The sequence below is a fragment of the Poeciliopsis prolifica genome, unplaced genomic scaffold, assembly GCF_027474105.1.
Source record: "Poeciliopsis prolifica strain line A6 unplaced genomic scaffold, Auburn_PproV2 SCAFFOLD023, whole genome shotgun sequence".
In the NCBI taxonomy this organism is placed as follows: Eukaryota; Metazoa; Chordata; class Actinopteri; order Cyprinodontiformes; family Poeciliidae; genus Poeciliopsis; species Poeciliopsis prolifica.
In genome coordinates this window covers 5295833-5539625 of record NW_026562398.1, presented here as the reverse complement: position 1 = coordinate 5539625, position 243793 = coordinate 5295833, and the positions used below count along the sequence as shown (strand labels likewise).

General features: G+C 36.3%; 5 protein-coding genes across 11 annotated transcripts in view; 2 read left to right on the top strand and 3 right to left on the bottom strand.

The window, feature by feature from the left end:
- Positions 1-271: 271 nt before the first annotated feature.
- LOC129370372 (metabotropic glutamate receptor 4-like) lies at positions 272-164468 on the bottom strand. 2 transcript variants are annotated; one of them, XM_055046330.1, is made up of 12 exons: positions 164021-164468; positions 112875-113867; positions 59763-59979; positions 36508-36643; positions 33621-33775; positions 33073-33213; positions 21219-21419; positions 15522-15658; positions 14037-14972; positions 9727-9973; positions 8275-8320; positions 4849-4902 (listed from the first exon to the last, which is right to left on the bottom strand). In XM_055046330.1, exons 2-11 carry the CDS (start codon positions 113406-113408, stop codon positions 8283-8285), a joined length of 2742 nt encoding a protein of 913 aa, XP_054902305.1. In that variant the 5' UTR covers positions 113409-113867; positions 164021-164468; the 3' UTR covers positions 4849-4902; positions 8275-8282. The 2 variants fall into 2 exon arrangements, with proteins under 2 accessions (XP_054902304.1, XP_054902305.1); XM_055046329.1 differs by lacking the exon at positions 8275-8320 and having other exon boundaries at positions 272-4902.
- Positions 164469-189279: 24811 nt separating this feature from the next.
- hmga1a (high mobility group AT-hook 1a) lies at positions 189280-195908 on the top strand. Of its 5 annotated transcripts, none has more exons than XM_055046255.1 (5): positions 189280-189391; positions 190371-190488; positions 191320-191403; positions 192390-192446; positions 193938-195908. In XM_055046255.1, exons 2-5 carry the CDS (start codon positions 190390-190392, stop codon positions 193998-194000), a joined length of 303 nt encoding a protein of 100 aa, XP_054902230.1. In that variant the 5' UTR covers positions 189280-189391; positions 190371-190389; the 3' UTR covers positions 194001-195908. The 5 variants fall into 5 exon arrangements, with proteins under 5 accessions (XP_054902230.1, XP_054902231.1, XP_054902233.1 ...); XM_055046256.1 differs by lacking the exon at positions 189280-189391 and adding an exon at positions 189528-189655; XM_055046258.1 differs by lacking the exon at positions 189280-189391 and adding an exon at positions 189529-189678.
- A 624-nt stretch (positions 195909-196532) lies between these two features.
- Positions 196533-200684, bottom strand: smim29 (small integral membrane protein 29). Its single transcript, XM_055046254.1, has 5 exons — positions 200596-200684; positions 199815-200145; positions 199708-199733; positions 199506-199611; positions 196533-197799 (listed from the first exon to the last, which is right to left on the bottom strand). Exons 2-5 carry the CDS (start codon positions 199923-199925, stop codon positions 197731-197733), a joined length of 312 nt encoding a protein of 103 aa, XP_054902229.1. The 5' UTR covers positions 199926-200145; positions 200596-200684; the 3' UTR covers positions 196533-197730.
- Positions 200685-203497: 2813 nt separating this feature from the next.
- On the top strand, positions 203498-239421 carry LOC129370104 (protein kinase C and casein kinase substrate in neurons protein 1-like). 2 transcript variants are annotated; one of them, XM_055045793.1, is made up of 11 exons: positions 203498-203737; positions 212262-212332; positions 225640-225769; positions 229461-229617; positions 230986-231221; positions 231444-231599; positions 232268-232443; positions 234244-234364; positions 234450-234556; positions 234833-235029; positions 236047-239421. In XM_055045793.1, the coding sequence occupies exons 3-11, from the start codon at positions 225710-225712 to the stop codon at positions 236154-236156; spliced, it is 1320 nt and encodes a 439-aa protein (XP_054901768.1). In that variant the 5' UTR covers positions 203498-203737; positions 212262-212332; positions 225640-225709; the 3' UTR covers positions 236157-239421. The 2 variants fall into 2 exon arrangements, with proteins under 2 accessions (XP_054901768.1, XP_054901769.1); XM_055045794.1 differs by lacking the exons at positions 203498-203737; positions 212262-212332 and adding an exon at positions 221463-221658.
- A 1338-nt stretch (positions 239422-240759) lies between these two features.
- The window catches only part of LOC129370105 (protein ILRUN-like), an 11325-nt gene continuing 8291 nt past the window's right edge, over positions 240760-243793 (bottom strand). The window contains exon 7 of the mRNA XM_055045795.1: positions 240760-243300. Coding sequence (XP_054901770.1) covers positions 243268-243300 — 33 coding nt within the window. The 3' untranslated portion in view covers positions 240760-243267. The remainder of the gene's footprint in view (positions 243301-243793) is intronic.

The window sequence follows — 243793 nt, the reverse complement described above, 5'->3', positions numbered from 1 at the left end:
GCAAAAAAAGTATCAACTATATTCTACTTCTCTGTTTTTTGTTCTTTTTTGGATGTCTTCTTTGTGGTGTTATGCAGAATTGAGAACTTAATAGTTCTGGTTGCACCTCTCCAAATATGGCGCATTTTGCTAATGTACCATTTATAAAGAAACAGTGACACGTTATTAGCAAAACAATCTTTTATTAGAAACATATTGTATAAAAATGAACATGCTTCACACATTTAGATTTTTCTTTTAATATAGATAATTCATAAATATTCAGGCACTGTAACTTTTTAATATTTTTTAATATGTCAGTACATAAAGCAGACATGATCAATCCATTTTAATAACACACATTAACTTACCATTTAACTTCAATCAGCACTTACATATTCTATTTTTGCAACACCCACAGTGTTGTAGAAAAAAGGATCTGTGGCAAAAAACAGGAAATTATTGATATTCACAAACACAAACAATCCCACAAAATACTCAATCAAATAATGAGAAACCATTGCTGCATTATTGTAGACTTGTTGAAGCTGAGTAAATCAGTTATTGAAATTCTTACTTTTTTATAACCACCTGCAGCAGTTTTCCTGTTGAACACTATACTTTTCTCTCAAGCTCTTCTTGTGACATATGAGTTCTGACATGCAACATACAGACTTTTGCATTGCTGAGATAACATTTAATGAAACAAATTCCAGATTTACTATTTATGACCAATACTTGAGACTGAAGACAGGAATGCAGTTTGCACACAACTATAAATTGTACACGTTCAGTTTGGAATTATGCTTGAACAGAACACACTGAACACGACAGTGAAAAATAGAATGGCAGAAGTAGTTGGCAGGAGGCACAGGATGAAGGCACTGGCCCTTATTTATCAAGCAGAAATAACATTTACTTCCTGAAACTATTATTAGGATGTTTTATTTATTTGTGATTGCCAGATGGCAGAAAGGCATAAAAATAGCTCTCAAATGCATATTAGAGATACCAGGACTCTGGTGAATTCTGTAATACAAGACAGGCGGGACGCTATTATTGCATCTACTTTGTCTTACAAACATTTACATACCTTTAACTTTATCACATTTTGCCATGTTACATAATATATATTATATATTTTTACTGAGATTTATCTGATGGACCAACACGAGCATATACTTGTGAAGTAAAAGAAAAAGAATGTATGTTTTTACACCAAACAAATTCAAAAGGTGTACTGTGTGTGCAAAGTCTTCTCCAGAACTTCACAAAGATTCTCAATGGTGTTAGGTTTGGTGTTTGTAGAGGCAGGTCTACGTGTAAAAATCATCTCTGATGCGCCCTAAACCATTCATTTACAGCTTCAGCCTGATGAATCTTGGCATCGTCGTATTAGAATGTTCCACTGTAATCGGGAAGGAAAAAATCTGTAGATGGAATAACTGTGTCATACAGCATATTCATAATGAGGTTCAGAACCTCATTATGTTACTGAACCTGGAGCTAACCAACTACATCAACCCCAGAAACTTGTACTGTAAACACTAGGCATGAGAGGTGTATCACTTCATCTGCCTCTCTTCTTACCCTGAAGAGACTGTTGAATTTTCACACATGGCAAATCTGGATAAGTCTGATCATTTTTATCCTCCTTTGCCAAGTATGGCATTTTTCTCAGTGAATCACAAGTGGTTTGTTTCAGGCCCTACATCTGTTCTGTCCAAGTCCCTTGGGTTTTCTTGATATTACGGTTGTGTAAATGCATTTACTTTCACTACTATACCCCTGAGTTCAACTACTGTTCTTCTTTGAATGGATGTTACCAAATATTTTCGATGACCAATTCCTTAAATGTTCAGGTTTAAGTAATTTTAAGTAATTTCATCCTCAAAGACAACGGTTCCCCACTATCCCTCCAGTTTTTTTTCTTTTTTCATAATGTGGTAGACAGTACTCAATCCAATCTTATTAGCTTCTGCAATTTCCTTAGATATTGTATTGACTTATAACATTTCCACAGGGTGTCTTTCCACATAGTTGTTTTTAGAAATGAGAAGCTTCTCATTACATCAGCTGGGATGAAACAACTTGTTTCCAGCTGTAAGACAGTTGTCCATGCAGTAACTATCCAAACTAAAAGCTCATACTTATTTGCTCAGTTAAATTAAAACAAGTAAAATTTAGACAATTTGTCTTTAACTGTTTGTATAACCTGAAACAAGGTCGATGCACTTTGTCACTTGCAGTTGTTAGTTGGATTTTTGGGAGATTTGCTGTATTTTCACACAGCTGGATCTTTGGGAGGGTCTCGAAATAAAGATGGACAGTTTCTCTACGCTGAAGGTTAGGTCCTCCCAATTAAAAGTTATGATGCTGAACCAGAAATGCTGGTTCCAGGCCTTCTGTGACAAACATCAATTATAAGACTCACACAGTCAGATAGTCACTCTGAACAGTTCAGAACAGTTCATACTGAAAGGACACTGAGCTTATCACATACGTCTCCTTGCTGTTCTCATGCTTGCAAGAATTCCTGTTTGAGTATAGGTCACAGATGGCAACTAAGAGTGACATTTCATTAGTGGAATCTGCCTTTTTCCTTTACTTATTTTTTTCACATTTACAAAGAGCTGCTTTTTTTCTGACGTCCTTAAATAGAATATTGTGAAGCAAGTGTCTTCAAAAGTAATCTAATTTGATTCCCCTTGTGTGCCATTAAGTTTTAGCACAAAGATGTGAACTTTCTGATCTGTATATCTCACGATATCCACCATGAAACAACGATTGCTATGGGGATGCCTTCTTAGGGAAATCAGTTAAGGGGAAGGAGGATGGAGGTCAATGCAACATGCGAAAAAAATTGCAAAAGACTTGGAACTGGGACAGAGAATCTTCAGATTTGAATATTTATGTTCTCAGACACTTTCCATAAAATACAATTAAACTTGAATTTCTGCATTTTGCAAAAAATAATTAGTATATTTACATAGAAGATGTGCACAGCTGGTGGTGACATATGGCAGAAAAAGACCCACAGTTCTAAAAGGCATTGACTATATTTTGTGTGCTTGTAAAGATAATTAGAATATAACATTTAATTTTTATTCTTTTCTGTTGGTTTAAAACAGAATTACATAAAATTCATGATAACGTGATACAATTTGGAAAAGTTTAATGTATATGTAAACTGTTGCAAGCAGCAAGATTGTGCTTGATGAAAGGATGTTTTCCTCATGTTCAACTTTAGTTGAAGAAAAGGAGGTTGTGAAAAACTGAGCCAGTTCTTTTTTCTGTCCAAACAACCTGAACCAGTTGGAAGGAAAATTGTCCATCACTAAGTTCTTTACTAGTCTACTTTAATATTCTCATTTTTCTGGATGAAAGATCTCAATTACTCAAAATTGTCCAGCTTATGTAAACCATATTTTCCTCCAGAAATGCTAATGAAGACCTCAATGATCACATGATATCAAAAACAAGAAAGACAGCAAAATATTATGTGACAAAACAAAAACTGCAAACTATTTAATGCTGCCCTATGTATTCAGTCTCCTGCTTGTTACCTATCGTTAGGTTTACATTTTAAAACGTGCAAAACACTGATATGAGGTTTCTTATCATTACAAACCAACCATTTTGTTAAACCCTGCATTTAGGTGCAAATACAGTTGGCTGTCTATAATGTACCATTTCTGCTTCACTGAGATAAGAGTGAATTAATATTTCTAAACGCAGGGCAAAATCCTGCACTGCGTCTTCAACATTGGAAGAAACAAAGACAAACGGACTCCATCCTAATAACCCGGTTCTGTCAAAAACAACGAGTGTTGGCTGAGGTAAAATGTGAACAATCAGATGACTCCTTGACTTTCCTACAGGTTCTGTCAGTGCAAGATAAATAAGGACCATTTTATTTATGTTGAAAATATGGATTATCAAGTCTGCTGACATGTATGAAGTGGAGACTGATGTTAAAAAAAAATCAGATTGCAATGCCGTTGTGCCTCTTTTTGTGTTTGATTGCTCTTTTGTCCAGCAGAGGGTTGCCGAACAGGCATCGGCTCAAAATGACATCTTCACCGTGAATGACAAATGTGACAATGTTGCATTCCAAAGACACTGAAAACACAGCACGGTACACGGGATGTTCCCATTAGCATGCTCTGGGACTGTACAGGAGGTTTCCCAAGATGATTGTGACGATGTCATCATTGTCATTATGAACATTTTACCAGACAACTGGGCTGACCCACTGATTTATTTTCATGTCTTTCACATGTGGTTAGTTCGTGAAGGAATACTGAGTGTGCTGTCGTAAGGCATGTACAGTATGAAGAGAACTGCAGCTTTCAACTCCACTGTAACTGAAAATACTACGTTTCTATAATGGTTCATCTTGTCAACTGCATTTGAGAAAAAATAAATGTGAAAAAAAAATGAACAGAATACTCTCTTATTTTGTAAAAATGACATGGATCAGCCTTATAGAGAACTGATGATTTCTGTGCTATACACTCCAGAAGAAAAAAACATACTATAAACTCCAGGTGTTCGTCTCAGCATGATTCAAAAACGTCAATAATCAGCTCTCTCATGTCTCAAAAAGAGCCGAAGAAGGAGAATTCCTATCTATTTAAGCTCTTTTACATCTTCTATCTCAATATACTGATTTAATATTAATCTGGCATTCATGCCTTATTCTCTAGAAAAATATGGCATCCTTTTTTGAGTGAGTAATTTCCATGATTCTTTCCCAGTCCCTTGTTTTGCAGCAGCATCAAAGTTCTCCATCAAAATTCCAGTTATCCCTTAAAAACAGGCGATTCCTCCCCTGCGGGCCTTTGCTCCTGTCTCAGGATTTGTCTCCGTCTTAGATGGCATGATTGCTGTAACTTATGTATGTCTGCTTTGAGGCCAGCACTGCAAACGAGGGTGAGAAGAAAAAGCAGAGGGTTAAAATTGAAGTGAAATGGGTGAGCCTCAAATAGGCGTGGGAGTGTAATCTTTAAAAATCCACATTGTGAGAATACAGATTGATGCAAGGCTCTATTTATAGATGACTTCATTAACCCAGCACAGGTGGAACTAATTCTGATTACACGGGTGTTGATGTAAAACTGCGTTTTCGTAAAAACTTCCCATAAACGCTGAGCATTAAAATGGAAATTTTCAAATTGGTAGTGCTGCTCAGGATTTAGTTGTTGTTGTTTTTTTCTTTTCCAGCAAATTATGTAAACAGACCTTAGAGTACAAGGCACTAAAATCAACTGCACATTGCAATAATTAGGCTTTGATATAGAAACAGATAAACAAGAATCTTATTTGTAATTATTTTTTAATCCTGTTTCTGTTATGCTGTGTGCAAAAATATACATGTACAAAAAATGTTTTTCTAGCTGTCTAGTTTCCTGCAAATCCCACAGACATAAACTTCAGAATAACATTAAGAGAACGCAGACACAATATAAGCTGGATTTCAGTAGGTAACATTCAGCCACTTGGCAAGAAATTCTCTCCTCAGAAGGTCAGAAAATTGTCAAGTGAATTGATGATGGAAACCAAAGCTTATGGATAAGTGGGCAAGATCAACATGCTAGACAATTTAAAAACATTTGTATCGTAACAATTTTAAAGAGAAAAATGGAATGGAATGAACCTTACACATGCTAGCTAAATGTTATTAAAATCCAGACATAATCTGCAAACAATGATGAGGAAAACCTGCAGTTCAAACCAAAGCTGCTTTTATAGCTCTAGCAGATTTACATTTACATTTAACCTAGAAGTTGGTCTCTTTTAGGAAATGTCAGGACTGACCTGAACTGTCTAGATGGTTTATGTACATTTCAATGAAAATAGCACATCAAAAATGATTTATGCCCTTCTGAAATAAACAGGGGAAAACAGATTGGTATTATGTCAGTCACAGCCTTATAATTGCTATTAATTTTTTGTGCAAATTTCCATGTGTATTTTAACAATATATGTGTGTGGTAATAAGCTTTTACGATGTTAGAAAATTAAAAAAAGAATTCAACATGATTAATTTATGTACATTGTCTGATAATATTTTTTTGCTTTGAGGATGTTAACTTCAACAGTGTGTTTTGTTGTAATGCCATTTTGTCTCTGGGCCTTCTTGAAAATCCAATTTTAACTCACAATGCATCTTCCCTGCTTATACAAATATTAAAATGTTGTAAAAAGACAAAATAAACTTGTTAGATAGGCCAAAAGCAATTTCAATGTGATTATATATGCAACAGTTTGCATAATTCACAAAATCAGCTTTCTGTTTTTGTGATTATCCAACTGTACCATAAATGCATTATAAGGGGGCAATCGGCATATCACATCAGTAGCATTAAATGCAGGATTCATTCTAGTGCCAGTCTTTCACCGCATGCAAAGACCTGTCAGTTCTGTATGCACCAAGCAAAGCATGCAAAAGTCAGTGAATTGATCATTTGAAAAGTTAAATTACTACAAGATCAGAGGAATTGTTATATTGGACACTGAACATTATAAGCTGATGAAAGCTGTTACTGCTTTTTATTTCTCTGAGCGTTCTTTTATCTGTAAAAATAAAAAATCAACTGGAAAATCATGAATCCATTGATTTACCAAACTTTACAAAGCACAAATCTACTATACATCCTGGACCTCGTAAGGTGTCATGTTTAATAACCACATCTGGTTCATGTGCAAGTGTCAGTGGATGTGCCATGTTTTTTTTAAATAAACGTCCCTCAGTGAGCATGGTGGAGGGAATCATACAACCAATCTGTCCACAACAGTCTTGGCTGATTGAATATGTCAGAGGGGAAAATCAGAATCAGGGAACAGCTAAAAGTCAGGGTGAGCACAAAAAATGGAGGAAGGATTTTTTTTTTAGCAAACACTTCTCTATTTTTGTCAGAGCCATGTTTGGAGTGGGAATGGAAGGCAGTATTCTCGCCACTTCATCCAAAGCATCTCATTCTGGAGAAGCATTGATAAATGAACCTTATTTGAATATTTATGTGCTGCAAGGCCAAGATAAAGAATAGATGGTCCAGAAAGAATTGAACCTGGCAGACCCATCTGTCTTCTCTTGTTCACTCTTATTGTTGTTGTTGTCTCATTACCACAAATTCCTCTTTTGTCAGCAGAGAAACAAATTACAGGGGACACATGACTGTCGCTTGTCTTCTGCTTTCAGGGAAAGTGGTGTCATCTTCCTGCATTCACTGGCTTTACCATACCGAGTGGTCTTTTTAAACATCATACACATATTGTCACCTTCCTAAAACAATGACCCAAGTAATTTTTTTACCAAAAATAAATTAAGGAAAAAGAAATCTCCACCTCTTTCATTCCAAAAGTTTTTTAGGTTAAAACCCCCCCCACAAACACACTTTTTGGAAAATAATGCCTGAGGTCATTAATTTAGGAAGGGGTGATAATTTCCTTTCATGCTCATGTGTGTTGCTAACATACAGTGGAGAAAATAAGTTTTTTTTTTAAATTTAAGCAATTTTTAACATGGCTATTGAAGTTAAATTCAGACCATATGTTGGTAACAACTCAGTCTCATCAGTCTACATATACTGAGAAATGAAAAAAAAAAAAAAATTCCATGAATTAGATATAATAAATTTGAATAGCACGAGTAACCCACAATGCATCTGAAAATACTTATTCAATACATTTTGACAGCATGAGGAAAAGGAGGACCAAAAAGCAGTTTACATATGTCCAAATTTAGAATGTAATTTTGCTCCTTATTGGTGCCAGTTCATATCAATCAGCTAGTTTAGTCTTCACCATATTGCCAAGGTTATATTCAAATAATATCTCATCATGGTTAAAAACAAAGAGCCCTCCTACAACTTTAGTAACCTATGCAAAGCACCTCAGAAGATTTTCCACAGACTTCAAAAGTCAAAGGAGAATCTTCTATAAGAAAGAAGCCCTTGAAGAGATTCCTCAATCAATTTTTGTTGATTTCGCCATATGTGTGAACTGCTTAAGTTGTTACCAACATCTGGTGAGCACCTCATGCCAATAACCTCATTAGAAAGATATTAAACGAGAAAGATATTTCCATGTTCAATGTTTATTTTCACTTCTGTATTAGGGACTGTGATCACTGGCTTGAGTCATCCAGGGTGCTCCATATTAGTCAACACTCATTCAACACAGTGTAGCAGCAAGCAAGTGCTTTACAGGTGTTGAACATTTGAAGAAATTAACAGAAGAAAAGTGATAACAAAATAATAAAAGGGCAAAGTCATTAACTAATCTCATTACCTGGGAGTCTAAAGTCCCTCACAAGGCTCCCCTCCCTCAATACAGTCTGACATATAAGCACAAAGAGCAGTTGTTAGATTCACAGTTCAGATGTGGGAGGTGGGGGTCTTTGCCAGCAAATGGGCTCTATAATTGGATAAGATGGAACAGCTCTGTTCTCAGACACACAAGAAACTAGGCATGCAAGTGTGGGCACAGGCTTGGTCATCCTAAAACACATCCCTATGTACAATTCAACTTGTCGAAACATACAATCAAAACCCTCAGTCATCAGACCAAATGTGGGCGCGTGATTGGATTTAAGCCTGTCCCCACACCGAGACTGCCTACTCGTACATATCATCTTAGTGACTAAAAAGATCTTCTCTCACAACGCGTCTTTGTAACTCTGTAAAAGATCAAATACTGTGTGCCAAATCTCGCACTTTCAAATTCTCTAGAAATTTCTGAGCTAGTAAAAGCGCACCTTTTACTGAAAAATGTGCCTGTATTTCAAGCTGATCAAGTAAATAATCAAGAATAATAGGGAGCATATTTTAAGAAAGACCAAAAACAAGTAATCCTCAAGAGTTTGTGGAAGGATAAAAAAGAAAATCTGAAAAGTGTCTTGCATTTATATTCAACCCCTCTAAATCAATACTTTGTTGAACAACCATTTACTGCAATTACACCTGGGTGTCTTTTATGACATGTCTCTAGCTCTGTATATCAGTTAAACACACAAAAATAGATCAAGCTGAGTCACATTGGATTAAGACCTTTTAGTAACAGATGTAGTCTGGCTTGCACTGACCCATTCATTTGTTTTGAAATGCTAACTTCAGGGGATGAGCGTCCGCTCCCGTATCAAGTTTTTTACAGTCTCTAATGGGTTTCCTTCATGACTGGTCTGTATTTAGCTCCATCTATTAACTAGCTTGCTTGTCCCTGTTAGAGATAATGCCTATAGTGTTATGCAGCCACTGCCTTGTTTTACCATAATAATAGTGTTCACGGGGATGTGGATTGCTAGTTTTCCTTCACACAGTGTTTTGTTTTTGTCTTCTACTCTTTCATTCAAGACAGAATTGTGGAGTGCATCACTAAAAGTAGTTAAGCCACTTTCTACCTCACAGAACAGAGTGTTTTAGTGCGATTAGAATAAGGACATTAGTTATCTGGTGTGAATGAAAGTAATTAGTTTGCCTGGATTTTACGTAGGGGTACTGGAGTACGAAGGCCGAAGAAAAATACATACCACACTTCTTAGATTTTTGCTTTTAGCATTTATCACTTTACTTCCACTTTAATTGTCTGTACTGTTTTGTCGCTGAAAAGTGTGAAAAGGTTCAAGGGATGTGACTAATTTAACAGCTATAGTTGTGCCTAACATGCTTCAGCTTGGACTCAGGTTTTTATACATACAATTGCATTTTCCATCTCTTCATTCCAACAATGGAGTGTTCTACAAACCTTGTGTTTCCAGACTTTCACAGAGTTCAGACTTGGCCTCTCCATTTGGCCTTAGGCCTCCTTTGGGGTTGAACTTGTTCGACATGGTGGCTGCAGTGACCACGGCCTTCAGGCTGCGCTTGCGCTTGGGCACATTCTGCTCTGGATGAAATAGAACCACATAGACCTTCGGCATGTAGAGCATTCCCAGGGAAACGGATGCACTGAGGCTGACAGAGATTGTCAGAGTTGTTGTCTGGATGTACATCTGTATTGTGAAAGTGAAAGAGGAAAAATAAAATTAGATGGAAATACAGTTACATTTTTTTTAGATAATGTTTTATGACTTTTCTCAAAAGCAGACTTTACATCCCGTAAGACAGAAAAATCCAGAATGTAATTTGCAAATGGGCATAGGGATGAAAAACTTTGAGATAAAACAAAATAAATAATTGCCATTATTACGCTTAAAGAAAATAAAAGGGGACAATTTTAAATAATGTCACCCAAACGATAAAGTACCAAAACTTAAAAAGTTTCTTTGTGGGTCTCTCACTGTTTGAGGGACTGGTGCACTACACAAAATAAAAGGCATCATAAGGGATGAAAAGGATGTGAAAATATGAAGCAACATCTTAAAACAGCAATCAGTTAAAAAAGTTGGGCTTCAAATAAATCTTTCAAACACAAAATGAGCTTGACAATACCACAGAAATGTATTTACATAGAGGCTTACGGACAAAAAAGTAAATATTTTAGAGTGGCTATCACAAAGCTCTGATTGTAATCTGATAGAAAATTAGAGGACAGAACTAATAGATGTGTAGATCATCAAGGCAACCTGCAAGACTGACACTATTGCACTGGATCCACGAGGAGGAAGAGGCCACCACTTGAGGAACATTCAGCAACAGTCATCAGTTTTTCAGGGCAATTTAACCAAATACTGGGAAAATGTATGTGCACTTCTGAATATAAATATTGATTTTAAAATCACTCTAATATAAGTTTGAATTTTTAGCAAATAGAAAATAATTTGATTTCCTATTTGACATAAAACTGTAAAAGGTCATCTAAAAAAAAGTCTCCAGCTGATTTTTGAGTCTTGAATATTATATAATTTCCTCAGAAATATTGTGAGGTGCCTTACAGTTTCCAAAGGTAAATCTCATTAGAAAAATAGGAAGAAATGAACAAGTGACTTGCCTCCTCTTACATTACTTCCTCTCTAATGTTAATGATCACAAGGCAATGCATGCACATGGAAACACAGCTGAGAGACATCTTTAAAAGAAAAAAAGCAAAGGGTTTTGTCATTATAATTAGAGGCATCAGAAACAAATTATTTGACACATAAATAGCTAAGAGGGATTTCAGACTTCATGGCAACAGTTAATAATGAGCTGTATATTCAAGTCAAACATATGTTATTCTATATGGACTGGGTTTGACGAGGATGCCTTGACTCAGCAAAGGCTGTCATTAACCACAGTATTTTTATTTAAGTCCAGATTTGAAATTTGAAATCTAAATGTCAAACGTGGAACAGAATTTGTGCATGTGTTAATTAGCTGCTATGTTTTTCTTTTTATTTCAGTCATTTGAAAAACATTTCCACAAGGTTATGGATTGGATTTTAGCAAGAAATTGGATTTGTCTTTAGATATAAATTGATGCACAATTTAGCTATGCACAATGTTTATTTAATTGTATTGTTTATTTCCATTTTATTACATCATTCTATACTGAAAGTCACAGATGTCTTGATGTTTTGATTGTCAATTGATGTAGCTTAGGTTTAGCAACCAAAATGATTGGAATAGCATATTTAATTATATTAAATATGTAAAATCATTTCCATGAAGTGGAAGAGCAAATCTAAATTGTGAGTTATGGCTTTTAATGAAGCAAAAATGAAGACCCCAAAGTTCATGTTGTTTTGGAAAAAAAAACCCTTAAGATGACACATGGAGATGGAAGCGATAAATCCATGTATTCTATCATACTGCAAACAGCACATGAGCAGTTTTTGGTGATAGAGGGCGAGTGTTGTAATCTCCCAAGAAGATTACTCTTGCCCTGGGGTGAATTCGGAACAATATTGCCAGCGCTCTGGAGTAGAGAGTGAAGTCCTTCTCTGAAGGGAGCCAAGACCCTTGTCCACTTTCATAGGACCTACTGACATAAATCTTTCTGGACACCCTCAAATGATGGTCAATCTGCTCCACTGGGACATTGAAGGTAAAGAGCTGAGAGCAGAAACCAATATGAAATTTCAGAGCTTTTTTGTGGCATTGCAGGTTTAGAGAGTAGTTCTATTTGCACCAATGATACCCCATGAGCAACACATATTGACATGAAATAGGATTCATTGAACCTTGCAAGGTCTAAAATTCATAGTATTTGTCATAACTAACATTTCCTAAGAAATATTTTCAGAAAAAAAATATCCAATCAGTTGAATATTTTTTTGGGGAAAAAAATTGCTTATTTGGAGGAACAAACAATATATTGCTGGGCTAGACCTTATAATGTTTGAACTTTAGTTGAATGCAGTCATTTATTCAAAGCAAATAACATATTCTCATGATCTGGCCATGCCATAAAACTGGGACTTGCAAGCATTTATACCTATTTGAACTGTTTCCCATTTGGTCTCATTACAGCTATAAGCACACAAAGTATTGCATAATTGTTGAAGGAAAATGGATGTGGTTCTAGAATTTTTCATCAAACGAATGCTAAAAGTGGCATGCACTTATATTCAGCCCTCTCCTGTGAGATTCTATTCTATCCATGATGCAAACACCTTATGTATACTTGGGGGCTGAGAAGCTAAGGTGAAGGAACATTCTTATAATGGAGAACCAAGAGAAGAATGAGCAAAACGTGTATCGATTATAACTTAGGATTATAACTGGCATTATAACAAAAATATATTAAATTGCGTGTTTTAGTGATGTTGTACAGCTCCAACATAGAGATAGCTGTTGCTAGCTATCTTTAGGTATGTGTATGTAGAACTAAAGTTGTAAATGTACTTAGCACAACACTGAAATATGGTAATGTTAGCAATATGCAGTGTAGGTATTTCATGGTGGGAAGTCAGGAAAACTGTTAGGACAAACTAGAAGGCAAACCTAGAAGAAATCCTTTGAGAGACTTGAAACAGGGGGAGAGCATTACCTTGTGTCTGTACACAATATAACACAATATATAGAGTACATCCAGAGCTGCAGTAGAATAGTCATATTTTAGGAGCCAAGTTAAAGCCCAGGCCTAAATCCAACAGAGAATCTATGGCAAGATTTCATGTTCACTGACCTACATTAAAAGAGGACTGAGCTTCAGCTATATTGTAAAGAAAAATGGGTTACAAGCCCAGTCTTTAGATGTGCATGAAAGGTTAAAATCTTTTATCTGTAATTACAAAAAAAATTGGTTCCACCAGGCCCTCGGTACAAGAGGCAGAATATATATGTATAAAAAAAGAATAAAGCATTGCATCCGGTTTCTTTTGCACTTCACAATTGTGTATTATTTTTGTTGATGTATTTTAAAATTTCCGGTTATGTTGTAGCATTGCAAAATGTGTAAAAGTTCAAAATATATGGCAAACTTTTTAAAGGGACTGTTTGTACATTGTGTGACTTCTTTGGTAAATTGCATATGTTTAAGAAATAGACAATCTAATGGTTGCTATTAGGTTTGTTGCTTTCTTAAGCGTCTGGTACTACTGCAATTTTACTTTTTTTCTTTGTGCTTTGTGTACATCTGTGCTTCATAACCTCAGAATTAGCACTTCTAAGAGATAATTTATGATTCAATGTTAGCTGACAAGAACAATCAACAGCTATATCAGTTCTGTCCAATTTCACAACATCTACGGCTGTTTGCAAGAATATAAGTTGATTGCTGACTGTTTTCCCACTCAGTGAATATTTATGGAAACACAAGTAAAGAAATCATATCCAAGGAAATTCGAGGTGAATGAATCATCCTGACAATCCAGCTCTAAAAGCCTTGCAATCCCCACAGTGGAGCTCACAGCCTATCAGCTTGTGATAAATGGTGGCGACATTCACAAACACAAGAGGCTGATCTTACACAAAAACATAATTTAAGCAGGCATTTTCATCACAATCAGGTGCAATGGAAACATAAGAAGTGTCCAAATGAATTACTCCTATAAAAAATGAACAAGCGCAATTATTGATTTATTCTACATTTAAAACCATGCAATTTTGCACAGACTAAAAAGACAAAACGACTCTATAAAACTACTCTATAAATTATTTGGGTTTTTGTTGAATTTGATTTAGACATTTTACCTTTTCTGTTGACTGTGAAGTTCCAAAAAAGATGGGGATGAAGGCCAACCAAACAATGCAGGTGGTGTACATGGTAAAGCCAATGGGCTTGGCCTCGTTGAATGTCTCTGGAACTCCTCTTGTTTTGATTGCATAAACTGTGCAGGTGACCATCAGAAGCATGCTATAACCCAGCAGACAGATGAGAGACAGATCTGATATGTCACACTTTAGTACCCCTCTGGACTTTTCAGGATTGGCTGTACGCTGGTCCTCATAGTCGATAATGGCTTGTGAAGGATCGACCCCGAACCAGATGCACACTCCGAGAAGCTGCACCGATATCAAGCTGAACGTGATGACTAACTGAGAGGCTGGAGAGATGAATCGAGGAGCACTGACAGACATCTTGCCCTGCTCAAAAATCCTGTAGATCCGATTTGTCTTGGTTAGCAGTGCTGCATAGCTTATACTCATGCCCAGCCCAAGAAAAATCCTGCGCAGTGAGCATACAAAGACATCCGGGGTGGAAATCATGAGGAAAGTTGTGGCATAACACAAAAAGATACCAGTCAACAGGACATAACTCAGTTCTCGACCTGATGCCTTCACAATGGGCGTGTCATTGTAGCGAACAAACGTGGCAACCACTAGCAAAGTGGCTATTATGCCCAGTACTGCAATCAAGACAGGAATGACTGCCCACGGAGAGCTCCACTCCAGCTTGACAATGGGAATAGGAACACATCCAGTGTGGTTCTCATTGGGCCGCAAATCAAATCGGCACATTTTGCAGGTGTAAGTGTCTGCCTGATACTGATAACCATCACAACTCTCACAGTGCCAACAACATGGAATCCCCTTCACTGTCTTCTTACGCTGCCCGGGACGGCATGGCTGGCTGCAGATGGAGGATGGGACTTCTTGAGTTCCACCTGGCCATTGCATCTCATCAGTCTGAAAAAAGCAAAAACAAAAAAGAGAGGATTTATGGAACAGGAAAACTCCTTACTTTTGATTCAACAACGTATTTGAAATAACAAACCACTCCTGCATTTCCCCACCCCTTTCTTTGCCACATTTTTATACCTCAGTAAATTTATAGGGATATTAATAAATCAGAATAGTATTGAAAATATTTCTTTTACCAAGTCAAAAACAGAACTACAGAGATAATTTACAGAATTTCCTAAAATTATGTAAATTTTAGGTAAATTCTGTTTCTGTTCATTTTGATGATCATGGCTTAAAGTTATGAAAACTCACAAAAAAGTTTGTTCCGCTAAACATAAATATATTACATGGGACTGAAACATCTATTGAGTATTAATCTTTGATGATGGGAGGCTTAATGCAACCTCAAGTTCATATTTCAGATTGTTATTTCTGAAGAAAATGTTAAAATCTCACCAAACATTGATGTAGATGCAATTATTTTTTGCCATAATGTAAAAATCAAGAATGTTGTTTACGCAATATAGTAAGATACAAAAGAACAGTTCATACATTGAGGTGGAGCTGATCCGTCCAGTGCCCAATAATCTTGTATCCTGTGTTGTTGCTGCTGATCTGGTATTGGTAGATTTCATAGCGACCAGGAGCGTCTCCATTCACATTGAAGACCACAGGGGTGCCAGCAATTCCTAAACAACGAAAGGACAAAGAAAATGTTTTGTTGAAACAAGTGGTGAACTTCAGCGTTGAGCAACGTATTTAAAACTTACAATTTTCTTCTCAAACAACCTTGAAATAAAAATAGGTTGCAACAGGACCTCCTTGTGCTTTCAGTATGCTTTTACTGAGGAGGACAAAACAGATCTTGACAGGTATTATATTGTAGTATTTTGAGAAGAGCCAGAGCTTGTCTCTAGGTTCCCATGTCGCTTCCCTCTATTCGCTCTGCTTGTTGCCCCATTGCATGTAATTTACAAGGTCCCTACACATTACTAACGAATGACAGTACTGATTTTCATTACCGCTTTAAGAGCTCCCTCATGTCTCTGCTTTCGGTTTCTAAAGCAATTGATAATCCCCTCTTGAGCTTCACAACTTGTTATAAAATTGTGTTGTGGGAGGAGGAGGATTCACTGAATTAGAGAAAAGATCCAATCATAAAAGCATCATTAATAGCATTTCTAGTCCATTTATATACCTATTCTCTTCATTTCCTTCAATTCTCTATTTTTAAAACTTATCAAAAATACTGAAACAAGTAATAAAGGCTGAAAACATGTCCTCAGTTACCTTGCAGGAATACTCTTCCAATACTTGCAGGAATACTCTTCCAATACTCAGTTTTCTAATGTTGCTTTTTGATGTTCAAAAGCGATACAGAAGAAAACAATATTTACATATGGACCTTTACTAATTTGATAATATTCACACAAAGCTTTATGACATTTTATATTCATGACTGTGATTTATTTGAAAGTAGAGAATTTGAGTACATTGTTCCCTTGTAAAGGCCACAGTACAGCTTTGTGATTGTAGCTGAGAGTTCAGGTTTGAAACATGCAATCCAGTCTCTGCAGCCCTTGCATTCACTCTCACGGTTTTTAATTGCATCAGTGTGATCCTGTTGCAGTCTGGGCATGTCTAAGCCAACAGCAGGAAGTTACTATTACTATGAAGTGTCTTACCAATCGGAGCTATAAAAGGGAATTGATGTTTGTTTCTTTAGACTTGATTGCCTTAATTGATTACTTGCAGCTTCACAGGAAGGCACTGCTGTTTGAACGTTCAACAAATAAATGTAAACAAATTCTTTGTTTAATAATCAGGTCACAGCTTTGATTTAACAGAAAATCTTGATTAGCTCGACTGTTGTTATACCAACGGAGGTATGTGCAGAACAATATGTGGAGAAGACATTCAAAACATATTAATGTGAGCAGGTGAAAAACAGCACTCTTGGTAGAGATTCCCTAATATGAATATCTGTTCTGGAGATGTGGTGACTCCAATATGCCTCTTTTAATTGTAAATTTTAAAGATTAATTTACTTCTTTGTAATCTTCACTTTGTGTGGTTGGAATATAGACCTGGGTGAACCCATCCAAGGCCATTGTCATCAACTCAGAAACTTTAATACTAAATCTCTGGCAACTTTTTACATCAAGCAACTTTCTACTTTAACACTGGAAACTTTACGTGCAAGGACCCCACCACGAATATATGAATTTAAAGATCCAATAAAGGAAGCAATCAAAACGATGGATGATTGGATGGAGGGAGGAAAGGATGGAGGAGATGAGACATCTGGGGAGATTCCCAAATGGATGCTAAGCTGAAGCCTCAGGGAAGGTTTACAGTATAATCTTTCCAGATCTTGCAGACAGTGACTAAAAATAACTGACTAAATAATAATGAACAAAACATCAAGGTAGCTCCCACAGTTGCAGTTCTAAACATATAAATTGTGTTTTTATTTTGTTAACATAAAAAAAAAACGTTTTAGTTACAGCACATTCAAAACCCACTGATGATATTGCAAAATGCTTCACTTAAAATCTTTGAGTAATCTCTTTCAGAGTCTTTCAACATCTTGCATTAAAATCCTTGTGATGCTGTGTAAGACGATCCATCAATAAGTATCATCTTTGTTTGCTGGATATGTAGTCATATCCAACATTCTTGGTTCACATCCTAGAAGGCTTTAAAAATTTCATGAGGTATTGATTTTCTTACCCTAACTGTGATAAAAACACATTGGTTTCATTGTTGTCGTCCAGTCTTCCGGTGATTTGCCATGCCATCACGAAATTGGTCATTCAAAAAGATACAAACTTTAAAATATGTGACACTTGTCTACAGCACAATGTTATAGATTTAAGCCCTACACATACTTTGAGAGTTGACTTGTCTGGTTGAAAACATGATTAAGACTTCGGGATAAATTCACCAATGATTTTATTTTGCACAGACAGAGCTGACCTACTTCCATTCTAATACACACACTCTGGAGCTGTTAAACAAGGTATATGCACTAAATAACATACCTTTTTCAGTGCTTTAAACTTTCTTGTCAATTTCCATTTGGGATCAAAATGTATAAAGCAACCATGCTTGTCAGCTAAGCTTTTGTATTCTATTCCTAACAATAAAGGTTATGTTACTATAAGAAACATCCATTAGAGCTAAAATTATTTCATTTTTAGACCTATTCTTACCTTACTTCTCTGATACAACTTTATAAAACCATCAAAACACCTCAAAAGCACCAGGTGAGATGCCAAGAGAACAAGTTTTAGATTGAGCTTTGGGATATTGCACATTATTCTGATGGAAATAGCAATCAGAAGATGGATATACATAAAGGTTGTCATAAAGAAAATGGTCAGCATTTTTATTCTCAATTGACCCTAAGGGGTGCAAAGTGTCCTGAGAAACTGTATATCATTAAATCACCAGCTGCCTAAACTAAAAGTCAGGATGGATCCATTTTTAAATTTTTTTTATTGTGCTTACACTAAATTATGACCCTACCATCTGGCTGTCACACCTAAAAGAAAGACTTATCATAGAAGGCAACTATTTTTCAACTGTTGTCCAATTTTAAAGAGTCTCTGCATATTGTAGCCTTAACTTCCTGTTCTTTCCAGTAGGAAAGGCACCCACTTTTACCTTCTCTTTTCAAAGTCCATTTTCGTCAAAGGTTCTTGTCTTATGTAAACATAGATGATCATCTGCGTAACTTGTTTTTAATAAGTATTGTTTTACCTACTCTTGCTTGTTGCAGAATCTTAAACCACTCTGCACAGTTCTGTCTGCTCTATGACATAAACAATAAATCTTAATCCATACAACCGCCATATACTGCATGTCTTTTCTTCCATTCAAAGACATAATTGTCTCTGAGCATTTCAGTTGCTGTATTTTCTGAAATACTCAAACCAGCCCATCAGGTTGTTTGGTGACACCAATATGGCTTTTGAAAAAATGTAAATGCAATTTATTATTCATTCTGATGCCCCTGTGGAACTTTGGATGCCTTAGTTATTTACACAGAATTCAGCCGACTTGTTGCTTTAGCAAGCAACCAAAATAATCTACCAGATCTTGTTCCTAGTAAATGACAGCAGTTTGGAAATATTTTGTTAGGTCAATCAAATAAATTGAGAAAAATGGTAGGCTGTAAACTTTTTTTTACATAAGTTAATTGAAATTCCAGTTTGAGAATAGCTGCACCATTTGATTAACTGCATGAGCAATCAACAATCTGGCTGTTGGACAGCCAGTTGGATGTCTCTCTTATCAAACTCTATTGTCAGCTGTCTTGCTGATTGAACAGATTGCTGGTCCAATTTCCTACACGACTGCTGTGTGTTACTGCAATGAGCTGCTGTGACTGAAGAAATGCTACCATGTAGAGCTAGATTAGATGATATTATTTACATGTCATTTTTTTTGTATGGAAAGTACAATTTTTTATGAAGCCAAAATCAGTATGTCTTCAAAAGAAGCAAGGCTTGTTTTCTCAAAGTTATATTTGGAATTTCCAATGCAGAACATCATTTCTTTTAGCTAAACACCTGCAAAGACTGTGGAATTTGTTCCTTATCAGGTGGCAGACAATGATTCTTGAAACTAAAGTGGACTAGAATTGTTTTACCGGACCCACTATCTGTACATTTCCAATATAATTTCCAGTATTTTTATCATGTACTTAGGTCATGTATCTCTACCCTTCATCCAGAGGTCCCTCTCTGTAGTGTTTACAGAGATCAATGTGCCCATCGCTATGCAATCGTTAGTGACTGTGGAGCAAATTTAAAGAATTGCCAAAGCATCTGTTTTGCCTTCTGCTTGATCACATGACCCTTTACTCAACTGACATGGAATTAGCTCAACACGTGACAGCAAACACTAACACAGATGTAAACATTACTGTGTTTTGCATATGACCTGTTGCTGATCTTGCAGTGCTAATTTTGTTGAATCAAGCGCCGATCTTTAAATATCATCTTTTGGTCTCTTTTGCTGAATATTAATCCATGAAGCTATAAGAATGACTCAAGGCACATTCACAAAAGCATTTTTTTTATCTTGGAAAGCAACACATATGTTGGGCTTCACTTTTTTGGAAATGACGGAGAATGGCTTTTCACTGCAAAGTTGTATGGTCAACTGCTGATGGGTTTTCCAAGCTGCTTGAATGAGAAAGGACACAATAGGATGTGCATGGAAACTCAGCAGCAGAGCTGTTACACCCTTGATCTCTTCCAGTAATATTCTCCCCTTGGATAATAGGATGGGCCATTTGCAAGTAATAGTCACTCTCCAGAAAAAGACTGCAATGTCTTTGTTCTTGAATTGAGCTAAATGCAACACCAATCTGCCAGCTAACATTCTTCCACTCACAAAGTTATGGGTCTACTCCAAAACATGCTGATGCCATTGATAATGTCTACTTTAAAGCCCAGTGCATTAATTAAACTAGTTGAGACAAGCACCACTTATAGCTTAGCAGAATTGTTTGTAATTATCAAGTCTGAAAACAGATAGATTTACAAAAATTACTGCAGATCATACTGAAATCTCCCTACATCTTTTGTGTCAAAATACTGTATGAAGCAGGTGTTGTACCATACAAAAAGGTAGTTATTTTTACTGCACACTTGTATGAAACCTCAAATTCTTTTTCATTTGTAGCATTCGGCTCCAGCCGTAATAGATGAATAAGCTGTCAGTTAAGTGTCTTCACATTCTCAGTTCTGTACAATTTGAACTCAGCTGCCAGCACCCTTGAAGTCAGAAATCACTTGCGTGGGCAATTCCATGGTGACAAGATAAGGAAGGAAAATCTCACAAAGCAAAGTTTCTGCTTATCAGCTATGATAAAACATGCTCTTCTTCTGGTGATTGTTAAGATTCTTACAGATCTTTGCCTTTATGCTTGTTGGGAATAATTTACTTTGCCTTTATGCTTGTTGGGAATAATTTACAGTCAGTGAAGACCAGTGGATCCTTATAAAACCTCTGAGTATGCATATTGTGTGCACAGAAAAGTTAAAAAATGGCACACGTGGGATGCCTCAGATCCCAACAAACACAAAATCTCAGTGGCCTTTGTTAAACAAACCTTATATATTATATTCCTTATAATATGTTGGTCTAGCTTACACATGTAGCACAACAAAAGAGCTTTGAATACACACTATGCAGTTTTAAATTTAACCTGTTAGAGGTAGCAGACAAACATACCTGTAAAGTTGACATTGCGAATATACTTGAGAAGTAGCGTGCCATTGATGGTGTCCATTTTGGGACAGAGGCCAACATTTCCAGGACAGAGGTCTTTGTGCATATTATGGAGCGCATGAGCCATGGCATATACAGCATCGATAACGAACTGGACCTTCCCCTCCTGTTCATAGGATGAATCTTTTCCAATCCGCTCATGATCTTAAGAGAAAAACAACATAAAAAAAAGTATTATAATTAATGTCGACTTTCTTGCTAAGCCAAGAAAAAAAAGCTGGACTCTTTTTTTGATAAAAGGAAAACATTCAGATCAAAATTGGACTTGAATATCAATGGATGTTCTGTGAACTAGACAATAGTTACTAGATGTGTAAAAATCAAGCAAATTATAACCCTTCAAGAAGTCTGATTACTCAATTGTGAAACCATTTGCCCTGCTATTTTAATTTATGTTGAGACTGACATTGAATTGCATGTTAAAATAATTGCATGCTATTTTTGCAAGACATCAATCAGGAATACCACTGTACAAATTCAAAGTGATCTTCTTTCATAGCCTTTCTCGGTGTGGGCTGTCAGTCACTTGGACCCACACACTTTTATGCAGAAACACTTTATGTCTCTTAATATTTTTCTGCTGTCCAGTTAAAACCTATGGTCATGTTTTATGATATCATGTAAACATGCTTGTAAAAGACTGATTTATGGTTTAAATGAAGTCATAAACTCTAGCTACAAATGCTGTATAATCAGGAGAGTGAGATGACAGAGCTGTTCCTCTGTTGTTTATATGATCTCTCTTTGTTTATCTCCATCAAGCCATGTGCCACCTTGAATCTATTAGTCATCAGTGCAGAGCTTGACAGAGTGGCATGAGTGAAGAGGAAGACATAGTCAGACTGGCCTAATCATTCTTCACTATTAATGTAATTAGTTATGACAGGTGTATATTAATCATGGCTTGAGTTGTTTTAACGCTTTGGAAATGCATTACTCGCCAAGCAAGTTTTCAATTATCGTCTTAATACTCCTATTAACCACTGCCCTACCACATGGGTTTATTCAATAATTTAAACACTATTCCTCCCCTTCCTTAATCAAGTTAAGTGTGAAAATGAAAAATGTTTTGGTTATGAATAATTTTTCTGTTTCTTGGTATGGTAATGGTTTATCTTTAACAACATCATTGCTTTTCGTATTTAATTTATTCCAATATCTTATTTTCATTCATTGTTGAACTTTCGATAATGCAGGATCAGCTACCAGTGGAAGCTTAAAAGAGTTTTGAGAAAATCTTTCTGTTTGAAGAACAGCAACAGTGTTAATCTGATCAGAACTAATTCCAAGTAGAAGCTCTCTATTTGTCAAGAAATTTGATTTATGCTGCAAAGACAAATCTTTGATTTATGCACAAACTTGTAAACAATTCAAGGTCCAAGGTTTGTGACAGAAGATGTACATCCATTAAATAAATGTGTTTGCTTTTATGAATGCAAGTCTGTGGTTTAGAGCTTGATTAAGTTTTTGAAGATTTTAAATTTTGCAAGCAAGAAAAGGCAAAACCTTTTCACACTTATTGAAAATGATTAAATTTAAGATGCTAAATTTGATCAGACTTTAAAAGTTTCATTTCAAACAATAGTTCTTATTAAGATATTGTAAAATAGTCTAGGAGCTATTAATAGATTATACAGATTATACTGCAGTAAATAATTTATCACAGATATTTTTTTTCTCTTGTTAGACCAGGGCACCTTGTACAGGAAAATGTTCAGTCTGCATTAATCCCTGACAGTGAGATAAAAAAAAGTTACATATTTTTCTGCAGTTATGTAAATATCTGGTTTCATATCATTCGAAGTTGAATGATATTTTGTGTTGAATTATTAATAAAGTATTACCTTCAAAATATAGATAAGGTCAGTGCTTCAAGAGTAAAAAGGGAATAACTTGATGTATCCCTTTTTTACATATGTGACTTTTCTGCCTACTGTTACTTTCATGATCTAATATCCTGCAATGCATTGCAATATTTCTCCAAAATCCACAGCAAAAGTTTTATATGCTCAAAATGGTCAAAGAACATTTGATAGAGAAAGAAAGTCCATCCATCCGCTGTCTAACCCAACTTTTCTTAATTGATGGCCGTCTCCAGTGGTCATTGAGCAAGAGGGGAGGAAAAAAAAATGCTCCACAAGTGTTAAAAGTTTATGTATAATAAAATAAGAATAACTGTATACATGTAAGAAATCATCCAGATGATAAATTTGTATTTGAAAAAACAGGGCTTTCCCAAAAGATGAACATTTGCACCGTTGCATAATTTATCACAAGAGGTGAAACTAGGGCATTGTAAAATATGTATCGGTTAATACAAGTGACAATGCAAATTAGAAACAATGGTATGTTTCTTGAAAAGGCCAAAACCCCCAGCAGCTTGAGTAAATTAAAATTCTTCACCAGTGAGAAAATGCTGCAAGCTTATTTCACTGAAGCATGACTAACTGTTGTACTCAGGCCACTAGATCAGTTGGTCCAAGGATCAGGTTTGCCAAATATGTGTGGTCAAAGAGTTCAGAGTACAGTATCTACATGAAAACCTGTAACTGATTTTTTCCCTATATTTTTTTTTTCTAGTCAAAAAACAGCATATTATTTTTAGGAGTAACAGCACAGTTGCTGATTACAGTTTACAGTTAAGCAAAAATACTCTTTTGTTTACATTATTATAATATAAAATATTTTGCAAGACATTTCAAAAAAGCAACTACAAGGGAGTACAACAAGTTTTTAAATTAATTAAGCTAACCCTTGTTTCTACGTAGAATGCATTCAGAGAGCAGCAGAAGCAGCAACTTCTGTCTTGTATTTATGTCTCTAGAGCAATGCGTTCATGCATATAATTGAACTGTTGGGTATCCGTGTTTTGCCTGAACATAATGCACAGGCCTTGTTGCTATCTGCATAAAGCAGAGGTTCAGGAGTTTACTGATTTGGCATTTGCAAGCATACAAATTCAAGTGAGATGTAAGCTAAGGCTAAAATAAAAAAATTTAAAAAACTGCTTCAAATAGCAACATAACATGGTTAAATACTAATATTTAATTTACTATAGGATCAAATATGTACTTTTAGTAGTTCTATACTAAAATAATATCTTAATTTAGTTTTGGAGCTTGAATTTAGTCATATAATTTGACAGAAAATGTGATCTTCTTCAAACTACAGTGCACCGTAGTATGGTTTTCAATTCCCTGTTTAACGTAACAAAGTTATCATGTTCCTACAAGTTAGCGTCTGATTGGCTGAGCTGTCAATATGGCCACTTGTTTCGCATGCTACACACCTGTACCGTGTTTGCAGAGTCAAAAAACTAAAATATTCTCTTTATATTCTCTGAAATTAATGCTAATGCTCAGAAATATACAGACATCTAATAAATTTTTCATATCATAGTGGCTGTATTGTTGGAAGGGCAAATACTCATCCTTTAAACTAATAAAGAAACAGCTTTAAAAAGTAAAAAAAAAAAAAAAAAAAACATGTAGATTTATACACCATACATTAAAATGGTTTCAAAATCAGCCTGAGGTAAGCAGTGGTTCTTCAGTAATTTCTCTCATGAATGCTGCACTGTAAATGCTTGCTGCTGAGACCTTTCTGTATAAATCTATGTACCTGACTTGAGTGAGGTGATGATACAAGGTTTTCTACAGACTGGCTGCCCTCCACACTTCCTGTTTATATAAATCCACAGAATGCATACTGCAGAATATTGAAAACATCACCTGGGAGCTTGGACAGTTGTCAAGAACAGTATGTTTATGCACAGGGGTCAGACAAGCAAAGTCAGTACATATTTCCTTGGTATCTGGAGCAGCTTACCGAGTCCTGCTGCATCCTCCAGATCTTATGGGAATGTACATTTGTAGTTAGGAAAATTTTGGAAGTAGAATCTGTGATAATGGCTGGCAGGAATGTTCAACATTTTGACTGAATTATTTTAGTTGAAATGGGTGCCTTATTTTTGTTTTGAATGCCATCAAGCAAATTTTATTTGTGAAAATTCAAACCAATTTTCCAAGTAATTTGACAGGGAGTTTTTTAATTAATGAAAGCTGGTACAAGAACATCATCTCACGTTAACATGTAATATGTTATGACATCTGATGTGCAAAGATAAGGGCAGATAGAGTATAATGGAAAAACTGATTTAATAATGAAACTGTCTACATACTGATCACAAATGCCAATGCCACCAATGCATAGGAGCGACAGAATATTGAAAGAGTTCAGCAGTGAGACAATAAAATCAAAAAGCTAAAATACTGTGGAGAAGTGATTGTTACATGGAAACCAGGTGAGTACAATAAACAGAATACAGAACAGCTTGAGAGAACCTAAGCAGGGAACTGGGGGAAGGCTGGATAATTAATAGAGGAGCAGAGATGTATCAGAACCAATACACAAATGAACAACGGGGAAAAAAATCTAACAAAAACAAGCTTTGAGGGATAAACTGAATAAGACAAGAGGATTGCAGAGAATCTAATTAACACAAAGGGAGGTAAACTAAAAAAACTCTATCCAAATGAAAAAAATATGGAGACCAAAATGCAACAAAAATCTGCTATTTTCATGGCAGACTGGCCAATTCTGATCTTTTCAACCATGAAAAAAAATCTAATTTATACCACTTCATTATGTGATATAAATCTGGATACATATCCAATATTGAACACATCTGTAGTCTGAACAGTCATGCTGCATTTTATCCGACTTTTACATCACTGACATGAAACATTCATTGTTAAGTCTCTACTGACAGAAACCAGACATGGTAAATGAATGGCTGAAAAGTATAATTATGAGAATTCTGAATTTATAAATGCATCACATCATAATCACATCACTCCTGGATCCGACTACACATCCAAACAGACTGTTCTCCATTTGCACTTTCTTTTCACTAGCTTACTTTATGTTGTATAGCCACATGATCCCATGACTATACCATACATTCCCATTTCTAGATGATTCTGGTTACACATTTAGATAAAGACATTCTAATTTGCTTAGATAGTAACGGAACACATCGAAAAGGTGTAATGTGTTCGCCATGCCACTAGTTGGTGTTCTTTTAAACTAAATGCGCATGTGTTTAAAAAATAGTTTTACTTGAAAGCTCTTTGATTCGCGTTTCCCCAGAAACTGGGGGAAAACACCCTATGTACATCTGGTTAGAGCGCAGTTTGTAAAAAAGTTGGGCTTTCACAGTGTCTCTAGTTCTCTAGATAAAAGTGCTTCACAAGTGAGTGCTTGTTATGAGCACTGAACAAGCACATGTGTTTTTTGCCACCTGGATGGTGCGAAGTGGTGAAGAGATGCTGGAATTCCAAGGTGTTCCTAGGCTAGCTGAGAAATATAGTCCCTCCAGTGTCTCCTGCGTCTTCCTCTGAGCCTCCTCTCAGTGGGTTGTGCTCGGAACATCTCACCAGAGAGGTGACCAGGAAGCATCCTAATCAAATATCCGGGTCACCTCATCTGGCTCCTCTCGACATGAAGGAGCACCAGATGAGCACCAGACACCCTAAAAAACTAACACTGATTGTGGCTGCTCGTATCCGTGACCTCGTTCTTTCGAACATGACCCAAAGCTCATGCTCATTGATGAGAGTAGAAACTAAGACCGGTAAATCAAGAGTTTCGCTTTTTATGTCAGCTCTCTCTTCACCTCAACAGACTGGTACAGTGTCTGCTTCACTGCAGACGCTGTGCCAATCTATCTGTCGATCTCCCACTCCACTTGGGGCAGGACATCCTCCCCGACCCAGAAAAGGCACTCTATTATTTTTCAGCTATAGCTATGAATTTTTATTTTATTTATTGAGATAATAAAAGAAAGAACCTTGAACACATTGATCAACAAGTTCTGCATGTCATTCAACACATTTTCTCTTTTGGTTTTCTCATCCATCTGTATATATGAGACACACAGACACTCATACACAAATAATATATATGCACAATAAAGTATAAGAAGTAAGGTTTGCTAGCTTGGTTAGGTAACTAGTGTTGGCTAACTTCAAAGAAGGCTAACAGGTTGATTTGTGACAATAACTCTGTAACAGCACACACACACGCACGCACGCACGCACGCACGCACCCACCCACCCACACACACACACACACACACACACACCCACACACACACACACACACACACACACACACACACACACACACACACACACACACACACACACACACATATTTGTGAGGTAAAAATAAAGATAATAATTAAATGTAAAAGTTCTTGCTGTGTAAAATATTATTATTCAGGGGGGAGGCTTAGGACTCAGTGTGTATGCTTCACAAAAAACATGTTCCTGATAGTCACAATTGGTAAGAAACAAAGATTCCCATTAAATGCCATAGAAAATACATTTTGGACTCACTTATGGAACTATGGGGTAGTAATATAAAACATTCTATTCTTTAAAATGTGTAAAAGGTAAATTCAAATATTTAATTGTATGGTATGAAGTGATGAAAACTTTTCATTACAAAGATATTGCAAAAAGATGACTTCACCGGGTCCAAAAGGACCCACTTACAGTATGCATCAGAGGGTTGAAACCTTGAAAAACCTGCATCTCAAGAGAGATGCAGGTCATAAAACTTTGCCAGGCTGTGCTGGAGGCTTCGTCCTGTTAAAGTATAAAAAAGACTGAATGAAATTAACTGTTCACTGCTGCATGCTTGGTCAACTACTCATCAAATTCCAGGTAAATGTTAAATTACCATTGCCCAGATCAAATGTTTAATTCTTTTCAGGCATTTATCTGCTTCTGTTAGCCTTGATGACTCATGTTCGCAGGGATTCACATCAGCAGTGACTGAAGGTTTGTTTCACTCAAACTGTGTCAACAAAAGCTGGTGGGCCTTCGCAAGACTGTCATTTTTACCACAGCCTGGTGCAAATTAAAAATTTAATTAAAGAAGACGCCGCAATACTGGCATCCTCAGAACTGTGCTCATTCTTTTAAAAAGATATATTTTGTATTAGGATGCAAAAATTTATTTTTCACAAGAAACTATTTCATATGAGATTTTTCCATATTATTTTGAAGAAATATTCCTCAAAATGTTAAACGTTTTAAGAAACATGTTGCTTGTATCTTTCTGATCATTTCTGATAAAAGCTCCTTGGCAGTGCTTTTGTGTCACAGCTGATTTCTGATTTATCAAAAATAGAAAATCTGATTTTTAAAGAAAAGCAAAAGTTGTTTTCAAACAATCTTTATAATTGTATAATCTCATAGTTTCCTATGACATTTTTAGAATAAAGGCATCAAGCAGTTGACTGTTACGATATTGTTCAAAGCTATCATTTAATCTCAAGTATTGATGTGTGTAGGAAAACATTGTCAAACATCTCCAAACAAAAGAAACACCAGGGGAAATTTTACAAGGACATCCAAATGAGAAACTAAATTAAATGTGATACAATTAAGGAAAGAGCAAACAAAAGAAGACATGTTTCAATAATTCTAGCTTATAAAACTTTGCCAGGCTGTGCTGGAGGCTTCGTCCTGTTAAAGTATAAAAAAGACTGAATGAAATTAACTGTTCACTGCTGCATGCTTGGTCAACTACTCATCAAATTCCAGGTTAATCATTAAACTTAACTTATAAAGTACATGGAACTCGTGAAAAAACTGGTAACTCCCAAAATTGCTTAGTTAATATTAAGATAATACATCATTCAGGAAACAGCACAGCAATGAACATATTAAAATCCACCAAGTTCATGTTAACTATCATTCAATCAATCAAATTTTATTTGTATAGCACATTTCAGCACCAAGGCATTTGAAAGTTCTTTACATCATTGCAGATAGATAATGCTGGCAAACACACTCTATTGTGATTTATACACAAAGATGAGGCTATGCTGTTAAACATAGAAAAAAAAACATTATTCTTTATGTTAGTTCAATGTTCATGTGACCTGTATTATTAACTGAGCATATATGTGAATACTGAGTCAAGAAGATAGTTAAAATGTGTCATCAGATTTGATATGCAGAACTAAAATACGGACTTGCTTTTGTCATCTGCAATGAAATATTTAAAAATGTGTTATTTCATAAAAGTTAAAAGTTGGGGATTTTCAAATCTTATTGAGAGAACAATTATTGACTGAGTCAAAGCTTGTGAAATGGATGACATTATGTCATGCAGGTGTTACCTTATGGAGCGGCCCTACGTGGTTGAATTCACCAAAATTTGCATAGCACTTTTGAACTACTCAAGCTGCTCAGCTCAAAGTGCTTTCTGCAGGTCATACAATGTGCAAGATAAGCTAAATTACAATATTATTGCAGTAGTAAGACAGTCACCCTAAAAGTAAGAGCAGTAACATGGCAAAACTAAAGAAATCTGAAAATGAAAATGATGCAGAGTTAAACAGTAACATCCTTTAAATAAAAGAGGTGCAGCGATGAAGAGAACTGAATGTGATGAGAGGAATTTTAAGGTCTAAGTTTGTCGAGGTTTGTAGATAGTCAGAAATGAAGAAATCCGATCCATTCCGACTGTCATATCACGGTTTAAAGTTGGTAAAAATTAGGTTGAGGGATATGTATTAGTCAAAGTCTATGTAGAATGAAAGAGAAAATGTAGATCTACTGCACAAGTCTTGTCCTTGCACAGATAAAAGGAACACTGGAAGATATATTAAGATGTGAATTGTACATCTCCACTGCTTTTTCTTCACACAATGATCGACATTATTCCTTGGCTTAAAAGATGTAACAACCTATATGATAAAAATGTTACCTGTGAAGTGAATCCAAACTGTAAAGCTCCAATATGACAATGAAAAGCAGTAACATGTTCACTCATTTCACTTTGCTATTAATATATACATATAAACCTTGACAACTTGAACTTTAGAATTTCAGAAATTTGCTCAGTTAACGCCAAGAGTTCAAAACACAAGAATGCTGAATGGTGAATTTTAGGAATTGAGGTACATGCTGTACTCTCTTGCATTGTTTTGAATCATATACTAACCAAATTCATGTGCCTTCACAGAGGGGAAGAAGAAATTACTGTGCTTTCAAATAGAACAAAACAGAGTAGAGGAAGAGAACTTGCAAATAGCTCTGAGAAGAATCATTGTACCCTTTGCTCTTAAGATTTTATTATGCCCAGGAGGCTTCTCAGAGGAAGAAAAGGGCAGCAGCAATTTAGCTCAAGAGCAGCCACCATGACTACTGATAAATACAAAAATCATTCACAAATTAAGTGTTCTCCTGATAGTAAGGGTTGCAGAAGGTATTACTTTGTGTTGGTCATTGGACACAATGTTGTGAAGCAAGTTGACAATCCAATATTTAGTGGTTAACCTTTTGTTCATTTGCTACTAATTAGTGGAAATAATGATTGGTTAATCCTTAAAAATATGGAGAAAGCTACTCTGACATGCATAAAATTGTTTGTTATTATTGACTAAAAGGCTTTATTAGCAGTGAAGGAGAAGACTCTTGCAGGGCAACTTTTTTGCAGGCCACATTTTCATTCCAGACTGAGCATCTCAAACCTTTGTGCAAGAAAGCCGTAGGCAATATTTTTTCTTTTTTTTATGTCCTTGTTGAAAGTTCTGGTTCCTTTGGAGACAATACAAGAATGCATTATTTGTTTCCACACAGTTTACTCAGACAAAATGATTGTAGTTAAAAGTTTCTGCACGTAGTAAAATCTATTCGCATGTTTCATTTTTAAAGCGAGACGTTTATGACATATTTTATATCAGCCAACTTTGCGAGAGCAAGAGGTTCAATACATTTCCAAATACACAGCATCCAATTTGGTCCAGATTTTGTTCAAATAAGTCTAATTCACCCCAAGTCATAATTTAAGGACAGGAGTAGTTTGGCAATACATTAATAACTCTGAAGAAAAGTGCCTAAGTGGCATCTTGATGAGAGATGCCTCTATTCAGAGGTAGCAATAAATTTGTCATGTTGAGGTTTGTGCTACTGTGCTTGAGACAGTGAAGAAACTGGAGTATAATTTTATGGGTTTTGAGAAGCAGTTGTGTCCATGTTTTATTGTCTGATGTTCATCTAATGGATGTTAAAATCAATGTGCAGCAGCAGCTGTAGGGCTATTGCCCTACATAAATTTTAATTTTGGGATCCTAAAACCTACTCTTAGATATGCAAAAACATGTTTTACATACATTTGATTAGCTAGTATGAAGATGTACACGTGTGTAATTGCGATTGTGGTTCACTTTATGAATAACATATACTTTTTACATAAGCAGTAGTGGTGAATGTGCTTCTGTTGATCTATCAGTTTGCTCAATCATTCTCTTCCCCAGAAAGAATCCAGAAAGCCCTAGATTTGGCATGAACGTGCAACATTGAGGGATAGGACAAAGCAGCAGGGCAACAGGGTTAAATGGGATCAGGACCTTAATCTTCTGGAGGGAATTCAGAGTGTTGGTCTTGCTTGTAAGCACAACAAATGTCAGAGAAATCTTGAAAAAGTTAAAAATAATTGAACAATCTCTGGTCCTTTCTTCTTGTCACACAATACGGACCAATTAATTTATGAGGACTCGTTTTAGCTAAAGCAGAGAAAAGCTTAAAAAATGTACGTCTATTTCTCCTGTTAATTTTTGTTCTGATTCCGTACTATATCCTTGTACAACACTTTGAGAAAAAATGCACAGATGTAAGATGTATCTGCCTTCAAATATTAGAAATGCAATCTTGCAAAGCACTATGAGATAAGAGACAAGCTTGAAGAATCTAATGATTTTAATGATGAAAAAGTTTCTTTCCAATGAGCTGACTTGATATGCTATTGATTGTTTTCACTGCAAGCAGGGGCCTATTTTTGTGATTGCTGCTATAGTCAACACGTATATCAAGAGCATTCATTTCTCTTACAGAATTAGACATTCTCATTCACTTATTTACATAAATGATATTTTTCTGCTACATTAGAAGAGTGTAACTATTCCCTCCATTGATAAATAAATAAAAAAAAAAACATGCATCCAAAGCAGAGGCACAAACTTTGACACAAAACCACATAAGCAGGACCTTAATCTTCTGGAGGGAATTCAGAGTGTTGGTCTTGCTTGTAAGCACAACAAATGTCAGAGAAATCTTGAAAAAGTTAAAAATAATTGAACAATCTCTGGTCCTTTCTTCTTGTCACACAATACGGACCAATTAATTTATGAGGACTCGTTTTAGCTAAAGCAGAGAAAAGCTTAAAAAATGTACGTCTATTTCTCCTGTTAATTTTTGTTCTGATTCCGTACTATATCCTTGTACAACACTTTGAGAAAAATGCACAGATGTAAGATGTATCTGCCTTCAAATATTAGAAATGCAATCTTGCAAAGCACTATGAGATAAGAGACAAGTTTGAAGAATCTAATGATTTTAATGATGAAAAAGTTTCTTTCCAATGAGCTGACTTGATATGCTATTGATTGTTTTACTGCAAGCAGGGGCCTATTTTTGTGATTGCTGCTATAGTCAACACGTATATCAAGAGCATTCATTTCTCTTACAGAATTAGACATTCTCATTCACTTATTTACATAAATGATATTTTTCTGCTACATTAGAAGAGTGTAACTATTCCCTCCATTGATAAATAAATAAAAAAAAAAAACATGCATCCAAAGCAGAGGCACAAACTTTGACACAAAACCACATAAGCATAATGTATTCATGACACAGCCAAGCTGTATACTTGGTTATTGATTGAGTGCTTCATATTGACCAAGAGGCTTCTTTTCCGTTCATTGAAAACTCACTTGTACACTTTTTGATGCCAGATCCTTTCTTCACAGCGTGTCGACTAAGCTTGCATTGGAAGTTGTTCTCCCAAAACTCTGCAAACCAGATATTCCGTCTGTTGTTCTCTAATGTTCGGCTGATGAAGTATCGATCAAAACCTGAAAGTCATAAGAATTAGAAAGTTTTTTTAATTTGTTTTCCAAAGCACAAAATCAAATTATTTCATGTAATTATAAAATACATTAAAAAAAAACTCTTAGCACTTTTGTGTCAGGTATTAATGTTGGCATATTTAATTTATTTAATTTTCTTCACTCTTTCCTTTGAACTACAGTCGGTGAGCCAAACAGCAACATTGGCAAAATGTCAAAATGCACCTACAGGGGAAACCATGAATAAGGATGATTTGAAGAAGGTTTTACAGAAGCCATGAACTTCAAAATAGAGTAGAAGACATACTCATATTCTTTGAAGTTCCTCTATGACTCATCAATTTTATTTGAAACATTTTTCAAAGCTACCAAAATATTATGACGCCACTGCAACACCAGTCACAAGGGAATACCTTTAATGGACTGTCGTTTTGGTAGGATGGTAACAGCACCTTCTGCCATTTCCTCTTGGTTCAGGATTGGAGCGCCTTTGGAACCCCAGCTATCGGAACCTACCCAGATGAAATGACCTGTTTGATTGGCTCTTTTAGCTGCTTGAAGTAGGCGCCTGTGGGATGGAACAGAAAACAAATACATTTTTTAATATGCTGTATATATTGTGTTTTAGTATAAATGTGAGCAACCTGCAACATGCATGGTTGGACAGAATGAATAGAGTCTAATACCAGACTCCACATACAGCAAAACAGTAAAAAAGCCATGAGCCTGTTAAAATGCTATATATAATGACATGGATAGTTCAAGTAGAATTTAGATGACAATGAACTAAAATTTAAAAGCATCCATTATGGTGGTATTAACGTAATCAAATCTTCTTAGACTTAGCTTTAAGCTTATTGTAATTAATAAATATTAGGAACATATAGCAGGCTCTGCTGTAAATGTTTAATGAAGAATGTTTCAGATAGAAATGTTAAACAAAACCAAAAAGATTTGGTGTGTGAAATATTGCATTGAACAAAGCAAGACAAACCAGATGTGTTTCTGGGCCTACTCTATGCCCTCTACCATTCCCACTGTCTTTTGTCCTATACAAACAAATGAAAAACAGTTTCTAACTAAAATTGTGACAGTGCATTTTAATTTTTTTGATTTTACAGGATGGTTGAAGTGTTTTAATTAACATTTTTCAGCATTCTTATGAAATAATCTCAATTTTAACTTGTGCACAAGGCATACCTTCTTAACTTTAATTGTAATAGATTTTAAATAATTTTGCTTGTAGCCATCTGTTTTTGAAAAAGGGAATAAATCCCACAGTTAAAGTGATATTTTTAGGGGTTTAAATAAGTTATGTTAGAATATTTTACAACATTTATGTTCTGAGTCTTAACTGAAAACATCTATAACCCTCCTGAATAAGGAGCAGATCTTATGATAAAAAACGAGGCAGCTGGTGCTTATACAAGGGGAATCTGGCACCATTGAATTATTAAAAATGTGTGAATATTACAACTTACAATACAAACTCTTCAGAGTGATTTTTAACACCGAATGTAAAAACTTTAAAGAAGCCACACATTATGGCTGTAGAACGTAAACATGTAACACTTGTCAGGGCTTTTTATTCAAAAGCCAGTGAGACTAAAATCCCTTTAAAATTGGATCAAATGTCTGTTATGATACCATATATTTTGTTAAGTGCACCAATCCCTCCTACAGCAGGAAACCCAAACAACATAATGTTGTCACTCTGCACTTCACACACACCTGAAATAAATTTAAACTGTTATGTTTTGCTTAGGGGTAATGGCTAATTACCCCATATTGTTTGAGAGCTTGTTTTCTTGTGCAAAATAACTTTCTTTAACAAATTCTACCTGCAACTTCTATATGTTTGTGCCTGTGTTTTAAAGTTGGTTCAGCTATTTCATCACAGTTAAGCTCTTCTCCCTCTCTATTATGGATAGAAAGGACATAATGTAGCATATGTGGCAACCCATGGCCATGTAGAAAATTTACTCAAGGATATAGCAGTCTGGTGGCTTTATAAAACTATGTTTCTGACATTTCTCCTGATTTATTCTTTATGTTTACATGATGTCACATGAGGAAGCGGCGATGCACATGTGTCTCAATGTGTCTAGTTGATTTAAATATTGTAAATCAAACTGGCATAAGTCAAGTCATTAAATTTAATTTTACCTCTGAACATAAAATATAACAGAAAAAATATTTTTGCATCTGATTAATCTAGCATTTAGCAAATATGAATTTTGTTTTAACTCTTGCCTGTAACAAGAAAATGTGTAATTTAATGTGTGGGGGGAAAAGTTGTTTGAGATACCATATTTAGTTTTCTCTCAACACCAAAACAAAACAATATATGCAGGCATTTGTTTGTTTGTACTTGACTCTCATTTTATAACTAAGTCTTGCCTTTCCCTGTGCAGATTTTTGAGATCATTAAGATGTTGGCTGGTCACTCTGATCTCAAGGATAGTGCAGTCATGCTGCACCGTGATCCCACTGGCCTTTGGTAATTACTGTATATCCAGCCTATTACCTGTTATCAGGACTGGCTTAAGTCAGTGAGCAGAGGGACTTCTGACCCAGACACCATCATATCTGCCCACTTTCATGGCGTATATGCTGACCTACTAACTATAGACTCACGAGAGAGAAACATCGTCTCCTGCAATATCATCCAGTGCACTTGGATGATATTGCTGATTTGGAAGATGCTAAGAAGCTTCTGAGAGAAGCTGTAATGCTGCCCATGTGGATGCCTGACTTTTTCAAGGGAATTTGTCGGCCCTGGAAGGGCGTACTAATGGTTGGCCCTCCAGGAAACAGAAAGACAATGTTAGCTAAAGCCAACATTAGCTAACATGTTGGCTAAGAAGGAGAATATTTACCTCTTAGAAGAAATATTCTTCTCTAAGAAAACAGTGCTGCATGTGAACAAAACAATCATTGCCTTTTTAAGATTTTTTTAAAGGTTAGTAATAACTGCCACTATAGTCATGCATTTTTTAAATTGAACATTGATAAGACATGCATTTATAATAGAAATAGAATTTGCACTCTAATGAATCCTTAATATTGCTGTATTTACTTTGAAAAAATTTCAAGTAAAACCTTTCAAAAGCTTAAGTGCCATTTGACAAAGAATAGTGCAGATGTAAATTGAACTTAAGATAAAACAACTAGTTTTAAGTGCCAGTTATAAATTGACAGTATGTTGAAAGGATTCGACCATGGCAAACCTGTCATGATATAATCAACATGTATTCAACAGAACAACAGTAATCAACAGAACATTTTAACTTTTCTCACCTGATGTCGTCCTCATTGGCAAAGATGATAACCACTCGAGCGTTGGTGTTCTCACTTAGCCGGTGAATGATCTTGTCGAACTCTCCAACTCTTGGTTCACGTGGGATTTTCACTGACTGGGATATGCACAATCCGCCTAATTGGAAGAAAGAAAACAGATTTTTTTACATTTAAAAGACTGAGGAATTGAAAATTGATTCCCCATTATTTCATGTAATGAGTTTTTTGTGGCAATATATTTTCTCCTACGGATATCCTTTGCAGCAAAATGTTGCTTTTATGTCTTTTAACAGTACAAATAAATCTGTGTCCACTGGCTATTGCATTGGGTGATATGGGTCATCATCCTGCTGGAAGAAAAATTCAGGAGATAAGCATACTGTGTTCAAAATGGTTGGACGTGGTCAGCAACAACACTCGGGTAGCCTGTGGTGTTTGAACAATCCTCAACATTTTTTCCAATCTGTTATTGTCAAATTTAGTTGAGCCTGTGTGAATTATTCCCTAAGTTCTTAGCTGACAGGAGTGGCATCTGGTGTTGTCTTCTGCTAAATTTGATGCGTTGTGCATTCTGAAATATTTTGCATATCTCACTATGTGAAATGGCTATTGCAGCAACTGTTGTCTTTATGTTACCAGCCAGTCATACCATTCTCTCCTAACAAATGACACCAATGAAACATATCCATGTTTACAAAATCACTACCAAATGAATACTCTCTTTCTCTGACCCTTTTCTTCAAACCTGAATGGTTGTGTGTGAAAAACACACTAAATTAACAGATTCTAAAGTACTTGGAGCTGCAGATAAGGCTCAAACAACCATGCAATTGTCATTTTCACACAAATCCTGTTTTTTGGTTTTGCCTTTTCTGATGCTTTGTGTGAACTTCAGCAACTCATCTTCACAAGATATATAGTAATTTTCAATAAACTTGAATATTATTAAAAGGTTATTTTATTTCAGCTAAGTCTCTCACTGAAACAATATATAGGTCAATGTCCCACAAACATTATCAAACCTTTTTTGATAATGGTTTGATTATAAAACCATTAAGTAAAAACTACTTTACTTAATGGTTCAAGCAAAGGCTACTTACCATTGATATAAAATACAACAAACTTCATCAAAAATACCTGCTTAAAAAATAATTTTCAAAAGATGCATTTAATTTGACAAAAAAGCTTCATTGGTATGCACATTTTACTTTACTGTAGATCCCTAAATGCGCTGAATTGCTGCCATTTTATAGAATGACTCACTATTCGTGTTACTGATCAATTAAACAGATGTACTGCATTAAGAAGCTGTTATTTTGGAATTGTTTAAGATAGTTGCATTGATAAATACTTGCAGGTGCAATATTTCACAACATGAGTGATGTAAGGTATTAAAAATCTTTCATCTGACAAAATGGTCTAATTAGGCTATTATGCGTCCCATTAATTCCCATTACAGACTTGTCAGAGGATCTGAGAGAGTCTTGTTGCTACTAAAGTCTGATAAAACGCTTCCATAACATTGTAACATTTGGAAGTATATACATTTTTTCCAATTGCAATCTGGTTTTATTTTTCTGTTTTGTCATTTTTCTTGTTGCACAAATAATTGAGGTTTGTTCATGTCAACAACTATAGTTTATAATGAACTTTTAAGTTCTGCTCCTTGTCTATTGATTGCACATAACCTTGAAAGCAAGCCAGAAAATAATACATGGAATGTATTTCATTTCAGATAAAGCTAGTCAGTTTATTTCTTTCTAGGAATGTTGTGTCCAATGGCATATTTCTTGGGCATTGGCATACATAATACCATAAAACATCCCATAGATGCAACCAAGCAAAGGCTGTTTAAATCCTGGTGGAACATTTCAACTGAGTCGTGTCATGCTGCCAAGATTCAGAGATGTATGGAGGATAATGAATTTTGCTCTCACAGCTCTACAGAAAACTAGCCCAATGAGGAATTGTTGCAGGGATAATATGCTTTAGTCCAGTTCAAAGCAGCCAGCCTCATTGTATAAAGAAGGTCAGAGTCTAAGTTAGAAAATGGGAAATATGAGTAAAGTGTAGGGAAGTCTATTAAATGAACAGTGGTCTTGTGCTTCCTTGCTTCTCGGAACAACACGTCCTTTCCAGTTAAATCAGTGAGTTGCTTGAGTCACTGACCTGCACTATTGTTCTGACTGTACAATGAATAAATTTAATCATGTTTTCTTTTTTCCTCAAATGTCTGCTTTCTCTGTTCCACTTGTTTCTCAGAAAGGCAGCGTGTTCAGATTTCTTATGGTCGCGCATGTCACAAGTCGAAAGTGACATTTCTGGATTATGTGTGTCCAGTTGGCTGGCTAATGCAGTCCCTTCAATGAAGAAATACATTCAGCCTTTTCTGACTGTACAGGCTTGTGTTTGTGTTTAGTTATGGGGTAAGTTTTCTGTACTGTCAATCATTGAATGAACCATTGCTTCCACTGACTGATTGCTTCTTAAGAGTGTGCACTACTTTATGTTTTAATTGAAATTACTCATGTCAATATTGAAACAGCTTACATTAAACATATACTATAATTTTTTCAATAAGTCCACTTTTCTCCATTAAGCTGTTTTAATGGAGAAAGCTGTTTTGATTTGTCTGATGTAATATTCCAATCTTAAATGTCAGGTTTTCATTGGAAAAATCCTTATAATTAGCAGAGATAAAAGCTTTAAAACATTGTGTAAACAAGGACTGTGTAATTACTTCATAAATAATGTTTTTAACTCAGTGAATTAGGTATCTGAAAAAAATATTTTTGAAAATATAATTTCTTGTAAATATATTTGTACTACACAGATTCAGACTAGATTAATATAAATGGAATCTTTTTTCATGTAAAGTGCCTTGCTTGATTTATTTTAAAATGTTTTATCTCTAATTTTAACTACAGCTGACTTTTTGAAGAATATTTATATTTTAAAAATGTTTGTATTTCCAAATTATTCAGTTTTCATTATTAAAAACTGCAAAACATACACTGAGCAAATGACACAGTAGAATCACTCATGCTGTGTGCTGAAAAACTGGTGAAGTATCTGGTTTCTTTGCTATGTCTGCCATAAATAACTCTAAAGACAGGGGTTGCAAAGTTAGTAAATTGCTAATGGTGGTCAATAGTTTTAGGATATTGCCCATGCACCTGTGAAAGCACACTGTGGAACTGAAGAGGAGTAAACTTAATGTCTGTACACCATGTGCTGTTGATTGTGGAGTCTTTGATAAAACTGGAAAAAGGTTTATCTGTCTACCTCTCTGTGTCATTACACCACATGGGAAATTTAGCTGCAGCATACCAGCAACTCTGTTCCCAGAAACTCTATCAATCACTCGATTCAATGTGTTTGCCTCACTGGTATTTTAGTCCCCCATTCCCTCAACATCTGCTGCATGGAAGTGGAGCACTCATCCCTTCCTTTGCCTCTTTTCTCACATAGAACACAAAACAGGCAGCAGTATTGTTTCAGAAGGACCAGGGAATGTAAAACCCACATGTGGGATTTAAAGTACCCTAAACAAGAGCCTGTCATGATCCTTGGGGTATTTGGGTTTCAGTTTTTGTTTCAGTCCATTTATATTGGATCTATCTTGCTATATTCAGTTAATCTTTCTGTGTGTATTATTGTTATGAAGGTGCTGCCATATTAGTTATTTCCTAACTAAACAGTTATCATTGTGTTTGTACATCTTGATTTGTTTTTATTGGATCTGCCCCTAGTTTCTAATATTTTTGGCCGTTTCGTTCAGATTCCCTCTCTTACTTTCCTTGGTTTTCTTCCCACACAGCTCCTCTGAATAATTCCCTAATAAATGTCCGGTACATTACCTCAGTATTTATCTTCTTGTTTTTCTTTGGTACTTGCTGGACCTTTCTGTTACACTCCATGTGCTGTGTGACCTGCTCTTTCCCCAGTTCCTGTAGGTTCTGCTTATTCATTATTTAAGTCAGTCTCTACTTTGGAGTATTTCACAACCTCAACATGATTGTTGAGCTGAAACTTTATCTTCACCTGCACCAACTTTGAGTTGCCTTTATTTATTACTATTTCCATCTATCACTTATTGGTGAAAGCTGCCTTAGAGTCTAATGTTTTAGATCCTTACTTGTAAAAATTTGTATTCCAAATCCATTCTATATTGTCTTAATCTAGTGGTTTAAGTGGGTTTCAATTGGCCTAGAGACAAGCTTTGCATTAAATATTTTATTTCAATAACATCAACAAATTTTGTCTGAAGGCGTCTTTTTTTCTTTATTTTTTTAACCAAATTAATACATTTGTCATAATATAATTAAAAACTCGGCCCTTTCTTTTTTACCTTGTCTTAACTAGTACTGCTTTCTTTAAATAAGACCGGCTTCCACAACTTTTCATATTTAATGCTCTGTGTTTATTAAATTTTCACATCTGTTAAAATGTCAATGACTGAGATGAATCGGAAAATGTTTTATTATTATTTGTCATTATTATGTAGAACTCAGTTTTCACTTTAACATTAAAATGTTTTTTTTTTGTCAAAAAAGTCACATTTTGTAAATCAATTAGTGTTTTTTTACAACACTTTTTTGTAAAAAAAAAAAAAAAAAAAAAAAAAAAAAACTGTAAATTGTTCAAAAGGATGAATACTTTTTATAGTCACTGGAACTGCTTTTAACTGTCTTTCAGACATAAGTAAAAAAAAATCTGGGTTTCTTTGAGTCCATCAAAAGGACAACCTTTAGGTTCTTCATTGCTGAGTGTTGCTGCAAATGACATCATCAGAACATCGAGTACTAACCTGCCCATTTTCATGCTCACTTCAGTGAGGAATATACTCCCAATGAAAGCAGACCTACTTTCGAACCAAAACAACCGTAACTGATTATGGTGAGACTTGATAATGAAGAAAGGAAAATAAGAGTTATACGAACGGTAATTAGCATTTACTATTACAGAGGAATGTTAAGGCTATGTGACAGCTGCTTTAATTCAGAACAGCCACATTTTACTTACATGATGCCAAGAACCAATTGCTATTTTTGAGGGTGTAGTGTTCACAGAAAAATTTCAAAGAACATGTGTTTATGTAACACTTTCAATTTCTGATTGTAAGAAGCAGCACTAAAAAGGCTAAAGACCCCTGATAGATTGCATTGTTCCACCAGGGCTGTAAGAAGAGCTGACAACAAAGAGCTGCTCAGACCTGACATTAACATGTGTCATTGCTGATTCAGGTAATGTAGACCTCGCTAAGCACACCTATTCACACCTGGCATTAAAATCCATCATCAGTAATCAGATCACAGTAAGCCACTTTACATGCAAATAAACAAATAGCCTCAGCACAAAGTGATCGTCCCCAAAAGAGATCAGAATGGATGTGTACGCTCTCAGGTAATTCAAAGAGCAATAAAATCAATCCAGTAAACTGTGATTTACCATGTTTTTTCTCTTTGAAGAAAAACCATGTGAGTTTATAAAAACCCTTGTATTTATTCCCTCATAATAAGTTTAATTACCTGCTTCTGGTTAATCTAACCAAAAGCAGAGCTCATTTTAAAACAGAGAGACTTCCTCAAGTAAGCTTGAGGTAAGTCATGTCAGGTCAGTGGATTGTCCCAGGACAAAGTGTATTCAGATTGCAAAATTCTTGAGGTCACAGTTAGCCCAGGATGTTGGTGGTCAGAAAAAAACTGTCCTCAAAGTGTCTTGACTAAAGTCACATGTGTTTTAGGGCTATTCAGATATGATTAACTCTCTAGTGGCAGGTGTGAATGGATTTAAAATGTCTCATTTATTCATGTTCGGGTGAATAAAAGTGATAATTAAAGGAATGCATTTTACATAACTGTAATTGACATCATTGTGACATCAGTTATTTATTGAGAAAACTACCGTGTTTACTTTCAGGAACTGATGTATCTTATTCATTGTTATTTTATAAAGATATTTTAGACTTTACGGTTTGGCACCACAATAAATCAAAGATTTGCTGTTGTTGTATCAACCTTCCTGACCTCTCAGGTCTTCTGGTTCTGGTCTGCTCTGCATCCCCAGAACCAGAACCAAGAGAGGAGAAGCAGCTTTCAGCATCTATGCACCAAACATTTGGAACAAACTTCCAGAAAATAGCAGAAACCCTGACTTCTTTTAAATCGCAATTAAAAACACACCTGTTTAGAATTGTATTTGAAATGTAATATGTGACAATGTATTGTTTATTCCATGATGCATGACTTTGTGTTCTTGTGTTTATGATGTAAAGCACTTTGAAATGCCTTGCTGAAATGTGCTATACAAATAAAATTTGATTAATTGATTGATTGATTGATAGAGAATTAAAGAAAATATTTTTTCCCAAGCTTTAATAATGACCAATTTATAAAAATAACAACAAAAAATGGTAAAAAAAAAGGTAAAGTATAGGACTGAAACGACTCCTTGGTGGGAAGAGAGATGCGGGAATTTATACAGGTGAGCAGATAGGCGGGCGAGTATTAGGTAAGTGTAGCTTTACGGAAGAACCACACAATAAATTTCATATCGTCTGAACAAACGGGTGGCAGAGCGCATTGTGGCGGTACATGACTGGTTGTTGAATTTCTGAGTGTGACGAACAAAAGGTGCAGTAAACATCTCGTATTGCTCCCCCCTGTTCTTATGTTCGTCCCCTGGTCTATCGGTTATTTTCCCCCCTGACTTACGTTCTGCTGCCCCGTAGTCTATTTCCTCCCCTTCTCCTTCATTTTCGAAATGTGAAATCAGAGGATATTTAGTTACATTTAACTTCAGTTTGAAATTGTTAAACTGGGTTTGCTGAATATTTTAGCTAAAAAGCATCCTTTCTAGATGTTGTTAGGGATGCTCAAATATGAAAAATTTGACTGATATTGATATCGGATACACTGGTGTTGTGCCAGATTTACCAATATTTCGTTTGATAATTTTTTTTAATATCCCATTACTCAATTAATCGTAAGAATAATCGATAGATTACTCGATTACTAAGATATTTGTTTACAGCAGCCCTAGTAATGTAGTCACTGTCCCTATTCTGAATAGATCTACGATGGTATTTCATAGTAATTTGCTTTATTTTGATACATATGATTCACTTTTATGTAACTCTGGAAACTATTGCTGACAAATCAAATTATTTTAAAACAGCAGTGAAGAAACCTGACCTGTTTGTTCAGTTGATGTTGTTTGTTCTACAAGTGTAATTGTAATCATTATTTTAATACATAATGTAGCATTTTTTATTCATTTTATTTTTATTTTTTATTTGATCTGACAATGACCTGCTTATTTTCTGAAGCAGAGTACAAACAGTAACATTTGTAGTCTCTTTCCTGGAACTTCTTGCTAATGTGGAAAACAAAAATATTTTGTCCTAAACTGCTCTTAATGTCTGAGCTACATCTGCAATCCTCCTCTAAAAATATCATTTGCTTTAGAGACTGCTAGCCTGCTCTCTTGAGTCCTTCATTGTCAACCAGTCTCCGCTCTCTTAATAGCTCGGAACAATAATATTCCTTTTCATTTGACACCGTGGGGAAAAGAGAACTGCAAGAACATTAAATATACTGTAGCTCTGAGGATAATTGCAGCATAGCTCAAGAGTATAAGTAGTGCTGCAGAGGAGCACACCTACTGGGCGATATGGTGAAGGTGTAGGTTTATACGATGTATAAAGCCTGCTTATTGGGATGCTATTAGAGCAATAGATAAAGAAACACGCTTTAATTCAAAGCTGCAGAACATTAAAACTTTAATCTTTGGATGATTTTTAAGCGCTTCATCTAAAAAGCATCCTTTCTAGATGTTGAACAATATCTCCCTGCTTTGTAAGGCCTTAAGCTCAGTGGATGCCACAGAAACACTTCAGAGAATTTTACACTATGCTAGATTGTAGTGCCTGTTTTGAGGGGACATGCATAATACTTAACTTCTTTCATTTAATACAATAAATAACATCATAACACGGAGTATCTATTGGCTTCTAAAATCACTCTAGTAATTTTACACAAATGAGATTGGCTATTACACTTAACTGAACCACAATTATTTTTATAGTCAGTTGGTAAACAATTGCAATAATGATCTGCAATGATTATATTTGAACTGAATTGCAGCGAACATAATGTCAAAATAGTGTTCAGGGTTTATTTGTTATGTTAGCCGAAATAAAACTATGACATGCTAATATCATTAGAGACCCAAGCAAGCATGCTTTATGTTGCCTATTTGTAGTAGATTTTTTCTAAAAACAGATTTGGTGGTCAACACATAAAAAAATAAAATACATTTTGTGAAACTTTGTAGTCGTGTCACATGTATAAAAAAATGTGCATTCTTTATAACATTTCTCCATATAGTATCCTGCCTGTGCACATAGATGCTGAGAAAAATGTAAGAATGCTCTACATAAGGGCAGAGCAAAGTTCCAAGAAAGAACCACTATCTCCTTTTTCTACATGGACCCCTAACCAGCTGGAGATGCAAATTATATTCTCTATACACAATTTATGGGTGTATAGAAGGGATCAAATATGCTGAATGTGTGCTTGCTGAATATTTTAGCAAAAAATATTCAGCAAATATGGGTCGAACTGTGCGCTCATAGTCACTACAACTATTTGCTACGCAGAAATGAGTGAATCTTGATCAGCACAGAAAAAGTGTTTGCATAATGTACCATGAGATCAAGAAATTACATTATCTCATTGCTCTAATGTTTATGTGGCACTCAAACATTTCTGAAGCACTTTGACAACACTTATAGAAGTTTAGGCATGACATTTTTTCCAAACATGTAATTATTTCATAATTCCATAATTATGGTTGAAAAGCCCATATTTGTATTATCATCACACAAGTAAAGTCCATAAGAGCAATAGACCTCGTCTGGGTGAGGTGTGGTTCTTTTTGAAGCTGCTTCTGCAAGTAAAGCCCACTTTCCTACACATTTTTAAGCTGTCAAAAATTAAGACAACATCATATAACCAAAGGAGCCATGCAGTGGAACTCAGAATCTATTATAGAAAGATAATAGATTCTTCCTATAGAATCTATTATCTATCTTAACCCAGTAATGCTGAGCATTATAACCCAGCATAACTGGGTTATAATGCCTTATCAGTTTTATTTTATTTAAAGCTGCTACAAAGAAATCAGCCTCATCTGAATTTTAAAGAGCTGCACAGCCTGCCCTGTGTGTTAATGGCATTAATATGCACAACTTAGTAAAATGAAATAGTCTTGTGTTTTTGCCCTTGATCTACCAACCAGCAGGTCACACCAATACACAATCTGTAATTTGTTCATCACAACCTCAAGTCAGCTAACCCATACAAAAGTTAGCTGTTACTCTGAGTTAGTGGCTTTAATCCAGCAGTGCGTTAACTTTAAAATCTCACCATCAAAGAGACAGCAAAAAGATGTCAAAGACCTAGCTTAAAGTGTTTTATAAATGACTCTCATAATACTGTGAACTCATTTCACTGTACAGGACTGACAACAATATCAGTCCTGTATAGTAAAATCTTTAGGTTGTCATCAATACAGTACCATCCTATTATAATTACTACATCCTGTTTCAAAAATATACTGCAAATGAAAATCAGTACTTTGTCATCTCCTGCTCACACCAAGCAACAATCGCTTCAGTAATAAATGTCATATACAATGAAAGAGGTACATTATAAATCCGTATATATCGGAACCACATGGGTGGTTTTCAAATTAAAGGACAGAAGATGAACAGTTCCTATTCCACCCCCATATAACTTCAATTTATCTCTGTTATAGCAAACATCAGTGTCATTTTTCATGTGTATTCAGTCCATTAGATCAAAGGAATGTTGTGTTTGTGCTCAACATGAGTGCATGATGTGCATTTGAAATACATTCCAGATACAAGGAACGTGTCTAAACACATTTCTTGCACACCCCAGGAAACTTATCGAGGACTTCCTGACTGCACAGGTTAAAATTGAGGAGCTGCTTTGGGCTGGTTTGTGTGCTGAGGCTGGAGTTCATGTGCTGCTGGGAAAATGAGGCTTAACTGTGTTTAGTGAGAGATTGGTGAGAGTCAAGTTTCTCATCTCAGATATCACTGAGCAGCACACAAACACATGCTCGCTGTCTGGCTTCGCTCCGCTGGAGTAAATATCTATTCTGCAGAGAAGATTACTCTTTATACAGAGAGAGCAGAAAAATAGAAAACCTGCATTGTGTAATAAAATAAAATATGATGCTGGATCTCATTGCAGACGATGTGACATAGAAGAAAATGGTTATGTGGCTGAAGATTTGTTTCTGAATATCCAGTTAATACTGAAGATAGAAAGCAACTTTTTTTTTCCATTTATTTTTTTTAAATGTTTTTTTTTCTTTTTTTCTGTAACAGACCCAGCTGCAGCAATAAAATCTATGATGTGATTTCATTTCAATGTTTTAATTTGATTTATTTGTAGCATTCTGTATTACATAGTATATTAAATGTCCTCAGACTAAATTTCAGATCAGTTAAGATGAATGGAGTAATGAAATCACTTCTAACCCTAAACATGTTAGTGAAGAAATTACACTACATCTACAATCAAAGTTTGTAGTTGTAATCTCAGAGGCATGATTAAGTTTCTTTACTTTCTTTTTTTTTTAAATAGATTAACATAATTTGTCTTAAAAGGTATTTAAATAACATTTGAGAATTCAAAGCAATCTTTAAATATATTGTTAATGTGTTTGTCAGTTCAATCTCATTATTCTTAAAATAATTAATGAATAAAACCACTGGAGACTCATGCATAAGCACATTAATTAAGATCATGCATTTGATTGCTGTGATTGCCTATGCCGGAGATAAGTTTGATGGAGGACCATAAGATATTATCGGTGAGGCATGCCATATTTTTTTTTTATTTTATCTTTTTTCTAAACATTGTGACTTTCTTTCATTCTAAAAGACAGCTGACTTAACTACTATGGTATTAAAGCCATATTTTATGTAATGATCAACTAAAAAGCAATTTTCCACTTTGCTGTGTTGTCTTTTTCTGATGACTTTCAAATATAGTTATGGGGAGATACCCTGGAGGTAATGAGATATTTGTTTGCATGGTGATGTGTGAAATTAGAGTAAATTAAAGAAGGTAATAATGATATTTGTTGTGTTTAACAAATCTTTTCTAAAATCTATCTCAATAGTTTTTTTTTATATGAATATGTTTTTTATTTATTTGATTCATCATCACATGTTAATTTTGACAAGAATTATATTACTGTATTTGTACATAACTTCTACAAATACAAGTTATGTATAAAGAATCAAACAGCAACTCACATGTGAATTTATAGAAAAATTTGTGAATAAAGCAAGTAACCCCAGCTATACAGGATTTAAAGCACTACTACTACTACAAATTATTTTATCACATGATGTTTTTCAGAACCATCTGTACAAGCAGAGCTCAGAGCTGCGTTTTTCTTCATATGTTCTCCAGGTTTTCCAAGGGGACACTGAGGTGCCTAGAAGTCCAGACACACAATCTCTTCAGGTTTTTCCGACTTTGATCAGGGGTCTCCCCACAGCAAGACGTGCAAAGACTACTTCACCAAAAGGATACCTACAAGGCATATTTAACACTAGCCTGAACAAGCTGTATTTGCTTCTTTTTATGCAGAGAAGCTGTGGCTCTGTGTTGTCTCTGCAGAATGACTAAGCTTGTCTGTTCTCCCAAAGGGTCAGGCCAGACTTCGGAAGTTCACCCCTGTGACTTTTGTTCATGATCGGGTCACTACACACAGGGAGAAGGGCCACAGCTATACAAAAGTTTACCTTAGTTATGAGTAAGAACCTAATAACCTTAAATTTCTTGAGCCGTTCTTCCCCTAGCTCTGACCAGGTGATGTATGATATCTCACTGAGAGACCATGACAAAAATTTGGAGAACTGACAGACACATTAACTTCTTTTCAATCCAGTTTTACAACCTGACAAAATCTGATTTTCCCCTATCATGGCTGTGGATCACCTTCTAATAAAAACATCCACTTAAGTATCAGTTCGATTCAGCTACATTTATCAGTTACAGTATGATACTGTCCTGTTCTGGTATATGGCTGCTGATAACTTCATAAAATTCCAGTAATGCATTTATATTCCTTATGACTATATAAGGAATATATATAGACAGCAACTGCAGACACAACTCCAAATTCTGTGGCAAAAACAACCTGGTCAGCATTCCAGAATAGCAAAATCCTTGACAACATCAAACCTTGTCAGTCATCTCTGACTCCATTTAAGAACTCACCATCACTGATGGAAGCTCAGCGTTGGTTTGGGGGTGGGGAATACTGTCTGTCATGAGCGCAAATTCTGTGGGTTAGAGATCCTGTCTCCATGACCTGAAATAATATCCTCATCATTGATAATCTTTTGCAACAAAACAAAACGTAGTAAGGAAGTTAAGGGAAAAGTTAATGCCTTGTATAGTATGAAATTAATTTAGAGAGAAATCAATTAATATGTCTGGATATGAATTTACCATTCACTTATAATTGGATTTCAAGACTAGTGTTCTGCAATTTTGACTGGCTTCACCTAATTTCAATAAATATGCTCCTTTGGTAAGTAACATAAACTCAACCTAATTTCAGTACAAAACATGAGATGGATTAAGTGCATGTAATTAAAACTCAGTTTCTCTTAAACTTTAAAAATTAGATACAAAATAGTTTTAGGAAAGACTGCTGATTTGATGTAAGATTATCATTTATATATTCTAGAAGGGTGATAAGCCACAAATAGGTAGCTGGGTTAAGCATACTAATGGATGGTAGAAAAAAAAAATGTTGTAGAAAATGATTCACAACCAAGAGGACCGACAGTCTGAGGTCATGTCATGCTGTCATAAAATATGCAACATGCTCTCATGAACTGACATTTGCTCCACAAATAGAGACACATACATTTATTACACTTCATTAACATTATCTATTTGCTACAAAATACCCCTTCCATTTCAGTTCAGTTTATTGACATAGTGCCAATTAGCGACAAATCCCATCTCAAGTTAGATCACAAAAAAAATAATAATAATTCTCACATTATGCAACATATTTTAATTCAATTCTAAACATGCTATCTTAAGCAATAGTTCTTAAGATGGTTCCCAAACTTTTGGAAAGATGTAAATAATCTGGCTTCCATCTTTTTGCAGAAGAAACAAGTCTCTGTCACTTTAAACTTTGGTAAAACTTTGAGTGATGATTTTCCTGTTTTCTTTCTCAAGGGTATCAGTGTTTACTTCATAGCACAACATATTTAATTTGTAAACAGAATGAGCAGCTACCGATTCTACCCTCTAGACACGATTGGGTTTCATGAACAGCAGAGGTTCAATGTTGTCCTCAATAAATAAACAAATAAAACACCAAGACTTCTATTGATTACACTGCTAACTGTCTGAGAAAGTAAAAATGAAACTTCAACATATTGCAGCTTCATGTGCGTCCTCTGGCCTCACAGTTGATGGATGAACTCACAGTAATTGTTGGCATGGCTTATTTTGTAAACCAGAAGGTAACAAGTTGCTGTATTACTCCTACCTTATCCTATATCATGAAACTAAGTGTAGGAAATTCTCCCTTTTTTAATTATTCCATTGCAGATAAAGAAGCTCATCAGTGGGCTAAATTAGCATTTGTGTCACTAAACTTTACCTAAAATACATAATCAAAATCTCGTATTTCACCATCAAATCACCTATTGAGGATTTCTGAGTTGTCTAGTTTTTTATGCAGATTATTCTGAATATGAAAATAGGCAAGAAAATTTCTTTAGAATTAAAGGAAGAATGCTATTTCATAAACGCCATGTCACAGAGATTTCTTTTTTAAGAAACACAAAATTTGCTTAATATTCTTAAAAAAAAACAACTATTTCTACCAGTTTTCTGAATAGCAGCAGTAATTTGCTGATTGTACTTTATTTTTTTTTTGTTTAAAGGTTGACCTAAAATGTCAGTTTAGCATATATGGTTGACATGCCCCCTTTTTGTTGAACGAAAATGTCATTTTATTCGACATCATAACTGAGACCCTTTAGTCTGACGAAATAAACTCACAATTGTGGCTCTTTAAAGTAGTGAGGTATTCTTTTTCTGTTTAATACATCACTTTATGCAAATATACAAATATTTATACAGTATATCATACAAATAACACCAGATCCATCTGCACACCTGATTTAAAAATTCTTCACTGTTTTTTTTTTTATCTTCCCCAGTGGTTGGGAGGAACAAATACGTCTTTAGAAATGTTACTTTAATAGCTCAAAAGAGATGGATATCTATCGTCTTTAGTCTCTTAAGATATTACACAGTTAAAATAACAGCAGTGCTAAATGGCCACAGCAGCACAGAAATAAATTTAAATCTGCTGTTTCCTAGAGTTCAAATTAGCTATCAAAGTCTACTTCAGAGAAAATGTAAAGAAATTTAATCTCATATTTCCAAATAAATCAACAAAACAATCATGCCAGATATTATATTATAAACCCTCAAAAGTCTTTTCAGAAAATACTTTTCTTTTTTTTTCCAAAAAGCAATCAGAACAAAGTTGTCAGCGCCAGTATTTTTTTTTCATACCAAGGTCAGTTCCTTTCTCCAATTTACAGACTCTGAGAAACAGATCCTTAAATTTATGTCATCCACATTGTCATACAAGGTCTGTAATATCACGACCTGTTTGCTTGTGCTTGTCTGCAACTGGTCCAAAACTCCACAGCACAAAACAAATGCAAATGTGACTACATCACGCTTGCTCTAGCTTCTTTGGATGGCCTCCCTCTCCATTGCAGAATCAATTTTATTTTTTAAGTTTTTAAGCTTCTGACTGTGCACAACCCCTGGAGATCACTGAAGTCATTTCAGCAGCTGTAATTAGTTGGTATTCATGTCAAACAGTCACAAAATATTTATAGAATTTTATTTTTACTTGTTTTCATAATTATGCTTTTCTGCTTCTACTAATTACCTTTCTTTTAGATTCATGTGTAACCATTTGTCAAACTCTGGTGGTATGTCAAAGTACTGATAAGAACATTTGAAATGATCAGACTGTAAGCTCACACAAAAACTTCTGTATATTTAATGTTATATCACGGTTTGTCATGTTGTTCAATTGCCCTTGTATTTGATATTGTATGCAGCTTTTTTTTATCCAGGTATGTCTCATTGAGATTACAAATCTATCATATTGAGAGACATGGTCAAGACACATCTTTTGTGGGTCTATTGCTACCAGGGACAAACTGGATGCGTATCCAGTTTGTCCAGTAGCATCAATATCTAGAGAGTATTAGTTTATCTAATTTAATTTTGATCTTCCAAACTGTGTGATTGCTTAAACAGCTAGGAATGTTTCAATGATCTGAAAAGTCTTAAAGTGGCCATTTTTTTCCACAACAAGCATTCACCATGCTGAGGTGAGCATTCGTTCCTGCTTGGCATTCTCCTATTATTACAACTACAATATTCTTCCTCTTTTACTCTTTTCCTCACAGTGCTCCCACTTCTCCATGTTCTAAGCACCACCCAGCCCAAGGCAATCATTTTATTCATTATCATTGAAATCAATACAACTGTTTATCTCCTGAGAGTCAGAAAAATGCCTAAACATTTTTTTTTCCAAGCATCCCTATTTCTCCTATAGTCTTCAGAACCTCTACAATACTGTGGTTATTTTGCAATAGAACCAAAAGATTACTGTTTTTCAAACCATCTAGCTTTGATACAAAGCTTTAAGATATTAAACATAAAATCACTATAGTTTTTCAAACTTTTTAGCTTTTTTGCTTCTCACTATTGTATCTTACAACGTGAGATTATAGCTGTCTACACATGAAAGTGTAACTCAGGTTTTACTTGGGCTAGTCTGTAGAATTATAACACCATAAAAAGGACATAAGAAACAGTATTTCTTTTGCACATAGTAAGCTCTGTTCTTAAGTTTATGCCAACTATGCACAAATAAGTTAAAAGTATTATATTTGCAGATGAACACACACTTCCTCGATAACTCCTTTTCCAGTGCCCTTTCTGCTGTTTTCTTGTATTATTTTGCAAACAAGCATATTTTCTATATATTTTGTACAACAGCACCCATAAGTCTTAGCAATACTAACATTAGTTCACAATCACAATTTCATCTGTTTTTCAAAGAAAATCATTTTAAAATGCAGTTTTCTGAGACAATGTCTGCCTTTGGGGGCAAGTGTTCATAAAACAGACTGTACTACCAGATGTAGTAGAGATGGAAGGAACGACAGATAAGGCTTGGGGAACCACAGTTTATTTAGTTTTCTTACTTTTATTTATTTTCACTGCTACATCATTGTCGGACAGTTAATCCCACACAAACAAAACACTGAAAAAAGCAAGACTTTTAACTGCTTATATTCACTGGTGCTCAGTTTTATGGAACTCGTGCAGAAAGTAATGAAATGAAAATAATTTCCTCACAAATGTGCAAAAATAACAAAATAGGCATAACCTGTAGCGTGCATGGAATGCATTGCTAGCTTTAATAGACAGGAACCAGAAAAAACAGCACTTAACTCCAAATCTTGCTTGCATTATCAAAAGAAAAAAAGTTCAAAATATTGCTTAGAAACTCTTCAGTTACAGTTTATTAAGTCTTTGCAGATTTGTGATTATTCAAATTTTTCCTCTTGACATTTCCCTCATGACAAAGGGTGCAGTAAGCAACCCTCTTTTCCTAAATTTGCATAATCTTCCTGTCATCTCAGTGCTGTTGTGTGCTGTCTCTGCCCTTTCCACTTCTTTCTCTGCCTCAACTGTCATTTAAATATGAACCTGATTAATTACAATTCGAAATTGTCCATCCAATTAATTTTAGATGGCAATGTTGCTGTCGGTGTCTAAACTTAGAAAAAGGAACACATGCCGTAGAAAATTGTTTTGCAGGCTGGAGGCTTCTTGTTCTAAACTTGACACGACAAAAAAATAGCACAGATTTATATATGTACACACTTTTTTTCATATTTTCTTCTTCAAGTATACATATGAAATGTATACATTTTGCAGTATTACACTGAACTTCAGTGGTTAAAAAATTCCATCATGAAACTAGAAAAAAAAACATCACAGTACTTTTCAGAATTTTAAAATAAATGTGTCAGCCTCCATTATTGAAGAGGGCTTCAAGCTCTAATAAGGACACTGGGGGCTCAGCAGCATTTCAGAGAGACACACAAACAGTACAAAATCTTCTGCTGGACCAGAGACTTTCATGTCAAAGACACTCTAAAATTTCAAAGGTGACAAAAAGGCAGACATCATGTTGGAAGGCTGCTCTAACCCTCTTGTAATCATTCTCCATAATGGCACTTCAGATGTAATCCCAAGGGGCTATTTGAGAGAGGGAAAAGACCTAAATGAAAACACAAGTCTCTGGAAACAGCATGGTGTGTCAAAGATTGTGGCTTTCAGTGATAGCAGCAGTTGCAGATTATATCTGGCTTTTTGAAAAATTGGCCACACGCTAATGCTTTTTCAACATAAACAAATTCAGGGACTGACATCCTTGAGACACCCATGCAAACAGGTGTTGTGATTGAAAGGAATAATCATCGAAGCCTGTTCTCCTTTTCTTTCATCCTTTCTGCTGAGAAATCTGTCCTTACCCAGTTTAAACAAGCTATTAAAGAGGCAGATGCTGCTTGTTCTAATTCTAGTGTCCACAGTACAGTATACTGTTGAGATTAGATCTTTACATATGGTCCAAAAAGATATATTCCTGTTTTTTTCATTATTATTATCCAAAATTAAATCAGACTTGTTTTCGAGATGACTTTTTTAGAATGGTTTCACTCCACCAAAGAAGTTTACACAGCTTTCCTTGTTATTTGAGAGAGAGAATTACCTTTTAATTGTAATACGTAGGCCCAATATTTTCAGAATCGTTTCATAATCTTCTCACAATAGTTTGTGGAAATTTTGGTCCATTCTTCTTGACAGAACTGGTGTAATTGAGGTTTACAGGCTGCCTTGCTTGCATATACTTTTCCAGTTAATCCCAGAAATTATAACCAAACATTTTGACGCGCTTTTACAAAATTGTGAGAAAGGAAAACGCTGGATTCACAAAATTGGTTTGCCAGAAGTCTATAAAGTTATTCAGCAGTTCTGTACCAATTGCTGAGATGTTATTGTTCAGAAAATGTAATAAGGAATAGAGGAAATTGAGTAGATTGAAACATATGATAAATGGCCTGTACTTGTTTAACACTTTATCAAGAACAGAGGACTCCAAAGTGCTTCAAACTACAATCGGTCATGCACCCATTCATGCACTTTCACACAATGATAATTGCAGGCTACTGCATTGTAGTGGTGCCCTAGAGCGGTCTAACGGAAGCAAAGCTGCCATGCCTTAACACAATCGGGCTCTTTAACCACCAGCAAAAAGGTTGAAGTGTCTTCTTTAAGAATATACAGACAGAGACATGGACATAGACCAGGGGCTAAAACCAGCAATCCTTACATTAAGGGACAAATTCCTACCACCAGTCTTGACCATTGCCATTGTCCCGTATGACTCAAACAGAATATAAAGACCAGGCACCAGGACAGAATAAATTAAACTCTACTGCACTGCTAGAAACTCCAAGAAAGATGAGGGTAAAAAAAGTGGATTTTGCATGCTATTTAAGATCCTACATTTTGAACACAAATGTTGTAAATTAACCTACCAGAAGCTTACAAAGCCATAACATTCACTATGGCTTTGCTTTCCATAAATATATGAAGGCATCATAATTTCACCATATTTTAACTCCTGAATTAATTCCTTTTCTCTCTTATTATTAATAAAACATGTTTGGTTATCACGAATCATCTAAAACTCAAAATGTTTAGTCTCATTTCATAACATACAATTAGAAAAAGGTTATGTCTTTTAATACAGCATAGACATCTAGCTTCAATTGCACTGTTTCAAAGTATATTGTCAACATGATCTCAATATTCTTAATTTCAAGTAGCGCTCACATCTAGTCAAGTACAGCAGTTGACCTTTTGTCAAAACCATTTTGAATAATCAGATGACTGAGTGGTCTTTCTATTTTTAACATTTCAAAGTGACAAACTTGTCAGTCACAGCTGTCAAAGCAGTTCTATTTAAGGAAACATTTTACATCAGCCCCCCCGAGTTGTCTTAATTGCTCTTCCTTCCCTTTGACTCCAGAGGAGGTTATTTGCAACATCCTCAATGATATTGACTACTTCATAAAATACTTAACAGTCACACCACCAATAGGCAGTCTGAGCAAATGTATAGTTTACTAATATAAATGTAAGATGCCAGATTGTCTTGTCAATGAGTCCTTATGCTGTAACCTGTACAAGCACTTTGATTCAAATGCCAAGAAAATGATAACCTGAGCTCAACACCAGCTGCTTTCAGCTTACTTTCATAGAGATTACTAACATTCCTGAAAGTGTGCCTGTGTTTGTAAATCAAACCAGCTTTACTAAATTGCCTCGGCTGGCGGTAGGAAGAGAATTTTGTGAAGTAGCTTGTTCCAATTAAGAGTTTTTGACGCTAATCTGGAGCTGATTCTGCTCTTTCAGGGTTCTCTGCTACATGTATAAATTGCTACATGGCAGTACAAACTCATAAGAAAAGGTTTCCAACAGCATTTTTGACACTTACTGGCATTCTTAATAATTATGAGCAGGAACCATTGAAATAACCTTATTTTTATGGAGTCAAGGATTTCACACAGAAGATAAGATTGAATACATTCATGTAATGTATTCAATCCAAAGGATGGAATTTTTCCAGATATTTTAAACAATTTCGTCCAATAACAGAGAGCTTTTTTTCAATTATTTTGCAAGTCTTCATCCAGTAATTGTAGATCTGCAAATTGATATTTTTTTCATTTGTAACAAGTGACACAGCTTTTTGTGGAGGGGCAAGACGGTGGCATCAATCCTCTGGTTGTTCAGAAATCTCTGTGTTCACTGGGGTTGAAAGGATTTTGTAAATATCTTGTGGCTACACACACAGATGCAGTGTTAATCAAATCAACATCCCAAGTTGGCAGTTTAAGCCTGACTAAAACCTGCTCTTTTCCTCACATAAAGCAGCAATGCATGCAGCGGCTGTAACATTCGGTGGGCGAGACTGCAGCTCAGTATGGCCTTTGGCTGCCTAATGAGATGGAACATTTGGCCACTTCTGAACTGGCTGTTTCATTATGAGAGCAGACAACTGAAAAACCCATTTAGCAGCCAAATACCTCGGGTTTTGATTATGACAAAGCCGCATGTTTCCCCCAAGTGCCTGTCAGATTATCAATCAAAGCCAGTGCAAAATTTAAAGAATTTACTTTTTTTATTCTTTTTTTTTCTCTAGTTGTCAAATTAAGAAGAGTTGGGGACAGGCTGGTTTGACACATAACTACATGTTCTTCCTTAAACTGAGAGGATGTGAAAGCTTCATTGTTTTCTCCAAAACAATGATTTTCTATGTGTGGTTGTCAGTCTAAAACATGCTGTCTTTTATTCCATTTTTTAAACGGTTATTTATGTGGTTTAATCAAAGGACAGCTGACTAAGCTCTCTTTCTCAGATTCTTGACAAAATGCTGGAGCAAAAATGGCTATCAGAATCCACATTAAATGTCACCAATGACAGATATTTTTCCTTGTATATTTGAAGATTCTAAACTAGAAACACTTTGTGTCTGCAGTTCATATTTATCTTGACAATTCCCTCCTCCGTTTTCCTAACATTTGGTACATCACACTTGGCTGTGGAGAAGCTTGTCTGATTTACATGTAAAAGATGAAGCACTAGTCAAACAGGACCCAGAGGCATACTACGGTACTTCCACATTGCCAATATCAGATCTGTGTCTGTTCCCATGATAACTTCTTTTGCCTGCATTAGCACAAAATAATGTTTTTAGGTCATGATATTAAAGCCCAAGTAGCCCAAAATGTCTCCCTTAAATTTATTTGAAGGTGCTCTGAAAACTGAAGTTTACAGAGCATTGAATGAAACATCATTCAAAGTTTCATTCATGTAAAACATTGAATAATGGAAACTCACACTGCACTCATCCCCGATAACGCCGTTCTCATCGTTAAAGTTTGTGGTAGCATTATATTGTGGAAATCATGTATTTCACATGCAAACGCAGAGCAAAATGCCGGACTATCTAGGCAAACAACTTGTTGAAAAATGCTCTTCATGTTTCTCCCTCATGGTGGCCTATCAAATGAAATCTCTGAAATAAAATGTTAATTTTGTCTCTACTTTAACTAAACTGTGGTAATACTTTCAGAACAATAACTATATGTTCTAATAGAGTACATCTGCAATACATACTCTATGTTTTTTCACAATATAGTAAAAAGGCCTGTCGGAGTAACACAAATAATCTGAAACAATGTAAAATATATACACTTTTGATTTCAGACAAAATGTTGAGGTCGTCAGGTCCTAAAGCAGGTAGGCAGTGAAAGCTTGGAGAAAAATCATATCTGTGTTCACTGTTGTTTAATTCAGATATTTTACCAAAAGGAAAAAAGTAGTTGCAGAAAACATGAATTTATCCCAAAGCAAAAATAAATAAGTAAGAGTTCAGCAGTGTGTGTGTGTGTGGGGGAGGGGTGGGGGGGGGGGGGAATTTATTGCAGAGAGATTGTAAAAAAAACTAATGTTAAGTTTAATAAAAAATGTTTTTATCATCAACAAGCAGCTTATATTGACATTTTTAGAATTCTTTCATGAAATGCCTGATAGGCAGTCAATTATTCCCCCTAGTTAATAAGATTTGAAGGTAAAAAGATACTGAATGTAAAAGCTATTATTATAATTAGTAGAATCAGTAAATATGGGGATGGTTCATTAACATTTTCTTAAATGAAAAGAGTATCCTTGAAGCTGTCCTATGATGTTCTGTGTTATGTTTGTCTGTGAGGGTTGGCCAACAGGTAAATGTGCTGATTGCATTTAAGGACTCTTCAGGAGTAATGTTATGTCTCTCCAAGATAATGATGATGGACAGCAGCTTCAGGCTGCCAGGCATCAGGAGTTTTAGTGGCACAATGAGTACTGGACGTGTCATTACTAATTACTCTCAGCTACAGCAAGGGTCTGGGGTCAGAGCAAGTGTGGGTTGGCTGCCTGCTTGCACCAAACTGAATGTATTCCCATCTATTCTGCATCGTTTTGATGCCACAAGCAAACTTTCTTTCCCTTTCAGCCTGTGGCTTTTTCTCTAGGTTTGGAAATCCAGTTCATGTCCCTCATTCCATCTACTGCAGACTCTACAAATGCACAATGCATAGGTTTTAATTGAATAGAGCTACAATGTGTGGGAAGGAAATGGAGCATCACCTGTGTGCAAATGTTTTAAATTAAGTTTAATTTGTATTTTGCGATCACCAAGGGAGACCTTCCCATACAATAATTTAATTCAATCTTAAAATTATATGGTCGTGCCTTAACCCTGTCTACAGCAGGTATACAGTTGCTGACAGTCATATGGAAAAAAGTAAAAAATGTGACAAAAATATGCAATGTATAATGACATTGGTATAGCCCGTGGCTTTTTAAATATACTGTTAAGTGAAAAAAATGGTAATGGTAAAACATTTAATAGTTTTTAAATGTCATTGCAAATATTTTTTTTTTAATTATGACAAGGTCTTTAGTTTAACATTTTTAAATGAAAGACCAGTTTAAACCCACGATGGAGACATTTCACCTCTACCTTGACAAATGTTCATTCACTGTAATGTAACCTCTGACAAACTGCTAGAAGTCTACTGAAATGACCTGGACAAGTACAATAAAAAAAATGTTGTTTTTTTGTTGTTTATTTGTTATGCTGTCAATGAAGTAGTTAAAACATTATGTAGTTAAAATAGCAATATGAAACAAAAAGCAGTCAACCATAATAGTATTAAGCAGTTTGGATCAAAGAACTGCTTGAGATATCAATTTGTTATGTTTTAGTAAGCTCATTGAATTTTGAGCTTTGTCTATTTACATTAATAATAGTAATAAATAGTCAGCTTCTATTGAATATATAAAAGATTAAGTTAACTTGCATAGAAGCTATGTAGATGGGATTTAAAAAACATATCAAACATTAAAATGATTAGTGTAGCTCTCATCAGCCTGGAGACTTACCATCCTCTCTGGATTTTTGAATAAATGCGTCAACACCACTTTCTCCATAGTTTCCCTCTGAAGCTACAGTGGAGACATAATTCCAGCGCATGGCTTTGACGATGTCAACCATAGCCTGAGCCTGGTAAGTGTCTGGGGGCACCACACGGGAGAAGAAGTCATAGCGTGTGTTATCACTCAGTTCCGGGGCTGTAGAAGCATAACTCACTTGAGGGATCTGTAGAACCAAAAAACAGGAGCAAAGAGACAGAGACGGTTACACATGGAGAAATATATAAACAGCAAGCTTACCGTGAATTAATTAAATATGCAGCAAAAAGGGTTCTGCGTACACAACCATATTAACAACATGACACCTAACATCTGTTGAAATCTCTCAGCAACTCCTCGTTGGTTGTTCACCCTCTGGAGTTGTCACGTTTTAAATAGTTCTGATGATCACAAGTTTAGTTCTTCTTCCTTAGGAGTTTTTTTCACACCAGTCAAGCAACACTAATCTGCTCAAAAATCACTATTTTCTCTATTATGATGTGAAATGTATTTGGTGTTGAACTCCAATGGTGCTAACTCTGCATACCTGAGATAAAAAAAAAAAAAAAAAAAAAAAAAAAAAAAACACTCAGTAAAAACAAGACATTATTACAAGAAAAAACACTTAAATCTTATTTTGCTTTGTGAAGATTGAAAATAGTATATTATAAAGCTTGGCTTTATAATATACTATTTTCCTTCTACAAGGAAAATATTATATTTTCCTTGTAGAAGCAAGAAAAATATACTAGGAAAATATAGTATTTCCTTGTAGAAGGAAATAGTATATTTTCCCTCTACAAGCAAGTGCAGTTCTTTAGATTTATCTTTATACACACAAACTATATTGAACAAAGGAACACAAACAAACTTCATGTCCTCCATTTTTATTGCTTTAGATTGTCATTTGTGGCTACTTTCTCTATTTCTGATCTATATTATTAAAATCTATTCATAATTTAGAAATGGATAGTTTTTATTTGTTTTCCACAAAGTGATATTCATTCATAAAACAGTCATGTTTCTGCCTTCAGGTTGTTGGGAAAGAGGCTTTGGCTGATCCTTGAACGAGGGAGGAGTGGCAGGTGAGTGATGTCACTGTTTCTCAGTATTGAAAATGTTCATTAAAGTGGTTTGGGCATCTGATTTGGATGTCTCCTGAAAACCTCCCCTCCAATTATGTCCCACTTGGAATAGTTCTTACTACAGACCCAGAATGGACTGGAAGTTTCCGTTATAAGTAGAAGACAATATGAATGGATTGACAGTAAGATTAGCTTGCTGTAATTTATTATTATTATTATTATTTTTATGTTGCTTATGTTGGTTAATCCATCTAAGAAACTTTACCAACCGAAGATTTTGCTTCACCAGTAGTTTTCTCCACAAGCAGTGGGCTGACTGCTGTGGGAATAATAACATCCTTTCCACTGTTCTTCACTTCACACAGTAGAGGCCTTTGATGTGATCAGCTGCTGCCCTGCACTGATCCTGGAAAAATGGCTAAAGCCTGTGTTGGGAGAACAGCTGTTCAATGTTTGCCCATGACCTTCTGCTCCTGTAAATCCAGTCTCATTTTGATTTCACTGCTGGAACCCTTTACAGCAGATCTTCTGGGAGCAACAGTTCATAACATTCTAAGACATAAAAGACATATTAAAAGATGTGTGCATGCTTGCTGGTTTCATAAGCTAGCCTATCAAGAGCAGACTTTCTTACCTAATCAACTCAAAAAAAAAAAAAAAAAAAGCAGTGGCCAGAGAAAAACATACTGTGTTTTAATGACAAAAGGGTCTTATTTTAGCGATATGTTATTTTTTCTTCTTCTTGAAATTGTATTTGTTCTTGTGCGCCGAGGGTCCAAATCCTGCTACCAACAGTGATAACATGATTTCACATTCATACTGAGGTACATCTGAACCCTGAGTTATCTTGATTGCGAGTTGGGAGAACTTTCACTTGCTTCACATTGTGTTTCATTAACTACTGGAAGCAATGCAAGTGTTAACTTTTCTAACAGTGCCTTGACGTCATGAAGCTGAATACAGCAGGATGTAAGTGAAGTGTTGCAGAAAGGTGTTTGTAGGGTGTTAATGATGTCTCTTTTTATTTCAAATATCTATCACACAGTAAAATGAGACTTTTAGCAATTTGCACCTATATTTCACTTTTTCAAATTGTTTTTCAAAGTGATATAGTCATGTTTGTTAATTCCATAAGTAAAAATATGTCCTTTAAGAATATAAAATATTTTTGTTATGCATCAAATTATTTTTTTATGTTTATATTTTTTCAATTTAAAAGAAAATATGGAGAGACGTTGTTGACATTTATTTTGCTTTCTCAGACATTCCTGGTGGGTCCTAAGGTGGTTCTTTCCTACATGGAACACATTGTTATCAGTATGTCACTGCTTCAGGTTTGTTTTTGTCAAGATCTTGTTGTTTTGGGTTTAAAGTTTTGACTTCTTATATGTTCTCTGTTACTGTTTATTAGATTAGTCTTGTTTTTGTTCTACTGTCAACCTGTTTACAGTCATTTTAGTTAGGGTTGTTATTTATTCCATGTACTTAGTTTTGTGTCCTTAAATGTGATTTTCCATGTCCCCTGTTTGTGTTTACTCCACCTTTCTATTTTGTGTCCTCCATGTTACCCATTATCTCTGGCACTTGGGTTTCTGTGTACTCATCCCAGGTTTGGTAAATGCTTTCCTGAATTTCATTTATTAAGATTTATTTAATAATACTCCTTTGGATTCCACTTGCTTTTTGATCCTCATCCTCTCATTCTCATCCACACATCATTACAGTTTTGACATTTCCTAAATTGGACATGTTAACAGTATCTAAGTACACAAGGTTGCTGTGATACTGCAAGTCATTACACATTTATTTTGACTTCCAGTTATGTTATTAACATAAAGCATTTTGCATTTTGCCTCTTCTCTCCCCCTAAATAAACTAGATATATTATGCCTTCACCAGGAATAATTTATCTGTTAATATTAAACCCTATTCCCTAAAATACTTTACCACCCTTGGTTCAGGCAGTAACTAATCTCCTTACTAGAATTTGGCAGAAACAAATTCCAGAATTGGATTGGCTACTTTTCATCCCTGTTGGCTCACAGTTTGCCTCAAACTGACCTGTTTTAACCTAGAAGTGAAAGGCTGTGAAGTGGACTGTGTCAAACATTGTCCCAACTTTAGCTAGCCAGACAAACTGTAGACCGTAATTCTGCCCAGGGTGGAACCTAGGTAACATTTAGTCGCATTAATAGTAAAGAACAATCATCAGTAGTATACGACGAATAAGTAAAAGCTAATTATTGTTCAATTATTCAGTGTTTTCATGTGTTTTTCTTAATCACAAAAATCTAGAATATATATATTTTTTATTTTATAATAATGTTGATTGTGATTAAAATTTTTGATTAAAAATGTTTAATTCTGTTAAATTGCATTTCATAACTGTTTGCTATTTTTGATAACACAGGTGTGAGCTGGACTCATTATACTTTGTTCTTTCCTCTGGTTTAATCTACTACTCGCAGCAGTTTATATGGGGCAAAATAAACCTGCATTGACAAAGTGTTTACTGACTGGGCTACCATAATAACCACGACCAAAAGTGGCATCACAGTATCTCTGTCAATCATTTCTCTCTTACATTTAAAAGAAATGCTGCCAATAATAAAACACAGTCCCGTTAAGCGTGAATCTTGACAATTGCTTGACAAAACTACTTTATTCTCGTAGGCAAACCAGTGAAAATATGGTCATCTTAAAAAATGAGTAAAATCTGTTGAAACTGGAGCTGAAGTAGTGGAACTTTGTAGATCTATCACAATATCCATACCCACACCCTTCTCCACAAACCCTTCACACAAGTCTATGCAGCATTTCTTTCTATTACACATTCCAAAACCCCTTTCTAGCACTATTTATTTTAATTAGGTTTCGGAAATAAGTTTAATTGCTGCAATGTGAGTTTCAAGTAGATATTTGAAGGAGTTCAAATATTCTTACAGTATCCTTTAAATAATTATGTCTGTTTAAAGATTCACTGCGTCCAATTGGCATTGCATAAGTGCAGCGGTAATGGTGCTGATTAGAACTATAAAGACATATATATTTGCACCATTTGTCGAAAACGCTTAGTGCTTCAATGACCCTTTGGATATATTGCAGTGAATGTCTCCAGAAAAAAAAAATGCTTGGTGTTAATATTATGTGAAAATGAAACAAGTTCTACATAAACTACAGTAGAGAGAGAGGGAAAAAGAGAGAAAATGCTTTTACAATATGTGGTGCAATAACATCTATTTTCAGTGCCACGGAGTGAAAGCTGTTTAATTTCAAAAGGTGGTTTCTGATAGGTTTATTTCATCCCTTGGCAGTCATCTCCAAACAGTGACTGTCCAAGTAAAGCCTAGCAACTGGTGCCACTGGCAGGGTGGATGCCACATATCTGTGAATTATCATGAATTATCATATTTTAGGCGTTCCAGAATTATCCAATATGACCAATATAATCTCTGCTCTTTTTTTCTACTGCAATGGGCCTTCCAGCCAAAGACTCTGTTCACATCCTGGTCTCTACACAGTCACTGTTCTCTGAAGCAGAAACCTCAGCTTCCAAAATGCTGTTTAGAGATAAGTCCTGTCTTACTCCACGGTAAATGTCAAATTTGAGATTGGTCCATAAGTTCTCAGTGGTGTTTAGGTGGGGTGAGGAAGCTGGTAAATACCGTGGCCCCCTTCTATGCCATGGTCCTTCATCTTTATTACAGCTTGAAGGACAAATCTTGCAGAAACCGACTGATCCAAGTGTTGTAAATAGTATTGCTTTAATATCACTATAAGTGTACAGCAATTTCATACAGGAGCCTAGAGCTGCCTCCTGAGCAAATGACAAATGGAGCTATATAATCTGAAAACTTTCTCATTTTAGCAATATATTTTTTATGTTAGTACAATATGCTATTATGATATCACAAGAGAACCTTTGTTTGGTGTTAATGTACAATAACTGATAATTCCCACTCCAATCATATAATCTATGGTAGTCAATGTGACAAGAAAATTGCTATTTAAGTTAATTCCATTTACACAGACACAGAAAGGACAGACATGTGGTGCACAGCAAGTCTTTCTGCTCAGTCACACACATCTTCATTACACTCTGAAATATCCAAGGTGAGACATCAAAGTAAACTCTGATCATCCTGTTTTGCAGACAGACCATGAGGTTTATGTGCCTTCTCTCCTGCAGCGGTTTTAACAATACCAGTGCTATCAGGCCCAATGTAAAAAAACGGCTGCTTACTCTACAGCTTGCTTTGACCTGGATAGGAACAGCAGAGTGAATCTGCTGAGTCACAAAGCTGTTTAGATCTATAGACCCATTGTTTCTGAGATCAATCTAATGAGAATTAAGAGAACAACACAATCTCCACAGAGACGCTTTTGCTGGGAAGCAAAGTCCAATAGGATGCAACAGGTGTTAATTTAATGATTTTTTCAGGACTCACTGTTTACAGTTCAGAGCGAGTGTTCCCGTTTGTCCTCAACAGCCGATTAGATGAATTTGTATTGCACTTTAATAGCTGTGTGTCTTTGTAAAAATGTTAACAGTAAAACAGATCAATAAAACTGCACAAGCAGAGAGCCATAACATTCTTGTTTTTAATGTGCTCGCTTCAAATGTAAGTTAACATATGAATAGATGCTAAATGTATCACATAAAGTACGAGTCCAATTTATTGAGTAAATCTGAATTTTTTTTGTCATGTAGTGTCCAATTTGAAGGGCATAGAGTTATAAAACTACAATGATTAAACCTGACAGAACCTAACTCTGCTAATCACTGGAATACAGTTAGTCTTAGAAAATTAACAAACCAAATAAAAAAATTATAAAAATATACAAGATTTATTTATTAAATATTTATTAATCAGTCTTCCTCTTCAATCTCTGCCTAATTCACAGAGGATTTATGACAGACATTAAAAAGATAAAATTCAAGTTCTAATCAACAGAAAGAGCACATCAGTTACACATCAGCTTCAAATCAGCAGAGCTCATTCTTTGGTGTTTATGCTTTTACCACAACTTGGAAGTGTTTATAGATTCAGGGAATGCAAAAGCCCCAGACAGGCAGTGTCAAACTTTTCTGTCAACAAATGCATTTATTGTTCCGCAAGGGATGAAAGACGCATCGAAAGCATTTAAAAAAAATACAAAAAGGTTTGCCAATGCTCCTGGTGTCAGAGCACAGTGAAAGTCTATTGTAACACTGAGCACTTATGAAAAATGTGGCTGTTTTACATGCAAAGTGGGTTTTGTATATCAGAATTAAGCTGTGTTTCCTGTCATCCCCTCTTCAGCTGAAAGTCTACCATATTTAACCATCAATGGTATACAACAGTCCTTCATTACAATTCTGTGGAGAGGTATTTAGGGGTTACTATATTTTGGTAGTGTGATTAAGTGCTTTTTGCATTACAATTGGGACTATACCATGTATAAACTCCATGATAACCAAGCTTTGGCTACAATCAGAATATGTGCACAAACTGGGAAATTTATTACATGTAGCACACTTTTAATTGCAGCTCTACATGTTTCAAGAGGAAAATGCAGTTTCCGATTTTCTTATTTCGTGCAATCATTTTGTTAGAAATATTTAGTATATATTATTTTATGTTTGCTGTGTTTGTTGTGTGAAGTTGTTTTGTTGTACAACAGGAACTGAACTCAACCACCTGCAGAAGGTAGCAAACAGGAACTGAACTCTGCACTTTGCACTCTGCACTACATCAACCCGTAGGTGCAACACATCTGTGACTCAAGAGAACAGAAGAAGAAGAACAGAAGAAGCAGCAACGCTACATAACTAACTCAAGATAACAGAATAAGCTATGCTACTAGGGACTGCTCTAAGGAAATAAAAAGGAAGGGTTCAGAAGAACGTGCTTCAGAATAGAGGGAGATTGTAATTGAAGCATGCTCCTGTCTATTCTCCTTGCAGCAAGTAAATCTAAAACTCTCTTGTCTTTCTCCTATTTGTGTGGTGTTTGAATGTCTTACGTTGTTTGAACCTGACACTTTTTCAATTGCAAGTTAAGAAAGCTTCTTCATTATATTATATTTGGTCCAAGTCGACATATTTAGTAACCAATTCAGAATAAAATTCCCAACAAGTAACAATTATATATATTATATATGTGTGTGTGTGTGTGTGTGTGTGTGTGTGTGCGTGTGTGTGTGTGTGTGTGTGGGTGTGGTGTGTGTGTGTGTGTGTGTGTGTGTGTGTGTGTTTGGGGGGGGGTGTGTGGGGGGGTGTGTGTGTGCGTGTGTGTGTGTGTGTGGGGGGGGGGGGTGTGCATGTGTGTGTGTGTGTGTAGTGCATAATAATGGGACATTGGAAGACACTAAGAATTGGATTTTGTTTTCCTGTATCGGATGACAGTTGCCTGAGCAACCACTTTAGGCTTCCATCTGTTTCTCGTTCCTCATCATGGCCCTGGAACAATCTGAACCATTACACAGATTGTGCATTCATTACTTGCAAATAAGACTATGATTGCAGGTCATCCCGTTGCCCAAATTGTCATTTATAATCTTTTGTTCCTTTGTGCATTGGACTTTCTATGTTTAAAATGTCTTTTCTTCCTACTTCACTGATGAGTGTCCAAATAAAAAAAAGTTTTTTTGGTTTTAATCTGTTTATTTGAAGTATGAAAGTGTTTTCTTATGTGGGAGTCAAATAATATAAACTACATAAGCCAGGCATGAGAAACATAAAGTCAATTTATGGATGTTCAAATAATTTTAGGAAGTATTGAAATCTAAACAAATCAAAATTTTAGGTATAGAGGTCTTTATAAAGTTACAAAAAAAAAATGAATTCACCTTTAAAATTCATTTTCGTTTTCCTCCTACTGTCACTAGTTCATTTTTCACTTTTTGCAAACCAAAATACAAACAGTCTTACAAATGGATTAAATATTTGACAATCTCCAACTCCCCTCGTTGGTTCTCCTGTTGTGAAAGCCACTCTGTCCTGATCCAAAACTTAATTATTGCTTGTATTTTTTTATAATTAATTTTACGATTGGCAACTGTGATTAATTATCTCATTACAAATGAAATTACCTGTACTCACCATGGAAATTATTCCAAATGAGGTTTGATAATGCTTTGAAATTTCAGCCAAATGACATTTGTGACTAATGAATGATTGCAGAAAGAACAGTGCTGTTGTTCATTACAGAAGTTTGACCAAAGCTCTGCCTGATTATATTGAATTAAATTAATTTAAATAACATTCACAGCCGTAAAGAGGGTAATATTATCAACACCTGACAAATGTGACATTGCAAAACTTTCTAAATACAATAAAAGGTCTTCATAAACATAAAAAGCACAACTTTTGATGTACTTAAAGTTGGCCTAATTAGCTCCTAAATTCTATGAAGTTGAATGGGCTCTATGCACGTCCGCATGAGCGAAATGCGCTTTCTATTTTCCGCTTTGAGCTACCATGACAGCGAGAAAAGATAAATTCGTATTTCCGACGCAAATAAAGCAATACTGTGAACATTGTTGTTTTCCTAATAGAATGAGCTTTTACATTTTCATGGATCTCCAAGCGATCCTGAATTGAGAAGACCATGGCTTGTAAATATTTGTTGCTACCAGTTAATGCTAACAACTTTCACTTCACTCCGGATCAGCTTCTTCAGCCTAAAACTACTGGGGAGAGAGGAATGGTAAATAAAGGAGTCGTCCCTGTGTTATTTCCATGGAATCATTTCTGTATTCTGCCTGAAAGAGCGAGTGTATGGGAAATAGTGAGCAGACCAGAGTCAGACAGCCGAGCAACTGATCCGTCTGTAAACACTACTGTAAACACTACTGTAAACACTCTTCCTATAAGAGCTCTTCACAAGAAGCATGCAAAAGCAATAAAACAAAATAACACGGAGACCTTCAGGAGCCCGGCCATATGAACCTGAACAGTCAGCTAAACTCAAACTCCGACGCTGCCCTACCGTTAAACTAAGGGGCTTGTTTGCTTCCTCATGCTTCGGAATTTTCCAGAATTTCTAATTCCGTTCAGCATAACATTTTTATTCTACAATTAGAAGTGGACAAAACTACTAGATCTCACAGAAACATCTTCCTGGTTTGATTGTTCAACTGTTCTCATTCCTATTTGAACTTCCAGATTCAGAAGAGATGTTCACGTTATTTTTCTCCAGTGCTGCTCAACTCACCACTGTTGGCCCACAAGACAAGTTGCAAATGAAAAAGTTAATCCCAAATCAAGTGTATGCCATCTACTTTTAGACTGCTGTTTAAAACATAACATTTAACAATGTTAAATACTTAACATTAAATCAATAATTAAATAAACAAGTCCAAAAACTCATCAGCTATTTCAAGTTAATTTGAAAAGTTCATTGGTTGTATAAAACCTACCTTGTTGGATTCTGATTATTTAGCCCTTAATTTCAGCATTTTTGTCATTACTTATCTCCACCAGTCATTAAAAACCTGAAATACTTTGAGAAGATAATGTTGAAATGATTCTTACAGGTGGTAGGTTGGGACAAAATGGCAATATGAAGTTTGGAACTGTCATTACAAAATGGCAGTGGGATGAAATGACTTTGAGTCCACTGTCTGAACATGAGTTGCATTTCTGTTTCATTGTCATCTTGTTACATTTGTGGCTTCAAGTTATATGGGTTTTCTCCATGTTTAAACACACTCATATGCATCCAAAATGTATTCCAGTATGTAACAGAAAGATATGAACATGATAAACCTTTTGTGTGTGTGTGTGTGTGTGTGGGGGTGTGTGTGTGTGTGTGTGGGGGGGGGGAGGGGCGGGGGGGGGGGTGTCAATGTAAGGAGAAGAAATGTGAATTAACTTTTTTTTAAAGCAAGCAAAACCAACAAAACTCAAGCATCTTCTGTGTCAGTAGGAAGATGGGACTCTCCACAGAAAAACACAAAGGAGCCAAAACCGGACAGGACATCGCTTCCCTACGCAAAGAAATCAAATTTGACCGACAAAAACAAAGCAGAGATACAACTAATTTTATCTGAGATTAGTAAAGATATTATGAGTGCCTCAAAGGGAACAAACAAGACAGCGTTAATTCCTAGTTTGTTCCATAAATATGAAAACACTCACTCCAGGCAACTTCCTGCTCCTGTAAGCATCAAATTAATTGTGTTTGCTTTACACTCCAGTAACCTCAAACCTTGTGTAATTTGGGAATTTGTTGAAGAAAAACAGTGGGCACGTTGAATTATTTGTGCTACATAGTAATCTTCTTCTAATAAACATTTAGGCTAACTGTATATATTTTAAAAATTGAGGAATAAAATGTAAGGATGAACAATCGTATGTGCAGGAGATAACTTGAAACCAGATGAAGGGGTAAAAAATCTGACATTAAATCAGACTTTTTTCTGTATTTATCATAGTTCGGATTACCAACATATGTTTTATTTGATAAATTCCAGAAAAATAAGTGACAGTACAATTAATTTTTTTGTAAAATTACTTTCTTAATTTCAGATGTCTACATAAATTTTTTCAAGTTTCAGCAGCATTACCTTTTAACTGAATGATTAAGGTTAAATGTTTTAGGTACCATACACAATTGTTTGTCCCTTTTCCTCCAAATAAAATTGAAAAAAGCACAACTTTTGTGTTCTGCCTGCATGATTTCTGCAAGAGTGAATTTAAGCTTGTGTCTTACCACTCCAGAATATTAACTTTATTGACATTAAGCCAATTTAAAGTTAACTGCTTCAATTATTTGGATCACTGTACCTGACCTTTAACTTCTTGTTTGTACCTTGACATGTTTCTTAATATTTTTGACATAATGGTCTTTCCCCATCCATGTCAAAAAGCCCCTTTTTCAGAAAAAACTTGTCCACTCCTGAATCTAGCAAGTGGGTTGCATTCTCAGTTCATCCAGTCCAGGAGTTGTTCAAAAAATTATGAATTATGAATACTTTTCCAAGATCTATATGACATTCTATTTTGACCCTCTGTAAATGTTGCAGGTGGCCTCTGCACAATAGTTTAAATGCAGAGTAAGAGGCGATACTGTTAGTACAAAGAACAAGTCTCTGTAAAGGTCTAAAAATCGTTAATTGTTTTAAACAGTGCTGAAAATATCCATGCATTCAGACAATATACTTGAAAACTATTCTATTTATTCCATCATTTCTATTTATGTCCAGACTGGTCAATATAGAATAAATCAACAGTGAAAATGATCTAACACATTCCCAGCAGCTTCTAACAAAGAACCATCGACTTGTGGCTGCTGTCACAGACCAATAAATGCAATTAAATGAAAAAGAATGAATTCAAAACAATTCTAATTATACCACTTTCAACACAATACATTTTTTTGTGTGATTTTAAAGCCAATAATGTGATTTTGGGCACTGATTTTTATTTGTTGATGTATATTTCAAAGAGAACACCAGGAATTACTCCTCTCCTACTACAAAAATACTTCTGTGATCTTCACTTCACCCCGTAACATGCAAATCCCAAGCAAATAACGTTTACAGATGAACTATTCACACCTCCAGGGTATTATATTTCTTAGTAAAAGCACCAGCTCAGCAAAAAGCAGCTGTAAATAAAAAGAGTCGCAGAAATAGGGAGGAGGGAGGAAGAGATGAGAGCTGATGGGCAACTGCAACCCTCTCCTTACAAGACAGTTCATTAAACACCTTTCACCACCACTGTGGCACTGTGCCTAGAATGAAAAGCATTTTGAATCATGTAAGCACATGCAGGTCAGGGGGTCAGCCTGTTATAGAACCCGCTGATAAATGCTGAGACAGGAGTAGGGAGTGAATGGCCACACAAGCAGCACACTGAGCTTATCGCAGCCTCGGGCTGCATCACATTTATCCTGAGACTACTTTATCTGCAAGGAGAAACATCTGGTCATCTAACTCACTCTGTCAAATTTCTATCCCTGTACAGTACACTTATATTGAGGGATAGTAATGAAGCAGCAAGAGAATGAACATTGCAAAGGAAAAGCTTTCAGTAGAATTTCTGTGAGAGGTAATACATAGCGGCGCTTTGTCACTAACATCAGATGCCTGCGCTCTATTTTGCAACGCTGTCAGATTTAAAATTTGATATCACTCTGAGCACTCAAAGACGTAATTTCATTTATGTGTGGAACTAAAACACATAAAACACAAATGAGAACGTCATCAGTCTGACAAGGCTCTTATACCATTTGTCGAGACAGAGTAATTAAAAAACCTCTTTCTAATTACATTCCGCATGACTCTAATTTTAAGTCTGACAGGAGACATATAGATAACTACTAAAAGGTTTGACAGAGTTTTCAAGAGCCATGCTCGTGTCAGAGGGCCAAACTAATTACCACCCTCAAGAGCAAGACAGTTTTGTGGGGATACATTGTGATAGTTTGTCAGATATGTCAGATACCAAACAGAACTAGAAAACAGGTTAAAAACTGAAGTAATTGTCTCGCTTCCACCATCCACTGGTAATTTTTTTTTTTCATGACAAATGCGCAATAAAAGAAATTTGGCTCTACAATGATGTAACCATTTCAACTGGATTATTTCACAAAAGGTTTTTAAAAAGCTCAGTAAAGTAAAAAAAAAAAATAAGATATGACAAGATGCACAACGATTACTATTTTCAGTTGGCTTTAATTAGCAATATAGGGGATGTCTTTTAGTGAGATAAAGCCAGTTCTATGACCACTCACAATTTTAGTTTATGAAGCATTCCGGTTGTATTATAATTTCCCCTGTATTTCTTCTATTTTGTTTGTCCTAAATATATACAGTGTTCTCAAATAAGACTGGAATGTTGCACTGCAGATTACAATGAATTTTAAATACTTTTTTTTTATGTCTCATGTGATCTGATAGCTCCCCCCCCAAAAGATAAGTCTTTGATTAAATAATGTTTTACAACGTAATATCACAACAAACAAGAAAGCTGATGATCACACATTGTTTCAGAGGTGAGAAATTAAATCTCAATTGGGATGGCTCGTTTTCACAGACATGTCTAGCTAAAAATAAAAATGTACTGATATGAAGAAAAGTATGTGCCGATGTTGTACTAATGTAAATAATTGACTGGCTGCAAAATGTCTGACTTAACTATACTTTGTTTTAATGACATAATGAAATAAATTAAAATCGAATGTTAAAAGCTCATAGAAAAGAGCTGGATGAGAGTTGGCAGAACTACATTTGTAGTTGGTTTTCATGTTAGCATGTAAAACAAAGCAAGAAACATCTTGTTTTGGATCTTGTTCAATTTCACACTGAAAATATATTATCTTAAATCAAGATGCAGATGCAACAAATTTAGCTCCTCCCAGACAAACCAGGGTCGGATCCATATAGTGCTCGTGTTGTTTCTCATTATATATTTACAAAATAATCTTTCTTAGGCCATACACTTCTTAAAGATTTCTTCATTTAGCCAATTAAAAAAAAAGTAATGTAATAAACATTTTTAGTGGCAAAATAATATCCATGCATCTTTTGAATGCATGGATTCAAAAGACTCAACGCACTCAAAGTGCAGATGAACATGTTGACCCAGTTTGCCGTCTTTGTTCTTGATCTCATGTATTCATTATGTTGCAGTTCCTTCAGCTTCCTGAAAAACAGACTCCCTGGATATTTGAGTCATGTTAGAGCAAGAACAGAATACTGGTGTGAAATTGGTGTTTTGTTTCATTTGTGAACATCAACATTTCTGGTTTATATTTAGCTTCACTTAATAATATTTTCTGACATTGGTAAAAAAAAATGCTTGCAAAGACAAAAAATTCCAGGAAATAAAAGGAAACACTGTCTACCCTGACAAAAGAATAAAAGAATAAAAAGCTCCCTAATTAATTCTTCATTTGGTTTCATTACATTGGGCGCTGTCAGATATTTACTTGCCTAATATTGGAACAGATCAAGGTTGGCATGAAGCACAAGTCATTAAACATGACCTTTTCCTCAAACCAAATCAATCACTTCAAAGTCACGAACCTACCTTATTGATATACAAACCAGATGGAATGTTCAATCCAATACAGAGCCTCTGCTGCTTTCAACGGTTCCCTGCTCTTTCACAAAGAGGTATTTAAACGAACTCCTCTTTTATTGTCATGCACCAGCTTATAGATGCAGAAAAGTTACAGAAACATCAGAGACAATCCATTTGTGATAGAAGTAAGAACAAAAAAAGCAGATGATAAAGTTAAATTATGGCCTATTTTAGGTGCTTGAGTGGAAATCCTAAATATGGAACAAAATAATAATTCCTTGCAAGCTCACATTGGTTCATTTTGTTGTCTAATTTGAGTAGAGGTAGAGATAATTTAAAGAGTTTATGACCCAGGCTTCATAATCACCCCCACTGAATACGGGGAACAGGAAACACAGTAGGTGTGATGTTTGAAAATCTGAGTAATTAAGTCATGAGTGTTTTGATCAAGACTCAGGAATCATTGTATATGGATTACCTCTGCTTTTGACACCAGTCCATCAGCAAACAGGAAATCTTCAGTCGTAAATTGACACCTATAATCCAGCTGGCCTTTTATGGCAAGCCGGTTCTTAATGAAAGAGACCTTTGCATGAAACTGAACATTTTCCATCACTATTCATTCCTCACAGCTGTAGTTCAGCTTGTAATATCCCTTGAAATGGTAATTGAGCCTCAGGAAACATTACTTATACAGATGCTCTGGGAAATTGCAATTTTATAAAATCCCTCTCCAAAGCAATCTGTTTTTATTTTTGTAATGATTTGTTGTTTAGGTAACTTTTTCACTGTGCTAACAATGTTTTACAGTTTACTTCACAAACCTGCAGAAAGAAATATTTTGCTTTCTTATTAAAGTTTTGTCAAAGCTTGTGTAAAAACAAGCTGAGCCAAGAGCAAGATATACAAGATTTTTTTTTAGAAAAAGAAACAAAACAAACAATGTATAATTTCTGACATGTTTTTGTTCATAACTAATGGAAGATTATGGAGCCCCCTAAGGGATATGGGGATTTTTTTTTTTTTGCATTACCTTGCAAAACATTTGCTTTCCCTTGCAATACTTTTGTGTTTCCTCGGCAATAAGTTTTGCATTACTTCACAATATGCACTGCAATATCTGCTGATCAATTTTATATACAGTCACTAAGGTCAATTTAAAATTTCAAATGTATATATGTTGAAAGAGCTTCAGTGTTTATTCTTAATTCTTTGGTGCAAAAAAACTGATTGAGAATTGATTTATTCACTGCGTCTCTATGTCTATTTGTATAAGGTGGAGATGGAATGGCTCTGAAAACAGCCATTTAAATCATCCAGACCACTAACACAAAAGAGACACAATCACAGCTGTCAGATGATTTTATTACTCTGTGAAAATAGCTCAGACATAGTCTAAATAGTTTGGATGTGTTTTTTTCTTTCTTCCCTTCTTATGAGAAGTTTCTGTTTTCTCATAGATTTGTGGTGCATTTCTATCCTAAAGAAAAAATATATAAAACTTCAGATATTACACAAGAAAATATCAATATATATGGAAAAACCTTATGATAACTTTATATTACAGCAACAAGTATGATGGCCACCATAAGATAGACTTACAGTATTCAATTATGCCACATGAACTAATCAGTATATCATTGTGAGGTAACGCAAAAGCTTTTGCGAGGTAATACAAAAAAAAAGAAAAAGAAAGAAAAATCCGCCATATCCCCCAGGAGGCTTGGTAGAAGATTAAAGAATTGCAGTGTTACTCTTTTTAACCACCTGTCAATTTCTAGGTCATATTGAGCAATTGTTTGAAGCCTCAGATAAGACTGGAAAAAGTAGTTTTGAAGTAGTCCTAAATCTTCTATTGACAACTCTTTGTTCTATTTGGCTAACAAGAATTAAACCAGCATTGAGAAAACCTTAACCACTTTTGAATCAGCTGTATAGCATAAAAATAAATACTTGAAAAGTACTTGGAGAAAAAGGAGGTAATTTCTCTTTTTGCATTTTCATGTCAAAAATAATTACTGTATTTAACAAAATAAAGCACTATCTAAACAGGCTGTTTTAGTTTTTAAAATATCCCTGGCCTTTTTTTGCTTTGTTTTTTTTAAAATCATTCGATCTACAAAAAACATTTGTTTCATACTGGACACAATTACCTGTAAGAGTTGAATAACTGAATGAGCAATGAATTTCAATCATAAAATGGCTTCCTCGAGAGAGCTGCGGAAACTTCTCTCCTTGGATCTACGTCTAAAAATACATTTGTATAATTAATTAAGACCCAATGTCCTACAGTTCCCCGTTGTCCAGCCGGTGGGTTTTGATAACCCTTCTGTCTATGTCAAGACATGTTTCCACACATGGCATTTGACAAGCAGAGACTAAGTCTGTCACATGTCAGCTACTGTCGCTGTGAAACTGAGAACAGAGATTAAAATGACTTCTCCAAGGTTTGTCATGAAAGTCAAGGCAGCAGTCTCCAATGTTTTTATAACCTTTCTCATAATTTTCACACACTATCAGCTAACTTCAGGAAAATAATTTCATTTCAATTTTTTGTTAACTCTGTCGAGGTTAGCAATGTTTATTTGAAAGTCACAGGTAAATCCGTAAAAATGAAAAGTGAAACTGGACTTCAAGTTTTGAACTTTTAGTTCAATTAATTTCAGTTTTGTTTATCTACATTGAAAAAAAAATGTAATTCAAATTTAAAAATACTTTATTGATCTCAGAGGAAAAATAAATATTAACTCATGTTAATTAAAATTCCTGTAGGAGTTATTATAGATAGCGATGGCTGTTGGCAGGAAAGATCTCCTGCCGCAGTCTGTAACACAGCAAATCCGAAGAAGATTCTGACTGAAGACACCCTGTTTTTCTAAAACAGTCTCATAAAGAGGATGGTCAGGTTTCTCTAACCAAGCCCTCTTTCAATTAATATCCAGGTATCTTTCCTGGCTGCCACCAGGGAATATTTAAAATGTTGCTCTTATTATGTATATATTGTGTTCAGTTGTTTGTGTGACTCAGTTGTCACCAGTTTGATCGTTAGAAAAACAAACCTGTAGCAGCATTTGACTATTGATTGGATTGATTCGGCATGTGTACATGGCGTTCAAGATGAATTTCTAAAAAGGTTCCTTTTTTACTCACTTGAGCATCTGCCCCCCAAAGTCTCTGTGCTCACACTGGTTCTTAGCTAAACTTCTGTATCTCCTATTTTTAAACAAATTAGTCTGCATTCGTTGCAAACTCTTATGTATACAGATGGAAACAATGAGTATTTTACTATAAAGCTGGTCCACATTATAAAGCTGTGTAGCAAGATTTTGATTATTTAAAAAAAACATAAGTGGTGCTGAATACCAAGCAGAGAGGCTTGAAGAACATTGATCCTCAGCAACTTCTAAATGTGTGAATGAGGAACTGCTTGACAAGAAGACTCGAACTGTCATCACCTTTTAGCTTAAAAGGTGATGATATTGTTGTTGTTTTTTAACAACTTGTTTCAACCATGCAGGTTAATAACATATCACATTTCATCCCATCTTTCTATCTGGATTATTCTTACAACTTAATTTAAACTTTAGTTAGTAAGATAAATGAGAACTGTTCTATCCGAGGGAGGCAATAAAGTGGCTTTCCTCATTCACTTTCAGAATAATCTCACGGTGACCTTAGAAAAGTGACTGCCCAGTCTTTGTTTATGGAGAGCCGAAGGGGAGCGTGGGGGAAAAATAGTGTGTGTGCATGTGGTTGGGAGTGCGGGGAGAAAGAGGGAAGTGTAGTGGTGCACAATATATCTGTGGTCAAAGAGATCCCTCTACAGCTACAAAAAGTGATGACATGTTTGATTACATTTATGTTTGATTGAGTTTAGTGCTCCCTTAAGTTAGCTTGGGCAAAATGAGATTTTCTCTTCCCAAATATTACCTTGAAAACCTCTTCCTGGACATCCATCAACGTCTTTTACACTTTAGCACTTTGCCAATTTTACAGATCCCAGGGATACCTTCAAAGACGTACCTTCTCTCACCACATTAATTTGGTCCAAGCAATATAAACCACCAAGATCTTACAGCAATTACAAGATCTGAAAGTGTGTAAAACCTTTGAAGAAAGTAACCTCTATTTTCTGTTTTTTGTAAGATTGCAAAATGACCACAGTCCTTTAATTATCCACACAAATTTGGCAGCGAGAGCCTGTTTGCACATACAGAGAGGAACAAATGCTTTTCAACTGCATCAATGCATTACAATCCATACAGGAAAAGCTGAATTGTATAAATCAATTACAAAATGTAATTATGCTTTTTATGAAAAGTAGCTGAAAAAGTAATGCAGGCAAATTATTTCTTAAAATTTTGACATGTCCATTTTGGCTTTATTCTTCCATCTACTTGTATAGAAAAAGAGCATAGAAAAACAAAAAATCATACTTTTTTATTGCATTTGATTGCATCAGTCTATATACTTGTGCTCCAAATCTGTCAGTCTTAATGTAGACATTCATCTGTCCTTCATCAGATGGATAGAAATTAAACTGTAAAACGACACAGTGGTTACATTTACAGGGGAAAACAATCAACGTTTTTATCTTTTATTATACCCTTGACTAAATGCCTTGACTAATTCCTTATGTAAATGAAGCTCATTGTGTTGGTTAAAGTTGTTTACTGATGTTCATCAGATGTGAACACCATAATGTCCTAAAGTACCGGGTTCCCAATGAAAAGCAGCGCTTAAACTACGTGAAGTGTTTCCTCCAAAGTCATCAAGGTCCCAGGAGTTTAAAAAGCTGATTTCACATTTATTGACCATCATTACAACAATTTCACTTAAGGATTTTGTACACATTTTACCAGGAGTGTCACACATTTTGTATGTAGACAAAGACAGTTTCACAGTGGAAATAAAATCATAGCTTATTTTCATTTGAGTCAAAAATCAGAGAAAGTGTGGAGAGCATTTATATTCAGCACTGGAGTAAATAGTTTGTAGCACCTTTAGCTTCAGTTACAGGCAGCTGTGAGATTTGGGATTTGTTGGAAGGTTTTGACATTTAGAAACTGACATCTTTCACCATTTTTTTAAAAAACAAATAGGGCACATTGACTAAAAGGCTTCCATGAACAGTAATTGTCACAGATTCTCTATCAAATTAAATAAATCTGCATCAAAAATATAAATAATACTAAATTTGATTAATTTGTTCTTGTTTCAGATGTATTTGTATAAACATTTTCTAGACTGAAGACTATTTATAAAAGTAAACTGAATATTTATTTATAAAAATGAAGCTATTGTCTGGATCACAACCTTTGGGTATTCATATGTACATAATTTTCCTTTGCAAAACCAATGCTCTGTTTTAGAGCTGAAATACATAAAATGGCCTCAGCAATCTGCATTAGATATCTTCATATGTGCTTGCATCTCACCTGCACAGTACTATGCAATTATTTAATCTTTTTTAATCCTTCATTTCTTATAAGGAAAGAAAGTATAAATTTAATCATCATGAGAAGATGCCTTGGCAATTTTTACTGTTTTAGATTTGAGTGTATTTGCAGACAAAAGCAGTTGGAGAGAAACATGACATATCTTTTGCTTTTTTTCCACCAGTCACTCCTATTTTTGTGTGCAGATTATTTTATTATGGAATGCCAAGTAGTTCACAATGGTCATTGGTTGTTATTTCACACTTCATTGTTGATTACAATTAATGTTCATGTCTCAAAATAATATAGCACAAGAATGTGCAAATGTTAAAAATATAATCCTTTTTTGTATTTCCTGAATCAAAAGTATAAAACAAAATGTTATGTTTCCAGAATATCTCAAGGATAAATATATATTTAATGAAGGCTCATTCAAGAAATTTTCATTCCCCATCTTTCACTGATAAATGTGATGAGGTGTTTGGTTCAGATAAACACACCAACACACTGTAAATCCTTTGATCATGTCTCAGCTGAGACTCCTCATCTCTCTGCTGAGACTCCTCATCTCTCTGCTGGAGATGCCTATATTCTGCCCTCACACAGCAACTCCTGCTGAACTATTGAAACTGATTATTTGACGAGATATCACCTGTGTGGCTATTTGATCTGCAAAACATGATGTTGAGATTATTTTCCTGAGCAGCAGCCTTGAGCAGCATTAAAACAGGAGCAATTAGATAAAGATGAAACCTTTTAGTAACTTTAGATGAGTTCTGAGGGAGAACAAAACTCACGGATATTTTATTTTCCCCAGTCTCAGCTCAGATATAATTATTCTGCTATTAATCACAACTAGTTTCTTTCCTGTTCTGCTACACCTCTACAGAGATGGAATGGTATATACAAGAGGGTAAACAAATGACTCCATATTATGCAATCTATCAATATGAGGGGAGCCTGTAAACACAAAGCTGTCACATCCAAATGAAAGTCATTAGTTTGCAGCAATCAGAGCGTTTGACTCCCTCCAACACAAACTGCCTGCTGTAGTGCAGTTGGCAGTCATTCTATTAATAACCACCGATATGATGGCACCTGCTACAAAGAGACACAATCAAGACTGAGGAACTCACAGGTGTTTGGATTAATCTGCTTTTTAGTCGGTCTAAATTATATGTTCATATTAATTCATGTTGAAAGCTGGCCAAGTGAGAAAGTGTGACAGGTGTAGAATGACATGGAAGCTATGAAACAATGGAAACCCAAAGGTCCGACTCCGGAACATCCTGGACAAAAACAAAAGATTTGCCGATGAGTATGAGTTACTTTGAGGATAGATTTTCTCAGTTTTTACAGCAACTGTCTTTTCTCTTTTCAATGGGTGCATTTATATAAGTTTGAATATCATTGGAATGTTACTTTATTTCAGAAATACCATTCAAAAAGTGAATGATATGTAGATTTGTTACTTCCGGAGAAATATGTCAAATACTTTTTTTTTTGTTAAATTTAAGAAAATTTTAATATTGTATGCTATCAGTTTAATGACAATTATAATCATGAGTAAAATTAAATGTAATTGAATTTATTTGGTGATAGCAGAAGTGGTCCTAACATCAAGTTTCAATACTGGTAATAACACAAGAAAGCCAAGAGCATATTTCACTGTGGTCTTTACGGTATCCTAAAGTATACGTTGCTGTGCTTTTGCATAATAGTGTCTAAAACGGCAGAAGCAGCTGTGCATATGCAACAAGGTCATTTAACTGTGGGCATTTGCATAACACTGTTACCATCTTTCAAACTAATGAATGTAAAATCTTATTAGAGATTCAAGCAGAAATAGGTGACACTGCGATGTTCGAACTTGCCTAATTTGAAAACAGAACATTTCAAAGACAAAACAGAGGTCTGAAACTTGGGGATTCTTCATCAAATGAGCATTAATTAAAAATTATGCACATCAAATCCACATTTAACTTCCCTCAGAGCATCTGATCCAGCTCAGAACATAAGAAGAGCAATCTACCCTCACACAGACATCATCCTGACTGTGTCTTGAATGTCTCCAAGGCTTTGCCTTTCACTACCCAGTTCACCGTTTTCAGCTTTTTGTCAAAGTGAGTTCCTATTTTTCTCCCCACTGTTTGATTTAATTATGCTATATTTGCCTTGTCGATATTTTTATGTGCAAATTGCAAAAGAAGGAGTCTTTGTTAAAGTAGGGCACTTCTCTCATTATATTCTCAGAGGAAAAAAAGACTGCATGAGGGCTTTTCACTTCATTATCATTCCTAACAACAAGAAAGAACTTTCCTGTTTTTATTTTTTTTTACAAATCATTAAGAAATGCCTCTCCTGCTCAGCATATTTAACTGTACCATTTTAGTATGATGTTTTAGCACATTACTGAAGAAGGACATAAGGAACAGCCACAGTTTAATTTGATTATTGTGCTCACTTTTTGTACATCTCTGATTTTTGCTCAATTTATTACACTCATTGACAAATAAGATGTGCAGGCTCAAGGACACATGCTAGGACTTCTTAAAACTAGTATGATGTGACTCATAGTGCTATTTCACAGTGACACATAAGCATGAATGCTGGAGATGCTAAACCCATGGGATTTTGCTGAAATGTTTCACTGAAATGTTCCAATCTAAAATGCTCTTAAACATATAGTTTCATTTTTAGTCACTGTGTTGGATAAAGTAATGTGAATAGCCACACTGAGTTATATTGTTAAAGATTCACAAGGTTGTATTTGTATTTAAATATTTACAGATAGACATTGATAATTGCATGACGTTTATTTAATTTTGATTATATTCACATTCTTGTTAAATGCAATGCGGTTATATGTGAATTAGACACTGTTGAAGTGTAATGTTGTTTCACACAGCATTGTTAAACTGTAATAAAAAGCTTTTATGGCCATTGCTTTTAAAATAGGCAAATTGTTTGTCCAAATCGTCTTATTAACAAATTCCTCTAAAAATCTTCTTATGTGTGCAACAATTTTATGTTGCAAAGATTTTAATCAAACTCGTTTTGGTATGAACTATTTTAATTATTCATGACCAGACATTTATTGAGTGTTTTATGCCTTTTTTAAATGATAACTGTCATCAGTACAGTTAGCAGTGTACAGTTTACACAAAGCATTCGGTGTAGTTTCTTGACTTTAAATATTTGCTTATTTTCAGTAACACATATGATCCATGGTACCAGCTAGAACATCAGTTCATGTTAAAGGAAGGAAATTAATATTGCCAAAGAGTCACATCAGCAAAGGTCAATTGCAAATTGTGGTATTTCACAGTATGTCTAGCAATATAAAATCAAGCTGTAAAAACGGAGGTCTTGTTTTTCTCACCATGCCAATTTAGAATACATGCCTCCCAATAAGCTACACATTTACTAATTCAAGGCTGATCATCTTCCCTAGCACAGAAATGGTTATTTCCTGTTCAGCTTTGAATTGGAAAAAATGTGGGACTAGTATATTTTATGACATTTATTTCATTTTCAGTCCTTTCTCTCATGTTCAGATTGTTATTTTCTGTTGAACTGAGAACAAGAAAACAATATTATTTTTTTATTGACACATACCTACTTGTTTGATCTTGATTAGCAGAGAAGCCGGATATGAAAAAACAGGAATATTTGTTTTGATGGCTTAATAGTGTTGAATAAGTTATTGCTGATTGTTGTGTTTAGCATGTTTATAACATTGTTTCTTATATTGCCATTCCTTTTGGTATTCAACTATCTCTATAAAGCTGCTTCAATCCTCTTCAAGTTTTCCTAAGGAGACAACTGTCAAAGAAAAATCCCACATTATTTTATACCATTATTCAGAAAATAAAAAGAGAGTTGGGATGACAGAAAATGGGTGGAAGAGAAGATTCAGAAGACCGAGCCATGAATCACTCAGCTCCTGAAAGGTAAATGGAGAGCATTTATAAAGGGCCTGTGTAATCCTTTTTCCCATAATCACATACACAATCACACAAAACTGCTCAAGTTGAATCTGGGCTTTACTCAGAGACACTTATATGCTTATGGATGCGCCTGAGTGAGGTTGTACAAAGACATTATAACAGGTCTATCAATGAAGGTAGAAGATGAATCATCAACAAAACAATAAAAAAGTGTCCACAATTTGCTGCTTATGATCCTGTGTGTACTATGTCTATGATGGGAAATCTGACTTCACTGCAACTTTGACAGTGATTAAGCAGATAATGAGAATAGATTTTTACATTAGATGCCAATAAATGTACATATCTTGTAGCTCATAGAACACAAAATGATGCATATTCTGCCTCTAAAAGTGTTTTTTTTTTTGCTTCTTTCTCAATCTTAATAAAATATTACATGTGTGCAGACATGGCCTCCTGAAAAGTTTTAAATTAGAACTCCTTAGAGTTCTTAGAGAATCAAGCTTGAAAAAATTGTCATTGCATGTCAAAGTTTCTACTAAATGAATAATTTAATTTGCTAATCTTTGCAATGTAATCCATAATTAGTCAAAACTTTGAATTATGACCAATGTATATTAAACATCTGTATTTTTAGTCAACGGAAGTAGTTTATGTTTGAAAGGTTGACTTTAGAAAGAATGGTGTTTTTTCCTTCACCTAAAGATTTAAATAATATGGTAAAAAAGAAAATGGTGATCTAACATGATGTTGATCACCATGTCTCCTCCACAAGCTGTCCAGATTTAAACGTATGCTTGAATTATAAAGAAAAGAGAAAGAATATTGAAACTCGTGCTATAGTGGGTCAGATGTACATCTGTTCATTCTGTTTCACTATTGTATATGTTTACAACGTTTTGCATTTTTCTCTTTTTATTTCCCTCAGACGAAGGTTACGTGTTAATACTGTAAATGTGGATTGTAAAAGCCTGACTATGCAGTCTTGAGAGGAAGATAAGGTTTGATAGAAATTAGATTTTGAACCAATGTAATTAGTTTTAATACTGTTCAGTTCCCTGGGAATTGATTTTCTCCATTAGCATACAATCAACTTTTACTAAGCCCTTCATGTGTTTCATTTTTATCAAATCATGAATAAAAAGGTCTTAATGTAATGAAATAGCAAATATAATGTGAATAAATAAAATTTCAGCTCTCAGTTTCATTTATTTTTAACCCTTATTTTTAAAGCTTCTCTTTAAATTTACTTTGTAATTCTTTCAGTGGCGAGACTTCATCCCTTCGATTGATTTTTGTTAGACTTATTATAAGACTGGTTTCATTTAATTCATATAATTCATAATGCAACATCAGTATTATATCTAGTCATCTAACCAGCTAAACCCCACATCAATGCAACTGCAACCTCTTTTTGGACAAATAAGGACCAGGAAAAAGTTTAGTCAAATAGAACAGCAGCTCGAAACATCCACTTAAGTAAAATAAGAATGTCAGAAAGCAGCAGATACATCTTTGAGTTTAAGAAATAATTCAAGGAGGTGACTGATAGCTAATTAAAATTGTCACTTGTACTGATTGTAATATTGGTGATGTGACAAATCAGTCGTAGAAAAATTTAGTTGTGTTTGGCAGCAGTTGTGGATATCTTTCTTATCTTGCTTTATGTAAAGTTAAGCTGCAGGGTGCACAAGGTCACGTCACTGCAGCTGTGGCCTGACAGTCACTTTGTGAGGGACTGGCACTTCACACAGCAGCATCCGAGGCTCCAGAAACCTGCTGTTAGATCAAAGTAACCCTGTGCTCCAAGATATCCATCCCCTAAGCCACAGATCCCAAGCGTATCTGAGCTAATGGGACTTCCCGGAAGGAATCATCTGAGTCAGAAAACTTAGCACCGCTGTCTGAAAGGTTCAGATCTCATCTCCAACAGAGATTTAAATTCTGACTCCTGCAGCATGCTGAGTCAAAGTATTGGCTGAGTAACAATCATCGCTGTGTAAAAATTGGTAATATCTCTGTGACCATGAATTCAATTTTATCAGATTTTTTTTCAGCATTTTCTGATTACATTGGCTATCTTTAAGCTAGCTGGTGCATATTTTAGATAGGAGTATCTTTGGGGCAGAGAAAGCTAAGAGCCGGCATTTATTTCTTTTTCTGTGTGACTATCTGAGGGACAGATCATTCATCTAAGGGGGAAGCAGCACATTCAGGAAACAATGTAATGCAGTTTTCCAAAAATGTCTGAGTAAGTCTTTTCTGCTTTCTGTGGATATTTTATTAGAGCAGTGGTTCTTAACTTTTTTTGAGGTACCGAACCTACCAGTTTCATATCCACATTCACTGAACCCTTCTTTAGTGAAATATAAAATATGATTTTTTTTCCCCAATTCAAGACATAGGTAAATGCTTTTTTTTTTTTTTACTGGTGCACAAAATGAGCTGTGCATGAAATTCACCTTGCTCAAAGAACAAAACCAACACAGTGCATGAACTCACAACAAATTACGGTATTACTTTATTCTGGCCCCAAAAATCATTTTGGCCCCATAAAAGAATTTCAGCCCCCAAAAATATTATTTTGCTATTTCACTAATTAAAAATTATTTCGGATTTAACATTTTTTAATAACTTAATATTTTTAAATTTGAAATGTGATTTTTTTTTTATTTTTTATCCACAACAACCTTTTTTACTTTCCCCATCTCCATGGAGCTTCTAAGGGAAAAAGTGTTCCCTTAGTTTTGCCGGTGCGAGACTAGAGTTGTTCATCTCTTGGCAGCAGTTGTGGATATCTTTCTCATCTTGCTTCATGTAAAATTAAGCTGCAGGGCGCACAAGGTCACGTCACTCCGTTCCGTGATACGTGTGAATCCACGTTGTACATATTCGTCCGACCACTTTCTATTTTTTCTCGACATGTTTCGTATGGATTAAAATATTGAGAAAGAAACCACACGTCGTACAACTACAACAGCCGTTCACTACTGCACGCACTACATTCCCCGCAGCACTGATTGGCCAAGCAATGTCATGTCATCCTCTGAAGCAAGTGATGGCCAAGAAGGGCATGTGTCTTTACTCCGCTCCGCTGAACCCCTGAGACCGACTCATCGAACCCCTGGGGTTTGATCAAATCCAGGCTAAGAACCATTGTATTAGACTATACATCTTTCTGACACAACTAACACTTTTTTCTTTCAGTCAACTCCTTTCAGTCCTTCCTGCCATCCATACAATCCTCCTCGTCTGGTGTTCAACTCTGTCCTGTTTAAAAATGCATGTAATATTCCTGTAATAGACATTGTGTTGAATAAGATGAAGGCATACTTACCTTTACTAAAAGCTCTGACATGAATCAATACAATTCCAGTTAATGAAAAATTGTTGCTAATAAAAATCTGCAGGAGCCTTTTTGTCTTTGGTATGGAACACAAGGCAACAATGTTTCCCTAAATTTGGCCTGTGAATGCTTAATTTTCTGACAACAGTGTGTTTGACAGCAAGATTCACCTTTGTTGCTTTTACAAATATAAAAGATATTTGGCCAAATGAGATAAATATGAGGAGGAACCAGTGTTTGAATAAAAGGCCTTTTTTCTTTAAAACCACACATAACCTTGATATTTATTTAGTGGTTCTTATGGTGTGTTAGACTATTTCAGCTGTGTAATATTAGCTAAGGTATATATATATTTTTACATGCACTAAATATGGGCAAAGAGCTGCCATTATCTGAACTTTATTAGTCCTTTGGAACATTTTACAAAAACACATTTTCTATCACAGTTTGGAAGTTGACAATGAATTTTCAGCAAGTTTGACTTGATGGCATGTGTTATGTATCGGAAGTCAAACACTTAATCACTGTTTATTTGACAATGTTTGATTCAATCATCATTTGTTGTGTAGTTAGTGATGAATATTTCAGCCGGTAATATGTAAAGGTCTGTGGTGAATTTGCCCAAGAATATGAACATTTAACTGTGACAAGTTTTTTTTTTCATTATTGCATTTAGTTGATGTGTAAAACCGTAAGAACTATCTTCCGTAAACTTGCTGTTTGATTAAATGATTTTTATAGAGTTTTCCTTTCTCCCAGCTGGTGCACTGGGGAGTGGAGAAAAAACAAACAACAGCTCTGCTGAGATTTCTGCTGAAGGGTAGAGAATATAAATCTGGAGGACTGTACAACTCTGTGTTTATTCCAAATCATAACTCAACAGTGCTTACATTAGCCTAACTTTGCTAAACACTCATCAATAATCCTGAGCATTAATTTATGGAAATGAGCTGATTATCTTCATGGGAATGAGTCATTAGTGTGTATTCGACAGTAAATATTCTTCAAAGTTTGCAGATAGATTTTTCATGTGCTGACATTTGCTGAATTCTGGATTTGGTGAGTAAGTGCAGGTGCCACAGGATCAAATGAATTTCTTTCACACAATGGTTCACACAGTTCTGCTCCTTTAGACCTATTGTTACGGGAGAGAGCACTTCGCTATTTTATCACAGTGTACTGATGTTCATCAGCTAATTTCAGAAAATTGATATGAACAAGTCAAACAAACACCATGGCATATCTCTCTCTTTAGCTCCTGCAGGTGTACCACTCTGGCTAATTAGTTTCATTGTTGACAGTTTTCTGGGTGTTTTTGTCTTCATCAATTAGTTAATAGATGATGTTCTATTAAGCCCCAGTTGTATAAAGAGAAGTATGACACATCGCAAGGAAAAGTGGAATACAGACATGCTTCCCTTTTAGAGTGAATTACCACATTTCTCTCCTAACATTTTAGGAAGATTGTGAATTTCATTAGTATTAAAAGTGAAACGCACTGAGACCCAAAGTGAAAGAGACATACCAAATATAAACAAACAACCGGGGCTGATTTTGTTTTTATTGGAGATTCTTATGTTGCCAGTGCATTGCAAATCGCACTCACTATGCATCTCAGATTATTGTACTTATGTGAGGCAAGTATCAGCTCCTGCCAATGAGGCAGTGTGCAACAGATGTCCAGAGCCAAGACTGTGTATCTTTTAAAATGGAAATCATAATAAAGATGAGGAGGATGATGAGAGGCATCAAAACATGATTAATGACCTCCTATTCACATCCACTGAGGAATATCATTATTTCTCAAGCTAGATAAAAAGCTCCAATGTAGCAAAGCAGCTGTTACTGTGTCCCTTTGGTCCTTTTGTTTAGATCACGGTTGAATTACATCAAACAAAGGTCTTACTCCACCAAAAAATTTAACATTGAAGAATCCCGTACATACTCATAAACGCTCACTGACCACTTTATTAGGTACACTGGGATAGTACCATTGAAAGGTGATGGCTGCGATTGTTTACACCAAATTCTGACTAAAGCACAAAAAGGCAACATCCAAGAATTCATACTTTAAGCAAATATTTAGAAATAAAATCCTTTGGATCATCTAACATAAGTATTTTTACATGTTCTTACGTTTATAAAAATATATTCCTCATTAGTGACACTAAAATAGTTTGCAGATTAGCATCTTGTTCAGTCAACCAGCCCTTTTATGGGAAACTTGCCTTAGAGAAGTTTGTCATCTGGTTCACAATACCACCAGCTGCTAATGCAAGCCACTTAATTTATGTGTCCCTTTGGATTTCCTGCAGGAGCATATAACAAATAACTTTCAAGTTAAATTAGCATTTTTGGAAAATAAATATTCCGCAATGTATTGTAGAGTTAAAAGAACAGAATATTTTCAAAGCAATAAAGGAGTTTGAATTTACTTCCTCACTGGATAAGCCTTTCCAATTTCAACAGGCAAGATCTTAATCTTGTTTAAATAAATCAACAGTCATTCCATCTCCTGTTAATCTTGTGCAGTCATTTTATTAGAAATACTTTTATCAGAAATGTGCAAATGAAACATTGCAGGTATGCAAGTCAAACACAAATCCATAAGTAAAAGCAAATTTTTCTCTAGTGACTGCATACTCTTCAGTTGAGGAACACACATAGTTTAAAATATGTTTTACATCAGACTATGCATGGGATAATCATTTATTTACTTTGACCCATTACATACAACATTAGACTTCAGGATCCTTTTGTTTCTGTGGGAGGATAATTTATTCCTTAAGTGTCTAAATCAAATCAATTAACAACAAAGTTGAGCACCTGCATTTCTTGAGCAGTGGAGCCTCAAGTGTTAACATACCTAATCTTAATCCTTAATTATTTTGGAGTTTAATGCAACACTAATATGTAAATATAATTAATTATACAATGGAGCATTATTGTTTAGATATGCATTTTTCACATGGATTGCTTTCATGAAATGGGACCATTGGGAGTGCATTCACCATCAGGATGGTCTGGTTAAGAGACATCTTTGTGTCAACATTTTTATGGAAATGAGCTTCCCCAGTGTTTAATGAGTTGAAGGAGAAGTGTTTCCTCTGTGAGCTTCAGTGTTTAAGACCCATGTGTGTGCAGCTGGCAAAAGAAGCAGCAGGATAATGAGGGGTCTCTGAGGCCTGGAGCAGGAATTCATGACTGAGCCAGGCCTTGATATAATGAAAAGCCACTGGCTTAAAGTAATCCGTATTTGGACTGCTGGCTTCTTAACGGGTGTTACAACAGAGGGTGACAGCTGTTTAATTAGGTACAGTGACATTTCACAATGTACCAGTGAGTAGAAAATGCACATCTGTCATATACCTTCATCAAAGTTAGTTCAGATTTTTCAGTCTACCTACTGATTTATTATAATTGGATGATTGGTGACTTGTATGGCTTTCTGACAGATATTAGCTAAAGCTTCAGTATTCAGCTTTTCTTCCTTTCTTATATTTTTAGTTTTAAATTTTTTTGCAGTGGGCAGGAAAGAAGCATTTTAATTTTCAATTTCTGTTGTTGGTGATTTCCTGCTTCACTTCATTCATTAATGAATCTGGAGCAGAAAAGTGTGCTGCTGCCCTGACCTGTTAATTGGTTCAATATTTATGGGAACTAGTCATTTGCTTCACATGTACAAAAACTTAATGTGAGGAGTAACATTGTTTTTAACACATTTGAGGCAGTCTTATAATTAATATCCTTCATTATCAGTGGCCATTCATAAACAAAGGCTTCCTTTTGAGTTTTTAAAAATATAAATACATGTTGTTTAGTGTTACTTTTTTCTTCCTAATTGTTGAAGTAGTAATTAAGAACACAAGTACCCTAAAGGAGAAAAAAGTTGGACCTCCTGGCATACAGAGCCCGGAAAGCCAAAATTGTTCTATAATTTGCAAACTCATATTAAGAAATGAACATTTAAATAAAACTGGATATACATGTGTATATACATGTGTCTATGGGCTATTCTAGTATACTTTTGTCAGAATCCGCGGGGAAGCTTATATGAATTGATGTGAACATGGATGGAGCTAAAGCCAGGACAGTCAAGGAATAAGAACCTGCAGGAGGCCAAGGAAGACTTGAGAATGGAGAAAAGATCCATTACTTGTCATATACACCAAAAACTGTTTTAAATCAAAACAACAACAAACCTCAGTTTTTATCAGAAGAGCCAACAAACTGTAACAGAACAATAAATTGAATAATAAATGAACCAAAGCATAAAAACAAATAAGTACGGATAAAAACAAATAGATAGCTTATTTGTTAGCTATCTATTTGTTAGATAGCTAACAAATAAGTACAAATAAGTACTGTTATTTGTAATAAACAGAACTAACTGTCTAATTATATCATGTATTAGGAAAGCATAAATTTAGCTATAATGAAGACTTTAGAAAATGCTTGAAAATTATGTTCATTTCTATTAAACCTGACTGAGCTTGTGCTGGGAAAAAGTAGGTAAAATGGAAGTTTTCTGATCTGGAAAAACACAGCTAAAAGACTAAAGTCAGGTGACTGAAAGTATGTGCACGGCACCCTTTTCACATTTTCAAAATTTGAGAACAACAGTGTCATTGATGCGAGACATTGTGTTTGTAGCAGTAGTTTTGCAAGGCACTGTATTAAAATCGTATAAAGTTCAGATTCACACTTGCTGTGTGGTGTCAGTAGCAAAAGGATGCCTTTAAGCATTACATCACTTACTTTTTAACTACTAAAACATGTACTATTAGCATAGTTTTGAGCTAAAACTGAAATGTTGTCAGGTAATACGTCGTTTGTAATAGGTATTATCAGTGCAAATAAACCTGGCTGCATTATCAGTGCCGACTGTTTCCATATTCATATACTCACTAACTAAAGCTAACGTTAAATTTGTCCATATTGCTGTGAGTTTTTCATGCCCTCAGGTTTGCCAACATCGCTGCACCACATTATATTCACAGTGGACTGTTGTGCCAGGGGGCATATCAGTAACAGGTCAACTCTGTGCAATACATAGGCTTCACATGCAGACAAAGAAACAAAAATATACACTTCTTTCTCAACCATGATATCAATGGCACACCACACCAGCACTCTAATCCATTTCCCCAGACGCCCACACTTGAAGGGATCTGCGGATGCCTGATAAACACAAACAGAAAAAGAAAAGCCCAAAGACTCTGCCCACATTTACTGTGTTTTTTTTTTTTCCTTTTTATTACCATTCAGTACTTTTTTACACTTTCTTTTTGCTGCAATAATTTGAGGTCACACCACCCCAGGAAGCTATTTCACGGACAGCCTCACCATGAGTTTCAGGACTTCCAGGTAGTTTTACGAGTGGTGCCTCCGTCCTCCCCCCCCCCCATCTCTGCAGTATTTATATCTCCTCAAACTCATTGTGATGTGTTTATTGTTTGAAAAATTATTCTTGCCTTCAGATGCAAACAGTTCTTGCTTTTTCTCTGAGACAACTAATTATCCAACCACTTTAATTGGTCAGGAGCCATTACAGATAGCTAATAAAGGAAGCTGATAATTACTGTGGTGCTGTTGGGTGTCTGGAAATGAAGGATAGTTGTGGTTTGGAGCTGGTGAAAGCAGGGTGAGGAACCCTGCTAGGAAGCGAAATAATTAGATCTGATTTGCCAGAGTGCAGCTGACAAGCTGCAGTGTTTCTGTCATTTTGAGTAAATGGGAACAGGTGTTAACTGGAGAAGAAAAGTATTTTTGTGTAGTTCAAGAGTCTTCTGCTTCAATCAAGCCTTTTCTATAACAAATCAAATTTATTGGTACACTTTATTAGCACGAGATGAAACAACAACTCTCTCACTGATGTCAGGATATGGCTGTTAAAGCTTTCCCATTATTTTTCTTCACACTTCTGTTTCCTCTTATTTTCTTCAACCTCACTACCATTTTCTACATTATTTATTAATCTCATTATCTATTTCTACATCAGTGTCAAATGTTAATGTGGAAATCTGCTCCTCATAATTAAACTTTAAAGTAAATGATTAAAGGTGATTTTTTTTTTCAATAACTGAACTATTACTGTGTTTTAAAATGTCAAGCAGAAAACAAATATGAGTTTCAAAAAAATATTTAACAAAAAATATAGCTATTAACTTGTGTATAAAAACAAATGTGTCATCTGAAGTTGTACACAACCACAGATCTTGAAAATCTTAGCACGCAGCTGGGATTGATTTGTTTGTTATAAGCACTGTGAAGAGAGAGGAACTTCATCCTCTGCTTTGCCTGGTTCAAAACAGGGAAACTTACTAGCAGGCCCCTGCAGAATATTGCTATGGTGAGGATGTTGTTACTACAACGTTGTTGAACCAGGGACAGAACTAAAATACGCAGGATAATGGCCTTTCAGAATTGTCTTTGGACACCCCTGCTACATATGAAATACATGTAATTTACATATTTAGCAATTCAATATTCTGTTTTGTAATCTAGCAACCCTTATGACATCTGCAAGTCACATGCATAACATTTTAGTTGGTTTGAGGGGAGAGTGTATTAATTTTATTAACAACGGAATAGCACAACAAATTGAACCCCGACTTTGGCATTTTGCTTTTTTCAAGATTGCACAGTTCAATTGAATTTACAGCAAATCCTGTTTAAGGATGAGGAAATCCTTTCTCAAGTGCATATAGGAGGAATGGATATAGGACAATCCAGTCAAGATCTATCAAATTTGATAAAAACAACATAATCTTCATACTTTAAAAAGCCAGTCTACTTAAACTATTGCAAGAAGCTTTTTGGTACAAGCAGTTCACAGAAAGTGGCTGATTGAGATTGGTAAGCTTACATCAGTCCTGTCCTGTGTAAATGGACTGAAGTGCTTTTCAGGCTTTGCTGACCAATCAAGTTGTTTAAAAGTGCGAGTCAGATTCACCCGTTGGCACACTGACGGTTCTATTCCCTACGGCAAACTTGTACACACTCGGATGGATGGGTTGGGGGACTTTTCAGTGCAGTTTCCCAAATTAAAGTGTCGCGGGAGAATGTAAGCAAAGACCTGCTATTCAAGACAAAGGACCTACAGTTTTCAACCACATTCAACGTTTTTAACATTTAAAACATGTTTAAATTATGTGAAATGTCTTGATGTTCCAGTTGACATCCTGTACAGAAGCAGACGTACTATTTCAGTTGGATTTTGCAGACAGGTTATCAAAGAACTACACTTATAGAGCATTCTTAAAGAAGGGAGGGACGATATAATGTAAAATATAATTTTTGGAGCTTTATATCTTGTTATTTTGTTATTCCCTGACACACCATCAACACACATCATCAAACAAGTGTTGCTTTGATACTTTCATGCATTTTTGAGGAATCCTCTTATGGCAGCCATTTGGAGATGCCTAAATGCTTCCTCTCACAAAACGTCCCTATTTACACAAAGCTCCTCCTTCTGCCTCACATTCCTACCTCACACTTTCACCAATCAGCTCCTTAAGACTAGCAGCACCAGCAATTTGCAAACACCTAGTGGTACTCCAAGTCGTATTATGCAAAAACAATTCTCAGTCCAATGCTTCAAAAAAACAGTTATAAATGGCATAATGCAAAAGCAACATTGTTATGATGTGGTGAAGGCAGAGTATCAGAAAAAGCTCGAGTTTCTTAAATAGATAGAAACCAATTTGAAGGTGTGAGATTTCTAGATAAAATTTCTTTTAAGATTTGCTTGGTATGTGCGACATTTTTATAAATAAATGTAATGTAGTTAATTATAGCAGTAAAATGCATAATGCTCCTTTCAGCAGAGCGTGTTTGTGTGCAAAACCTTGTATTTTGTTGCTTTGTTCTTGCAGCTTATTCTCCTATAAATATGTTTTCTTACTATTACACCTTTAGTCTCGGTTCTTGTATCAGTAATTTTTGGCTCCATGAAGTACGTTTTGTTATAAACACATGCTATGCATAGGGATCAGGTTAACATGAATCTATACTTTACATATTTCATTTCATGTTCCACACAAATCCCTTTGGATTTGCAATGGTTAATGTTTATTTGTTAGGAATGCAAATCACACCGGCAACATGCTTCTCCTCCTGCTGCTTTCAAAAGTCTGTCGTGACAAAAAGAATTTCTGTTGCATGCAGCCCAATCATGACCTCAATAACACTTCCAAGCTCATTTTAATGCAGACACACGAAGCCTTAGGCTGTGCAGACATCCTTATATGAAATGAGGTGAGGGGACTGATAACAGGAGCCAACTCATTAAAATGTTGCATTACATTGTTTGGTTTTATTTAAATTGCTATTTTGATTTTACTCAATTCATAAAAATGTGTTAGTGCTTTTTTTTCCCCCTCTTTGTAACGATAACTTTCCAGTAGAGAACCATACAATAGGTTATCATGAAATATGATTGGTCGAGCCTTATTTTGTGAAGGATAATTTAACATTACAATACAATTCAGAGCAGAAAGTTCTTGGATCCAATAGTCCTTTAACTAATTTATCCACCTTACTCCCTGTAATGCTGCTATATGATTGTGCTTGAATTGCATTCAGTGACATGTATTTTTGAAGTAGATGATTTACAATTTGTTTTAGCTTCTTCTTTTTCATCTGTTTCTATAATGTCTGTCTGGCATGTTTGAATATAAATGTGCTAAATCTATCATCAGATGAAGATTAACTTGTTCTTTTGGTGATCTGCCTAAAAGTGAAATTGGATTATTCTTGTAATCAGAAGAAGCTTTTTGTATTAGCTCCTTGTATTGTTACAAAAGTATAACTCGTATAGTAAAGAACTTACTCTACACCATGGTTTGCTTTAGCTGTCCACCAGAGAAGAAACATCAGCAAATGGAACAGTAGACAGCAGATGAGCTAGGATTTTGCATTCATATTTTATGATCAGCAATGATTAATGAGTACAGAGAAGTCTTTCTACTCCTGACTGCATTCTACAACCACAACAGAAATCTGCAAATTACAATAGTCAAACACACAGCTAATGACTTGTGACACCCTGCTGCAAAATCCAAAGGTTCACTTGATGCTTGCCATACCTATATTTTTAAATGCAGTGTCACGGTGGATCGTTCTGCCATCAGTACCAGCATAAGTAATTTCATAAGCACTCATAGTCATTTGGAGTAAAATAAAAAACAGTGACAAATTTTATTATTTGCTGACATAAGTGCCTCTGTATCACATGGGTATTATCATTTTCAGATAGCATTGTCTTACATTACTACAAAATCAGTGACTCAATTGGAAATTGACTGGGTTTCTTTCCATCAATATACAGCTTTTCATTCATCAGTTGTCAAAAACTGAATCATGCTACGTTGGACTGAACTGTATTGGTATGAATTAGATTTTTTGCACATTTCTGTGTAACTGGACATAAGTTAGTCTTGTTATAAGTGTCTTGAGATTAATGTTGTTGAGAATTGGAGGTAAATACATAATTTGAATTTAATTAAATGTAATTAAATTGAATTGGGCTGCATGGTGGAACATCAGAGCACTGACTCCCTGCAGCAAGGACATATTGGGTTTGAATCTTGATTTGGGGTCTGTCTGTGTGTAGTTTATATGTTATCCCTGCACAGACATGAGCTTTCTCTGGGTACTCTGGCTTCCCCCTATCATGACTGTCAGCTCATGTCGTCTTTCTAAATTTTCCTAGGGTATGAGTTCACATGTGTGCGTGTGCGCATGTGTGGTTATTTGTCGTACGAGTGTTTGTGTTTCCCTGTGATGAGCTGGTGACGTATCCAGGATGCCTCAGCTCTCTCCCAATGATCGGTGGTGATTGATGTAAACCTCTCCCTTGGAGTCCCTCCAAGGATAACCATGTGTAGACAATGAAATGAATTGAATTGAGGGCCTCTCCCACTGCAATATGATATCGGTCTACTACAGGAAAGGGACCTGTTGCAGGTATGTATTCACAGAACCTCCACAAAAAAATCCAAACTATCCCTTTAGGCCAAATCCAATTTTAAACATTATATCAAGCAACTTCCCCTGAGGTGTTTCATCCAGCTTTTGCTTGCTTCTGTGTCTTGCTTATTCGTGTCATTAAATATGTCAACCAATTGCTTTAATTAAATGTGAATGCAGCTTAGCCTTAGGCTAATTTGCATGGATATTCTCTCTTTCTCTACGTGGACACCGAACAAAATTCCCTTAGACGTCTAACATTTATGAACTAGAAAGAGGAATTAGCACACAGGACGACCCATTTTGATTGTAATGAGCATTTTTATAACAAGCAAATTATACCCTGATTGTTGTCATAGAGAGATGAAAAGTTATCAGTGGGGGACATCTGTTCTAATATTTGACATCCAGGCCCTTGCTCTGCTGAATGTGTCTGTATAAACAGTCCTGCTGGTGTAAAAGGAGATGGACAAATCTGTAACACCATTGAATAATTCAAAGCACTCTGCTGTCCATTCGTCCTGCCAGCTTTTAAAGCCTTTGACTCCCCTATTGATTTTTGCACTTTGGCTGCACCCAATTGAATGCGCATTGAATGACTAAAATCAAATGAAGAAGATTGCTGTAGAAACACGTTTAGGCATTTGAACAATGTGGTGAAGGAAACTTTTTTGGAGGGACAAAGTGGAGCATCTCCTGTCAGTTAATAAGGCCAAACAGAATCTAGGGTAATTTTTGAACATCTGTTTTATATTATAGGCTTTGAGTCCATTCCAACATCCCCCAAGTCTTTTATAGAAACTGATTAGAACCATTTAATTATCTATTACAAAGCTATTAAGAGAGTGTCCCAAAATAAAATAAAGTTTTCTGTGTCAGATGAAGACAAACCTGAATTACTGTTATGTGAAGTAAGGCAAAGAATTCTTATCAATGTAGATCGGTTTCTAAACATTTTAGGTCAGACAGCACCTACATAGTCACCATGAGACATAATGCCCATTCAATAAGGCATGAGACCGGTATGTCCAAATCGCTGCTCAAATGCTTTGTGCATTATGAACACTGTTTGTCTGCTATGTATTGGGTGGCCTTATCTTCCATGCTCCAAAGCATTTTAATTGCCATCAAGTAGCTGTGCTGAACTACACAAAAGGTAATGCAAATCACATTTCATTTGCATAGATTGCTTAATCAAATTAGAACTCTTCCCATGGAGGCAGATTCAGAATGATTTTCTGGCAACCCTGTTTCAACAGCTGAAAACGCCGATGTAAACAAGTAATTAACAGCCCACTCTTATTGGCTCGACTCATGTAATCTGAACCAATACTTTGCCTAAAATCTAATGTTCTTACATGGCGATTCCATAACATACAAGCAACACAGCAACGACATCTAAATGTAGGACTTCTCCAGGGCTTAGAGAGGGAAAACAAATGCACTTCTCTGCAAACCCCAATAGCTAGATTTTTTAATATTTTATCACTCCTCTTTCCAGCTTAACTTGCAGAAAAGAGAAGTGGGGCAGGGGAAAGCACTGATAGCTCATGCAGCGTGCAGCAGTTATGAGACAACAAAGTGGGCTGAGTGAGTGAGCCTGCAGTCTCTCCCGCTCAAAATCAAGCCATGCCCAGCTTATGCCTGTGAGCAGCGCAGGCTGATTGCCTGAGTGTTTCAATCTAGTCATTCCTCTGTGTGCTTTGACACTGATGCCAACAGATGGCTAACTTCTCCAAGTGAAAGCAAACCAGGCTTTTCACCTTAGGCAGATCTTTGAAGTTTGGGAACCTGGAAGAGGGTAAGCAAAGAAACACGGATCTAATTCTTGTGATAGAGTCTGATAGCAGGAAAAGCCTTTTATAATAATAAGTGCATGCAAACTGTGCAAAATTTGATGTAGCCCTGTTGTGAGGTTACAACTAATTGGTGTACCAAATCTGTCTTAGTTTGCAGCATTCAGAGAGATAATATAACAGTCAAGAGAAGTGGTTATACTTAGAAGTAGAGATGTCTTTGCCTGACAAGGCAGCAATGTCAGGAATACTTGATGATTTACACAGACCTCAGAGGTGCAGGTAATTGGTCTCACCTTGATGTCCCAGAATACCCACAGGATTCCTCAGGGCCTATACACCTTGTCAATGATGTTTTTTTCTTCTCTCCTCCATTCAACTTCACATCACAGCAGGACTGCTTTTGAATCAGAACCTTTGCCTGTCTAACAAACTTCCTATGCATAAAACCACCTAGTGCCAGGCAAACATAATCATGACAGTTTATGCTTTTCACCTATTGCCACTTTAAAACTGCAAAAATCCTGTGTGTACTTCACACAGTAGTTGTTAATTGTTAAGTAGGTAGAAAAAGGCATTAGTTTACAAAATATCTGAAAATTGTTATTTGCACATGCAACAATGGTGGTCTGTTGAGAGTCGCTGCGACAATTTAGAGGCTGATTTTGAATGAAGAATATCTGTGAACATATTTTTTTTTTTTTAGTTTTTATTCTTGGCTAGCCAAATACACAAAGTCCCAATGAGGTACATTTAGGTTGGTGATTATAACATGACAAAATGTTCAAGAAGCATGAATTATTTTTCAAGGCACCATAAATTTATCTTAATTTTAATATACTGCATCTCAGGTTTCATAATACCTTTGAACTAGTGACCTTATAAATGGAGTACACGTGTGCAGAAAACTAAACTTTTCTTGAATGTTTGCCTGATACCAAATTTTTATTTTTATTGTTTTGCTCCCTCTTTATTGCATTCACCTTAATCTTTGTATTGCTAAGACAACTTTATAAGCACAAATTTAGCAAACAATCCACTTTCTAGATTGTTTTGGGGCATGTGTTTTAATGTCAAAATGTCTGCTTTTGTAACAGAACAATTGCACACAATTAGGCAAATATAAGGCCGCCTCATAACACTTAATGCAAAAATTATTTATTGACATACAAAACATTCAGTTTGCCAAGTAAAGCTAAAATATGGGGCCACAGATGATGAGAAATTTAGAACCGCTTGGGAGCCAGGCAGCAAGAGCCAGCTCTCTGAAAAAGAGCTGAACATCCCATCACTGTAATACATTGCAGAGCCATTTTTATTCATTTAAATCTATTAGTTCAAAATGGTGCTATAGGACTACTTAGGAAAGATTTATCAAATTTATTTTCTACAAATTTACACAGTAACACTATTTTTGGATGGCAAGGGTTGTTTTTAAAGCATTTAACAAATTAGTAAGTAAAATAAAGGCTTTACATTGCAGCTGCACAATCACTGAAAGTGTTTATGTCAGAATCCAATGTCTCCATTAACACTGACTAGTTGATTAACTGTGAGAACAGCCCACTGGCAGGTGATGCATTCACCAAGTCGATAGTAATGGCTTTTACACCAGAGTGTCATTGCCAGCACAGGTAATCTGTTTTACAAAATGAGCATGCTGTTGGAGAACAAGCGAGTTGCTAGATACATGCGTTGGTGAAGTTAAGACTTGCTTTGTTGTAAGAATTTTCACTTTTAAGTTTTAAAATGTTGAAGATTATAAACTGAGTAATCCTCACTAGTATGAATTTATTTACTTCAGCAGATCCAAACAAAAAATACACCATAGATAGGATTCAACTGTCCTATGAGTTCACTTAGTACACTTTAAACATTACCTACATTCTTGTATAGTAACTTAAAAATGAAGACAAATCCATCATACCTAATCAGAATTTCATTTCAGAAAAATCCAACTTATTCCTTATTACTTTTTCAGATAAATGTATATTTTTTCACTGTAGAAGTCACATGTTAGCTTTTTTGTTTCAAACCCTGGAGGAAAAAAAGTGTCATGTTTTTTTTTTTCCCTCCAGCTATTAAATGCAATATTTCACTAGGCATTTTGGGTTGAAGATACAAGGAGTTGATGACATAAACACTGAAGAAATTAACATCAACCAATCTTGTTTGGAGACAGTAAAAAGCATACATTCCTAGTTAGTTATTTGTTCATACAATGCAGTCAGAAGGAATAAACCACAAAATAAGGTTATTGTTCTTCGAAAGTGCTTTGCAGACTTCTGACAGAGTGGAAACTTCACAACATGAATCAAACATTTGTATTCTTAGCATGAATTAATTTGTTGAACATTTCATTTGTAGCATTCATTTGCAAGTAGTGTTCCATAACAAACAACCTCAACATGTCATTTGAATGTGTTTGGAACAAGTCCACCCATGAACTGTTTACATTTTTATTCAAGTACTATTCTGTTTCTGTTAATATTTTACATCTTCACTGGTCTGTGGGTTTTCGTTGTTTGTCACTGAGATAGATGTGACAATATGTTGTCATTATGAGAACAGTAAATCATCTTACAGATTCACAAAGGTATATGTGTTAGAGAAAACAGACATCATCAACTGGATTGAGCTGTTTCTCTGGACAGCTCATGCATTATTTGGTAATACTGCAGTTTTGTGACCTGGAACTATCACAAGCACACAGCAGACAGTGCGGCCCAGATCTCGATTTATGTCCCAAGTTTTATGTAAGAGCCCAGCAGGATGAAGATCCCCACCTTGAGATTATATCACACTATATGAGTGGAATACAAAAAGTTTGAAATTAGGCACTGGAGAATTATGCTAAACATGCAGGGTGTTGACAAATTTAAGTTTTTCCACATTTATGTTACATCTTTATTCCAAATTGTATAAAAGTTAATCAATTTTCTTTTAATTCTACATACAATTCTTACATATCATTGAAGTGTTTCTGCAGAGATGAGGATGAATTTTGACAACTAATAGCCAGAAATTATCATCTGCATTTTGAACTTTTTACATATGTATTTATACATATGTGTATTAAGCTATAAATAAAAAAGTATATATATTTATGATGAACTGATGTTGCCCATATGTAGCACAGTTGCAGCTGTAGTGTAGACTAGGTGACCATGTTTTAATTTCTAAACAAGACCACACTTTTCACAGTTCTGAAGCACTTTTGCTATTCTTTGTTACTTAAAGAAGACTTTTGACCTTAACATATTTAAACTGTCTCTTCTCTAGAGTTTTAATGCTCCACTAATCTGGAACAGACTTCCATAAAACACTCAACTCATTTAAATCAAGGCTAAAACCTCCAGCTGCTTAGACTTGCCTTTTATTAATAACCAGATTATTGATTTCCAGTGTCACATTAGTGCATTCTTAATAATTACTCTTTTGTAGCTTAGAGAATAAACCTGTAAAAATAGTACCTCGCTTTTTAAGCCAACCTGAACAAAAAGGCTGGCTTAAACAATCTGAAGTAATGTTGAATTTTATAATAAAAATGAAAAGCAGCGGTCTCACATTAGGCACTTTGACGCTTTAAAATTATACCCTCGTTTTGTAAACACAATCAGCAGTACTTTCCACTGCTTGTTCTGTCTATGAACAGATAGGCTGAAATAAAGGCTGTTGTATCACATCGGGAAATTTAAGTAAGCCGACTTGTCTTTTCAAGACAACAAAAACATTTCCACCAATCGAAGGAAGCCACCTGGGTTTGGACATATCTAAAGTTTCTTGTTTCAATAACAATTTGCATTCACTCTTGATATGTGAAATGTCCCTCATGATTAATTATTAGTAGGAAACTTGTCACTTTCTACACTTTCCCCATTTTGGGACAATAAGTTATATTTTTATTCTATTCTATTCTGTTCTATTCTACTATATTCAATTCTAATTCTAAGGCAGTTTTTTTATAGAATGTATGTAGTGATTGCATTTAAAAAATATATTTTTCTTGAAAAAAAATTAGATTTTGGTAATTTATATGTTTGGAAGAAGGACAACGTATACACGGAGCTATATTTTATCTATGCATGTCTATAGAAATATATTAGACTTTCCAAGAAACCAGGCTCATTATTAAGGAAAAAACAATGTAAAGAAAGCAGCAGCCTGTTCACACATCAAACGTGCCTTATCAGCAGAAAAAAAGACATCCTCATTAAGCTGCTGCTGTTTCCTCTGGGTAATTTACGGAGAACAGAGGTGCCTAAATGCCACACTGGTGTTTGCTTAGGAAGAAGAGGCTGGAGTCATTTGATCAGCTGACTGAAAACAGCTTGTTGATAAGAATGTTGTGGTGCATAATGGTCCTCCCACAGTGCACACCTAAGGCAGTTTGGCTCTTCAACTGCTGTATCTGCTCCTCATCAACTTTGACCTCCAGTGCTCTCAGATATGTTTAAGTCAGTAAATGGTAGAAGCAATTAGGTGCACTGGAAACAGTAGGGACGCTACTCACATCTACTAGCAGTCAGATGATGAATACATCACCGACAGTTCATCTTCATTTTAATCTGGGGTGTGCTTTCATTGCTTTGTGTTTGGAGCCACAATGCAATATTTCTGAATGCACAGCAAGAATTGCTGGTAATGATCGGTACAGTGAAATTTAAGCATTTTTAGGTAGAACTTTTGTACATAAAAAGCTCATAAGACTTCCTCACTGACTGTAACATCACAGTATCATGAGCATAAAAGCATAACAGTTGAATATTTATTCAATTCAGAAAATATGATACATTTGTACTTGTCTTATTTGTGAAGGGAAGCACGCCTAATGGTTTAAGTATACTGTCACTGTTCTTTGGTGCACTTCAGAAGGCTTCAGGGAGTTGGTGTACAAAAGCAGAACAATGTAGCACTTACTGAGTACTTTAAGAACTCCTTACTAAATTAAGGGTGAGTGCACTTTTTCAGAAAAGCTCCTGCATTTACTTCTAAACTAAAAATTGCAATATTGCTCTCCCTGTTTTAAAAATATATTTTAAAATAGGTCATAAAAATATTAAATAAAATTATGCAATTGCATTGTTTGTCCTTTTCAAAATCCCAGTTCTTGTATAAAAATAGTGTTTTCCATGGTATTTTGAATTTTACATCTTCTATCATATATATAATATGGCTATGTTATATTTCAACTGCTCTTTTAGGCATTACATGGAAGAAAATATATATATTTCTGCCATTCTTGTGCAAAAACTGGAACACTTGTTAGGACTACTACTTCAAAACATTGCAAAACAAAATTGTCACTTGACCCGGTTCTCTTTAGTTCAAAATTACATATTGAGTTCCTGTTTTTGTGGAAGATCTCAAAGGCTTCTGTGTGACACAGCAGTGACTCACAAGAGGCTCCGTGTTTTGTGCTGGAGGGTTGGATAATGTCCGAGCTGCTCACCCTGTGGGCGGCAAAAGTTTCTCTATCACTTCTTCCTGCAGGGCAGGCTGGAGAAGATGCTGCTTGGTATTCAGCTGATAACACGGCTCTTTTATGTTCTTGCGCTACTTTATAATGGCTCTATGAAAATTTTATTATATTGACCTTTTCTCGCCCATATGTTTTATGTTTATTTGTCAAGAAAAGTGCACAGAAGCTGTTGGAGTGAAATTAAAAAATACCAGAGCTGTTTCTTTGCTCATTTCTTCCAGTAGCTGACACTGTCACTTTGACCGCCCAAAGTAAAAAATCTCTGCCCCGCAATCAATAAAAAAGCTGTCATGGCACCATCGATTAGTGTAAACCTAAAACTGTTTGAGCCACCCTGGGATTCCTCTCTCCTCATCTTTGAGTCTTCAAACCTTTGTTAGCATCTAAGTAGATGTTAAGCAGCACAGCCTCACACGGCAGGACACTGATGGATTGCTGAGTTGATGGAGAGATTTTGCAGGTGAGACAGCTCCAAGCCTTTTATCCAATGCACTTTCCAGGAAAACCTTTTGATAGCTTGCTCCTTGTTCTCGTGAAGATGGGAGCTTTGCAAACTTTAATAGAGGAGTCGGAGAAGGGGACCCAGAGGCATATCTACTTGTAAGGAATTGGGAGTTATGTGGAAAGTGACAGCTCCAACATAGATAACATAAGCTAACCCTGTTGGTGTTTATTTTGTGCTTTTTGTTGTTGCTCTTGGCTTGTGGAATATCAACAATCACAGGCAATGAAATCACACATTTCAAAATGGAGAAAAGCATCCCTGTCTTCCTCCTAGCAGCAGTTCCTCAACAGGCCTATTAAGAATTACTAATTAAATGGCAATAATTAATTCAAGTGAAACCTAACCTTGAGAAAAAAAGATTCACAGCCGCACAGTGGCTTTTTGTCACCACGCCTGGTGATTACCACCAGCAGCCATTTAAATTGTCCTAAGAGAAATATGCACAGAGCGCATCATGGCAGGGAGGGGAAGTAAGCGTAAAACACTTTCAGAAACGAAAGGCAATGATCTGGACAACCTTAACCCATAGCTATTCAGGGAATTGGCTACGGTTTCAGGTGGGCAAAGTGAGATGAGTCAGAACTAATCCTAAGGTGAAGGAGCTGCTTCTCTTTTGCTGAACCATGGCAGACAGGGGACGCCGGCAATATGGGGTCGAGAAACACAGCTTAAGCCTCTCTGTGCTTGTAGAAGTCACGTCAAGGGACACCGATACAACTCTGTAGTCACTGGTCTGTAAACGGTGAAAACAAATGCTCAGTGCTCGTTATTTTGACATGTTTTTGATGCGTCTCTGTCTTTTTCTCCAGTCATTTGTCTATTCAGAAGCAGAGAATTCAGTTCATGTGATTTATTGGGCATGGATGAATTTAAGGCCAATGTGCAGCTAGAATGTATACAATAAATTACATTTGGGACAGGAATGAAGTGAGCTCAGTGGACCCAATTCCTTCTTAAAAACCCACCTCTCTTCAATTACCACTGGGTCGGTGGAAACAAGGCTCTGTGAGGGTGATGGCACACACCTTGGGAACTGTCCATGTGTGATGGAGCACTAACAAGCAGGAGTTACAGTAGCATGTGACCAATACATGTTATTCTGTTATTTTCAGTGGAAGGTTATCTGACCACAGGTCACTATACATTTCCTTGCAAAAATATTCATACCATTTGAATAGTTTTACATGGTGTCATCTTACATATACATATATTTTTTTTTTAAATCATAGACATTGCATAATTGTAAAGTTGAAGAAAAATGACACATTGGGTTTAAATATGTTTACGAACAGAATTATTGGTAGTATGTTATAGACAAGTATAGACAATTACTTTTTTGCAGATTCATTTTTGCAATATAGCTCATTCTCAATCAGATTGGATGAAGATTACCTGAACTAAACAGCTATCATCACATCTATCAGATTTAGGTCATTCTTTATTTAGCTCCATCCATGTTTATATCAAACCAACCGGCATTCCTGTCCATGCTGAACAAAATCATTACCAAAGATTTGAGCTGCTTCCACCATATTTCACCCAGTGGAACATATGTAAAAGCTATGTTTATTTTTAATTTTCCACAACACAGTATAGCTAAAAATTCTGCTGGTTTCAGGCAACATTTGCTAATGCATGGGAAATAGACTTCCCGCAGAGAGATTTTTTTTCTCACCTGAAATGTTGATCTCTACAAATTCTCCAGAATTACCAGGGACCTCTTTGGTTGCTGTTCTGACTGGGCTGCATATTACTTGGTCTTCATCATGCGGTTCATTCAATTAGATTTAAAAATGAACTTTTGATTCCATCAGAAGCAGAAGTTATTCTTAACCATTTAGGATTGTACATCGTCTCGTAAACTGTAGCTCACAGTGGCAATCAAAGAAAGGATTTGGAAACGCTGGAGTAAAAAACAAAACAAGATAAAAAAAAAACCTACCCAAAGAGAGAGTACTTTTTTCCTTTCCCAACAAACAGTAGACTTAGTATCTCAATGGTTGGTGCAATAAATCTTTTGGTAGAAACAGAGCAGAATATTTCCTTTGGGAGTTGGTGGGGGAAAAAGCAAGCCAAAAGAAGTACAATTTCAGGTCACCTGTAAAGACTGAGCCAAGAAAAAAGGATTGTTTCTTCAATTCTATAACTGCTGTATCTGGACAACAGTCTTCTGGTACTTTTCCAGAGAATACAACTAATTTTAGCAATATCCTAAGCGATTAATGCACAAGATTGCCGTTATGGCTGAATGAGTGGATGGATCATTAACAACTGAATACAAAAAACATATGTGTGCCTATTTTGAGTGCCTGTGAGGCTTCCAATATGCCTTCTCTGTAGATTGTTGCAATAATCCAACAAAATATCTGTCTCAACATGTTGAAATGCTGAGGGAGAGATGGGCATTTTGCCTGAGGGGGTTCTTCCTCTGCTGCAAGGTCTGCTTCACAAACAGTATACCAGACAATCAGTTACTGTCTTTTTTTCTGTTTCACTCTTCCTATCTTTCTTCAATCTCTCTGCAGTTCAAACGTCTCTTTTTCCTGTCTTGCCAACTGACTGGACCTTCTTGTACCTAATTTAGAAAGCAGCTGTGTGGTAGTTACCCAAGCTAGCCCTTTCTTTGTCTGAAAGCTTGTGATTGCCTCAGCAAGTCAGCTTTGATACCTGTAACATTGTGCACACCTTCTGCAGTTTTCTCCCTGCAGCTGCAATAACCCAGCTCAAGCCAGTCATGTGTAGTGGTTTTCAGAGATGGATAAGCGATACAATCAAAAAGCCCAAGGCTTTAATTATACTTTCTGTTCTGAGTATCATGAGCAACCAAGCACTCATTACCTCAGAGTGCTGATGATCTTTGTCTTCACTTATAAAGCAGTACTACGGTCCAACTGATGAAGACAGACCATCACCCAGACCCAGTGACAAGGCAATGCAGAGCAGAAGCTTTCAACCTCAATCCCTTGGCATATATTACGTAATAGACTAGTAAAATATTCATGGTACACCATGGGGATGGAATCCTGGCTGCTCTGAACTGCTGAGCAAACATTTCTCCCTGAGCCACACAAACGCTGTGTGGAAGATAAGGTAAAACCCAGGAGGAAGGAGCCAAAAACCTTTTACAAATGTTAAGATGGCAAAATTATGCAGGCGGTATGTTATGGTAAATTAAGTAAATATAAAAACATGATGAGGAAGAATGCATAAAGTAAGTGAACAGAACAGAAACAACATATGCTGATGTATAAAATCAACAGCAGCTTCTAACCATCTTACAGAGATGCATCTTAATTGATCAGAACAACAAAACAAAGTTATTCAATTCATGAGCTAATATTATAGATTAATTACTTACAGCGATATGTTTGGAGCCACTATTTCCAATCATTTTTACAATTATGGCTTATGGCTAATGGAAACTCAAAATTCATTTGCTTGGAAGATTAAAACATTACATAAGACCAATTAAAAGGGATTTTGAATACAGAAATGTAATTTTATGTGTTGGTCTAGAAAATCCATAAGAGTTGTTTAGAGGAATCATTGGCAGCCTTCACAAGGAGGATATGCCACAAAAGGTCACCATTACAGAAGATGGCTGTCAAAAGGGTGCTGCACTATGCTCATTAATGCAAAGGTTTTTTTGGAAAGACCTGACCTACAATGGTTGCAATCCTTTTGTTAAGCCAATTCTGAACCAGTTATGATCTTAGTAGCATATTTTCTTCAGCAACAAGAAAAGTGATTGGGCTATTGCTTGGTGAGGTAAAGACATCTTTTCAGATGAAGAGTGTAAAGGCTCACAATCCAAATTGCTTGTGATCCTCTGTGAAGTTTCAAATAATTTGGAAAGACAGGTTATCTGCTTCAATTGATTCATTTTTTTTTTTCTTCGAGCCCAAGATTACTGCAGCCTTCTATTAGGGAACAGCAGAGCATTTCTGTCTGATTTCATTTTCATACAAGACTTTTCACCTTCTCAAGTATCAAAAGTTAATGAACTATGTTATCACTGAGTGAAACTTGTCGAATCACAAAAAAGAAATAAATCAATTTAGTATTGTCAAAAGGTAATGAGAGACACCAGACTCAACAGTGGAGATTAGCCTGGAGGCTGCTATTTGCAACCTGGGTTTCCGTAACACCTCGGCAGTGTTGGAAACCACGCTGCAATGGGGAAGTAACTAAAAGCATAAAGAGAGCATAAAATGCACTCTCCATGGACATAGATAGACATTTCTGCATTGAAAATGATTTTTTAAGTAATCTTCTAACTTTCTGAATTGTGACGTACCTCTGTTGTAGCTTTCTATGCTGCCAGAAAAATACATAGCATCTTTAACCTACAGTATCATTAGAGATTGACAGAAATACATCCCATTAAGTTTCTGTTGGGACTTTTTAAGCACTTTTATTCAACAAAAGTGTTTATGTGGTTCATAAATAAAATTTTGACTTACAAGATCAGAGTTTTCACAAAAAAAAAACAAACTGTATGTGTTCATTGTCCTTCCAACAGGCTTAAATATTCTACTGTTCTACAGAGCGAAATTAGATTTTTAAAACAAGAGTGTATATTATCCGTTTGTCAACCTTTTCAGTGATTACCTCTATTTATCACAAGGCCTCTCGAAAAGTGCCAGAATATGAGTATAATTTTACTCCCTGGAGTTTCTGCATTTCCATCAGCAGAGATGGAAAATGAAAACCTGGCCATGATAAAATCTGTCTAATTTGCATTTTAACAATAGTACAACAGCAAAATGTCTTGGGGTTTCTTATTTTTGTAATTATTTAGTCTTGCAAATGGATGCTTTACCCTGAAGCATTGTCAGATACTCGCAGTACTGTTTGGGTTTCAAGAAAGAAAAAAAAAATAGCAAATTATCTATTGATGTTAGATCCTTGCTTTTAGCAAAATTTACCTTATCTGACAAAATATTAGTGTAATCATATCAAATAAGACTTCACATAACGCAGTTAAGTAAATGTAAATTTAATGCAAGGAAAGCAGGATGATGGATAGCAACATTAACCATGCTGGGAATAGTGAATTAATTTCATTCAATAATAGGTTCTAACATTTCTTTTAAAGTAGATTTTCATGAATATCCAACATCATCTTGTGATGGTGGAGTCAAGTGTTGAGATTATTTAAAATATAAGCCATGCGTTATTCCTTTCACTTGGGGCTACATTTTGGGGTCCATACAAATCACATTTCCATGGCTTCTTGTTTTCCTATCAGTATGAGTCAGAGAAAAATCTTCTGCCTGTCATGTGTAGCATATAATAATATGAGCGGAGGCTTTTAAAGCATCCATAGTCTCTATAGTGTGTATTTAATATACCAGAAATGTGATACAAGTATAATAAAAACAAAGCATCACCATTTTTATAACCAAAAGTTCTTCCTTTTTGTCTATGTTGTTGTGTAAGGAGAATTGTGTTCTCTAAAACTCTGATGATGGATGTTTATGACACTTTCTCAAATCTTTTGTCAGGCTTATTTTCAAATGTATTTGTCAAATCAAACCTTTCTACTAATTTACAGCGATAATTAAATGGCTCCAAGGTGTGTTTAAATACATCTCACGCCTTTTTTGTATGCCCCTTGTCACAGGGTTTTAGAGTTTCTGAAAACTGTGTCAGGGCTATTTTTGAGGTCAGTCTTGCCCTTGTCACTACCTTAAAAAGAGCACTGGTGATTCCACTGTATTGTTGCTTTTCAGTAATTTTGCATAAAGAACCTTATAGGCAGATTTTTAGATGTACACACGAAAAGAAACTTTCAGTGGGGTATGAGTATAAGCAAGAAAATACTTGACATGCATCACCGACTGAATAAACTTGTGTTTTTAGTCGTATTTTTCTCGCACAGCTCTGCACTTTGTGACAGTTCCCATGTGTGATATACCGCCAACTTCTTTTTTGCTTCTTGTTGAAGATAATTAGACTGTGCATTCCCATGATGGCAGGGATTGCGTGACGAGTTTGAGCATGCTGCTAGAAAAAGACAAGCATAAATAGTTCATCCTGTGATTTCGGAATAAGCAATAAGGATGCGAGGGCGTAGAACTCATTCTAACCTACATGTGACATATCAGTCGGGCTTTTCTGCAATGCACCTGTAGCATTCACCTTCCTGCTCTCTCTTGAGCTGTAAGTTGGCCCTTGAATGGCAACAGAGTTGAATCAATGTCACAGCAGGCGATTCAGGTCTTTTCCTCTGTAGGGCCCTTTGGGAAGTAGAAGCTTGCATGAATAGAGCAAATGGTACACATTGTGTTATTTGTTGTTGCTCACCAGAAGAAGCTTTGAGTGTTCCCTCTTGTCTGGGCTTTTTCACTAGATGCTGAACCAAAAAGTGAACCTTTTTACTGATCTTGAGCACTCAAAGACGTTCATTGTGGATAAGCAATGTTCACCAAGTTTTTTTTTGGGGGGGGGGGTTACGTTTTGGATGTTAACATAAAAATGACTCAAAAATGTTAATTATTTCATTTGCTAAGTTTGCTCAAACATAACTGCATTAGATTCATTGCTCAAAATGGAGAAATGTGGTGGGGAAAAGTATGGAAGTCAAACAACAAGCACAAAAAAAAAAAACGCATAAAAAATTTGCCAAACAGTAAGAATATCACATTTGGTAGACCTCAGCCAGAAAATTGCCCTTTTCCTCAAATTCAAATTACTATCCAATGCACAAATGTAAAAGCTTTCCCATTCTACCTGCATTTCACTATATGATTATTGTGACAAAAACTGTAATTCCAAGCACAAGAAATCTTGCAGCTTAAAAAAAAAATGCTATAATTTCTGTTTTGATTTTAACCAGCATTGTTACCCAAATCTGCATGGTTTTTCACCAACTGTACCACCAGAATAGTATATATTATAGTGCAATGAGTCACAGTTTCCTACATATAATCAATCAAAGTTGTACTAATGAGAGTTAAACGGCAGCACAGTAGCTGTCAAAGCACTATTCCAAGAACAAATACGGACACACCCAGTATTTGCACACCTCTTAAACTCAGTATGTCCACAGTTTTCTTACATGTGGCTGGCTTGAGAAAGTCACTTCATGTTCATGCTGAATCTGTGGTGATATAAGAGCAATACAAATCCTGAGACACATTTAAACAGAAGTGTTATGATCTGTGGGAAAGAAGTTGGACCAGAATGCAAGCTGGAATCCAGAAGTAAATTATGAAATACATTTTAATAGGGAATTCAAAGCTCAACTTCCAAAACCAGGGAGGATCACGTTGGAAGCCAGAGAATGAACAGAGAGGGAGAGAAATGCTGTAGGGAACAGGGGGAGAAAACACTAACAAGGGAGCTAGAAAAAAATAAATCTAACCACAAGAATAAAAAAACAAGAGATAAATAATAGTGGTGATCTGAATAAAATAACTTGTAAGGGGAGCCAGTAGAGTAGAGTCTTAATCAGACCTTAGATCAGGCAAAAACACAGACAGCAAATAACCAAAACTAAAAACCCAGAAAACAAAAACACGGCAAGAAGCTTTTTTTCTCACATAATTTTCTAACAGGAACCCCCCTGACTTCCACCTCACTCCTTCAGTGACCCATTGTGACATGCTACCCGTGCATGTCACGCTAAGTCTGTGGTAGGGTTCAATAAAACATCTATAGACAACAGCAGACATTTTGCATTTACATAAAACACATCAACCATTATATCTTCTGTAAAAAGACCCAGTTTCTTACCTGATAAACTTGTGATGGTATTGACTTTTGACACTATTTTGATCTATTTGTCTTCATGAAAAGATTTAGGGTATTTTTTTTCCTCAGCAAACTTTCCTGCTGAAATTATCTTAGTAGTAAAAGTGCTCACTATGTTGTTTTCATTTCACAATGTGTCACCAATAAGAACTCAGACATCCACTGTATTTTTGCCACAAAAGCACCTCATGTCAGTCACAATGACAAGCTCCTAAATAATGCAGTAACACATGCTACATCATCAGAGATACAGGGTCAAACATATCTGCTTTTGAGATTGTGACTAAAAAGATTGTTTTTTGTCAGAAAATTCAATTTCAAACCTACATTAAAAGTATTAAAACATATTGGCATTTTTTTAACTAAAGATGTACCTTTAAAAATTCTACCATTCTAATTTTAATGCATCAAAATAGTGAAAAGGTATTGCACAAAACACCATTAAAGTATTATAGATTCATTTTAAATATACTTCCTCACTTTTCATTATGAAAAAAAGAGATCTTTCTGATCTTTATGGACAGAAATTTGATTTTAGTTTCTAACTGGGTGGTCACCAATCAAGATAAAAAGTGCCTAATTCTAGTTAACAGCAAATTCTTATATTAAATTCTCATAAAATTGTGAAAACATACTGTAAATTACGTATGTTGATTTGTGAAACAATTCAGCACTGAAAATACCACAAGAAAATTCTGAAAAAGTAAAAGGCTTAAATGATAGAAAACTGACCTTAAACAGCCGCAAAATGTTGGCTACCATGATTGACACAGAGCTGGCGGAGGCACCAATCACTCCAACCACTCTCTCTGGCTTAGTGATGATGGGTGGCCCTCCGCTGAGACACTTCACATCAGTTGAGTCCTTCTCAATCAATGCCTGGACAAATGTCAGCGACTGTTCCAGAGCATGGGTGTCCCGAGAGCATGTGTCGAGGATGCGGGCCCCCAGAGTAATATTAGGCAGCAGCTCGTTGTCATTATTAATACGATCCAGGGCAAACAACATGGCCTCCAGCCTATGGATCCCTTTCTCCTTCTTTAGCTCTCCGCAGGCTTTGCCATCATTCCCTCTTGCATGGACAGGGAAAAGTCCACCCAGAGATATGTCTCCATCGATGCGTATTGAGTTGAGGTGTGTGTGGCCTGGCATTTTGGGCTTAGCTGCTGAGGTGACCAAACGACAACAACAAAGAAGCAAGAGCCACCTGAAAACCTTTCTGTGGAAACCATTCCACAGTGACTCAAAGCCTCCATGTAGAGTCATAATGAAAGGCTAAATCTGCATTCAAATACAAATTCAATTCCTTTGAAAATGACAGAGGTGTTCATACATACACCCCACACACACATAAAAATGTCCTGGAGGTTGGCTGCAATGCTTTTCAAAGGGCAGTTGTCTTCAAAAGTCTCTCCTCATGGTTTCTTGCTCTGACACAAAGTCAGTCGCTCTAATTATGCCTCTTCGCTCTGTTTATCTACTTTCTTTTCTTCCCTCTTTGTGTTTCAGTCCTTGCTTGCACCTGAGAGTGGAGGATACATCCAGCAACTAAACAGTACAGAGTGTGCTGAAGCGGAGTCCACAGAGACTGCTCTCACAAGGCAAGAACAAAGATGGGAAGCTTGCCTCTCTTCTCTGGTTTTTCCCGGAGCACACAATTATGTTTGGCTTTCTTCTTGGTGTGCCAAGCTGATAGAATGTCACAGTGGCGTCCACTTTGGGCTCCTGCAAAGACAGAGGGGGGACATGATGAAGAAAACGGCAGACAATAAATTATGGGAATAGGTAGGAGAGAGAAACTGGAGTCTCATTTACATTGTTTCTGTTAAGATGCGTTTGCTTGCAAAGTGGGTGTGAGACAAGCTGCTCTGTCATGCTCTCTTTTTCAATTGCAGTCATATTCTGAACTACACAGTACACTGGCATTAGGCAGCAAATGCCTGAGCCTTTTTTTCTGAATCTTTAATTTAAAGCAGAAATATTACCCTGAGCACTGCACAGAAAATCTGCCTTATATTGTACCCAAGCCTTGGCTGCTTTCAATGCAGTGCACTGAATTATTTCTATGTTCCTTGAGCATGAATGATTTGTTGCTTGGCACATATCCATAAGCGTCATAACTGCACACTGTTTTTTTCTCCAGAGTCTTTTACTGAAAGATTATGAAGTACAGCATAAAATTAACAACACATAACACTGATGATTTAGAAAACGTTCCTCTGTGTACATCATCTTCTGTTATTCACAAGTACTTGTGACAACTTGTGGTGATGGGTCCCAGGTTCTTCATAATTACAATATTTTGCAAGCATTGTCAAACCCCGTAAACGTTGCTGGATCACAACCCCAAACTTCAATCCATTTGGATGAAAATATATTCTTCTCTTTAAGGTAATCCTGTCAAAATATAGACTTACATTCAAATTGTTCAAAGATGCTCTCATTGCTGTCTGAGAGAGCTTGAGCTATTTTGCCAGTAAAAATGTGAAAAAATAAGTTTCTAGATGAGCAAACCAATAGAGTCCTGAAAGACTTGTTCAAGTTACAGCAGCAAATGACAGTTTCATAAAACATTCACTCAAGGGTGTACAAATCCCATGTTTACTTGACTTTTTAAAGTTGAAAATCCATGAATGGCTTTACTTACACTTCACTTTATGGGACGGTGCCTAGCTGCAGAGCACTGGGAGAATATCCACAGGAAGAATGTCATCCAAACTTGTCATGTGACCCAGAAACACGATTACAGCAACCTAAATGTGTGTTTGTAGTACATCCTTTGTTTCTCTCAGAAATTAATGTTATTGGACACCCATAGGTCCAAAATGTTGATTAAAAAGAAAAAGCAAGCAAAAAAACTTTTTGTGTTTGTAAATGATGTCATTCAGAAACTTTCAAATTATGAGTCTAAATAGCAGACACTGATATATGTTTTCTTTCATTATCTATGTTATATGGGTACACTATACATAATTGAGGTGCAAATAACATTTCAGTTGTATAAAGCTCTGACAAGAAGCAGTCTGGAAATCATGGCTCTTAAATAGCAAAGATTGAGACAACAATCCTCGTGTTTCTGTAACAAATGAAAGTCAGATGTTTCCTGTGAAGTTCCTCTCTGTAGTGTACAGTTAGATGCTCTTGCAATGTGCTGCTTCAGTTTGTGTATCACATGAAATTGCTATCATACATTAATGTCTGTGATTTGTAAGTGCGAGAATACTTTTGCAAGGTGGGCACACATTCAAATATGAAAACAGTCCCTTAGATATGCATGTTTACGTGTACATCTGGGTTATTTGCAGTTCGCACTAAACAATGGTGGATCTGCATCTATCCATTTCTTTCCTAATTGACCATTACATTCACACAAACTCACATCTGCCAGGCTTCACCTCTGTGTGCTAACATACAATCCCCCTGCTGTGGTGTGACCGGTACTAGAGGACACAAGGGGCAGAATTTCGTTCAGGCTGTTGCACTACATTGCACCAGCTGTCAAACACAACACTTTGGAGTTGTGATATTTCGCAATTATTTTATTAAAGACAGAAAGACTCTGACTCGTTGTAAGGACTCCCTAATTGCAAGGTTTTTTGTTGTTGTTGTTTTTTTTATAACCTTGAGTGTGCGTTTGTTCAACCAGACCTCTGAAGTGGAGGCATAAAAAGATTTGCTACTCCTCATGAAACATGCGTCTTTGCTTTCTTCAACTTTGGACACTGAATTCAAGAAAAAAAAGTCACCAACTTTTCCTCAACAAAGTAGTCTTTCGTGAGCTGCTTCTCACAACCAAAAATAGATATTTATATCACTCTTGCAGAAATCACTCTCCTAAAACAAAGCATTCATAATGGATGAAAGCCTAGCAGGCTCTGCAAAACATCTCATTCCATCAGAACCATTGAAGACAAGGACAGGATATGCATATCACCTAGAAATTCACGCACATATTGTTGGAAATTAAAAGACTAAAAGTAAACTGAGAAACATTTTAGAAGAAGAGTAATGATCATGGAGCAACTTCAGCTTTTTAATCACAATTTTAAAAAGCATGTATTTTGACAGGTGCCATAAGAATGAAAAAGGCATTGTTCATTACATATCTTGAACTCCACCCAGTTGCTAGTTTATTAGTTATATTCTGTAAATACCAGAGCGAGCAATCTCAAGTCTTCATTCCATAGATTTAACACATCCGAGACATTCCTCAGAGATGTTTCGTACATATTGAGATGATAGAATAGTGCTGTATGACTTTGATGTGTAGTAAACTCATTGTCATGTTGATAAAAACTGTCTCAGATGACTTAAGGTGTGTGACATTGTCTGTTATAAACCTAAGAGATAGTGTGAAAATCCAAGTGTCAACATTTTCTGAAACAATCAGACTAGCCCATCTGGCACCAACAACCTTGCCGCATTTCAAATGACTGAAATCCCTTTTTCTTTCCCATTCTGAAGTTCTGTTTGAACTTCAAGTCTTCTGCATTCACCAAATGCTTTAGATTTCTGCAATGTTGTTGACTCATTCGCTATTTGTGCTAACAAGCAATGGGTGTACCGGTGTGTTGAGTGTATGTGGACAAAAAACAGTGGAGTCTCAGCATTTCAAAATGGTTCAACTGCATGTTATTGATGGTTATATAAAGCTTTTTTATTAATTGATACTAAAGGAGTAAAAAATAGTCATGGTGTCTCATGGCAGAGGTTTCACATGCAGTGAGAGAATATGTCTTTTCTAAAATATATTTAAAGAGAGTGTTCTTGGTGGGTAATCGGGCTCAAAGTTAAATTTTATATACAAAGTCTGAGTTGACCTAAGTGGTGTAATAAATTATATGCTGAATTAATCTGAAAGTGGGTCAACCTACCATCAATGGGAGCAACTCAAAGCACTTGGTATCCTAAGGTGAATGAACATTCAATAGTGAAGACAGTAAAATTTACATAACATAGCATAAGATCACACAACTTTATTATCAGGCAATTGCTGTAACATTTACAAATTATTTTGTCCAATTTCCCAATAGTGCCTTTGTCCACTGTGTATGGTGTCTTTGAGTTGTGATGACCTTATGTTTTTTTAGTCTTGCTCAAAAAAAATCCATGGTAACATGGCTGGGCTGAAGATAACATTACAAAAACTACATTACTAGAAAGGGGATACTTGAGCACATCCTTGTCTTTGTGCAATATTTTATAGAGTTATGAGGGTTTGCAAGATGCATGCAAGGAACTCTTAAAGAGAACTTAATCAATAGCCATAGACAATGCATCTGAAGGCCTGTATTTTGGAACTGTGGAAGTAATCCCACATAACAAGCATTGACATCTTCGAATGAAGTCCTTTCAGCCTTTCTGACTATTTTGAAGGGGTGGACAGAGCTGCCCCTTTACTGTCATTAGTCGCAGAACACTGCATACAGAGTGGCAGCTTTACCAGATGTTCAGTCACAAGGCCCAGATGGGCAGAGCAGATAAACATCAGCTGTCTGTAGAGAGCGGAGAGTTGGAGGGGCGGGAGGGCAGGGGAGTTGGGGGAATAGCGAAATCAACACAGATACTGTACTGGCTCCCCTTACTGTGAGGAGGTGCTCCAGTTTCCTCTTCACTCAGTCCCCTGCTGCTGTGAGCGCTACCACACAGACGGATGACAGTGTTATACTTCTACTCCAGAGTAAGGCTTTGTGTCTATGATTTAAACAAGGGTTTGATGATTTTTATTCAAATATTTTTGTCTTAAGACGCTGATGAAAACTCCTCTCCTACTTAATGTCAGTGAGTGTCCAGATCTCTCCTTCCAAAGTATATTTTCTCTAAAATCATTGATTGAAACATTTTTTCTTACTATTATTAAGAGTTTGTCATTTAAATGAAGCCCCAACAAAAAGCAGAAGCTTCTCATGGTAAAATAAATGTTAGCGATTTAAAGAAAATTGTGCACTGTTACATATTGTCTGCCAAATATTCAAAGATCACCAAGAAGGAAGTGTTTATTCTGAATCATTTGACAGCTTCAAGTCGGCCAAGAACCACTGAGCCAAAGTGACAACCAAACTCCCACAATGCCAGACTGTTTCTGTGAAAACACAGCCAAGAAACAAGAGCTGCCTTTCTATAAAAAGAATTGTGTTTGTTTTAAATTTCAAACTAAGTCCTGCTTTATCATTGCACTGGTTGCACATCACTCAGTTTGAAAGAAAAAAGCATCATAGACTATGAAGCAAGCACAAAATTTCATTCTTGCACTTCCTGAATGATTTATTTGAAATATACATAAAGAAATGAAAATGCCACCAATTTCAGAGTTTATTGTGTTCCCATAAATTTGATAGTAGCCTAATATCTAGCAGTCGTCATACGATTACCAGATTATCCTCTTACACTTGAGCAAAGTTAATAATAAATAACTGTCATAAATATGCTGAATTTGTTCTTGAGCCTTATCATGTGATGATGGCATGTATTATTCAATCTGCAAAGAAATACAGCGAGACACACAAAGTCAGTTTCAGATTGTGCCATCACTGCAAAGCCCTGCAATGACATGCATTCCACTAATAAGCCCATCAGAGCAGAGCAGGGCTTTTGTCTGTCAGTGACGTCCTAATCCATTGGGGAGCTGCTGTTTTGGCCGCTATGCTTCAGCAGAGGAGATACTTAGGCCCTAAAGGCCAATATGATCACAAAAGAGAATGAGATAAAGTCCTCAGTTGATGGAGCGTTGCAATGCCCACATGCCTGTGCTCTGGTCGGATGGAAGCAGGCTTTTGTATTTTTCCCAGCCAGAGGTTTGGTATTTATTCTTTTATGCATGATGTTTATGGCAAGGAAGCAATTTTTAAGCTGTGGAGATTCTGAGAAAAACAATCCTGTCTCCTAGAGCTGCTTCTTGCACACCTCACTGGCAACAAACATGTTCACTTAATGTACTACTCTCTGATGTTGAACAGCTAAAAAATACCTCAACTGCAAAGATCCTGTTTCAAGTCCATGTAAGCCTTTAAAAAACAGTGCCTTAGGGAAAGGTTTACTAATAGATAAACAATAATGCCCCCAGCTAAGATACACAGCTTATGATCAAAGTAAATCTGTAGTTTCAGTTAAATGGACCTGTTACCAATGTCGAAATGTGATTTTCATTTGCTTTATGGAGCAAAGAGTATTTTGTCTGTTGCTGCACACTGCCTGCCAGGAGGCAGAAAGAAGCTTATTGATACCTCCTCCACAGCACGTCTATTCAGCAGCCAACTGTTGGCTGAGTACCTCAACAGAGAACCTTACTTATTAATCACCTATCAGCTTAGAGTTGTGATACTGTACACTGATAAAGGCCTAACAATGTACTGGTCCTTCATATATTGAAGATACTCCAATTCACTTGTCTGGTCATAAATATTTTGGTCATCTCAGCACACTCAAATTTCTTGCTTTCTTTCTTCTAAAGCATTAGCATTAGGTGTACTGTTTTACTTATATACCTACAGCTGGTCAACAGCTGTAGGTATATCTGTGGCTTTTTCGATTTGATTAAAAATAAATATCTAGGTAACATCTAAACACCATAATATCAGCTATATTTACTGAGTTATCACATAAGAATCTCAAACCCGCCCTGTGCAGCTGGTCCAGATGTTTTTTTTTTTTTTTTTTTGGTGATTATCTTTCCCCTATTTAAAATTAATACCCATTGGTGATAGGAGTCACTATCATGAGTAATTCTCTGAAGCAACAAAGAATTATTTTCCAATATATTTGTGTGCCAGTTTCCATTTTCAGTATCTGTAATTCCTCTTCATACTGAATGTAATCCAGCCACCATTAGATTTATTTTCTAGCACATTCACTTTTGCAGATTAGTTATAAATAAGCACAATTTCTGCAAAAGATTAGTTGGGGGGGAAAAAAATAGCCCAAGACAGAAAAAAAGCAAAGCAAGAAGTACACAATGTGCTGGTGTTTAACTGTATTTAAGGGTCTCAGAGTTTAATTCAGAGAGCCAAATAAAAAGATCAGTTTCATCTGTGTCATTATTTTATGTGACTACTATTTAGTGTGTGAGTCTCTGCTGCAATACAAAAAGAGCAAGAGCTTAATTATTACTGACGTCAAACTGATGAGTGTGACTATTGTTTCTGCACAATGAAGACCTGTCAAAAAAGACTTTCTTCAATGCCAAGAAATGACAGATCCACTGAAAGCATTGACACACCACATACAGTATTTGGTAAGAAAACAGTTTACAGACACCTTAGTATCCTTGTGTCTCTAAAATATTGTGAATTTACAGCTCTCATAAAGACTTACAAGAATGAAGCTTCATATTACAAATAAAGTAACATCATAGAGGTGTTAAGATAGAGGGTTGTGTAAAACTAGATTAACGTTTTATTGTTTTACTGACAACTCCGCTTTACAACAAACCCTCATTTTTCTTAAATGTTTTAAAATGGTTTGAAGTGTATGTTTGTCAGGTTGCATTCACTGGATTTGTACTTTATTGCACTTTCATTTCATGCCGTGTCTGTGCTGCCTCTGTAACTCTACCTCACAGCAAAGCTAAGCAGCCTCTGAGATGCACTTTTGAGGAGACTGGAAATTAAGCAGTTGCATCATAATCTGAGTCACTGCATTCCTATTTCTGCATGAAATCGTCTTATTTATGATAAAGTTAAAAAGCAAAACAAAGTTACAATAAAACATGTTGTGCTAGAAAAAAACAGAGTGCTGGAAGTTTCATTCCAGCACTCTGAGCTATAAACCAGGCAATCTGTATTCGTCCAAACTCTGTAACAAAGATTAGGCACTTCCCCTTTTCTAAATAACAGTTCAGTAATACCATTCACTACCTCTCCAGGACACTGTCTATTAGCTAGCTCCACCAGCTGTGAATATTGGATCAGATTCTTATTCACTAATTAACAGTTTCTTCAAAGCAGATTCCATTAACAGTCTGTCACAGCTTGTCTTTGACACGGGAGGTACAACTGAACTACTGAGGTTGAAAGTGCAAAATTGGACCTACCAGCTATTTAGGCATCTCATATCTGCTTAATCTCAAAATTAAACAAAGAGAAGCACATCGACATTATCTTTATTATGCACAATGTATGTAATGATGCGTGGTGGTTTTTCTCATTGCACAGTATTCTTAAGTCCCTCAAAAGCGAAAAGTTCTGTTTATGCGTGTTGGTGATATGCAATCAGTACAGAACTTTTTGGTTTGCATGCAAAATGTCATGTGTGTTGCAAAACCAGTACCTCGAACACAACACTTTCACTGTGAAACACAGAGGTGGAAACAACATAGTGTGGGAAAACTTCTCACACTTAAAAATAGATTGCATGGAGCTAAATGAGAATTTAATCTGAAAGGAAACCTTTTTCAAAAGACTTGAACAAGTGGCAAAGGTTGACTTTCCACAAAAAGTTAGATCCTAAAGATAGAACTAAAGGTACAGTGGGGGAGTTTACTTATTACTGACGTCAAAGTGTGACTATTTTCTGCACAATGAAGACCTGTCAAAAAGGACTTTCTTCAATGTCAAAGCATATTTTAGGGTTTGAATGGCCAAGGGAATGTTTGAATATTCTGTGAATCAGCAGCAAAACTTGAAACTGAATGACGCTCTCCATTTCTATTTACCTAAGCCTGAGCTATTTTACAAGAGTGGAATGGAGTAAATTGTCAGTCTAAGCTTGCAGAGGTTTAGAGACTTTCAGCTGTAAATGCAAGATGCGGTTAAATAAAGTGTTGACTCAGGGCACTGATCACAAATAGAGCACTGTTCTAACTTCTATTTGGAAATAAGAATATATTTACTTACCTTTTTTTTTAGAAAATATATTTTTTTGACATTTTACAATTAAGTTATACTTTTTGTTTGTCAATCAAATGATATCCCCCTGAAATACATAAATGTTTGTTTGAAAAGTGGAAAAATTATAAAATTTCAAAGGGGTATGTACACTGCACGTCTCTAATCCTATTAATGTTATCAAGTAGCATCCCAAACATTATTTTATATTTTGATGTCCAATATGAATGAATGAAAATTCTATAAAATGTGTTGCAGCAAGCAAACCTGAAAGGTTATTTAAGAACACCACTTCTAAAGAGTTAGCCAGATGCAAAGTTTAATGTCCTTACAGCAGATTGCTTAGTTACAAGATGCAAAAGGAAGCAGTTTTAATTCCTGAATGTATGCAAAAATGTGAATTATTCATGGCCAAAGCCTTCAACATTCAGCTAACACGTGCAATTATAGGTGGAAGGCTTGTAAAAGCAGAATAATGGCATGATGTTTGTCTTAGTGTTGTCTTTTGTTCTAATTCAAGCCCGGTTTGTTTTTTTTAACAAAGAGAGATAAGAGACGTGTGCACAAGAAGCAGCAAAGCATAAAACAAGAAAATATGCTAGCCGAGCCTTTGTGTGTGTCCCACTTTGCTTCTACTAATTTTTCATGTTGTACTACAGTTTACAACATCAGCACACAAAAAGAACCATTTGAGCTTTGCTGGTAGACAGCCAAGCACAGCAAACGCTGTAATCAGACTGTCCTAAATGTGCCAAATGAGACAGACACAAGAAGTGGACAGAATGCAGGTTCAGCTACAGCATTTTTTCTTTTTTTTTTTTGAAAATGAGACTGCAGACTTTTGCAAATGACACCATGTATTTTACAACATATTTTGTAATAAGCTAAATTTGTGCACAGACACAACATTGTGCATTGTATTCCAAATAAAAGTATTACTTTGTCTTATATGTCAGTACTGGTGCAGTCCAAATAAGTCCTGTGAGGAAGAAGGTGAAAGTATAAAATTAAATAAGAATTCCCTCTAGACTATTGTGTAGGTTTTCTTGGTGATTCATTTTGTCATGAAATCTAAAGATCACAAATATGACCGTTTTTAGATGTAGTAGTTAATCTTCTGTACTGCCAAATGTCAGCGTATACACTGGTAAAGGAGACTTTAAACCAAACACAAAGTAAGCTGCATGGACAGTCAAGTGCAAATGTTACTAAAAGTACATAAACTGATGTAAGCGTAAGTTTGTGTCATGTTTTTTTTTTTTCAAAAAACAGCTTTCAGAGGAAAACTTTTATCAACCTCGAAAGATATTTGTTCATAATTTGTTGAAAAAATAACAAAGGGACGGTTTGGCATTCTTAAACTGAGATTTAATTAAAACCTTCAGACAGGCGATATTTTACCTGCCATAGACAGACATTTGGGGGTTTTCCGTTACTATAGATCCAGATTAGTTGAATCAATAGGCTGAAGCTCAAGCTCAGAGACAAAATCTACAATCTTAAAAATCCCCTCTAACAAAAAACAAAAAGGCTTTGTAATTTATGTGAATGCTACTTTGTGAATTCTTAAGAGATACTGAGAAATTTATTTTCACATAAAACAAGTAGACTGAGCTTCAGGAGGGAAATTTGTACTCAGAACAAGTACAGTATTTCCAATCAGAAAAGTAAAAACTTGGTATAAAATTAAATAAATGTAATATGCAAAAAAAAATAATAATAATAAATCAACACAAATAAAAAAACGTTCACAGAAACATGGGATTTAGAAGTTTTAAGACAGCAGAAGTCCAAATTGATCCAATTTCCTCTCAAACCATTGGCTTTAGCATTTAGACTAAATGAAAAACAGGTAACTGCGTAAAGCCTTTTAATTTTTGCTTTTTGTGTGATTTACCTGTGTTTGACTTGCTGGAATATGGGCATCAATAAAATATCTTTTTCTAAAAACTGCAGCAACCTTTTTGGGAAGTTAAGTATTCAGCAAAAAATTCTAATCTGTTGCATTGTGACAATATTTGACTATCTTCAATTACAGTGATGCTAAAGGCTGAAAATATGAGTTTGATAATAGACACCACAGATCCATTTGAGTTCCCCATGTTTGCATGATTCCTTTTCACACATTTGACAGTGCACTACACCCAGGTGAAGTGAATAGATGAGTGCCATCATACTGTATCTAATCAGGAGGCACACAACTAGAGTGACACACACCTCCACCAACGTTTGAGTCAAGTTTGCACACAACCTTAGAAAGAAACACATTAACATTACTTGTTTTGTTCATACATAGAGCAAAACAACTACAAAGCTTAAAAATGTAATAAATCAAAAACATTTTGTACTTTGGCTATTTTACTCTCAAGTGGTCTGAGTCTCAAACCAGCTGAGTGAACATATAGATATATAAATCAGTTCCATTGGCCTTTATTACTCTACTATTCAGAATGGGAGTTTTGAAACATTTATTTCCACTGTAAGAGCTACGTGCGTCATTCACTTCACATTCCAACAAAATTAAATAGGATATGTATTTAACTTAATGACATAAATGAAAATATATCCACTCAATAGTTAACAAATGAAGGAGGGCTGTGTGGCAGCTGGCGTGGAAAGCCCTCTCTGAATCCGATAAATCACTCTCCAAAAATGATACCCTAATAGTCAAGTAATAGCTGAATAAGAGCTGAGCACATTTCAGCGTGAACAGAGGAGATGGTTTTGTCACACAAAGCAAATTCACCAAGTGCACCTCCCTCTGTGGTAACAATAGGGATGGGGCAAAGAGAAATCTGTTGGAATCACATATTTCACATCACAAATTGAGCTTCTAAGTATAGCTCTAGCTTATCTGCTCTCTTGGAGACAGAAGCTATGAATACTGCATCCTTCTGGTTGCTGCCACCCTGTCAAAAGAGGGTTTCAATGTTGATGCATGCTTGAATGGACAAAGTGGAATTTTTAACATAAGAACAACACCAGTCATACGGCAATGCTGTGCATTGCTATACATAAGGCTATGGAAACACAAGTGAAGTGTACTTTTTCCACTAGTACTGAGAACCATCGATATATTGAAAGAGAAAAAAGGAGAAGAAGGGTAACATGTGCTCTAAAATCTTTCCTGGAGAATCAGTACATAATAAAGATATGCATTATTGCTTCTGCTGCTAATGTGCTGATTTAAACAAACATTTATTTTAAATCAGCACAAAAAATTAAGGGCAACAAAGATTTCATGTTGCAGTTGTTTGAACAGTGCTAAAATCAGATCTATAATGTTAGATGACAGAATGATGTCCAGGTTGAAGACAAAATATTAGATGACAGATTAAAGAAATAATGTTTTGGTCAGTACTATTTTTAAAAGGTCTTCTTCATTTTCACCTCTCTGTGTGTTGTACAACTACTCACTTTAGTAAATTGTTGAATTCAGTGATTCATGCAATAATTTCTACAACCAGGGTGCATAAAAAAACATACATGACTTAGAAAAACTGGCAAAAATTTTATTTTTTTGTAAAATATCCTTAATCATGTAACATGTTTTCCCTCTCATGGAAGGATATGAAGCAGTAGCTTTAAAATTATCAGTAGTGATATGTTACCATATCACTGTAGACAAGTTTGAGAAACCTTCACATTATGCTGTGAAACAATAAATAATTCCAAAAACGAAATACAGATCAACTCCAGTGAGTGTGTACGCTGCTACATGCACTTCCACTGCTTATTATTGGTTTATAAAGTTTCTACAGGTTGATAAATGTTTAAGCTGTGAGGGCAGTGAAGTTGTACTTTTTAAAAGATAATAAAACCCTTATTCCTATATTTCTCTGCAATGAAACACATGTTCTCTTTCAGAATAAAGTACATGTGTTACAGGGATTTGAATCTATATCTGAATTTCCCTCTTCAACACCGGAAGTTCTTTTTTTCAGTGGTGTTATTTTGGACAGAAAAAGAAATTCATCATTTCCTGATAGGTGATTCATTCAGGGAGCATAGAATGGGCACCAAACGCCACTGATGCAGTGCAGTTTGTTCCAAGTGGGTGTCATTTCCACACCAATTACATTTGGCTCAGAAAATGGCACACAGTGTATGTTATGGCCTGAAACAATGGCTTTTGCAGAGTGATTTATTTCATGGGTGTGAAACAATGGACCTCTGCTGAGAGATATCTGGAAAATACAAGTATTTTCCTTGATAAAATAAGTAATTAGATTGGAAGAGAATTTCCCTCAAATTGTGTTTGGGCATGGCCTTTCAAGCATGTAGGCTACTAAAGAACATGAAGACAATTTAGTTTAAATAGTCCAAAAAGAAGTAAATATTCCTTGAGTCTAATAAGATTGGCTCGAGATTACAGAAATGGATTAGTAGTTAAAATAAAAACTAGTTAAAACCTGTTTGTGAACACACATTGAACCTAGAAGTAGAAGAGCCACGGCAGAAGAAGACACTCAGTACCACTCCTGTCAGCAAAAACAGCAAATTGAAACTTCATTTTGCACATGGCTCACCACAATTGGATGATAACAAACTGGAAACTATTGCCTGCTTGATGAGTTAGAATATTACTTGTAACAGTCAAATCTTGGGATCACAATCTTGTTTAAACCACATGAGAAACCATCATCCATTCTAAACCCCACTGTAAGAAGAGTCTCTACCATTATTCTAAAGGTAGTTATTGGTAGTTGTTTCTCAGTAGTGTTGTTTTTCTTGTATGGTCTTGAGTCCATATTTTTACTCTGTCTTGTATAACATGTGATAAACTGGTCTGGATTTTTCCTGAGACCAGTCAGAACTCAAACGCTTCGCTTACTCAAGAGAAACATAGAACTCCTGGATGCATCAAACACCTCTAACAATGATCTTTAGTTTAAGTCCTGAGCCTCCACTGGTCACCTCTTCTCTCTCTCCCTGCAGCCAATGCAAAATTAGTTGACTCTTAGCTAGACATTTGCTCTTTGCAGAACCATCTCCATAAAATTGAGTTCAAATGGACCAAAACCTTTGGACCCAGCCTGCGTTTACCAGCCGGCTAGAATAACTTGACGAGTGGCATTTAATCGCTGGTCTGCTTACATTTGGCGAAACTACTAAAATAGGCCGAATTATAAAAATGTGCTTTGCCTGAAACAGAGTGAGAAGTGTTTGCATTTTATCAGCTGAATCAATAAAACAAATGAGCTGAGACTGTGGGTGCGTTTTGAAAAATATCAGCCTGGAGAGACGCGACTAATGCCCCATTAAGACAGTCAAAGAGGCAAAGTCTGCCTCACAGAGTGACAAAAGGATCTACTCTCAACTTCAAACCTTCACAACAAGAGCCTTAAATGTGTGGTTCAAATATCAAGAGAGTGTTTGTGTTGCTAGCCTGTTGATCAGCATTGGTTATGGATATAAAAGATTAAACCTACGATCTTAGAATATGTATATTTTGCAAATCTAGATATTACTGTAGCATAAAAAAAAAACACTACTTGCTATGGACTTGTGGATGTAAATCAAAAGGTTTACATCCACAAAAAGTCTATCAGTAAATGAGTGTACTGTAATTGTAAAACATAACTGCACCAACAATTGGATATATTTTCATGCTACACATAAACAGCTGATGTCAGGAGTATCTGCAAAGGATTGATTAATTGATCACAGTGCAACATGGGTATGTAGTCAAACTGTGGGAGGCAGACTTTTGTTGTGTTGGAAGAATGATTTTCTCCTCCCTATTTGAATGAAAGAACCACATTAAGCAAAATTGAGTCTTAGCTGTATTTTTAAAATGTTAAAGTATTTGTTAAGCTAACCCAGTTTCCCACCCTGAACTTAACTACAAGGCACTCAAAGATAAACCAACTTACAAATTAATGCAAAGACTCATATAGTGTATTTTTATAACTGTACTTGAGCTGAGTTGCTTTCCACTGCACTTTTATTATGCTAAAGCTTTGTTGGCCTTGATTTTCTCATGGATTGAATTATTTCGTGATGCAGAGTTGAGTACAATAGCTTCCCTCTAACAATGGAGTTGAAAGAGGTCCTGCAGGGCATAGTGGAATACAAATGTGTCTGAAAACCTAGTTGTTGCTGCTATGCTTCTATAAAGAGTCTTAGGCAAAAATCCAGTTTCTTTTTAAGGACACTGCTCCTCTTACGCTACCATTTCTATGTCATAGCCAGATCATTTCTAAAGAACTTGAGAGGTGACACGAGCTTTCTGCTATCTGCCAAGAGTGAAATCTCCTTTTTACCATTCATCTTCTCTTAGTGGGCTATATCCAGCTTCAAAAGGGTATCAGCTCAGCCCTTGGTCTGATGACATAGATTTAATCCCTAGACTAAAGATTTTTTTAAATACATATATTTTTACCCTTCTTGTAAAATGTGCATGCTGGGCAGCTGCATTGTGAAAAAACACGTTATGTTCCTGCCAAGAGGAGACAAACTGAGAGTTAAACACTGGAACAAAAGCTGTGAATCAAAGGGTATTGGATTGTAAGCTTTGCATCATTGCCTATTGGACTGCCAGCACAATTTATTAAATCAGATTTTTTTTTTTTTTTTTTTATTCCTGCTCCAAGTGGTATTCTGTGAGTATTCTGTGATTCTTGGCAAACATGTCCAATAAGCCATTAGAGAGGTCGATTTGATCCCCCCAGGTCAATTCTGTTGTTCTGTATTAATGTTTTTGTTTTACTGGCTTGGTAACTACATCATAAAATTTAGTTCAAATGGACCAAAAACTTTGTAAGAACAAGTTACCAGTTCATCAAATGTTTAAAGTCGACAGTGAATGTGTTGAAAATTTTGCATCAGGTCCTTCACAAGACCTTTTTGCTGATATCCTTGGACGTTTCTGCTGTGGTGCAAAGGCTGTTTGAGGAAAGAGAAAGATCCGCACTGACTGTTTAGATTTGAATCAATGACAATGGTCCAAATATATTGACAGTGTTAAGTTTCAGATGATGGGCAATCAATTAGCCATGAGCTTTAATAAGATTTCTTAAATTTCAGTGTAGCTTATCACCAGCATCCAAATTAAAAAAAAAAAAATCAGAATACCAAAGTGATATATTGTTGTTATAATTGAAAACTGTCTGGGCAATAAATATATAGTCAGCCGAAATATCTGAAACTCAAAAAAGGTTCAGCATGGTTTTCACCACCACTAATAATTCATTTTTTGAATGTTTCATATTTGTTTAAAGATGCATTAAACAACTTTTGAAAATCATAGTGTGGAACCATCAGAGGCAAAACAAAACCCTGTACAGGACCCTTGAGCCACTGATATGATTCTCCAGGTGAGGAAAGTCAGGCCAATGAACTCTGATCTTATTCCTCTTACTGCAAGGCTTCTTGCTAAAAAAAAAAAAAAAAGACTAACTGAGGGGAGGATCATAAAGAAACTTGCTTTTGCAAAAGCACACAAGAGACTACAAGTAGCACAATGGCTATGCATCAGAAAAATCATAACATTTCTTATGCAAATAATGTAGATAGCAAGAGCTCCAGTCAGACTTTTTTTATTTACATGGACATTGATAAATTAGAATTTTAATTTGTGTGTCTAAGCTTTTTTTCCATGAGGGAATGATGATACAATAACTGTTTCTTTAATGAAAAGAAACCAGTGACAAAAAGTTTAAATTTGCTGTGGATTTTAAACTGAACAATATTTGGTCACCCAATGTGCCCAGTTATTAGCTATTGTATTGGCACAAGTTTCTAGTTTCCAATAATTATTATTTAATTTTCCTCTGGCATCAATAAAATATTTTTTAATTAAAATTGTAATAAGTGTATGCAAACTTAGGAATGTGGATTTGACTGAGAGAAGTTTAATTCAAGTTTAATTCCTTTAGTGTTTGAAGTAAAAATGTTCACATTATGCAATTACTGTTGTATCAGTTTTGTGAAATTTTATATTTTGTTTGCATTATATTTAGTTTGTTTTGTCCCAGAAGGTCAAAACAAACAAAAAATTTTTGCAACTCTTTATAAAACTTGTTTTTCTAACAACATAAAATATATCAAGAAAAGCTAGACGTTCTTAATGGGTCTTTTTGTACATTGTCAGCTTGATAAATGAAATCAAAGAGAGCAAACAACGCTAAGCACAAAGATGACTCATTGTTCTCTAACTCTGACTGCAGCAAGATAAAAAGTATGTCTTCTCCGTTGATATGCTCCCCCAGAAGATTCTCTGGGCTTCGCCTTGTGGCTCCTTTGTGACTTTCAGCAGGAAGCATGTTTGAGTCCAGGGCTCTTCCAGAATAGCCTCTGTGCTCTTAAAACATGGTGTCAAAACTTCTAGGTCTGCCCAATATTATTTTCTCAGGGATAAAAGGAAGGTCTCCTCAAAAATCAAGGCCATTTGATAGACTTGAATGTTGAAATGATTTCTCTTCTCTCTTTCTCTCCCCCTGTTTGCAGGATCTATATTTACAGTCTTGTTATGTGCATCTTGGCTTTGTACAATTACACAACCTAATTAATTATTCACCCATTGCTGCTCTATCATAGCCTCCTTAGCTTTCTTTATCTCTCCCCTCAGTCTCTTTCAGTGTCTGTCTGTCTCCACAGCAGACAGTGAAATACTTACAACCTCAATGTTTAGCACAGAACCAAGCAAACTTTGCAGAAGGCAGTCATTTAAGTGAACCATGGGACCCGATAATTGTTCCTTTCAAGAGCCTTGTTAATTCTCTGATCAAAGGACGTGAGACAGTCCATAAATAGTACACTAACTGCAAACCACAGCTCACAGTTGTGCAGGATTGAATCCCTGCCGTAGCTCTATTTGCAGCTTGGAAATCCTGGCAAAACGTGAAGAAAATTTATGTCCATTGCTCTCATTCCAGTTTAATTTCCACCCTTTAACAGCTCCTTTTCTGGTATTCCTTATATGAGTTGCCAGGATTTATGTGCACCTCAACAATCATCTTCCATTGCTGAATTAAAAAAAATTTGTTCAAGTAATTGTGCTTAAAAATTAATGCAGGTTTTGAGAGCCAGACTACAGGCCCCATTCATCATGCTGCTGACAGCTTCCCCTGGAGATTAAGCATTCACACTCAACACTGGAGAAAAAACAGGAATGAGTCCAGATGAGAAACAGGGTCATTAACTTGCTGCTCCTCAGTGGGAATAGGTGTCTGATTGGACTGCTGGGATTTATCAGAGGATTTTAAGACGGAGTGTAAAGAAGCATGTAAAAGATTTATCTAACTTTGTAAAGTGTAAGACAGCTGTATACTGACTGGTTCAGAGCTACAGATCAGCCCTGCAGTGCTTTTGTCTTCTTGTGATGAACTTATCATTTGGCTCTGGATGAGAGGACAGGAGCTGATGGCTAAGCTCATCAGGTGCTGTCTGATGGGCTTAGCACTGAATCTGTGTGCTGCTGCTTTCTGGTCCAACTCTGCAGCGAACTCAAAACATTTAGTAGATTAGCTGCTCAAGAGCGAAATGATGACACTTGAAACAAGTAGCATGTTAACGTTTTTCCATTTTAGAGCAAATAGGCATTGAAATGACACAGGATTTATCAGAATATGCCAGACTTTGGTGTGATATAAGGAGAGTTGGGTGAACATTTTAATGCCTCAATGCGTTCCCAGATTTGGGTGGAAAATAAATGACTCATTCAGCTTCATTTGGATGCTGTGTAAATCGACATTTCTGGTAATGCTGAGGTAATGTTAGTTTCTTGGTTTTAGGTCAATGAAGAAACTGAAATTTTCTTTTTTTCTGTCAATTTTTTTTATTTTTTGGTTCCTTGGAGGTTGCATCTTAGTCTTTCTTATTTTTTTTTTTTTTTTAACATTTAAAATGTCACAATTTTGTAGGTGATGTCAAACCGGCAACATGCATCATTTGTCTGATTCCGAAATCACTTGCTTTATGCTTGCTTGATTGCTAATCATTGAAAGGCATGACACAGTAGGGAAAATAAGCATTAAACCTGTTCATCTTTTCCTAATTGAAAGGACTGTTGGTATAAAATCCACACCATATGCCAATATTATCAAAATTAAACCATACCAATAATAAGTTGACAATTAAGCTATCTGTAATAATGTATAGTAAAAACATGACAAAAGGAAGTAAAAAAAGACATCTGTCAGTTTTTAGGAAGTTATCCTGCTTAATATTTCCAGTGGAAATGTACTTTAAGAGTAAAATACTGTCAAGTCTAATAGTGCTTATTTTCATTTTACAGTTATGGGTCTCACTTACTGGCTTCATTTTTCAAAATTTTCAACACATTCACTCTCATAGTTGTGCACCATAACAGCTGGAGGCCTTACAGTGTCCTTGTGTTTTATCTGTCACTGAAAGGCCTTATCAGACTTTTGACCTTTGACTCACTGCTTTCACCAAGACTGAAAGTAAAACCTTGAAAAAGAAAAAGAAAACACTTTCAAAGGAATGTGCTTGCAGCATTTGTAACTGGGTTAGATTTATTTCTGCCAAACAATGCATTATTGAGAAAACCTGGTCAAAATGGATTAGTTTTTAAATTGGCTTTGTAGTCAAGTTGATGTAATTTGTTAATCATCATTGTTCAAATTCTTTGTCAACACTGAAATATTTTATTAAGCTAGTATTTTCTCACTAAAACACAGTTTGCAGATGGAGAGGCTAAAAACAGCAAATAAAGTTTTTTTTGGTTTTTTTAATATTTGTCAGCACTGACAAGGAATAAACATTCCAGACAAAAATCGGTTTGAAGTTTTCAAAAACATGATTCATATAATTAATGGCTGCTTACTCGTTTACATAAATAGCACCACATATTTGATTTTGACTGTGGAATGGTACTTATAACCTTCAACCTTCAATATTGGACTTAAATCTCAACTAGAGGTTCTCAAATTTTTGACTCCAAATGTTTGTTTGTTTTTTTCAGTCCACTCTTTCACCAAGAGAAAACGATACGTGAAGTTTAATTTGAATCAAATTAAAGGGTATTTAAAAAGCTGGGACCCACGAAGTTCTTTCAGTTTACCTAATTTCTGTGATTCTTCTTTTTTCTAGCATCAATAGAAATGCAAAATGGTGTTGTATGTAATATGTTCAGTCATCTTTGAGGAAGCATTAACATGATTTGGGCAAAGTCACCTATGGTAACCGGACCTATAACTGCATGAGGCAAATACAAACTTCTAATTGTGTGATTCACAAAAGACTTGAAACTATAGAAGACTAAATGTTAGTTTTGCATTAAAATATTCCACTGTCAAAAACATAAAAAGATAAAGAACACCAATAAAAGAGAGTCATCCCTAAGAGGTTCCACACTTTGACAATTCCAGGTCGGATTAATTTTTTGATTTTCCTCAGAAGTCGGAGAAAAGAGCTGGGTGTGACATCACAACAAAGTTGCAAATGTTCTCCTTGTAGATCAGAAAACTGAGATTCACTTTTACTTTTTGTACAGCACATGGGACCAGAGCAAGCTAATAATTTTTTGTGTTCAATATGTTCTCAAATAATGCCATTTTACATATAAACCATCAAAAGTGTTAATGAATGGCTTGATACTTGTTTTACCTTATACTATAAGTGTGGGAGCCACATTGGACACAAAGCTCTGCTCTCTCTAAGCTCTTGATGTTTTTTCCCAATGGGAACTCAGAAAATCTGGCCTCTGAGTGCAAAGACAATGCACTGTTAAAAACTGAAACCTGGTACTCAATCATGAGCAAATGGAATGTCAATTATTTAATAGTAAGTGTATTATTTCAATCAGAGTTTTTAAATAATTAACGCAATGATTCAATGAATTTGAAAGGCAACAAAAATCTGTCAAACTGTTGTTCCTGCTTGCTCGATGTTTTCCACACTAATCCCCGTGCTGATACACACCCTGTCTGTTTGCCAGTGGGTTTTTTGTATAATTGTACAGGTTCCCACCATGAAAAGCCTTTCAAAGCTCCCTGGGCTCCACACCAGGCATCATAGTGAGGGAACAAGGGTCACAACCACTAGACCTTATCATTAATCACAGAATCTAAGGGGTTTACTCAGGATTATCCATCCTGAGGGAGGTCGAGTTAGTAATGGAGTATCCCCTAGCTGCTACTGCAAGACCAAAATACGAGTCTGGTGTCTCCTGATATAGTAAACTCTTCTCTGGTTGAGGTAATCTACAGAGGCTGAAAAGGCTGGAACATTGATTTCAGTTTAAGAAGCAGGTGGGAGGGAAAAAGGAACCGAAGCAAGTCCAAAAATCCTTCAAATTTGCTGCCTATCCGCAAGCGAGAGAAATGTGCTCAGACAAAATGTGTTAATGCTTGTGTAGGTGCAGAAGAAAACTGTGGCAAGCTTAATTCAGGTCCCTTTCTTAACACTCACAATTTTTTCTTACCCTTCTTTTGTCTGCACAAGACACTTTTGGAAATTAGAGAAAGGGAATAAAGCTTTTGTAATTGTCAGTTTATTTTTAAGTCATATAATATTTGTAACTATGGAGGAGGCAGAAGTTGTTTGAAACAAGAACAGGTTGAATATAAATAATGAAGTGATTTAATTCATGACTGGCTTCATTAGCAAATCTTAACTGCACAAAAAATTTAATGTTACATGTGAGTGCTTCCATTACCAGAGGGCAGAAGGTCTCACTGTATTATAAGTTGGTTAAAAACTGGTCTGAGCTCAGCAGTGATGGTTTTTCTGACCCCAGACCCTAAAGAGAAGTGGTCAACAGCCCTCGAGGTTGTTGTGTTATCCTGCATGATTAACGATGAATTAACGAGATGGAAGGTCTTTGAGCACATCATGGCTCTCACATTGCCTCTGCATTATTAATACCGGCACAAAGAGCCTGTTTAATGAGCCAGAACTCTCTCCCTGGATGTTGATTAGGCACCGAGTCAGTGTAAAAGCTCACCCCCTGAATGTATCTACATTTAAAGAAATGTTTGTGTGACGTTATGCCTGTGTATGTGTGAGGTGGATTGGGGAGTGAGAAAGGTTTTCACTAGGAACAACCAGAACCCGGAAATCATGCATTTCTCAAAGGACGCTAAGTGCATCTATTGAAAGAACCACTAAAGTAATGGCTCTGACTAAAATAGATGAAGCTTTGTCTTGTGTCTGTTGCTTTTGTATAAAGCTGGAGATGACCATTTATAGACACATTCAGACCCAGAAATTAAGTGAAAAGATTATCTCAAGCACAACTCAAACATGTTCCATTGAGTCCTTTAGTTATGATGGACTTAAAATGGGAAGTTTCATGATATCTACATTTATCAGAAAAAAAAGAAATGGGTATTAAATCAAGTCTCTTGTGTCTTTGAGTCCCTAACCAAAAACATCTTCCAATACCTTCTTATAGCATTTTATATAAAGTGCTATAAAAAAAATATGTTTACACATATTTTTTGCGGTCAGTTTAAAAGAAAAACAAAAAAAAACAGTTTACTCTTCCAAGCTCAACCTAAAAACTGTATTATTTTTGTCCTTATAGTGAATCTCAAATTTTGGAATCAATTTGGATGTCCCTTTAAAAGGACATTAACAGTTTTAAAGAGATTGCATTGAATGCTGCAGTGATTGAGTACCATTGAAAAGCTAATCATTAATTTTGAGCTTCCTAAGATTCAAAGAAATTGCTCAGTTTTACTGGGGAAAACATATTTTGTGTTTTCCACACAGCTGGAATTACTGTACATTGACAGTTACATAAAATAAGTGGAATTACATGAGGATCTGCAGCATGGATGACATTTTTTAAAATGTTAAATAAAACCATACTTTCAAAAGAAAATTACAAATGTGCAGAAACAAAACACTAAAGTGAGCTTTTTGTTTCTGCAGCAGGAGCTTCTTCTTTTGTAGGACCAGAAAGACTTATTGTGCCTGCTGTCATCAAGTCTTTCAATGAAGATGTCACCGGAGTTATTTATTGCAAGGCCAGGAGAAAACCATTGTGTTCATTATAGCTTTTAAAGGTGCAAATATGTTTCCCTCTTATGGGTGAGAAGAACATGGTCACCGCAAGACAGGCAAAGACGTTCAGACTCATTATCTCTGTGGCTCTGACATTAGTGGCAGGAGACAAAAAATAAATAAAAAAATATTTAATGAATTCAATTCAATGTCTGTGATTACTATAAGAAAGCAAGAAATACGCATTTCCTTGCTTTTAGACAAGGGAAATCTTGTCAACAAGGCTGTGGTGACAACTGTATTAATTTCAATGTAACCAGAATTATTTATGATTTTTTATTTTTTTATTTTTTTTTTGCAAGTGATTCCTGCAGATGTTCTTCCTAGAGGATATTAACATATTTGTTTGTCATTCACATAATTCTGCAGCATCTGTGTAATGAGATGCAACATCTTTTGAGTGCACAACAATAACCAGTTTCTAGAGGGAGGGTTTCAGTGCAAATGAATTCATAAAGCAACAATTACTTTGACCAGCTGTTATTATCCTTTCAAACAGCAGCAATGTCGCCACAAAAAGTAGCAATTAAGAAACATTCTCTTTAAAGACTGGGCTACATTTCTGAAAAGCTCTAATTACTACAGAGGGGGAAAAAAAACAACCTTTTCCATCTGTGGCGTTCCCAATAAAGGACCACGCTGTAGCTGCTGGGAGGGTTGGAAAGGTTTCCACACCACAGTGATCATAACAGGTTTCCTGACATAATAGGCATAATCAGAGATGTTCAGTTTTTGAAAACCGCAGCAGGGGGAGAAAAAAGACACCTGCCTGTGTCAAGCAACCGTGTGTTATTAAATACAGAATAATCAGATGGGTGAAAATCCAAATTTAGCAGCGATCTGCTGTAAATATGTTGAATCTCATTGCCGAACTTGCCCTTTGTTGTTCTTTGGAGCTTAATTAATGGCCTTCTGAAATGCAGAGCGTTTGAGTGGAGGCAGGCACAGTGACAAAAGCGAAAATGCTGCAAGCATTGTTCTTCGTCTCTTTCAAGAAAGATTGCTTTGTAATTCTGAACTCATAATGGCTTTTCTTGTCCTTAAGCATCCAGCCTGCTGTTATTTGTTCCTTACTTCTCACTTTTCACTGAAGTCTAGGATCTCAGCGACTGCATTGATCACCCGTTTCGTGGCAGACAAAAACAAAATTTGCTCAGTCAAGCAGGATGCCTCTTGAAGCTAACACTTTAGAAAGTGATGCTTTTTTATGTGTCAGGCATTTTTCCGGGTTGCATCCTTGCCTCTCAGACAATCAATAAACTACATAAGCTGAAATAAAATAATTTGATTGTTCAATCAATATTTTGAGATTCAGTACAGCTTCAATTTAACATAGACAAGCAAAGGACTAGACATTTTTACTCCAGAACATAAAGTAAAACAAACCACGGGTTTTTTTTTCTTGTTTACTGTCAATTGGGGAATGCTAAAAGAAATTTTGATTTTTAATTTTTAAAAATTAATTACAGTCTGTCAACCTAATTTGACAGATACTTTATGTTCCCTTTGAACAAACTTAATTGGAAATTTAAAGAAATTTGGAAATTTACATAAATCTTAGATTAAAATTAATTTAATGAGTCACACTAATTAATTGTATTTATGAATATTAGGTTAAAACACGCGAACTAACCCTCAGCATAATCAAGAATTAATTTTATGAGCAATGGCATACTAAGGCATACTTTCTAAAGTCTTATTTAAATTAAAAGAAACAAAAAACATACTTTAAAGGTATCTCTTTAACTAAGAGGAATATTTTACAATAAATTAAATGTTCATACCGTCCTGCTAATATTCTCATTTGTTGAATGGCTGTGTTTAATGATACCATCCATTAAGACTGTAGTATTTAAGTGATTTTTAGGAGGTTCTTGAATGTGAAAGGTCAAATCTGATGTATTCTGCGCATCACATATGACCAGCATGTATTGATAAATGTGTCAATTCTTTTTATGTGTGGACTTTGATCACATGGTGATTCTAGGGTTAAGTATTCAAATCATTTTTATGTGCATTCATAGTTTGGTTCTAAAATACATTATGAGACGTGAAGCATGCATGCAGCGACAGTAGAAAGGAAACATACCCTTTAACAGGAAGAAACATCTAGCAAAATTTGGCTCAGTGTGAATAGCCAACTACCAGGGTTTTGAAAAGACACAACACACGGCAGAAAAAACAAACAAACAAACAAACAACAACAACAACAAAAAAACACTGATACAGGAGTATTTTTATATTAGAGAAAAGAGCCCTTAGGGTTAATGCTACTAGTGTCTCTTTTTATCTCCTTCTAGAAGTGGAACACAGCTAAGCAGATAACCTCTGAGCCAGTTCCCAAGTCTACATGATGGAAAGTGAAAAGCTTCACAGAGGATTGATGAACAGAACAGAAGAGGAAAGAGAAACACAACAGGATTGTATCGTCAGAAAACTATTGACATGGAGCTGCTGACTGTCCAGAATTGGTCCTAAGGCAAAGAAAAGTGATGTTTGTTGCAAGAGGTTTTTTTCCCCCTTTTTTTGTGGGTAAAACTAATCCTCACTTTGAAACCACAGCTCTGAATGTTATTTTATTTGTGACGTGACTCAGTGAAAGCAACTAACATAAAATAGACGATCTAGAACTCAGCTTGATTCCATTACCTGAATTTACAGCAATATGAAAAGAAACATATGCAAACCTCTTTTGTGAACAACTTTCCCCAAATGTTGTATGTTTTCCACATATTTTAACAAAACAAATAGAACATGTGAAAAGAACTGCCAGTGAATTATCCTTCTATTAGATCCCTAAGGTTTAGCAAGGCTGTGACAGGCAGTCAATTTCTGAATTAACCTTCTGTCATGGAACAATTTCAGCCAGGCACTGGTGAAAACAAGCAATTATACTTTGATGTACCACAACATTGTAGCTGAAACCAACCACATTATTTGGCTGCTGCTTTTAGTCTCTTTAATCAACAACAAAAATAGAAAATTTCCTTTGTTAGAATTATCTGGACCTGAATTTCAAAGCTCAATCTATTGTGATTATATGTTTTGCTGATGCATTTTATTTGTATTTTTGTTGTTGGTGCTTTTTTTTTTTAAGCTTGAATGCAACATGATATAAAATACCAAACATTAAGGCTGTTACTCTTTTGTAATTAATACAGAACAACTGTATTACAACAAAAGTAAAATGAGTCGGTGGAAAATTTAAGAAATCTTCAAATGTACTTTCGAGCCTTTCAAAGAAAGAATTAGCAAGCAGTGAAAGAAAAACTTGTTTAATAGATTTTGAACCGCAAAAAATAAGTTAGACATTCAAAAAGGGTCTAACTGCTCACAAATTGGGATATTTAAATGAATCACAGAAGTGATTGGTTGGCAGTGATTGATGATTGACGCTACTACGCAACCTCCAGTTAAGAAAATTAATTAATTATGGGAAGGATATCTTTTTATGCTCATCATTTTAAAATGTTTGATAAGACATTTTTACTCAAAAGAAAAGTCAAATGTGTTATAAACAGAAAGATTTGCTAATAAACTTTTGTTTATTTTACAGTTATTTCAATCAAGTTCTGTTTTTTTATATTTTGAAGGGTGAATTTCTTTTTTTTTTTTAGTTAATGGTTTAAGAGCATTAACTAAAGTTGTGTTGTAGCTTTGTGTAACATACTCTCTCATTAGACCATGTTGAATCAAAGGTATTCAGACAGAAGGAACATAATTCCTCCACAGGGCTCACAGAATATTTAAAGCACACCGTGGTACATTTGTTAATGGAGTGGAAATAAATTGATTTAAGGACAATGTTTTAATAAAAAGGATTCATAGTAAACACATGGTTGTGTATAAATGTTTGAAAAAGGGTTGTTTGTCATAAGCTGGAGGTATCTCTGGAGAAACAGCACCTTGCCTGTGCTTCTGTTTTCAAATTATGAACTTTGTTAATCCTCAGAGGGTTTTCTTCCTTGATATAAATCATGGAACAAGCATTCAGCATCTGCTCTCATGTCCACAGAGACCAAAAACCTTTTTAAAAACTTCGATGTTTCATCCGATTCTGTCTGCCTTAGCATTTACTTGGGGAAGCCATATCCTCACAGGAATAGGACTACTGCTTGCTTAAAATGCTGTGAGAGTAACAGAAGCCCACGTCTTTCAGGCTGCTTTTGGACAACATTATTGACCTGGATCTCTGGTCATTAGCATGCTAACATATGGCAGCAGTAATAGCTAGACGAGCAGGGAGCTAATGTGCTCCCAATTACATTTCCCACTGGATCTGGAGGGTGCAGTAGCACTACATCTCTAGCTTTTCTCACCTCTGAAAGTGTTCTTAGAGAGGCGTTCATGTCACATCCCTCCTCACCATTCTCAAAACATACAGGACAAAAATGTTTGGAACTGAGCTTCATGCTTTTTCAAGTCTTTTAGGCCAAAGCTTTCAAAGAGCTTGTCACATAAGATGAGAAAGACATAGAATAGCTCTCTCTGTTCATGAGCTGTGTGGTGACACCTAAAAAATTTTGAAGAACTTTTCTATTGTCAAAAGTGCTGAATAAATGTTCGAGCTTTACTAAGAGTCACTGAGGCTCAAACTCTTGACCCAAAAGAGAAAACATGTACAACTCCATGATACGTAACGTGTCTGTCTTCGGGTGATATCACGGTTTTACTGGGGTGATGACCCTCTGAGAGGTTAAGTGTGCAATGACTGTACTTCAGCCTCCAATACCCCCAACAGTGTTGCCACATCTCATTACTAGAAGTGACTTTGGGCTTTTATATCCCAATGTCACTCCGAGTTGATATTTTTGTTTTCAGATTTTTCTTTTTTCTTGTGCTGAGGACCGATATCTCTTTTACATCAAAGCAGCAAAAATCAACCAGAAGGTCGATAGTTTCTGCAGAATTTTAGAGATGTCTTCTGAAGTGTATCAAGAATACTTGATGGGATATCAGAGTTCCCCTAAGATGAATAAAACCTACATTCAGAGATTGTGGTGGGATTAAATCTTGGTCTGAGGTGCAATGTAAACAGCCTGTAAGCGACAGTGGTAGCATATCTATTTAAACTAAATTTTTAACATGAAAATACAAACAACAACGATTAGCTACTGAACAATTCAAGATGGATTCTTCGTATCTATAATGTATGGCCCATATACTGTGTAAAATCTTATGACTTGGTTATCAAAGAATCCAAAAGACTCACCATGGTTCCTCAAGCTTAAAACCAATCTTGCTACACCTAATTAAAAGTGTGGACATCTCCAAATTGGACAAATATCAGCCGAATTAGAATTTTTTTTTTTTTTTCAAACAACAAGTCAAATTAATTTTGGCACCATAGCGTTTATCCATATGGCATCATTCCACTCTGCTGGCTATGCTTAACATTTTTAAACATCGAGGGTATCATGTGTATTACCAGTAGTGGAGCTATAAGGAGAAGCATACACACCTCCAAATTGAGCCCATTTTTGAAGACATGGGCAAGTTGCCAGTTTTTAAGCTGCATGTCAAATGCTAAATGTATTTGACACATCAAAGCGTAGCTCTGGCCTTCAATTTGACAAACCCAAATTAATAGCCAAATTAATAGCTTTACAAGGTTTACTAAAACTGTAGCTAACTCAAACCTCCTTTACGACTTAAAAAGTCAGGTAATTCTGATAAGACAATAAGTGTTTCTACACACATAAGTCACACTCCCTTTCTAATTGAGGATTAGATAAACATCACAAGTGACTCAGGTGCTCTCTGTGTGGTCAAACGTTGATTTGCAATGCAAATGCAATTAGTTTTCCTTATGTTGTAATAAGACAGGAAGAGTGACAGGTAATTTTAGCCTGTTAGCCCTTTGACAGATGTCAAAAAAACATCACCTGTACTGTCTGGACAAAATAAGCAATTAGATAGGTATGGTTCCCCTCAGGACTTTTCGATTTAACTGCCTTTGTCTCAATGTTTGTAGAATACACTTAAATTTGAATTTGGATATCAGTTCTTTTAAAGTATTAGAATCAAGTTTATTTTTGAACAAATATCAGGGAAATTGAAAAAAAAAATCTGGAAATAATGTTTTTATTCTGTGTAGCCTTAATTGTAATTTACAATATTCTTCGGTTGAAATGTTTATTTTTGGTTTATCGTAATCATGTATTATGAATCAGAACAAAAGTTGTTTTCGATTGTCTAAGTGAGTCAAAGCAGTCCAAAATTAACCCAGGCCTTGTTTTTTTTTTCCTTTTTTATCTTGAAAGGCTGAATGCCTATGAATGCCACCTGAAGTTACTTGACTAATTACTTGCTGCTCCTCCTCTTACCCTCTTGGCGAAATCTCCAATCTGAAAACTCCCTTTTTCTCTCTGACTGGATTAGACTCTAGTGTCAGGCAATGTTCTCTAGCTCAAACATCCAAATCGTTCAAAGAGTAGAAAGATGATCTCCTGGGAGCTGTGTTGAAGTTTGTATCATTCCAGCTTTGCATTTCCTCATCACACTATGCATTCTCACGACATATCAGGTCTCAAAGTGTGCACTGCGGATGAGCTCTGTTGGTTTAATATTTCATGTTTCCTATGAGGGGGCACAGTGTGATGATCAAAGTTTGCAACAACCTTGAAATGCCTCCCTCAATTTTCCATGTTGACGGTATCACAGACAGAGGGTAGACTAAAATAAGAGGACAAAAAGAGATCACAGTAAAAACAGACAGCATTAGAGCCATACGAGAGGAGGGGCAGGATCAGGAGAAAAAGGAGAGGTGTCCTATTAGTGGGAGGGGGATTCACAACCTCAGACTCCATGCTGACAGCTAATTAAAGCTGTTAGTCCTTTATTAATCATTTCTGATTCCTGCAGCATACACTTCGCAAACCTGTTTCACATTGTTAATACGGTAGGTGAAACTGGATTTTCTTTTACTTTAAATTGGTTGTACTTCACTATTTAAATTTTCTGCGAGTTCATTATTTATCTGTTACCCTTAGTGTTTGCATTAAATTATGTAACTGGTCATGTATTTTTGGATTTCTATGTGTTCTATGTGTTGCATCATTATCCCATGCAGTTCTCAGGGAAGAACTGCTGCACAGTGTCTACTATTGCCATTCAGCCTAGTTTCTTCTGATGCAGAATTACAATGCATGTCTCACATCAGTGTCGTAAAGACAGATTAAATGCAACATGACCGTTCTGGCGAGAGAGAGACACTTTGAAAGTAATTGGATACGATGTTTTTATTTCAGCAAAAAATGTCAAATTTGGGTCTCATTTGCCTACTGTGTGAACAGTGCCTTTGTGGCTCCAGTATTTGAACCAAAGACAAACTAAAAAAGACTTAGAAATTATTCTTTTTGATGTAAGCTTGCAAAAACTTAAAAATACCAACGAAAAAAATATTAGCTAGCTTGTTTCCCCCTTTGTAAATTTAGATTGAATATTCAAACCTGTGCTGCATTTTGCTGAAGCAAAATAAAATTGTGGTTAAAAAGGTCAAGGTGAAAAGACATCTCTAGAAAGATATCGACTGATGTCTACATGTGGTTAAAAGGTTGGTGGATTCACTCAAATAAAGGTGGCACTTTCATTATTGCTATTTAGGCTAAAATTTGAAATAATTTCTAGGCTTAAAAGGTACATTTTTATGGGATTGATGAAGGCAAGGAGCGTGAACCCCAAAAAGCCTTAAAGATGTTCATAGATGACCAGTGTTTGCGAGGTTATCAGCGATTATGCTCATTTAGCAGTGCAGCATTTCAACAAATGGGTTTATATCTTAGAGCAGGCATGAAAAAAAGTACTAAAGAATTAAAAGAATCATAAGCATTAGATATTTAATTATTTATCGGCATTGGAGGTTCACTGTGTTCTGATGTTCACATTAAGGTTATTTTGTGTTTTCTTTGTCAACGTACCTACAGCAAATTATCTTCACTAAGTGACATGCCATTCACAATAATGGGGAAAGAGTGTGGCTTCCATTCATGCCCTACAAAGCAAAAAATACAAAGACAGAATTTCATTGAGGATTAGTGATACTTTCTTTATGTGAAACATGGCCAAGACAATTTTATTTTAACAAATAAATCCAACAATATGTTCTGCATAAAAGGTTACATTATAAAGGAATAAGACACATAAAATCAGCAGACCATCCATAACCAAGACAGCTTGGACATGAAAAGTTTATTTCTGTGTTTTTAATATATGTAGTTCCTAGATAAGGTGTTGTCTGAGATAAGGTTTAAAAATCTAACTTTTTTTACCTACAAAATTGTTTATTATTACAATAATATAGTACAGATTTTTCTGTAACACATCATGCAAGAAGCACTTTCAAAGAAGACCAATAACTTTGTTATTAGATTTCATTATGAGCTGTTTCAGCTTCTCCAGGGTTGCCATGAGCCTGATCACTGCTTCTATAATTAACGGTAATCCTGTCCTGTTTCTGCAATTGCAATGCTCTTTTAAATCTTCTCAAAGCGTGAAAACTATTTTTTTTCCTTTGTTTTATTTTGTACATCTGTTTTTCCTTGTATATCTGTTTCATGCTAATATGTAGCATGAAACAGACCTGTAGTTTTTTTTTCTAGAAATCAACAGAGAAAAGCTTTTTAGGTCATATAATTGTTTCTGCATTTTTTTAAAAATCTGCCCCGCTGCAGTTTGTGATATCACATTCACTAAACGGAACTCATTTGAAGTAACCTCCAACAAGTGCTAGTAAAACCTCTCAGTGTTGGTGCCTTGGTAAGTTTGCAGCTGTGCCAGACTTGATCATTTTGCATATGACAGACTGAACAGTAATCTGCAAGATGTTGCGAGATTGGTATTTAATCTAATTGAAATTGTGCACTCACTTTTTAGATGACATCTGGAGAAATTGGTTGGACAAAATTTTATTTTGGTGTGTCAGAGTAAACAGGGAGATGCACTATAGATGCACGTCACATCAACAGGTTTTTTTCTTAAAGTGGTGTGTCCTTTTCTTTCCACTTCACAAGTGTACAACATTTTCATGTCTTCTACATGGATAAAAAACATAATGTATCTATATTATAATAATCTGTTATATTTACCTACTTCTCTGTACATGGTGAAGGAGTGTCTGGTGCCTATATCCAGTAAATATAGGGTGGAATCAGGATGCTCACTGAACAGGCTGCGAGTTCATCACAGACACACAGCAAACTTCAACTTATGCACACACAGTCATTCCTGGGGGTATTTTTTAACCTTACAGTCATAACTTTGGACGAGGGGAGGAACCCACTCATGCATGGTGAGAACCCATGCAAATGCAATGCAGAAACACCCCAGGGTGAGATTCAATGCCAGGTTTTGAGTGCTAATCATTGCCCCACCATGCAGACCGTAAAAATTCCTCTAATGCTGCTTCATGGTGGTCAGAAGAAGAAAACCATCTTTTAAAGTACTGTTTTTAAGCTAACATTGAAAATATTAGGGATGTTTGCTAGAAATCCAGGATACATTTTGTAATGTGCTTCATAATTTATAGAGGAACAAACAGATGCTTCACCGTGCAAATAGTTTCCCTTTGCTTTTATGCTTTTTATAAAACTCTTTTTTTCCCCTCGGCAGGTCTGTGACTGCAAATAAATAACGTATGGATCCAACAACATATGGATCCCAACAAGATGTGCTTAAATGTAGTTAAGGATGGTAAAACTTTGGCAAGAACCAAGCAGAACTTGCTACTACACCTACTTTTTTTTTGTCCTGTCACTAGAGTGAGACAAGAAAGTAGGTGTAATGACATGGATTAAGCTTGCAAAGCTGCTGCAGAATTTGGACTTGATGTCCTCATAATCAAAGCCCTCTTGCATAGGTGGTGCTGAGATTTTAACCCATGCATTTAAACTATTTATATTTTATATAGAAAAGTTCTGAGGGGTTCTTTTAGATGTGATTTGTTGTTTGTGCTGGAGATTAAATAAATATGCTGTGAGATGATTTCTTGATTTTATTCCTATTCATTAACTTTCCATTACCGTACGTATTTCAGACTGGTTTTTAAAAACAAGAAAACAAGTAATCAGTAAGACAAGAGAAAAAAAATTACATACATAACCAAGAACAAAATGAGTATCCAGTAAGAAATCACTGGATTTTTATTTTTATTTTCTAAGATCAGCCTCAGTTCTCTGAATCTTGGCTTCCAGCTGCAGGACTGTTTGTATCACGAGTTGCGAGGAATGTTTGACCTTCCCTTCAGAAAGAAAGCCTCCAGCTGTTTGCAGGATGAAGTAGGCAGGATTCGACTTTCAGGAACATCTCATAAAGGTTTCATGTGTTTGTATGTGTGTGAATTTCAAAGGATATTTCTTGGTGTTTATGAGAGCGCAGCAGAGTTCGCTTTGCGGTGCATACTGGGGCATTATCTTAAATTATTGGGACATTAGGGGAGGGGAATGTTCCCAGCCTTACTCCTCTTGCTGTTGTAAAAATGCTTTACAATACTTTGACTTTAATGCCTTTACACTCTTTGTAGCATTTTTCTGCAGTCCGCAAATTGCTGAATAGAATTATGTATTTTCTTTCATTTTCATTTTAGTTTAATTTTGATTGACATCATTTAGTACAATGTATGGTGAAGAGTTCCTATGAATGGCAATCGTGAACTGGAGAAAGCCCATAAATGTAGCTATAGATGACCAAATGAGGTGAGAGTTGAACACAAGAATCAAATGATGCTCCTTTCCTTAGATCAGCGATTGTTCTGACGGTTGATTCTGCAGCACAGCCTTCATGAAAACTTTTTGCTTTTAACCCCACTCTCTTTGTCACTTCACAGTATATCTCTAGTTCAAACATACATAAATAAATAAATAAATAAATAGTCTCCAGGATTATTCTAGAGCATTTCTCATCTACAGCTGGAAGGGAGGCGGGGCAGACCATGGACAGGTGAATGCATGAGATAATGCTGCTGTCTCAGATTTCTCTGTGACGATAAATCAAATAGACACAATTGTGGTGTCAGCATAAATATTGTATATTTTGGATCAGAACTGGTAAAGCATCTGGGACTATAAGCCTAGTTCAAATAATTTGGATACACAGTACATTATGATTACCATTTGTTCTCTGCGACTTTATTGCAAGTGAATTCTTCCAATCGGAAATACAGCTATGGTGCTTCATAAAGTTGTTGATACATAGAATACCAATGTGAATGCCAAATGGTTTAAATTTTTATTTAAATGATCACTTTCAATCCCGTGCAGAATAGCTTACTTTCTTGTGCTGGTCTTGCACATAAAATCCCAGGTGGATCGCAAGATGGATTAAAGTTTGTTCTTGTAAAAATGTTAAAGCATGGACTATTACAATCACATAACAAACTTTGCATCAGAACAAATTACTTTTTTCCCATTTTGGATCTCTTGAACTCAAGCTGATTGCATTAAAATTGTGTTTGTAAAAAAATATATCCATAACTTTGACAGTTGATTCTAATTTTAACATGCTATGTGTTAAGCTATGCAGCTGTGACTTCACACCAATGTGACTTCCAAATGTAGAACTGAGAAACAGAGGTGGTGTTTCCAAACTGCTGTTTGCTTCTCAGGAATATTTCTCTGTCTATTGAAAAAAAAAACATAAATGGAGCTTATAGTAGTGTGAGAGAAAGAGATAGAAAAGCAAAATCTTTTGCCTTTTAACAAGCGCAGCAAAAGGTTCTGTTTGTGGCACCTCTGAAAAACTCGATTCAATCCGTTAAACTGGCAGATTGGTGCAGCCCTTAAAGCTTCAAAGCAAAAATATATTCTGATGCTCCCTCAAGGCTCTGATCTGATGCCAAAAGTGGGGAGCTGCTGTAAATTCTGCAAGACTTAAGGCTTCAAGCTGAAGATGCTAGATGTCCCAGATACAAGTGATACAAGGCACACAAGCAGTTCAAGCAGGGGATTACTACACTAATTTAGCAGGGTTGTAAAAACCTTGAAAGCAACAAAGAATCTCACCGAAGACAAACTTAAATAACCTGGATGTCCACGATCCCTTCATTAATGTCCTACTGCTCAGTTTTCATTTCCAAAGAAAACTAATTGAAGAAAAAAGGAAGCAGCACAGCTCTTACATATGCTTTTTCATCCAACATGAGGCATTTGCTTAAAAGTCAACAGGACTCAAACGCTTGCAGTTTAGTGTTTAAATGTCTTGTCATTTTCAATCACAATCAAGGATGCTGGTCTGAGTTCATGTTTCCTGCCAACCTTTCAACATGACAAGTTTCACTGTGCCATGTTGTGTCTCTCAGAAACCACAGTCTGACCCCCAGTAGGGATATTCTGAAGCCCAGATACGTCTGCAGACTGCTTATTGTAAAAAGCAGTGAACACAGCATCAAGTCTATTCATGTCACCTCTTAGACCGGTAGTGGAGCATGCAACAGTCCCTATAGTTCTGTTCAAATATCGTCCCAACAGCTATGGCAACCCTTCCTTTTCGTTTTGTGACACAATGTAGCACAAACCCTTTGTAATAAATGTTCATTATTTGCTTCTTTTTAGAGTAAGATCAAGTTACTTCTAAGAATGTAACAGTAGAAAACACATGAAAATTAACGATTTCACTAATGTTTAACCTGTAGTGTAAATTACCACTATTGGTACATGTTTTAGTTCATATATATATTTTTTAAATAAAATTTATTTCCTGCAATCATAAGTACATTATAGATGGATCTTATAAAACATGTCATGTTCATTCCCACAGCTTTCATCTTCTTATTTCCTCGTTTACTTAAAACATTGGGATTTTGGGAGATATCGATGAAATCTTATGTTTTAAAACAGCATATTTTTAGCTTCTAAGCTTCTGGCAGTGACAAATTTAAAACTGTCAAAATATATATTTGTCTTTCTTTTTAAAGAACAACTTTGCTATCTGCAGTCTCAGCACTTGTGGAGGGGAGAGTAATGACACTGCTAGAGGATGTGTGCCTTTAAATCACAATCAATGTCTGCAAAGGTAAGTTATTAAAAACTGCAATATAGTCATAGTTTTGCTCTCTCACTCTTGCAGTTTGGCAAATAAAGACAGATATGCAAATTACTCTTGCAAGACATTTCACTTTATCATGTTTTTCTTATATTTGGTCTTTTTTCACAATACTTAAATCTTATTATAAAGTAAGTTTTATGTAAGTTAATGAAAACAAAGGGATTATTTGGTTTTCTTCTATTTATTAAACAAATCCTTTCATGGTGACAATCCTGCAAGGATGAAGTGCTAACATCTGTCGTGTACTTTGCACATCCACAATATTGGCGATCAAAATGCTTCACAATACCAATATATACAAGATAAAGCATATTAAGCAAAGTATATAAAATCAAGAGTGCCACAAATTTGTATGCATTACAAGCTTGTGTTAAAAGGTCTTGAGCTTTGATTTGAAAAGTTCATTTATAGATTGAATACCAAGTAAAGCTGATTCCAGAGTCAGAGTACTGCCAAAGGGCTGCCTTGGTCAGCCCAGTGTCTGGACTTTGTCTGTGGAAGAGTCACTAAATCTTGACTCTCTGACCTGAAAGACCCAGAGCGACCAGAGTTGAACGTCTATAAAGTGATAGAAAAAATCCATTCTAAACTACATTTATTCATACATTAAAATTATAAGACTACAATAAAAAGCATAACTTAAGAAGTGATTAAATATATATAATTTCAAAAGATTGCTAAATTTATTAATTGGCCTGTAATGAAAGGTATCTAAATAATATCATAATGGCCTCAGAGTGCTAATTATAGCATAATTATATGGTTTTCAATTAAGACGTCTGTTAGCTAAAAGGTTATTTTACCAAATCAATCAACAGATTTGATGAAGGGTTTCAGCAAAAGTCGTGATATAGTTAATTGCCTAAAGTTTGGTGTGTGTAAAATGTCATTCTCTAGTAAAGCCATGTGAGAAATACACAGATGAGTTTTTTTTAAAACACTGTTGATGAGTATATTAAAATACAAGGCAGAATTACCTCAGTTAGAATTTTAATTAAGTTTATTAATTTGCATATAAAAAAATCCTCAGCTTTTTTTAAACTCTTCAGATGTCATTTATTGTCTTACAGAGCCGGCTGAGTTTACACATGGATCTCTTGAGGCTTATTGCGCTGCTGTTATCTCATTGCCCTTGTAGATGGGGGAAAAACTAACGATTCACATCTGGGACAGACCACAGATAGTTACAAACAATGGCAGAAAAGTAAAAGAAAAAAAAACAGAGCAGAGGAGTGCCATCATATCCTCTTCTCAGGAACTCAGAGCGGAAGTGTCAATCTGACAAACCCTGGACATAATCTTCTACAACATGACTCATGGGATGATCATTGTGCCCTGTCACTGGTAGTCCTTGTCGTTGATTAAGGCTTTTCATCCTCCGTTGGGCTTAGCTTTGGGACGCCTGCTCTTTGTCTTGTGACATGCGTAATTTCCTCCTCGCAGTGCCCCATCTTGATAGTGAGCTAATAGAAACTCTCTGTAGATCTGCTCCTAATGAAGACAGATCCTCAGATGGCAGAGCGCTCTCATTTATATTACCACCCTATCAACTTCTTTTTAAGGGATTAGACATTTCCTGCACAATAAGTGTGATAGGACAGAAAAGGGTGTCAAAATAGTTTGAAAACAGATTTTTAATAACATTACACTATAGGTCATCTGTCTATAGTCAATAAAAATATGAGAAGACTATCAGCTCAGGCTGAACTGAATGAAAGTTAGGCTTGAATATTGACTGAGCCGATGGTGAGAGATCAGATTATTTTTTATCAAACTTTAAGTACAATCTATCATTAATGTGTCCTTGCTTTTTCAAAAAAGTTTCCATTCATCCTTTATGTTTGTGCAACAAGTAATTGCTTAATATAAATTATGAAAATGTTTCTAAATACTTCTAAGTGTGTAGTACTTTTTTTTTTCCTTGAACTGGTAGATACTACCAGTTCAAGGAAAAATCCCTCCCTAGATCCTTTCTTATATAATTTAGGTTTTCTTTCAGTACATGGAAAGTAGCGTTCAGTGCCTGCCCTTTTTAGCGATTAACTAGTCAGTTGTTGGCTTCACTGAATGCATGTGACATAAGTATGTCAAATAAGGAGGTTAATTGCAAAAGTAGCTGCACGTGAATCTCATCAGGCCTACCACCATTACTATGTCTTAAAATCAACAACATATTTATTGTGTTGAGGTGTGAAGCTGTTTGATATTTTTTCCATCTGCTAACCGGGAGGTAAAATCTGATATGAATCTTCTATGATTTTGGCATCTTATCTCTGGAGATTGTATATTTTTATGCATCTGACCTCCTTCAGCTTCCATTAGTCTCCAATAATCCTGTGCGTCCCACACAGTAGGCTCGAGGGAACAAGTCTCAGTGGCAGCGAGTTTGATTAATGAGATTTGTTAACTAATATTATCATTAATAATTCACCACAGCCTTTGTACCAAGCTATTGTGTGTGAATAGAGTGTTGCATTTTTAGAAACTGGAGCATATTGTACTTGCAGACTTTGCTGAAAATCTCAATTTAAAAAAAAAATGAAACCCTGAAAATATTTGCTGTACAATGTTGGAAAGTGACATTTAAATCCAAACGATTTCACTCCTGAGCAACTTTCCTCTGCTGTATTAAACACTTGATCATCCATTCAGTTCAGGATGTTCTATCCATGCAATAAAAATGTAAGGCACAGCAAATTTCTGCAACAAGCAAGTCCTCAAATCTCATCATAAATTCATCAAAATATTGAAAAGAAGACTAGGATAAATCAATGTTCCAGTTATTATTAATGAAAGGCCGCTTTAAACAAACAGGGTTTTAGCCATGGTTTAAAGAAATGTATCATTTGAGCATCTTTGCAAAGATTTGAGTTACCTGGAAGTTTGGTACAACAACAGCAGATCTTTAATACATTCTCTGAGGGATCCAGTGAAAGGACTTTAGAACTAGGTGATGTGCTCCAGTTTTAGTAAGGACACGAGCAGCAGCAGTCTGGATCAGCTGTCGCTGTCTGACTATAGTCTGAGTACATCAATATTTAACTCTTAATAAAGTGTTCAGCCACCGTTGGCTTAAACTCTCCTGATTGGTGTCGGAGAGTGTAACAGAATACAAAACCAATAGTTAACAGAAAAGGCTTTAGCCCTCTTAAATAAATTGCCCAATGATCTATTGCTATGGAGTCGGATATGGAGAGTGCTTAACTTCATTTAGACATTGATCAAAACACTCTCGTTTGTTTAGCTTAGCATATTCCAGTCTTATGGTCTAAGAATATCAGAAAATTATGGTATGAACACTTTTTTCAGCTTCACAGTTGAATAAACTCCAAAAGAGCCAACTATGTATTGCAGATATTTTTAATTTTATAATTGCTTTAAGTTATTGAATATGTTTTTAGTATAATAATTTTATCCAGTTCAGGAAACCTATTTAAAAAGTAAATAACATTACTTTATTTCTATTATTATTCCTTGAACTTCTTAACACAAATCTGCACTGCAGAAGGCAGACAGATCATTGTGTAAGCCACTGCCATGATAACCTTTTAATGTTTCAGATTTCTAAATAAAAACATAACATAGATCCTTGGCCAAAGTTTTTTAGTTTGCAATGCCTTATAGAAACAAAGTTCTGTGTTGTTGTGCTTCTTCCGGTCACATTTCTGTAAAGCACCTGTAAACTCGGATGAGCTCCACAAAGTCACCTTTCCTTTTTAAACATCTATAAAAATGGATTTATTAAACTTGTGGTGGTCGAAATCTTTCACTTTCTTTGTACTTCTTACTGAGCTCCTCATCCAGCTCAGAAACGTTTACATTTCATTGAACTCCACTGGATCCCCAAGGAACTGCTAGACTAAGATGTTTCAAGGTAAATCTCTACCTCCACCTGCCACAACAACTGAAGCAGTATTAAAAGTCCTGTGTGCTGTTTTTCTGCTAAAAAGTAATTATTTGTCATTAAATCTCTGATCACTTCACCGTGGGAATAAGTTTTAATCAAATAGTAAAGAAAGTATACAAAGAGAATGATACCTGAAGTCTAAGTTTAAAAAATAAACTTCAGACTTTTCCAAGTTGTGTCTGAAAATAGAAACTTTCTGGGGATTTTTATGTGTCACACCAGATGAGTTTAGTGGCTGGAAAAGCTGCAATTTATTTTGCACCTTAAGGGCAAAAGCAGATGCCAAAATTTCCAGCAAGCATCTAAGCAATGGCATCTCATGCTGTCCAGAGTTCGACCGGTGAAGATCATTCCAAAATTAAACCCTGGGGTCGTTTATGAGGAATCTAACCCGGGCTGCATGTTTGCTAAACCCTGGAAGCACACTCGCTTCAAAGAGCAATACATTTGCATTAACATTTCATACTGATTATCATTACTGCTTCCGTTTGTACAGACTGAAAGGCCACAGCCCAAGATTGAGAAATTACGCAAAAAGTAATCTGGAGCTGAATAGAAAAAAATACTTATTACCAAAAGTTATTATATGACTTCCTGATGGAACTCCGGCAATGGCTTCCCTCCTCCTCATAATTGAAAGAGCGCGGGGCAATGGCAGAAGTCACTGGCACATAATGCAACTGAGGAATGAATGTATAAAGTGTAATAGATCGTGAAAAGAGCAGTCTGATGACAGAGATGGAGCATTTCATTAGAAGGTCTGAATCGAGTCTAAATGGGTGGTTGCTGGCACAGTACTCTGTGATGAAAGGCTGGCAGTAAAGAGTTCCCTCACAGTACACCTGGAAGATGGCCTTTTGTTCACACAAAGTCATTAATTACAAGTTTCTGGAGTCTGCACCGCATAGGATAAGGTTTCAGTTAGTCCCCTAATATTTGTGGCTTATGTGCACCTTCACTTCACTTTCTTGGGGACAAATGCAAATGAGCAAATATCCATATGCAGGAGGGAGAGGGAGGCAGGAACTGTTCCACGATGTCCTACTAAATGCAAAAGAGCTTTGTAGAAATACATATAGGTCTTCAGACTGTTATTTGAAAAACCACACATATAAAACACACAATATGAACTGAAATGCTTTTAATTTAAAATAAGAAAACTATGTACCAGCTGTCTTGATATAAAATTTGTAAAATGTGTGTTTTCATCTTTAAACAGACAAATACCTTATATGTCAGATGAAGCAGCGAAGCTTAATCTTGTGGAATGCCCTAATATATCAAATGCACTCTGTGCCATGTATTAATATTTCTCTACATGAGTATGACATCCACAGCAACAGCTCCAGGCTTTGTAAGAGTACCGCTGAGTGCGCCTGTGTGTTCGCATCTGTGTGCGTTTTGGTGTGTGCATGCTTTAGCGTCATCCTGCCAAGTTATGAAGCAGCTGGGGTCTGGAACACTGTATTGACTGAGGAAAGTCTACAGTGACCCTATTACAGCCAGGTTGTAAACAAAGAAAGAACATGGTCTGTAAGTGAGGTAACAGCAAATACACTCCAGAGCAGCAGATTGCATATTCTGACCGCATCTCCTCTTCTTCCCACAGCAAATCTGTAGGCAATAGAAGTCTGCCTTTACAACAATGTGTTTTTTATGACTATGGACGCTCTGTAAATTAAGCAAGATTGTTTTATTTCACTGTAAAAAAATAATTACCAGCAAAAATATTGGAATGATGAACTGCAGCAATAATTACTTGAATGTGCCAGTTAACCAAGGCCACGATGAAATTCTCACAGTTTAATTAAAGTTCACCCAAAGTGTATAAAATGAAAAAGCGAATTTCACTTAAAACAAAAAAATCAACAAGTCATGGCACTGCTGCTATATTGATCATTACATCTTTATTAATATCGTTCGTTATCTTCATTTGTTGTTTTGCTTTTGATACGGCTATTTTTAGCTTGCATGTATTTTTGGAAATGTCTATGCCTAATTAGTTAGGCCATCTGCTCAGGCAGAACCTGCAGTAAGCCCTTTTTGAGACAGGCCATGTGTGACCTGTCAGCTTTAGTTTTAAAGCAGTTTTAAGTTAGTAGGAGTGATTGTCAAACAAGATCTGTCACAGAGGCACAATTGGAACTGTTAGCTAATTTGCGTACGCTTATAGAAGTATTTCTATATGACTGTTAACATTTAAAACATGCAAGTGCAATATTCACTTAAGTTGTTTAAAATATGACTTGCAATAAAATAACCTATTTTGTTCACTTAATGGATAATAACTGTCAAAACTTAGTTTGAAGATTATAATTCATTAGCAAATTATGTATTGGACTCACTGGACTTAAACGTTTTTACACTGTTAATGAGCCCTCTGGTCAACCATCATGGAGAAGTTTACTTTCATAATAAGCATGTATGAGATGAACTAAAGGTGTTTTCAAACAGACAAGACTACATCCTACATGTTCATGGGAATCACAAATATATAAGTCCATCTTTCTTCTCGTTTATTGTACACAGACATAAATTTGCAATATTATTTTTTAGAAAATAGTATTCAAATCCATCTAGAAAAATCCTATTGAAATGTTTTTTTTTATCTGCATTTGTTCTTATTTTCTTTAAATCATATTCTGTTTTACAATTACAATAAAATACAAAAAGAACAAAGTAATAAAAAGTACCCTCCTAGTAGTGTCTCTTTTAACACGTGCATAAATGAGCTGAAGGTACGCATCGTACCTCCGGGACAGATTGTGCAGTAACAATAATCACTGGCGTTTTAGTTTCCCCACCCCGACTATTTCTATGTGGACAGGGCCAAGTTCCTCCATGCTGCCAGAGAATCAGATTACTGTGATATTTGCCCAGTGCCGGTGTAAATTCCATAGCAAGAGCAGATATGTGAACTTTATGTGAAATCCTTGAATTGGAATGGTCATGCCGTGAAGCTTTACTACAAGTCCATAATTTCTTGGTAGCCTGGCTTTGCTGTCGACCACATCCTGCGTTTCAGAGGTGGTTTAAAACGATGCTGGAACTTACTTAAAGCCGTGTATCTATGCAAAGCAGATCCTATATTCTAAAGAAGGCATTAGGAAGTTAGTGTGCCTATTATTTAAAAGAAAAGGGGCTTTGGTTGGAAAAAAAAAAGATTACACATGTAGCTGAAACCAGAAGCACATATAAAATGATAGATAATTTTTTTCCCCTCTCTATCTGTTGTTTGAATCAGACAAAAGCTCTCCTGTCTCAAGTCAGTTAGAATTATCAAAATTATTTGTATTTGTACAAGAGAAAAAATATGTCAGTGATTATTTATTAATTTATTAATGTCATTGCCTTTCAAACTTCTGCTATAATAGGCATTTTGGATTAATCAGAAGCACATTTTGAATTGTATTTTAAGCTCATACCTGTAACACACTGCTTTCTCATACACTTCATGAAATGCATAACATTGTGAGAAAAGAACACTATGTGGAAATATTGGAGCCACATGGATCATCCAAATGGACAATAACCCTCAGCATACAGCTAAAAACGTAGTGACAAATTGGCTAACTGCTACAAAGTCAAGTTTCAATTGTATATATTCTGCCATTTTGTTTGTGGGATGTTTTATGCAGTAAGATTTATATTAAATAAGATCTTTCTTTTTTTTTAATCTATTGTAATTTAAGTTGCCTTTTTGTTTTTCATTGGCTCATACTTCTGAAAGCTGCATAAAGGTTCTGTTACACTGATAAACATATTTGACAAACCGGTTGTCCTGTATACAGTAAACGTCTCCTCAGTATTTTGGATCATCTCAGTGATGAGTAATGCAGACAGTCACACCCATTTTGACTGAATCAGGCATTTGTCACTTCAATCCTGGATGTCAGCCTCTGTAAATAGTACATTTGTTCTGTTTGTGTTAAGTCTAAGGAAAGTAAGAGCTGCTCCTACGCTTTCTAGAGTTAATCTTGCAATTTTGCGATGTCTTGTCCTGCCACATTAGTAAGTAGAAAGACTTCGTGGCAATCAACCACTAAAGCGTCACTGCAGCAATTGTGTTTGGTCATAACAACATGTGTAGACACCATTTACTAAACACAAATGAATTCTGTGAGCTATGAATCAAGTATTTCATTTCGACAGTGATCCTTTGGGGAACTCTGCAGGTCGCTTATTCTTAAATATATATGCATATAGACAAATGCACTAGGTTGTCTGCATCCTGTGTGGTTAGCAGGCTGCTTGTGAATAATTTGCCACTTGCAGGTGTCAGACAAGAAAGCTAGAGGGGCTGGACATGTCATCCCTCATTGTTGGCTGCGCATTAGTAATCAGGACCTGATGTAAATAGAGACATCTCATTATGAGTGAGTGAAAAGTGAGGTATTGAGGAAGGGCAGGGGCAATGACAAGGATTCTCAGAGTAATGGGCTCTAAAAGATCAGCACACCATTAAGTGGACCTGTGAAGCACGTAGTAGCCCTTCAGGCCCATTATGGAGCAAAACACTGGCAAGCTAGACAAGTACAGCCTCTAATGGCAGGCTCCCTTTACAATTTAATGCTGTTAAACGCAGCTCTGTGGATGTTGTTGAGGCGCCTAATATGACCGCTGGATTGAACTATTGACAGCTACTGTGCAAGATGCTGAATAAATCACAGGGCTGTGTTTGTAGCTCCATGTTCTACTTGAGCTAATTTGCACAAGAGAATCAACAGCAGTCTACTTTGCATTGGAATAAGGTCACTGCATTTTCTTATGCTTCCTGTCTCACTTTATTTAACTGGTGAGCTGAGGATTCAGTTATAATTAATCATGTGCAGAATTAGCTGTCAATTATTCCTACAACAGTTTGAATGAAGTAAAGGAGACTTGTATAAGATTACTTGCCAAAGATCTTAAAAGGCAACTAAAAATGTAAAAAGAATAAAAAAATAAATAAATAAAAATTGAGTTCTCTTCTTTATCCTGATGAACATTTAATATTTTTTGGTCACTTTTCCTCTGAAGCTCATCTGAAATTGTAATCAATGCCAGGAACAGAGCACAGTGAGATGGGTGGCTGTTGACTGCGGGATTTAGAAACTTAAATGAGCCTTCCTACTGCTGCTGGCAAGAGACTTTTGCCAGGCACGGCTGTGCAGAACAAGAACTAATCTGGAGTGGTCTGTTGCAGCTAAAAAGAACTGGTCCTGAAGTCATGCGTTACAGTGGGATGTCTGGATTATTCCCCCTCTCATTCCTGCAATTTTCTGCAACGAGCCTGCAATACATAGAGCATTTGTTCTTAATTTTAATCACCTCTGCTGTTCCGTGCAGCCATAACTGTAAATGATAAAGTCAAAAATTAGGTATGTGTGATAATATCTGCTTGATTACAAAAATACTGTCTTTTTTGTGGCAGTTGTGAAAGGTTTATGGGCTACATGCCTTAAAATCTAAAGATAGGCTCATCCATATTAATGAGCAGCAGGCAGGTCTTAACATTGACAAAGAAAGTGGGAAAATGCCTCAACTCATGCATTTGGAATATCAATGAAAAATGCAGAAGAGAGGCTTCCTTCATGAAACACAAGACTTGTGCTCCTTTTTTAGAACACAGAAAGTAGAAATAGGAAAAGGCAAGTTTCTCACATACAAAGGTCATTGCTCCCAGTGTTTTAGAAACTTCCCCTTTGGCACATTTCAACATATGAAACAAAGCGTAAAAACATAAATATTTGTATAGTTATTCAGTGCAGAATTTCTCTTTCTGTTTTGTTTTTGTTTTATTTGACCCCACTTGTTTATATTTTTCAAAATAAAACAAATTTGCTATTTGAAAAAGAAAAATCAGACAAAGCTACAGTTTTGAATTACGAGTTCTTCCATTGAGAGGAAAACATTTATTTGAAAGAACTGGTCATTTTTGCAGAATTGTATGTCCGCTGTATTTAATACTTATTTTAACTTTAATTGCCCGTTTAAGTTCACATTGTTACATGACAAAGCAATTAATATCCATAAAGAATTGTTTTTGTTTCTTGAGCCTTTCACTCTTGCTAGTGTAGTTCAGCCCACTATCCTGCAGGATAACTCTGGTGCTTCAGAGCTTCAGGTCACAAACTGATGGCTGGACATTCTCCTGCAGGATTTTCTGCTACCGTGTAAAAGTCATTGTTCAATAAATTTTAACAAATCTTCAAACCACCCTGTTTCCACCATCAAGTTTTTTTTTAATGCTGTGTTAGTTTTACTCCAAAAGCTTGTAATTCTGTCTCGTCTGTATTTTCTAGCAAATGTCTTTTTGGACAGCAGTGTTTGTTTTACGTAGCCCTCATATTTAGGTGCTTCCTTTAGTCTAATAGAACGACATTCATTCAATTTAAATGTGGGGACTAAAAATGAAATTGAAAAAATAAATGTGGTTAATCACAGTTAACTCATGGTAAAACAAAGGGGGCCAAAACTACTTCATGTAGGGCAGAAATACACCACACATGGAAGAGTCCCATCATTTTAGCTTTTATAATAACGGATCACCCCTGAGGTCCAGCTGTGAAAATAACTGAAAGACATTTTAAATCAAATAACCATCAAATATGTTCAAACCAGGGGAGTTTTAACAAGCTGGAATTGAAAAATAGCAGGGTAGCTTCATCACATCCCAACACAATGGGTTACTAAATTAACAGTTTACTCATGCTGACTGCTGAATCCAGGCTGAAAAGAACTATTGAATTTATCTATGCAGCTGACGCCAAACCAAGACTGCAACGGTCCTTCTGCAAGAGTGATGTTATGGCTTTTATCTGAAACAAAGTTGGACATAAATTTTGTTATTAAAAATGGCTGTATAGATTACAAGAGAGCCAGACATTAAATGTTTGCATATGGAAAACGAGGTTTGCATTTATCAAATTCTTTATTTAAGCTCCTTAAGCCATGACCAAGCACTTATTTTTGTAATTATTAACAGTCAAGATGCCTAATTACTTTATTATCAGTAATATCCGTTCAGGCATAATCGCTGTGTTCTGAAGCAAATGCTTTTTACCACAGTTTGGTTTGCATTGGCTGACATCCAAGACACATACAGATGGCCTCCGTTGCTGCCATTTTGAAATAGCTGTTTGAAAAATCTGTTGAAAAACACAAGCTTTCTCTATTCAGTTATACATCCAACAGCAATCAGCCAACGTGTTACATCAAGTGTCTCTCTCAAGGTCTGGGGACCACATGCGGCCTGCTGTAACTATTTACGTGTACCTCTAAACTCTAGAGAGCCACATAAATGGAGCTTTCAAGACAACAGTTGTGTGCTTAAATATTATGTTAATCATTCAGATTAAAGCTGTTTTTATCGTCAGTGTGGAAAGAATGCAGAGGCAGCCACTTATCCAAATTTTAACAGTTTTCTAATGGGTAGTTCTGACAAAACATTCTGCCACAGCCAACCCATAGAGGAAATTCATGCTGCTGATTTGGCCCAAAATAAAAATGAGTTTCACACTCTGTGTTAAATGAACTCTGAACTGATATAAAAGAGTGAGAAACAATAAAATGAAATCAGAACTTTATGCAAATGTGATACTTTGGGTAGTTTTAATTTACAGGTGGAAAATATGCTAATAATCAAATCACCAATTGTTGATAAAAATCACATTAAAATGCTTCAATGTGATGTTATGTAACTTTTATGCCATTCTTCTGCAAGGTGTTTGTTAATATGCTGGTGTTCAGATGGGTAAAAAAAAATATATGTACAATTTTAAAAAGATTGCTTAGACTGAAAATCAGTAGTGCCCTTTATTTAGTGAACACCGGCTCATCTTTATTCTTAATGGTAACAATTGTCCAAGATAACATCATCTATTGAATGAATTTCCTAACAGTCAACAATAAACTAACATTTAAACTGTGGTGAATTATTTGCATCTCTGGGTTCTAGAAACATAAAATAACAATATTTATCTCTGCAAGCTTGCAGGGTTATTTAAAAATCTATTTTTGATACTGATGCGCTACGCTCTTGGCCCGCTGGAATAAATTCTCCCTGTTAAAACTGAAAATTTAATCCAATCCAAAATGTGAATCCAATCCAGTTTTGCTGAGGAGAGCGTGCGTAAGCAAAACAGTCGATCAAAAGCAGATTGATTTGACAACTTGTCATGTGTGTCTTCTTTATGAAAAAAGCCCCACTGGGTAGGATGAATTATTTGTTTCTTTCATTGTGCAATAAATCTTGTAAATTAACCAGAGTGCCAATGGATGTCATCTCTGATTAGTGTCAATTGGCCCTCTAATGAAGATGCTCAACCTGTAGGCGTGTTGAAGCTCTGACTCTTTGATGAGGTTACAAACAGCATGGATATTTCACTCAGGAGAATTTAGACTTGATTAAACATAAAACATGAGAATGATGGGTTTCTGTGTGCAAATGCTTTAAAAGCCAGAAATTAATCAAGACTTAAACAACAATAAAAGATTTTTTAAAAAGCTCCTTAAAAGTGTCCCAAAGAAAATTTTTTGGAAATTTTAGAAAATGATGTGTTGAATTGGTGATGATTGACTCTGCTGGGGTATTTTGGACATCATCACACAATGGTCAGCACAGCAAAGCCACACAGGCATCCCACTGATGAACAGATGGGCAGCAGGAGAAGAATGCAGAGGAGGTGATCCAGAATGTGCACATACCATGATGGTGAGTCAGTGATAAAGAACAGCAGATGAATGGATTTCTAAAACTCCTCCAACAAACTGCGAAAGCGGCTGTCTGCCTCTCCCTCGTCGTCTGTCGCTCTTATTTCCACTGCTGGATGCCTGTGAATTTCGACGCTGACGTATGTGCTGGATTTTTGCACAGTGTGAAAGGAAAAGGGAAGAGATGCCGACGAGGAGAATAATTTATCCTGAACCGTTCCTATAATGTCACTCTAACTCACAGCAGCATGGAAAAGAAATCATAAAAGATGGAGGAAGTGACAGTAAATATATCTTGGATGATTTTTCTGGGTCTAAAGGGGGCATTATCAGGTCTGGAACAGAACACAAACCTGGTAAATGTCTGTCTTCAAAAGAAAGTTGCATTTTGAACTCTGTTGAATCTTCTGCAAGTCTCAATTCAGAACAGTCTGTGAATCACTGATTGTTCTTTTGAAAATTGGATCTCGGACACAGCAGAACAAGTTTATTCATGACCTCAGTCCACACTCTGCCAACTAAAACACAACATGAACTTTTGATTCTGAGCTGTATATGTTTGGTGCACAGCTTTAGACAGGGAGTCCAGAGAAATACAGGCCAACAAAAGGTCATGTCTGCAAATAAGCAAATCATGCCTAGTGGGAAATTATAAAAGGCTTTTGATGGCTGTAAATTCTCCTTTTCAAATACAGGGTCAGAAGTCCATGTAGACAGGACACTTACAAAATACGGATGTAATCTTTAAATAGAGTTCATCTGCTAAGTTATTCAGTACAAAATGTAAGTCATGAACTTATAATGAGTTGCAAAACTATTTATGCCATTTGCAGTTCAACACATTTAAAATAACATTACCATCAACAAGATTTAATGTAATAGGCCAATAAGAAGTGCAACATGGAAGGATAACAAAAGGTATTTACATTCATTTTTACGTAGCCCCATCAAAATCTATCGTACTCTATCCCCCTTTATTCATTATGTATGACATCTGAAGCTAGCTAGCTTCAAATGTCACCCATTTAGAAACTGGAGTTCACCTGTGCATTATGCACCATCAGTAATAATGCATCAGTTTTAAGAAGGCTTCATGGGATGTTTACAGAATACTAATGGACAAATAGCATGAAGACCTGGAAACACACCATGTCAGACATAAAGTTGTGCAGGTATTTAAAACAGGGTCAGGTTATAATCACTATCCTAAGGAAGAATCTGCTGAAAGGACAATAAACTCTACAAATCAAGGCATTATGGAAAAGTCATAGGAAGCCAAGTATGAAGTTTGTCACAGGAGTGTAGTGGGTGGTCTGATCAAACGAGTCCAAATCTGAGAATTTTTGCTCTACATACAAAGTAGCATGTGAACACACCAGCACCACAATGAAACCTGATTTTGGCAGCATTATGCTTGAGAGATGTTTTCAAAGAGTGAAGAGAGAAGGTGGACAGAGTCCATTGGAAGATAGATGAAGCTGAAAAAGAAAGAAATTGTGAAAAAAAAAAGATCAGTTCACAGCTATAAAAGAATGACGCTGCAGCTGTTAAGATGGTCCAGTCAAAGACCAGATGGAAAACCCATTGGGTATATGTGGTAGTGCTTTTAACCATTGACTTAGATTAGATTAGATTGCTTTGTCTCGTTTCATTTAGATGCACCTGGAGGCAGAATTAAAGGTTTTTGATTGTAGATTATTATGCAATTCCAGAGTTGAGAACATTTTCTCACAACTTCTGGACATGCCTGCAGAGAGGGATGATTTCTTTAAGACATTTTGTTTCACAGTGTAAGAGCTGCAAAATGTAAATAGCAATTAATGCATTCTCAGACAGATCGCGAACTGAGGCATCATCAGGCATCTTGCAAGTAAAAGCAATGCAAAAATGGGAAAACACATTTGACAGCAAAAGAAGAAAAAAAGAACCTGAGTTAGATCCACAGGCTCCTTATCACTCATCTGAGGAGCAGGAGAAAGCCAAAAGAAGTGGGAATAAAAAATAAAAAAGTGGAGGGGAGGGGGATCTCAGAGGGGGCTCAAGCTTAAGAGGGGGTTCATTGTACAGTCAACATCCCCATCTTCCCCCCACGAAACGTCATTCCTCATAAGCCTTTCAGCAAAGGTGATTCATCTGTTGAGTGTGATCAGAGAAGCCTTCTCTGAGGCAACACACACACTTGAATATTTATTCACACTGGAAGGCTGTTTTTTTTAAGTCCCAACATTTATTCTTGGATTAGTCACAAGAAGCCCATACAAGACAGTGTCCATGTCATTACTCGCACGTTTCACTCATTTAAGGTGATCCTGTTTATAAAAGCTAACCAGGGCAGCACTCTCCCTGACATGAAGCCACCACACAATTGTGTAACTCAGTAATGTTTGACTGCAATACCTCTGCCGAACCCTCCTGATGAAGAAAGAAGGGAAGTCTCTTACCTTTCAGTCCTCTTGGTTGAAGTGAGCTGAAAGTAGAGCAGAAAGAAGTTCTGCGATCTGTGCTCCTTTCCCGCTTGGTTTCCCCTCTTCCTCCTGCGTCTTTGCCAGCCAGTTCCAGTCAGCAGCTCTGGACTCCCCCGCTGTTTGAATGTTGCATCGTGAACCCCCACAAATTACGATAGGGAAAACAACAGAAAGAGAGGTGGGAAGTGGGAAGAGAATTGCTATTTTTCTTCTCTCTTTCTCCACAATCTGCTATCTGGAAGTGTCTCTCCGGATTAGATGTTTGAGAACATCTTCTGATTCTCCTCCAACTCTGCCGCTCAGACGCTGTCCACCAGCGAGTGGTGCTGAATGAGACTCCGGGGCATGACTGCGGTGGTTTCCTACTTTTCTTCCTCTCCAGCTTCTTCTGTTTGACTGCACAGATCTTCCCTCCCTCCGCGCAACTGTGGCTCTACTTCCCTTACGAACTACAGACTTTGCAGGACGCTGACACCAATGTAAATGTACAGTGAAAAAAACAATACCAAAATGTAAAACTGACTGAATGAGTTACGTTGAAATCAGTTGGGTTTCAAATCCGGATCAATAAGTACTAGTCTAATGAATTTTTGAGTGGGCTTAAACAAAAAGAGATGGGTCGAGGGAGGAGGGGCTGCCTGGCTGTAAAACTGGTTTTACGCAAATGAAAAGTCGTTCCAAGCTTGGTCATAAAGCCAGGGGATAAAGACGCACACAGGTCTTGCAGAATGTACACATCCCATGAGATCTTGCTCAGATCAGAGAGTGCAGTTGGTGGGATTTAGGCGTAAAATAAATCCGCCCCGCGCCGTCTTAGCTGGATTTCAGCTGCTGTTGCGTGTGCGGTGCGCAAATGGATTTTACATACAGAGGCGCTGCTCAAAGAAAACACATCAGTAACCCATCTTCGCCTTCCGATCTTCTCGATCGTTGTGTATTCACTCGCTCTTTTATCATTTCAGTTCCATTACCCGAGATTTAGAGACCCAATGGGCTCGATGGATCCCACAGAGATGGGCTCCTCCTCAAGTTCGACGAGTTGAGGCTTCATCGCACACTACAACACACAAGTACTGAAATTTATTCTTAAGGCGCCGACTAGCGCATCTTGAGCTCCAGTGCCACCTTTCCGCGATGCTTTACGTCTGAATAATTGAGGCTGTTTTTTTGCTTTGGTTTTTTTCTTCGGTACTTGAACCCCATCAAGATGCTGCACAGACGCCTCGCTCCCTTTTATGTTCTGCTCGCCGATTAGGATCCTCCCGCGAGCCATTCCCACTTGTTTGACTGGAATCGCTTTCCTTTACATGTTTATCATTACTGCGCTGATTGCGCTTATTGATTCATCAGTCTAATCAGTCGCACCGGTGGCTCTCCCAGTAATGAACCGAGCAGAACCAGCTGCTTTCATTTCAAGCTGCACTTTAAAATGAGCTCTCCGATGTGGCCCCCAGGACATCCTCAACAACAAGCACAGCACCACAAAGTCCCCCCAGATAAAATGTGTGTCACAGGAGAATTTTGTGGGTTTTGCCAATTGATGCATTTGCTTTTTGTTTAACTTTTATTTATTTATGTTTGAACTTAGCTTGTGAGCTTTTTGGGAAAATATTTAAATAATTGTATTTTTTTGTTCAAGATTTAATTTTGTAGTGCAGATTCACAAATGTTATCTCAAAGCAATCTTTATAAGCCAAATAGATGCAATTTCTATCCAGATAAAGTAATATTACATTTCTAGCTCTAAAACAAAGAAGTCAGTGTGAATTATTTTACAGTCTAAAGATTTTGAAAAGACTCGTGAAACAAAAGAAATCAATAGATGTAGTAGTTTTAGTATTTCTGGAAGACAAAAAGACAGTTGATTCCATGCTGAAGTGAATCTGGGGGATCCTTCAGGGCTCTTGTGTGTTTGTGTGTCTGTCCCACTATCCCAGAACCATTTGAGCCTTCTACAGACTGGTGCATCTGACTAACCAGTACGACTTGTACTCTTCATCTTTAAAATGTTGTCAGATTAAATAGTTTTCTGTCAAAAAAAGGACAAATGACATATGTACATTAATTTAAGGAGGGTGTATTACTGCAACTATCTCCTTAAAAAGAAAAAATAAACACTCCAGGAGAACTTAAAAATGCATACCTGCACACACGCACACACTCAAAATACAGATTATGCTATTAGTCTGGAAAAAACAAAACAAAATAATATTTAGCCAAAATACATTTCAGAGTTGCTTGTCAAGTATGAGCCATATGGGCCCCTCAGGTGCTTAGACACTTGTTTACTCAATGATCTCAGAACTGAAGTTGAGGCAGCATCCAACCTCTATGATCCTCAGTTCAGGAGCCAACTCTCTAAAAACATAAGTTATTTGATTAAAGAGGCTGACTAATGAAGTTTGTAAGTCTTTAATATTTCCATTTTAACATCTTTCTTTCATGCAAAGCTTCTAGTCTAAGTTTTTTCTGTCTTTCCTTGAATATCTTGTGTGAATGGTGCCAAAAAACCTTCCCAATACAAATTTTCATGTCTGACTTGATGAGCTCGGCGGTCCAAAAGATCATCTTTTCCCCCGGGAGAAGACCCTCTCAAGAGTTTCTGTATATGCAGGTCAGACAGTAGTAAATATACATGACATGATCACAGAATCCATTTGTCAAATCAACTAAAGTCCACTGAATGCATCAAACCACACAAACTCTTGTCAAGCAGCTCATACCAATTTTTGGTATAAGCTCAAATTTATTTTTTTTTTTTTTATTTCTTCAAAGTAATATTCTTTGACTTTAACACAAGCTTTAACAAACAAACCCTGATACTAAGACAGATTGGTTGACTGTGTCTTGACTTAATTGTTAGAAGTCTAGGCATACCGAATGTAAAATCATCCATCATCCATCCATTTTCTAACACTCTTATCCCTAGTGGGGTGGAAGGTGCTGGTGCCTACATCCAGCTAATGTTCCGGGCGAGAGGCGGGGTGCACCTCGGACAGGTTGCCAATCTGTTGCAGGACAACACAGAACAAACAACCATGCACACACACAGAGAGACCAATTAACCTGACAGTCATGTTTTCGGACTGTGGGAGGAAGCCGGCCCAGAAAGAACCCACGCATGCACATAGAGAACATTCCAACTCTGTGCAGAAAGACCCGGGGTCAGGAATCAAACCCAAGACCTTCTTGCAGCAAGGCAAGTGGCTACCGACTGCGCCACTGTACATCTCATGTGAAATAATTTTTTGTAAAATAGTTTTGTTATGTGCATCTCTATATCTTTCTGTTTGTTTTGTCTCCACTATAAGCAAAATCATAAAAGCATATAAAGCAGATCATAAAAGAGAAACAAGAGAGTGGAAAATGTCTGTGCTATAAGATTTTACTATGGCAATTTTTCAGTGTTGCACAGTGTCATCAGATGTGCAATGACCCACTGGTAAAAGCTCACAGATGCAGGCATAAACTCACTGCTTATAGAATGCCAAAGGAAAACTTCAATTAGTTTTTGTGGGCTGTTGTTTGTTCTGGTTATGCATATTTTTGTCTCACATTGTTACCAGAACATGTATAAACTAAAGGAATATTTCTCTGGAAGCAGTTTTTCTTTGAGAAATCACAAATGTGAGAGTGAGACATATTACCTGCAGGACAGACTAGTGATTACAAGAGGTTTTATATATTAGGAAATGTAAACCTGGCATAACGCTCCAAAGTCTTAATTATTGAACTGATGAGGGCCATGTCAGAATTAATAAATAATCTCTGTTGTAATAAAAGTCTTCTCTATTTTCACGATGGCCAGTCTCATGAGCTCAGGGGTCCATGAATTATTCTGCTCATTCCTAACCGTGATCCATCTCAATTGGGTGGGCAGCAGGATTGGATTAGCTCTCCCACTGTCTGTGGTGACAGAGTGGGAACAAGAGAGTTAAGTCTCTGCAAAGAAAAGAAGCGCTGCAGCTTAAAATAAAAAGAAGTAAAGAAATAAAACAAACTGGGTGTGCTCGGTATAAAACAGGTAATTACTGGGAGGGTTAATGTTGCTCACAGTGGGTAGTAACCCTGCTGTTCTGTGTAAAAACGTCAGCATTCTTCTTCTCCAAGTGTGTTTAAAGGGCTTCTCATAAAAACACAACGAGCTACAATTCAGCAGAGCATAATTATACTTTCTTCAAAGAATGTGTGAGGTTTTGGAAAATATTAAGTGACTTAGATTTTTTTAATGATCTTCAAATATTTGCATGTTTAAAAGGACAAAAAATGCTAATGGTTGAAACTAGATGTTTTTTTCAGTAACTCATCTCACAAGTAAAACAGATTATATAGAGTATTGCACGCAGACTGATGTTTTAAAGCTTTTATTTCTGTTAAGGATGATGATTTCTTGCTTATAGCTAATAAAAACATAATATATTAAGATTAGAAAATAACATCAGACCGATTTGGAAGCATTCTGACCGCAGAAATGTGGGCCTGATGAAAATCATCTTTAATACTTGCTAAAGTTTGTTGTTTTCAAAATGTACCTTTAATCTGATAAATTAGTTTCAATGGAACCCATATTCTAATTGACTAAATATGGCTGTATAAAGTAGCAAAAAAATGTGATTGTTAGAGTTACAACACCAATTACTTTCCCTTTTAATTTAATTGACTTAAGCAATAACAAACAACCACTGCGCTAGATAGCTAATAAAAAGATGTCTCAAAAGACTTGCAGCTGTAATTGCAGTGTAAATGTGGTTCTGCGAAATATTGATTGAACAAAAATACAACAAATGCAAATGATTATAAAATTTTACTTGGTAAACATGGGGAAGCATTAGGGCTCCAAAGAACAAGATATTTTTCTTGAAATCCCTCCGTAAACAAAACCCATGCAGCAGAGAGAAAAGTATATACAGTAGCTAAGTTGCTATTTTATTTTATTTTAGGGTGATGTCCTTTCATTTTGGATGACATGCCACTGCTGTTGACTGTCCTGTTTCATATTTTCAGAGTACTTAACTTGACAGTTTTATAAAAAAATTACAAAATAATTACAAATGTAATGTACAGTGACAGGCTACATCCCAGGTGGCAGATGTTTATAACTGGTATGACTGAGTCTTAATGTTATTTGTTGTGCATTATTTTGAAAATTAGTCATTTTATCATAAATGACTGTTAAAATGATGGGGGGAAAAAATGAATAACATGTCCTACTCTAGATGACGTTGAATTTATTTTTGTCGTTTGTGCTCAGTGATGAACACAAGCCTGAGAAAGCAGCAATTTCCTTCAGTGAATGTCTGTACTTCTTTTTCTGTGACACAATAGAACAGATGTGCTAAATGGAGTTTGATCACATAAACACATGCCAAAATCACTCATTAAATGCACAACACTCTTCCAAATGTAATGACACATGATCTGAAGGCATTTTACACACTGGCTCACTACTAACAGGCATTTATTGTATATTTGTAAACAAAACAGATAGTATAAGTATTTTCCTGCAAAGTATTTCATACAATTTAATGCAAATAATGAAAATAAAGCTATCCAGACCAACCTGACCCATTTTGGAGAAGGTATTTGAACCTCTTGTTAAAATTTGAATTAACTGTGATCAGCAATATTTAAAACATGTTTATTTATAAGACTGATCATTCAAGTAGCAAATAATGACATGTCTTATAGCAATAAATTGGCTTGGGATGCCAGCAAACCAAAGTATCTACAAAATAACTGAAGGAGAAAAACGTTGACATCCATTGGAGACTGCCAAAGTGAAAGCAACAGTTATTTTTTATTTTTTATTATTTTGATTATGAAGACTTTTGGGTAAATATGAAATGGATGTGTAGGAATACATTGAAACTTTCTGGAAAGTCAATTAGTGATATTAAACATGATGTGAACAAAGCATGAACACAACCCTGCAACAGTAAAGATTCTCAATAATTTTTTGTTGGTTATAAAGACATACTGTTAAATGGACCTAAAATGTTTTATGTATTTTGGACATTAAATTAGTTGTTTTATACAAAAGTGTATTTTTTTACATTTCCTAATAGTACGTTGTGGGTTTCTTTGTGCTTCCTCTGGAGTTAAGCTTCAGTAGTCCTCTCTGACACACAGGATGTTGGTAGAGCTGCATAGCGCTGTAACTCCGACTGGCTGTTTGTGAAGATTAAAACCAAACATGACTTATGCTGCCTGCCTGTGACTGTAAAAGGAGGTTTGGTGGCTTTTTTCAGATAGCATCTCACTGCATGATTCTTGGCTGCCACGGCAAACATTTCTCTGAATTGGATTACATTCACATAATGTATGGAAGGCAGCATTTTCATACAAGATAAACCACAGCAATGAATAAAGGTGGGAATAGAAACAGTCCATCTCCACAGAAAGCAATTCAGCTTAGAGTAGAATTATGTATATTTTTTTTTATTTATTGAGAAAACCCTGTTTTCAACATTAAATGATGTTTTAAAATATTTTGCATGTTTTTTTGGCCTTACTCTTTTAGTAGTTTCTCTCTCTTTCTATCTCTGTCCTTAAGGAATATGAAAAATACTCTGAGGGTTTTCTGCTCATCACCGTTTCACCAGAATCCTTCTGAAGTTTCAGCTGATGCACAGACCTAAGCAAGTAGTTAAGCGATAATTTTAACAACAGTTAATAATTACCTTGGAGGATGTATAAACCTATTAAAACTTTAGGCAACCCTCACTTTGCATAAGTTTGGAGATGAATGTATAAAGTAGTTATACCTTCACAAATCCACCCACATTACCCAAATAAAGTTGATTAATTTTAGTGCCTGCTATGTTTTTATTAGTGCATTGCAGCCTCTGGTCAATTAAGTGATTAAATACTCCTGCTAAGTCTCCTCCCCTGCATGACGTTCATAGTTTTTCAACATCAATATCATATTTTTCCCATACAGAGTTTGAGAAATATGTCTTCTGTTACATGTTACATTTATTAAAGTCCATTGTATATCAACTCTATATTCAATTATTTTTATTTTAGATTATTTTGAAGCTATTTTTATAACATAAAATATTTATTTTGACTCTGTACTCTTGAAAACCATCAGTAATGATTTCATTCATACATGCGTGGAACAGTGGCTGCCTCATATACAGAGGCTATTAGTTCTTGATGCAGCCATCCAAGATTCGATTTCCAACTCTGAAATTTTTGCTCAATGTCATCATTCCATCTGATATGCTGCAAATAAAGGTGACAAGTGCTGGAAAAACCTTTAAAAATTGTGAAACATGATTCATCATGTTCTGTCTGATGGAAACATTGGGCGTTGTGTTAAAAACATTCTCTTTGTTTCCAGGTCAACTATACTGTTACTGCATTTTTTTATGTAGGGATGCAATTTTAAAAAGTGACAAAATATTACTTTAATCTTTTATATGCACTTTTACTTTTTGATTTCAGTCAAGGGTAAAAAAGAGAGTGAGTCAACAACCATTTGCATCTATTTGAGTCATTTGTATTTATTAAGTAACATGTTTTTGTTAACTTTTCATTTTAACCTGTTAAAATAATGCGTAAGCATCACTAAAGTTGTCACAATACTACTGCTATCTTCTCTCTAGCATATTAGCTATCAGGCTTAGAGCCAATTTTATCAGCCAGCATCAATCTATGAATTAAATTGATACAATTAAAAGTTTAACAATTCCAAATCCAATGCTAATTGACTTACATATTTGCTGAAATGATAAAGTCATAAAATAGCTTCAAATATCCAAGATTAGAACTCCTTTCTAAGATTAGTTAGTGACCACATTGATACACATATACATACATTTTCTGTTATGATGATGCACAGGAGTTTCTACTTCAATTTTGTGGAAACTGGAATAACATGGCTGTCACTCACTGAACAATAATGATAGCACTAGGACATTTGAAATGTCCTAGTGCTATTTGACAAGCAGTTTTATACATCACTTCTGAATTATGTAACTATTATGGAGAAAAAAATCAATTTTTTATGTTTTACAGCACAGCATTTCTATCATTGAGTTCAGCCTCATGCATCCAAGCTTGAGGCTCTGCACAATGGTGCTGCACTCTCCTTTGGTGCTTGGCGACGCCAGCCAAACACAACTATTCAAGAGCACCTCTCATATACAAGGAAATGCAAAGTGCTTCAAGGTACATTAATGCAAGAGACGACACAGACGGAGAGCACGACACAGATTGCTCTGCGCTTGTCATGTTTGGAACAGTTTTAGTGAAGGACCCAAGCACACAGAGCCACTACACATGTAAAAGATGGTTAATGAAAAATAAGAGATTTACAGAACCCGGGCGGAAAACCAGCTAAATATGATACAACAGTCAGTGAAATAAACTGAGGCGCTTAAATACAAGGAAACTTGAGCACCGGACTCAAAACAGGTGGATGACTGGAAACAAGGCATAGCTGTGAGGGAAGAGCAGGTAGGCAGGCTGAGGGAGAGAGGAAGAGATGACAGGAAAGGATCAGGGGAGGGAGTGAACATAAACCAAGAGACAAACACAAATATTCTAACAGAATAAACTAAATATGAAAAATGTGAAAAACAAAGTGATGTCTAACCATAAGGAAGTAAATAGCCGACACTTGCACTAGGACAACTGTTACTTACTCATTTAGACTCCAGTTATGATATGTGTTTACATTACACAGTGTGAATAAATACCGTAATTTTATTCTGTAATTAACTATTTGAACTTCAAATATTAAAGTAGCAGCTCTTGTTTTTACACAGCATCTTTTGAGATATTTTTTTACAAAAGTAATACAAAAACACACCAAGATAAGAAATGTGTTAAAGTGGAGAGGTTAGCATAAAATAAAGCAAGAAAATGGTGGAATAAAATAGAACAGAATGCCAGTCAAATATGCCCTGCATTGCAACTTAGAATACTGGTCACAAAAGGTTGATGCAGTTAACAAAAAAGACCTCTTTAAAAGCTTGGGTAAACTATAAGCATTTCAGAGAGGTTTTATGCAAAGTGTTGAAAACAGAATTTTATTATTCTTAACATGTCCCTATTTTAGTTGTTTTAATTAGACAAGTAGGACTTTCTAGAAACACAAGGAAGAGAAGAGGATCTCAAATAGACCAAAAATGGCAGACTTGAACCAGAACTTTTCACAATTATGCTCCTCATTGTCTCCCCTTTCTTCTCTGCTCATCTGTCACATCATCTCTGACCTTTCTATTTGACATGGCAGCAGTCAAATGTCAGCCCTCAAACATATCATTTATAGAAGGATTGAAGTCATTAAAAGCAGTTGTCTTGGAAAAGCCTATAATTTCTCAGAAAGCGAAAGCCAGAACCCCGGCCACCTGAGTTGGTCTAATTACTGATCAGGCCTAATTTTCTTCTTGTATGGACTGTGATGCGAGTCAGATTTGACACTTAAGGCTAGACTTCCTCTGGTTTCTGCCCTTTGTGTCAGTCCTGTTAACCTTTCCCTTTCACCTTTGTCTCTGTCTTTTTCTGTTCAATTAGTCGCTATTAACATGAGCTGTGGTATAAGAACTAGAGCTATTTCATGAGCTAGGAAGAAAATGACTGCATTATGATTATCTTCTCTAAGTAGGTATTTGCTTAATATACCTAGCTTTTCAGAAATGTTGAGATTGCTGAGCTCTTTTGCTGTTTTTATGATTGAATTGTTCACATACCTTTTGCTCGTTTAAAAGATTTTTTAATACTATCAAATGTGGCCCAGGCTTTGGATGTTGACATTTTTAGTTATGTCAGCAAAATTGTAAAAATGGCCCAATAATAATGTTTTATATCTACATAAAACAATATTTTTATGAGGTTAAAGACTGCAAAAAAAATACATCACTGTTTGCCCTTTGGGATATTGTGAGCTTTAGTGAGTATTGTCAGCACTCTGTAATTAATCATACCACCTCAACAGAATTTATGGGTTCCCCTTTGGTTAATTGGACTGCGGCAGCAGAATGTAGTAAGTGATGATTTATTTAGCGAGCAGGTGCCCACTTCCTCCTTCTTCTTGCAGGTACAGAGGATGGATGGCTCATCGCTGCACCCAGGCACTCCTGGTGTTCCGCCATCTCTCAGGCCAATCAGCTCTCAAGGTACTTTTACTAAGTCGTGCCTCAGGGTGGCAAAATGGGAACAGGATAAGATACAGTCCAATCAATTTTCCCACTTTTCTCTGCATCCATGACTTCCTCCAGTGAAAACAGGGGAAGAGATGAAGATATTGATCAGTTTATCAAGTGAACTTCTTCACCGCGGATGTTTACAAGTAAAAGCCAACACCGAGTCGGCAGAGGGGAAAGTCATTTAGTCGTTTGCCCTCTCCACTTTTCAGGTCTTTGTTTCATTTACTGGCGGTGCTGTGGGGAAGACCAGAGGTAACTACATCATTTCAGGTTTGTTGGAGGCAGGTCCCCTCACCGAGCTGTTTTGTTATATCTGAGGTTAGGATCATTTTGTCCCACAGAACACAGTATGTAGTTAAGAAAGACAGAAAACATTTTTTTCACTGAGAGCCTAGAGAACTGGTTAGAGATTATATATTTAATGTCTTCTGTGGTCGTTCCTCAAACAGTTGAATCATGGTTTGTTATTGAGTATTAAGAAGCTTGACAAAATGTAATGTTTGTTATTGGTTTCTCAACTGGTGACTGTAGGATGTTTTATGACTTTACTTTTGTGTTTTTTATGATATAAAGCACATTGAACTGCCTTATTGCAAAATGTGCTATACAAATAAACTTGACTTGACTTGAATACATCAAAGTCTTTCTTTTTTGATATGCTTCCACTGAAACCAAAAACTGCTATATTTTTGTGATGTGAAGAGATTCAAATTAAACATCCACGTGTAATGTGGTAAGTACGAGTATGAAGAGTTTTATTTTAAATTGATAGAATAGTAGGAGATGGGAGAGTAACACTGCAATATTTTATTAGATTTTTTGTTATAGTAGAACACCACAATTTAGTACAAAATTGTGAACGTTAAAAGGAAATTAAACGTTGTTTTTCAAAACTTTTACAAATAAATATCAAAGAAGTGTGGTATGCACATGTATTTAGACTCCCTAAGTCAATACTGATAGAATTGCTTGCTGACTATGGCTGGAAAGACAGCTGCAATTTTCATGTTTTATTGCAGGCCATTCTATCTCTTAAATTTTGTTTTATCTATTGTGTTGTAGCTCTGACTATATTTTGATGACTGTTTACTTGTTTCTGGGTGAACCAATGCCCCAGTGTTAAGTCTCCTAGAGATTCTAACAGGCTTTCTTCCAGGATTGCACTATATTCATTTCCATCCATCTTTCCTTCAACTTCAAACAGCAACCAGGCCCTGTTGTGAAAAAACATACCTTCAAAATGATACTTGCCGCTACTCTGTTTCACAGCAATAATGCATTCAGGAAAATGGGCAATGATAGTTTCCTGTCATACATAATTTTTTGCAGAAAAATTATGTATCTCATACTTTTTTGGGGGGAAAAAAAAGTATGAGAAATGTCAAATGACACCATCTAATAGTTTATAGTAGTGTCAATTTCTGCTATTGTCCAGAATTCAGTCCAATTTACGTTGTTCTTGACATAGCAGAAAACAAGTCAACCAAAATATAGGCATGAATACAAACTTAACCAGACTTCCTTTTGTTTTTCCTTTTGCTCTTTTACATTTACTCTCATAGAGATGTTTTCAAAGCTGTATGGCACAGATGAGAAAAGCATAAACTGGTATAACAAGAGCTTTTGATTTCCCACAACAGCAAGTGTTATAAAAACAAATATAACAACCCTGTAGTTTTCAGTAAGTCTGCATGTGTAGAAAGAGCAAAAGTAATCTTCAACAAATGTGGAATGTATAAATAATCAGTCAGTTCACATAAACTTTTATGGTTATCAGATTTAAAATAAAATCAAAACGAAAACCTTAGGCGTATACATCTAATCAGGTTGTGGTTTAATTAAAAAAAAAAAGACTAATTGCTCTTAAATGGGACCATTGACATCTGCCAGCCAAGGAACCAGAAATAAAACCCAAAACTTTCCCATTACAAAGCAACTTCTCTTTCATTAGGCAACTTTCATTAGGCAACAGTTGCACATTATACTAACAAACCTATGCTAATATAGCTGCAGATTTATAAAAGCATATTACTCATAGAAAAAGATTAAATATTTAAACTTCTGTCAATCCCAAATTAGTGTTTAAAGGTTTTGCATTCAATTATTCAAAGTGATGTCAAAACCGTCCAGGGATGAATCATTAACTTTCTTTGCTTTATGCTAATTTATTGGCAAACTGAAATTTTCGTATTTATGTGTAAGCATCTGTGACATTTTACAGATTTTCATTCTCACAAAATGAGGGTCCATATATCAACATTACGATTACACCTTCTCTGGCTGTAGTTTGTTTCAGTGCTGCTGGCGCACCATTACCCCCAGATAACCACACTTTAATAGTTAATGCGGCTACCGGGGCCCCACTGCATTACAAATGGACCCATCCGTCTGGCCCGGGCCCCTGCGGGTGGCAGCACCACAGTCCGTCTTCTGCAACTCAAATCATTCATCAATAGGAAGCTATCTGACACTCTCTGGCACAGGATACCAAACACTGTGATGTGGTCAAGACCAGAGACGGACATCCTGGTGTCAGAAAAGGGATCTGTCAACTGATATTACTCCAGACACTGTTATGGGACATCCCAGCTTCAACAGCTGGGCTGCAGGCTCCAAGTGTAATCAACATATCTAAATGCCACCCTTCTGCTCTGTTCAGGCACTGAACCAAGTCTGAGAATTTATGTTAATCAAAGATAAACACATAATGTGCTTTATTAATTTATTCTAAGAGACCAAGTGGGAACACACAAACATAAAAGTATGAGTGTGAGGCCAAATCAGCCATAAAGAGAATTTTAAATGATTGAAGTGAAAGACAGAACAGCTACAAAGAGGCACAAACTGTGACAAAATGACTCAAACAAAGTGGGAGCAACAGTACACAAATGTTAAAAGAATAGAGACAAATTTAGTACATGGAAAAGCAAAATGGCCATCAGAGAAACACCAAAATAGGGCATTAAATGACACAAAAATAAGATGCTACTTTTATATTTTTCTGTACCTGTTTTACTGGTAAGTCAATTACCAATGTCATATTATTGTGATTTTGCAGGCAAATAATGAATCTTCAGTGTAGACTGGAAAACTAATACCCAGACAAAATTTAGACATTTAAAATAATTAAAACTGAAAATAATCATATCTTTATGATACAATGTTACATCAGTGGATATTAAATATTTATCATTTCATGTAAGTATGTTATGTTTGCTATCTTAGCCAAACAAAATTTCACTGCTAGAGGCCTCTATAAGCTCTCTTCTTATAACTATTAGGAGACAGGAGAGAAACACTACAATCACCAAATATTTTATTGGGATTTTATGTAGTAGTGTAATATAGTGCAAAATTGTGAAAGTTTAAATTCCTTGGTATTAACACACACATTTGAAACAAATATGTATAGCTAATTTAGTTCTCACAGTTTTGTTTTCCTATGAAAAAGCAATAGAAAAATCAAGAATTAAATAGTACTTCATGCATAAATAGTCAAACAAGATCTTAGTTATTGTCAGCTAAAAGCAAAAGTTAATTTTATTGTGTTATTGTGTTATTGTGTTTTCCAGTCACAATCAAGAATATACATTTATCAAATATGACTTGAAAGAAATTAGACTATGCATTTTCATACCTTGAAATTGATGTCTGTCTCTTTAAGAAGCCTATGCTCTTTATGACACTCCACCTTCAACATGGGATCACATCAGTGCCTTATCACAATGCCATTTACAACCATTCTTAGGAGCAATGCCCTGAGGGGTACTCAATATTTTAAGCTCAGCAGACCTGCTGTTCCACCAGGAGTTTGCTAATTGCTGCTGCTGCTAGTCTTGAAGAATTGAGTGGGGAAGGTATCGGGATGGAGGAGGCTTTCTGTGAGGCGGAAGCTCGGCTGGAGACTGCAGCTCTAAGGAGGAGCTTTGTGGACATAAGCAGAACTTTGTAGGACCAAACACTTTGGCGCCTCCCAATGGGAAATTCAAAAATTCCTAAAACAGACCTGAGAGAATCAAAGCAACACTCAAGAAATGTTTTTGATGAGAGTATAATATTATAACAAGTAAATTTTACATAATGTCTCCCTTTTCAAGAAACTCTCACTTTTGTCAAACATAGAGTGTGTAGGAAATGTGGAATATTTGCTTTTCATCCTTGACACGTTTTGGATAATATTCTTAAAAATGTCTGCTTACACACACTAATTCAATTTGCTCATGATTGAAAAGGAAGAAATGTGCTCTTTCCAATATGCCGACACAAGAATGCCAGTGAAATGCAATCAATGAGACAAATGTTGAAGTGACTCAGCTCTCCAGATGAGTCGAGCTCCTGTTTCTGTACAGCATTGCATTTATGTGTTTTTTTTTTTTTGGTTGTCGCTCTTCAGCACTTGGCCAGGAGAATTTGCTCTCTGCTCCCTGCAGAAATAAAAGGCTGTGATAAAACTCACCTCAGATCACTTCGATAAGTAACCAGCACAGATGCCGCACAAGCTCACCACCTTCTCTGGGGACTGCAGCTGCCAAGAGGGGACATGACAGCGCCGAAGTGGGCAAGCGGGCCCTTTCTCTTTTGATCAATCAGGTCGGACAGAGCGCGGTTGGGCGTGAATTCTAAAACTCCAGATGCACCGTGACCAAGGTGACTCACATATATTAGTCCTTCCAACTCTTAGAAACATATGCTCATCTGTCAAGGTGACAGACCTACTTTCCTTCCTCTTCATTGGGCCAACTCAGACCTAAGTGAGGTTAGTTAAAGAAATTAATGGCTTAATTCAACAAATTAACAAAGACCAGCCTTATGAACTGTGCAATATCTTAGAAATTATTTTGAAGTAGAGGAAACTTGAAAAGCTAATAATTAGAGTGGGATTGACTAAAGGTTTTTCAGTGCTTTCCATATTCTTAAACTGGTAGTACAGAGGAACAATTTTTTAGTTAACAAATACCCTTAAGGATTTATATACCAGTATGTGTTTATGGCAGTATCTGTGTTACCCTGTGACATAGCTGCTTCAAATTAAATCTTGTTGAGGACTTAGTGCTGAGTTAATTTTCTCGGAGTAAGACTGCCCTCTGCTGGACAGGATCACAAATGTTGTCTGTCATCAGACGTCCATATGGACCAGAACAAGGCCAGCAGTTCCCAGTGAGATATGAGGAGCGAACAGCTTCAGCATAATCACTACCTTTTTTATTAGTTCTAGATTAAAAAGAGGGAAGGTGAAACCTTCCTACATTTAAACAACTTTTAAAAAGCAACAAAAAAAAAAAAATATATATATATATATATATATATATATATATATATATATATATATATATATATATATATATATATATATATATATATATATATTTTTTTTTTTTTTTTTTTTTTTTTTTTTTTTTTTTTTTTTTTCAAATCAAGCTGTCCCTCACATGGCTATTCATGGCTTGTGTATAAGGATTACCACAAGATGGAGTCATGCCTCTTTCATTTTGCTGGCTTCAATGTGACTTTAAAAATCCAATCTTATTCTGCCACCTAGTGGTAAATAAGAAAATATAATATCAAAACTCCTACTTGCACATCTATTGCCTGGCCTGACTTTATATATGATGACAGATAGAACAAAGTGTTCCACATATCATACGGAGTATTATTATAGTCTGTGTTAATCCTTCCAAAGTGCAGGATTAGAGAATATATAAAACTGAGATAAAATAAATAAATAAATGAATAAATAAATAATAATTTCCAAAGCTGACATTTTTAAAAACTCTGACATGTCTCCATATGGACTGAATATCCGGAAACTATCCAGTTTTGAAATGATTTTTTTTTTTTCATTGATCTACAGATGTAAAGAGTATCGGAAGGAGGATAAAGTAACATGAGTCACAGTTGCTTTAGGAGCACCTTTCAAATCTTTAGTCTGGCACTGCTTTTGTCACTTTATCCATTCATACTGTATGGTATGGATCACAATGCTGTGACCAACAACTGATGTGTGAGGGATCGTGCAGTAGACGATCCCTCATGTACTGCAATATTTTCATTGCAATTCCAGAGAACACGTAGACATAATATTTTATGTGAAAACTCTGTGAAGATGAAGATACATCACCTTAGCATGCCAGTGTAGTGTCTTTAACTGACAGATGCAAAACATACTTTCTGATTAATTCAGCTAACGCTTATTTTTCCACATGAAGACTGTTATGCTACACCAACCTTGTACGGCACAGGTTGGTGTAGTTCGGTATTCCGCTTTGTGGTTTGAGTTTTTTAGGAGAACATTTCCGCCGCCAATTGGACTCAAACCCAAATGGCTAACATGGCGTCATACTACTGCAATGGCGAGTCGGTTGTATAGGGCGCTTTTACCATGAAAACAAATGAAGCAGCGTACAATATTCCACTGACCAATAACATACTATTCAGTGGAAATGAGGCATTAGCTGATTTGCATAGAGTAGTAAACGTTAATCTCCATAAAGTCAGATGATCATCAAGGATAAAAATGTGCAACATGAGACGTAATAAGAGTAGAGTAGAAGACTGGGAATTAGACGCCTTTCGTCCCATTACCCAGTCATTACACACATCAGAAGCACCAAACTGTATATCTTGATTTTTAACAATTTGAAAATGTCACCAATATCTTTAAAATTACAACACCTTTCAGAGCATCTTTTTAGTTCCATCTATTCTTGTTAGTTTGTGTATTTGCTAAAAGCACTTTGATTATATGTAATATTTTTAATTACTTCACAAAAAGAATACTGACCAAATAAACAGATAGGGGTTTCAATAAGAAAGTATTGAGAGTCGTGTGAGTTGTTAACTTTATATCCACAAATAAATACGAATCATATGTCAGGATGTAGACCTTCTAGTAGTTGTTGGCAGAAGTTTCAAATATGGCACAGTTTTTCTGCCTTGAAATTTCAGGAGGTTGACTCAGACTATGACTGATGCACTCAGCCCCAAAATCTCAGGATGTGAAAATGAAACTATTTAACAAGGAAAAATGGAGCACTGAGTCAGTAACCAATGCAAGGAGGCGAAAAGGGGCAATCTAAGAACTCCCATTATGCCATGTGTGTTGGGAATCTCGCATAAACACAGCCCTATGCTCACTAAACAAGCAGCACGCGCTACTTCCTGTTTTTGTGAGTCATGTACTACTCATGAGCTGACTCAGTCATCCCCCCGCCCACTAACCTCCACCCGCTCTTGAGTAGGAGTATAAAAGACACCCATATATGGTCTCCAACTCCGCCCACCTTCCCTTTCAACTGATCCAACTGCTTCTTCCCTCCCAATGAATTTTTACTCTCAAACTCTTTGCCCTTTTTTTTTTTCTTTTTTTTTTTCATCTCTTCTTTGGGGGATGAGAGGGAGGATGTCAATGGAGTATGTGTGTGGGTGTGCGTGTGTGGGGGCGTATGTGTGCATGTGTGTGTGTTAGTCATATTCAGGATCTTCCAGAGCCAAAAGCAGCAGAAGCACGGGGAAACCCAAGCAGGAATAGGATGTTTTGTTCACATCTGTTAGTTGGTTTGGCTCCGGCACTCCTGCGGTTTATGCAGCACCTAAAAATGGATTGCTACAATGAGCAACAGAGCGTGTTGGAAGGGCAGACGGATGAGCATGTAAGACGAGGGGGGGGGGGGGAAAGGGCAGAAGGACATAGTGGGGGAAGGGACATGCCAAATTGGCCCCGGACCCCACTCCCTGCTCTGATGTTTAATAGGATTCAGTTTGCCCATTGCTGCTGCAGAGTTCAAGAGCTATAGGAAAAGACTCTGACTGATCATGAGGGAGGACGATCTGATTATCTTTCAGATTCAAATGGATTCAGCTTCTTTTTATGTTTTTTTTTTTTTTTTTTTTTTTTTTTGTGGGTTAATATGTGATCACTGAAGATTTTAGGAATTGCCAATATCAATGCCTTATCTGATAGCCAGGGATATATAGATAAAAGAAATCATAGTTATTCAACATATCCTAAACATTTTTGTAAAAGTCAGTGTTACAAAGCATCCTAGCATCAAATTAATATATTTCTTTGCAATGTATTTTTCAATATATTCCAGTGTCATAAAGTGATAAACAAACATAACAACAATATTATTATTAATGTCCATCATTACTTAAAAACAAAATCTGTTTCTCTTAGCTTTTTCTGTAGCCACCTCAATTAATGTAATGTTACACATTAAAATGGGCCCCCAGTATTCAGGGAGCACAACCGCCCACAAATAGCTGAATTTCTCAAATACTTGAGACCCCCTTTAAAAATAACAACTGTCTATTTTAATAGTTCCACCACCATACATGCCTTAACATGCATTAATGACATCCAATATCTTCTTTACCTCCATTCTTGGAAGTACAACTTATTTGGGATAAGGGAATTTGATGGTTTTCCTGGATAGGCTGCTTTGCTTTAATCAACCAGCAGCAATTTCAAGTAACATTGCATGGAGATAATTCAGCTTCTTAAGCTGCTTTTTTGTTTCTTTTATTTTTATAATACTTTAGATATGCTCTAGGGAAATATTTGTAAATAAGCACATTTTCTAGAAAAAGTTTGGAGTTATATTCCACAGCAAAATCTGCAAGTAAGTGAATCCTTCAGTACTGATCTTTAAATAAGTGTGGTTCCACTGCATATTTTAAATCCCCTCAGACGTAGCTTTATGTCTCAACTTGTGCGTGTTTGAGGCTAACCAAACAGCATGTAAAGGGTGGGAACCAAAACAAACACAGAATTTCAAAAGAAAAGGTTACTACAAGATAATATCTTGGAAATGGTTAGTGAACATGTTCACTGGGAAAACATTACATCCAAACATCCAAAACAATGCAATAGATAACTTTGAGGCATTGTATGCATTTAATTTTATAGGCATAGGCCATATGGAAAATGTTAATTTCTCTGCATCCACAATGGTTCCAGTTCATACAATAATTTTGTGCTAGCATGCTACCATTTTTTTTACTTCCACTATAAACTATTTCATTCATTTATTTTATGAATGACAATAATAAGTGGTCATATTATGTTCAATCTTAATTTAATTTAATAGTAGTGTATATGTATTCTTATTCTTCTTATTATTATTATTAAAAATAAACATAAACCAGGGTAAAAATGTTTGCATGGATTTCAAATTTGATTCATTTAATAGATATTTACCAATTGAGACTTCAAAAGTATTAACACTTAATAAAAATGACCATTGTGCCCGAATTAAACAAACTTTAGAGTTTTTATCAGGGTATTAAAAAGCGCATATTCTACATACAGCTTTAGTTTTCTACCCCTAAGTAAAAATAATATTAAAATACAACAAACTATCAAAATAGAACTGAATCACCATCTTTTGAAAAAAAAAAACTTCCTTCATAAAACAAGCGAAAACAAGTTGTTTTTTTATATTTTTATTAAGCTGGTATCTGGAGCCTATTTTTTTATAATTTCTGTCTAATCAGAACAGTAGCAATAGCCAGTCTCCAGGTGGTGCCAGTGGCTGAGATGGACAACAAACACATGCACTCACGCGCACACACGCACACGCACAACCACACAGACAGAGTGGACCTATTTTCCTGTCTCCTTCCACTCACTGAGGGGCTAGTTATGGCATAGATGTGTTAAGCGTGTGGGGGATGGGTAAATAGTTCAAGATAGAGAGGAAGGAAGTGAATAGAGTGAGAAATTGGGAGAGAAGGCGGGAAGAGGGTGAGGGGTGGGGTATGCAAGGCAAGCACATGCTGAGCAGAACATTGGATTCATTGAGAAAAGCACCCTCTCCATTCATAGTCTATCCAGTTTCCTTTTCACCAGTTTCCCGCTTCTCTCATCATGTATGTACAGTATACTGACATGATTGTACTTTATGTGAACAAAGACAGGGCGAACACAGAGCATTTAATATGTTGGTCTGCACTAAGTTATTTGAGGTCTGCCCTGGCAAAACAAACAACGAGGTGCAATACACAAAGGCAAAGGCACACAACCTGTCCCAACCACCTCAAGAGTTGCTCTGCATTCTTGAGGGCTGTTTACAACCACATTGCAAAGACCTCAGCAGCTTCAGATGGGCTGTTTATTTGCATAAGAACCCCTTGCTCTTGTGTGAAACCCTTAGGAATGTCAGCTTACCTTTTTTTATATGCAGACATGCGATGCAATTCAATTGTAAAAAGTGTCACAGTGACACTCGAGAAATATAGAAGATTTCACCTACATCTGAAATAATAATTTCTAACTAGCAGACAAAAATGTCTTTATGATCTTGTCAGCTCATACATACAACATAAAAAAGTATAGATAAGAAGGCATATTTGTGCAATAAACCAAAAAGAAAAGGTAGTAAAAACACTAAGAGTGTTGCTTTCTCATCTTTATCCTACAAAAAGGACAAAGATTGGTTTCAACATATTAAGTCTTAACTTACTGCCTTTTCTTACAGTTGCTGTCCATACATGCATTCCACTGAAGAACTGGAGATTGGTTATATACGTGTCATGATTTAGGAGAATATATATTTCTTATTGAACGACAACATATTTGACAAAATAGTTTTTTATTTTAGAAAATATTGTGGCATTATTTGGCAAGATAATGAGAAGATGCATAATTTTGGATTGCATTTTCCAATCCCTACTCCTTCAAACAATATGCAAAAGTCAAGATGATGATGTCATACCTATGTATGACATCATCACTGTCTATTTTAATAGTTTCTGATAAGTTAATCGTGAATTGATTTCAAGGTTCCATTTAAAGAGCTGATTTTTAAAATAAACTCTCAGAGTTGAACTTTTCAGGAACAGCCTGAAACTGCATCAGTCATAGTGTGAGTCAACCTCCTGAAATTTCAAGGCAGAAAAAACTGTGCCATATTTGAAACGCACAGCTTCGGGATTTGTTGTGTACAAGTATGGGCAGATAGAAGGAAAAAATATGCCCAATAGGATTGTACAGTGTGTTACTTAAAGGATCAGTATTAGGTTAAATCAACTCTTATGTTACTCCCTCACCCAAAACACTGGGAGAGTTGCTTTTATTTTTTCATGCATATTTGAAAAATACTTTGATTTCCCGGCCATGGCAGTCATTCAGCTTCGTGCAAAAAACTTGGAGGAGGTCTACCGCCACCTTTGATGATAAGGCTCCTCCTTGGAACTGCAGTTTCCATGCTTCCGTATCACTGAGCACCCCTCTCCCACGATTCTGTCATTCAGCTCCTTCAGACTAGCCAACAGCAATTAGCAAACACCTGCTAGAACTGCACATCTCTTGAGCTCAATATAGGAGCTACTTCTCAGTGCAATGCCAGTAAAAACAACATTTAAAGGTTAATAGAAAATAAATGTAATGACTTCATGAAGGCAGAGTGTTGGAAAGAACAAGAGTTTCTTAAAGAAATAGAGACCTAATTTAAAGGTGCTACACTACAAAGTCAAATATCTTTTAGGAAATATTTGACATGTATAGTATTTAAGCATTTGTTCCCACGTAGTGCTGAGTTTATCATATGACCTACTTCTCAGTGCAAGAAGGGTTATTCACGACATAATGAGGACCATTGCTGTGATGACATGCAAAAAGAGCATGCCACCAGGAAGAGCACAAAATTCTCAAATAGACAGAGGCCCAATGTCAAGATTTCAAATTCAATAGTTACTGCATACTAGGATCCATCCATCCATTTTCTGATCACCCTTCTCCCTAACGGGGTCAGGAGTTGCTGGTGCCTATCTCCAGCTGCGTTCAGGGTGAGAGGTGGGGTACTCAGAGGCGGGGTACACCCTGGACAGGTCGCCAGTCCGTCGCAGGGCAACACAAAGACAAATAGGACAAACAAACACACACACACTCACACCTAGGGAGAATTTGGAAAGACCAATTAACCTGACAGTCATGTTTTTGGACTGTGGGAGGAAGCCGGAGAACCCGGAGAGAACCCACGCATGCACAGGGAGAAAATGCAGAAAGACCTGGCCGGGAATCGAACCCAGGAGGGTTCGATTCTTGTTGCAAGGCAGCAGTGCTATTGTGCAGCCCCGGCATACTAGGATCATTAGTCTTAATGACTATTAGAAAACTCATAATACTGTCCCTTTCACCTACTGAGTTTAACGGACCTCTTGTTTAATACCAAGTTTTTTATCCCTATAAGTCAGGATCTGATATTTATTTCTGCAAGATACCCATCCAAAACAAGTTAGATATTTTTGCCTGAGTGAAAAATCGCGCTTCAGGAAAAAATATTAAATAATTTATTATGCATCAACATGGACCCTGAGGATGCAGTTTATCAATCTAACAATAATCTATCATTGGCTGAACATACTGACTTATTTTACAGAGAACCTTATATAGTCATGTCCACTCTGAAGCTCAATTAAGTTACATCAATTATGGGGAAAATTTGAGTATGTTGAAAAAAAGTCTACACAGGAATGCAAAGAACGTGCCAAGTCCCACAGACAGGCCTCAGTGCCAATTGCCTGGATGAAGACATTCAGTGATTCTTGAATTTTTACCTGGAGTCATGCGGCTGATAACACCCTTTATGGGGGAGAATTAGTTGCAGGTATGTGCATGCATACCTTTGCTAACTTCTTCGTTTTTCACCACTGATGAATCAGTGTGGAGGATGGTTACATGTTCAGGCAGTAATCTGTGGCTACAGTTTCCAATATGTATTTTTCTCCAAAATAAATGACAGGTATGTCATTGAAAAAAAAAATTATGTTGTTTTTTGTGTATCTTTTTTCAGAAAAAGTCTCAAAGTAATTAGTAAATAATGTTGAGATAATAACCTTGATTTGAATTATTCTGGGACAATTTAAATGTTAGTCCAGTTCCAGTTCTCGAGACTTGATGTCCACAGTCTTAATGTCAGCTCCCTGGACATTCAATGGTATCAGTGGGGTGAGTCTGATCTGACAGAAATCCACCACTGGCTCATTGGCTGCCCAGGTGTTGATCAGGAGATGGTTCCACTACTCAGAGGTTGCATTCACATCAGACCTGTTCAGACTGTTTTAATGAAACGCTAGCAAATTTCCCTGAAAAGTTTGATTTGTTTTGGAAGGCATGAATGCTCAATCAACCTCTGATGCAGACTAAATCTTAAGTCTTGGCTTGATTAAAGGGAACTCTAAAGCATGTGTGGATGCAAGTGGGCTAGCAATGGCTCCAAAAGCATGAACAGGACTATAGTGCAGCGCATTCTGGGTCAGTTTAACCAAAGCAAACACAAGAGTCTAATTCTAGAGAAAAGAGACATTTTACAACTACTAAACTCTGATGCTGTTCAAATTTTTTTTTTTTTTTTGCATTTTGTGAAGAAGGAAGTCATGTTCATGTCTTCTTCAGAGATTTTAGTGTAGTTTCCTTCAGTAGTTCTTAGTATAGCGCCACCACATGCAAGGAGGAGAACAGATTTTTTAATTACCATATCAGCTGAACGTTGCAAGTTTGGTGTCCAATGGAACTATCGGGAGTATTGGGTGTGAAAACACCCTGAAATGTCATCACCTTTGATGAAATTAAGTATGGTAGAGTCATCAGAGAGCATTAAATATTAGACAGGTTTCCTCTTCTTGCTGTTCTCTTATAAACACGGTCCCTTTGAGTTGGATTGTCTCTGCATCACATGATGCAAGATCGCAGTCCATTTAGTATGTTTTAGTTCTACTTCACTGTTGAATGATGTCTCCTACTCCATGCATGAAGCTGGTGCTGAACTGGAAAGCTCTTTCAGTAATCCTAGAGCCACAAAGGTGCTTTAACAAAGATCCTTCCTTCCTGCAGATGTTAGACTCCATATCCATCACTCCTCCCAACAACATTAAAATGAATAATTTCTATCAATTTGTATCACTGCTGTTATTTAGATATTTTTAGTTATTGTAAAAAGTCTGCTTTTTCATTCACAAACAGTACATAAACATTTTCTAAATTTCTTTATCATACTCAGTTGTGCACTTCTTTGAATCAGAGTATACTATTTTTAATAACTGTATTTGCTTGTATAAATTTTGTCCTTCCTGTACATGATATCTCTTTCATTTTTATTTATGTATAATCTGTGCTTCAACTTGCATTATATAATATAGCATGCACTCACATGTCAAATGTATGATTTTGAATAATTACACACTTTAAAAAAATTAAGACAGCTATCAAGTTTACTTGAAAAATTGAATTCATTTACATGTAAATTAAACATGTTAGTGTTGTACTAAAAACATCATCAACAAGCAGAAAACCAGTGTTTCGGTGACAGCAATGAAAAAGGATGATGAAAGATATTCTGGATATGTTTACAATACATTATCATGAAAATGCTCAAACTACAAATCATGAGCAAATAAACAGCTGTTTATTTATTGGCCCACTTTGTGAAAATTATGTGTTGGTCAAGAAGAAACTTAAGAGGTGAGGGAATTAAATGGTTTGTTTAAGATTGAAGTGGTGTTAGAAAAGATGAAATGGCAGTACATGGGAAAGAAATGGGGATACAACCCGGTAAAGTGCAGAGATGAGTTGGAGGCAATATCGTAATTAGCAAGGTACCAGATAGTTTACTTACTAGGTTATTAAGAAGGGACACAATTGCAATGGGTATGAAATCATATGGGAATTAGCAAAGGGAGAAAATTAACCTAGCACATTTTGTGCAACATTTTTTTATTATTATTTTCTCACCTGAGCACAGAAGCTGGCCACTCTCTATGAGTCAGCTCCTGTTTACATTGGGGGAGGTCATAGTTCATGATTGGAGACTGTGGAATGTAATGCTAGGCAAATGCATGCAATTTTAAATAACATTCACTCCGGAAATAATAAAACATAACTGTTGTGTTTCATTTCCTTTTTTTTTTTCAGTCTACAACTTTTTGCACCTATGTTTAGTGTGATGTCATTAAACCTGGAAAATGTAACAATCAATGAGCAATAAAGTGGGAGGGGGTTGGGTTTCTTCGTACTGTTGGTGGCCCACATTTATCATATCTCCGCCCTCCAGTATTCCTGCTCCCCCTGAGGGCGGCTCTTTAAATTGTCCAAAAACTCCTCCTGTCCGGCGCCTTTTTTCCTTTATGTGCAAGAGAGAAGCCGCACGTGCGTTGTATTGAATGCCGTTGGATTAAACTCCTCGTCCCGCTGGTGAATATATATATTTATATATTTTTTTATTATTATTATTATTTTTTTTTTTTTAAAGCAACTATTTTTATTTTAAGCCATTGCTGTTTTAAATCTGCATGAGCTGGGGTTTAAATGGGCGGGCTGTGTGTTATCTGACGAATAAAAGCTGTAGCCTCTGATCGGCTATTTAACCGGTTAGCCGCATACAAACCAGCTTGTGCTTAAAGGAAAACAATTCGGCTTTCATTTTAAGACGGAGGCGATAAATCCGTGGAAATAAAGGTGGGTGCATAAAAGGAGATGCGGTAAGTCAGAAAAGACTCAATGCAGGGTTTTATTAATATTATTATTTTTTCAGAGTCCCGAGCTCCGGCGGGAGAAGGCTGCACGCGCTCAACGTGAAGCCGTCTTTTGTTGCTTCGGCTCGGGGTTTTAGCCGCCGAGCGGCCGCTTCCTCCGCTTTAATTCCTCAGTGCCATTTTAGAAGAATCCGAGCGAGCATTCAGCCGGGGTTCCTAGCTTGCAAATGCAAACGAGCACACAGCAGCCATTGTGTGTTGGCGGATCTCTCCGCGGCCACGGCGTGCAGACCTGCTGTGAGATAGTTCTGTGTGCATAGGCCTGATCGTGGGGGTACGGCAGCTACAGCAAAGAGGAAAAAACGAGGCCTCTAAGCATGGTTTAGTATAGGGGTATGCAATAGTCATTTGCAGGTTGTGTCCTTTCAGTATCGTGCAGTCTGCTTTTGCCGTAAACCTCTTGTGTAGCAGCGCGCCGATGAGACAAAAATAGAGCTGGAAATAAGCGCGGATTAATTGAGTTAAACAGTGCGCGGTTAGGTCGGTCATTTGGGTTTGTTGTTGCGGTCAGTGAGTTTAGTGGCTCGACTACTCCTCATTTCTACATGTTTTGCGTGTATACTCGACGCCTCGTCTTACACCGAGTCCAATCAGGATGATGTGTATTTATAAAAATATATGTATTTTTTATTGCATAGGTTGAAAAGCTAAGCAAACATGAGCGACAAGGGGACAGTCTCAACGAAAGATAAGGAGGGGGCAGAGAAGAGAGGGCGTGGAAGACCCCGTAAACAGCCCCAAGTAAAATCCTCAGACGTAAGTAGTGTCCCTTTACTCCTACCTGCTCTGTCTCGTTTGCATGTCCTACTACTACTAACCTCATTTGTACCAGAACAAGGATTATGTAATAAGACCTCCAAATAGATTTCCATGTCTTATTTGCAGATAACCAAAATAACCCCCTCAGTTGCCATCTGTTGCATCTGATGCTCCTGCAGATACTATTGCAGATAAAAGGCTCTTACATGTCCCGTGTCCTCCTGAGGTAAAGACTGACATGAATCTAGATAGGCCAACTCCAGGATGTCCTTGTGACCATTTGTTCAGTTGCTTATCAGTGGAGAGGTTCACAATAAACTTCATCCCTGGTTTGCAAGCAACCAGTAACCCAACACCTTTAAACTGGTTTTAACCCCCCTTCCCACTACGCCACACTCTCCAGGCCCACCCCCGCTCCCTCACTGTGATGCATGACATAGCAGAGGCGAAGCGCAGAGTGGATCATATAGATGTCCCTCAGCCTGCTGTGTTTTACTATTGAGTTCCTCTGTTGCTAAGAGCTGTGGTGATAAACACTCCAGAAATGCAACAGTAGACAAGTCGGCTATGACATGGCTTCTAACCACAAGGTACGCATGAAAGGATGAGTCATGCCACGCTGAATTCACTTAGTTGTTCAAGGTGACGGTGTTTCCCTAAATGCCTATCAGAGTGTTAAATTGTTTTTGTTTCAATTCTATGAAATGCATTGAAGCGTTTGACTTTGTTTGAGCTCATTTGTGCCAAGTAACTTTAAGTCGTCAAATGAGAAGACGTGTAACGTTCTTACGTTTTCATGTATGTTAACTTCAACCTGTTTGCTTTCAGGAGGCAAGTGGGTCCCCAACTCCAAAGAGGCCCCGAGGCAGACCAAAGGGGAGCAAAAATAAGACAACTGGTGGCAAGGGCAAAGTAAGTCTCTTCAGAATGGGAGTTTCAGCTGAACCGAAAGTACACAGAAAGATGTTGCAGATGGCAGTTGATGTATCTTTTTTTTTTTTTTCTAGAATAAGCCCATCCTGTTTGAAACTCCAGATCCCTTTTGGTTAAGGAGTGCTTGTAGCAGCAGCTAACCTCATCCGTCTAAAGGATGTCAGGATGTTGATTTTGATTTTTTTTTTTTTTTTTGGCTACCACCTAATGGTGCCAGAAATAGCATGGCAACTGCTTCCCACTGTAAAGAATCTTGGTTTGCTGCTTTACCCTTGGGTTGGTAGGTGGGGGGCGGGGGGGGCTATGGCTGTGTGGAAGATGGCGGAGGAGAGGGCGGGGGTGATGATGCTCACTCGGTGCATCCTGTCCTCCAGCTTCCTGCAGCTTGTCACATGCACTGTGCAGTGCAGGTGCAGCGGCCGCAAGACTGTTTCCAGGCTGACACTGAGCGCCCCCTCTGCCTCCAGCAGGCACACAGCCCCAGTTCTTCACTGCTCGTCGTCTCCATAGCAACAACAATTTTTTTTATTTATTTATTTTTCCCCCCTCTTCCTTCGCCCCAACCCTTCCAGCTCCCCTGTGTGCTCTCGCTTGCTGCTATCTATGGGAAAGAGAGGAATGGAGGGCGTTCAGGAGACGGCGCACATGCGTGTGCACTGATATAGGTTTAGGAGCAACGGTTTGTGTCTCTGCTCGGTTTCACCAGCTGTCTCTGCGCCTTGGACCAGGTGGCCAGCGAACTGGAGTGCCCTGTGTGCAGTTCCCGTCGGTCTTCCAGATAATAGCCAATGAACCCGATGCCCCCTTTCTATCTGTCCAGTTGTAGTGCTTCCACTGCCACCTAGAGGCGATGTAACAAATTTGTTTTGTGCTCAAGCCTGCAACTCTACAACTCGCTGAGATTACAACTTAATGATGAGAACCTTGTAACAGATTTGGTGGCCTTTTGCGGTTTTCTTTCACAGAAAGGTGCAGGAGCCTCACCTGCAGGAGGAAAACGCCGGGGACGACCCAAGAAGGAGGCAAGTTTGCTGCTCAAATCTGAGTTTATGACTCCCAATAAATATTTTCCTGTTTAAATATTTTGGTTTGCTCAAGGGTTCAGATCTGTTATTGCTACTCGGTTGCCCCGAACAGGGATCCAAAGCAAAATAACTGAGACTAGAGAGTAATGATTGTTTCAAAGTGACATTTATTAAAGGGGCAGACTTGCGCAAAATCAACTTTATTTTATTTAATTTTATTTTGGTCTCTCATCACAAACATACGTGGAGTGTTGCCTTGACACTTTCGTATAAGTTTAAGAAATTCTTTAATCTCCTGTGGCAACCAAGCACCGCTTTCAATGGCACAACTCCTCCTCAGAGCTGGAGTTTCTGAGCTTCTGTGTCAGAGCATTCTTCCCTTGTCACTCCCCAACTCAACTCCTTCAAACTAGCCAGCAGCAATTAGCAATCACCTGGTGGAACTGTGCATCTGCTCACTTTAGGAGCTACTTTTCAGTACAACACCGGTTAAATACTTTGTTAAAAGGTTGATAGAGCAGCGCTGTTGTGATGACTTCTTGAAGACGGATTGTTGGAAAAAGCAGAAATTTGGAAAAAGTGTTAAATTTCAAGGTAAAATTTCTTTAAGTCATATTTGATATAAATGGGATTTTTATAACAACTGAAGGTAACGGTTATTGTAATAATACTGTCCCTTTAAGATTGGACTAAACAGATTTCAACTTTAGTATTTCTAACATTTAACTACAATCAAGAACAAACATATGAGTATTAAATGGTTTTACATGAATAAAACAAAAGTAGGAAAGTAGGTGCAAATTGGCAGCAGTTGAAATTGACCAGCTAGAATCAACATTAACACAAGAGGAACCCTAAACCTTTTCTGTCCCAGTGTGAGTGATTCGTATGACTGTCTGGTGAGTGACATTCCTTTTTAAGAAGCCAAGTGAATTGGGGATTCACTCATACAGACCAGCCATTTCTTTATTGCAAGTCTCCACCTGATTGTGCTAACATGTAGAGATTCTTTTCACAGTATTTGCAGCCTTAGGCAAGAATTTGAGGTTTCGTAGTGACATTGTGATGTGCATCACTTGTTTGGATGAAGTCCAGGAGGCATCTGGATTGCATTAGTCACAGTGAGGAGTGACCCTCCTTAACATAGTCCACCCGTTTTTTTTTTCTTTTATGAATGAACAACTTGGAGTAAGTGAGTGAAAGGAAAAAAAAAACAGGATGGTTCATTATGACTCACCAGTGATGAATCACTTTTCTCTCCAGATGCTTCACCCTTCCCTTGGGTGCTTTTTCATGCCACAGAGGTTTTGTCAAAGAACACTTATTTAATTTCTTTTACTCAAGTTGGCACTTGACACAAAACGGTCACATTGAGGTATGAATCACAAGCAGCGATTGTTTATACCACTTCAAACGTTTTTTTTTTTTTTTTGTCTCTGTATGTTGTGGCCGCATGCAGAAAGTCTGACTTTACTTTTTCTGTCACAGGAGAAGGAGGAAAAGGCATCCCAAGAATCATCTGAGGAAGAGGAGGAGGAAGATGACCAGTAATTCAATACATGCTACCTCACTCTACATACTGACTTACTGTTATCCAGAAACTGGGCTGTATCAACACCAGTGCCACCACTTGACCACTGTTCACGACAAAGCCCTCCCCTTTGTCAAAGGGCGGGGTTAACACAGTACATATATCATGCAGCAGCACTGGATTTAAACAAAATGGACTTGATCAAGCATAAATCTAAAGCATTACATGACAGGTAACAACCCTTCTACCTGTCATGTTATCACAAGTCTTTTATACTGGACAAGGTGTGCTCTGAAGAGCCTGGGTGTTTGTTAGTCTCCCCTAAAGACCGTTAGGACATGTTTCCTCTGCTTAGTGTCATTTATTGCATCTGCGATAGTGGAACATATAGACTTTCTTGTTTTTGTATTGGACAAAGGTAATTTTTTTACCCATTTGCTGTTTAGTTTTGTTACATGTGAGTGAAGTGGTTAACCTATCCTTTGCATTGTATTCTAGATGGAGAAGAGCTTCAGCATTTAGGATGAGCATAGGTTACTGATGGTAGAGGTGTCCGTTTCGTGTCGAGTATATTCTTTTTTTTTTTTCTTCCCAAACTCTGGACAGATCTGGGCATCTTCCACCTGACCGCTTTTTCCTGTAGAGCAGTGTAGATTTTAGAGGCGCTTAAAACATTCTCAGTCCTTTTTGCATGTAGTGGGGAGATGTAAAGTAAGTTTGATGGGTTTTTTTTTGTTTTATTTTCTTCATCAAAATACTCTGATCAGACTTGCAGTTTGGGTTATATACCATTTAAGAAAAACCATGAGTGTGCTGCTTTTTGTGTTTTATAACAATTCTTTTTGGTATATTTTTAGAAAGAGTTTTAGGTTGAAAAGTAATCTGTCGTTTCTTCAGGGAGCTTTTACAAATGCGGTTACTTTTTTTGTTTATCCCCCTCTACCCCCCCATCTCTTTTTCCCTCATTTGCTCACTCAGTCACTGCAATTGGTCAAACAAGGAGTATGATTGTAATAGTGGATAGTTGGTGGCACTACTATCCAACAGGGCTGTACATTTTTTATTTCCCATTCCATTTAGCCATCACTGCTTAATCTAGCTTCTTCCTCACTTAGTAACGTAACAGTAACCCTACTTTCCTTAATCTTCTGAAGATGTGTGTTGTTTGTGTCTACTACATTTTATTTTTTATTGTCAGGGAACCTGTATCCATAGTACATTTAACTGGGTTTTTTCCCCCCCACACACACCTAAGCTGCTACAACCTCAGTTACAAAACCCCGGAAAACTGCAAACAGGCAAGACAAAGCCTGGTTTCTCATACCTCAATTTAACAGCTTACTTCACCTTATGATTGCATTCAACTGGTTTTTCTATTTTTAATGTAATCTCTGACAAGAGTTAAGTTTTTCTTTTTTTCATCTTTTTGATCATGTTGACTTGGTATAAAATGTAATTGTGCGCCAGACTTTGCAGACAGGTTTTTAAATGTGTGAAGCAAGTCAGGGAGACCTGTCAGCTCAACAATTGTGTTCGCTGACTGTGGTAGACTAGCAGGTGTGTTTTTATTTTTTTTATTTTTTCTTCTGCACTGAGATGTTGGATTTTCATGGACAAATGCGAGTTTGTGTAGACTAGGCACTCTTCACTGTTCAGTCAGGCTCTGTGCATTCTGCATTAACGCACAGAGATGCTCTTATCGTTTTCATTAAAGTCGTACAGTCTCTTGTCTTTGTCCCCTTCCAACTACACAACTGTATCTAGACATTTCTCTTTAAATCATGCATTTGTTGATTTATATACTGTAAACTCAATAGAATGGGATCATGCTTTTTAATGTACACCTATATAAATGTACAATGTCTATATTTCTATGGTGCCCTACAATTTGTATCAGAAATGGACAATAAAGAGAACTTTCTTTGTCATTTGTGTCATGTTTATTGTACTAATGCCCCCTAATTTGAACTTGTGAAAAAAATTTACAATATTTTAAGAAGCAACAGCATAGTCTAAGCAATTTTAAATTAAATCATAAATTATTTAAAATTTGAAATTATACAGATTCCTTAGTTGGTGGTATAGGTAGCTCTGTTTACTTTCAGGAATATAGTTTGCACATAAGGAAAACTCCAGTTTTTACTTCTACTTAACTTTCCATATTATTTTGATTATAGTGCACTCATCCTGTTTAACAGTCTCCTCTTCAAAAGAGCCTTTTGCAGTTGGTCTAAAGGTCTAGCCCTTGTCTTCCGTTTACGGTCTTGTGGTAGGAACTGCAAGACTAATGTTTTGAAAGTACTGTAACTGCATGTGGCTGCAGTGCTGATTTTCAGTAACATTACCATGGCCATTAAAATCAGTAATCATTTTATCCCTGCAGTTGCATATCTCATGCACTTGAACAAATGTGTCGGAGGTATGCATTCTCACAATCTGCTTCATAATCTTATTTGATCGCATGACCTAGACCCATGTAACATTTTATGAGACACTAAATTGTGGGTTTTCCACAGTCATTGTAAAAATAAAAAGCTTTATATACTAACCTGTAATATCAGTTTCACTTTATTAGAATTACTGACATTTTCAAAAATTGTCTAGAACTGCATTCAAGGAGAAGAAAACAATCTCAACATCACAGCAATTGTACATAGATAAAAGTGTCACCTAAAGTTGGGATTCTTAAACACAAGTCATTCCAGATAAGATATATGGAGATCTTTGAGTGGTGCATTAAGGTTTCTCTTATGATTAAAAAGAGAAACCTGACAAGCATAAAAATTTATATGTAAAGGCTCAAAATACCAGAACTGTGAAGCCTTCCATAAACACAGACAGACCCACAGTTAAGTTTACATTCAACAAATGAAAGGCAAAAGTTTATAATGTGTAAAAGGTTTCCTGAGTGCTGGAAACAGTCAGATGTATGGAATTCATCTGAGCAGATTTTTCAGCCAGATGTAAATTTTCTGGTGCCATGCCTCGAAGACAGGGCATATTTTCAGATCCAGTCACAACTCATTTAAGAGCTGGGAGGAAGTTGGTGTTATTCGCTCCTGATTTTTGCATCTCATGCCATTGTTAAGAGTCACAGAATTTGGCAAAGCAGGACAAAATAAAATAAAGCTTTCCAAAGCAGCGACTCAAAGCAACAAAACAGAAGGAGGATGTTTAAGCCTTTGGCTAGAAACAGACATTAAAAACGAGCTTTCTTTACCAATTTTCACCTGATCAATATGGGTCTTTGCCTTTGTAATTGTAAAGGCGTTTCATCAAAGAAGCCGCTATTGCTCTGCAAACAACCTCTGCCCAAGCCAGATCTGAGCGCTGATGTTTAACTAGTACATAACATTCGCAGCCCTACCACAGTGAACACAGGCAGCAAGTTATGCGAGCGGTACGGATGCCTACTGCAACCCACAGGAACAAGGCTGCTTGCCACAAGCTGCCCACAACAGCAATAAGAATGTAAACAAAACACCGAATTCACAAGAGGCTTTGTCTTCTGCTTTCCCAGAATTTGGTGCCACAGAGCACAACAATAAAAATGTATTTGAATAAATAATTTCCAATAAATAAGTAACAAGTACTTCATCACTTTGGCTCTTAAATCACTTATGCAATCTGGGATAAAGACAACAGAAGCAAAATAGAGCAATGTGACAGATGAGTTAAAAGAAGGGCGAATCTTTGAGTCGGAAGGTTGTCTTCTCGCTCCTCAGCATCCTGCGCCAGGCTGAGCTGTCATCAAGCAGTCACATCTTTGGACAGAAGAGGTTGCTGCTGTTGATAGCTTCTTGCCCAGCCTTGCACAATCTGTGCACATGAAACACAGCAGAACAGATTAACTAAGTCACAGGTTTCCAGTGAGGATATGCAAACCTCCTCCGACCTCCAAGAAGTTTTTGACCATGCTGCAGATTTCGACTTTTGTTAAACACATACTGGACATCAACAAATTTAGAATAAACAGCCTCTACAACATAAAATGTCAATACTGAGCAGTTTTATGTCTCAGCACTTGATGTCTTACATGAGAAACTGAAAGCAATGCAATATTGCAATGTCTTAAAGAGTAGCTCTCTATCACCATCTAGTGCTCAACTCAACCCTGTGCAGCAGTGGTAGCAGTGAAGCTGATACTACAATTTTTTCTTAAATCTATTGACTTAAGGCTATGAGATGAGTAAAATTTACATGAGGAAAAGTAATGCTGTGTAAATCAATTACTATTTTTGTGTTTCTCAAGAAATTTTTAGAACAACTATATTTTGAAAATCAACTCAATGATCTAGGCTATTATAGATCAGTTTTGGCATAACTCCTAAATCCATGTAGAGTTCCAACTTGACTGTGCATCACAGAAGAAGTAGTGAATTATCACAGAATAGCAAATATGAAATCTAAAAGGATAATACAGGATTGAAAGAAGCACATGAAAAATGATTTAGAAAATATTTTGCACAGGACAGATACATAGTTCCAGAAGCTACATAAATCCTAAGAATGCAAATATTTATGACACTTGGTGACCAATTATTAACCATAGACTTAGATCTGAATACAAACGTTAGAACCTATTATCAAATACCTAAAATTTTGATAATTAGTATCACTTTTCTATCTAGTTATTAAAATTTATAGGAATAGTATTTTGCACACAGATGTCATTTATTTGACTCTCTTCCTCAAGTTAATGTTTTTAACGCCTTCAAAAGTCTGGCAAGCATAGAGAAGATGAAATCTTAGGTTTTGTATGACTCATACTTGATAAAAAAAAATTATTAACTTTTTGTACATGGTTTATACTCTATCTGTATGTTTCAAGGATCAAGTAAAAACAAGATAGTGCAAATAAAACTATTTTCCATCAACTGAAGTACAACCCCCGGTATCAGTATTAGACACTTAAGAATAACACTTTAAACTCAAGGCCAACTGTAACCCTGTTTAGATCACACAAAGATACTCTGAATTAAATTTATGGTCTTATAAGTAAAACACAACTTGAATTCAGGAAATCCAAAGTTTTTCTACACTTGTCCTCAAACTAGAAACTGCCAAAAGTAAATTTTATACCTTTACTGTTCTTGTTGAGACGCTGTAAAAACAACATGTCCACGGATGATGAACTGAATTGTCTCCAAAACAAGTCAAAGGCTATTAATGTGGGCAGGGATAAAGAGATAGTTTAAACCTGAAATAAAATCTGTGATGAAACAATACCACCCGCTGTTGTTTGTTGCATTTAGATTTAAATTTGTAAAAGGGGAAGATGCATGCAATTTGAGGAACTACAGAAGTCTAAAGCTAAATGTTGCAGAATAACAGTGGGTATGTGTTTACACTGTCAAAGACACACTCTGCAAATACAGAGTGAAAAATGATGGTTTTACTGAGAAAAATGTTTTCACTCTGGATTTACAGGACTCCAACTAAAGATGTTCCTCATCCGATATAATAGTAAACACCTGTCCTTTGATTTACAAAGGACACTGTCGCTGAGAGTTTGCGTGTCCTACCCTTGTGTCCTCTTCTCTCCACAAAAGCTCCTGTTCAACTTCATGAAGCTCCTCTGCAGGGTCATACGTGTAAACAGGTAACAGTTGATGCCGAAGTCTGTCGATCCTAAGGCAGAAGATAAAGCCCATTAAGAAATCAATGGGTCAGACTGAGGAAGTAAGAGGGAGTGCCAGCTAATCAATACCCTAAGTTTGTACTCACCTCCTTTTTCTACGCAGACATATAATCTAGAACAAACAAAATAAAAAGTGCGTGAGCGCTGCATCTTTCTAAGTCTCTAATGTCCCACATTCTGATGAGCTACTTACCAAAACTGTAGCAATTCCAGCAATGGTTATAAGGAGGAATGGCACCAGCACATAGCTCACCACCACACCCCCATCTTTGTGGGCAGGGGGCTGAGTGGTAGTGCTGTTCATCCTAATTAAGGTTCAAGGGGGAAAGGGCCACAGGGGGCCTGCTTGTGTGGGGGATCTTTGTACAGGCACCAGTCCCGCCTCCTCTTCCTCCTCCCCTTCCTGTTGGCTGACACTGTGTTGCAGCGGCTCTGTCGTCAGGCTGCCCCCTTGTTTATGCCTCATCCTCGTCGTTCATGTGACTTCCACATGGTATCACTGCCCTCCCTAATCAGCGAGCAATCTACGGAAGCACAAAATAGAAATGGTTTGTACACAGCTGCCTGTCTGGCAAAGAAAGAGTAAAAGGAATAGAAACAGGAAAATTTAGGAGTAAGATGACTCCTGAACTAATGATTAAATGACTAAAGATTTAAACGGCCAATGTTAGCAAGCCGCATTTTACTGATTTGCCACAACTAGCTTAAAAAAGGCACGTCATCTAAACCAATGCATTCCTTACCTATAAGTAAAATGTTACCTTTACGCCTCACCTGACTGCTATAATAAAATCATCTTCAATGCTACAAATCATTTCTGTTTAGCTGCTGTAACTTGACGGTGAGTTTCCTGCAGCATTGCGCAAAACAAAAAGGTGCTTACACTGCGATAAATATAACTTACTCGGTCAGTAAGACTAAATACGCGGCCTGCTCTAACGTGTGCTACTCATTTTAGGTCAATTCTTACTCACCCTGCAGAATAAAAAGCCTTCTTTCCTGTAAGAATTGACGTTGACCAGCTTCAGACGACCTTTCACTACCAGTGACGACAGTGCACGAGCTTCCGGTTTGAACCCTTCAAAATAAAAGACTGACTGTCCGGTCGAATGTGATTTTCTCCCCAATCTTAAGTCTTTTGCAGCCTCCAACAGATTTTCTCCCCAGATCTTTTTGGATTTTTTCCCCCAATGACTCTCAAAATGTTTTCCCCACACCAATCCGAAAAAAAAGAAGAAAATAAATAAATAAGATGAGAGAGCAAAAAGTGCAAACCAACAGCCTGGAGCTCCTCATCTACATTGTTTAATGGTCAAACTGTCCTGGTTCAGATCAAGTATAACTTTATAACTTCCACTTTTATAGTCATACTTAACTTTCTCAGATAAGTAAACCACAAGGGTCAGTGAAATTGTGTAAAACATTAATCTCATAATTGTTTTGTCTAGAAAAAGGTTGTGTTGACAGGTTTAAAGTCATGCAGATAAAATACCTTGTTTGGGCTTTCAGTTGTTAGTTCTAATGAAGAGAGATTCCAAGATTGTTTCAACAGCTTTATGAAGGCACAGCTATCTGATGGTTACTTGTCAACATGAACCTACAAAATAAAAAGTCAAACAAACAAAAGTTATACCACATCTGGTCATTTCAAAGTGATCTGCATTGTTGGTTGCTCTTTTGGCAGCACTACTTTCAAAGAATAAAGCAGAACAGAGAGCAAATCATGTTGCTATGACTTGTTAGAAAAGTCTAAACCAAACAGATGCATGTCTGAGATAGCAAACAGGTTTGTTACAGCTGTTCCCTTTTTCAACAAAATCTTGCAGGCAAAGGAATCTGTGAAAATCACGCTTGTGTTTCCACTACTGTTAAAAGGTCTCTTTGCCGGTTCAACCATCAGAAAATACAAGAGTACTATCCAGTATTTAATATGAAGACTATTTTTTGTCTTTTACATTTAAACAAGAAATTTTAATTTGACAGATTATTAAGAAGTTTAAGAAGAAGATGGAGTGAGAGGACAAAAACATTTCATTTCTTTATTTGATGCATCCAACATGTTAGACTTTCTGTAATCATTTGAAGAAGTCTTGATAGTTCTCCAGCCTGTTTTTGTTTTTGCACCGTTTATAATTGGCCACTAGATGTCACTAAACTTGAGGAAATTATCAAATATGTGTTATAGGAAATATGTTGAAACTACTTTAGTTTTCTCGTATGAATGACGTGTAATCCATAATAGTGGGGTTTTCATGCAGTAGTGACATGTAATATTGCTTACATTTTTTCATTCACCTGAGATTGTGTTTATTGTACGTGAATGAGTGATAAACTACATAGACTTTGTTTTTTCAGATCATAACCCAAGCGATAAAATAAACAATTTTTACTGGTGGCAGTTTATTTGCACTTGAGCCAATCTGCATAAGAAAAAAGCATCATCTTATTGATCTGGTTTAAGGTCTGCAATGGCCTCCAGTCTGCAGAAGAAAGCAGCCCCCTCTGTTCATCCCGTTTGATGCTGAATGGCTTTGACAGGATGCCTTATTTCAGTGGAAGCTGCACCTCAGACAAAACAATGAAAGAGGCTCAGTACATCCAAGTGTGGAGGTTGCCTAACATTGTACAATCTATTTTTTTTAGAGAATAGAGTAAATAGAATATTCAATTAGGGGTTTACCTGTTATAGTCAAACTCCACAGATTTGGTCTTTTTGGAAGAGTGGAGCACTATCGTCTTATAGCGAGAAGGTCCTGTGATCTTCTTGTTTGCATGTTCTCCCTGAATATTTGTAAATCATGGCTTCCTCCTTCAGTCCAAACATATGACCATCAGATTAACTGGTCTTTCTACACTGCCTTTTGGTGTGAGTGTGTGGGCATAATTATTTGTCCTGTGTCTCTATGCTGGCCTGTGATGAATTGGCGACCTGTTCATGATGTACCCTGCCTCCCACTCAAAGATGGCTGGAGGTAGGTACCAGAACCGACAAAAAAAAAAAATGTATGAAGGTAAATACGTGACAATTGTTGAAGATAATGCATTAGATGCTGTGAAATGCTTAAAACTGTGGCAACAGTTCATCTTCAGCAGAACAATGATGTTAAATGAATCAATCTGATCTAATAGATAAAGTTGGTCTTATTGGATGACTTAAAGACTAACATCCAATCTGACTGCTGAAAAGAAGAATGGACAAAAGTTTGTAGATTTGCAAGCTGGCATAATTAATGCAGGAAATCCTTGGAGCTGTGTGGAACCACAAAATATTGACTCAGATTCAACTTTTCATTTGTCAAATAATTTGGAACACCCCTATCGTCATCCTCTAAACTGTTTATCAATCATATAAAATTCTAATTAAACATGCTGACCTCTGTGACTAGGGTAAGGCAAAAAGTGAAAAGGTTCAAGAAGCCCCATCACTTTTGTGAGGCACTGCAAATGAGCAAATGAAACGCTCAACAGGTGAGCAAAACGTTCTTTTGTTCTTGAGTGGATGAGTCAGTAGCCATCCGCAGAACAAAAACACTCCTTTCCCACCTTCCCTCCTCCTTTCGGGCATAGTGAAATGTGGGCGTGGCCTACACTGCAAAGGGGAGGGGGACACCTCCTCTCAACGTGATCATTCCATTGGCTGGAAAGTGGAAGTCACATTTAACGCTCTCCTCGTCCATTCCTTCCGAATTATTTTATTTCATAAATAAAAATTTGTATTTCCTGTTAAATGACAGAGTATTCATCAATAACAATAATAATAAAAAATATATATCAAGAAAAAAAAATACAAAATTGACAATTGCTTAATAATTATATTTTGTGTTACTTTCCATATGTTAATACGCTAAGATGAGATTTTAGAAATCACTTGGCACACTCGATCCCAACCTTGGCCCCCCTGCAGACTATCTCTGCTGTCCATTGAGAGTAAAAGCTGGGCCATCCCCCCAGCGCCCGCCTGTGCCGTGGAGCTCCCCCTTGCTGCGTGCATCGTGATCTCGTGGATGCAGAGTCTTGCAGAGAGAACGCAGGGTCACCTTCTGTTGTACTGCAAGGGGAAAATACGGTCCGATTCGCAGCAGACACTACGGGGCAGGAACAGAAGCAGCATCTCTGGTAAGTGTTTTTACTGGCCGCCACGTCCGTGCAATAGAGGGATAAGAAGCAGAGCATCCTTTCAGCGAAGGGCGAGATGGAGAGATCTGCATCACTCTCCATCATGCTGACTTAACGTCTCACCGCCGCTTCTAATGCAGCAAAACCTGACGGAGTACAACAGAATTCAGAGGAGATTCTGTTTGCCTTTTGCAGTTTGTAATTATTCATGCGTCATATTACATGATGTACCGTTGTTTGCTTACGCCATGGGGGAAGATGGTCCATCTCGCCTCACCTTGAATTAATGTTGTACGCTTTGTTGACTCGTCTAACGCTGGTTTACTCTCCCCGATGTCCTGTTTTCAGACCAGATCGTGAAATTATGCATTGCTGTTTTCCGTTTAGAGTAATATCTGGATTGCACAAATTAGACCACACATATAAAACAAACCCGCTTTCTAAGCAGAGAAATGCTGATCAGAATTCATTTCATACTGTTTCATATTTAGGCGATGGCGATGTAGGAGAGGGTTTATTTCCATGCGTGAAATGACTACATCTGATCACGAATATAAACTTGGATCAGTCTGAAAACGTAACATTTTATGCAGTTTAAAGGATCAGATGGGGCTAATGGATGCAGATGCGTTTTTTAGTGGTCATGCAGTGATGTGTTTGAGTCTTTCTTGAGGGAAATGGACGCGAATGTTAATGGGAGCACTCCACTGAGCTCCAGTTATGTAATTGGTTGTCACAGCAAAAGCAAAGAGCCATCTCTCGCGTCATTGTTTTCCCTCCGACAAACCAACGGTGCCACAGAGGAGGAGCATCCCGCTTTCTACATGGGATTAGTTGCATGTGGTCCCTTTAATCATTCATCAAATCTGCTCTGAGGCTGAAACGCATCTGGCCTCCCAACTGACTGAAGTATCTGGTAGCTACCTTCAGGTGTTTGGCATCCCTAATCTATGATGATGGTGGTGGTGGTGGTGGGGGTGATGATGACGAGGAGGAGGATGATGCGTTTCAGGGAGGGAGGTTGTTTAAAGTGCTGCTTGCTGCATTGGGTTGTAACATCCCCCTCCAACCAAGCAGCTGCTTTCGTTCCAAAACATCTTGTGCTGCCAAAAGACATGCAGCAACGCTTGTTGATTGTAGATCTCCATATATGTGATGGCAGCGGTGAAGTAGCAGATGTCATTTTGCTTGATTTTGGAGCTCTTCATGGTGCTGAAACTGCTTTTTGTTGGAAACGACTAACGACTAACCCTTGAGCAACTTAACCTCCTTGGAGAACTTAGTGTTGCTTAAGAATATAGTATTAACTTTGGTGATTAGTCAAAATAAACTGGATCATAAAGATCTGCACTTTTCTATTTAAGATCAAATCAGCAATCAGACCATGCAGCTTCCATCTTCTTCCAAGTCATCCACGTCCTGACCCAACCATAAATGCCCCTCTATGTCACGGAATGCTTCGCTGAAGCGAGGAACAGGATGTGTTTGTTAAACAATCATGAAAGTGTAGTTAACAAATAAAGTAAAACATTTTTGTGAGCAGCAGATGAAGTATCCTTACCTCTTTTTGTCATTAGCTGTCAGCAACAAGTGTTGATTATCAGTTCACCTCACCCCAATGATTTCAGAGCTGCCTCAAAACTGTGTGTCGTTTTGTTTGTCCCCAACTTTAGTAATTAGTCAAAAAATCTCAGCAAGCTTATTTTAGAGCTGTCTGTGGTGCTGAAGCCGCTCTTACCTGGAGAAAACAAACATCGAGCGACTTGGCCTTAATCACATGAAAAATATTTGTAATAGTTAATGTCACCTGTTCCAACCACTGAGCATGGTGGCAGGGTAGTGTTGTGGTGTAGAGATGGAAAAAATTAATAATTCTTTCGCTTTACATCCTGCAGCTGCTCTCATCTCACAAAACATCCGGACACTTAATTTGATGGGCTAAAAATACTTTTGATAATGACGGAGTCGCTCTAGGGTGATCTGAGTTCAATTATCACTATTGTTAGTGTACAGATGTCAGTTAGCTTGTTTTGGATCTGTCCTTGGTGCTGAACTCTCTCTTTGCATGTCTCTCAAAAGCCTTTCAGGAAGCTGCAGAGAGAAGATGGTGATACGCTCAGGGGTGGTAATTCAATTGTACTGTAGAGAAAAGAGTTGACGAGTACCTGCTATTTATTAGTTGACTCCTCGCTCTTAACAGAGAAGAAAGGTCAGGGCTCTGTTTATAATTGGAAGGACGTCACATTAGGTAATTGTATGTTTTTATTTCTATATTTCATAATCCCCTTTCTTCCTTTTTGTTGTCATTGTTTTAGTTTCCTTTGCCATTGTTGTGATTGCTGTTCAGTGGTTGTTGAAGAGTCTTGTTTCAGTGGTGTCCTGGTGAGTTCCTATGACCTCCCTTCCCTTTTCATGTGACATATACAGAATATTTTCAAGTTCTCTTAGCAATTACCATTTTTTTTTTTTTTTTTTTAAAACTGTGTTTTATCAACATAACTTTCATGAAATAATTTTCAGACAGACAATATGTGCGTAATTTACAGAAATCTTATGGAGAAAACAAAAGGTTGGTCATATTCTTATTACAAATAGAGGTAAAGTGGCACAAACCACATTGTCAGTACAATACGCATGGCATAATTTAAACAGTCGGTAGTCCAAAACGACTTTGAACATGCGCTGGTTTTAGTTTTTACAAATATGATGAAGTTTTTTTTAAAAAAAAAATCTTAATTCAGAATAGAATAAAGCTGCTCAGGCAAATAGATTGTTATTCATAAAAAGTGAAATGCTGTCCACAAAAAAATAGTCTGAGAAACCTTCAATGTGAGAAGAATTGAGAATTGTGAAGAATTGAATCAGATACTAACTTTGGTATCATTAGCCATCAGAATAAGCCAGACATCTTGTCTAGTAGACCTGCACTGTTAGCAAACCATGGTGATTACAATACTGCTTGTACATGCTGCTTGTTTGCTTGTTCACTTACTAAATAAGCAAACAAGCAATTGAAAACTTCACAATGAAAAAGACAAAATGTGTTTGAAAGGTTTTGTAGCATACTTCTATTGTTCTGAGCGCTATTCTGCCCTGACCTGTAAGCCGCATTTGCCACATCAAAATCTAAATTATTTTTCTGGCTAAAATTGTTGTTTGCAACTCGTAGTCCTGATGCCACATGTGGCTCTTTAGACTGTTGACAATGACTCTTAAAATTGACCAAACATGAATGAGCAACTTAAAAAAAAAAAAATAAATAATATATATATATATATATATATATATATATATATATATATATATATATATATATATATAGAGAGAGAGAGAGAGAGAGAGAGAGAGAGAGAGAGAGAGAGAGAGAGAGAGAGAAAATGTCTTTTTGGCTGCAGAAAGATACTGATTGTGCACAAAATGCCCTTTTTATGTCTTAAGAACACAAACTCTGTTTTTTAGTTAGTTCCTTCTCATAAGAGTTAGATTTTTTTTATTTTTAGAAAAAAAAAATATTTATAAAAATTAAGGTTCAAATGTAGTTTGATGATATGCTTTTAATCTTTGGATTGTAAAGTTTCCATATGCATAATAACTTCTACACAATACATAGTGTCTCTCTGTGTTTGTGCCTGAATGTTTACTCTGTGGAAGTGGTGAGACAACCTCTCTGCATGCACAGGAAGTGTGTTGTCTGGATTTGATGACGGTTTTGTGTTCATGTAATCAGCAGCTTGATCTGTAGTGATCTTTAACATTTAATGGGTGATGAACAACATCAACCAGCAGGAAGGGCTTCTGGTAGCAGGAAGTGAAAATGTATTCCCTTTAAGACGGCGCAATGGATGTTTTCAGAGTGTTTTTAATGCGACTTGTTAGTTTGGTTTATGTTTGAAGGTGCGATTATGGTAACTGACTGGAGGGAGGATAGTTTTGTAGATTTCTAAACTTTAGTTATATTGTTTTATTATTTTTATAATTTTTTTTTTTACTTAGCCATTTATGCATCATAATGCTAACTAAGCGGTTATTGAAATTTAAATAGGTAGATTAAAGTGATTACATTTTTTTTTGAAGAATTTGTAAGGAATATTACATACAATCGTATTTGATGCACACACTCATTTAAATTTCTCTGAATCAGATCAACAGTAGTTATCCGTCTGGCTGGTGATGTGCACAAAATGGATTTAATAATATTTCAGCAGGACAAAATCAAAAATTTTCAACTTTACCTCAAATTTAAGTGACACTAAACACATATCAAAAATGGTTTCAGAGGTTTTGGAAATCCAGCTGGGAAACCAACCAATTTAAGTGAACGTTACCAATTTAATCAAGAAGAATGATGAAATATCAGACCTTAATCTTGCTTGTTGCTGGTTACTGAAAGGGTATGATTCAGCTGCAACTTGCAAAAGGCATTTTAACCAAATGTCTTCTGAGCCTCTATTCAGCTTTGGCTAAATCAGAATAAGTCATAATTATGAACCCAATTATTAGTGTTTATACAGTTACGATACGTTTGTTGTATCATCATTCTATTCTTAGAAAAACCACCTGAATGCCTTTTAAGAACCCAAATGTGAACATGGCAGCTGTTCTTATGGTTCTCATAATATAACTCAAAAAAGGAGGAGTCAAATGTTTTCCGGTGACCTCTTTTGTTATTGTTAGTCCTCTGTGTTTGTAGAACATCACTTGTCAGGTGAAGGGGAGAATGTGTGAAATGGTGGTGTGAGGAAGTGTGTTTCCTTTTTCTTTTTTTCTGTTTTGTTAACTCTTCCATATAATACGTTTGCCGGTGAAGCAGAATTCAGGTTTCCATTCCTCTGTTCGAAGGGGAGATAGTGTCTTCTGACAAGCTGTGAAAAAAGAGTCAGTGTAAGAGCGGCGAGTCTGAAGGGCAGCCGGAGTGTCTCATTTCTCTCAGCACAGAGCAGAACACACACGAGGATATACTCCCACCTCAGCAGAAGATTGATAATGTTACGGATGATCAGAAGCATCTGCAGCAAAGCTTTGTACGTCTTTCCGGGAAAAGAATGTTACCTCGAACTAAAGCATATAAACAAAAACTAAACATAGTTACTATTCTAGTTATTTTATGAAATTTTTATAGACTACCATGTCCCTCAGGGGTTGTACAGACTGGTCAATATCTGCTGAGACACACATCAGAAGAAAACACTTGGCAAGTTCCAGTGGTATGTTATCTTTCCTATCCCCTTCATTTATTACAACATAATAAACCTGCTTTGTATTACGTTTGTCACTACTACATGTCACTTTACTCCTGCTCTGAATTTGTGTTGTGTAGCTGCTGCTCACCCTCAGGCAGAGCACAGACTCAGCATGTGTCATACCCCTGTCTGAAATTCAAAATGGAGTCATGTCGTGCCCACTGTGGAGGCATGAAACACCACAGTCTGCTACAACACTGGTACAAATGGTTAAACCACAAACTACCGTTAGCGGGGTTGCTGATCTTCATGTGGATGTTCATGTGCACATGAATGAAGCAGCCGCCAGAAACACGTTTGAGTGTTAAATGAAGCAGCCAATGATACCCATTGTAACTCTGGAGGAGCTGCAGAGGTCCATCTCTCAGGTGGGAAGATAATTATCAATCATGTACTTCACAAATTCACCTTAAGAAATCAGCAGGGATCAGAAATCCACTGTTAATAGAAATATAGCACCAAACATATTGACCAATATTCAAAACAGTATGCGTGGGTGGAAACTAACACTGTGCTCTGACGCATTAAATGTTTTTATAGAACAGTGATCCCAAACATAGAGGTTCAAATCAGATTTCGATTAATATTTGTAACATTAAACACATACTGGTAGTCACATTTTGAGAAGGCCTTGTCAAAGTCCAGAACAAAATTTGAAAGTTGATGTTCACATATGCTTCTCATTCAATCTGATTGATCCAGGGATATTGTGAAGAAAAATAGGCAGAATTTTTATTTGCGGATGTATAAAGCTGGCAAGAAACAGATTCCATAGAAAGGCACAGCAAATCTCTTTCAAAACTCGGGTAATTACCATCATTAACTACAGCAAGTTGTCCATCCCCACCGCATCCCTGAGTCCATCTCATTATATATTTTGACCTTCGAAAATATGTGATTTTTGAAGGTCAAAATAGGAATTAGTTAGTTGATTTTCTTTTTTCACTTCAGCCCACAGGATACAGTCCACGATGCAGAAGGACAGAAAATCTCATATTTTCTATGAGCAGCTCTTTGAACTGTTACTTCTTGAAACGCTATGTCTTTGAAGATGCTCTTTTTAACGAATTTAAGTAGTCAGTATATCATCTGCAGTTCATTACAGTCTGGGTTTGTGATGTTTTTTATTACCAACACCATCATAGCTGGTGAAATCTCAGTGTTTAAAATGTTACCCTTTGAAAGTCTAGTTAAAATATGATTTTTTTTCCCAGTATTTTGCCTATTCATGAAGAGTCTTTCTCTTACTTTTTCCAAATCAAGCTCTTTTCCAGAATAAATTGGCTCAATTTAAGGCTTTCATATACTGTCTTCCTAATATTTGCACAAATGTCCATTACAATGTCCATTGTAATTCATAATTAAGTACAGTAAAACAGAAAACAAATGTTTGGATTCAGAGAGGATTTTGCAGATGTGGACAAATTAGCTTGAGTAAATGTATAAATAATTGATCAGTCCTCATCGCTGTTGCAAGTCATTCTGAAACAGAAATACTGTCTTTGGAACTCTTGTTATGTTTCATCCAACATATTCAAAGCTCTAAATGTCTATCCAGTCATTTTATGACACAAATAAACAATCATTCACAAAAGAGAGAAGCTGCAAGCAAAATGTTTTCATGGTTTGGCTCAAATGGGAAAAAAAATAGATTCTGTCTAGAGTGGAAAAACATGAGCAGCACGCAGTGACTCAGTGATCTTGCATGAATCCAGTCAGATATCTGTTGGATTTGGCTTCAGTGATGCATTATATTTAGCTGTTATATTTCTTGCTGCCTTATTAGATATATCAGTTGTTCACCTCAGTGTTACCTTAAATTTGCTGTTTCTTTACTGCATGACATTTTTGTAAGATTTGTGTCCTCAGGTCAACAAACAGTCTGTGCAGTAATACAGACGTATTATGTTCTAGTGGAAACCAGATTACAGAAGAGAGGTTATCTTCTGATAAACTGAGGCATCTATTCTGGCTTCATTATTTTTTTTTAAAGCACAGCCAGGAGAATTACTTGGAACACAGCAATTTTGTGGTATCTGCATACTCCTTGTCTATTAAAAAAAAACATTTGCGCCTGACTTTAACATGCTAGTTAGCTGATGCTTCAAAACATTTACATAATGTTGTCTTCCCATGATGCCATTTGTTATATTAGTGCTCTATCTCCTTGTATATTGAAGATGGAGTGTTTTTTTAAATCCTTTTTTACCTCATTTCATTTTTCTGTTTAGCGATGCAGTTGTTTGTTGACACATTTATGAATGTTTATCTGATGAAAATCAAAGAAATTGTACACATAGAGAGCAGATTCATAAGTTACATAGGTAAAGGTAGTTTGTCAGCCAAAGAAAAACTCCTGGAAAAAAATCTCTTTTACATATATAAATTGTATCAGCATTTTTTCATTGGAATCAAAAACACAGTTTTTTATATTTCTGGGCTTTTTACATAATTCATTGTAGGTGTTTAATTGACCAATTTGTGTAAAATAAAGGAAGAAAAGTGTGGATAAATCAGCTGAGACACCTGAATAAAAGCTAAAATTGAGTCTCTCTGAAAAAGACAAATGTCCATCATCACAACCAAGGCTCTTGAAACTTTTGTTTGTTCCCCACATAAAATCATAATAAAACAAAATTAAAGTTTGCTGTTCTAACGTCTGAACAAGCGATTATAAATGCTTTTGCAAGCCACTGGATATGCAATTTTTGTGCACGTATGTGTACTTATAAACTTTGGAGGCATTCATTACTTTATTTCTCCCGGGATTATACTCTCCACACTTATGTCCTTAGTTTAAATTAAACTTTGTATAAAAATGTATAAAAGAAAGGTAATGATTTTCCCATGGTTTAATTAATAACTTGCTGCAAAAAGCTTTTTGTTTTCCCATGTTGTCTGCTACAGCTGAAACATTGAAAACCCAATGAAGCCGCAATATTTAAACAGATCCCATCTTAATAAAAAGTATTCTCCTTCTGAAATCAATTATGCTAAACAGGCGGGTACGTTGCTGCGCAGCTTTATGAAAACTGAGGAAGTTGATTTGATTTGCTATTCCACTTGCCTCAGTGTCAGGGTCCAAGTAACTATCGCAACAATCTTCTCTTGTCATAGTTAAAATGGAAGCAAATCTTTTAATGTCTTTGACAGAGTGAAGTTAAGCTTCTTTGTCACAGGTTAAGCTGATTTCCATTTTTATTTTTATTAAGAGCAATTAGTCGCACTCTAGTTTTCTGTGAGCTTTCGTTAGAAGGACTGACCCCATGTTTTCATCTCCACAGGTGATCTCCTGCAGGGGACCGGCAGCTCTCTTTAAAGTTTATGGAAACCTGACCTCCCATTGGCGGAGAAGGTGAGTCAGGCTTTATTTTTCCAAAATATCCAACTTGATGGAAATCGTGTTTAGACTTGTATTCATAAAGACACCCGAGGGACAAAGTCAATGAGATCAGCCCTGAGCTTATTTTTGAAACCATGTCTGTAATGTATCATGTTAAACACACCACTTGTAAGGAATTAAGGGCTCTTTGTCATTAGTGTTAATATTTAATGAGAGTTTCTCAGTGTGCCTCTGGACCAACTGGAGGACAGGTGATTTTTATGCCTTACCTGGCTTCCGTATTACATTACAGTGTACTTCTTGTACTCTTATGTTTCACACATTTTTACATAAGTGTACAGCATTATATATGCTGACATTCTCACTTCCAAATCTGTACAGAATAATATGTATTAATAACAAGTTACTTTAATAAATACATAATTGATTGTCCTGTTGGCATAAAATTCACACTAGAGCTCAATAACAAAGCAAATAATCTTCACATCCAATACATTTAATATAATAATAGGGGATAATATGGAAAAGGTATTGCTAAAATGTATTCAGCATTTCTTTTCTTTTTCTTTTTTATGACAATTTCAAGATGTCTTATGGACTTCCTGTTCTGAAGGATTTTAATCAATTCATCTACAAAAATGCAATGACATTCACAGAGTTCAGTTTCAATTTAATCAGAGCAGAAGATATTCTCCTAATACTTATTTGACTTAATGTTGTGTAGCAAAATATTTAACTAGCTTTGCCATGCTTTTTCTCGAGCAGTGGAGACTGGCACAGAGAGCATATATAGAGGAAGAGAAGAAGAAATCATCCAGTTTGTTTTTTACTTTATTTTCTCACTTATGGGAGCATTTACTGTTCAGATTTTCTTGTTTTTCTCTGTTTCTAGCACAACTTTTACCATAGCAGTAGAATTAAGTGGATGTTTGGTCCATGCAGGCTGATTATTTTATTCATAAGGAGGCTCATCAGGACACTGTGACCTCATTCAGAGAGGCTTCTCCAGGGAGTCTTTCCACTTTGGATTGGAAGGAAAAAAAAAGCTGGGTCAGAGGAGTGTAGTGAGTTTTTGATTTATAATTACAGGGTTCTGATCAATTTGGAGAGAACAAAGGGAAGAGTGCTGTTTGTTTAGTTTCATGTTTCACTGGAATCACTGATTGTCATTCAGGTTTTGTTTTTCCTTCATAGGTTACTTACTCTTGGAGTCCAGTGGCAAAAGCATTTCTAAAACTGTTTATGAAGTAATAAGGGAGACCGATGTTTATTATGTGATTATAAGTTTGTTTTAGATAATGTGAATTATGTGTGGACTCTGTGATAGCATTTCTTGGACAGTTTTAATAAACTATAGGGAAATTTCTCAGTGACCCTTACCTATTTTTTATGGAAATGGTGAAAGAAATGTGTGGAAAATGTAATAATTTTACACACATTTTCTTTACTTTTTGCTGCATCAATAAAATTTATTTCAGGACTCAGCAAATTCTAAATGCATAAACTGTTGTTTGGGCATTTAGGTTATTTTTGGGTTGTTTGTTATTGCTGCTATGTACTTTAATTTCTTTGTCCTTAACCTTTGGTTGGTAAGTTGCTTTTATGTCCTGTTTAGTTCCGTCATGTTTGTTGGTCACCTTCTCTCATTTCTCTGCCAAGCTTCTTCCCCAATGAAGCTTGGGGAATCAGAGACTAATTCTCTAAACTTCAGCTGCTTTTTCCCACCTTCTCAGATTTGGTAAGGCCTTTGATCTATAAATTACAGCTTCACCAAAATGACAATATCACTGTCCCATCTGTACTCAGGTCAAACCTCACCATGAAGCACGACAAGTTACTAAAATCTACAAAAAGAGATTTTCTTTCAATTTCATTCATTTTTTTCCTCCATATTTTTTTCCACAAGATTTGCGAGAAAATCATTTTGAGCAAAGGCATCTAAAATCTCTTTCATATATATATATAACAGACATCCTCTGTACCACAGCAGCTTACCACAGCAGCTTACCATAGCTCAAAATGAAAATATGCAATTCCACAAAAATGTGATTCCCATTTCAGTGTTTTCATCATTAAAATGGGACCTAGTTTCCTGTGGAAAATTGTCTGTAACATGTGTAAAACATTCAACTGTTCCATCTTTGATGCACATTATTACATTTCCTTAAGCTAACTCAGTTTGTTGTAGAGTATGTTTCCTTTTCTGTTGTCATGTTACTTATGGCTTCATAGGATTTTTTTCTCCAAATTTCTTCTTCTTATCATCCACCTTCCTCCTCCATCTTACTCAATAAAGCAGAAGTATGTTGTTCCACAGCAATAACTGTGCCTGTGACATAAAGCCCTCTTAAACAGTTGCGCGTTCTCTAAGTCATGCAGTTAAAGGAACTGTTATTGCAATTGATAGATTGTAAATATAATTTTTTAAACATAGATGTCCTTGTTGCCTTTTCTTGGAGCAGTTGTTTGGATTTCATTGCGATTCGGACTTGTCCGATTTAGTACAGTCATTCATCATCCCCACAGTTTGAAACCAAATTACTTTCATCATTGTTCATGTGCCACCATGGGGTGTACTGTACATTGGTAATATTAGTACAAGGACAATAAAAAAAACACACTTTAGTAAAACCCTTCCCAAACAAACTGTTGCGATTTTCATAAGATTCTTGAGACTGCAATTTTGAGACAAGGCTAAAGCATCCTGGCAGTTTCAATGCTTTCCATTTGGTATTGAAACATAAAAATTTGGATGAATCAAAAAGAAGACAGACTGACTTTACCCTCTTTCAAACTGCTTCCACGTCCTAGACTGCACTGTATGTCCAGCCGGCTGGTGCATCAAGTAATACATGAGCGCATGTATCCTTTTTTTTTTTCATTGCTCGTGTTACAGAGCTAGTCATGTGAATCTTTATCTTCTGTACTGTGTACTTTATTTGTAAGTAGTATGCCAACTTACAAAACACATTTAGTGTCTGCTTATTGTTGATGGTGTCATCTAGTGATCATGTTAGCAGTAAGCATATGAAAATGTCTTGAAGGAGAAATGGATGATTAACGATGCCAATTATTGTCACAATTAGTTATGTACCCTCCGAGGCATAATTGTACAATACAGAGATCAAAAGATTATAATCACAGAAAGCAAAGGTAATTGTGACCTCAGTGAACATTCCTGCAGAGTATTAATATAAAACTTTCTGTTTTGTCTGTGTGTAATAATCTTTTATGCCTATTGGTCTTTGTTGTCATTTATCTTTTTGGCTGCTTCGGGGATTAAACCTTCGAAATCATAAGATTTGTAAGTTTTTTGAAGACTTTTGCTGCCAGCCAATAACTCTGTACTATAGTTATAAACAAAATGTGGGCATAGACGTGAAATCTTTCATTTGTAAAGTTTGTATACAAGGCTACTGAAACTACACCAGGTTTTTGGCCTTTTCTGTTGATCTTCAATCTAAACAAAATTTAATAGGTTCTCAAAGCCTAGTGTCTGTTAGAAGTCTAGAAGGTGAAAGAAGCATCATTACAGCAAGCATTTCAAAGAAAGAAAAAATCTTACTCACTGACAAATGAGCAAGATAACATAATAGAAACGGTTCAATTTAAACACGCATGGATGCACAATCAACATTGTACCATACATTTACATAACTATCCCAGCAAATTAATATCTTCGATACTAAGATCAAAAGTTGGAAAATCTTAAAAATTGTTACTGATTAGTATCATTGCCAATGTAATACTAATATAGTCAGGCTTAAGATGTGATTGGCAATGTATTATATGAGCATTCAAATTAATAAATAGCTGTGCTCCATTATCATTGCGGTTTTGTACCTTTATCACCATAACTGAGCATCTATTGTCAGCAGTTGTAAAAATATAAACCTTTCTTAGAGTAAGAGTTTATTTTACCACCAAAAATTCCAGTATTACAAGTTGTCTTGATAATGTTTGTTTCATTAACACTAATAAAATGGCACAAACACTCATGTAAGACTTTAAGCCTAAGTCTGCAGTTTGTTATAAGTACTTTCTAGTATAAATATCCCTATCATTTCTTGCTCTCTTTTTAATTCCATCTCTTGCTCTTTCACTTCCAGTCATATGGAGCTCAGCTAATAATGCAGCCAATCAGTATTCAAAGCAGCATCAGGCAGCTAAATGATAAAAAGGCAGAACATTTGGAGAGCAACAGAATTAACTGTTTCTTTGCCTGTTTTCTCTTCCCCTCCTTGGCTGGACAGAATATGGCTTCTATTGTTTCTGCTTCATCACTTCAGTTCATTCCTCCATCACAAGCCATGACAATATGTCTGACTCCTTCGCCTCTGTTCCACTGTGCCTCTTCCGTCCATCGCTCTCTGCCCTCCCCTCGCTGTTTTTTTTTTTTTTTTCCCCCACTTTCTTCTTCACCACACTGTCACCAGGAGGCTTGTGGCAAGAGGCTTGACAGTTACATAACCACTGCAGCAGCGCGGGGATGCTGCTTTAAATCACAGCACAGTTTGTAGGGGTGGGAGGGTTGTGTTTAAACGTGTTGCCTGTTGTGAGATTTAGGTTTTTGCTCAACAATTGTGTTTGATAATAATTTTATGGAAGCTTTCAATCAATGGTCTTTTCTGGGCAATATGTATTTTTCGCTTATCGTCTATCCTTATCAGGTTCTGTATTTTGTACACCAGTGTGACCTGAAGCTTTTTGAGTGTAGTCAATAAAGCCAATTTTACTGAAAATAATCACACAAACTGCAGCCAGTGAAAATCCTTTTCTTTGGATGTATGCTTTGGTACAGTAAAGTTACATTGTAAGCTAAGAAATGCTGTTATCGTCATTGTCTTTGTCTTCATTATCTTTATTTAGAGAGCTTGTATTTTAAGGTGTAGCTGTGTTTTAACCATGACCTACTGACACTAAGAATCGACAATAAATGCAAGTTATTCAGAATGATAGGCTAAGTGCTGTCATAAAGCATGCTCAGAAATTTAGCTCTGCCCTCTCCTTAACATTTAAACTGTTCAAAATGGCACACTAACTTTTGATTTTAATTATTCTGAGGACAAAATATAAGATTGTTTTATATGGCAGAACATCTTATCCTTTTGCCCTCAGGTGTTCACAGTGACTGTGAGAGATGTTACAAGACCTAAAGCTAGGTTGGAACAGCCTGTTCTTCCCTTTTTGAAAGCTTGGCTGAGTAAAATGGCATGTTTCAAGCTTTTGTTCTCATACTAAGCTTCCATGATTTGCTCACCTGTTATCGCCATTGCCATACTTTTCAGGATAATCAAATATTAAAACCAATATGAGATGCGACAGAGATTACTAAACACCTGATAGGCCTCATAAATAGGATTTTATTTTAGATGCTTAGAATTACCTGAAATGTCCCTAACTTTTTTATAATTTTTTGTTGCTTCTGGATCAAAGTATTCCCAGACCAAACAACTGCAACCTTGTGTCCTCCTTCCATGCTATATACAGAAGCAAAAGTACAGAGTGTACCCAATATACCACTCCTATCTGAGAAGTATTGTCTTGCTTTGAGAATCTTTATATGACTCATTGTTTATCACAGAGAAATCAAAGAACAACAGAGAGAGGATTGTCCCTGTTCATTTTATTAAATTTTTATTCTAAACATAAGGGGGATTCATAATCACTAAGAAGACAAGAGCTCTTGGGGGCCCCCTGCTGATCTCAGGGCACTAGGCAGAATCTTAGTTTTCTTTTTTCTTGTGCCAGCTCTACTCTTTACAAATCTAGAGCATGGCTTTGGAGCCATTTCCCTCTGTATCTTAGTTTTTCTCAACATATTACACTCTGGGTTGTTTCATTTGAACATTCCTCAACCTTATAATAACTGTCACCAAAAGGTTCTTTTGGTCACATGTTCAAAGCTATAATGTATGTATAATTTTCTGTCTAATGTTTTGATTTGATTATCTGACTTATTAGTGTTTATTTCTATTTTCACCTTTTGTGATGTTTAGTTGCTCAGATACTGAGGTCTGATACCAACTTTTCTTTTGAGTGTTAAGCTTCGGTCATGTTTAGATTAATTTTATTTGTAAACATTATTAGCAGTTTTTATCAGTCTTGTTAATATCCATTCATCTGTTATGTACTGACTTAATCTGTATAGAATCACCTGGATGATTAGTATGCATCTCAGAAAAAATAGTCATCACAAGGCAAAATGAAGACAACATGAATGCATGCACAGAATCCCATCTGTGGAGAGTTTATAGTGATTGACAAACATAGAGTACATGTTTTTTATGGTTACATGCATTTAAACGGATGCATTCATAGGAGAAAATGTCCAAACTGCACACACAAAGTATCTGACTGAAATTAAGAAGAAGAAAGTCATGCTAACAGCCGCACCACTCTGCAGTCCAGCTTCCAGACTAGTTTTTTTCCAATTGATGCGCAATAACTTGATTTTTGTGAAGCCACTACTTCCATCAGATATTGACATTGCACAGTCCAGTCAAAGTGTACATTAGAAGCATTAGTGGTGAACAAACATTTTTAACAGGCAGCAGGTGGCAGGCAGAGAAGACACGTCACTGATCTGTATGTTGGAGAAGAGTGTCGACATATTTTTTTACCAAAGTCCATGACAGAGGTCTTTTGGTTATTTATGTCCCCTTGTCAAGGAATCACTGTGTGTCCTGTTCTTCAGGGAGAAATGTCACTCCACAATGACTCACTCCACACCCATCTATTGATTAAAAATGGGAGCGGCATAAGACAATCCTCCATCCAACTGGAGCAATCCTTATTTTGCAGCAAAGAGAGCACTACTGGAGGCGTATAAATAGCTGAGTCATCCTCTGCTTGTCTTTTTGAAGTGATGACCCACACAGTAGCCTTCACTGGCAAAGATCATTTCTAAATATTGCAACATACAGTAGCGATATGAATGAAGTATGGATTTGCTTAGTAATTCCTCCATGATATAACACTGCATGTTATCAAATATCTCACTATTAGCTTATTTGAAATGGCATCCTGGCTCTGTGGGTTATATAAACAAAAACAAAACAAAACAAAAATAATAATAATAATGTCTTCTTTGATTATAGCAAGACTGTTCAGATTAAGGTGAGGCAGTGTGTCTCACCTGAATAAGGTGTCTATTTGAAGTTAGGAAGCAAAGTTTCAAAGGGCAGATTTCCCAGCGTGTGGGAAAAGAGTGAACCAATGATGACACCTGATTCAAGTTCACTTAAATCCAATAAAATGTCATAAAATTTTATTGGCTACTACTAAGATCTGACAGTAGCATACTTTATGTTATGCACAACAAAGCATTTCCATATAATACTAAGATACTTTATTGAAATTCTTTGTAACTCCTAGCAGTTCACAGCGTAGCACAGTTACCCTTTAAAAGCTGCAGGTTAACCAGAGAAGCTTGAGCTGGAGAAACACAGAGAAGCAGCTTGGAATGGTTTATTCCTCTGAACCCTGTTGTAGACTCTCTGTGGAGTCGCATGTCGACTCACATTTGAGTCTCCAAAGCCATACACTAATGAGCAGCGCAGAGTGCTCACAGCACTCCATACCCAGCCGATAAAAACAACACACCAAACATTCATCTCTAGTTTCCACATCTATCTGTAAATAAGGAATTTCTCCATAAGTGCTCCATAAATCTATGGACTCGGTGCACACTTGCACTGCTTCCCTGTTGGTGCATAACCAAGGGTTGTCCAGCAGTTGACTGTGAGAGATGGACAGCTGACACAATGTCCCTGGCCCTGCCTTCTTGCTCTTGTCTAAAACATCGGACACATGACCAGCTTCATGACGGCCTCAACTGTTTACAATGTGTATTCGTGTTTGCGCGCGTGAGCGTCTGTGTGCGTGTACGCGTGTGTGAGTGAAGTCTGCGCAAGGCAGTTCTGTCTCCTGGCAACATCCAGCAGCCGCCTTATTCTGCTCGGCACCAAGCATGAATCACATCTTTGTGCTGATGTGTTCAGCTGCCGTTCTGGCCCAATGGGTCTCTTTATTGCACTCAGGAACATCCTGGCTCCTTGTCCATCTCCACAACATGCCTTGAGTTTGCAGAAGCATCTCTCAGCCACACCAAATTCTCTCCCCTGTTTACTTTTTCTTTGGCAAATCTCCATCTCTCCACTTTTTTTTCAGGCAATGTCAAGGGACACCAAGCTATGTTTATCGACACAGATTTCTTCTTAAATTGACAGTGGGTAAAAAAAATGTCTACATGCCATAGTAAAAATGCCAAGTTTTGTGATGCAAAAAAGGCTAATAAGTAATTTCAACGCTTTCTCCTCTCTTCTGTAACACATATTCTGCATTATTTATCTGAGAAACAACAAAACGTATCGATTCAACATGTTGGGTGTTAACAGACTCCTTCAAAGAACAATGCTAAAATTCATTTACAGGGATTAATAGAAGTTTAACGCAGTTTTTAATCATCTCTGTTAGCAGGTTTCTAAGCGTTTACCTTTCAGTTGTGTTTAAGATGGAAAACTTAAACATTTGTTAAGTTCTCACATGTGTACATATTTTTAGATCTTCTGTTTAAAAGAACAGAAGATCAATGACAGCTGCTTTCATTGATGTTTTCTTATGAAACGTAAATTATTATTGTTTTAAATCAGCTTGCAGGTTTATCTTTTTGACTTGCTGTTGTCAAGCCAGACTGAAGACAGTTCGCTTGGTAGTGCACAGGTGCAAAGTTAGTTCATCTCACTGAAATCTTCTTACTCTAACAAGCTTACATGTTGTGTTATGCTTCCCATTCAGTTCTTTAAAGGGCTTGTGAGCATGTTAGACATTTTGACATTTGGAGTGCAAGGCATTTATTCCACCAAGATCAAAGACCAAATGCATGTTTCTGGTGAGATATGTTTCACAGTTCCATGCTTGATCCATTGCAGGTTTGGAAATCTTTTTTGAATCACTTGGTTTTCAAACGTCAAGAGAGTTATAAAATCCTATAGAAGTCCAACTCGGATGCAGTTTCATATCAAGATTTCTTGTATTGTTGCCTCAGTTGTCCCATCAGCTTCTTTGGTCCTCTTTGTGGTAAACTCCCTCCCCCCTCTAAAGCTATTCAAATGGCACACTGCAGGATTATCCCTCAGCCTCTGAGATATGCTGGTTTGGTCAGACTTAAAGTCCGCACTAGGTTTGCTTTGGCCACAGAGACTGAAACTGGGAACAAAATGATCAGATTAATTTGAATTCAAAAGGATAGAGTTGGATTGCTAATTTTTACATCGTTGAGGAAGCTGTTTGAGGATTTTATTTACTTTATTTTTTATAAAATGGAGCCAACAGTGGTGAGTACATGTAGAATAAAGGTTCAATGTGGTCAAATGCGCAAAAGTTGGATTTTAGCCGATAATGCTCCTCTGTTTTTAACATCAACACAGCCTCTGCAATCACAACAGGCTCTTAGCAGACTTAGAAGATTTAAGATTACAAAGGGGATTGCTTTGTCAGCAAGGATTTTGGATAGTGGGGGGATTGTTAGAAGGATCCAAATGTTTTTTGGGCCAGAACAGCTGTTATTTAAATATTTCATACCTGGATTAAGTGCAATGTTTTTTTTTTTACAGTTCCCATTGGACTACTAAGTCGTATTCTGTTTTTATGATGACTTCTTCACTCACCACGAAATGTCTAGGGGAATGTGAGGTATTTTCACAGTCATTGAGGTGTATTGACCTCAATAAGAGCTGAATAAACCCCTCTGTCTCTTGGGTCAGACAGCAGCCTCCCACAACAGACCAAAACTGTGACTTTTCAGTGAAGTATTTTTCTCTCGCCGTCTAGCTCAATAAGCCAAGGCCATGCTGTCCTTAAACAGGAAGCCACTTGTCTTCTCTTTACAAATTCTCAGAAACAGTAAAATGTCATTGGCAAAACTAGAAATGTCTTTTTCATTCAAGCTTTAATCAGCTTGATAATGTGTGTGGAAACATCAAAAAAGCAAGAAATATGTTCAAAATTTATTTTCCAAATATTTACATTGTGTTAACCAGCCCAGACTGTGTGAATTTTAGCCTATACAAAGCTTATATTTGGATTCAGGCTTTATGCCAGAGCCTAACCGGCTTTGATGTTAATAGGTATTGTTGTCACGAATGCTGGAGCTTATTGGATGCGTTGGCTGATGGACAAGTAGATGAACCACTGATGGTAGCCGGGATTAAGAACTGAGACTTTGCACCTTCTTAACTTTTTCGAAGCATGAGATTCTATTGCATCATTTATTTGGCAGGCACATTTGCTAGTTCTCCCTTTCCCCCTCACTGTTGGGAAACTGCAACAAAGAGTGGCAACTTGGGGCCCTTAATGTCTCCATAACAACCATTATGCACCATGTATATGTCAATCAGTTTGCTGGGATCGGTGCATTATGTCTTGCAATCACAAATGTAAACATGCAGACATCACTGAACTATGTTCAGACTTTAACTGAAATGTGCTTTGTTCAGATAAGACTAAGACTGTGTTATTTGACAACAAAGGATAACTGCTAGGCAGACAGTTTAGACTTAAATGCACAAGACTAAATTAATGCAGAAATACTGAGCGCTGGATGAACATTTTACACACTCATTTGATAACATTACTGGAAAAAAGAAAAATGAAACTCAACATCTTAGAATTTTTGTTCGATATTGTTCATATTTGAAACATTAATATGTATTTTAAGTAGCATATATTTTTCATTACAATACTAATTACGATGGTTTTAGGCCTCACGCAATGTCATTGACACATTCAGACATTAGAATTAGTAACTACCTAAGAAACAAAATTCTTAGATAGTTACTGGATTTTTTTTTACCTGCTCTCATGTTTTGATGATACACAACGTTCCTGACATTACAGGGATACAATGAGCAAAGAGTCATGTAAGCAGAACAAGAAAGAACAAAAAGAGATGAAAGAGTTTCTCAGAGAATCATAAAAATTCTTTGCTGGCATTTCCACTGTGAGCTGAACAGCACAAATTGGTTCTGATTCATACCCGGACTGTAAAACCTCAGAGTCATGAAATGCTACTGTGGTGATTTGAACTAGCTCATAGTGCACTCTTGATGATAGCCAGAGAAGAAAAGCCATGGGTGATTAGAGGCTCGCAGGCTGGTGTGAGGGCCGGTGATAGTAACCAAGGGCGTGATAAAAACACAGCTCTGCTAAATCAGTGTTCTGTGGAAACCCCCGACTGAGGTGGACTTTATTGCCCTCTCTGTCACTGCAACTTAAAACAATGAAAAATGGGTGCAAAATGTTCCCACGATGATGTTTTGAGCCTGCAAAAACACTGTACAGATTTCACAAGTTTCTGCTAAATATACTTGCCCCATTGAGATCACGTTGTTATTTCAAGCCTAATTCTTCTCACAGGGACAATTATGGTGTCATTTGTGCACAAAGGCAGTTTGGTTCAAATGAGCCAAATGTGGGGAAGCGGTTTTTGGTGTCTCACTCCAGGGATGAAGGATACTATAGGAAGGAATTTTGTATTAAAGGATAGAAAGGTTGAAGCAAAGTGGGTTGGTGCCCTGTAAAGACCTGACGCAGGTCTGGAATCTGACAAAATTTGCACGTCATCTTTAGACATCTTTAGTATTTCAGTTTTGTTTTGCACTTTAAATGTTAACCTGTATTTTATTCAGTGGAATGATAATGATTTTAGAAAGGGGTGATTATAATTATATTTATCGATAGCTTGATGACATTTTTTCTAAGTTAGAGAAATCTGTGACATGTAAAGAGGAAGTTTTAGAAAGAATTATATAATCCATTTATCATTGGCTGCACAGCTCTACAGGAGTTGGATCAGGAAAGTGAAAACATCTATTGAGAAGATTTTCCTGATGGAGTTAAAGAAAAAACTAATACCCATTTTTGAGATTTTGTCGCTTTTAGGTTTACATTTGTAATGTATCAATAAAGTCTAAGATTGAAGAAAACAGGACTTAGATCTAGACAATAAAATAAATTTTGTTAGGCAGGTGACAAACTGAAAAAAATGTCTTTAAATGTTCAAAACCTGGTACAAATTTCTCCGGTGGTTATTAATGTACAAAATAATTACTGCTGTTTGTTCTCATTTGTTAAGCATTTCCTGGTTTGTGTGTTGTCCTCATTTAATTAACAAAAATAAGACATGTAATCAACACAAGTTGATTATAATCAACTTCTACTATGAGCTGACTACAATATAAATTATATTCTAAATTATATAATTTAGAATATAATTCAACTCCACTGAATGCGACCTATTGTTTATTCTTTTTTTAATTGTAAAATTTTATTGTGCAATTTTCTTTTTCCACAAAGAAACTCTTGCTTCTGCTCATAATATTATGAACATTAAAACAATTTAGCACAGCTAATTGTTGCTAGACTGCATTTAAGATGAATACTTAAGCAAATCACATCTGGGACAGAGCCTAGTCAAAGTCCTTGTAACTTCAATTACTGTATTAATATGGAAGTTAATTTGCCTATATTAATACTTATGTTACCCTATAATCCACTGTAATTATAAGTATTTCTAGCAGGGACAGCATTAAGAAAGACTCATTATTGTCACCTACTATTCTATAAACGTAATTGTCAGGCTGCTTGTTACAGGGTAATGAATATTCCTCTGTCAGGAGAATAATATTAGTCGTGGGAGCAAAATGGATTAGGCTTCGGACAGAACTCAATGTCAATATAACAGGAAACAAGGTGGTTAGATATTGAATAAATGTCAAACACCTAAAAATAAATCACCTTAAAAGCTTAAGGAAGTAGGAGCTGATGTGAATTAACCAACTAATTAGTGATTACAATCAACAGACACAATGAGATGTATAAATAGAGTCTTGATCTTGTTTCTGTTTTCAGTACGCATCTGCAGCTCAGGGCATCTCTACTGGTTGCTGTGCATGTGTATTCTCTGTGTTTGGGGGTATTTTTCTTCCAAAAAGAAGTATGCCAAAAGATTTACAGTGGAAAGATTTTAGGTCAGAGCTAAGTGAAAGCTTCTCCCACACTCATGTCTTTTGTAGGACACACCATTATAAGATGGCCCCCAACGTTCCTCAGGGCACAGCACTGTGTGCTTGGTAGAGGAAACTATTTTTAGCAAATTATTATGACTGTCTCAAGGAGAACATCCCCACTACTACAGTGAAACTTTCATGTATAAGTCAAAATGACTACACAACCGATCCAAAGAAAACTGTTCTCCTTGATTATAATGTAGCTTTGCTCACGTTTTTAATTTTTTTTTCATTGTTGCTGTCTTCCAGTGCATGAGGAACCCAGCTCTCCTGCTGAGGACAGGTTTAGTCATTAGAGAACTTTGCCACATCCAGGAAAATGTCTGGCTCCTACGATGAATCTGCAGGCGCTGACGACACCATGGACAGCTTCTGGGAGGTAAAAGTTTGCTGCACTTTTAACCTGCAACGTTGTTTATGATCAGCAGATTCATAAATTATTATAAATTACTTTTTCATTGCCTTAAGTTATGTAATTAACAGAAATAAACCCTTCTCAATGCTTACTACCACGTTTACTACCACGGTCGCTCAGAGATTACAAAGTATGCCTGTTTGATGGGTCAATATTTACATTTTGATCTGCTACGTTATTCATTCCAGAGATTTGAGTTGGGCAAAATATTGTTAGGATTTAGTAGATATTTCTCACTATGTGCAGCTGTGCCTCATGCTTGCTGATGCTAATGACACCAGCATCATCAGAAAGCTTATTCTTCTTATATGTAATAAATTTGTTATTATAATATGGCAAGTGCACAACTCTAGTTTGAAAATAGTCAACATAACGAATGTTGCAATCTGAATATGCTTTAAAAGAGGTCCTCAAAAAACAAAGCTTTATTATGAAGTGAACAAAAGCCGCTTTGGATATAGCCTATTTTAAAATTTGTCACTTCCTGTGTCAAATAGCACATTAGCACATGCCTGCAAACTTTGAAAAAAGGTAATATTTCTCAGAAATGCCAAGCTGGGGTTAAATATTTTGATAAAAATCACAGGAGGATCTACACTGTAAACGTTTTAAAGTGAGTAAAGTGTTCAGTTCTTTCATAACTCGTACAAACAGCAACCTCAGGGGTTTCTGGCTGCTGTTTTCTTGAATGGCTTCTTGAGACTCGTTCTATAAAACAGAGCTGGTCCCTGCTGAGCCTACTTCACTACGGAAATAAATGTCTCTGTACCAGCTACATGAAAAATAAATACCTTTGGTCTCTGCTGATAGACTGTTAAATTCAACCCCAACTGTTTGAGCTTTGTCAAATTCTTTTACACACATGGGGTAGTAAAAATATACCAAAGAACTAAATGAAAAAAGAAGAATTGCTAAAGTATTACCAATATGCTTAAAAAAAGCACAAATACGCTGTTTAGTTTAAAGCTCTCTTTTCTTCATATATTCTTTAGTTATATTCATTTATTTTTTTCGCTTTTATCTAAAGGCAATTGAAGTCACAGTTTGTTAAAAGGCTATTTAAAACATTGACTTTGTTGTCCTTATGCTGTTTTTTTTTAAGTAATTTGGCTTTAGGGACATCCATTTGTGGCAAAGCTTCAACTTCCTTCTATATGTTTAGAGATGTTGCTTCCATATGGAAACATGTTTTTGACCTTTATTCCATTTATTTTGGGAAATAAAATATCCATAAGATATGATTATGGACCCTCACAGTTGGAATGGTGATATTTGGCTTGCAAACTTCTCTATTTTTCCATTAAATGCAATGAAGGCTGTTATGGCAAATGTTTCAATTTTAGCTTCATCAGAGCAAATGATCTACCTCCTAAAATTGAGATCTGTTTCCAAGCAGCTTTCATCTTGTTTTTTGAGCAGTGGCCTCTGGGGCCAACAAAGCAACGTGGTCTGTGGCTCTTTTGCTGTGCTAGAGTGGCACAATTTGCACCAAAACGTTTCTGGCTCACAATTAATCTCAAACAGTTTCCTTTGACTTTTCGTGATCTCAATTTTTTGCTTTTCATGTTTTTTTTCTCACATTTTGGAGTTTGCATCTCTGTTAACTGTGAGAGCAATACTTACTAAAGTCAGAAACTTTATTTTTGTACTTGTGTATGTATTACTTACAATGTAGGGGTGCAAGTTTGTATCATTACATTGTTGACGTCCCTTTAGGGCAACAACAAATCATCATGATGTAGATGTAATTGCAGTTCATGAAGGTGTGTGCTATGAGTTGGAAGCTAATGTTTATTGATACAGTAAATATGCTCACATTTAGCATCCTCTAAGACATGCATATGTGAAGACAGAGTATGTAATGTGTGTGTGCGTATGTGTGTGTGCATTAAACCCCCCCAAATTAGTTAGAATGAATTCTCTGGGAACAGAGGCTTCTTTGTGTCATGGCTCTTTCAGCCGCAGAGACTCAGACAAAGAGTCTCAGTCATCAGCCGCTCTGAAGCAGCCTTTCACCACATGCACCTGCATGCAGCATCTGTGCTATAGCGATGCAGACAAGTTTATCTTATGATGTATGAATGTAAATAACCAGCTTCAGCATCTGTTATTGGTCAGTGACGCTCTTGTTTGGAAACTTAACATGGCTGAGAAATTTGCTGCAAAGACTGACTCAGGTGTTTTCATGTGTAAAGTCCGGACCACCTACATGTTGTTGTTGGTGTGACTTGGCGGGCTGTCACACAGGACAAAAGTCATACGGTTTACACACCTGTCTCACAGTTTCCCTGCAGCTTTCATCTCAAACAGTAGCCAGACACAAACGCAAACTAGTGTCCAGACCAAACACAGAGCATCATTGTAGCCTGCAAGCATCTCAGACTGACTCTCTGTGAGCAGCACCTAAATGACACTATGCACTAAGTACCATCTCTAGCCTGTGCATCACACACATACACACACGCACACACAGAGAGAGAGAGAGAGAAAGAAAGAGAGAGAATATCTGTGGTATTTCTGTCTCTTCCTCGTCATCAATTCCTGAGAATCTGTCTGGCTGTATTATACCACTCAAGAGGATTAAAGCCGCCACACACACACCCACACGCCCTCATGCAGCCATGCAAACACAAGTCCTTGACATTGCATAACTCCACATGCACAGGCACGAGTAAATCCCGACCCCCTCCATTACCCTGCCTTCATCATGCACCATGAGCCCACACCCCCCTGCAGGCACGAGGAGGAGGAGCCATCCAGCAGGCTCCTACTTTTTAAGGGAGTTCCTCTTAAGGCGGCAGAACCGGAAGCCAGCTTGTACCTTTTAAGGGTTAAAATGTAAATACATACAAAGTTGATGGAAAAATTGTAACCTTTTTTTTTTTGGCTTACTTTGAAAATAAACCATTAGAAATAAAAGTAAAAACTGTTATTTTTGCCATCTTCTTACGGTTTCCTATCTAAGTCTTTTAATCTCAGTTGTGCTGTCCTTTTGGTAGCTGTTGTGAAATGGAATGGTGTGGAGCAGAGTGTTGTGTGGCGCTTACTGAACAATAGATTATCCTTAGTCTAATCAAATCTGAAAGTTTAAATTATTCTTTGAATAATTACTCAATCTCAGTCAGGCTGGATGGGTGCAGAGCATCTATTAAAATAATTTTACTCCAGGATTTGTTTGTATCTAGAAACAGGTTTCATGAGGATGTTGTGTTCAGAGTAAAGTATCATGGTTAGTTTTTCAACCAAAGTAGATGTTTTGGTTTAGACTGTTTAGATTGATAACCTAAATTCGCTTTAACATTTTTATGACTTTATCAGCTGTTTGTCAAAAATGTGAACCCGCAAAGGCTTCACGCAGACGTCCATACATGGTACTGAAACATTGCAATGAGGAGGACTTTATGTGCTAAATTGTTGACTTCTACAGAAAGTTGCTTGCACTGGATTTTATTTTGGGGTATTAGAGTACGAGAAAACATATGCAAGTCATTCAGATGGGATCTTATTTTTTATGTGAAACCTCCAGAATTTTAGCATTTTTTGTTGGTTTGTCCTGTAAAATGTAAACAAAAATGTCAGACAAAACAAAACTCAAAAAAGTTTATGAGACATAAATTATTTCTCTCTCTTTCTCTCTCTCTCTGTGTGTGCTCAGGTGGGGAACTACAAACGTGCTGTCAAAAGATTTGATGATGGCCATCGGCTCTGCAATGATCTTATGGGTTGCCTGCAAGAACGTGCCAAGATAGAAAAAGCTTATGGTGATCAGCTAACTGCCTGGTCCAAGCGATGGAGACAATTAATTGAAAAAGGTTCTGCTTTTTTATTAATGTAAACAACTACTAGGTAGGATCAGATGAGGTTCAGTTAAAAGGGGTAATATTTTAAGTACAGTTGATAATGCTTGGTGACTTTATGTCATACAAATCCTGATTAGTTGCTGTTGGATGCTAACACTAATCTGAGAGAGGCAAAGATCAAAGCGTATTTCTATGGACTTAAGCAATTCCAGGATCAAAAATGTACTTTATGCGCCTTCACAGTCTCTTCCTGCCTGCATGGAATGAGAATCTGTCCTGAAAATGATACACCCAACACCGGTCTTCCTTTGTGAAACACGTACAAAGAACAAAACATACAAAACAACAAAACATTCAGTCAAGGTAACTGCGGAACAGAAAGGTATGGCAGTGTAAAAATATCATTACTGTGAGAGGAAAGATAGTCTGTGCTAACAATGGACATAAATACACGCAAAGGCAGACAAAATTATATTAGAGTTTCAATGTAAATGAAGCAGAATGAACTTAAGAAAACTCAATGGGAGCACGACACAAACAACCAGTACTTGGAAAAAAGAAAGACACAATAGAATCAGACAAAGAGAGAAAGAAAACAAATATTACAAGGAGTGATTGTAGAAACAAAGAGCAGGGAGGTCCATAAACTTAGAGTGCTGTCGCTGGCACTGAACTGCAGCGGAAAAAGGAAGAACTGATTCTAAATTAGTTCACAGTGAGTAGAATTAAATAAAACTACATAAGTACATCAGAACAAAGTAAATAAGACCAAAAATTACCTTGCGATGTGTCCGCTGCAGGCATCTAGTGCCAGTAGTATGCTATGTTTTGTGTATCTTCAAAAATAACCAACTTTATTATTTGGTCATTTATATGATACACGAGTCATTGTGTTGATTATGTATTGTGTTGATTATGTAACAGCTGTTCACATGTGCATTAAACAGTTAAATTGTTGTAAATTGAGAAATATTTCCATTCAAGTTTATTTTCAAGATAAATTGAGATGATCATCTTTCAAAATATGACAATCTAAAAGAGCATCACTTTAAATATTTTCAGTTACATTTTCTTAAAAAGACGACATGATAAAAATGTTTCTCATAAAAAGACGACATGATAAAAATGTTTCTCATATTTAGTTGGAAAAGCCTTTGCCAAACTATTTATTCTAAATGGAGACAGCAGGAGAGCGTCTGCTGTAGATAAGACCTCCAACCTTTTAACAGAACCTCACATCAGAAATCACTAAGAAATCATTTAAAAGGACACATTTATTCATTAAATTCAATTAAATGAAGTTTGATTTGTCATATAACAGACACAATTATTCTGCTCTAAATTTTTTATTTGAAATTAATCAACTGGTGCTACTCTCAGGTCCACAGTACGGCTCTGTGGAGAGAGCCTGGCTTGCGGTTATGACAGAGGCAGAGAAAGTGAGTGAACTGCACCAAGACGTGAAAAACAACCTGCTGAATGAAGATGTTGAGAAAGTGAAGAACTGGCAGAAGGAGGCATATCATAAGCAAATGATTGGAGGCTTCAAGGAGGCCAAGGAGGCAGAGGAAGGCTTTAAAAAGGCTCAGAAACCATGGGCCAAAAAGCTCAAAGAGGTGAGGAAGTATACGGATATCTTCAGGAATCAGCTTTGCTTGTAAAAAAAGTCTTAGGCTATGTTTCATAAACGCCAAGTATTTATTTGAATGGAGTTAATTCAGCATGCAGCAGATTTACCTGGTAGTAAGTGCTAATTGCTATTGTAAGGTAAGAAGCTATTTTTTTCTTCGATGTATGTTTTGTTAAATCTTTCCCCGTTTCTGTGTGTGGACATGCAGATGGAGGCAGCTAAGAAAACGTACCATATGGCCTGCAAGGAGGAGAGGATGGCTGCAGCCCGAGAGGCCAATGGCAAGACGGAGGCTTCTGTCACACCAGACCAGCAGAAGAAACTTCATGAGAAAGTGGATAAATGCAAACAGGACATGCAAAAAGTAAAGACCTCAAAGTCTTACATTTGGTCAGACTTTTGAGTAAAAAAAATAGATGTTGCTGTGATTTTTACTTTTGTTTTCAACATATATTTTGACAGAAATATTCAAGTGCATGGAGTTTTTTGTCTCGAAAATGCTGTGAAGTAGTAGTTGCTCACTTACAGATTCCTTGTTTTTATTTTTAACATTTTCGCCCTTGAATGTTTCAGTTTAGTAAAAGCACCATCAAACAAAAATCAACTGAGTAAATACAAAATGCAATTTTCAAAAGATTTCATTTACTAACTGGAAAACATATCATTAAAAATTGTAAAGTATGCCCAAATTTGGGAAAATTTAAGAACAGATGACACAATCATTGGTAGTCAGTTTGACTCCTTTAAGCTGATTTTGCAAAAGACTTTATACTGTTGTGAAAAATTTAATTCATGTCCAAAACAGCACAAAGTTTTTGTGCAAGACCTATGACCTTTAGCCCTTTTAAGTATAACTGATCACTGCTCTTGATTGTTGTGCTAAAGATCCTCACAGAAAGAAAAAATATGTAGCTTTTACCTTTGTAACACCTCAAAACTATTGTCACATCATGTGCAATATAATTGAGTTGAATTATATGCATTAGATAAATCACTCCAGGTAATAATTATTTTTTTAAAATTCTTTCTCAGGCTAAGGAGAAGTATGAGAAGTCTTTGGAGGAGCTTAGCAAATGTACTCCTCAGTACATGGAGTGCATGGAGCAGGTGTTTGACCAGTGCCAGCAGCATGAAGTCAAGAGACTAACTTTCCTCAAGGAGGCCTTGTTGGACATAAAACGCCATCTTAACCTCACTGAGAACCAAAGGTTAGTCGAAATCAAAGAGATGAGTCACATATTTTGTATTCTTACTATACAACTAACTTAAGTTAAATTTATTCCTTTTTAGCTTTCCAACATTTTTGGAAAGTTGCTTTGGAAAGCGTCAGTAGCGCTGGCAGTAAAACAGTCTCAGAGTTGACTAACAAAAACAAACTAGCAGATGAGTTCACAATCTCAAACATGACATTAAAATCAAAAGATATTCTGGAGCTTTAATCACCACCTATTTTATTTCAGCCTGTAATTATAATTTTGATGGTAAAAATTAACACTAAATTCAAACTTTGGTTTTTTGCTTTTTTTGTTTTTTACACATTACTGAAATTGTTTGATGTCAGCCTATTCCACACTAGAAAGAATAGCTTAAATAAATCATTAAAGCCCAATATTAATATGTTAACCCTAGCTAAGTTCACAAGTGCATTTCTAAAACAAAAATCTGCAATATCCAAGAACATCCTGATAAGCACAGGTGGGACATTAAATTTGAACTACGCAGAATGTATCCATGCATTAATAATTTTGATTAAAAAAAAGAAAATCCAAGCAACAAACAAATTTTAGTTGATTACTTTGATTGGACTTGTGTCACATTCAGCACAGTTCACTTCCAGCTGATTAATTTCAACATGCGTATCGACCAGCTGTGTATTTCTCATTAGCACTCAGCCTCACAACGTTAATTAACCGAAAATTCATTCAATGGCGTTTCTGACAAAATGAATTTGGTTCAGAATGTATGCTTGTCATATTCTGGCCTGCTTTTAAGCTGTGTCTAATAAATAAGCCAGGAGCCACGGCAAAGGGATTTACAGGCTCTTTAAACAAACCTGCCAAGTTTGTTTTCCATCAATCTCACTGGCATCTCAGAAGATTGTTTAATCATGTACTATCTATTCAAAATTATATGTCTTTTGTATTACTACCGTATTATTTTTTTTGTTTCCCATATTAAAATAAAAACTAATTTTTGTGCTAAAGATTCTCACAGAAAGAAAATATATGTAGCTTCACATGAACCGTCAAAATTTGGTTTTATGAAAAGTGTGCATTTTTTCCCCTCCGAATTAATCCTGTTTACTTTCTACTTTAGTCATGTCTAACAACAACCCATCTTAAAGCCAGAAGCTGGCCTGCAGGTAATATTGCAGGTAATATTGCAAAAAAGAAGGTAAATGCTCCTCTGTCTACCTAAACCAATGTAGACAGATTTAGATGAAATGGCATAAAATACATTTTATTAACAGTTTCATGTGAACCGTCAAAATTTTGGTTTTATGAAAAGTGTGTTTAATATGTTATTTTTTTTCAAATGCACCTTTAAATCCGAGGCTGATCAGAATAAATATTCTAATTTATTGAATACGACCACACACCTCATTTTTCAGATGTCTAATCTGTCAAAACATGTGCCTTTCACTTCACAAACATGCGATCCTTTGTGTTGGTCCATCATAGAAAACTTTCAAGTTTACTCCTGTAATGTCACAAACTGGGAAAAGGTTAATACTGTAGGAATAGTTTTGCAAACATTGCATATCACATTTTTGCATGGGAAGTAATTGAAAACACAAAAACTGTTACTTAGGCTAAATTCTTCAGCAGTTGGGGGTTCCAGTTTTGGCAAAGAACTCAGAGAGAGAAAATCCACTCATGCTCTAACCTTGGATCTCTTTCAATCCGGAATCTGAGCCACAGTGTGAGTTCTGGTGCCAGTTTGGCAGCAGCCTCATGTCCCTTCTGGTCCCTCCATTGTCACAGTTTGTTCCGCTCTTCTCTCCTCAGCTATGTCACAATATACAGAGAACTGGAGCGTACGATTCAGGCCATAAGCACACAAGAAGACCTGAGGTGGTTCAGCAATAATCATGGCCCAGGGATGCCCATGAACTGGCCAGCATTTGAGGTAAAACATCCACAGTTCGGACCAAACAAGCTTACAGAACTGCTCCCTGGATTTATTTTGTATGTGTTCATATTTTTTTGTGTAGGAGTACAACCCAGACCAAGCAGCTGCTCCTCCAAAGAAGAAGAAACCAGATGGAGCCCCACCCACTCCAAGCACTGACCATGTGGCTCCCCCTGGTGACCGGAGCAGGTTAGTTGAAGGCATTTACATTTTCTTATTGAAACCATTTCATTTTGGGAGCAGTTCTGAAATTGTTATTTAAGTTTGACCTTAAATAATACTGAACAACATTTTATATAATTTTCCATATATTTTCTTTTCCGTAATAAAACAAGTCGACCAACTGTTCACACACTGAACTCATAATTTGTTAATTTTTTCACCAAATAACAAATTAAAACTCTGTTTTCTTGTCTGTATGACATTTACTTCAAATTTAACCCAACATTTTTTCCCCTTTTTTAGCGTGAGCAGCTATGACAAGAACCAAGCTTATTCGGCCGAGTGGTCCGACGACGAGCAGCCCACTGCATACTCCGGCAACGAAAACGGTGGAAACAGAAATTCGTTTGAAGACGATTCCAGCACTGGGAAAGGCGTCCGTGTTCGCGCCCTTTATGACTATGATGGCCAGGAGCAGGATGAGCTCACCTTCAAAGCAGGTGATTATTTGAGCACACCCGGTGAATTTGAATGTGTTGGAAAGCTATGGTTAAAAAACTAAAACTACTGTTTCCTTTTCTGTTCTAAAGCCTCCTTCCGCCACAAGAAATAACAGGGATTAGGAATAATAGCTACACTTGGGAACAAATTACAGGCGTTTGCCATCAATTAACTCAAGCTGCTTGAGCAACGGTCCAAAAGATGCTCAGAGGTTCCCGCATGATCACAAATAGTAATTTAAGGAGAACCTCAGTAGCTGTAACATCAGCTATGCAACTTTATTTTGATTTTTTCTTTTGCTTTTTCAAGTTTTAGCCACATAGTTATAGACAGATTTAAAGATAAAGCAATATGTCTGTCCATAACTAAAACCAGTTTGGAGGTGCATGTTATATAAACGGTGTTTCCTTTTTCTATGATTGTGACACTGAAAGCTATAAAGTAAAAAAAAAAAGAGTGTTTTTAATTGTATTTGGTAGGGAAAATGCACATCAGCTGACATTTCTGTAAATGTCCTGGAATTAGTTAAAAGGTTGTAATTCATTTGTTGCCCCTGAAGAATGAGCAATTTGTCCTATTAAAAACCAAACAAGGTTAAATAAACGTAATTATGCAAATTGAGTCAAATACAAAATGAGTGCAAGCAATAAATACAAAAGAAGAAAACTTCAACACAATTATAAAAAGCATAAGTAATTAAAATTAAATTAATTGAATATCACTAGATGGTTATTTCAAAGCAAAAATCTTCAGCTGAGTAGCATAAACTGGGGGATGCAGTTCCTTGTAAAGTATTCACACCCCTAAAGTACTTTACAAATTTTGGCTTTGTTGTGATAAAACATAGGCAAAGTTGAAGGTGTATTAATTATAATGTTTTCGCAAAAACTGAATAAATTTCTATTGTTTGAGCTGTACTTTTCAAATGATTTATGGGTAGTTTTCATGGAAATATTTCTGTTCACATCAGAACCTGTGTCATTTGTGTTGATGGAATTTTCAAATTTCCCTCGCAGGTGACGAATTCACCAAGACAGAGGATGAAGATGAGCAAGGCTGGTGTAGAGGTCGTTTGGACAGTGGCCAGGAGGGATTGTACCCGGCCAATTACGTGGAGCCAATCTAGTCACATGAGCGGACAGAGACATGCCGCTGGAGGCAGCTTGAACTGTCCCGTCCAACTGCACCGCACATAGCCAGAGACTTAAGAGCAACACATCCTTTGCCCAACAGATGCGCCAAGCTGTCTTGCCTAACTAAAACTTAGTAACCTAAAAAGACACTATATCAGTATAGTATATTTTATCCAGCATTTGAGGCGGGCGAAGTTACACATTCAAAAAACAGCAGTTGTGCTATTGTAGACACACTCAACAAAAACATGAAGACAGTGCAGGAACACATTGCTTCTCTGTGTGGCTGTGTTTAATATACAATGCAGCTTATTATTAACTCACAGTGTACTGCAGTGTGTTTTCCTGAAGGGAAGATATTATAATGTTTTACTCATTTAACAAAGATGAGCTTCTCTAACCTGCATTGTGTATATACGGTGTGATGCCATTTTGTGTAGCATTTTTAATGCTGTGTATGTCATTCTTACAACAGGAATGCTGTGTAGTGTTAACAGTACCACAAACAGTATCCTTTTTGTTTCCTTTTTCTTTTGAATCCTGTCCAGCCTCCGTTCCAGTGTGTGCAGTGCTATGTGTTTCAAACTGTTTCTGAACATTGCATAGCAGCATGTGCTATGCAAAGAGTTACATTCCCCAAGTCCCTGCAGCCTCGCTACGGCTACATTCTGATGCAACACTTCAACTACAAGTGCAGCATTACATGCTTCTGGACATGCATGTGCTCCCGGGTTCACAAGAGAAGGCTTCTCGATGAACTGACCTCACATTTGCTTTGTTTTCGACCTTTTCGTTTTTGTCACGTAAATCCTTTGACCGCACCATCCTCATGCAAATCCATGGAAAGGATTTACAGTTCTTGCAGAAGCTTCCATCCGTGCTTCAGCAAATCAGGGTTCACTTTAATCAAACTGTGCTAACGAGACATACAAGCATTACTTCAGAGCAAAGTTGGATCTACTCATCTTGAGCTTGAGACCGCATTATAGGAAGGATGTCTTGAACAATACATGTGCCTGGGACTCTTTTCCAGAGCAAGGGCGTGTGAATGCATGTCAGTGGATAACTGTGCAACAGTGGTTTGTCTAAAGATTGACCCCTTTCCAACAGGACATGAATGTACTTGTGATGGGGCTTTAAAGAGGGCAAGATGTCAAAATATTTTACTGGCATAAAGCAGAAGTTTTGTGGCCCTTCCCCAACTGAGCCAAAGAATGATCCATCACTTACCACTCCATAATCTAATTACACATCTCATAAAATGGATTCACTAAATTAGTTTTTGCTTCCATGCCCAACCGGATTCCCTTTTGTCTGCAAAATCTGCTCGGTAAGCCAGTAACATGTCATGCAAGCTAACCGCTGACTCAGTGGAGCACATGGTTGCTTTTAATCTTTATTTTACTGTTGAGGAATTACAGGGCCTAGTTAAAGTATTCGTATCACTTGAACTTTTATTCATGATTTGACCAGATGCTTCCACATATTTTGTGAAGTAAAACCAACATCAAAGAGTTCAGAAGAAGAAAAAGAAGGCAATTTGGGAAAAGAAAGAAGGACAAATAAGAATTGAGGTACGCATGTGCATGTTGTGCAAACATTCTATTCTCCCCCCAGAGACAGTTTAAAGCATCAAATTTGCCTGGAATTACAGGTACATGTTTTTGGGAGCATTTCTTCTCCAGCTTTGCACATGTTGTGGCATTTGCAAATTTTTTTTGCCTATTCCTCTTTGCAAAGTAGCAAGAAATAATGATATTTAAACTTTGCCATAGATTCTCAATTGAATTTAGGTCTGAAATCTGATTATGCCATTCTAACATTTCAATACACATATATGCAGCTGTAAATATAGTGCTATACTACTGGAAGGTGAACTACCACCCTACTTTCAAGTCTTCTGCAGCCTTTGAAGGGCTTTCTGCCCAGTTTTCTCTTGTATTTATTTCAGATCACTCCTTCTTCTTTGCTCTTGCTGAAGAAAATCAGGAGCAGAATAGATGTGGAGTGTTCTGAAGATCAATTCTGGTCTCATCTGACCAAAGCAGAGGACTAAATACTGATGCGTTACATTGTTTGTGGTTGAACATGTTCAAGGGGTATGAATACTTATGCAAGGAACAGCATTTTGTCGTATTTTTTTATAATTACTTTTATTACTATGATTACATTTATCAAATGCTGATTAGTAGCTTGTGTACTTCCAGGTTGCACCTACAACTCAGTTTAGATGAAGTGTTTTTGAGACATAGTGATAAAAAATTACACATTACCAGCAGTGACTGGATGTGTTCAGCTCTGGATTTGGGAAGGTCTCACACACAAGGACAAAACACATCACCAGCTCACAAGGTGCGTCTTAGAGTGCAAGCGTGTCCAGCAGGATAAAAATGACCCCTGTTGTTAAACTCTCCCACTTTCTCAGTGCTTACATGCAATACACAAACGTGCAGCGACACAGGTGTTAGTTAGACTGACAATATACACATTATCTGCAAGTTCAAACTCCTTATCTATAATTCCAGGTGAATACTTTGGGGTAAAACATCCGTATCATCCAGTGTGTATGAGTCGTGTAAATGTTATACAAAGTGGTAACAAAACAAGCAAAAAAAAAAAATGCAAAAAAAATAAAATAAATAAAAAAATGCAAGTGATTGACTATTAAGACAAAATGTAGTTATACATGTAAATGTGTTTCATTAAATGACAGCAAAGGAAAACGTGTTAAGTAATAGGTACCATATCGTATGAATTTTATTGCAATGAAACTGTCAGTGTATCATAAAAGCGTGATGTTATCCCACGCTGTCAGATTTGTACATGATGATGTAATTTAAAGATTATATTCTATTGTAACTGTACAACTGTGTTGAGTTGAAAATGAGACCTAACTATGTTGAGACAGTAAAAAAGGTGTACATGTAAATGCTTTTTTTTCATGTTGATCTTTTTCCCTTATGCACAAAGGGGGCTGCAGCTCACAATGTGAAAAACCCCATATTAGCAGTCTAGAAGATGTATGTTCATAGTTAGTGATGTACTTTTATCTCCTAACTGGTGTAGTGCCTGTTCATCTTGATGTAACAAGAAGTTCATTTAAATATGCATAAAAGTGATTATGATCACAAATAATAATGACTATAGTGATAAAAACAAGAAAAAAAAATCCAATCAAATTTGCTGTGATGGTGTCAATATTGAGATATTGATTTGGAAGGGAAAGAAGTTTGTTGAAAAAAAAAAGCCTGTTCCGTCTGTGTGTGTGTTTGTTTTCCGATGGAGTCCACGTGTTACTTTAGATTATATTTCTTGTTTCCTCTGTGAAGGAGAAACCTACTTATTATATTAAAGAACCTCCACAGAGATATAAAGATGGCCATATAAAACATAAACTGACTATGCAGTGGAAACCTTTATTTACAGTATCTACATGGATAAAATAAAACGTGTGCTCATCGATTAAAAAGGAAAATCTAATTTAAAGTGACAATATGGAAATGATATCACAATATCCATCAATTTAGTCTAAGGCTCTACAATATAGTGTTAAGAAATCTGAAATTCTACAAATATGCAACTGACTGAGTCATTTTAACAAAATCACCTGTGCCACAATTATTGGTACAACTAAATAGCCTGATTAGATAAATGTAACTGAAGTCAAATTTATACTTTTCAAATTGATCCATGTTTCTAGTCACTTTTAATCTGTAATCCACAGCTTTCAGGGTGTTTGGGATATAAATATGACTTGACAAAGAAGTTTGTTTTTAATAACTTTAGAGAAGCAAAGAAATTAAGCAATCTTAGAGAGGCCAAGTCTCAGTAACAATTGTTTTTGTGCTTGGTAGATGCTATTATCCACAGTTATTTATAAATTAGGAAATGCCAGTGCAGTAACTATCAAGGCTAACTTGTCAAGCAGTTGGTTAAGAGTAATGCTAAGACAATTTATTGCCGTCCTACACAAATGTAAATGGGAAACTCTGCAGGGACTTTACATATTATTGCGTGTTTTTGTCAAATTAAACTAAAATATAGATTTTTGAAGAAAAACTCAAGGTGGCGTTTGTGTCAAACAAGTAATAAATATATGAAAAGCACTCACTGTGAACTGTTAGGTATTATAGAGAATTGGTGCTACTGTGGGCCATGCGAGTCTGAGTGGAGTGTTTGTAACATAATGTCTTTGAAGTACTTGGACAATTTAGATTGAAATTATGGCAGACCATCAGTGAACTGAAAATGGGTTGTCCCTTACACTTTTAGTTTGAAGCTGGGGTCAAACTTTTGATCATCGAATCCATAAACAAAAACTGCAGACACGAGAAAGCATGTAGCTCATTTCCATGATAATTTAATTGTAGAAACATTCATCAAACATATAAGAAATGATCTTTCACTTGTTTGCACTTCCTCACTTGCATACATGCGCTGCTGTGTGAGTCTTACACCAACTGATTCACCATATGAAGGAAACTTCAGAGATGCTACACAAAGAAAACACACTTAGAACTCGATGAAATAACATTTGGAAGAAGAAACACACATCGCACGAGTTACTGGAAGGAAATGCTTCAGCGCAACAGGAAATGCTTCAGCGCAACAGGAGCTGTATTTCTGCATTAGCTGGTATTATCATATCATGGTCCAGCGCCTCAGGGATTTACACTTTCATCAACTAAAGGGCACCAATTTGATGAGGTGGTCTAACACAGACTGCAGATGATATAATCACAGCAATCGTAACTGCTCTCTGACTTCGCATTCATTCTGAAAGAAAATAACGGCCCTTGTGAAGGTTAGATTACTCAGTGCATATATCGCTCATTTGGTAAAAGAACGTGAAGAACTGCTGACACTTCGAAAGGACATATGAATTCATTTGCAATAAGCTCTAGAGATGCACCAATCAGGCTTTTGCTTACTAACACCAATTTCCAGTTTCCTATTAGGTCTGATCTGGTCATTTTCCTTTGTCTGATATTTTCATTCCATGACACTTAAATACAAAACATGTGCTGCAGATTTTTATTAGTAATAGACTAAGCATAAAATTCCAGAACCGTAATAATATCTTAATTTATGCAAATGATACACCCCTTAACCTTTATCTGAATTATATTTAATTTAAAAACTGTGCTAAACTAAATGCTGAAACTACAATTTTGGGGTATTGAGACATGTTTTATATGCACATCAATGCCATGTCAAGAAATTAGCTTTCAATGCTTAGTGAGAGCCTAAAATTGTTGAAGTAAATATAAGTCGAAATGATCAGAAAGTAGAATAAGCCGTCAGTTTCGCACATCACAAACAAATCAACAGTGGAGACAGCTTAGTGTAGGGTGGGATTCACCAATGTTATTGGGTCATTGCTGCAATATTTTAGGTGATTCTGTAGAAGTGGAGAACATGTGTGATAGAAGTGGCAGGTGAGAGCATCATTTTTTATCTTGTCCAAAGATCCATGGCAACCAGGGCTGTCCAGTGATCAAACTGTGTCATGCTGAAGAGTCAAAATGGGACAGAGCACAAATTCCCTACTGAAGACTGGACTTCCCTCAGCATGGAAACAAAAGGCACAAAATATGACAGGTGTTTTGGTTTTGGTGCTTTTCATGAACTATCTGATTTTTGAGAGTTTGATTGGCCAAATACCAGTCAGAGCCAATCAACAGAAAATTGGCCAATTACAATCCATGACTAATTTATTGGTGCATCTCTAATTAGTTCAGTACATGTTAATACATAGCTTCCAAAACATTTTGTAAGACAAAAGACAGGGAAAGAAAGTACACAGAGTCAAACTGCCAGTTTAGTTCAAACATAATCCAGATTCTTTGGGTAATAGAAAACATTGTCAAAGTTGTCATTTTTATCTACATTCACAAAATACATTCAACCTAAATGTTAAGTCTAATACAGGCTGAACCGAACTCTTTGATTTTGTATAATGTGGTGTAATGTCTTTATAAAGTATTTATTGATGTCAATATGGCTTGAATTTTGAATCTTACAGCATAATGTGCACTGATTGAGTTACAATGTTGTGTTTGTAAATTAAAACACTCATATGTGAGGCATAATTAGATATATTCAAAGCTAACTTAGACTGAAAACTAAAAAAAGTCAACTTCAGAGATGAGTTATTAACAGCAAAAATGCTCCCTTTTTGTGACTTCATGACCAATTTAAAGTTTGGTGGATGGTGCAGGTGGGCTCATTCTTGAGAAAATGACAGGAAACTTTTCAAGACTTAAACTAAATCTAATACCAATTCACACAATGACTGGATAAAGCACCAATAAATTTATATAATAATATTGTATTTGCTACAAGTTGCTAATAGTATTGATTCCACTGATATGCGAGTAAACTTGATTCAACTCAATTTTGCCAAATCTATATTTGTCTAAGTAGTAATGGCCACCTACCTGACTAAGCACAAAAATGTGTTCTGCTGTTTACACTCCATGCAATGTGACAGAGTAGAAAAAAATGTCAATATTCCAAGAGTCATGTAGTAAAAATCTTACACTAACTGACTTGACATCTAAAACCCAAAACTGCATTTCAGGGTAGCCTTTACAATCAACCTTAGTGCTATATAGACCAAAGGGTCCAAAATTCAAGAAAACAAACTAAGAGAAGCAGAAAGTGTAGAATCAGTTGGCAAAAATTAATGGCTTTAACTCTGAAGTCTCTTTTCAGGTTGCACAATGCACGCACATCTTCACACACGCACAAAAAAAGCTCTCAACTCACCCACTACTTTCATCTCTGCACATGTGCATCTTTGTCAACTATGAAAAGAAATCTTAAAAGTAAAAGAAAAAAAAAAAGCTTATCACTCAAGACTCATAGCACTCATATTTTTTAACTTAGCATTCACACGTGCATACAGTGGGATGTTGGTTCAGCTGCACATCAGGAGCGTCGGCCTCCGGCGTTTTTTTTGTTTGTTTGTTTTTTAAGTGTAATTGGACTTTGCATAAAGTGTTTTGACTTCCACACTCCACAGTAAAGCCTCCTGGTTTATTGGTGTGAGAAATTCCAGAGGTACAACTTAGTGCTGCCATACAGTGATAAGTCCCATGATTAAGAGTGCCCAAAAGGAGAGGGCTCTTGTATCTGAAAGAGAGGGGAATAATTTAAAAATAATTAGTCAGAGGTGCAAAACCAAAGCGTTAGAAAAGAAACACACACAGATAAATACCTGTGAAGAATACTCCACAATTAATTCTGAATGGCAAACAGGATTCATGTGGGTATTAGGCAAAACATTCATAGGGATTTTTATATTCTTGGATTTCTATTAGCTAAACTTTATGTCAATAAACTATGAATGAAAAAAAAACAAAGATAATCTGAGGCACAAGCTAAATGTAGAACACTTGAAACACAACTCATATTCTTAACTCTCAGGCCAAAAAGCCAAAACATAAATACAAAGGGAGTTTTAGAAGTGAGCAGTGGAGATGGGTGCAGCAGAAAGCTGCAAATACTTAATTCCATAGCTGCCGCATTGATTTCTTTATTAAAATATTTTGATTAAGTACATTTATTGGCACCTCTGACAAAGATGTGCTAAAAGCATTTAAGATGGAAATCCTTCTCTGCTGCT

Bases quoted from the DNA above. Each gene is read 5' to 3' on its own strand.
- LOC129370104 (XM_055045793.1), top strand. From the start codon at position 225,710: ATGTCTGGCTCCTACGATGAATCTGCAGGCGCTGACGACACCATGGAC. The intron at 229,618-230,985 runs GTTCTGCTTTTT...TGCTACTCTCAG, and splicing joins GAGACAATTAATTGAAAAAG to GTCCACAGTACGGCTCTGTG. The intron at 232,444-234,243 runs GTTAGTCGAAAT...TTCTCTCCTCAG, and splicing joins AACCTCACTGAGAACCAAAG to CTATGTCACAATATACAGAG.
- smim29 (XM_055046254.1), bottom strand. From the start codon at position 199,925: ATGAACAGCACTACCACTCAGCCCCCTGCCCACAAAGATGGGGGTGTG. The intron at 199,734-199,814 runs GTAAGTAGCTCA...TGTTTGTTCTAG, and splicing joins CTGGAATTGCTACAGTTTTG to ATTATATGTCTGCGTAGAAA. The intron at 197,800-199,505 runs GTAGGACACGCA...TCATGTGCACAG, and splicing joins GGAGAGAAGAGGACACAAGG to ATTGTGCAAGGCTGGGCAAG.
- hmga1a (XM_055046255.1), top strand. From the start codon at position 190,390: ATGAGCGACAAGGGGACAGTCTCAACGAAAGATAAGGAGGGGGCAGAG. The intron at 190,489-191,319 runs GTAAGTAGTGTC...GTTTGCTTTCAG, and splicing joins CCCAAGTAAAATCCTCAGAC to GAGGCAAGTGGGTCCCCAAC. The intron at 192,447-193,937 runs GCAAGTTTGCTG...TTTCTGTCACAG, and splicing joins GGGGACGACCCAAGAAGGAG to GAGAAGGAGGAAAAGGCATC.
- LOC129370372 (XM_055046329.1), bottom strand. From the start codon at position 113,408: ATGACTCTACATGGAGGCTTTGAGTCACTGTGGAATGGTTTCCACAGA. The intron at 59,980-112,874 runs GTCAGTTTTCTA...TTGGTTCTACAG, and splicing joins ACATTTTGCGGCTGTTTAAG to ATCCCTCAAGTGAGTTATGC. The intron at 15,659-21,218 runs GTATGTTTGTCT...TTCGTTGTTTAG, and splicing joins TCGCAATGTCAACTTTACAG to GAATTGCTGGCACCCCTGTG.